Source organism: Ranitomeya variabilis, chromosome 1 (genome assembly GCF_051348905.1).
Source record: "Ranitomeya variabilis isolate aRanVar5 chromosome 1, aRanVar5.hap1, whole genome shotgun sequence".
NCBI classification, from domain to species: Eukaryota; Metazoa; Chordata; class Amphibia; order Anura; family Dendrobatidae; genus Ranitomeya; species Ranitomeya variabilis.
In genome coordinates this window covers 889,506,835-889,795,192 of record NC_135232.1, presented here as the reverse complement: position 1 = coordinate 889,795,192, position 288,358 = coordinate 889,506,835, and the positions used below count along the sequence as shown (strand labels likewise).

The window sequence follows — 288,358 nt, the reverse complement described above, 5'->3', positions numbered from 1 at the left end:
ATATCATATAAAAAGGACAAACGCCACCACATCATGGTAGGACTACATATATCCACCAGATAGTGATCGAATAATACTACGTACAAGGGACAAATACTATTACATCATGATCATATCAGATATAATCATCATAGTGACCGAATAATACCACACACACGGGACAAATACCATCACACCTTGACCAGACAACATGTTACCACATAGTGACCTTATAATACCACATACAAGGACAAATATGAGAAAAAAATTACTGCTACATTTCCGCCTAAAATTCTAACAAAATAAAATAACATTTTACAAACGGTGCTGATGTAAAGCCGACATGTATAAAATGTTATTTATTAATGTTTTTCTATGGTATAACTATCTGGATTAAAGAGATAATCATTACAAGTTTGAAAATTCAAAGGTTTTTTTTAAATTTTTTGTCAAATCTCTGATTTTTTTTATAAATAACAACAAAACATATCAACCTAAATTTACCATTATCTTTTCCAATAATTTTTATTGAACTTTCAAACTTTTTCAAAGGGTGGGAAGGGGAAGGGGAAACATGGGGAATCGGGGAAAAGGGAAGGAGGAAAGAGGGAAAAAGGAATAAGGAGGAAAAAAAGGTATAGACAGGCAAACATACGTTTCAGAAATACACATATTTAAGCGTAGCTTGATATTTCAGCACCTAAAATCAAAATAGGTATTAATCATACAAAGATTATGAGATGCAAAATCTACATAAAGTACAGAGTATTATGAAATACATGAGTAATATACATATATTGAGTAAACATGAGAGCCTGTCGCGTCTGGAAACACCTTGAGGTGATCCTAAGACTAGTTGGAGGCAAAAGTACGGTTCTTTTAGTATTATAGCAAGTGAAATAAATATCCTTTCAAGTGGGATACATGTTTGATGAAAACAGAGAGGAGAGTCCATGAGAGGCCATAGAAGATGTTATTCCTGTTCTTTTGAGAAAGTCAATTCCTTCCTCTGGAGACGAGAGAGTGAACAATTTTGACGCAAATTTCACTTGCAGATTGGAAGTTATAGTCCATTGGTAAGATATCCCAGTGCGTAAGAGTTCCCGTGTGATTTGAGAGAATGATTTCCGTTTTTTGTAGGGTATCTCTAGACAAGTCCTTGAAAAAAGATAAATTGTTGTACGGAGATGGAAGAATTTATGAGTCTCTTGTCAGCATAAGGAGATCATTCTTTACCCCAATAGGATAAAAAGACACAATAACATCTCGAGCAATGTTAATTGGGAGAGAGACCGGCCTGCGAATTCTAAAAACCTTCTCAATCAGGTTTTTTTCTTTATTTTTAGGTAGTAAGTGAAAAATCATTGTAGAAATATAGCAGAGAAGGCTGGACCGACTCCGGAATTCCCCTGATTTTTAAGTTGTTTTTCCTTTTAAAATCTTCATAATTAGCCATGCAGTTTCTAAAGGAGATGATGTCTTTTTGAATCTTCTCCAGACAATCCGAGAGTATGGGTAGACTTTGAGCATGAATAGGCGCAATCTGATGATTTTTGTATAAAGAATCCGTTATTTTTGGATCTTGAAGAGGGACATCAGAGATCTTGGTAGAGTTTAAGTTAGAGACTTTAACTATGAAAGATAATGTATCTTTAAAGAGCTGCTTGATAAAAGACTCAGAGGCTTTTACTGTATTTATTTGTTGAGGATCGGATATTTTAAATTCATTTTCAAATATATTAGTACTAGTGATGAGCGAACGTGCTCACCACTACTCGTTACTCGCCCAAGTATCGCTATGCTCGTCGTACTCGGCGAGCAGCGAGCATTTCCGGGATTATTCGGCCGTAACTTTAGGGACCCAATCACGCTGCAGGGAATGTCTGCCAGGCCATGAAATGCTGCAGCCATCTTTGTTGTGGTCGTGCAGTGATTGGCTTGGCCGCACAGCATCATCTCGAGTATAAGAGACCTGGCACCACCCTGCTCGCCGCATTCAACTCTGGATTCAGCGAGGGTAGGGAGAGCTGCTGCCGAGATAGGGTCAGAATCATGCTTTTTAGTGTTAGTGTAGGTCTGCAAATGTGAAATCCACAACTACTCAGAAACCAACAGTCCTTTTTAGGGCTAATTCGTAGGTCCCAATATTGCAGAGCTAGGTAGGCAGGGCACAGCATATTCACATCACTGCAAGGCCTGCAGGCACTGTATGTGTGTACATAGCTCCCACTGCATCCTTCCCAAAGCTCCATAACTGTCTGCTGCTGCTGCAGGTTATTTACTATATACCTATTTTTTTTTTTTCAAAACAAATTCACCTCCCCCAAAAACATATACAGTCTGTTCTTTCAGACTGAGGCCTGTTTAAAAATCATAGTTTGTCAGGCATACGTAGCATAGTTTTGTGTGCTAGCCTTGTGCCACTGTTTGTTTTTTTTAAATGAACCCAAAAAGGCCTCATATATCTATGTGCTCCAAGTTTGCGCATTTTAGGCAGGTGGAATACTTTTTTTGCTGTCTGTTACCCAAATTATATACAGCACTATTTGGCATTTAAAAAAAAGCCACAGATTTGGCAGTGTGTTATTTCCGTGACAGGCCTCATATTTCTGCGTGCTACAAGTTAGCACATTTTAGGTCGGTGGAATACTTTTTTTGCTGTCTGTTACCCAAATTATATACAGCAATATTTTGCATAAAGTCCCTTCACAAACAAGCCCCAAAACATTGAATACAGTCTGTTATGTCAGGCTGAGGCCTGCCTGGTGTTTGGGTTTTAAAAATCGTAGATTTGCAGGCATACTGATAAGATATTATTTCGCTACTAATAAAGACATTTGTGTTGAGCATTTGAAATAGTGCAGTAGTCCATTTAAAATGGTTAAGGCAAGGGGCAAGGGACGAGGAAGTGGACGTGATGCTGATGGAGCATCCAGAGGACGAGGCCGTGGCCAAGGTGAAAGTGGGCAACAACAAAGACCCACATCCTCTCGCTTGACCTTCCTGTCCCAGTTTCTAGGGGACAGCAGCACACCACTATTGAAGCCAGAGAAGTGTGAAATGGTTGTTGGTTGGATAGCGGATAATGCTTCCAGTCACTTAGCCACCACCACCACCATGTATTCTACACGGTCAAGTCTGAGTAGCCGTGAGTGTGGCCAGGATATTCCTCTCCCTGATCCTCCTTCCTCCCACCATGCCAAGTGCCCTGAGACAACTGATCCCACACTTGGACACTCTGAAGAGCTGTTCAGTTTTCCATTTCAAGATTCAGAAATCTCTGCCGGTCAACTTGAAGTGGGGAAAGATGAGATCGCATGTAGAGCTGTTCAAAGCTTTGACCAGCCCCTGTCACACAAAGGCGATGGTGGGAAAGTGTCACAAGAAGTGGACGATGATGAGACACAACTGCCAGAAAGTTAGGAGGAGGAGCAGGGTGCGGATGTGGAAGACGAGGTGATGGATGACATAGTGACTGACCCAACCTGGCAGGAGGACATGCATAGCAAGGACAGCAGCACAAATGGGGAAGGAGGCATATCCCCCCAACAGGCAGGAAGAAGCAGTGTGGTGGCCACAGACAGAAGGCGTGCATCCGTTCCTCGTCACACGAACATGAGGGAAGTTGCCATTCCTACTGTTAGATCTTCCCAAGTCTGGTTATTTTTTAAAGACTCTGCCGATAACCCCAAACAGGCCATTTGCAGCATCTGCCATGCCCGCATCAGCAGGGGTAGCAAAACAACCAGCCTGACCACCACCAGCATGATCATGCACATGCAAGCAAAGCACACGACTTTGTGGGCTGAACCCCAGGCTCCAGGAACACGGTCTGCAGGTCACACTACTGCTTCTTCCACTGTTTTGCGTAGAAGCCAATCCACAGTACACCATGCATGTGAAGATGCCTCTAGCCCTTCACCTGTTGTGCCCCACAGTCAAGCAGCACCATCATCTAGCCCATCCACATCCTTGTCCCAGCACAGCCTTCATTTGTCTATAACCCAGTCTTTTGAACGCAAGCGGAAATACCCAGCCAACGCCCCACAGGCCACAGTCCTAAATTCTAATATTTCTCTTCCGCTTGCGCTAGAAATGCTGACTTTTAGGGTCCTTGAGACGGAAGCTTTCTGCAACCTGATGGCCGTCCCAAGGTACTCGGTCCCCAGTCGCCTCTATTTCTCCCAGTGTGCCGTACCAGCATTACACCAGCATGTGTCCCACAACATTACCCATGCCCCCAACAATGCTGTTACAGGGAAAGTCCACCTAACCATGGACACATGGACAAGAGCTTGTGGGCAGGGACGGTACATCTCAATGATGGCACTCTGGGTTAACATAGTGGAAGCCGGGACCCAGTCGGACCTTGGGATGGAACACATCCTCCCCACGCCGAGGATTGCTGGCCCTATGTCAATCATGGTTGCCCCCACAGTCTACAGCTCCTGCACCTCCTCCTCCTCCTCTTCAGCCTCCATCTCTGAGATCAACACATCAGTCAGAAGCTGGAAGCACTGCAGCACCGCCTCAGTCAAGCGGCAACAGGCTGTGCTGAAGCTAATCTGCATAGGTGACAAACCGCACAATGCAGAAGAGTTGTGGACAGCGTTGAAAGAGCAGTCAGATGTTTGGATGACACCGCTGAACCTACAGCCAGGCATGGTCGTGTGTGACAATGGCCATAACCTTGTGGTGGCTCTGAGGCAAGGTGAGCTCACACACGTACCTTGCTTGGCCCATGTGCTTAACCTCGCGGTTCAACTTTTTCTGAAAAGCTACCCAGAGCTGCCAGATCTGCTAGTGAAAGTACACCATCTGTCTGCCCATTTTAGAAAGTCAGCTACAGCTTCAGCTGCCCTTGCCGTGCTTCAGCAGCATTTTCAGTTTCCAGCTCACCAACTGTTGTGTGATGTCCCCACGCGCTGGAACTCTACGCTGCATATGTTGGAAAGGATTTGTGAGCAGAAGAGGGCCGTTGTTGACTACCAACATCAACAAGGATGTCAAATTTCAGGTCAGACTCCACACATAAGACCTTAGGAGTGGACATGGATGTCAGACATATGTAAGATCCTCCAAAACTTTGAGGACTGCACCAAGGTGAGCGGCGATGATGCCATAATTAGCATCACCATTCTGCTTCTCAGCATTCTGCAAACCTCTATGCTCACAATTAAAGAGGATGCATTGCAGGCAGAGCACGAGGACATGGAGCAAGGAAATATACAGGGGGATTACACTCAGCCCAGCCTCATGTCTTCTCAATGTGGATTGGTAGGCAATGAGGAGTAAGAACAGGAGCTACTTTCATGAGCTATAGACGGTACTTCAAATACATCTGTATTAGCTTCTGTTCAATGGGGATGTCCTGAGGACAAGGAGGAGAAAGATGAAGAGGAGGAGGACAGCATGGTCAGTTGTCCTGTTGGTGAGGACAGGGAAGTCTTGCCTGTTAGCAGTCTGGCATGCATAGCTGACTTTATGTTGCACTGCATTTCACGTGACCCTCACATTATCAAAATTTTGAGTGACACTCATTACTGGTTGGTGACACCTCTAGACCCACGCTACAAGGAGAACTTTCAATCTCTTCTGCCTGAGGCAGAGAAGTGTATTAAAATGTTGCAGTACCAGGGGGCCCTTGTAGCGGAATTACTTAGAAAATTCCCATGTGAGAGCGCTGGCAGCAGACGTCAGAGTTTGTTGTACAACCAAGGAGTCTAAGCGAGAGAGACAGAAGTAAAATCCAGCTCAGGCAGGGGAACAATGGCCAAGTTCTGGGACAGTTTTCTCAGACCTCCCATCGTGACGGAACAGAGGCAAAGGGTGCTGTCACAAGAAGTGCAATGTTTATGAAGATGGTGAGGGAGTACCTTGCAGATCGTACAAACGTCCTCCGTGATTCCTCTGTTCCCTTTAATTATTGGGTATCCAATCTTGTCACGTGGCATGAAATGGCTCTCTCCGCCTTGGAGGTCCTGGCCTGCCCTGCTGCTAGCGATCTGTCAAAGAGGGTTTTTAGTGCCGCTGGTGGAATTATAACAGATAAGCGCATCCGCCTGTCAACTGAAAATGCTGACAGGCTGACTCTTATAAAAATGAACCAGGCCTGGATTGGGAAAGACTTCTGTACACCACCAAGTAAAATCAGCGAAACATAACCTCAAATACATTCTCTGTTTTGGGGAGGTGTATTCTAATGCACCTCTTCACAACCATGCATGGGTTTACGCTACAATATTTGGTCTGTTTGTTGTTATCCTCCTCCTTATCATCCAGAACCACTAGATCACCAGGGTGACGGTGCACTGTACTGTTATAGGCCAGTGAATTTTGGGCAAGGGGGCTGTGATGGCACTCTTTTATTTTTTTTTAAAATGGACCCTACATTGGAGAATTGGGCATGTCATTACATTGGGCCTACTTTGTCATTCTGTCTCCGGCAATGTGTCCTTTAACTGCCACTAGATAAACACTGTTAACGTGCTCTGTACAGTGCATTTTGGGCAAAGGGGCTGTGATGGCACTCTTTTATTTTTTAAAAATGGACCCAACATTGGGGAATTGGGCATGACATTACATTGGGCCTACTTCTTCATTCTGTCTCCTCTTCTGCTGCATAGTGTCCTTTAACTGCCACTATATCACCAGGGTTAACGTGCTCTGTACAATGCATTTTGGGCAAGGGGGCTGTGATGGCACGCTTTTATTTTTTAGAAAATGGACCCCACATTGGGGAATAGGGTATGACATTACATTGGGCCTACTTCTTCATTCTGCCTCTTGCAATGTGTCCTTTAACTGCCACTAGATCACCAGGGTTAACGTGCTCTGTACGGTGCATTTTGGGCAAGGGGGCTGTGATGGCACTCTTTATTTTAAAAAAAATGGACAACACATTGGGGAATTGGGCATGAAATTACATTGGGCCTACTTCTTCATTCTGTCTCCTGCAATGTGTCCTTTAACTGCCACTAGATCACCAGGGTTAACGTGCTCTGTACAGTGCATTTTGGCAAGGGAGCTGTAATGGCACTCTTTTATTTTTTTTAAAATGGACCCTACATTCAGGAATTGGGCATGACATTACATTGGGCCTAATTCTTCATTCTGTCTCCTGCAATGTGTCCTTTAAATGCCACTAGATCACCATCGTTAACATGCTCTGAACGTTGCATTTTGGGCAAGTGGACTGTGATGGTACTCTTTTATTTTTTTTAAAATGGACCCCACATTGGGGAATTGGGCATGACATTACATTGGGCCTACTTCTTCATTCTGTCTCCTGCAATGTGTCCTTTAACTGCCACTAAATCATCAGGGTTAACGTGCTCAGTACTGTTATCGGCTGGTGAAGTTTGGGCAAGGGGCCTGCGATGGCACTAGTCTATTTTTAAAAAAGGTACCCCCATTTGGGAATTGTTTGGCAGATCAGGCACTGCATTACAAGTCTCAGAGACACACACCACTACATTGGGCCTATTTCTTAACCTTGTCTCCTGCAATGTCTCTTGTTTAACTGCCACTAGATCACCAGGGTGAACGCGCTTTGTACTGCTATAGGCTGGTGAAGTTTGGGCAAGGGGGGCTGTGATGGCAATAGTATATTTTTAAAAAAGGTACCCCACATTGGTGAAACCACATTCTTGATGGCAAACACTTCTTAACATTTGTGTACCTTAAAGAGCTCACTTGAAAAGCTCCTTTTTGTGTTGCCTGGTTGCTCACATTGGACACAATACACATCATATAAATTTGATAAAGCAATGCTGTTAGTTTGGCTCAGTAGTTCATTAAAAATATAGCTTTATCCATAACTTTGGCTGCCTCAAATGTACAAATTGCGAATATACAAATGGTGATTTGTAAACAAGATTGAAATACTTTATATCGAATGCATTCAGACAATCACATAGCTTCATTTCTTGTAAAACATTTACAAATGTGACAGACAATGCTCATAGTGACACAATCTTGAGAAATGTTTGTTTACTCACTTCACAAACAGTTCTAAGCATCTATAGGTTTGCTGTTTGTCATTGTAAAACATTAAGGTTTACTGAAACTGTGCCTGTGGTGGTTTGATATAAATCCTTGTGGCTTTTATTACCTAAGGGTTTATGGCCCCTTGTCTCATGACTCCACGATATCTCAGATTCATCCAACCTTGAAAAGTGGTCATTTGAAGGTCTGGGTGAAACTAGAGTTACTACATATTGTAAACCACTATATAAGACCAGAAAAACATGACTAAGACAGATGCCAAAGCTGGGGTACCTGTACATGTACAGTGTCCTGATACCTGCATAATTGGGGATGCCCATGCAGTGTAGGCAATTTCCCAGGGGTTCTCTGTCTGGGTGTTGCTTCTCTGATATTCCAGATGGATGATGTTTAAAAGCCTCTTGGTGATGATCTAAGTATACTGTAATGTAGTTAATATTCATATATACGTAATCACTATATTTATGTAATCCTTATATGTACTTATTAACCTTTGTATGTTAAAATGTACAAAAGTGTACGCACTCACACTATTCAGTCATATTATTCCTTGAATTTTGTAGTTTGCAATGAAATAGCTTTGTATTGCAAGGATTAGCCTTTTTTAAAGCTGTATCTGAACCTTAGTGTTAAAAACATGGCAAATACAATTGCCAAATTCTCCTGTAAATAATTCTGCAAAGAGGGAACCATCACACCATTAAAAAATACGAGTGGGTTTTCATGGGCCCATCCAGTATGTGGGTTCTAAGGCATAATGGGGTGCATATGACTGACTATGCAGCAGGGCTGGCCTTGCTACAAATGTGTAAAACAAAGGAGTATGGGAGTACAAAATGCATATTGTGAAGTGGATTTTCATGGGCCCATCCAGTATGTGGGTTCCAAGGCGTAATGGGGTGCATATGACTATGCAGCAGGGCTGGCCTTGCTGCCAATGTGTAAAACAAAGGAGTATGGGAGTACAAATGTGTAAAACAAAGGAGTATGGGAGTACAAATGCATATTGTGAAGTGGATTTTCATGGGCCCATCCAGTATGAGGGTTCAAAGGCTTATTGGGGTGCATATGAATTGGTAGCAGGGCAGGCCTTGAATTTAATACAACACTTTTTCAGGAGTCCCCCCTGGACATCTTATCACAGGGGTATTGTGGTGCATCGTAATTCTTGCCAGCCCATCCACTCACAGCATAGGCTACAACAGCTTAGGAGACCCACTGTTTCATAATGGCCCTTTAAGAAGATTAATGCCGCCTGATGCACCAGTGAAAATAGGCTCTTTGACTTTAAGAGTCCCTCCTTCGTAAATGAAACAAGATGGGTCTGCTTATGTGTCACACACCACATGGCCAGCTAGGGGTGTTAAATGTTACAGTGACATTTCCCAGTGAATGCATTTGTTGTGGTTGAAAGCAATGTTAAAGTTGAAAAACGCTTCAAAAATGCTGCGTCTGAACAAAGCCTAAGTGGGGGAGGAAATTTTAGGTCTGGGGTTAAATATTTGCCCTTACAGGCAAAGGATGTACAGTACCTTGACATATTTCCCAGCAAAACCCTTTTTGGCTTAGTTTTCGTGTGTTTTTTGCGGCACCTGGAAAAATGGCATGAATCTTGGAAAATATTTATTAAAGCTGTGAACTAGGAGTCAGGAATGCTTCCAGGGGTGATCCCCATGATATCCCTGTGTCATTTGAGCAGTGATTCCATCATTTTCAGACGATTTTAGACCTTAAAAGGACCCCCGGGGGGGATCGCGGTAAAAATACTCGGGCCTCCTATAGACTTACATTGGGCTCGTTGTTCTGGCCGAGTACCCGAGTATTCCAATTTGCTCGACCCGAGCAACGAGAACCCGAGCATTTTAGTGCTCGCCCATCACTAATTAGTACCCTTTCCCAAGATATTTTCCAATGTTAAAAGGGTTCTACAGAGGTTAATCATAAAGCACTCTGATGGGTAGTCGTCAGAAGCTGGTATGTTGTCTATTAACCTCTTCAAGACACGGCCCTTTTTCGTTTTTGCACTTTCGTTTTTCGCTCCCCTCCTTCCCAGAGCCATAACTTTTTAATTTTTCCGTCAATATGGTCATGTAAGGGCTTATTTTTTGCGGGACGAGTTCTACTTTTGAAAGACACCATTGGTTTTACCATGTCTTGTACTAGAAAACGGGAAAAAAATTCCAAGTGTGGTGAAATTGCAAGAAAAGTGCAATGCCACACTTGTTTTTTGTTTGGCTTTTTTTCTATCTTCACTAAATGCTAAAACTGACCTGATATTATGATTCTCCAGGTCATTACGAGTGCATAGACACCAAACATGTCTAGATTATTTTTTATCTAAGTGGTGAAAAAAATTCAAAACTTTGCTAAAAAAATAAAAGTGCCATTTTCTGATACCCGTAGCGTCTCCAGTTTTTGTGATCTGGTGTCAGGTTAAGCCTTATTTTTTGCATGCCGAGCTGACATTTTTAATAATACCACTTTTGTGCAGATGCGTTCTTTTGATCGCCTGTTATTGCATTTTAATGCATGTCGCGGTGACCAAAAAAACGTAATTCTAATTTTTTTCTCGCTACGCTGTTTAGCGATCAGGTCAATGCTTTTTTTAATTGATAGATCGGGTGATTCTGAACGCGGCGATACCAAATATGTGTAGGTTTGATTTTTTTTTATTGTTTTTTTCCGGATGGGGCGAAAGGGGGGTGCTTTAAACTTTTATATTTTTTTAATTTTTTTTCATGTTTTTAAAAACATTTTTTTTGAACTTGTGCCATGCTTCAATAGCCTCCATGGGAGGCTAGAGTCTGGCACAACTCGATCGGTTCAGCTACATAGCAGCGATCATCAGATCGCTGCTATGTAGCTGAATTGCAGGCTTGCTATGAGCGCCGACCACAGGGGGCGCTCACAGCAGGCCAGCATCAGTAACCATAGAGGTCTCAAGGACCTCTATGGTTACTGTCCTGACACATCACCGATCATGTGACAAGGGTCGGCGATGCGCTCAATTCCGGCCGCGCGGCCGGAAGCGGTAGTTAACTGCCGCTGTCAGCGTTTGACAGCGGCATTTAACAGGTTAATAGCGGCGGTGTCTCTGTCATTGCTAATGTTCAGAGCATGACACTGTAATCCAGCTACAAGCTGAACACTGACTCAGCTCCGCTCAGTCAGTGTAAAGTGTAGCGCCCGCATCTCTGCCTTCAGCCCCTCTCTCCCTGCAGAGACATCAGCGTACTCACGGCCAAGGCTCCTGTAATGCTCCTCCTGGGTCTGCTGCTGACTGGGGTGCACACACTCCTAGCAGATCTCCTGGTACTGTGCTTAGACCGCGTGCGTGCACACTTCCTCTTTGTTAATGGGGCCTCGCTCGTTCCTCTAAAGTGTCCCCAGCCAATGGCTGTCGATCTCTTACTATTTAAACTGCCTCCTCCAACATGGAGGTGCCTGGGCAATGTTGTGAGTTTTGTTGTGAATTTGGTTTCTGGGCTCCCCCGGTGGTTACTGGTGGTACTGAACTTGTGTGCTTCATCTCCTCTGTTCACCTGTTTCCATCAGGATGTGGGAGTTTCTATTTAGCCTTGCTCCTCAGTCATTTCTATGCCGGCCAACAATGTTACCAGAAGCCTTTCTGTTGCATGTTCCTGCTCCTAGACTACTATCAGCTAAGTTGGACTTGTAGTCCTAAGATTGCTTTGCATTTTTATTCCAGTTCTCTGTGTTTGAATATTTCTGAGGCTGGAAGCTCTTGTGAGCTGAAATTGCCACTCTGGTGTCATGAGTTGATATTAGAGTCTTAAAGTAATTTCAGGATGGTGTTTTGAAAGGGTTTTCAGCTGACTGTGAAGTTCCCTTTTCTGTCTTCCTACTATCTAGTAAGCGGACCTCAATTTGCTAAACCTATCTTCATACTTCGTATGTCAATTTCCTCTAAAATCACCGACAATATATGTGGGGGCTACTGTCTGCCTTTTGGGGAAAATTTCTCTAGAGGTAAGCCAGGTCTGTATTTTCCTCTGCTAGGGTCAGTCAGTCCTCCGGCTGGCGCTGGGCGTCTAGGGATAAAACGTAGGCACGCTACCCGGCCACTGTTAGTTGTGCGGTAGGTCTAGCTCACAGTCAGCTCGAGTTCCCATCTTCCAAGAGCTAGTCCTTTTGTATGCTTTACTACGGTCTCTTGCCATTGAGAACCATGACAGTTTGGCCGGCCAAGGGTTAAAATAATTGGCAGAAGAAAGGAGAGAAAAGAAGTCTGCAGAGAATTTTTTTTTTTTTTTTCTGAGTTTGCTCATTAGTTTATTCACTTGCATCTCTGCTTACTGCAGCCTTCGTCTCTCTCTCCTTCTAATCCTTGAATGGTTCTGATTTCACCTGATTAAAATGGATCCTCAGAGTTTAGCTACAGGTTTGGATAATCTCGCTATGAAGGTTCAAAGTTTACAGGATTTTGTAATTCATGCTCCTATATCTGAACCTAGAATTCCATTACCTGAATTTTTCTCCGGGGATAGATCTCGCTTCCAGAATTTCAAACATAATTGTAAATTATTTTTGTCTCTGAGATCTCGCTCCGCTGGAGATCCTGCACAGCAGGTCAGGATTGTAATTTCCTTGCTCCGGGGCGACCCTCAGGATTGGGCATTTGCTTTGGCACCAGGGGATCCTGCGTTGCTCAATGTGGATGCGTTTTTCCTGGCTTTGGGGTTGCTTTATGAGGAACCTCATTTAGAGATTCAGGCTGAAAAACCCTTGATGGCCCTGTCTCAAGGGCAAGATGAGGCTGAAATATACTGCCAAAAATTTCGTAAGTGGTCTGTGCTTACTCAGTGGAATGAGTGCGCCCTGGCGGCGAATTTCAGAGAGGGTCTCTCTGATGCCATTAAAGATGTTATGGTGGGGTTCCCTGTGCCTACAGGTCTGAATGAGTCCATGACAATGGCTATTCAGATTGATCGGCGTTTGCGGGAGCGCAAACCTGTGCACAATTTGGCGGTGTCTACTGAGAAGGCACCAGAGATTATGCAATGTGCTAGAATTCTGTCCAGAAGCGAACGACAGAATTTTAGGCGAAAAAATGGGTTATGCTTCTATTGTGGTGATTCAACTCATGTTATATCAGCATGCTCTAAACGTACTAAGAAGGTTGATAAGTCTGTTTCAATTGGCACTTTACAGTCTAAGTTTATTCTATCTGTGACCCTGATTTGCTCTTTATCGTCTATTACCGCGGACGCCTATGTCGACTCTGGCGCCGCTTTGAGTCTTATGGATTGGTCCTTTGCCAAACGCTGTGGGTTTAATTTAGAGCCTCTGGAAGTTCCTATACCTCTGAAGGGTATTGACTCCACGCCATTGGCTAGTAATAAACCACAATACTGGACACAAGTAACTATGCGTATTAATCCGGATCACCAGGAGATTATTCGCTTCCTTGTGTTGTATAATCTACATGATGTGTTGGTGCTTGGATTGCCATGGCTGCAATCTCATAACCCAGTCCTCGACTGGAAAGCAATGTCTGTGTTAAGCTGGGGATGTCAGGGGACTCATGGGGACGTACCTTTGGTTTCCATTTCGTCATCTATTCCCTCTGAGATTCCGGAATTTTTATCTGATTATCGTGACGTTTTTGAGGAGCCTAAACTTGGTTCACTACCTCCGCACAGAGATTGCGATTGTACTATAGATCTGATTCCGGGCAGTAAGTTTCCAAAGGGTCGTTTATTTAATCTATCTGTGCCTGAACATGCTGCTATGCGGGAATATATTAAGGAGTCCTTGGAAAAGGGACATATTCGTCCTTCGTCATCTCCCTTAGGAGCCGGTTTTTTCTTTGTATCTAAAAAAGATGGCTCTTTGAGGCCGTGTATTGATTATCGGCTTTTGAATAAAATCACGGTTAAATATCAGTATCCTTTGCCACTGCTTACTGATTTGTTTGCTCGAATAAAGGGGGCCAAGTGGTTCTCTAAGATTGATCTTCGTGGGGCGTATAATTTAGTGCGAATTAAGCAGGGGGATGAGTGGAAAACCGCATTTAATACGCCTGAGGGCCATTTTGAGTATTTAGTAATGCCTTTTGGTCTTTCAAATGCCCCTTCAGTCTTTCAGTCTTTTATGCATGACATTTTCCGTGAATATTTGGATAAATTTATAATTGTGTATCTGGATGATATTTTGATTTTTTCGGATGACTGGGACTCTCATGTCCAACAGGTCAGGAGGGTTTTTCAGGTTTTGCGCTCTAATTCCTTGTGTGTAAAGGGTTCTAAGTGTGTTTTTGGGGTTCAAAAGATTTCGTTTTTGGGGTACATTTTTTCCCCCTCTTCCATTGAGATGGACCCTGTCAAGGTTCAGGCTATTTGTGATTGGACGCAACCCTCTTCTCTTAAGAGCCTTCAGAAGTTTTTGGGCTTTGCTAATTTTTATCGTCGATTTATAACTGGTTTTTCTGATGTTGCTAAGCCGTTGACTGATTTGACTAAGAAGGGTGCTGATGTTGCTGATTGGTCCCCTGCTGCTGTGGAGGCCTTTCGGGAGCTTAAGCGCCGCTTTTCTTCTGCCCCTGTATTGCGTCAGCCTGATGTTACTCTTCCTTTTCAGGTTGAGGTCGACGCTTCAGAAATCGGAGCTGGGGCGGTTTTGTCGCAGAAAAGTTCCGACTGCTCCGTGATGAGACCTTGCGCGTTCTTTTCTCGTAAATTTTCGCCCGCTGAGCGAAATTATGATATTGGTAATCGGGAGCTCTTGGCTATGAAGTGGGCTTTTGAGGAGTGGCGTCATTGGCTTGAGGGGGCTAGACATCAGGTGGTGGTATTGACCGACCACAAGAATTTGATTTATCTTGAGTCTGCCAGGCGCCTGAATCCTAGACAGGCGCGCTGGTCGTTATTTTTCTCTCGGTTTAATTTTGTGGTTTCTTACCTACCGGGTTCTAAAAATGTGAAGGCGGATGCCCTTTCTAGGAGTTTTGAGCCTGATTCCCCTGGTAATTCTGAACCTACAGGTATCCTTAAGGATGGAGTGATATTATCTGCTGTTTCCCCAGACTTGCGACGGGTCTTGCAGGAGTTTCAGGCGGATAGACCTGATCGTTGCCCGCCTGGTAGACTGTTTGTTCCGGATGATTGGACCAGTAGAGTCATCTCGGAGGTCCATTCTTCTGCGTTAGCTGGTCATCCTGGAATCTTTGGTACCAGGGATTTGGTGGCTAGGTCCTTCTGGTGGCCTTCCCTGTCGCGAGATGTGCGAGGTTTTGTGCAGTCTTGTGATGTTTGTGCTCGGGCCAAGCCTTGTTGTTCTCGGGCTAGTGGATTGTTGTTATCTTTGCCTATTCCGAAGAGGCCTTGGACTCACATCTCCATGGATTTTATTTCTGATCTCCCTGTTTCTCAGAAGATGTCTGTCATCTGGGTGGTGTGTGACCGTTTCTCTAAGATGGTCCATTTGGTCCCCTTGCCTAAATTGCCTTCCTCATCCGAGCTGGTTCCTCTGTTTTTTCAAAATGTGGTTCGCTTGCATGGTATTCCGGAGAATATCGTTTCTGACAGGGGAACCCAATTCGTGTCTAGATTTTGGCGAGCGTTCTGTGCTAGGATGGGCATTGATTTGTCTTTTTCGTCTGCTTTCCATCCTCAGACTAATGGCCAGATCGAGCGAACTAATCAGACCTTGGAGACTTATTTGAGGTGTTTTGTGTCTGCGGATCAGGATGATTGGGTTGCCTTTTTGCCCTTGGCGGAGTTTGCCCTCAATAACCGGGCTAGTTCTGCCACCTTGGTTTCTCCTTTCTTCTGTAATTCGGGGTTTCATCCTCGTTTCTCTTCCGGTCAGGTGGAGTCTTCGGATTGTCCTGGAGTGGATGCTGTGGTGGAGAGGTTGCATCAGATTTGGGGGCATGTGGTGGACAATTTGAAGTTGTCCCAGGAGAAGACTCAGCAGTTTGCCAACCGCCGTCGTCGTGCTGGTCCTCGTCTTTGTGTTGGGGACTTGGTGTGGTTGTCTTCTCGTTTTGTCCCTATGAAGGTTTCTTCTCCTAAGTTTAAGCCTCGGTTCATCGGCCCGTACAAGATATTGGAGATTCTTAACCCTGTGTCCTTTCGTTTGGACCTCCCTGCATCTTTTTCTATTCATAATGTCTTCCATCGGTCATTGTTGCGCAGGTATGAGGTACCGGTTGTGCCTTCCGTTGAGCCTCCTGCTCCGGTGTTGGTTGAGGGTGAGTTGGAGTACGTTGTCGAGAAGATCTTGGACTCCCGTGTTTCCAGACGGAGACTTCAGTATTTGGTCAAGTGGAAGGGCTACGGTCAGGAGGATAATTCTTGGGTGACAGCCTCTGATGTTCATGCCTCCGATTTGGTCCGTGCCTTTCATAGGGCTCATCCTGATCGCTCTGGTGGTTCTGGTGAGGGTTCGGTGCCCCCTCCTTGAGGGGGGGGTACTGTTGTGAATTTGGTTTCTGGGCTCCCCCGGTGGTTACTGGTGGTACTGAACTTGTGTGCTTCATCTCCTCTGTTCACCTGTTTCCATCAGGATGTGGGAGTTTCTATTTAGCCTTGCTCCTCAGTCATTTCTATGCCGGCCAACAATGTTACCAGAAGCCTTTCTGTTGCATGTTCCTGCTCCTAGACTACTATCAGCTAAGTTGGACTTGTAGTCCTAATATTGTTTTGCATTTTTGTTCCAGTTCTCTGTGTTTGAATATTTCTGAGGCTGGAAGCTCTTGTGAGCTGAAATTGCCACTCTGGTGTCATGAGTTGATATTAGAGTCTTAAAGTAATTTCAGGATGGTGTTTTGAAAGGGTTTTCAGCTGACTGTGAAGTTCACTTTTCTGTCTTCCTACTATCTAGTAAGCGGACCTCAATTTGCTAAACCTATCTTCATACTTCGTATGTCAATTTCCTCTAAAATCACCGACAATATATGTGGGGGCTACTGTCTGCCTTTTGGGGAAAATTTCTCTAGAAGTAAGCCAGGTCTGTATTTTCCTCTGCTAGGGTCAGTCAGTCCTCCGGCTGGCGCTGGGCGTCTAGGGATAAAACGTAGGCACGCTACCCGGCCACTGTTAGTTGTGCGGTAGGTCTAGCTCACAGTCAGCTCGAGTTCCCATCTTCCAAGAGCTAGTCCTTTTGCATGCTTTACTACGGTCTCTTGCCATTGAGAACCATGACAGAGTTTGTTCCTAACACGCTTGTCAGTTCTCAGGTCCCTGTATTAGCATCTCAGTCAGCTGCACCCATCAGTGCTTCATTCAATGGCAGCAGAGCCAGCTGCACCCACCAGTGCTCACCTTAACAGCAGCAGAGCCAGCTGCACCAACCAGTGCTCACCTCAATGGCAGCAAAGTCAGCTGCACCCACCAGTGCTCACCTCAATGGCAGCAGAGCCAGCTGCACCCACCAGTGCTCACCTCAATGGCAGCAGAGCCAGCTGCACCCTCCAGTGCTCACCTCAATGGCAGCAGAGTCAGCTGCACCCACCAGTGCTCACCTCAATGGCAGCAGAGCCAGCTGCACCCACCAGTGCTCACCTTAACAGCAGCAGAGCCAGCTGCACCAACCAGTGCTCATCTCAATGGCAACAGAGCCAGCTGCACCCACCAGTGCTCACCTCAATGGCAGCAGAGTCAGCTGCACCCACCAGTGCTCACCTCAATGGCAGCAGAGCCAGCTGCACCCACCAGTGCTCACCTCAATGGCAGCAGAGCCAGCTGCACCCTCCAGTGCTCACCTCAATGGCAGCAGAGCCAGCTGCACCCACCAGTGCTCACTTCAATGGCAGCAGAGCCAGCTGCACCCTCTAGTGCTCACTTCAATGGCAGAAGAGCCAGCTGCACCCACCAGTGCTCACCTTCATGGCAGCAGAGCCAGCTGCTCCTGCCAGTGCGCACCTCAATGGCAGCAGAGCCAGCTGCACCCACCAGTACTCATCTCTCCGTAAGACTGTCCTGTCTGCACTTGTGGTCCCTGTCATCTTCCCTACCTGCCTGCATCTGTTGGACATTCCCCTTGGCCATTCCAGCTATCTGCTCCTAGGGGTCAGCCGCCATCTACCCAAGGTCAGTCTTGGAGTAGCACCTGGATCACCTCCCTTGTCTCTCCACGGACTACAATGTTGTTAGCTGCTGCATGTCAGAGGTCAGATGACGGGTGAGGCTCATAGTCACACCCCTCCAGGTCTTCCTTAGGCTTTGGCACAGTGGTTCCACCACTCAGCCGTTACATAAAGCCTTATTCAGACAGCTGTAATGCATGGACGTCTGAATGAAACTTTACTGCTTCTTGAACAAAGTGAATCAGACAAAATTACTATTGTTGGCTACAGTATTCTGCACTTTCAACTTCAATGTAGAGAAACCAGCAACCAGTGACGATGTAAAAAAGTAAAAGCTCAGCTTTACACTGACTGAGCAAAACTGAGTCAGTGTTCAAAGTGACAGCACCTCTGCCTTTGTTTGGATCGGAGACCCCGTGGCGTGACACGGGGTCCTAATCGTTGCCATGGTGACCTGACGTCATCATGATGACATCCGGGTCACCAGACCTAGCAAACTTACTGATCATGCCCATTGCATGATGTGCAAGTTTGTCTGTCAGTGCAGAGCTGATAGTTTCTGCAGCATGGGGGATGCTGCTTCATCTGCATGCTGTAGAAGCAATCAGCTTGCAAAAAATGATAGTCCCATATTGGGACAAAGTAAAAAAAAGTTACAAAAAATAAAAAAAAATAAAATAAAATAATTGTAAAAATATTTAAAAAAATAAAAAAATAAAAAGATATTGCATCTCTAAATAAATATTTGACTGAAAAAAACAATAAAAGTACACATATTTGGTATCACCACGTAAGCAACGACCCTTACCTATTAAAATGTCCCACTAGTAAACCCCTTTAGTGAACAAGATAAAAAAATAAAGAAGGCAAAAAACAATGCTTTATCATCATACCACCAAACAAAAAGTGGAATAAAGTGTAATAAAAAAGATGGATATAAATAAACTTGCTACTGCTGAAAATGACATTTTGTCCTGCAAGAAAACAAGCCATCATACAGCTCCATCAGTGGGAAAAATAAAAAAAGATATAGATCTCACAATAAGGCGATGCAAAAATAATTATTTTTTCTATAAAATAGTTTTTATTGTATAAAAGCGCAAAAACATAAAAAAAACATAAATGAGTTATCGCTTTATTCGTACCGACCTGAAAAACAAAACTGCCTGATCAATTTTACCACACACGGAATGGCATAAACTGCCCCCCCCCCAAAAAAAAAAAAAAAGATTCCGAATTGCTGTTTTTTGTTCCTTCTGCCTCACAAAAATCGGAATAGAAAGCTATCAAAAAATATCATGTGCCCGAAAATGGTAGTAATAAAAATGTTAACTCGCAATAAACAAGCCATCACATGACTCTGTGGGCCAAAATATGGAAACATTATAGCTCTCAAAATATTGTGATGCAAAAACTACTTTTTGCAATAAAAAACATCTTTAAGGCCGGTTTCACACATCCTGATATTTCCAGTACCGGAAAACACAGTACCAGAGATATCTGTGTCCGTGTGTCTGTGTGTATACTACATGCGGCACACGTGTGGCAACCGTGTGCCACCCATGTTCCGCATCAGTACCACACGGACGGCCGCCAGGGAAGAAGCGCTACAGTAAGTGCTGTTCATCTGGGTGTGGTGCTGAAGCCAGCTGTCCTCTCTTCTTCCCTGCTCGGCCAGCGAGCAGGGGAGAATGAATGAAAGAAAAAAACGACGTGGGGTCCCCCCTATATTTTTAAACCAACCTGGTAAATCTCACAGGTGCGGGCTGCTATTCTCAGGCTGGTAAGGGGCCATGGATATGGGCCCCCCAGCCTAAAAATAGCAGCCCGCAGCTGCCCAGAAAAGGCACATGTATAAGATGTGCCAATTCTGGACCTTTGCCCAGTTCTACCCACTTGCCCTGTATCAGTGGCAAGAGGGATAATGAGGGGTTAATGTCACCTTCCTGTTGGAAGGTGACATTAAGCCGGCTTAGTAATTGAGAGATGTCAATAAGATACCTCTCCATTACTAATCCTATAGTTGTTAAAGGGTTAATCAAACACCACACAGTAAGAAAAGTCTTTTAATGAAATAAAACAATGAACACAGTTTTGCCATCTTTATTCATCTGCCATTCCAAGCGAAGCCCTCGATCTCCAGTAAAAAAAAAGTCAAAATAATAAACCAACAATATACCCATACCTGTCTGGAGTACAGTCAGTCCCATGCCATAATCCATATCTAGGGGAATGTACTGTTTACAACCGGAGCAGTGCTAATGTGACCGCCACCGGCTGTAAACTACTGGGGAATGAATGAAACGCTGGGGGCGCAGGCTCAGTAACTAGCGGTGACGTCACTGAGTCTGTGCTCGCTGCTTTATTTTTACGGCTGAACATTATAAACTTCTGTGAAGCATCTGAGGGTTCAATGTGCTCACCACACATCTAGATCAGTTCCCTGAGGGGTGTAGTTTCCAAAATGTTGTCACTTGAGGGGGATTTTCACTGTTTAAGCGCATCAGAGGCTCTCCAACTTTGACATGACAATCGCCAATTGTTGCAGGAAATTTTGAATTTAAAAAAATCAAATGGCGCTCCTTCCCTTCCGAGCTCTGCCTTGTGCCAAAACAGTGGTTTTCTCAATCATATGGGGTATTGGCGTACTCAGGAGAAATTGCGCAACAAATTTTTGGGTCCATTTTTTCCACTTACAATAGTCAAATTAAAAAAAAATTGGGATCTGAAGTAAATTTTTTGTGAAAAAAGCAAAATGATCATTTTTTTTCCACATTCCAAAAATTCCTGTGTAGCCCCTGAAGGGTTTATAAACTTCTTAAATGTGGTTTTGAGCACCTTGAGGGGTGCCGTTTCTAGAATGGTGTCACTTTTGGGTATCTTCTACTGTATCATATAGACCCCTCAAAGTGACTTAAAATGAGATGTGGTCCCTAAAAAAAAAGTTTTGTAAAAATGAGAAATCGCTGGTCAACTTTTAACCCATATAATTTCCTAGCAAAAAAAAAATTTGGTTCTAAAATTATGCTGTTGTAAAGTAGACATATGGGAAACATTACTTATCAAGTGTTGTGTGACATATCTCGATGATGTAAGGGCATAAAAATTCAAAGTTGGAAAATTGCTACATTTTTGCCAAATTTCCGTTTTTTTTACAAATAAACACAGGTCATATCAAATAAATTTTACCACTATCACGAAGTACAATATGTCACGAAAAAACATTCTCAGAATCACCAGGATCCGTTGAAGCTTTCCAAACTTATTACCTTATAAAGGGACAGTTGTCAGAATAGTAAAAATTGGCCTGGTCAATAAAGTGCAAACCACCATCGGGGAAAAAGGGTTAATAACAGCCATGTCAAGTATTGGCATAGCTGTGGTTGGCCAGTGAGTCATGTGAAAAATTAAATAATAATAAAAAAAGAAGTGGGGCCTCCCCTGTTCTTGGTAACAAACTGTGTTATGATCCTGGTGGCAAGGATCGCAAACTGACCTGCTAAGTAACAGAAATCCTTAGGACAAGCTCTGGGGATGTGGGAGCTATACTGACCGCAACCCTGATTCTATCAATACACACTATAGGCAGCCGTGGAGCGTTACCTAAAATCCTAGACGCCTCGTCACAGCCTGAGAAACTAGCTACCCCTAGAGAGAAAGCAAGCCTCACTTGCCTCAGAGAAATCACCTCAAAGTTTTAGACAGCCCCCCACAAATAATAACGGTGAGTTAAGGGGAAAACACAAACGTAGAAATGAAAACAGGTTTTTAGCAAATGAGGCCCGCTAACACTAAATAGACAGAAGACAGCAAGGGATCTGTGCGGTCAGTATAAAATGCTATCAAAAATAATCCACGCAGAGATTACAAGAACCCCCACACCGACTCACGATGTGAGGGGCGCAACTCTGCACCCCAGAACTTCCAGCAAGCGAGAATATTACATATAAGCAAGCTGGACAGAACTCATCATATACAGAGAAACATTTTCAAGGAAATAATGAGCAAACATGAACTAGCAAGACTTAGCTTCTCAGGAGGAGACAGGTCACAAGGAAAGTCCAGAGAGATCAGAACCAGTACTGAATACAACGACAGCAGGCAAAAAGTGAAGGTCCAGGTGGAGTTAAATAGAGGCCAGACTAGCAGAAAACGAGGCAGCTGGATTCCAGCTACAGACCCGCAGTAAGCACTAAAGGCCACCAGAGGGAGCCCAAGAACAGAACTCACACAATACCCCTCATGACCACAGGAGGGAGCCCGAGAACGGAATTCACAACAAAACTGTCAGGGAGAGACTAGGTGAGCGAGAGCTAATAACCCGGGCTCCTGCAATTTCCCTAAGACTGGGGAAATCCTGACTGACCCTCTTCCTGAAGTTTACACTGATGGTGTGTATGTTCAGGCCTCGAACCTCACCCTAACTCCTGAGCTCAGCCCTAGGCTGAAACCTCCACCACCACCCAGTGAAGAGGTAATACTTAAATACCCACAGTTAGCACAGACAAGGATAAAGGAAAATATACACCACGCCGCAGACACTCAGGAATACACTATAAATGTGCAGGGCAAAATAAACACAAATATAGGAAGGAGTAAATAAGATGAAGGAATATACACCACCAGCAACGAATCTCCAACCACCAGCTCTCCACTCCAGACCGAGATAACAACGCAAGACAGAAGCTATAATCGGCGACGCCCAATGATCAGGAGAACTATTTAAAGGCCATGGAAATGGCCCAGCTTCCAATCCAAGGACCAGTTAAATTAACCCCGGAACAGCTAGACAAAATCTAGCAGACGCCAATGAGTAAATAGTGGTCAAAAGCGGAATTACCGCTGTCTGTCGGACGACCTGGTCTGAACAGCGTCTGACATGACACAAACATAGGTAACGCTAACAACTGCGGGCTGCAGCCCTCAGCTGTCAGTTTGTTTTGACTTGTTATCAAAAACAGGGGTCCCCACACCTTTTTTAAAAATTATTTAAATAAATAATTTTAAATAACGGTGTGGGGTCCCCTATTTTTGATAATCAGCCAAGCTAATGCAGACTGCTGAGGGCTGGTATGCTCAGACTGGGAAGGGGCCATGGAAATTGGCCCTCAGCAGCTTAAAAATAGCAGCCCGCAGCCACCCCAGAAAAGGTGCATCAATTTGATGCACCAATTCTGGCACTTTGCCCGGCTCTTCCCACTTGTCCTTATGCAGTGGCAAATTGGAAGACAAAACTGCCGACACAGCTTCGATCGCGGAGAGGACTGGAGATCAGAGAGGCCCAGTGCCATGCTAACTGTTACACCCAACAATGGCTAAAGTGGATTTGTGGACCCACTGTACCACAGGGCCAGACCTGCCTAGGAAGGGGTAGCTAAGTGACTACCACGTGTTCACTGGAGTTCCTGATGGTGGAGACAGACTGGGTTGCAGATAGCTGCCAGACACCACTCCTAGGCAGATCCCGGTACTGCAGCTGCTGAACTCAGTGGTCAGATTCATTGACACTGACTTGAGCTATGTTCAGACACACCAGTCTAGCCTACTGGATAAGGGACTGGCCACATGTGGACTGGGGGTCAATAGACAATATTCAGGCACTGCATGCAGAGGACTTCGGGGATATGACTGGACACACCGCTACCAGGAGACTTTGGATTCAGGACTGGCCACATCAGGACTAGGGGATAACACTCAGGCACTGGCCGAACCTGAACCAGATTTCAATAACAGCACTGGCTGCACTGGGACCAGGAGACTTTAGGAACAAGACTGGCCGCATCGGGATCAGGGGACAATGTTCATACAGTGGCCGTACAGGGACCAGGGGACTTCAGAAACAGGACTGGCCGCATCGGGACCAGGGATTCGAGTTCAGGAAACCAGCCACATTGGGACCAGTGATTCGGGTTCAGGACACTGACCGTGCCAAGACCAGGGATTTGGGTTTAGGACATTGGCCACACCGGTGCCAGGGGACCTCACAACTGCACAGGTAGAACACCAAACTACCTAAAGACTAAACTCGTTGCTTGGCAATTCCCTAAGAGAGAGGGAGTCTTTTAAACAAGATGACTCCAAGAATTTGGCTGAGAGCCAACAAGCAGGCAAACAAATTATGCTAAATGCCTCCTAGCAACAGGCTGACGGCATTTAGCAGTATATGCACTGCCCCATTAAGAGCAGGGGAACGCAAGCGCACACACTAGGCACGCCACCAGAGACACACCAGGGACCACGACGTGGTACCGGGTGGATGAGTAAGCAGGCACAGAGAAGGGGACACCATGCATCGGTGCCGGTCATACTCCCACACAATCATACAAACACACTCACAATACAACCGAGTTGAAATTAAGGAAACAGTGGAAAGGACAAACCATATGGGAAAGAGGATTAGGATTAACACACAATACCAAATATTCTTAGGGTACCGTCACACAGTACCATTTACATCGCTACGACGGCACGATTCGTGACGTCGCAGCGTCGTATGATTATCGCTCCAGCATCGTAGACTGCGGTCACACGTTGCAATCACGGCGCTGGAGCGATGCCGAAGTCCCCGGGTAACCAGGGTAAACATCGGGTTACTAAGCGCAGGGCCGCGCTTAGTAACCCGATGTTTACCGTGGTTACCAGCGTAAAAGTAAAAAAAAACAAACCGTACATACTCACCATCTGATGTCCGTCAGGTCCCTTGCCGTCTGCTTCCTGCTCTCACTGAGATCCGGCCGTACAGTGAGAGCAGAGCGCAGCGGCGACGTCACCGCTGTGATCTGCTCTCACTTTCCGGCCGGCAGACAGTCAGAGCGGGAAGCGGACGGCAAGGGACCTGACGGACATCAGATGGTGAGCATGTACGGTTTGTTTTTTTTTACTTTTACGCTGGTAACCACGGTAAACATCGGGTTACTAAGCGCGGCCCTGCGCTTAGTAACCCGATGTTTACCCTGGTTACCAGCGAACGCATCGCTGGATCGCTGTCACACACAACGATCCAGCGATGACAGCGGGAGATCCAGCGACGAAAGAAAGTTTCAAACGATCTGCTACGACGTACGATTCTCAGCTGGGTGCCTGATCGCAGTAGCGTGTCAGACACTGCGAGATCGTAACGATATCGCTACAACGTCACGAATCGTGCCGTCGTAGCGATAAAAATGCCACTGTGTGACGGTACCCTTAGTCAGTCTGCAAATAAAGTTTAAAATACACAAAAGGGCAGAGTTTGGTGCATATAATACAGTGTTCAGATGTCAATTAACATTTCCACCTGTCTTAACAGCTCGCAGGGCAGAAAATATCCCCATATGTTGTGCTTCTGACAGGACTAATGGAAAACAGATTTATATTCTAAATTATCACTTTTCAATTTGCTATAAAAACTAAGATCTTCATCATCTTTTACTTTTAATCGTAGAAAAACGGATTAAAATAATTATACTCCCTGATGAATTAGGAAAATACATTCAGAAAACTGGATCTTGTAACATATTGAGTCAGTGCCTGTTTAATTACATTTGTTAACCAACCGGTAATCTGAAGATGGACCCATCTGCCGCCATTAGAATACAGTTTGGTATAGGGCATTCAGGGAAAAAAGACAATTTCTGACACCAAGTTATACAGCTATTTCCAGAAATGCAGCATTCATGACACAGCCATTTAATTTTATTTTTACTTTTAAATATATTATCTTATCCTGCTAAGATTACAAATTAGTTTACAACATGCAATCATCTATAGACACAAAATCTTACATTATTACACACAACCCTGCTCAAAAATGCTAGGTCAGAGAAAAGTGAGCAAATTGGCACATGGGTACCGAAAAGGTCTTTCTACCTGAAACATTTGGATGAGCTCTTAGTTCTCTTTGAACTTTGAGCTCTTTAATAAAAGTATACAGTACCATATACTATTGCTATTTCAAAAGGAATCTGGTTTGTGCTATTTAATCTGAAAGCAGCATAATATAGGGGCAGAGAGCCTGATTCCAGGGATGTGTCACTTACTAAGCTGTGTCTTGTAGTTTCAATAAAATCAGTGTTTTATTAGCAGATTATCTAGATGTCTCCTGCAAGCCAGTACAGCTAATTTGTGTATCCCATCTCCCACCACTGATTGACTGCTCGCTGACAAGGTACAATGGACATAGGAAGTTGACAATCAAGCAACAAGCAGCACAGTAAGTGATACATTGCTGGAAACCAACGCTTTGTCCCTACATCATGCTGTTCTCTGATTACACATCAAAACTTGCTGACACATTCCCTTTAATAGCATAATTTCATGAGCAGTGTATACAGACTATATTGTGTTTGGCACACACTCAGGATGGATTTGGGTGGGCTTCCTGCGCATATTGAATACTACAATCTGTGATTGACAGTGGGATGTAACTGGTTAATGGCCATGGGCGGCTGTTAAAGGCACATGATGACTGATCAAAGATGTGGACTTGGCGTGAGAGCCCTCATCAAAGGCAGGGACCCGACATTTGATGTAAATCTATGTCAAAGGTTGTAAAGGGGTTAAAATATATTTATTCTTCCCTAACTACACCATCTAACGGTTTTTCTTTTTTTTTTTCCACTTCCTTTTTGATTACGTATCCCAGCGTGGAAACAAAATAAAGAAAAACAGATCGTGTAGTTAGGGAAGGATAGGGACATTTTAATTCACGGATAGATGAAACAAGTGTGATTATGGCACTAAATACATAGGGATTTAGGATGAAAATTACTTTGGACTTCAGACAACCCCTTTAGGAAGATATACATTGCAGACTACGACAACATCACTACATTTCTAAGCTTAGTTTTACTGCAACAGCTACAAACTTTAAAAAGTAATGCTTCGGTATAGTTATGATACACTGTAGCCAAGCATAATAGAAAGGAAGTGATCGTCACAGCCGTACAAGTCACTGCGTGGGAAAAAATAAACACGTCCCCTCAAACAACAACAAGACTTGTTATTAAAGACAGCACGCCACTAATGCTATTGACCTTACAGGATAAAAAGTAGGAAGCATCGAGATATGGTTCAAATGGTCACATGGTTTACATGGCCTCGTTTCCTCATTACATTACAAAGAACATCTTTACAATTCTGGGTGAAATGGTGTTATGTCTTAGTACCATGAAGGGAACAGACTTCAAATCAAGAGTCTACAAACACATCATTGAATGGCTTTGATTGATGAGAAACTTTCTCTTTACACTGAAGCTATTGATGTTCATTATAGCTACTTTTCCCTTAGCTCACTGTTATACCTATGCATCTTTTTTTGTAGATTTCTACATTCTAATGAATGTTAAATGCATCTAAATCAAATATAAAAAAGTGCAGCAAATACCTGATAAATATACTTAGGAGCTTCTTTGGAAGATACTATTTTATTCTGCAACTCTGAATGTCACACAACATGATTGTTTTTGAAAAGGACAAGCAGCCTCATGAAGGCAGCACAGTATACTGAAATGTGTCTTACTACGGTGTGCATTACTTTTAATCTCATTATTGATTTTTGGAGTTGTATATGACATCGATAGGTTTGACTAATGGTCAAAGGAGGAGTTAAGGACTGCTGATCCTTTTCTACTTGCTGAGATACGCCTCTCAGAGATGTCTGGCAGTGGCTCTTTCATAGAATGGTTTTGTGTTTGGTTGAGATGGCTAACAGCCATCTCAAATGTATGGTGGGCTTAAAGGGGTTGTCCAGTACTCAGACAAACCTTTCTCAATCCCTGTTTTCCCCCAAGTAAAATAGTAAGGTCGGAGTCAGACTTAACCTATAAAAATACGGTCCGTTTTTACGGGCTTAATACGCAGAAATGTTCCCTCAACAGTGATCCGTATGTCATCCGTTGGCAAGGTGTGGCTGCATATGTTGCGCATGTAATCCTCCGTATGTCATCCGTATTGCATCTGTATAGCGTTTTTTTTCTCGCAACCTTCAAAAATGGACATTTAATGGTTTTGAGGCCTGAAATTAATATCAATCATCATCAGCAACCCTATTTATTGCCTCTACAACAGGTGGCAGCCTCCAATCTGGCCATTTTGTTGCTGTGCTTGTGTTGGTGTATTGGTGCTTTGTTGGCAACATGTCAGACCTACTTCATTTCACCCCAACTGAGAGTGTCCTATACAACTGGGTTTTGTCACGCCGCTTTGGCCAGCCATATCCAGTGATAGTGGATCCGAGAAGGAGGAGACGAATATGGGTCCATCCGCTTTTGAGGCAATGTCTCACTAAAGACCATTTCCACCGTCTCTATGCATCTCTGCGGACACATCCCGACAAGTTTTTCCAATATTGTCGCATGAGCCTTGCAACCTTTGATATTTTATTGGAGATAGTGCATCCTGGGATAACATTTCAGAACACCAGGATACATAAATATATATCTGCAGAGGAGCGTCTTCTCCTTACGTTATGGTATGTATTCCTCTTCCTCATACTCTATGTTGATGATGTCTCTAATAAATGTCTTATCTAGTTATGCTTACCAGCTGCTGTTAATTTATTAATAATATATCTAAAATCTCTACTATAAGTACTAAGAATATGTTATTAATTTAAAATTCACATAGCCATTGTAAATTTTTTAAGGTAATGATAGCCTAGCTTGTTAGTACCACACAGTACTAGTGCTCTATATGAATGTTTTAAAACCTTCAAACCTTTTTTATGTTTTTTTTTTTTATCTTTCAGCTTCCTGGCAACAGGTCTTTCCTATTCAGCACTCCATCATGAATTTTAAATTGGGAGGTCTACAATCTCAGGCATAGTCCTGTCTACCTGTTCTGTAATCTGGTCCACACTTCATCAAGTGGTCATGCCTGAGCCCAAGATGGAAGACTGGATGCAGATTGCCTGTGGATTTGAGGAGCAATGCCAATTTCCAAATTGTATTGGAGCCCTTGATGGAAAACACATACGTGTACATAAGCCGCCGAACTCAGGGTCCCAATTCTATAATTATAAACAATATTTTTCTGTAGTGTTGTTGGCTCTGGCTGACAGTCACTACAGGTTTATAATTGTAGACATTGGGGCCTATGGGAGAACGGGAGATTCTAGAGTCTTCAATTCTTCCATAATGGGTCGGCGGCTGCGCAATAACCAGTTAGACCTACCACCACTACGTCAGCTTCCAGACTCCAATCAAGATTCTGTGCCTTATGTCCTTGTTGCAGATGAGGCCTTTTCGTTAACCAGGCATGTAAGGCTAGTTTCACACTAGCGTTTAGCCGGGCTGCAGAGGGATGCGGACTTCCTCCGTGAAGCCCTGCCCACTGATGAGCCTCTTCATTCAGCTCCGCCTACGGCTGCATGCGGCGTGCGCACCCTATGATAAACATTGGGTACACAGGCCATGCCGCTGTATGCGGATGCCGCTGCATGCGTCTTTTTGACGGTGCGGCATCTGCACGAAATTGCAACTTGTTGCGTTTGGCGCAGATCGTCGCACCATCAAAACGACGCAAGTGGCGGCATCCGCATACAGCGGCATGGCCTGCGTACACAATGTGAAAGATAGGGTACGCACGCCACATGCAGCTGTAGGCGGAGCTGAATGAAGAGGAGTGGCAGTGGGCGGAGCTTCACGGAGGAAGTCCGCAGCCCGGCTAAACGCTAGTGTGAAACTAGCTTAATGAGGCCATATCCCCGTCGAAACCTGGACCACTGGCATAGGATCTTAAACTTGCGCCTTTCATGCGCACGGCGCCTGGTGGAGTGATCCTTTAGCATTCTTTGTGCCAAATGGCGGGTCCTCCAGTCAGCCATTCAGCTGAGTGAAGCCAGCGTAAATGAGGTCATCAAAGCATGTGTATTCCTACATAACGTCACCTGAGTTCATGAATGCTCATCATCTGATGGTGCTGAAGGTGTGTTGGGCAATGTGGGTAGGCTTAGACCACATGTCATTCCTCAGCGTCATCCGCTTTCAGGACTGAAAGTACGTGATATTTTCACTAATTATTTTGTGACACCTCAGGGTGCTACTCCCTGGCAAGAGCATGCTGTATTTGTTTGTGTATATAAATATATTTTTTTCATTTAAGTTATGTTTGATTTATGTAATGGTTTTGGAATTCATTTTGTATCTTGTATTAATTATTGTAAGAAGAGACAAAAATTGGCTTTTTTAACTTTTTTATAAAGCCCAAACAGATTATATTGTATATCAAACCATATTGAACTCATATGGCTTTTTTGGCCATATAAGTTTGGCCATACCCATTTTTTACATGTACAGAAACATAACCAGCAAACAAATATATTATTTTGCAACAGCAAAATCAAAGACAAAAACAAAATTAGAGATTTTGGTATCTTGGTGGAGGTGATGGCGGGAGTCCAGCCTCTCTTTCTTATTGGCTGTGTTGGTCAAATTGTACTTCACCCTGTGTGGGTGCATAATCTTGGCCATGCTGTATGTTTTAGCCAGGGTCAGATTGCTGAGTTGCAAAGTGACCATATGGATATTGGAGATGAGACTCCTGGGAATTGTGGAACCCACGTGACTCATACCCCCCAATATGGCTATGTCGTGCAAACTCAGGTTGGGACCAGCCTCCAACACTGGGTCTGTACAAGTGGCCATATTGGGCAGGTTGGTTACAGGATGCCATTTGTGCCTGTTGTGACCATGGTTGGTTTTGGGGGGAATGGGTTGAGGTGTAGGCACCCATGGAGGAGGTGCCTCAGTTCCATGTTGACCATGCACTTGTGTGTTTGGTTGAAGTCTCAGCAGGTTATGGGGTGACAGCTGCCACCTCTCCAAGAACTCAAAGACCTCAGATGGGGTATTGGGTGGTGTGCATGTGTCAATGAGGATCTGAATGGACCCTCGCACATGTAGCCTCACCTCATGGGGTAGGGGACGAAGGTACCGGGTCAGACTGCAGGAGTATGCCTCCTCACCCTCATCCTGGGCAGCCCTGGCCAGGTAATTGAGAACCCCCATGTCAACATGCCTCCAGGTATCTGAGGCAGGGTTCTCTCGCCTTCGTCGCCCACGACGGGATATCACAGCAGGCTGTGGGGAGGCCTCTAGATGAACAGTAGGGCTGGTTGCCTGGTTCTTCCAGGCTGATGGGTGCTGGTCCAGCAGCTGGTGCTGGTGCTGGTGTAGGTGAAGCTACTGGTGCAGGAGGAACTTGTGGGATGCAGCTGGAAGGCTGAGAAGATGGGCCAGCCACCTCTTCACCTTCCCCGACCGGATCTATAATGGCCTCAGAATCTGACCCTGTCTCCCTCTCAATGAGGTTGGACTGAGTTCTGTTCTGAAATTTGATCATAAAAAAAAATATAAGACATATGACCCTAAAAAACATACGTGTAATGTGGTGTGATATATGAATTACGGTCTGAGATCAATACTGGGAGCCAGAAAAGCCAGGCGGTCAAAATAAAAGTATTTCCGCTTTGTCAGTGCGGTATCACCACTCCTGGCCCGCTGTTGATGTTCCGCCTATATTGATCGCGGATTCTGCGCCAGCGTCTCATAACATCTTCCACTGCAATGACAGACAAAAATAATGTATAAGGACATTGCGCAGATTGCATACACAAGTTTATTGAGAGTTTACATAGTCATGTGGCCTAGTAAGCTGTAATTTTTAAGCATAATCTTAATTACTAATAATAGGTTAAAAAACCACATACTAGAATTTAAGGGGATAGTATGAAAACTTGTTATTTAGTGCAGTTAATAATATTATTTTCAAAACATGAGTGAACTTACTTATTTGTTGCTGTTCCTCACGTGGACAGTCTGCAAAATCAGAAAAAAGAAGCCCACATATCCTCCCCCATGCCGTCTCTTTTCTGGCCCGATCTGAGTAGTGTGCATCCCTTTGGTCCCATAGCTCTGGCCTTTCTTGGACCAGAACAATAAGCATCTCCACATTGATAAATGAAGACATGCTGCGGGACTCCATAGAGGCATTCTCTCGGGATGTCTGGAGCATTTTTTGAGCTAATTAGCATGTCTAAGCTTCCTGATAATGGCTTGGCCCATTTCCTGTCACCTGGAAAAGTCTTGAGAATTTCTCGCAAGTTGCACGCATGGTCCGTGAATAATCAATATTTTTCTCACCCCCATAGACTTTCATTGGCGTATTTTTGTAGGAATACACTGACAATCGCAGCATGCTGTGATTTTCTCAGCCCATAAAATAAGGCCGAGAAATATACGGCTGATGGAACCTGTCCCATAGAGAAACATTGGTCCGTGTGCAATGCGTTGTTTTTGCGCCTCTCCCTCATCTGTATTTCTCTCTAGTGTGACCCCGGCCTAACAGTTATTCTCACTGATGGTGCCTTTCCAGTGGTATTGGCACTGACTCTCTTGTTGCTCACAATAAGAGCTGAGTTCACTCTCCCCTCCTTCACACAAATCAAGACATCTAGAGGAAGTGAGAGAGTAGCCACAGCTTTCTCTTCCTCCATATGTCAATTACTAGCTGCCACCACCAACTGTTTATTACAGGTCTATTGCACTTACTGGTAATGTTGAGCCTCACAAGGCTTTAGTGGTGCGGTTTATAGAGCAAGAGGAACTAAGATATTACATTTTAAATATGTAATCCAACAATTAGGTAGTGCTTATAAAAATAAACAAAAGATGTTGAAAATAGGATAAGACAATACAGCATATACAGTAGACACGTGGTCAAAATTGTTGGTACCCCTCGTTTAATGACAGAAAACCCCACAATGGTCACAGAAATGTCTTCAATCTGACAAAAGCAATCATCTGTCATTTCTTCAGGACTTCAACCTGTTTTGCTTCTTTAAAGGCCCATACTGTAGTAGTGGGGTAGTCCTTTACATTGCAGTTATGCTAAAAAGTTGATCCAGCTTGTGATTAAATTAAAAAAAAAATTCCTTTACTCTGAATGCTTAAAAATTCCATACACATTTAAAATGTATGTGTACATGAGGACAGGGAAAGGACATCATAAAAGACAAATGCGTTTCAAACGCAGGTCACATTCTTAAACTTGATCTGAGATTATATACAGTTGCATTTAAACGTTTGGGCACCCCTGTTCAAAATTACTGTTATTGTGAACAGTTAAGCAAGTTATTTATTTATCTCACTTATATAGTGCCATTATTTCCAAAGCGCTTTACAGACATTAGCAGCACTGTCCCCATTGGGGCTGACAATGTAAATTCCCTATCAGTATGTCTTTTCAGTGTGGGAGGAAGCCGGAGTACACAGGGAGAGCGTACAAACACCTTGCAGGATGTTGTCCTTGGTTGGATTTTAAACCAGGACCCCAGCGCTGCAAAGATGCAGTGCTAAACAACGGAGCCTGTTGTGAATTCTGCTCTTGGGCTCCCTCCGGTGGTTGTTGGTGGTAGTGCAGTTGTCTTGGGGTTGTAATCCAGGGCAGGTGTTTCTGCTGATTGCAGCTCTACTAGGTATTTAGGTGTGCAGGATCCATTACTCCTTGCCAGTTGTCCATTGTTTTTGGAGGGATTGCATCTCTCTCTGGTTCCTCATGCCCTGCTGCCAATTCAGCTAAGATAAGTGTCTGGTTTTTTGTCTCTGTGCACACATGCAGTGTGCTTTGCAATTCAGTGCAATTTATTGTGTTTTTGTCCAGCTTAGACTTTGTTTGGATTTTTCAGTCATGCTGGATTCTCAGGAGATGCAGATATACTTTCTATGTCTTTAGTTAGATGTAGAATATTTGTATTATCTGCTGTGGATATTTTTAAGATTTTAATACTGACCGCTTAGAATTCTGTCCTATCCTTTTCTATTTAGCTAGAAGTGCCTCTTTTGCTAAATCCTGTTTTTCTGCCTGCGTGTGTCTTTCCTCTTATACTCACAGTCAATATTTGTGGGGGGCTGCCTATCCTTTGGGGTTCTGCTCTGAGGCAAGATAAAATTCCCATTTCCATCTATAGGTCTATAGGGGTATTTAGTCCTCCGGCTGTGTCGAGGTGTCTAGGACGTGTTAGGTACATCCCACGGCTACTTCTAGTTGCGGTGTTAGTTTAGGGTTTGCGGTCAGTACAGGTACCACCTACTCCTGAGAAAGTCTCTCATGCGGCTCCAAGGTCACCGGATCATAACAGGAGCCACCATGCTGAAGGTGAAATGATCTCTAAAAGGCCTAAAGTTAAAGATCACACATTTCCTTTTTATTTTAGGTAAAAATCATATATATATTTTCATTTTTTACATTTTAAAAATTACAAAAAGTAGAATGAGACACAAAAGTTTGGGCACCCGTGGAGATTTGTATGCTCAGATAACTTTGACCAAGGTTTCAGACCTTAATTAGCCTCTTAGAGTTTTGGCTTGTTTGCTATCATTAGGAAAGGCCAGATGATGCAAATTTCCCAGCTTTTTTTCCCAGCCTCCTCTAACCTTGTGAAAAAAAACAACAGCCATGGGTTCTTCTAAGCAGCTGCCTAGCACTCTGAAAAGGAAAATGGTGGAAGCCCACAAAGCAGGAGAAGTCTATAAAAAATAGTACAGCATTTTCAAGTTGCCCTCTCCTCAGTTTAAAATGTAATTAAGAAATGGCAGTTGACAGGAACAGTGGAGGTCAACATAAGGTCTCGAAGACCAAGCAAAATTTCAGCGAGAGCTACTCATAAGAATGTTAGAAAGGCAAATCAGAACCCCTGATTGACTGCAAAAGATCTTCAGAAAGATTTTGGAGACTCTGAAGTTGTAGTACATTGTTCTACTGTTCAGAGCCACCTGCACAAATATGGCATTCATGGACAAGTCATCAGAAGAAAACCTGTCCTGCATGCTCATCATAAAATTCAGCATCAAAAGTATGTAGCACCAGACATCAACAGCACTGCCGGACACACCTTCATCCCAGCCTGCAGCATCACCCCACTCCTGCCTCCTCCAGCAGCAACCCTGCTTCACTGCAGCCACCACCCCCGGTAAGCAATAAGATGCATGGATTATAAGAAGCACCACCATTTTATTAAAAATAAATTTCATATTTTTCTCCTCTAAATTTGGGGTGCGTCTTATAATCCGGAGTGTCTTATAAAGGGAAAAATATGGTAATTTTTTCTGAGCATGCGAATACCCATATGAGGGAGAAAAATATTGTTTGGGAACACAGCAGAGCTTAGAAGGATACATGCGCCAATTGGTGGACGCCATATCGCATAGGGAAGGGAAGGAGTGCCATTTGATTTTTTGAATGCAAAATTTGCTGCAACAATTGCCGATTGCCATGTCGCGTTTTGAGAGCCCTTGATGTGCCTAAACAGTGAAAATCCCCCACAACTGACACCATTTTGGAAGCTAGACCCCTCAGGGAACTGATCTAGGTGTGTGGTGAGCACATTGAACCCTTAGGTGCTTCATAGAAGTTTATGAAAATAAAAAAAATCTAATTTTCTCCACAAATATGTTTTAACCCCACATGTTGCAAGGTTATCAGGAGAAATTACATGATACAATTTGCTGTGCAATTTCTCCTGCGTACGCTGATACCCAATATGAGGGAGAAAACGATTGTTTGGGAGAATGGCAGGACTCGGAAAGGAAAGGAGCGTCATTTGACTTTTTAAATGTAAAATTTCCTGGAATTATGACGTCCTGTTCCATTTGGAGAGCCCCTGAAGTGCCTAAACAGTGGAAACACTCCACAAGTGACCCCCATTTTGGAAAATATACCCATCAAGGAATGTATTTAGATCCATGGTGAACACCTTGAAACCCCAGGTGCTTCATAGATGTTTATAACATTGAGCCATGATAATAATAAAAGCGCCAGATTTTACTGTTATGGTCTGCAGGTGCCATGACCCACTGGGAGAGCCCATGATGTGCCAACACAGCAGAACCCCCCATAAGTGACCCCATATTTCAAACTACACCTCTTAATGAATTCATATAGGGGTGCAGTGATCATATTGACACCACATGTGTGTCACAGAATTTTATACCATTGGGCAGTGAAGAAAAAATAACTACATTTTTACCACTAAAATATTCTTTTAGCCACAGATTTTAAATTTTTACTCAAGAAGTGGGTAAAAATGGCACCAAACTTTGTCCTACAACTTCGACTGAACGTGGCAATATCCCATATGTGGTTGTACAGTACTACTTAGCCATACAGAGAGACTCGGGAGGAATGGAGCACTATTTGCCTCCTGGAGCACAAATGTTCCTAGAACAGTTTGCAGACTATATACAGAGCCCTTAATTGCTAGAACAGCAGAATCACCCCTCAAGTGAACCCATTATGGAAATTATACCCCTTGGTATGAATGTTGCCGAGTGATTATTGCAAACTGCCGTTGCAGTGACCAGTAGGCTGTAGTGACCAGTATGCTACAGACACCAGTACGTTGCAGTCACCAGTACATTATGCCCAGCCCGTGCTTCTGGAGACATGCACCCATAAGTTAGGTGGGCTCTCATCACTTCAGAAATGCCAAACGTGGATGCTAGATGACAGACCTGAGTAAGGGCTTGCTTTTTTTGTGGATAGAGTTGAAGCTTTTATTGGGAACATTTTAGATAACATTTGGGATCACATTTATCTGGTGCTCTATGCTGACCTCTTACTTTTGAGCTTCCATCTAAATCTCTGAGTGATGTGATTCAGATGAAACTCCCAAGGTATCTATTCACTATAATGAGGCAGCAGAATTACTCTGGACTCTATCTGGCTTCTGTTCAGCAGTGTCCTTCTTTTCAGAAGAGCCCAAAACTGTGGCCAAGGGCACTTTTATACAAATCCTAAAAAAACATACGGACATTGCTGGATCACAGCTCAGATGGCATCCACAGTTCCTCTATCTGCTTCATAATAGGAAATCTTCCTCTGAATCTGAATTCTTCTTCACTGAACTCTTTGTCCTGATCACATATTTCAGAGACTTACATGGAAACTCAGGTGCAAGCGCTCAGCGCAGAGTGCAGGATAAATGTGCGCCGAGCCTTACTGCGATCTTTGGGAGGCAGAATGAAAAAATCAAGAGCAGGTGAAGAATTTTGTTTTATTTATTTTTTATGCAGTCGTGCGGTTTAAGTGACTAGGTGACTTTATTCCTTGGGTCGGTGCGATTACAGCGATACCAGATTTATATCGGGTTTTTATGTTTGGTGCTGTCACACTAAAAGACGCTTTTTATTGCAAACAATAGTGTTTTGGCATCACCATGCTTTGAGAGCTATAATTTTTCCATATTTTGGCCCATAGAATTATGTGAGGGCTTGTTTTTTTGCAAGACGAGTTGACATTTTTTTGGTACCATTTTTGAGTACATGACATTTTTTGATCGCTTTTTATTCCGATTTTTGGGAGGCAGAATGAACAAAAAACAGCAATTCAGGACTTTTTTTGGGGGGAGGGGTTTCATGCTATTCCGTGTATGGTAATATTGATAAGGCAGTTTTATTCTTCAGGTCAGCATGATTACAGCGATACCACATTTATATCGATTTTTTTATGTTTGGCGCTTTTACACAATAAAATAGATTTTATACAAAAAATTATTATTTTTGGGTCGCTTTATTCTGAGAGCTATACATTTTTTATTTTTCCACTGATGAAGCTGTATCTCAGCTTGTATTTTGCAGGACAAGATGACGTTTTCAGTGTTACCATGTTTATTTATATCCGTTTTTTAGAATTTTTATAATATATCGCGCTTTATTCCACTTTTTATTCGGTCGTATGATGATAAAGCACTGTTTTTTGCCTTGTTTTTAATTTTTTATGGTGTTCACTAAAGGGGTTAACTAGTGAGACAGTTGTAGAGGTCAGGTTGTTGCGGACGCGGTGATACCCAATATGTGTACTTTTATTGTTTAGATTTTTTTCATACAAATATTTATTTATGGATGCAATATCTTTTGATATTTTTTATTATTAATTTAGTTTTTTTATATGTTTACAATTATTTTAACAATTTTTTTTACTTTCTTACTTTGTCCCACTATGGAACCATCATTTCCATACAGGCTGATTGCTTGCACAGCATGGGGATGCAGCAGCATTCATGTGTTGTACAGACTGTCAGCTCTGAACTGACAGAGAAAGTTGCACTGGGCATGATCAAGCAACTTTCCTAGCTCTGTTGACCCGGATGTCATCATGACGATATCGGATCACCATGGCTTTGATCGGGACCCTGCACCATGCTGCTGGGTCTCCAATCCAAGGGCAGATGGGCTGTCATCCCACTGCCAGCTCCTGGAATGCTGTGATTGTGTTTGATGGCAGCTTTTAGGGGTTAAAGTGCTGTGAGCGGTGCATGACCGCTCCTTGTACTTAGTGCCAGGTGTCAGCAGTCAGAATCAGCTGATACCCGGCGGCGATCGTCTGCATGTGCACGGGTGATCATGATGACATAATAATCCGTTCCAGGTCAAGTAGGCCCAGGCACAGGGACAGATTACTACAACAAATGTCAGAAAGTGGTTAAGCATGTGGGTGGCTCAATCATGCTTTGGGGCTGTATTGCAGCCAATGGCACAGGGAACATTTCATGGATAGAGGGATGAATGGATCCAATGAAATTTCAACAAATTCTTGAGGCAAACATAACACCATCTGTAAAAAAAAAGCTGAAGTTGAAAAGAGAATGGCTTCTACAAATGGATAATAATCCTAAACACAAGTCAAAATCCACAATATACTACCTCAGAAGGCACAAGCTAAAGGTTTTACAATGGACCTTACAGTTCACTGACCTGAACATTATTGAAAATCTGTGGCTAGAGTTCAAAATAGCAGTGCATGCAAGACAACCCATGAATCTCACAAGGAAGAATGGACAAAAATCCCTCAAACAAAAAGCGTTTAACTACAAAAAGCATTTGAAAAGCTGTCTTTTTAAAAGGTGGTTCTACTAATTATGCATCCGCACATTTTCCCTTTCGTAATTTTTAAAATGTAAAAGATGAAAATATATTTTCTTTGCCTAAAATACAAAGGAAATGTGTCATCTTTAATGTGAGCTGATTAACTGTATAGGGACTGAACTACCGCTACTAGGATCCTCCTGTCCCCATAAACCATGAATATTATTGGCAGCATATCTTGTTTACACTTGGAAATTTCCTGTTGACAGCAAAGGTCATAGGTCCATGAACCATTCCCATATCCAATTAAAGAGACATTTAGAGAAGCGAAGGATCATTCCTATGTATTCTTGTTTGCCTTTAGATTATCACATTGTTTTGGGTGACAAACAGTACATCAACAGGAAGATTGACATGGCTCAGGATTATTCAATGATATATGACTTACAAAAGATAACTGAATCAATGTCCTATGAATGTAGGACTGTTACACTAATACTAGGTGCTTGATCTCTCTTTGTAATCACACTTTCTGGATCCACGTAGCTTAATGTAAACCTATTACCAATTGTAACATAACCTCATATAAACACAATACACAGGGTCCCTCTTAACCAACCAAGTCCTAAGCAAAATTTCAAGATAGTCTTGCAGCAAAGCACCTGGAACACATCTCCTAAACACAACATTTGAGTTACGTCCCCGTGTTTATAATAAAGCCCAGTCACTGGGTGGCCAGCTCAGGTTTGGAAGGTTTGCAGAGTTTGCTTCTGGCAGGAAAAATAATCCACAATGGGTGCTTTTTTTCAATGAAAATGTTATAACATTAAAAATTGTGAAACTGTATAAAAGTAAATACAACAGGCGCTGTTGTTAAGTAAATACAAAGTTTAATAAAGCATAGCAAAAGGCAAATCAGTCTGTATGATGGAGCAGTGAAAGCCATCCTAAATCAGAACTGCTTAATGACAAGGATTTGGTGTTTAAGAGTATTTTCTGACTATTTTGATATGCTTGGGCCAGTTTGCCTAGTGTACAAAGTTTTAAGGGTACTAAGGCTTTACAAATGTATAATGCGTGTTTTTAAAAATGTTGTTTTACTTTAGGCTGGTCGCAGGTTACCTCCAGTAGTTAGTAGCATGATAACTTATTGAATTTATTTATTCTGAAACACCTCCATATCAACCCATTGTTGTGTGCCTGTTTTGCAGGGATTGTATCCCTGGGGCCAAGTTCTATACAGGTGCTTCTCACAAAATGAGAATATCTTCAAAAGTTGATTTATTTCAGTTCTTCAATACAAAAAAGTGAAACTCACATATTATATAGAGTCATTACAGACTGAGTGATCTATTTCAACCGTTTATTTTTGTTAATGTTAATGATTATGGCTTACAGCCAATGAAAACCCAAAAGTCCTAATCTCAGTAAATTAGAGTAATAAACAAAAGAACACCTACAAAGGCTTCTAAGCATTTAAAAAGGTCCCTTAGTCTGTTTAAATAGGCTCCACAATCATTGGGAAGACTGCAGACTTGACAGATGTCCAGAAGGCAGTCATTGACACTCTCCACAAGGAGGGTAAGCCACAAAAGATCATTGCTAAAGAAGTTAGCTGTTCACAGGGTGTTGTATCCAAGCATGTTAATGGAAAATTTAGTGTAAGGAAAAAGGTACAAAAGCAAGTGGGATAACCACAGCCTTCAAAAGATTGTTAAGAAAAGGTAATTCAAACATTTGGAGGAGATTCACAAGGAGTGGGCTGCTGCTGGAGTCATTGCTTCATGAGCCACCACACACAGATGTATCCAGGACATGGGCTACAAGTGTCACATTCCTTGTGTCAAGCCACTCATGAGCAATAGACAACGCCAGAAGCCTCTTACCTGGGCCAAGGAGAAAAAGAACTGGACTGTTGCTCAGGGGTCCAAGGTGTTGTTTTCAGATGAAAGTAAATTTTGCATTTCATGTGGAAATCAAGGTCCCAGAGACTGGAGGAAGAGTGGAGAGGCACACAATCCAAGCTGCTTGAGGTCTAGTGTGAAGTTTCCACAATCAGTGATGGTTTGGGGTGCCATGTCATCTGCTGGTGTAGGTCCACTGTGATTTATCAAGACCAATGTCAGCGCTGCTGTCTACCAGAAAATTTTAGAGCACTTCATGCTCCCTCTGCAGACAAGCTTTTTGGAGATAGAAATTTCATTCTCCCGCATGACTTTTCACCTGTCCACACTGCCAAAAGTACCAATACCTGGTTTGAAAACAACAGTATCACTGTGCTTGATTGGCCAGCAAACTCGTCTGACCTTAACCCCATAGAGAATCTATGGGGTATTGTCAAGAGGAAGATGAGAGACACTAGACCCAACAATGCAAACGAGCTGAAGGCTGCTATCAAAGCAACTTGGGATTCCATAACATCTCAGCAGTGCCACAGGCTGATCGCCTCCATGCCACGTTGCTTTCATGCAGTAATTGATGCAAAAGGAGCCTGACCAAGTATTGAGTGCATTTACTGAACCTACATATCAGAAGGCCAACATTTCAGAATTTAAAATAATTTTTCAAGCTGGTCTTATAAAGTATTCTAATTTAGTGAGATAATGACTTTTGGCTTTTCATTGGCTGTAAGTTATAATCATCAACATTTACAGAAATAAACACTTGAAATAGATCACTCTGTTTGTAATGACTCTATATAATATATGAGTTTCACTTTTTGTATTGATGAACTGAAATAAATTATCTTTTTGATGTTATTCTAATTTTGTGAAAAGCACCTGTATATGATTTTTGTGGGCATAACATCACTCATTAAAGATCCCCTCCCCTCTGGCCCCAGGATAAGTAATTTTCCCACTTAACTCATTGGAGGCAAGGTTTTTTTTTTTTTCATTTTCTTTGGTGGGAATATGCAAATGAAAAAAAAAACTGTGTTATGTCTAATGCATAATCTGAGAAGGCAATTGATGAAACAGGTTCCCTTTCTGGTGTTCTTTACATCCCTATGTTCTTCATCACAATTATACCCTAATACATAACACGATAGATTATTTGCCCACAGTGTTTGTTTAGCATACTTCAGTCCCATGGTAAAGCTTACTGCTACAGATGTTCAATACCTTTTTTAACCCCTTAACGACCGCTGATACGCCTTTTAACGGCGGCCGCTAAGGGTACTTAAACCACAGCGCCGTTAATTAACGGCGCTGTGGAAAAAGTGAATAGCGCCCTCCAGAGTCGGATTTTCTCTGGGGTCTCGGTAGCCGAGGGTAGCCGAGACCCCAGAGAACATGATTCGGGGGTTTTTTACCGACCCCTGAGTTGCGATCGCCGGTAATTAACCGTTTTTAAAATGCGCGCTTGTCCTGCCTCCCGTGACGTCCCGGCTTGTGATTGGTCGCGTCGCCCATGTGACCGCGACGCGACCAATCACAAGCCAGAACGTGATTTTAAAATCCTGAAGGACCTAAAATTACGTCACGGCTTGCTGTGATTGGTCGCGTCACGGCCACATGGGCGGCACGCGACCAATCACAAGCCGGGACTTCACGTAAGGAAGGAAAAGCGCGATTTTTAAGCAAACAACGCTGCCGGTTCCCTCGGTGAGGTCACGGCTGCGTCGGAGAGGTGAGTATAGCAATATTTTTTATTTTAATTCTTTATTTTACACATTAATATGGTTCCCAGGGCCTGAAGGAGAGTTTCCTCTCCTTCAGACCCTGGGAAAGAAGCAATTTCTATGGGGCCGCGGCCGGCGGCCGGCGTGTCACTGAAAATGACTACGCGTGTCAGCACTGACACGCGTGTCATAGGTTCGCCATCACTGGTTTAGGCACATCAGGGGCTCTCCAAATGTGACATGGCGTCCGATCTCAATTCCAGCCAATTCTACATAGAAAAAGTAAAACGACACTCCTTCTCTTCAAAGCTCTGCGGTGCGCCCAAACAGTGTTTTACCCCCACATACGGGGTATCAACGTACTCAGGAGAAATTGCACAACAACTTTTGTGGTCTAATTTCTCCTGTTACCCTTGTGAAAATAAAAATTTGGGGGCAAAAAGATCATTTTTGTAGAAAAAATGTGATTTTTTATTTTCACGGCTCTACGTTATAAACTTCTGTGAAGCACTTGGGGGTTCAAAGTGCTCACCACACATCTAGATAAGTTCCTTAAGGGGTCTAGTTTCCAAAATGGTATCACTTGTGGGGGGTTTCCTCTGTTTAGGCACACCAGGGGCTCTCCAAACGCGACATGGCATCCGATCTCAATTCCAGCCAATTCTGCATTGAAAAAGTCAAACGGTGCTCCTTCACTTCCAAGCTCTGCGGTGAGCCCAAACAGTAGTTTACCTCCACATATGGGGTATCGACGTACTCAGAAGAAATTGCACAACAACTTTTGTGGTCTAATTTCTCCTGTTACCCTTGTGAAAATAAAAATTTTGGGGCAAAAATATCATTTTTGTAGAAAAAATGTGATTTTTTATTTTCACAGCTCTACGTTATAAACTTCTGTGAAGCACTTGGGGGTTCAAAGTGCTCACCACACATCTAGATAAGTTCCTTAAGGGGTCTAGTTTCCAAAATGGTATCACTTGTGGGGGGTTTCCACTGTTTAGGCACATCAGGGGCTCTCCAAACGCGACATGGCATCCGATCTCAATTCCAGCCAATTCTGCATTGAAAAAGTCGAACGGTGCTCCTTCACTTCCAAGCTCTGCGGTGCGCCCAAACAGTGGTTTACCTCCACATATGGGGTATCGACATACTCAGGAGAAATTGCACAACAACTTTGTGGTCTAATTTCTCCTGTTACCCTTGTGAAAATAAGAATTTGTGGGCGAAAAAGTCATTTTTGTGAAAACAAATGCTATTTTTTATTTTCACGGCTCTACGTTATAAACTTCTGTGAAGCACTCGGGGGTTCAAAGTGCTCACCACACATCTAGATCAGTTCCTTAAGGGGTGTAGTTTCCAAAATGTTGTCACTTGTGGGGGGTTTCCACTGTTTAGGCACATTAGGGACTCTCCAAACGCGACATGGCGTCCGATCTCAATTTCAGCCAATTCTGCATTGAAACAGTCAAACGGTGCTCCTTCACTTCCAAGCTCTGCGGTGCGCCCAAACAGTGGTTTACCTCCACATATGGGGTATCGGCGTACTCAGGAGAAATTGCACAACAAAATTTGTGGTTAAATTTCTGTTTTTACACTTGTGAAAATTTTAAAAAATGGTTCTGAAGTAAAATGTTTGCAAAAAAAATTAAATGTTCATTTTTTTCTTCCACATTGTTTCAGTTCCTGTGAAGTACGTAAAGGGTTAATAAACTTCTTGAATGTGGTTTTGAGCAGCTTGAGGGGTGCAGTTTTTAGAATGGTGTCACACTTGGTTATTTTCTATCATATAGACCCCTCAAAATGACTTCAAAGGTGATGTGGTCCCTAAAAAAAACATGTTGTTGTAAAAATGAGAAATTGCTAGTCAACTTTTAACCCTTATAACTCCCTAACAAAAAAAAAATTTGTTTCCAAAATTGTGCTGATGTAAAGTAGACATGTGGGAAATGTTATTTATTAACTATTTTTCGTGACATATCTCTCTGATTTAAGGGCATAAAAATACAAACTTTGAAAATTGCAAAATTTTAAAAATTTTCGCCACATTTCCATTTTTTTCATAAATAATCGCAAGTAATATCGAAGAAATGTTACCACTAACGTGAAGTACAATATGTCACGAAAAAATAATCTCAGAATTAGCGGGATCCGATAAAGCGTTCCAGAGTTATAACCTCTTAAATTGACAGTGGTCAGAATTGTAAAAATTGGCTCGGTCATTAAGTACCAAATTGGCTCTGTCACTAAGGGGTTAAAGAAGCACTCCCATCAATGTTTTTATCCTCTTAATATATTGCAATCATCATATTGTACAGCACTGTCCACTTACAATTGCTCATTTTGATCTTCTACCCAGTTAGTTTGTCTGTTTTCCATTAGGTCTATGGCACTGCATGATTGAAAACTGACTAGCTGAATCCATCTAAGCTCTATGTAGAGACAGAAAGTCAATTTTCCTTGCATGAGTCATCACTTCAAAAGCCCCTGGCGGGGAGAAGCGGAGCAGCGAGGAGTTGAAGAGGGGAATGATTTTTGCAGGGAAAAGAGAATTCCTGTTTCTACATAGCTTAGACAAAAGAGAAGAATTTACTTGGTAGAAAGAAGCAAATGTAAGTACACAGTGCTGTAAAATATGGTGACTGCAATATATTAACTGGATAAAAACTATCATCGGAGGGCTTCTTTAATCTAATGTACCAGATTGTGATACAATGAAAAGGAAGTTTTACTACAAATAATGCATTGTGTTTATGATTGAGCATTAGGGTGCTCATGCATGCTCGTTACTCAGCACAGTATTGGAGGTGCTCAAGCGAAAGCATGAGTCCCTGTTCCTCATGTGTTGCAGATGATAGAGAGCAAATCAACATGTGGCGATTGCCTGCCATACACATTTAATACAGTAACCATGTTGGCTACTGCCAATAGTGTGATTGGTCATCAGCAACACGTCATCGGATCTATCTAAGATCCTTGGACCCAATGCTTGACCCACTGACCTCTGAAATTTGAGGATAAAAGGAATATTCATTCCTTCCCCAGCCCATCTCTCAACGCTGAGAGATGTGTGGGTGAAGCAGTGAATATTTATTAATCATTTACTTCTGCTTAACTGGCAGAGGAGTTATTTAAAAACAAATACACACACACAAAAGTATTTTATTTATAAAATACTCCCTGACAATTCCCATAATTTACCCATTTATTAGAAAGTAAAGGTTCGATGCAGGTCTGACATAGTCCACGGCATAATGATCACCACTTTGACATCCTCAGCATATGAAGACTCGAGCACAGAACAAAGCTTGATATGTTGTAGCAGCTGTTGCCAGTTATCACGCTGAGGGTACTACGAGAGCTGGATGCTGTAATGAGCTGTGACATCAGGAAGATTACCGCCAGTCACAGGCACTGTGTGACAGTGTGGGAAACAGCGTCTGAGACCGGCGGTAACCTTACTGACATCACCGCTGGTCACAGACACTGCAAGATCCAGCAGTGTGTGCTGATGTGACAGCCCATGAAGCCCTGTTCTCTGAATGGGGCTCCATATGCTGGAATTTTGGATGGGGCTAGTCATGGGTCATCGCTCTTGATTACAGCGGATCCATTGGACTATACCAGACAAGTGTGGGATTTTTTCGGGGGAAATAAATTGGTGAAAGAGAGTGTCTGTTTTTATTTTGTTAAAATAAAGGACTTTTCCGTGTGTTTGTGTGTGTTGGTTTTTACTAACAGGGTTAGTCTGACTGACACCCCTCCATTACTGACCCAGAGCCAACTGCTGACATAAACCCCTAATTCCATTACCCCAAATGCCACTGCACCAGGGCAATCAGGAAAAGCTGAGACAGGGCACCAGAATTGCTGCATCTAATGTGATGTGCCAGTTCTAGGGTGGCTAAGAGCTGGTATTGGCTAAGGAGGGACCAATAACCATGGCTCTTCCCAGCCTAATAATATCAGCCCACAGTTGTCTGCTTTGCTTTTACTGGTTATTAAAAATAAGGGGGACTTTTTAAATGTATTTATTCCTAGAAAGCTGCCTGATATTTCTCAATCTCTCTGTATCTATCTATCTATCTATCTATCTATCTATCTATCTATCTATCTATCTATCTATCTATCTAATCTATCAGTCAAGAGGAAGATGAGAGACACCAGACCCAACAATGCAGGTGAGCTGACGGCTGCTATCAAAGCAACCTGGGATTCCATAACACCTCAGCATTGCCACAGGGTGATCGCCTCCATGCCACACCGCATTGATGCAGCAATTGATGCAAAAGGAGCCCTGACCAAGTATTGAGTGCATTTACTGAACATATATTTCAGTAGGCCAACATTTCAGATATTAAAATCATTTTTCAAGCTGGTGTAATAAGGTATTCTAATTTACTGAGATAATGACTTTTGGATTTTCATTGGCTGTAACTTAAGCCATAATCATCAACATCAACAGAAATAAACACTTGAAATAGATCACTCTGTAATGACTCTATATAACATGAGCTTCACTCTTTGTATTGAAGAACTGAACTAAATTAACTTTTTTGATGATATACTAATTTAGTGAGAAGTACTTGTATCTGTCTATCTCTTTATCTGTCCATATGTCTCTTTAAATAGACCTTTTTTCCTTTTTTCAACTAGCTTTAAACAGCATTTATTGCTGTACAAAAGTACAAGTAGAAATATGCAATGAAAAAAGCGGTAAAAAACACACAGCCGCAAGACTTTAAGGTTACTGAAGTTCCCTGCTGCTGGGACACTTGGAGGCTGTGAACTAAGGTTACCATATTTGGGCAGCTTGGAAGTCTAGTAACCTTAAAGTCTCTCTTAAGTTTTCAGGGCCTCACAGCTGCTGGGAGACCCAGTGGCTGTGAATTCTGGCTACCAGAGTTCACAGCCATTGGGTCTCGCAGCAGCTGTGAGGCTCAGAAATCTTATGGGAGCCTTTAAGGGAGCCTTTAAGGCTAATGAAGTTCCCAGCTGCTGGGACACCAGAAGGCTGCAAACTATGGTTACCAGAGATCACAAAATCCAGGTGTTCCAGCAGCTGGAAACTCTAGTAACCTTTAAGTCTCCCTTTAAGGCTCAATTAAGGTTACCGGGCCCCACAGCCACTGGGTTACGGAGAGCACAGCAGCAGCACAGTCCAGAAGTCCGACATACTAGAGCTATTCCACCAGGTAAAGCGGATTGCTGGACCGCCTGTTACGGTGCTCCCAGGATGTTGTGAAATGATGTAACCTCACGGACACCACTGACATCAGTTCATAGCTGGCTGGTTTTGCTGAGCAGCATGCTCAGCAGTCGTAGCTGCAAAAGCCTATGAAGCATCGTTACGGCGCACCGCTTCAAACGATGTGAGACTTTGTGGAATCGTTGGACTAGTACAGAACTACATGAGATTTGTTTTCTTATTAATAAATGGGAGAATGAGGGCACTTGGCAGGAAGTGTTTTTGTGAATAAAGGATTTTTGCTTTTTTTTCTTCCTTTCCTTGCTGGGTTAGTAAAAAGGGATGTCTGACAGACACCTCTAGATTACTAACCCCAAGAGATGATGTCAGCTGTGATTTTTGACAAATCACAGCTTTCATTAACAGCAAAACCAATTACCCCAATTGCCACCACACCAGGGCAATCAGAAAGAGCTGAGACCGGGCGCCAGTTCTATGGCGGTTGCAGGCTGGTATTTTTAGGCTGAGAAGAGGCTAATAATAGCCATGGACCTTGCCAGTATGATAATATCAGCCCACAGCTGAAGGATAGAAATTTACAAAGGACATTATAGGTACCAGACCATACCTCTAATGTTGACAGTGCAGGTGTAAGATTCATTAACCCCTTAACCCCGGAGCTTTTTTCAGTTTTACATTTTCTTTTTTCGCTCCCCTCCTTGCCAGAGCCTTAACTTTTTTTTTTTAATTATAATTATTTATTTATATAGCACCATTAATTCCATGGTGCTGTACATAAGACGGGTTTACATCAAAATACAAATATCACTTACAGTAAACAAACTAACAATAACTGACTGATACAGAGGGAAGAGGACCCTGCCATTGCGGGCTTACATTCTACAGGATTATGGAGAAGGAGACAGTAGGTTGGGGGTTGCAGTAGCTCCGATGGTGTTGAGGTGGCTGTGTGATCATTACAGGTTGTAAGCTTCTTTGAAGAGATGGGTTTTCAGGTTCCGTTTGAAGGATCCAAATGTGGTGGATAAACGGATGTGTTGGGGCACAGAATTCCAGAGGATGGCGGATATTTGGGAGACGTCTTGGAGACGATTGGGTGAGGAGCGGATAAGCGTGGAGGAAAGAAGGAGGTCTTGGGAGGATCGGAGATTATGTGAGAGAAGATATTGAGAGATTAGTATGGAAATATACGAAGGAGAAAGGTTATGGATGTCTTTGTAGGTCAGTGTTAGTAGTTTAAACTGGATACGCTGGAAATTGGGAGCCAGTGAAGATATTTGCAAAGAGGGGAAGCAGAAGCGTAGCGATGAGAGAGATTAATTAGTTGGGTAGCAGAGTTAAGGACGGACTGGAGTGGTGCGAGAGTGTTAGAGGGTAGCCCACAAAGGAGGATGCTGCAGTAGTCGAGGCGAGAGATGATTAGGGCATGTACAAGCATTTTGGTAGAGTGATGGTTGAGGAAAGGACGGATTCTGGAAATATTTTTGAGCTGGAGGCAACAGGAGGTGGCGAGAGCTTGGATGTGCGGTTAAAAGGACAGGGCAGAGTTCAGGGTTACTCCGAGGAGGCAGCGGATTACCTGGACGGGGGAAAGTGTGAATTCATTTATTGTGATAGATAGATAGATAGATAGATAGATAGATAGATAGACCAGGTAGGGAAGATGTGCAAGACGGAGAAAAGATAATTAGTTTGGTTTTGTCCACATTGAGTTTGCAGAAGCAAGAGGAGAAGGAGCTTATGGCTGATAGACACGAAAATTAAGAAGATATTGAAAAGAGAAGAAGTCCTAGGACAGAGCCTTGAGGGACACCAACCGAGAGGGGGTGAGATGGAGGTAATATGGGAGTAGGAAATGCTAAATGTGAGGTTGGTAATGTATGACGAGATCCAGGATAGGGCGAGGTCTTTGACACCAAAGGAAGAGAGGATCTGTAGTAGGAGGCAGTGGTCAACTGTGTCGAAGGCAGAGGACAGGTCTAGAAGGAGTAGTATAGAGAAGTGTCTGTTCGCTTTGGCTGTAAGTAAGTCGTTCGTAAATTTGGTCAGGGCAGTCTCAGTGGAATGGTGGGGACGGAAGCCAGATTGTAGGCTGTCGAAGAGACAGTTAGATGCAAGGTGAGAGGAAAGTTCAGCGTGGACTTGCTGCTCAAGTAGTTTGGAAACAAATGGGAGCAAAGATATGGGGCGGTAGCTGGACATAGCACTCGGGTCAAGGGAAGTCTTTTTGAGGATAGGTATGATTGTGGCATATTTGAAAGCAGAGGGGAAGGTACCAGAAGTTAGTAATAGATTGAAGAGATGGGTTAGGGATGGGATTAGTGTAGTGGTGAGGTTGGGGAGGAGGTGAGATGGGGTCAAGCACACAAATGGTGAGGTGTGATTTGGAGGAAAGATGAACAAGCTGTCCTTCAGTGATTTTGGGGAGGGAAGTTATGGGGTTAGGGCATTGTTCAGGCATACAAAGGGGTTGTGGTGGTCGGACAACAAAGACTTGCCTTGTTTGGTCTATTTTATTTTTGAAGTGTGTGGCAAAGTCCTCAGCAGAGATTAAGGAAGTCGGAGGGGGCAGTGGTGGGCTTAGGAGGGAGTTAAAGGTGTTGAACAACTGTTTGGGGTTGTGGGATAAAGAAGATAGGAGGGATGTGAAATAGGCCTTGTGATGCAGTGACCCCTGTAACAGGTAGGGGGCGCTGCATAAGCTCTCCAGTATACGCACGGAGACATATTGAGGCCATGGGTATGCATGGATGTGGTAATGAGACAGTGTCCGGCATTGTAGTTAATGGGAGGTATGTGTCACAGGGATGGATGCTCCCTGAGATGCAACCCGGAGTATCTTGTCTTTAGAGCACGTAAGCACTAAAGATGTAATTTAGTGCACCTGGGTCCGGGTTGCGGGTAGCTATGAGAGATGGGAGGGTCTGGCTACCCACATACCTCACCACTGGGTGAGGGTGCTCACTGTACCTCTTTTTCCTATTCGGCAGTGCGGGTGTTTTGAGGACATGCAATGATGTCAGGATCACGTGATCAGCCCATGTCATCCATACCTCACCTGTGGGAGTGGTTACAGGTACATAATGTGACCAGGGTGTGGGTCACAGGCCCATGTGTATGTTCCTGTGTTGGAAGCCTGGGAGGAGGCTTCCTGGAAAGCACATACTGGCGTGGGAGGTCCTGGGTGGAGGACCGGATCCCTGAGCAGCGCACAATGAAACTTGGGGAAGCTACCATCCTCCGGTGGATCTGGACTAACTAGATATGCCGCAAAGGCAAGTTGGTGATTCCCGAGAGGCAGTTTTCCCAGTGGACTGACAAGGAGTCAGCAGGTGGAGCAGGAGCTCCCGTCAGGTACCTGTACAAACTGTGGGTACTTGTGATACGAACTGTGTGGTAACCCACGGCAACTGGTCAAGGGAGGACCAGCGTGTTTAGCTGCTGCAACCGTAGTGTCGTATGTTGGTGCCTGTTGTGCTCCATGGACATTAGTCAACTGTATGGCGTGCGGTCACCCACAATAACTGGACAGAGAGGTTCAGTGTGTTTAGTGACCGCGGTTTAAAGCCGTATACTATGGTGTGAAGACTAATGTAAAGACTGTTTGCTGGTTATTCATATTTTCTGTTTTTTTATGATGCCATAATAAACCATATAGACTGCTTTGTTTTGAAAAAACCGTGCCCGTGTGCTGAATATCGCGGCCAAGCGAGTGTCCTCCAATACACTCAGTAAGAGCAATCTTACAGCCTGTTTAGCAGATCTGAGAGCTGATTTGAATGCGAGTGTTTCTTGTTTGAGTGCAGAGAAATCATCTTGCAAATGTGTTTTCTTCCAACACCGTTCTGCAATTCTGGATACTTGCCGAAGCTTTTTAGTGATGTTATTGTGCCAGGGTTGTCTATTGATTTGTCACACTCTGCTATGCGTGACAGGGGCGACCGAGTCGATGGCTGAAGCGAGAGTGGCATTGTAGAAACTAGTGGCAGTGTCTGTGTTGTGGAGTGAAGCTATGGAGGACAGTGTCTGAATAGAGTCAGAGAGTATGCGAGGGTCTAGATGTGCAAGGTTTCTGCAGGGGTGCGCATGTTGCTGGACATGGGTGACAGGTGTGGAGGATAGTGATGAGAAAGTGAGCAGATGGTGGTCGGATAGGGGGAGAGGGGAGGTGGTGAAGTTAGATAGGGAGCACAAACGGGTGAAGACTAGGTCTAATGTGTGTCCGTCTGTGTGGGTGGCTGAGGAGGACCACTGATTAAGTCCAAAAGATGAAGTAAGGGACAGGAGTTTGGAGGCTGCTGACTGGTGGGTGTCAATGGAGGTGTTGAAGTCACCCATGATGATGGTGGGAATGTAGGCAGACAGAAAGTGAAGGAGCCAGGTGGAGAATTGGCCAATAAAGGCCGTGGTCGGGCCTGCAGGTCGGTATATGACGGCCATTTGGAGGTTGGATCGAGAGTAGATGCAGACAGAGTGGACTTCAAAAGAAGGGAGGATAAGGGAGGGTAGAGGTGGAAATGGATTAAAGGTACAGTTGTAAGAAAGGAGAAGGCCCACTCCTCCACCATGTCTGTTGCCAGGACGAGGAGTGTGGGTGAAGTGGAGGCCGCCGTAACATAGCGCAGCAGGGGAGGCTGTCAGAGGGTGTCAGCCATGTTTCAGAGAGGCCCAGGAAGGAAATATTACAAGAGGTAAAGAGATCGTGAATCACGTGGAGTTTATTGCAGATGGAGCGGGCATTCCAGAGTACTCCAGAGGGAGGGAGCAGGGGGGTGGGCGTCAGGGGCACGGGTTTGAGGAGGGCAAGATTTCGGGTGTTTATGTTGGGTTGGGAGCGATAGAAGGGGGTAATAATGGGAAATATGAGCTGTGGGGGTCCATGATTGGGAGATATGTCGCCAGCAGTGAGGAGAAGCAGAGAGAGACAGAGCAGGTAGGAGAAGGAGAGTGGGCGGCTTGTTTTGTGTTTTATTAGGACAGATCTGAGGTTGAGGAGCAGGTCAGCAGAGGAGGTCAGGTGGGGAGGCAGAAGGTAAGGAGAGATTATTACTTGGTTAGAGGGTGCTGGGGGTGGGGATAGCAAAGGAGAGTGAGGAGTAAAGGAGCCAAAACTGTTAGAGTGTAAGTCAGCATGATGAGTGAGTGTGGTGGAAAGGTTAAGAAATTTAGTACATTTATTAACAGTGGTTAGTCTTACCTTCTGTTCACTTCTGTCTAATTTCTGGCATATTTCTGCTGTCATCTTTGCTGTTAACCTTTTAGAGCCATCCTTCTAGAGACAGACCACGATCCAGACAGACCTGTGTCTCTGAATTTATAACAGGCTAAGGCTAGTTTCACATTTGCGGTTGTGTCCGCAGCGTATTGTCTGCAACCACAAAAGCATGTAAAACTGCATACAAACGCATGATAACACAGCATTTTCTATCTGCGTCATCTTATGCTTGCGGTCAAAAAACGCAACGTTTACATGCGTTTCCATGCATTTTGCTTATGTTTGCGCTTTTTATGCGCATGATTTGTAAAGGTGAAAAATGTACCAGGAGAAAAATCAAGATAAACAGACACCACCAATGGGACACCAATGGGCATGTCTCATGTGAATTCTTTATATAGACACTTTGCACAGCTGAAATGTTCAGATTTTGCTCCTGTATCTTGCTTCACGATGTATCTTCGCATGGAGAGCTTTTATTGCAACCTGGATTTGGATCTCAAGCTTTTTCTTGCCTTTGCGTTTGCTTGTGAGCAACAAAGAAACAGAGAAAGACAGAGAAGAACACGGCGTCAGCGTTTTTGGAGGCACCCCATTATTGAATTACGGGAGAGCCGTGGAGCCTACCACACCCTATACAGCAGAGGTGTCAAACTGCATTCCTCGAGGGCCGCCAACAGGTCATGTTTTCAGGATTTCCTTAGCAATCCACAAGGTGCTGGAATCATTCTGTGCAGGTGATTAAATTATCACCTGTGCAATACAAGGAAATCCTGAAAACATGACCTGTTGGCGGCCCTCGAGGAATGCAGTTTGACACCTCTGCTATACAGTGAGCTCAATGCCAAACCGGAGAAATTTTTGGAATATACCAGGATGTCTCAAGAGACCTTCCAGAATTTGCTTGGACGTGTCCATGGAGCCATCAGGAGACAGGACACCCAGCTCCGTAGAGCAATTCCTGGTCACGATAAGGTACGTAATACTTCAAAACAAACACCTGTCATAATTATTATTGTTCTGCCATGTATTATTTGTTTTTCCTTTATGTGTTTAGCAAAACCCCATCATCAATATCATTGTTCGTAACTTATTTCTTTTCTTGGCAGATTCCTGGCTTCCGGAGAGAGCCTATCATCGCTCCATTTTCAGTACCGGCCTGGAATTTCGGACACCTGCCGTGCTTTGTGGACCGTTCTCCAGGAATAATTTATCCCCCTACCCAGTGTGGAAATGTGGCAGGAAATTTCTGGAAAAATGTGGCAAGTCTGAAATTTCCCCAACTGTTTGGGAGCAGTGGATAGAAAACACATTCGGATTATCAAACCCGCCAGAACTGGATCAGAGTACTTCAACTATAACAAATATTTTTCTGTAGTGCTCATGGCAATTGCCGATACTGACGGTCGCTTTGTCGCCGTGGACATTGGAGCTTTTGGCCGCGGCCTTGACTCCCAGACTTTTAAAAACTCTGACATGGGACAACGCTTGTAAAACATTTAAATTTCCCCCTGGCACGACCTCTTCCCAACACTGAAGGCCCGCCAATGCCATTTGTTATGGTTGGGGATGAGGCCTTTCAGATGTGTGATAACCTACTGAAACCATACTCCAGTCGGAACTTGAACCACACCAAAAAAATTTTTAACTACAGACTGAGCAGGGCACGAAGAACTTATGAGTGTACCTTTGGGATTCTTGTCTCAAAATGGCGCATTCTTGGAATAGCCATTAATCTAAAAATAGAGACAGTCGATGAGGTTTTCAAAGCCTGTGTGGTTCTACATAACTAATAATGGCTAAAGAGCGACCCAACATTGAACTTGATGAACCTGTTTCAAACCCTTTGCCAGATCACCAGCATCACCCTATTAGGTCAACAGTAGAAGTTGCCCAAATGAGGGACCAATTTGCTGCCTACTTAGTTTTTGATATCGGATGTGTGGCATGGCAAGATGGAATGGTGTAATAAAATGTTCTGCTGTGTTTGGGTATATACCTGTAATGTTAAAATGTTCCTGTAATATTTTATGTTACTAAAAAACCTGTTTTGAAACCTGTACCGAGTGCCCTCTGTCTTTAATCAACTACTGGTAGGCGACTTCTGTTTCGATCCTGCGTCTCTTAAGTCTGCAGTATCTTTTGGAAGCAGAATGAAGAGACGATGGAGGTAATACAAGGCATTAGGGTTGAGCGACTTTCATTTTTTAAAGATCGAGTCGGGTTTTGTGAAACCCGACTTTGTCCAGAGTTGAGTCGAGTGCAATCGGCCGATTATCGCTAAAAGTCGGGGATCGACCGAAACACGAAACCCAATGCAAGTCAATGGGGAAGCATAGTCGGCAGTGAGTGGAGGCCAGGAAAACACCTACAGTGCCCATTTTAATGCCAAAAACATCCATTCTTGTTTTCTGAAGCTTGTCAATCTTAATTAACTTTATAATAATAGTTGGGCATTGGAAATTGGGGGTCTTTTGGCAAAAGTTGTGGGGGGTAGGGCTGGTTCAAGGTTTTAGTGGGCCCAGGAAACGTGGACTACGTCACGGCGGTGGAGCAGGGAGAGGTAAGTATGTCAAGTTTGCAAGTGCTGTGATCCTAAGCAAGCAGGGGGGCCCACTCGTTGGCATTGGCACTGGCACAGGGCCCCTCAAAGTACAGCGGTGTGTTTGCACGGTAGGGGCGCCTCCCACCAGCAGCGACACTTTTGCGTACTCTGAGGGGCCCTGTGCCAGTGACGTCGCCAACGAGTATGCCCCCCCACCTGATGAAGGAACCTGCACTTTCATCTGCACCTTCCTCTTTGTCCCTGTGTAAGGTGGTATAACATGCGGGAAGGGGAACCTTACTTTCAGCAGGGTCAGATTCTGGCTGTGTAGAGTGCAAGGGGAATGTAGTGGTCTAGGTCAATGTACCAGCAGACTCATCTAGCAGTGGCTGGGCAATGGGCAGGATGAGGAGGAAACAGATATAGGGCCAAAGAATAAAGTAGGCTACATGCAGTTCAAAATTGGTAACAGGACTAAACAGGCGGCATTGCTTTGTTCAGTGGAGTAGCAAACCCAGGAGCAGCAGACACTGTTTTAAGGGCCCAAACACACTAATAGGCCAAATGCAGTTTAATATCTGATACTTTAGGCCAAAAGCCTAAGACTGAAGCTCAGCTTTATTCAGTTGAGGGCAAACACCAGGGAGGGGCAGACACCGTTAGTAGGCCCTAACCACCAATTTTTAAAAACACAGCACTTAATGAGAGCCAGAAGGTTGAAGCTCAGCTTTATTCAGTTGATGACAAACACCAGGGAGGGGCAGACACCGTTAGTAGGCCGTAACCAAAGTTGAAGGCCAAATGCAGTTTAATATCTGATACTATAGGCCGAAAGCCAGAAGGTGGAAGCTCAGCTTTATTCAGTTGAGGGCAAACACCAGGGAGGGGCAGACACCGTTAGTAGGCCCTAACCACCAATTTTTAAAAACACAGCACTTAATGAGAGCCAGAAGGTTGAAGCTCAGCTTTATTCAGTTGAGGACAAACACCCGGCAGGGGCAGACACCGTTAGTAGGCCCTAACCACCAATTTTTAAAAACACAGCACTTAATGAGAGCCAGAAGGTTGAAGCTCAGCTTTATTCAGTTGAGGGCAAACACCAGGGAGGGGCAGACACCGTTAGTAGGCCCTAACCACCAATTTTTAAAAACACAGCACTTAATGAGAGCCAGAAGGTTGAAGCTCAGCTTTATTCAGTTGAGGACAAACACCAGGGAGGGGCAGACACTGTTAGTAGGCCGTAACCAAAGTTGAAGGCCAAATGCAGTTTAATTTCTGATACTATAGGCCGAAATCCAGAAGGTGGAAGCTCCGATTTAGACAGTGGAGGACAATTTGAATTAGGGACTGCAGACAGACTTAGTAGGCTGTCCCCTGTGGACCATGCATCCACCACATTAACCCATTGCGCCTTAATGGACACGTAATCTTCCGTGGCCATGCCTACAGGTCCATGCGTCTGTTGTCAGGTGCACCTTTGTACTCACAGATTGCCAGAGTGCATGGATAATGCGGTCTTTTACATGCTGGTGGAGGGTTGGGATGGCTTTTCTCGCAAAAGAAGTGTCGACTGGTTAGCTTGTAGCGTGGTACAGCGTAGTCCATCATGGCCTTATTAATAGTAAATGAAATATATAACTAGGCTCTATGAACTTTTAAATAAGTTCCAGGGGTACACGGGCAGCATTGGTGTGGTCAGTGGAGGAGTATTGCAAGTAGGGGCCGCAGACAGGCTAACAAAGGCCTAAAATAACAAACAATAGGCAGGCATGGCAGTTTAAAATCGGTTACATGGATACACAGGCAGGCACTCCAGGCAGCATTGTGGTCAGTGGAGGAGTATTACAAGTAGGGGCCGCAGACAGGCTATCAAAGGCCTAAAATAACAAACAATAGGCAGGCATGGCAGTTTAAAATCGGTGACATGGATACACAGGCAGGCACTCCAGGCAGCATTGTGGTCAGTGGAGGAGTATTGCAAGTAGGGGCCGCAGACAGGCTATCAAAGGCCTAAAATAACAAACAATAGGCAGGCATGGCAGTTTTAAATCGGTTACATGGATACACAGGCAGGCAGCATTGTGGTCAGTGGAGGAGTATTGCAAGTAGGGGCCGCAGACAGGCTATCAAAGGCCTAAAATAACAAACAATAGGCAGGCATGGCAGTTTTAAATCGGTTACATGGATACACAGGCAGGCAGCATTGTGGTCAGTGGAGGAGTATTGCAAGTAGGGGCCGCAGACAGGCTATCAAAGGCCTAAAATAACAAACAATAGGCAGGCATGGCAGTTTTAAATCGGTTACATGGATACACAGGCAGGCACTCCAGGCAGCATTGTGGTCAGTGGAGAAGTATTGCAAGTAGGGGCCGCAGACAGGCTATCAAAGGCCTAAAATAACAAACAATAGGCAGGCATGGCAGTTTAAAATCGGTGACATGGATATACAGGCAGGCACTCCAGGCAGCATTGTGGTCAGTGGAGGAGTATTGCAAGTAGGGGCCGCAGACAGGCTATCAAAGGCCTAAAATAACAAACAATAGGCAGGCATGGCAGTTTTAAATCGGTTACATGGATACACAGGCAGGCACTCCAGGCAGCATTGTGGTCAGTGGAGGAGTATTGCAAGTAGGGGCCGCAGACAGGCTATCAAAGGCCTAAAATAACAAACAATAGGCAGGCATGGCAGTTTTAAATCGGTTACATGGATACACAGGCAGGCAGCATTGTGGTCAGTGGAGGAGTATTGCAAGTAGGGGCCGCAGACAGGCTATCAAAGGCCTAAAATAACAAACAATAGGCAGGCATGGCAGTTTTAAATCGGTTACATGGATACACAGGCAGGCAGCATTGTGGTCAGTGGAGGAGTATTGCAAGTAGGGGCCGCAGACAGGCTATCAAAGGCCTAAAATAACAAACAATAGGCAGGCATGGCAGTTTTAAATCGGTTACATGGATACACAGGCAGGCACTCCAGGCAGCATTGTGGTCAGTGGAGGAGTATTGCAAGTAGGGGCCGCAGACAGGCTATCAAAGGCCTAAAATAACAAACAATAGGCAGGCATGGCAGTTTAAAATCGGTGACATGGATATACAGGCAGGCACTCCAGGCAGCATTGTGGTCAGTGGAGGAGTATTGCAAGTAGGGGCCGCAGACAGGCTATCAAAGGCCTAAAATAACAAACAATAGGCAGGCATGGCAGTTTTAAATCGGTTACATGGATACACAGGCAGGCACTCCAGGCAGCATTGTGGTCAGTGGAGGAGTATTGCAAGTAGGGGCCGCAGACAGGCTATCAAAGGCCTAAAATAACAAACAATAGGCAGGCATGGCAGTTTTAAATCGGTGACATGGATACACAGGCAGGCACTCCAGGCAGCATTGTGGTCAGTGGAGGAGTATTGCAAGTAGGGGCCGCAGACAGGCTATCAAAGGCCTAAAATAACAAACAATAGGCAGGCATGGCAGTTTTAAATCGGTTACATGGATACACAGGCAGGCACTCCAGGCAGCATTGTGGTCAGTGGAGGAGTATTGCAAGTAGGGGCCGCAGACAGGCTATCAAAGGCCTAAAATAACAAACAATAGGCAGGCATGGCAGTTTTAAATCGGTTACATGGATACACAGGCAGGCAGCATTGTGGTCAGTGGAGGAGTATTGCAAGTAGGGGCCGCAGACAGGCTATCAAAGGCCTAAAATAACAAACAATAGGCAGGCGTGGCAGTTTTAAATCGGTTACATGGATACACAGGCAGGCACTCCAGGCAGCATTGTGGTCAGTGGAGAAGTATTGCAAGTAGGGGCCGCAGACAGGCTATCAAAGGCCTAAAATAACAAACAATAGGCAGGCATGGCAGTTTAAAATCGGTGACATGGATACACAGGCAGGCACTCCAGGAAGCATTGTGGCAGGCATGGCAGTTTTAAATCGGTTACATGGATACACAGGCAGGCAGCATTGTGGTCAGTGGAGGAGTATTGCAAGAAGTGTCTGACACAGTTAGTACTCCCAAAAAATAAATAGATGTTAATGTCTCGCAAAACAACTATAAATAAAAAAAAGGGTGGCATGCTTAGGTACAGGGGTGGGCTCATCTGCAGAGTTTATGACAAAGTAATTTGGCAGTAAATTAGTATTTACTGGTGTCAATATAGGACACTGACCCAGACTACTGTAACTATCATCATAGATGTCAACAAATTGGTATTAATTGTCAGTGCCAGGCATTGAATGATGTCAGCGCATAGACTAAACATTGGTGGAGCTGTACGAGATAATTTGGCACGTGGTAAAGCACAGTTTCAGCTGGGGGGGGGGACTCTCTTGTGGCCGGCGGTACCGCCCCAGGGCCCCTCATGTTACAACGGTGTGTCTGACGTTGGGTGCGCACCACCACCGCCAGAGACACTACATTGTACTATGAGGGACCCAGTGGCAGTGCCGTCGACCAAAAGCGAGCACACCCACCTCTTCTGACAAACAGCACTGTAACTAACGGGTGCTTGCGCCAAGTGTCGAGAGTGAGACAACGGCCCCGTGGGGGGAGTTTTCCCATTGGGGGAGGTGTAAACATGTCGTATGCTGGTCAAACAGCTGCTGCAAATTAAGAGATTTTAACACTCAGTAAGACCAGAACACAAGCAAGACCTTTTTATAGGAAAGCTAGGTGTCAGCCGGGAAAGGTGGGGCAAAATAATTTGAAATCCAGGAGTGGTTCATTTTAATGAAGGTGAGATCATCCACATTTTGGGTAGCCAGACGAGTCCTTTTTTCGGTTAATATTGAACCAGCAGCACTGAATACTCTTTCTGATAGCACACTAGCTGCTGGGCAAGCAAGCTCCTGCAACGCATATTCTGCCAATTCAGGCCAGGTGTCTAATTTGGATGCCCAGTAATCAAATGGGAATGACGGTTGAGGGAGAACATCAATAAGGGCTGAAAAATAGTTAGTAACCATACTGGACAAATGTTGTCTCCCGTCACTTTGAATAGATGCTGCAGTACCTGTCCTGTCTGCGGTCATTGCGAAATCACTCCACAACCTGGTCAGAAAACCCCTCTGTCCAACGCCACTTCTGATCTGTGCACCTCTAACACCTCTGCCCTGTAGCCCCCTGCAGCTCGTGTGAGAACCATCACCGGCGCTGTGTGCTGGGAATGCCTGAATCAAACGGTCTACAAGAGTAGCTTGTTTGGTTGCTAATATTTGTTCAAGGTTCTCATGTGGCATAATATTTTGCAATTTGCCTTTATAGCGAGGGTCAAGGATGCAGGCCAACCAGTAATCGTCATCGCTCATCATTTTAATAATGCGTGGGTCCTTTTTGAGGATACGTAAGGCATAATCCGCCATGTGGGCCAAAGTTCCAGTTGGCAAATCTGCGGTTGTGCTGGTTTGAGGGGCAGTTACAGGCAAATCTACGTCACTTGTCTCCCTTACAAAAAAAGAACCCGGCCTTGCAACGCCATTAATTTCTGTTGGCCCAGGGGAAGCTTCCTCAGTAAAAAAGTACTCATCCCCATCATCCTCCTCATCCTCCTCCTCCTCTTCGCCCGCTACCGCGTCCTCTACACGGCCCTGACCAGACAATGGCTGACTGTCATCCAGGCTTTCCTCTTCCTCGGCTGCAGACGCCTGCTCCTTTATGTGCGTCAAACTTTGCATCAGCAGACGCATTAGGGGGATGCTCATGCTTATTATTGCGTTGTCTGCACTAACCAGCCGTGTGCATTCCTCAAAACACTGAAGGACTTGACACAGGTCTTGTAGCTTCGACCACTGCACACCTGACAACTCCATGTCTGCCATCCAACTGCCTGCCCGTGTATCCTCCCACAAATACATAACAGCACGCCTCTGTTCGCACACTCTCTGAAGCATGTGCAGTGTGGAGTTCCACCTTGTTGCAACGTCGATGATTAGGCGATGCTGAGGAAGGTTCAAAGAACGCTGATAGTTCTGCATACGGCTGGAGTGTACAGGCGAACGGCGGATATGCGAGCAAAGTCTGCGCACTTTGAGGAGCAGGTCGGGTAACCCCGGATAACTTTTCAGGAAGCACTGCACCACCAGGTTTAAGGTGTGAGCCAGGCAAGGAATGTGTTTCAGTTGAGAAAGGGCTATGGCAGCCATGAAATTCCTTCCATTATCACTCACTACCTTGCCTGCCTCAAGATATACAGTGCCCAGCCATGACTGAGTTTCTTTCTGCAAGAACTCGGACAGAACTTCCGCGGTGTGTCTGTTGTCGCCCAAACACTTCATTGCCAATACAGCCTGCTGACGCTTGCCACTAGCTGTCCCATAATGGCACACCTGGTGTGCAACAGTGGCAGCTGCGGATGGAGTGGATGTGCGACTGCGGTCTGTGGACGAGCTCTAGCTTCTGCAGGAAGAGGAGGAAGAGGAGGAGGGGGGGCGAACGCCTACAGCCAACTCTTTCCTTGACCATGGGCTAGGCAGAACTGTCCCAATATTGCTGTCCCCTGTGGAGCCTGCATCCACCACATTCACCCAGTGTGCCGTGATGGACACGTAACGTCCCTGGCCATGCCTACTGGTCCATGCATCTGTTGTCAGGTGCACCTTTGTAGTCACAGACTGCCTGAGTGCATGGACGATGCGGTCTTTAACATGCTGTTGGAGGGCTGGGATGGCTTTTCTAGAAAAGAAGTGCCAACTGGGTAGCTCGTAGCGTGGTACAGCATAGTCCATCAGCGCTTTGAAAGCTTCGCTTTCAACTAACCGGTAGGGCATCATCTCTAATGAGATTAGTCTAGCAATGTGGGCGTTCAAACCCTGTGTACGCGGATGCGAGGATGAGTACTTCCTTTTCCTAACAAGAGTCTCATGTAGGGTGAGCTGGACTGGAGAGCTGGAGATCGTGGAACTAGCGGTGGTGCCGGTGGACATGGGTGAGTGAGAGAGGGTTGGAGATGGTATTCTTGCTGGTTTCCTACTACTAACCTGGTGATTCCCTGACTGCTTTGGCCTGGCGACGAAAGCTGCATAGATACTGCAGGTGGTGTGGGAAATGGTCGGCTTACAGGGAGGGAAGGGATGTAGCGTTGCTGACTAGCTTCATTGGCCGAGGGTGCTGCAACCTTTAGGGACGTTTGGTAGTTAGTCCAGGCTTGCAAATGCATGGTGGATAAATGTCTATGCTTGCAACTTGTATTTAGACTTTTAAGATTCTGCCCTCTGCTTAAGGTAGTTGAACATTTTTGACAGATGACTTTGCGCTGATCATTTGGATGTTGTTTAAAAAAATGCCAGACTGCACTCTTTCTACTATCGGATACCTTTTCAGGCATTGCAGACTGAGCTTCTTTAACCGGATGGCCACGCTGTCCTCCAACTGGTTTAGGTTTCGCCACGCGTTTTTGGCCAGATACGGGCCCGGTAGATGGAACCTGTTGTGATGTTGATGCCTGCTGCGGCTCCTCCTCCTCCGCTTCAGAACTACTGCCGCCTGCACCCTGTTCCCCCAATGGCTGCCAATCGGGGTCCACAACTGGGTCATCTATGACCTCCTCTTCTATGTTGTGTGCAACTTCGTCTGTGTCACCGTGTAAGCCGGTGGTATTGCGTTCGTGACGGAGCACCATAGTCTCCGCTGGTTTTGATTCTGCCTCAGTACACTGCGAGGGCAATGTTCTGGTCTGAGTCAAAGGAACATCATAGTAATCTGGCTGTGGCTGTGCATCTGTGCACTCCATGTCCGATTCAACTTCTAATGGGCATAGCCTGTTAACTGTTTCACTGTGTAACCCAGGAACGGTATGTGTAAAGAGCTCCATGGAGTAACCTGTTGTGTCGACTGACGCATCCTTCACTGTTGTTTTTAGTGAAGGACACAAGGAAGCGACTTGTTCCTGACCGGGAGCATCCACTGACGATGCACTGCTCTGACATTTGGCACTTTCCGAGGAGGAGGCGAAAGAGTTAGAGGCAGAGTCAGCAATGAAAGCCAATACTTGTTCCTCCTGCTCCGGCTTCAAAAGTGGTTTTCCTACTCCCAGAAAAGAGAGCGTTCGAGGCCTTGTGTAGCCAGACAACGGACCTGGCTCAACAACTCGAGACTTAGGTGCTGTACTGCTTTTACCACAACCACCTGATGCTCCACCACCACTACCATCATTACCAGCTGACAATGACCGCCCACGGCCACGACCTCTTCCACTAGACTTCCTCATTGTTTGCAAAACGTAACCAAAGTAACGCTATTTGTTACTGTAAAACAACTTATCAGGTGAACTCAAACTTCTGTAGGATTTATATATACCTTTATAGGTGCCTGACACTGAAAGGAAAATCAGGCCCAATGTTACACACTAGGTTTTCTGTGCCCCAATAATTTGAGACAGATGGCACACACAGGACCGGCACTCAAGCAGAAATGCCAATCTTAATCTCCCACTATTTTTTTTTTTTTTCTGGGAGAATTTACCCTAAAAAAAAAAAAATGGCCAAGTATTACACAGTGTTTTCGGTGGCACACAATGAGAGACAGATACCACACACAGCAATGGCACGGAGGCAGACTTGCCAATATTTATCTCCCACTAATTTTTTTTTGGGAAAAGGGAGAATGTACCCCCCCCCAAAAAAAAAATGGCCAAGTATTACACAGTGTTTTCGGTGCCACACAATGACAGACAGATGCCACACACAGCAATGGCACGGAGGCAGACTTGCCAATATTTATCTCCCACTAATTTTTTTTGGGGAAAAGGGAGAATGTACCCCCCCCCCCAAAAAAAATGGCCAAGTATTACACAGTGTTTTCGGTGCCACACAATGACAGACAGATGCCACACACAGCAATGGCACGGAGGCAGACTTGCCAATATTTATCTCCAACTAATTTTTTTTTTGGAAAAGGGAGAATGTACCCCCCCCCCCAAAAAAAAATGGCCAAGTATTACACAGTGTTTTCGGTGCCACACAATGACAGACAGATGCCACACACAGCAATGGCACGGAGGCAGACTTGCCAATATTTATCTCCCACTAATTTTTTTTTGGGAAAAGGGAGAATGTACCCCCCCCCCAAAAAAAAAAATGGCCAAGTATTACACAGTGTTTTCGGTGCCACACAATGACAGACAGATGCCACACACAGCAATGGCATGGAGGCAGACTTGCCAATATTTATCTCCCACTAATTTTTTTTTGGAAAAGGGAGAATGTACCCCCCCAAAAAAAAAAAAATGGCCAAGTATTACACAGTGTTTTCGGTGCCACACAATGACAGACAGATGCCACACACAGCAATGGCACGGAGGCAGACTTGCCAATATTTATCTCCCACTAATTTTTTTTTGGGAAAAGGGAGAATGTACCCCCCCCCCAAAAAAAAAAAAATGGCCAAGTATTACACAGTGTTTTCGGTGCCACACAATGACAGACAGATGCCACACACAGCAATGGCACGGAGGCAGACTAGCCAATATTTATCTCCCACTAATTTTTTTTTGGGAAAAGGGAGAATTTAGCAAAAAAAAAAAAAAAATGGCCAAGTATTACACAGTGTTTTCGGTGGCACACAATGAGAGACAGATACCACACACAGCAATGGCACGGAGGCAGACTTGCCAATATTTATCTCCCTGCAGTTATCTCAGAAAAGTATGGCAGGCAGCTATAAAAAGGACTGCTGCACACAAATGTGTGGACAAACACAAGATAGCTGTGCAGAAAGGAAGGAAAAACAGGATTTGTGCTTTGAAAAAAGCAGTTGGTTTGCACAGCGGCGTACACACAGGCACAGCAACGCAGCTATCAGGGTCAGGGAGGCTTCTAGGGCAGCCCAATGAGCTACAGCGCTGAGGAAAAAAAAATGTAGCTTCCACTGTCCCTGCAATCAAAAGGTGGTGTTGGACAGTGGAAATCGCTACAGCACAAGCGGTTTGTAGCTTTATGTATTCTGCCTATCACTATCCCTGCTTCCGAAGAAGCTGCAGCAACCTCTCCCTACGCTCAGATCAGCAGCAGTAAGATGGCGGTCGGCGGGAACGCCCCTTTATAGCCCCTGTGACGCCGCAGAAAGCAAGCCAATCACTGCAATGCCCTTCTCTAAGATGGTGGGGACTGAGAACTATGTCATCACGCTGCCCACACTCTGCGTCCACCTTCATTGGCTGAGAAACGGCGCTTTTAGCGTCATTGAAACGCGACTTTGGCGCGAAAGTCGCGTACCGCATGGCAGACCCCACACAGGGATCGGCTCGGTTTCATGAGACGCCGACTTTGCCAAAAGTCGGCGACTTATGAAAATGAACGATCCGTTTCGCTCAACCCTACAAGGCATATCTATACTCACCAGGCCAGGTGTCAGAAATAGTTAATTGAGGATGCTGGGTTTTGTGCCTCCTGAATTCAATATTTCTGACACCTGGCCAGGTGAGTATAGATATGCCTTGTATTACCACCATCGTCTCTTCATTCTGCATCCAATACATTACACAGACTGAAGAGATGCTAGAGAAAATAATGACAGACACAAGATAAAAAGCTGCAGTGCAGTGTTCAAGTTGTGTAAGTGCTGGAGATATGAGGTGGCAAAAACACAAAGTGTACGGCGCAGTGTGTTAGTCGGCGCACGGTGTGTTGCTGGTGGCAAAACCCAAAGAACCAAACCGATTTAGGGGCAAAAAACTGCTCATTTATTAAAAAAAAAAAATGACATTAACTATGGTGACTTGGGGAAACGTGACGGAACTGGGGTGTGTTGAGCTGAGACGTTTGACTGGGTAAGAACGATGAAGGGATTGCAGGGGAAGGGGCGACGAAAGTACAGGGGTCAGGGAGGTCAGGGATGGTAGTAGAGGCATGGGACGGGACAGACACACTGGAAGGGAGAGACAAACCGGACATCACAGACATATTTGAAGGTGAGGGGGAGGGAGTGCGCGAGTCCATTGCTTTTTTTTTCTTCCTTCCCGGTGCTTTGCTCTGCTGTCTTCTGGGGAGTGTTGCCATGGTGTCTACAGGCGGGATTGTGCGGGTGGGCGGCCTGGCAGTATGCGGTTGCTGCGTGGGTGGACGGCATAGCAGGATAATTTTTTTGCTGCTGCGGCTGTAGCATGGTGTGGGTGGACAGCCTGCCAGGATAACTTTGTTGTTGCTGCTGCGGAGGCATGGTGCTGGTGGACGGCCTGCCAGGGTCCGCTTGCTGCGGCATGTCGGTGGTGGTGGTGGAGGAAGACCAAGCAGGAGCAGCACTCGGCATGGTGGTGGCGGTGGACTGTGCAGCAGCACTTGGCATAGTGGGTGCGCTGTAGTGGTGTCCAGCAGGGCTTGGAATGGTGGTGGCCATGCATTGGTATGCAGCAGAACTCGGTATTGAGGTCAAGCGTGTCAGTGTTGGCAGAGTTGAAAATACCCCTACTGACTGCCGCATGTACCGAGTCTGCTGCATAGCCTGCATATAAGCAGCATTGCAGGCCTGCATGACATTCAGCTGCAGATCAGAAGTAAGGTGTTCCGACATGCCCTGTTAAATTTGATTGAAGAAATTATGTGCTGGTCTCTGGAGGTTGGCTTCCAGATGGTTAAGGCTACTTTCACACTAGCGTCGTTTGCAATACGTTGCAATGCGTCATTCAGGAGAAAAAACCGCATCCTGCAAAGCTGTCTGCAGGATGCGTTTTTTCCCCATAGACTAACATTACCGACGCATTGTGACGTATTGCCACACGTCGCAACCGTCGTGCGACGGTTGCGTCGTGTTTTGGAGCACCGCCGCCACAAAAAAAGTTACATGTAGCGTTTTTTTGTTCGTCGAGACCGCAATTTTCGACCGCGCATGTGCAGCCGAAACTCCGCCCCCTCCTCCCCGGACCTTGCAATGGGGCAACGGAAGCGTCGAAAGACTGCTTCCGCTGCCCACGTCGGGCATTTCTTTCACAGCATGCGTCGGTACGTCGGCCCGACGCACTGCAACGGGCCCGTACCGATGCTAGTGTGAAAGCAGCCTAAGGCGCTGGTTGACATCCTGGAAAAGTGTGCTCATATGAGTCAGACCACTTTCCAGTCTATCTTCCAGCGCCTTTAAGCCATTCTGGAAGATCGAGCTCAAGTGAAGAAACTTGAGCATGAGTGACCTGTCCGACGCCTTCTGCCGCTGGAGGGAAGAGCCCCAAAAAGAGGCAGAGGACTGGGACAGGGGAACACCTGATGGACCAGCTTCCTGGTCTCCAATCTGTGTTGCAGACCCACTTGCTGCTGCGCTGCTGGATGGCTGGGACGGGTCCATGGCTGTTCGATGAAGGACCGCTCCAGATCCAGGTTCGAGGGTGCTGCTCCAGGTTCTGTGAAAAGAAAAGAAAAACATTAGTACCAAAAATTAACAATAGTAAAATCACCATCTCCTGTGGACTAGAAAGAAACAGATTAGGGAATACAACACAAAAATATTTACGTTCTCTGAACAAGGACCGGTCTCAAAAACGCCAGCATTTTATGATATTTATACTTTCGGATCCTTGCTGCAGCACCACTGCGAACCTGGAACTCCTGACGAAGGTCCTTGTTGAAGCGATCCTTCATCGAACTCCAACAGGTTCTGACTTTGTTCACTTGAAAAACAATACCAAATTTTTAGTCAATGCACTTTCGGTAGTGATCACACGGTTGTGTGATCATGGTCAAAGTGAATGCCGCATCACATAGCATTTAAAAATTCCTTTTGAACATGTGAAGTGGCGTTGTCCCAGCCATCCATCATCGCTCGGGTCACCTCATTCCACAGCCGCCGGATGACCACGTTGTCCGAGTGCTGCTGAACCCCTTGTGTCCCACAGCGGGACTCGCTCCTCGGCAAGAGAAATTAGTAGATCACTGTCGATGAAGTCTTCATCCCGTTCTGGAACCTAGAAAAGAAAGAAAGACATTAATGTTGTAAACATAAGAAAAAGAAAGAAAACAAGAGATACAGAAAACAGGAAAGAATAAGTTAAAGTAAATAAATAAATATTCCCCCTGACGAAGGCACGCCGCTGAAAAGCGTGTAGGGGCAGAGGCACCATCTACTAGGACATTGGTAAGTTTGTACTCTTTATTGTCACTATTTCCACTCCTTGCCCAGTGTTTAATATGTCGCTATTTATCTGTACTTTGAGATTTTTATAGTATGGGCATGCTATTATGGTCTGATAGACTTCTAACTCACTGTATAAATCAATAGCACTTTTTTGCCTCTACTTAGAACTAGTATAGCGACAGGGGAACACTGTGCAGTATGTATATTACTATATTTGTATATTCCTAATATTACCTGCTCAGTGGTGATGCCACCTTATATCTGTTTGGCTCAACCTTTAGCATTTCTGGCTACCTTTTTTATTTTGTATGTATGTTTTTAAATAATAATAAAGATAGTTATTGTTCAATATAAGCTGTTTTCTATATGATTGTATGTATTTAGCGTAGAACAGGTGTTCACATTTATCCAATTTGGACGCTATAGTCTTCTGAATTTTTCAGTTTACATAGTGTGTTGATTATGTGTCCTTTTGGCTAGGGGTAATCATCTGATGTACATACCAGGAATAGTAGATGGATACAGGGGAAGAGGGATCAGGAAAGATGGGTGATGGTGATGATTAGTGTTGAGCATTCCGATACCGCAAGTATCGGGTATCGGCCGATATTTGCTGTATCGGAATTCCGATACCGAGATCCGATATTTTTGTGGTATCGGGTATCGGTATCGAAACAACATTAATGTGTAAAATAAAGAATTAAAATAAAAAATATTGCTATACTCACCTCTCCGACGCAGCCTGGACCTCACCGAGGGAACCGGCAGCGTTGTTTGCTTAAAATTCGCGGGTTTACTTCCTTACGTGAAGTCCCGGCTTGTGATTGGTCGCGTGCCGCCCATGTGGCCGCGACGCGACCAATCACAGCAAGCCGTGACGTAATTTCAGGTCCTTCAGAATTTTAAAATTACGTTCCGGCTTTGTGATTGGTCGCGTCGCGGTCACATGGGCGACGCGACCAATCACAAGCCGTGACGTCACGGGAGGCAGGACAAGCGCGCATTTTAAAATGCGCGCGTGTCCAGCCTCCCGTGACGTCACGGCTTGTGATTGGTCGCGTCGCCCATGTGACCGCGACGCGACCAATCACAGCAAGCCGTAACGTAATTTTAGGTCCATCAGGATTTTAAAATTACGTTCTGGCTTGTGATTGGTCGCGTCGCGGTCACATGGGCGCGCTTGTCCTGCCTCCCGTGAAGTCACGGCTTGTGATTGGTCGCGTCGCCCATGTGGCCGCGACGCGACCAATCACAGCAAGCCGTGACGTAATTTTAGGTCCTTCAGGATTTTAAAATTACGTTCTGGCTTGTGATTGGTCGCGTCGCGGTCACATGGGCGACGCGACCAATCACAAGCCGTGACGTCACGGGAGGCAGGACAAGCGCGCATTTTAAAATGCGCGCGTGTCCAGCCTCCCGTGACATCACGGCTTGTGATTGGTCGCGTCGCCCATGTGACCGCGACGCGACCAATCACAAAGCCGGAACGTAATTTTAAAATCCTGAAGGACCTGAAATTACGTCACGGCTTGCTGTGATTGGTCGCGTCGCGGCCACATGGGCGGCACGCGACCAATCACAAGCCGGGACTTCACGTAAGGAAGTAAACCCGCGAATTTTAAGCAAACAACGCTGCCGGTTCCCTCGGTGAGGTCCAGGCTGCGTCGGAGAGGTGAGTATAGCAATATTTTTTATTTTAATTCTTTCTTTTACACATTAATATGGTTCCCAGGGCCTGAAGGAGAGTTTCCTCTCCTTCAGACCCTGGGAACCATCAGGGATACCGTCCGATACTTGAGTCCCATTGACTTGTATTGGTATCGGGTATCGGTATCGGATTGGATCCGATACTTTGCCGGTATCGGCCGATACTTTCCGATACCGATACTTTCAAGTATCGGACGGTATCGCTCAACACTAGTGATGATATTACAGCCACTGGACATTCCAGGAATAGCAGACGGATACAGGGCAAGAGGGATCAGGAAAGATGGGTGATTGTTATGACCCCAATGGCGAGGGTCTCAGAGGAACGTGGAAGTCTGCAGAATACAAAAATCCAGCTCATAGGGCAGTGGTAGCTGGGTTGACCATATATCTACTCCTAACGCCAACACTAGAAGTAGCCGGGGATCATTCCTACGTTGATTCTAGATGACACGCTCCAGCCGGAGAATCTAGCTACCCCTAGTAGAGGAAAACAAAAGACCTTTCTTGCCTCCAGAGAAGGGGACCCCAAAGCTGGATAGAAGCCCCCCACAAATAATAACGGTGAGGTAAGAGGAAATGACAAACACAGAAATGAACCAGGTTTAGCACAGAGAGGCCCGCTAACTGATAGCAGAATAAAGAAAGGTAACTTATATGGTCAACAAAAACCCTATCAAAATCCACACTGGAAATTCAAGAACCCCCGAACCGTCTAACGGTCCGGGGGGAGAACACCAGCCCCCTAGAGCTTCCAGCAAAGGTCAGGATATATATTTGGAACAAGCTGGACAAAAATACAAAACCAAAACAAAATAGCAAAAAGCAAAAAGCGGACTTAGCTGATATAACTGGAACCAGGATCAGTAGACAAGAGCACAGCAGACTAGCTCTGATAACTACGTTGCCAGGCATTGAACAGAAGGTCCAGGGAGCTTAAATAGCAACACCCTTAACTAACGACCCAGGTGCGGATAAAAGGAATGACAGAAAAACCAGAGTCAAAAAACTAGTAACCACTAGAGGGAGCAAAAAGTAAATTCACAACAGTACCCACCCCTTAGTGAGGGGTCACCGAACCCTCACCACGACCACCAGGGCGATCAGGATGAGCGGCATGAAAGGCACGAACTAAATCGGCCGCATGAACATCAGAGGCGACCACCCAGGAATTATCCTCCTGACCATAGCCCTTCCACTTGACCAGGTACTGAAGCCTCCGCCTGGAGAGGCGAGAATCCAAGATCTTCTCCACCACGTACTCCAACTCGCCCTCAACCAACACCGGAGCAGGAGGCTCAGCAGAAGGAACTATAGGCACAATGTACCGCCGCAACAAGGACCTATGAAATACATTGTGAATAGCAAACGACACAGGAAGATCCAGACGAAAAGATACAGGATTAAGGATTTCCAATATCTTGTAAGGCCCAATAAAACGAGGTTTAAATTTGGGAGAGGAGACCTTCATAGGAACAAAGCGGGAAGAAAGCCATACCAAATCCCCAACGCGTAGTCGGGGACCCACACCGCGGCGGCGGTTGGCAAAGCGCTGAGCCCTCTCCTGTGACAACTTCAAGTTGTCCACCACATGATTCCAGATCCGCTGCAACCTATCCACCACAGAATCCACCCCAGGACAGTCAGAAGGCTCCACATGACCCGAAGAAAAGCGAGGATGGAAACCAGAGTTGCAGAAAAAAGGCGAAACCAAGGTGGCGGAACTAGCCCGATTATTAAGGGCAAACTCAGCCAACGGCAAGAATGTCACCCAATCGTCCTGATCAGCAGAGACAAAACACCTCAAATAAGCCTCCAAAGTCTGATTGGTTCGCTCCGTCTGTCCATTAGTCTGAGGATGGAAAGCAGACGAAAACGACAAATCAATGCCCATCCTACTACAAAAGGATCGCCAGAATCTGGAAACGAACTGGGATCCTCTGTCTGACACAATATTCTCAGGGATGCCGTGCAAACGAACCACGTTCTGGAAAAACACAGGAACCAGATCGGAAGAGGAAGGCAGCTTAGGCAAAGGAACCAAATGGACCATCTTTGAGAAGCGATCACATATCACCCAGATAACGGACATGCCCTGGGATAGCGGAAGATCAGAAATGAAATCCATGGAGATATGTGTCCAAGGTCTCTTCGGGACAGGCAAGGGCAAGAGCAAACCGCTGGCACGAGAACAGCAAGGCTTAGCTCGAGCACAAGTCCCACAGGACTGCACAAATGACCGCACATCCCTTGACAAGGAAGGCCACCAAAAGGACCTGGCCACCAGATCTCTGGTGCCAAAAATTCCCGGGTGACCTGCCAACACCGAGGAATGAACCTCGGAAATGACTCTGCTGGTCCACTTATCCGGGACAAACAGTCTGTCAGGTGGACAAGACTCAGGCCTATCAGCCTGAAATCTCTGCAACACACGTCGCAGATCCGGAGAAATAGCTGACAAGATAACTCCATCTTTAAGAATACCAACAGGATCAGCGACTCCAGGAGCATCAGGCACAAAGCTCCTAGAAAGAGCATCGGCCTTCACATTCTTTGAACCTGGTAAATACGAGACAACAAAATCAAAGCGGGAGAAAAACAATGACCAGCGGGCCTGTCTCGGATTAAGGCGTTTAGCAGACTCGAGATACATCAGATTTTTGTGATCAGTCAAGACCACCACACGATGCTTAGCACCCTCGAGCCAATGACGCCACTCCTCAAATGCCCATTTCATGGCCAACAACTCCCGATTGCCCACATCATAATTTCGCTCGGCAGGCGAAAACTTCCTAGAGAAAAAGGCACAAGGTTTCATAACAGAGCAACCAGGGCCTCTCTGCGACAAAACGGCCCCTGCTCCAATCTCTGAAGCATCCACCTCAACCTGAAAGGGAAGTGAGACATCGGGCTGGCACAAAACAGGCGCCGAAGTAAACCGGCGTTTCAACTCCTGGAAAGCCTCCACGGCAGCAGGAGCCCAGTTAGCTACATCGGAGCCCTTCTTGGTCATATCCGTCAAAGGTTTCACAATGCTAGAAAAATTAGCGATAAAACGACGGTAGAAGTTAGCGAAACCCAAGAACTCCTGTAGACTCTTAACTGACGAGGGCTGAGTCCAATCAAGAATAGCTCGGACCTTGACTGGGTCCATCTCCACAGCAGAAGGGGAAAAAATGAACCCCAAAAAGGGAACCTTCTGTACACCAAAGAGACACTTTGAGCCCTTGACAAACAAAGAATTTTCATGCAAAATTTTAAAGACCAACCTGACCTGCTCCACATGCGAATCCCAATTATCAGAAAAAAACAAAATATCATCCAGATAAACAATCAAAAATTTATCCAGATACTTCCGGAAAATGTCATGCATAAAGGACTGAAAAACTGAAGGCGCATTGGAGAGCCCAAAAGGCATCACCAAGTACTCAAAATGACCTTCGGGCGTATTGAATGCGGTTTTCCATTCATCACCTTGCTTAATGCGCACAAGGTTGTACGCACCACGAAGATCTATCTTGGTGAACCACTTGGCACCTTTAATCCGGGCAAACAAGTCAGACAACAGCGGTAAAGGATACTGAAATTTGACAGTGATCTTATTTAAAAGCCGATAATCAATACAAGGTCTCAAAGATCCGTCCTTTTTACCACAAAAAAGAATCCCGCACCAAGAGGGGAAGAAGACGGACGAATATGTCCTTTCTCTAGAGACTCCTTGATATATGAACGCATAGCGGTATTTTAGGTTCTGACCTAGGATTACTGATAACATAGTCTTGTATGCCCTGCACACGAGTAGCCAGCTGGTCCACACTTGTAATCAAGGTCTGGACATTCATGTCTGCAGCAAGCATAGCCACTCTGAGGTAAAGGGGAAGAAGAAAAAAAAAAACTCAGAATCTTCTTTCTTATAATCCCTCTTCTGCAATGCATTAAACATTTAATACTGGCCTGGCAAACTGTTATGACCCCAATGGCGAGGGTCTCAGAGGAACGTGGAAGTCTGCAGAATACAAAAATCCAGCTCATAGGGCAGTGGTAGCTGGGTTGACCATATATCTACTCCTAACGCCAACACTAGAAGTAGCCGGGGATCATTCCTACGTTGATTCTAGATGACACGCTCCAGCCGGAGAATCTAGCTACCCCTAGTAGAGGAAAACAAAAGACCTTTCTTGCCTCCAGAGAAGGGGACCCCAAAGCTGGATAGAAGCCCCCCACAAATAATAACGGTGAGGTAAGAGGAAATGACAAACACAGAAATGAACCAGGTTTAGCACAGAGAGGCCCGCTAACTGATAGCAGAATAAAGAAAGGTAACTTATATGGTCAACAAAAACCCTATCAAAATCCACACTGGAAATTCAAGAACCCCCGAACCGTCTAACGGTCCGGGGGGAGAACACCAGCCCCCTAGAGCTTCCAGCAAAGGTCAGGATATATATTTGGAACAAGCTGGACAAAAATACAAAACCAAAACAAAATAGCAAAAAGCAAAAAGCGGACTTAGCTGATATAACTGGAACCAGGATCAGTAGACAAGAGCACAGCAGACTAGCTCTGATAACTACGTTGCCAGGCATTGAACAGAAGGTCCAGGGAGCTTAAATAGCAACACCCTTAACTAACGACCCAGGTGCGGATAAAAGGAATGACAGAAAAACCAGAGTCAAAAAACTAGTAACCACTAGAGGGAGCAAAAAGTAAATTCACAACAGGTGATGGTGATGATATTGCAGCCGCTGGACATACCTGGGGATGAAGCAGACAGATTGTCAGATTGATAGCAATAATGAAGCATAGTAATAATAATAAAAATGAAGCATCTATAGCAGGGGGTTATTTTTCTGGCATATTTCTGATGTCATCTTTGCTGTTATCCTTTTAGAGCCATCCTTCTAGAGACAGACCACGTCAATATGGTCATGTGAGGGCTTATTTTTTGTGGGACGAGTTGTACTTTTGAATGACACCATTGGTTTTAACATGTCGTGTACTAGAAAACGGGAGAAAAATTCCAAGTGCGGTGAAATTGCATTTTAATGCAATGTTGCAGAGAATAAAAAAACCTAATTCTGGCGCTTTTACTTTTTTTCTCACTACGCCATTTAGCGATCAGGTTAATCCATTTTTTTTATTGATAGATCGGGCGATTCTGAACGCGACAATACCGAATATGTGTATGCTTGATTTTATTTTTATTGTTTCATTTTGAATGGGGAGAAAGGGGGGTGATTTGAACTTTTATATTTTTTTGATATTTTTAAACACTTTTTTTTCCATTTTCCATGCTTCAATAGCTACATAGGAGACTAAAAGCTGGCATAACTCGTTTGGCTCTGCTCCATAGAGGCGATGGTCAGATCGCCTCTATGTAGTAGAATTGCTGACTTGCTATGAGTGCCGATCACTGGGTGGCGCGCACAGCAATCAAGCACTGACAACCATAGAGGTCTCTAGGAGACCTCGGGTTGTCAGGCCGACACACCGGTGACCCACGATCACGTGACACAGGTCACTGGTGTGCGTAGTTCCAGCGAAATTGCCGGAAGTGCCATTTAAATGCAGCTGTCAGCGTTTGACAGCAGCATTTAACTAGTTAATAGCTGCAGGTGGATCGTGATTCCACCCGTGGCTATTGCGGGCACATGTCAGCTGTTCAAAACAGCTGACATGTCCTAGGAAAGATGTGGGCTCACCTCCGGAGTCCACATCAAAGGGAGGGAGACCAACATCGGCGTACTATTACGCTCGATGGTGGAAAGGGGTTAAGAGGTCCACTTAGCACTTCATGAATTAGGCACATCTTTTCACTGGTGTGCGCCTTGCCCAAAGTGTACATTTCTGGCTTAAGTTAGGCAACGAAAGTGTTGTAACTTTTGAAGAATTTGGTTTAACGGGCTTCGCCATACCACTTGCAAGTTCTTACTACTTTGATGTATCTGGCTAAAACTGGGTGAAAATGGAAAAGCCACAACATTTTTTTTAACAACTTTGAGATGTGCACAAATTTTCTGACTTTATATAGTAGTATTCAGGTGAATCTAAAGTCCTTTACACTCTTTTGTTTAAAAGTGATAGCTGTGATTCTTCAAGCCACTAATCCATTTCTAGTTAGTTCATATTTTATGATATTCAAACTTAGGCTGTCCAATAAGATATTTTGTTTTGACGAACAGACAAATCGAATTAACATCCAAAATGGATTTGTTGCAAAAACTGATGTAAATAGCAGGATGGCAGCAGAGGGACTGTCGATCCCATCTGGGTTCCGTTATGTTTGGCTTGTTTTAAGAACAGAAGAAAAAGTTTGACACTTTTTCTTCCATTCTAAAAACGTTCACATTACAGAATCCAGATGGAATTCATAATAATCAGTGAGGCTCCTCTGCTACAGTTTGCATCAGTTATAACACTGATACAGTTTGGATATTAATGCCTTTTGTCTGTTCCTAAAAACAGAACAGTCAAACGGAATGTCCTATTTGAAATGTGAACATTGCCTTTCATGAAGGTATAATGTAGCCAAAGTCTAAGTATAATGATGTCAGGTACGGCCAAGCGGGCTTTCCCATAATGCTTTGCATCTATCACATTACATAGTATAACACAGCCACTATAAAAGAAGTGGGCTGACTAAGAAGCGCCATTTTAGCATTTTACAGATAACAATAGGAAGACAAAGTGCATTACATAGGGAGAGAAAAAGGATTTAATCTCATTGTGATGTACTGATGCAGTGCTGAAACACATTCAAAATGTGAATAGTAATCCTAAGAATCAAGTAATAGAGAGGTGCTGGACCGCAGTCTGTGAATTGATTGATCTGTGATATACAGCAGTAACAGCATCTTAATAACAGCCTTTTTTATTCTTTACACATTGCAAACAAGAAGGGCAGTCAAAATAGCACTCTATCCAAAAATCCTGAAACTAAGGCTTGTGTGTCTGAGAAAGTGTGACTCCTGGCTTGTCTAAAACGTAGGAAAAATCTCCACATTCCAGAAATCCAAACACATCTGTCCCACCTGACAAAAGTTGTGTGTTGTGCAAAAAAAACTATTTTTTGCACACTTCTTAGTTGCAATAATCTAATATTCAAGCTGTTGTGATGCAGCGATGTCCTTGCTGTGCAGTGAGTAGGCAGTGACCCATATAAAGTTCAAATAAAGTTTTGTTTATTTCATAGCATACTCACAAACCAAAAAATAAGCAAACAAGTCCTTCGGTATGCAGCCGGGAAAAGTAACGACAGTCCACAATCCGTTGCCGTGAACGTATTACACCACCGTGTACGCTGGGGTGTCAGGCTTTTTAGGCTCTGCCTGGCCCGTGTTGCTCCACACGGACAGAGCTCCTCATAAGCCTCCTGCTAGGTCTGACTCCCAGACCTATACTGACACACCCAAACTCTCTTGCAGGTTTTTTTTTTCTTTCCTCCAGATTCTATGGCCATGGGCCACTATAAGATCTGGGCTGGAGGAAACGGACCGGCCCCACTGCCTTCCTGCAATCCGTTTCAAAAATAAGAGGCCATACCGGGTTTTCATGAATAATTTCTGGGTCAAATAACTTGACCCAGTTCACACTCACTTTCATTCTTCCCTGGGTCTCACAGGCAAACCTGCTGTGAGCACAGGGCACTCCAGCGGATCTAATATGCTTCTAAGCACATCCTGGGGGATACATAGCGACCCTCGCATATGACACCGGTCACTGCCTTACACTGTATATACCCCACCTGTAAGGAAGGCATCTGCCCACAAAAAGATATATTTTCTAGACTGTTTTAACAATTGAAGTAATCTAAACAGTGTGATACTGCAGTTTTTTGTTACGGTAAGTAGGCTGGTACCACCGGTAAGTTGAGGTCATGTAGAGATTACTAAAAGTCTAATTGCGTCACTGAGTTTAAAAAGGGTTCAATACAAGACTTCCAAGTATTTGATACGTATAATGAGGGTAATTAGAGGCTTTGCAGAATTAAGATTTATGGCAAATTTATTAGCAAAAATTTTGGGGGAAATATGACAAAGCTAGCGATTTCTAATTGCAAAAGATCAGCTTAACTTTACTAAATACTGAGGGGCTTCTTTATTTCTGCTACAGTGCTGCAACACAAATAAAAAACACCACAAGACAATTGAACATGTTTTGAATAGGTATAAATTGACAGTTTTTTGTGTTTACCATTCCAGGAACATGACATTTACAAATTCTGTGCACAAGTCCTCTACAAATCTATCTCCTACAATTACATAATAATACCAAGGGTGTGCATCCCCTGAGCTCCACATTCACAATTATTGGAATATCTATTTTTAGCCAGGAATCAATGGCATTTCCTTATGCAGGGTATCTGCTCTCACTGCTTGCAAATAAGAAACAGAAATTGAAGCTGAGTTTGGCTTGTAAGGAACCAGCATGCTTTATCTTGACATCTGGATCTTCACATTCTAACAAGCTAGAAATACTCAGCCATCACAACTGAGCCAAAACTCGCGTACCTTGTGTAATATGTTTAATTTATATAACTCATCACATCAAGGTTTGTTTGAATAACGGATAATGCTAAGGTAATTCATTTCCTTGTTATACAGCTTTTTTTATTTTTAGGACTAAAGAATCAGTGCACTTTTGGTGAACTTACACTAAAAAATGAAGGTGGGTGAGATCCCACGAAAAGCTCATATGGAGCTTTTTAAACTGATCACAGAGGATCCTGCTGTTGCCAGTCCGTATGATCAGCTGTTATTTCTAGATATTTTTCTCAATGATCAGCTTATATTTCGAGATGTTTTTCTGTATGATCAACTGTTATTTTTAGATGTTTTTCTGATCATATTACCATTGCCTTGAAACTTTTATGAACATAGATACTAATAAATACTCTGAAACGGTTCTGAGACTTAGTATTTAAGTGAACTGATCAACAGGCAGTGAAAAACAATGACATTTTTTGTAAGGTCTAGCAAACATAATTGTCATAAAGCCTATGGTGGCATCTAGTGGATATTTAAAGATAATACAGCTGGCCTGTTTAAACTCGCAAACCTTATTTCACTTGTGTCTTTGCTTATTTTTCCTGGTTTTGGAAAACCCCTGGCTAAGTATAAAAACATTTTGCAATGTTTAAACTATTAATATTTATACTCTTATTCTAGGTAGTTATGCTGCACATTAGTAAATAAATAACAATTACCATATGTCTACTTTACATCGCATCATTTTTCAGATGTCGTTTTATTTTCCTACATACACTATGTGTCACCACACTATGTTTATGAATATATGAATGCCAATATTGACCTTCTCCTGGATGGTCTTTATCTCTAATGTCCTATCTCTCTATGTTCCAAGACAAAAAGAACAAAAAAACCGAACAAATGTCCAAATGATCAATACAATTAATTTATTTATAGAAAGAATACAACAAATGGTAGGGGGAAAAGAAACCAAAAAAGAGGCACAATACCAAGGAGACAGCAATATTATAAACACAGTCCTGGAGTGGTAAAATAATGGTATGATATAATTGATAAGTTAATAAATAATGGTATATATGTAACCAAACACAGAACCGGGAGTATATATACACACTAAAGTGGATAAATATAATGGAAAGGAAAAAAGGAATCAAATATATGTGGATGCATTTTTACAAATGGCCAAAAGTGCTTAATAGGCTAAAGTGCTTTTTTAGGCTACAGTGCATATAGTAATTGCAAATATAATGAACAACGTGTGTATACTGTATACATATATGCTAACACAAAATGCAATGAAATGCAGCTAAGATGCACATGTGTGGTGCACAAGTACAGCCCAATATATGCCAGAAAAAATAATACTGCATGCAGGTACCAGCTCAATAATGTTTAGGCACTAAAAACGAGTGTACCACTTAGTGAATCCTACGTACAAGTATCATATATACTAATTAAATAAAGATAGTGTAATGTGTAAAAAATAATAAACATAAAACATAAAAATAGAGATATATAATAATGGAAAATATAAATAAAAAAAATATATATAAACAAAAATTAATAAATAATAAAATAAAAAATAAAAAATAAATGAAATAAATAATAATGAATAAAATGAAAAAATAAAAAATGAAATAAAAAATAATGAAATATAATAAATAAATAAATAAATAAATACAAAATAATAAATAAATGAAAAATAAATAAAAAAGTAAGTAAAAAAGTAAAAAATAAATAATAAAGGAATACCAAAACAATAAAATAAATCAATATAAATGCAAACTAATAATGAAACTGATAATTGAATTGCAATAGTCCATTATTTTTCTTATTTTCATTTTGATCTCAGAAAGAAGCAGGAAAAGAATCTTCATCCAAATGTCCATTCAAATAGTACGAGAAGATATGCATAAACAGATGCTGTCAAAACTCCAATGGCGAAATGCATAGAACCCTAATCAGAAGAACACCAGGTAAGTGACAACTAGAAAGAACTAAAAACATAAACGTGGTAAGTATAATGGAATATAAGTGAATAAATATAGGAACATACCTGTAAAAAGAAGTGATAAAGACGGAACAAATATATATGTATATATGCATATTATATATACAAAAAAGTGCTCGCTAAAAAGAGATTAAAAACAAGCTAAAAGAACAGACTTTAATAGCATAATAAATAACTAAAACCAATGTAAAAGTATGCCTAAGTATGTTACAAATAAACATAGTTACATAGTTACATAGTTACATAGTTATTGAGGTTGAAGGAAGACTTTAAGTCCATCTAGTTCAACCCATAGCCTAACCTAACATGCCCTAACATGTTGATCCAGAGGAAGGCAAAAAAAACCCATGTGGCAAAGAGTAACTCCACCATGGGGAAAAAAATTCCTTCCCGACTCCACATACGGCAATCAGACTAGTTCCCTGGATCAACGCCTTATCAAGGAATCTAGTGTATATACCCTGTAATATTATACTTTTCCAGAAAGGTATCCAGTCCCCTCTTAAATTTAATTAATGAATCACTCATTACAACATCATACGGCAGAGAGTTCCATAGTCTCACTGCTCTTACAGTAAAGAATCCGCGTCTGTTATTATGCTTAAACCTTCTTTCCTCCAGACGTAGAGGATGCCCCCTTGTCCCTGTCTCAGGTCTATGATCAAAAAGATCATCAGAAAGGTCTTTGTACTGTCCCCTCATATATTTATACATTAAAATAAGATCACCCCTTAGTCTTCGTTTTTCCAAACTAAATAGCCCCAAGTGTAATAACCTATCTTGGTATTGCAGACCCCCCAGTCCTCTAATAACCTTGGTCGCTCTTCTCTGCACCCGCTCTAGTTCAGCTATGTCTTTCTTATACACCGGAGACCAGAACTGTGCACAGTATTCTAAGTGTGGTCGAACTAGTGACTTGTATAGAGGTAAAATTATGTTCTCTACACAGGATGAACATGGTGGAACAGGATATTTATAAAAATGGAACAAAGCTGATATTTTCGTTTAGACCACGGGGTTGTATTGTGTCAAGTGACCAAATCCATCTGGATTCCATTTGTGCCAATTTTTGGCTAATATTGCCTCCACGAATAGATGGATTGATTTTATCAATGCTTCTAATTTTTAGACATGACGGATCACAGTTATGGAACTGTTTAAAATGTTTTGGGATAGTTTTAAGGGTACAAAGGTCAATTTCATCACTCTGTGCAGCAATTATGCCATTGACGTGTTCTCGTACTCGTACCTTAAATTGGCGGGTGGTAAGGCCAACATAGATTTTAGGGCAAGGACATGTGGCATAGTAGATGACCGCCTTAGTTTCACAATTAATAAAATGTTTGATAGTGAATTGTTTTGACCCAGACGAATCACTAAATGTATTGATTAGTTCGATATTAGGGCATGCCTTGCAATGTCCACATTGAAAAGATCCTTTCTTTTGTTGAATCTGGGAGAGGAAGGTTTGAGGACTACTCTCATAGTAGCTTTTTACCAGCATGTCCCGAATGTTCCTTGATCTGCGGAATGTAATACTGGGTTGCTCCTTAAGATATTTAGAAAGTGTCTCATCCGCAAGTAAAATAGGCCATGCCTTCTCAAGTACATGTCTCATTTTCTGATTTTCAGAATGGTAATCAGTAATGAAGCGCACATTCATTGAATTGGATGGTATTGGGACTGAGTATAATAGATCATTTCTAGATGAATATCTAGCTCTGTTATACGCCCGTTTTAGACTTTGGTGACTATATCCACGGTCCAAAAATCTAGATTTTAGTTCTTGTGCCCGTATTTCAAAATCCTAATCCGTGGAACATAGACGTCTCAGTCTTAAAAATTGACCAACCGGAATTGATTTGATTAAGGATTTAGGATGGGCAGATGAGGCATGTAACAGTGAGTTAGTTGAGGTCTGTTTCCGGAATATATCGGTTTGCAAAATGTTATCACTATCCCGTTTTACAATGACATCCAAAAATTCAATATGGGATTTATGATGATGGTACGTCAACCGAATGTTCAGATTATTGTTATTGAGATAGGAAATGAATAAGTCCAACAGTTCAATGCTTCCTTGCCAAATGAAAAAAATGTCATCAATGTACCCTTTCCAAAATAGGACACGGCACATGTATTGATGACAATCTGACATAAAGAGGTCCCTCTCCCACAGCCCCAGGAATAAATTTGCATACGCAGGTGCATATGATGCGCCCATTGCGGTGCCCTGGAGCTGTAGGTAGAGGGACTCTTTGAAAATGAAAAAATTATGTGTCAGACTAAATTCGAGGACTTCAATGATGAAGTCAATCATATTGCTCGGATAATCAGATGTATTGAGAAACCATTTTGTGTCACGTATACCATCTGTATGTTTTATACTGGTATATAACGATTCAACGTCACACGTATCATCCTCAATGTGTAAACCGTCAATCTTCTTCAGGAAGTCCCCTGTCATTTATTTATTATTTTGTATTTATTTATTAAATTATTTGTGTGTTGGCACCACATATATCACTTATTCTCCTTATATTTGTCCGTTGTATCGGACATATATATATATAAAATTAAAATATTTTATCATGTATCTTTTTATGTGTATGTATGCGTGTGTATGTACGCATATATATGTGTATATATATGTGTGTATATATGTATGTATATGCACTTATGTCACGTATGGTGAGTGCTATTTAGCGCTCACTTTCACATATCATTTTCTTTAGGCTCATCACCCCCTATGTTTTCACTCACACAGTTATTTATTTATTTATCATCGCTTCATATTGCTTCATTTCTTGTCCACACACTTTTGCACATATATATTTATTTATTTATTTTTCTTATATATATTCGTCCACTTATTTCTTTCAAATCAACTCCAGGCCTTTTATCTGCTTAATTGAGAACGACATAACGAAGGGATTGCCCACACCTGTCCATGAAATAGCCTTGGAGTCAATTGTCCAATTACTTTTGGTCCCTTTAAAAACAGGGTGGCACATGTTAAAGGAGCTGAAACTCCTAAACCTTTCATCCAATTTTAATGTGGATACCCTCAAATGAAAGCTGAAAGTCTGAACTTCAACTGCATCTGAATTGTTTTGTTTAAAATTCATTGTGGTAATGTCTATAACCAAAATTAGAAAAATGTTGTCTCTGTCCAAATATATATGGACCTAACTGTATATTTCTTTTATATATATTTTTCCTATATTTATTCCTCATTTTTTGGTATTTTTCTTCACGTCCATTTCCATATGTCCATATCATTCCTTCTATTAATAATCACCGCCAGGACCTTATTTTTCCGGTCCTTCTTCTTTTTTTACCTTTTAGGACCTGCAGATCACATGCCCTGTATCAACCAATGACGGCGGGTCGGGTGGTACGCACGTCACTGTTGGGTTCCTGGCGTCTCCGCCTGCCGGCTTCATGTCCCTCGGTGCTGCGTCAATTGCACGCAGCGCCGGGGATCACATGGGCTGGCGGCGAGGGTCGCCATGGTAACATCTAGCGGTGGCATGCGTCATTCCACATCCGCCCTTCGTTCATTGGTGTGCTCCGCCTTTATATACTTCCCCTCTGCTGGATGATGCCACCCCCTGACGAAGGCTGACGCCGAAACGCGCGTCGGGGACTGGCACATCCAGGAGACGGCAGTGTCCCAGGTAATCCCTGCTCCAGGCACCTTCCTTATATATATATATGATACTTGTACGTAGGATTCACTAAGTGGTACACTCGTTTTTAGTGCCTAAACATTATTGAGCTGGTACCTGCATGCAGTATTATTTTTTCTGGCATATATTGGGCTGTACTTGTGCACCACACATGTGCATCTTAGCTGCATTTCATTGCATTTTGTGTTAGCATATATGTATACAGTATACACACGTTGTTCATTATATTTGCAATTACTATATGCACTGTAGCCTAAAAGAGCACTTTAGCCTATTAAGCACTTTTGGCCATTTGTAAACATGCATCCACATATATTTGATTCCTTTTTTCCTTTCCATTATATTTATCCACTTTAGTGTGTATATATACTCCCGGTTCTGTGTTTGGTTACATATATACCATTATTTATTAACTTATCAATTATATCATACCATTATTGTACCACTCCAGGACTGTGTTTATAATATTGCTGTCTCCTTGGTATTGTGCCTCTTTTTTGGTTTCTTTTCCCCCTACCATTTGGTGTATTCTTTCTATAAATAAATTAATTGTATTGATCATTTGGACATTTGTTCGGTTTTTTTGTTCTTTTTGTCTTGTATTCTTTCCGATTTGTCCATTACTACGTCCATTTCGGGGTACATATGTTTGATTTAGTACTAATTATTTAATTATTTACTTATTGACTGAAGTACCTATGTATTCCCTGCCTTGAGTGAGTTTTGTATTTAATTCTCCCTATGTTCCAAGCTAGACTTCATCTCTGCTGAGCAAGTAAAACTAAACCCGGCATAGATCTTAATTAAAATCTTGTTTGGGAAAGATGGGTGGACAAGGGTGCTTGGCCCTAAAGGGGCTATACCCTTCAATGCATTCTTCAAAAAAAGAAAAAAAAATAGGGCCCAAATACCTTCAGTATTCAAATTACGTACATGTGCACAAATGCAATAATAATAATAATAATAATTTTTATTTATATAGCGCCAACATATTCCGCAGCACTTTACAATTAAGCAGGGACATGTACAAACAATAAATTCAGTACGAGTTAAGACAATTTAAACAGTGACATTAGGAGTGAGGTCCCTGCTCGCAAGCTTACAATCTACAAGGAAATGGGGGGACACAATAGGTGAAAAGTGCTTGTTATTTCAGGTCTGGCAATTATAATAAATAGGGATTTTCATATAAAGCTGCATGATCCGGTCATCAGCTCGTGTGTTTAAGTGCAATAGTCAAGTATCAAGTGCAGTTATCATGTGCTTGGAGGGTGTGGAGACAGATGAATAGTAGGGTGCAGATTCAGATTAATATTTGGAGGGAGGGAACAGGGCAAAGTTAGTTTACTGAGTAGTTGATGTGGTAGGCTTCTTTGAAGAGATGGGTTTTTAAAGCTCGCTTGAATAGGTCGGGGCTAGGTATCAGTCTGATCGTCTGGGGAAGTGCATTTCAGAGAGCTGGCGCAGCACGAGAGAAGTCTCGGACACGGAGGTGTGAGGTTCGGATTACAGGGGATGTTAGTCTTAGGTCGTTTGTAGAATGGAGGGCACGTGTAGGGCGATATACAGAGATCAGAGAGGAGATATAAGGTGGTGCAGAACTGTGGAGAGCTTTGTGGGTGAGAGAGATGAGTTTATACTGGACCCTGTAGCGAATGGGTAGCCAGTGTAATGACTGGCACAAGATGGAGGCATCGGTGAAGAGGCTGGACAGAAATATGACTCTGGCTGCCGCATTCAAGATGGATTGGAGAGGAGAAAGTTTGGTAAGAGGGAGACCGATTAGAAGAGAGTTGCAATAGTCCAGACGAGAATGAATAAGAGCGACAGTAAGAGTCTTAGCAGTTTCAACGGTGAGAAAAGGTCGGATTCTGGAGATGTTTTTAAGATGCAGGTGACAAGAGCGAGTAAGTGATCGGATATAGGGAGTAAAGGAAAGTTCAGAGTCGAATATGACCCCAAGACAGCGGGCATGCTGCTTGGGAGTTATGGTTGAACCCTCCAGGGTAATTTTGATGTTGGGTAGAGTGAGGTTAGTAGAAGGGAGAAACACAAGAAGTTCCGTTTTGGAGAGATTTAGTTTCAGGTAGAGGGAGGACATGATGTTAGAGACAGCAGACAGACAATCCTTGGTATTTTGAATTAGGGTAGGGGTGATGTCGGGGGAAGAAGTGTATAATTGGGTGTCATCAGCATAGAGATGATACTGGAACCCAAATCTGCTGATTGTTTGTCCAATAGGGGCCGTGTAAAGAGAGAAGAGGAGGGGGCCTAGGACTGAGCCTTGCGGAACCCTGATAGTAAGGGGACGAGGAGAGGAAGAGGAGCCGCAAAAGATACAGTGAAGGAGCGGTCAGAGAGGTAGGAGGAGAACCAGGAGAGGGCTGTGTCCTTGAGGCCTATGGAGCGGAGCATAGTGAGAAGGAACTGGTGATCCACAGTGTCAAATGCGGCAGATAGATCCAGCAGAATCAGCAGAGAGCAATGACCTTTGGATTTGGCTGTTATTAGATCATTAGAGACTTTAGTGAGGGCTGTTTCAGTGGAGTGTAAAGAGTGGAAACCAGATTGTAAGGGGTCAAGAAGAGAGTTATCAGAGAGATAACGGATTAGACGGGAGTGGACCAAGCGTTCCAGGAGTTTAGAGATGAAGGAAAGGTTAGAGACAGGTCTGTAGTTAGCAGTGCAGTTCTGGTCCAGGGATGGCTTTTTAAGTAAAGGGGTTATGATGGCATGTTTAAATGAGGAGGGAAAGATACCTGAAGAAAGAGAGAGGTTAAATATTTTAGTCAGGTGAGTGGTGACCACTGGTGAGAGAGACTGCAGGATATGTGAAGGAATGGGGTCACTGTTGCAGGTTGTTGGCCGAGCAGAAGCGAGGAGCTTGGAGACTTCTTCTTCTTCTGAAACAGGCTCAAAGATGTCTAGTGAGCTTGAGGTGCGGCAGGGAAGGATCCAGGCACTGAGGAGATTGCGCTGAGATATCCTGATGGATGTGGTTGATTTTTTCTAAGAAATAAGTGGCCAGATCCTCACCGCTGAGGTTGGTGATGGGGGCCTGTACTTTAGATTTCAGGAGGGAGTTTAAGGTTTCAAAAAGTCATTTGGGGTTGTTGGATAGTGAGGTGATGAGGGTGGTGAAGTAGGATTGTTTGGCCAGATAAAGGGCAGAGTTATAGGTTTTGAGCATGAACTTATAGTGGATGAAGTCTTCTGCTAAGAGAGATTTTCTCCACTGCCGCTCTGCACACCTTGAGCAACGCTGCAGGAAGCGTGTTTGCATAGTGTGCCAGGGTTGCCGTTGTCTGTGTCGTGTCTTTCGGCGTGTAGAAGGTGCTGCTTCATCTAGGGCATTCTTCAGTGTATTATTGAAGTGTGACAATGCTAAGTCTGGACAGGAGAGGGAGGAGATGGGGGCTAGAGATATGTGGAGATTGTCCACAAGCTGCTGGGTATTAATGGTACGTGTTTTCCAATAAGTGTGGTAAGTGGGGGTGTCCCGGGTGAGGAGACAATTCTTGACAGAGAAGGAAAGAAGGTTGTGGTCTGAGAGCAGGAGAGGGGAGTTCGTAAAGTCATACAGAAAGCCGGGACGGGAGAAGACCAGGTCCAGAGTATTCCCGTCCTCATGCGTAGGAGAATTAGTAAACTGTGAGAGGCCGAATGAAGACGTTAGAGAAAGATGAGCGGCAGATTGGGAGAGGGGATCATTGATGGGGATGTTGAAGTCTCCCATGATGAGGGCGGGGAAGTCACCGGATAGAAAGTGAGTAAGCCAGGTGGCAAAGTGGTCTAGAAACTGGCGGGAGGAGCCTGGAGGGCGATAAATAACCGCCACTCGCAAGGAGAAGGGCTTAAAGAGTCTGACGGCGTGGACTTCAAAGGAAGGAAATGTGAGTGAGGGAACCAGGGGGATGACATGGAAAGCACATTGTGATGAAAGGAGCAAACCAACACCTCCACCCTGTCTGTTCTCAAGTCTGGTGGTATGTGAAAATTTCAGCCCACCAAACGAGAGAGCGGCAGCAGCGGTGGTGTCTGAGTCCTGGATCCAGGTTTCTGTAATAGCCAGCAGGTTAAGGGAATTAATGCAATACAGTGGGTACGGAAAGAATTCAGACCCCTTTAAATTTTTCACTCTTTGTTTCATTGCAGCCATTTGGTAAATTCTACATTCTACACCCCATCCTAACTGAAAAAAAACAGAAAGGTAGAAATTTTTGCAAATTTAATAAAAAAGAAAAACTGAAATATCACATGTGTTATGAACTGGTGGCCTAGGAGCAGCATGGACGAGCTCTGGAGTAGGTGGCCTCTATACTGACCGCAGACCCTGAACTTAACACATCAACTAGAAGTAGCCGTGGGATGTTCCTGTCACTCCCTAGACACCTCGTCACGACCGGAGGACTAATTACACCTAAAGAAAGAAACAGGAATACTATCTTGCCTCAGAGAAAATTCCCAAAGGAAAGGCAGCCCCCCACAAATTTTGACTGTGAGAGGAGAGGGAAATTACAAACGCAGACTGAAAACAGAATTTAGCAAAGGAGGCCACGCTACCTAGAAAGAAAAGAAAGGAAAGAGTACTGTGCGGTCAGTATAAAAAATACTACAAAATCCACCACAGAGAATACAAAAATCTCCACACCTAACTAAAGGCATGGAGGGTAACTCTGTGACTCCAGAGCTTCCAACTTGGCTGAGTAAATCTTAACACAGACAAAGCTGGACAAGAAAAAACATAGCAATTCACAGAACTATTAAGTCCACCGCATGTGGACTGCAAAAACAGAGCCAGGACTTATCTTTGATGATTTGGACAATCCAGAAGGAGAAACCAAGCAGAGATGTGGATCCCTAGAAAACAATGGACAACTGGCACTCAATAAAGGAAGGAGCCAGACTAAATAGCCCCGTCCAAAGTGGAAGCAGCTGATGACTGTTGTGAAGGACAAACAGCAGCACTACCACTTATAACCACCGGAAGGAGCCTAAGAGCAGAACCCACAACAGAATTCACAACAGTACCCCCCCCCCTTGAGGAGGGGTTACCGAACCCTCACCAGAGCCCCCAGGCCGAACCGGACGAGCCAAATGGAAGGCACGAACCAAATCGTCAGCATGAACATCGGAGGCAACAACCCAAGAATTATCCTTCTGGCCATAACCCTTCCACTTGACAAGATACTGAAGCCTCCGTCTAGAAAAACGAGAATCCAAGATCTTCTCCACAACATACTCCAACTCCCCATCAATCAACACCGGGGCAGGAGGATCAACAGAAGGAACCACGGGCACCACATATTTCCGCAACAAAGATCTATGAAAAACATTATGGATGGAAAAAGAGGCTGGAAGGGCCAAACGAAAAGACACTGGATTGATAATCTCAGAAATCCTATGAGGACCAATAAACCGAGGCTTGAACTTCGGGGAAGAAACCTTCATAGGAACATGATGAGAAGACAACCAGACCAAATCCCCAACCCGAAGCCGGGAACCCACACGCCGACGACGGTTGGCAAAATGCTGAGCCTCCTCCTGAGACAACACCAAATTGTACACCACATGAACCCAAATCTGCTGCAACCTGTCAACCACAGAGTCCACCCCAGGACAATCAGAAGACTCAACCTGCCCTGAAGAAAAACGAGGATGAAACCCAGAATTACAAAAGAATGGTGACACCAAGGTAGCAGAACTAGCCCGATTATTAAGGGCAAACTCGGCCAATGGCAAGAAAGCCACTCAATCATCCTGATCGGCAGACACAAAGCATCTCAAATAAGTTTCCAAAGTCTGGTCAGTTCGCTCGGTTTGGCCGTTTGTCTGAGGATGAAATGCAGAAGAAAAAGACAAATCAATGCCCAGCTTAGCACAAAAGGACCGCCAAAACCTAGAAACAAACTGGGAACCTCTATCGGACACAATATTCTCCGGAATGCCATGCAAACGAACCACATGCTGAAAAAACAACGGAACCAACTCAGAAGAGGAAGGCAATTTAGGTAAAGGTACCAAATGAACCATCTTAGAAAACCGGTCACAGACCACCCAGATAACAGACATCCTCTGGGAAACAGGAAGATCCGAAATAAAATCCATAGAAATATGCGTCCAAGGCCTCTCAGGGACCGGCAAAGGCAAAAGCAACCCACTGGCGCGGGAGCAGCAAGGTTTGGCCCGCGCACAAGTCCCACAGGACTGCACAAAAGAACGCACATCCCGTGACAAAGAAGGCCACCAAAAGGACCTACTAACCAAATCTCTGGTACCAAAAATCCCAGGATGGCCAGCCAACACAGAACAGTGAACCTCAGAAATCACTTTACTAGTCCATCTGTCAGGAACAAACAGTTTCCCCGCTGGACAGCGATCAGGTTTATCAGCCTGAAACTCCTGAAGAGCCCGTCGCAAATCAGGGGAGATGGCAGAAAGAATCACCCCCTCCTTAAGAATACCAACCGGCTCAAGAATCCCAGGGGAATCAGGCAAGAAACTCCTAGAGAGGGCATCAGCCTTAACATTCTTAGAACCTGGAAGATACGAGACAACAAAATCAAAACGGGAGAAAAACAGGGACCATCGGGCCTGTCTAGGATTCAGCCGTTTGGCAGACTCGAGGTAAATCAGATTCTTATGATCGGTCAAGACCACAATACGGTGCTTGGCCCCCTCAAGCCAATGTCGCCACTCCTCAAATGCCCACTTCAGAGCCAACAACTCACGATTGCCGACATCATAATTGCGTTCCGCAGGCGAAAGCTTTCAAGAAAAGAAGGCACACGGTTTCATCAAGGAACCATCAGAATTCCTCTGAGACAAAACGTCCCCTGCCCCAATCTCAGAAGCATCAACCTCAACCTGAAAAGGAAGAGAAACATCCGGCTGACGCAACACAGGGGCAGAAGTAAATCGGCGCTTAAGCTCCTGAAAGGCAGAAACGGCCTCAGAGGACCAATTAGCTACATCAGCGCCCTTCCTCGTGAAATCGGTCAGGGGTTTAACCACACTGGAGAAGTTGGCAATGAAACGGAGATAAAAATTAGCAAAGCCCAAAAATTTCTGAAGGCTCTTCACGGATGTGGGCTGGATCCAATCATGAATGGCCTGAACCTTAGCCGGATCCATTTCTATAGATGATGGAGAAAAAATGAAGCCCAAAAAAGAAACCTTCTGTACACCAAAGGGGCACTTAGACCCCTTCACAAACAAGGCATTGTCACGAAGGACCTGAAATACCATCCTAACTTGTTTCACATGAGACTCCCAATCATCTGAAAAAATCAAAATATCATCCAAATATACAATCATGAATTTATCAAGATAATTCCGAAAAATATCATGCATGAAGGACTGAAACACAGATGGGGCATTAGAGAGTCCGAATGGCATCACAAGAAACTCAAAATGGCCCTCGGGCGTATTAAACGCAGTTTTCCATTCATCACCCTGCTTAATAGGAACCAGATTATATGCCCCTCGAAGGTCAATCTTAGTAAACCAACTAGCCCCCTTAATTCTGGCAAACAAATCAGAAAGCAAAGGCAAAGGGTATTGGAATTTGACCGTGATCTTATTCAAGAGGCGATAATCAATACAGGGTCTCAAGGAGCCATCCTTCTTGGCAACAAAAAAAAACCTGCTACTAATGGAGAAGAAGATGGCCGAATATGCCCCTTCTCCAAAGATTCCCTTACATAGCTCCGCATGGCGGCATGTTCAGGCACAGACAGGTTGAAAAGTCGGCCCTTAGGAAACTTACAGCCTGGAATCAAATCAATAGCACAATCATAGTCCCTATGCGGTGGAAGGGAACTGGACTTGGGCTCATCGAAAACATCCTGGAAATCTGACAGAAACTCAGGAATTTCAGAAGAGGGGGAGGAGGAAATTGACATCAGAGGAACGTCATCGTGAACCCCCTGACAACCCCAACTAGTCACAGACATAGATTTCCAATCCAACACCGGATTATGTACCTGTAACTGTTGTGAATTTGCTTTTTGCTCCCTCTAGTGGTTACTAGTTTTTTGACTCTGGTTTTTCTGTCATTCCTTTTATCCGCACCTGGGTCGTTAGTTAGGGGTGTTGCTATATAAGCTCCCTGGACCTTCAGTTCAATGCCTGGCAACGTAGTTATCAGAGCTAGTCTGCTGTGCTCTTGTCTACTGATCCTGGTTCCAGTTATATCAGCTGTCTGCCTTTTGCTTTTTGCTATTTGTTTTGGTTTTGTATTTTTGTCCAGCTTGTTCCAAATCTATATCCTGACCTTTGCTGGAAGCTCTAGGGGGCTGGTGTTCTCCCCCCGGACCGTTAGACGGTTCGGGGGTTCTTGAATTTCCAGTGTGGATTTTGATAGGGTTTTTGTTGACCATATAAGTTACCTTTCTTTATTCTGCTATCAGTAAGCGGGCCTCTCTGTGCTAAACCTGGTTCATTTCTGTGTTTGTCATTTCCTCTTACCTCACCGTCATTATTTGTGGGGGGCTTCTATCCAGCTTTGGGGTCCCCTTCTCTGGAGGCAAGAAAGGTCTTTGTTTTCCTCTACTAGGGGTAGCTAGATTCTCCGGCTGGCGCGTGTCATCTAGAATCAACGTAGGAATGATCCCCGGCTACTTCTAGTGTTGGCGTTAGGAGTAGATATATGGTCAACCCAGTTACCACTGCCCTATGAGCTGGATTTTTGTATTCTGCAGACTTCCACGTTCCTCTGAGACCCTCGCCATTGGGGTCATAACAGTTTGCCAGGCCAGTATTAAATGTTTAATGCATTGCAGAAGAGGGATTATAAGAAAGAAGATTCTGAGTTTTTTTTTTCTCCTTCCCCTTTACCTCAGAGTGGCTATGCTTGCTGCAGACATGAATGTCCAGACCTTGATTACAAGTGTGGACCAGCTGGCTACTCGTGTGCAGGGCATACAAGACTATGTTATCAGAAATCCTAGGTCAGAACCTAAAATACCGATTCCTGAACTGTTTTCCGGAGACAGGTTTAAGTTTAGGAATTTCGTGAATAATTGTAAATTGTTTTTGTCCCTGAGACCCTGTTCATCAGGAGATTCTGCTCAGCAAGTAAAAATTGTTATTTTGTTCTTACGGGGCGACCCTCAGGATTGGGCTTTTTCGCTGGCGCCAGGAGATCCGGCATTGGCTGATCTTGATGCGTTTTTTCTGGCGCTCGGTTTACTTTATGAGGAACCCAATCTTGAGATTCAGGCAGAAAAGGCCTTGCTGTCTATGTCTCAGGGGCAGGACGAGGCTGAAGTGTATTGCCAAAAATTTCGGAAATGGTCCGTGCTGACACATTGGAACGAGTGTGCACTGGCCGCTAATTTTAGAAATGGCCTTTCTGAAGCCATTAAGAATGTTATGGTGGGTTTTCCCATTCCCACGGGTCTGAATGATACTATGGCACTGGCTATTCAAATTGACCGGCGGTTGCGGGAGCGCAAAACCGCAAATTCCCTCATGGTGTCGTCTGAACAGACACCTAATTCGGTGCAATGTGATAGAAAAACCGCAAATTCCCTCATGGTGTTGTCTGAACAGACACCTGATTTAATGCAATGTGATAGAATCCTGACTAGAAATGAGCGGAAAATTCATAGACGCCGGAATGGCTTGTGCTACTACTGTGGTGATTCTACACATGTTATCTCAGCATGCTCTAAACGTATAGCTAAGGTTGTTAGTCCTGTCACCGTTGGTAATTTGCAACCTAAATTTATTCTGTCTGTAACTTTGATTTGCTCACTGTCATCTTATCCTGTCATGGCGTTTGTAGATTCAGGTGCTGCCCTGAGTCTCATGGATCTCTCATTTGCTAAGCGCTGTGGATTTACTCTTGAACCATTAGAAAATCCTATTCCTCTTAGGGGTATTGATGCTACACCATTGGCAGCAAATAAACCGCAGTATTGGACTCAGGTTACCATGTGCATGACTCCTGAACACCGCGAGGTGATACGTTTCCTGGTTTTACATAAAATGCATGATTTGGTCGTTTTAGGGCTGCCATGGTTACAGACCCATAATCCAGTCCTGGACTGGAAGGCTATGTCAGTCTCAAGTTGGGGCTGTCGTGGTATTCATGAGGATTCCCTGCCTGTGTCTATTGCTTCTTCTACGCCTTCGGAAGTTCCGGAGTATTTGTCTGATTATCAGGATGTCTTCAGTGAGTCTGAGTCCAGTGCACTGCCTCCTCATAGGGACTGTGACTGTGCTATAGATTTGATCCCAGGCAGTAAATTCCCTAAGGGAAGACTGTTTAATCTGTCGGTACCTGAACATACCGCTATGCGTTCATATATCAAGGAGTCTCTGGAAAAAGGACATATTCGTCCGTCTTCTTCCCCTCTTGGTGCGGGATTCTTTTTTGTGGCAAAAAAGGACGGATCTTTGAGACCTTGTATTGATTATCGGCTTTTAAATAAGATCACTGTCAAATTTCAGTATCCTTTACCGCTGTTGTCTGACTTGTTTGCCCGGATTAAGGGTGCCAAGTGGTTCACCAAGATAGACCTTCGTGGTGCGTACAACCTTGTGCGCATTAAGCAAGGTGATGAATGGAAAACCGCATTCAATACGCCCGAAGGTCATTTTGAGTACTTGGTGATGCCTTTTGGGCTCTCCAATGCGCCTTCAGTTTTTCAGTCCTTTATGCATGACATTTTCCGGAAGTATCTGGATAAATTTTTGATTGTTTATCTGGATGATATTTTGGTTTTTTCTGATAATTGGGATTCGCATGTGGAGCAGGTCAGGTTGGTCTTTAAAATTTTGCGTGAAAATTCTTTGTTTGTCAAGGGCTCAAAGTGTCTCTTTGGTGTACAGAAGGTTCCCTTTTTGGGGTTCATTTTTTCCCCTTCTGCTGTGGAGATGGACCCAGTCAAGGTCCGAGCTATTCTTGATTGGACTCAGCCCTCGTCAGTTAAGAGTCTTCAGAAGTTCTTGGGCTTCGCTAACTTCTACCGTCGTTTTATCGCTAATTTTTCTAGCATTGTGAAACCTTTGACGGATATGACCAAGAAGGGCTCCGATGTAGCTAACTGGGCTCCTGCTGCCGTGGAGGCTTTCCAGGAGTTGAAACGCCGGTTTACTTCGGCGCCTGTTTTGTGCCAGCCTGACGTCTCACTTCCCTTTCAGGTTGAGGTGGATGCTTCGGAGATTGGGGCAGGGGCCGTTTTGTCGCAGAGAGGCCCTGGTTGCTCTGTTATGAAGCCTTGTGCCTTTTTCTCTAGGAAATTTTCGCCTGCCGAGCGAAATTATGATGTGGGCAATCGGGAGTTGTTGGCCATGAAATGGGCATTTGAGGAGTGGCGTCATTGGCTCGAGGGTGCTAAGCATCGTGTGGTGGTCTTGACTGATCACAAAAATCTGATGTATCTCGAGTCTGCTAAACGCCTTAATCCGAGACAGGCCCGCTGGTCATTGTTTTTCTCCCGCTTTGATTTTGTTGTCTCGTATTTACCAGGTTCAAAGAATGTGAAGGCCGATGCTCTTTCTAGGAGCTTTGTGCCTGATGCTCCTGGAGTCGCTGATCCTGTTGGTATTCTTAAAGATGGAGTTATCTTGTCAGCTATTTCTCCGGATCTGCGACGTGTGTTGCAGAGATTTCAGGCTGATAGGCCTGAGTCTTGTCCACCTGACAGACTGTTTGTCCCGGATAAGTGGACCAGCAGAGTCATTTCCGAGGTTCATTCCTCGGTGTTGGCAGGTCACCCGGGAATTTTTGGCACCAGAGATCTGGTGGCCAGGTCCTTTTGGTGGCCTTCCTTGTCAAGGGATGTGCGGTCATTTGTGCAGTCCTGTGGGACTTGTGCTCGAGCTAAGCCTTGCTGTTCTCGTGCCAGCGGTTTGCTCTTGCCCTTGCCTGTCCCGAAGAGACCTTGGACACATATCTCCATGGATTTCATTTCTGATCTTCCGCTATCTCAGGGCATGTCCGTTATCTGGGTGATATGTGATCGCTTCTCCAAAATGGTCCATTTGGTTCCTTTGCCTAAGCTGCCTTCCTCTTCCGATCTGGTTCCTGTGTTTTTCCAGAACGTGGTTCGTTTGCACGGCATCCCTGAGAATATTGTGTCAGACAGAGGATCCCAGTTCGTTTCCAGGTTCTGGCGATCCTTTTGTAGTAGGATGGGCATTGATTTGTCGTTTTCGTCTGCTTTCCATCCTCAGACTAATGGACAGACGGAGCGAACCAATCAGACTTTGGAGGCTTATTTGAGGTGTTTTGTCTCTGCTGATCAGGACGATTGGGTGACATTCTTGCCGTTGGCTGAGTTTGCCCTTAATAATCGGGCCAGTTCCGCCACCTTGGTTTCGCCTTTTTTCTGCAACTCTGGTTTCCATCCTCGCTTTTCTTCGGGTCATGTGGAGCCTTCTGACTGTCCTGGGGTGGATTCTGTGGTGGATAGGTTGCAGCAGATCTGGAATCATGTGGTGGACAACTTGAAGTTGTCACAGGAGAAGGCTCAGCGCTTTGCCAACCGCCGCCGCGGTGTGGGTCCCCGACTACGCGTTGGGGATTTGGTGTGGCTTTCTTCCCGCTTTGTTCCTATGAAGGTCTCCTCTCCCAAATTTAAACCTCGTTTTATTGGGCCTTACAAGATATTGGAAATCCTTAATCCTGTATCTTTTCGTCTGGATCTTCCTGTGTCGTTTGCTATTCACAATGTATTTCATAGGTCCTTTTTGCGGCGGTACATTGTGCCTGTAGTTCCTTCTGCTGAGCCTCCTGCTCCGGTGTTGGTTGAGGGCGAGTTGGAGTACGTGGTGGAGAAGATCTTGGATTCTCGCCTCTCCAGGCGGAGGCTTCAGTACCTGGTCAAGTGGAAGGGCTATGGTCAGGAGGATAATTCCTGGGTGGTCGCCTCTGATGTTCATGCGGCCGATTTAGTTCGTGCCTTTCATGCCGCTCATCCTGATCGCCCTGGTGGTCGTGGTGAGGGTTCGGTGACCCCTCACTAAGGGGGGGGGTACTGTTGTGAATTTGCTTTTTGCTCCCTCTAGTGGTTACTAGTTTTTTGACTCTGGTTTTTCTGTCATTCCTTTTATCCGCACCTGGGTCGTTAGTTAGGGGTGTTGCTATATAAGCTCCCTGGACCTTCAGTTCAATGCCTGGCAACGTAGTTATCAGAGCTAGTCTGCTGTGCTCTTGTCTACTGATCCTGGTTCCAGTTATATCAGCTAAGTCTGCCTTTTGCTTTTTGCTATTTGTTTTGGTTTTGTATTTTTGTCCAGCTTGTTCCAAATCTATATCCTGACCTTTGCTGGAAGCTCTAGGGGGCTGGTGTTCTCCCCCCGGACCGTTAGACGGTTCGGGGGTTCTTGAATTTCCAGTGTGGATTTTGATAGGGTTTTTGTTGACCATATAAGTTACCTTTCTTTATTCTGCTATCAGTAAGCGGGCCTCTCTGTGCTAAACCTGGTTCATTTCTGTGTTTGTCATTTCCTCTTACCTCACCGTCATTATTTGTGGGGGGCTTCTATCCAGCTTTGGGGTCCCCTTCTCTGGAGGCAAGAAAGGTCTTTGTTTTCCTCTACTAGGGGTAGCTAGATTCTCCGGCTGGCGCGTGTCATCTAGAATCAACGTAGGAATGATCCCCGGCTACTTCTAGTGTTGGCGTTAGGAGTAGATATATGGTCAACCCAGTTACCACTGCCCTATGAGCTGGATTTTTGTATTCTGCAGACTTCCACGTTCCTCTGAGACCCTTGCCATTGGGGTCATAACATGTAACCATGGAAACCCCAGCACAACAGCATCATGCAAATTATGTAACACCAGGAAGCGACAATCTTCCTGATGGGCTGGCGCCATGCACATGGTTAACTGTGTCCAAAACTGAGGTTTATTTTTAGCCAATGGTGTAGCATCAATCCCCCTCAAAGGGATAGGACTCCGCAAAGGCTGTAAGGAAAAGCCACAACGTCTGGCAAATTCTAAGTCCATTAAATTTAAAGCGGCGCCTGAATCCACAAATGCCATGACAGAGAATGACGATAATGAGCAGATCAGGGTCACAGATAACAGAAATTTAGGTTGTACAGTACTGATAGTAACGGAATTAGCGATTCTCTTGGCACGCTTAGGGCAATCAGAAATAACATGAGCAGAATCGCCGCAGTAAAAGCACAACCTATTCTGACGTCTGAATCCTTGGCGTTCCGCTCTAGACACAATCCTATCACACTGCATAGGCTCAGGACTCCGCTCGGAAGACAATGCCATAGTGTGCACAACTCTGCGCTCATGCAAGCGCCGATCAATTTGAATGGCCAGAGACATAGAATCACTCAGATTTGCAGGCGTGGGGAACCCCACCATAACATCTTTAACAGATTCAGAAAGACCCTTTCTGAAAATTGCCGCCAAAGCATCCTCATTCCACTTAGTAAGCACAGACCATTTTCTGAATTTCTGGCAATATGACTCTGCCGCTTCTTGACCCTGACACAGGGCCAAAAGTGTTTTCTCAGCATGCTCTACAGAGTTAGGTTCATCATACAATAACCCAAGCGCCTGAAAAAAGGTGTCTACATTAAGCAAGGCAATTTTTACCTGCTGGATGGGATCACCAGAGGAACGGGGCTTAAGAGCAAAAAACAGTTTACAGTTATTTTTAAAGCTCAAAAATTTGGACCTGTCCCCGAAGAACAGATCGGGGGTAGGAATTCTAGGCTCTAAAACAGGAGTCTGCACGATATAATCAGAAATACCCTGTACTCTAGCAGCAAGTTGATCCACCCGAGAAGCAAGTCCCTGAACATCCATGTCAACGCCTAACTCCTGAGCCACCCTGAAGTGAAGAGGGAAAAAAAACACAACAGAGTACAGAAAAAAAAATGGCTCAGCACTTTCTTTCCCTTCTTTTGAGATGCGGTTAACTCATTGTTGGCCAGTTGTACTGTTATGAACTGGTGGCCTAGGAGCAGCATGGACGAGCTCTGGAGTAGGTGGCCTCTATACTGACCGCAGACCCTGAACTTAACACATCAACTAGAAGTAGCCGTGGGATGTTCCTGTCACTCCCTAGACACCTCGTCACGACCGGAGGACTAATTACACCTAAAGAAAGAAACAGGAATACTATCTTACCTCAGAGAAAATTCCCAAAGGAAAGGCAGCCCCCCACAAATATTGACTGTGAGAGGAGAGGGAAATTACAAATGCAGACTGAAAACAGAATTTAGCAAAGGAGGCCACGCTACCTAGAAAGAAAAGACAGGAAAGAGTACTGTGCGGTCAGTATAAAAAATACTACAAAATCCACCACAGAGAATACAAAAATCTCCACACCTAACTAAAGGCATGAAGGGTAACTCTGTGACTCCAGAGCTTCCAACTTGGCTGAGTAAATCTTAACACAGACAAAGCTGGACAAGAAAAAACATAGCAATTCACAGAACTATTAAGTCCACCGCATGTGGACTGCAAAAACAGAGCCAGGACTTATCTTTGATGATTTGGACAATCCAGAAGGAGAAACCAAGCAGAGATGTGGATCCCTAGAAAACAATGGACAACTGGCACTCAATAAAGGAAGGAGCCAGACTAAATAGCCCCGTCCAAAGTGGAAGCAGCTGATGACTGTTGTGAAGGACAAACAGCAGCACTACCACTTATAACCACCGGAGGGAGCCTAAGAGCAGAACCCACAACAGAATTCACAACACACATGGTTTTAAGTATTCAGACCCTTTGCTCAGACACTCATATTTAAGTCACATGCTGTCCATTTCCTTGTGATCCTCCTCGAGATGGTTCTACTCCTTCATTGGAGTCCAGCTGTGTAATAAAACTGATAGATCTTGATTTGGAAAGGCACACACCTGTCTATATAAGACCTCACAGCTCACAATGCATGTCAGACCAAATGAGAATCATGAGGTCAAAGGAACTGGACAAGGAGCTCAGAGACAGAATTGTGGCAAAGCACAGATATGGCCAAGGTTACAACAGAATTTTTGCAGTAGCCAAGGTTCTTAAGAGCACAGTGGCCTCCATAATCCTTGAATGGAAAAAGTTTGAGACCACCAGAAGACTTCCTAGAGCAATCATGGGAGAGAGAGAGGTAAAGAAGAACCCCAAGATCACTGTGGCTGAGCTCCAGAGATGCAGTAGGGAGATGGGAGAAAGTTCCACAAAGTCAACTGTCAGTGCAGCCCTCCACCAGTCAGGTCTTTTTGGCAGAGTGGAGAGACGGAAGCCTCTTCTCAGTGCAAGACATATGAAAGCCAGCATAGAGTTTGGTAAAAAACACATGAAGCACTCCCAGGCTATGGGAAATAAGATTCAATGGTCTGATGAGATGAAGATAGACTGTTTTGGTGATAATTCTAAGCGGTATGTGTGGAGAAAACCAGGCACTGCTCATCACCTGCCCAATACAATCCCAACAGTGAAACATGGTGGTGGCAGCATCATGCTATAGGGGTGTTTTTCAGCTGCAGGGACAGGACAACTGGTTAAAATTGTAGGAAACATGAATGCGGCCAAGAACAGAGATATCCTGGATGAAAACCTCTTCCAGAGTACTCTGGACCTCAGACTTGGCTGAAGGTTCCCCTTCCAACAAGACAATGACCCTAAGCACACAGCTAAAATAACAAAAGAGTGGCTTCAGAACAACTCTGTGACCATTCTTGACTGGCCCAGCCAGAGCCCTGACCTAAACCCAATTGAGTATCTCTGGCGAGACCTGAAAATGGCTGTCCACCAATGTTCACCATCCAACCTGATTTAACTGGAGAGGATCTGCAAGAAAGAATGGCAGAGGATCCCCAAATCCAGGTGTGAAAAACTTGTTGCATCAATCCGAAGAAGACTCGTGGCTGTACTAGCTCAAAAGGGTGCTTTTACTCAATACTGAGGATAGGGTCTAAATACGTATGACCATGTGATATTTCAGTTTTTCTTTTTTAATACATTTGCAGAAATTATTACATTTCTGTTTTTTTCAGTCAAGATGGGGGGCAGAGTGTAAATTCATGAGAAAAAAATGAAGTTTTTTGAATTTACCAAATGGCTACAATGAAACAGAGAGTGAAAAATTTAAAGGGGTATGAATACGTTCCGTACCCACTGTATATACAGTGGGGAAAAAGTATTTAGTCAACCACCAATTGTACAAGTTCTCCCACTTAAAAAGATGGGAGAGGCCTGTAATTGACATCATATGTAGACCATAACTATGAGAGACAAAATGAGAAAACAAATCCAGAAAATCACCTTGTCTGATTTTGCAAGATTTATTTTGCAAATGATGGTGGAAAATAAACATTTGGTCTTTAACAAAAGTTCATCTCAATATTTTGTTATATATCCTTTGTCAGCAATTACAGAGGTCAAACATTTTCTGTAGGTCTTCACAAGGTTGGCACACACTGTTGGTGGTATGTTGGCCCATTCCTCCATGCAGATCTCCTCAAGAGCAGTGATGTTTTGGGCCTGTCGCTGGGCAACACGGACTTTCAACTCCCTCCAAAGGTTTTCTATGGGGTTGAGATCTGAAGACTGGCTAGGCCACTCCAGGACCTACATATGCTTCTTACAAAGCCACTCCTTCGTTGCCCTGGCAGTGTGCTTGGGATCATTATCATGCTGAAAGACCCTTCCACGTTTCATCTTCAATGCCCTTGCTGATGGAAGAAGGTTTGCACTCAAAATCTCACAATACATGGCCCCACTCAATCTTTCATGTACACGGATCAGTTATTCTTGTCCTCTTGCAAGAAACAGCCCCAAAGCATGAAGTTGCCATCCCCATGCTTCACAGTAGGTATGGTGTTCTTTGGATAAAACTCAACATTCTGTCTCCTCCAAACACGACGAGTTTTGCTTCTACCAAACAGTTCTACTTTGGTTTCATCAGACCATATGGCATTCTCACAATACTCTTTTGGATAATCCAAATGCTCCCTAGCAAACTTCAGACAGGCCCGGTCATGTACTGGCTTAAGCAGGGGGACACGACTGGCACTGCAGGATCTGAGTCCCTGGCAGCGTAGTGTATTACTGATGGTAGCCTTTGTTATGTTGGTCCAAGTTCTATACAGGTCATTTACTAGGTCACACCCGTGTGGTGATTTTCCCGGAAGAAAATGTCGGGCGCATGCGCAGTTTGCATGCCGAGATCTGCCGGCCAGCGCCCGGCAACAATAGAATTTTCTTCTTGATTAGTTTTGATCATTGTGATAGAGTATATCACAGTGATCAAAATAAAAAAAAATAGTAAATCAAATCCCCCTTCATCACCCCCTTAGTTACGGTAGGTAAAAAAAATTTTTTTTTTCCATTAGGGTTGGGGTTAGAGCTAGGGTTAGGGTTGGGGTTGGGGCTAGGTTTGGGGTTAGGGTTGTGTTGGGGTTAGGGTTGTGGAGTTGGGGTTAGGGTAGTGTTTGGGCTAGTGTTGTGGTTAGGATTATAGTTGGGATTAGGGTTAAGGGTGTGTTGGGGTTAGTGTTGTGTTAGGGTTGGAGTTAGAATTGGGGCGTTTCCACTGTTTAGTTACATCAGGGGGTCTCCAAACATGACATGGCGCCCACCATTGGTTCCATCCACACACTGAACACCACACACTGCTGCAGCATGTGCTGCATATCCTGAGCATTCGTTTCTGCCAATAACCCTGTGCACACTGCAATCTGACTGATGATGGTCATTGTAGGACCAAAACGTTTCTTTATTTTTGGATTGCCTGCACAAAATAAAATTATCTGCTTACATTTACCTGAGTGCCAAGTTTTCTACAAGATTTACATGGGATAGGATCCTACTTGGGCACCATCCACAGGAGTGCCGTAATTACCATTTTTGATCATACTACAACATACTGGTCTCTAAAACGTACTGGTCACTACAACGGCAGTTTGCAATTTTCACTCAGCAATATCCCCTACTGCTTGTTTCTGGAAAACTCCCATAGAGTCAAAATTGTCACGACACCTGTAGATAAATTCCCAAAAGGGTATAATTTACAAAATGAGGTCACTTAAGGGGGTATTCTATTCTATTCCTCTAGCACTTAGGTTGTCTGTATATGGAGTCCATAAACTATTTTTAAAAATTCTTCGCTCCAGGATGCCTCCCATATAACAGCACTGCTTAGCCATACAGCGAGACTCGTGTATTGTTTACTAATATCGCTCGGTCCCTCCTAAGTCTCCTAAGCAGTACTGTACAGCCACATTTGGGGTATTTCTACACTGAGCAGAAATTGTTGGACAAATTTTGGTGTCATTTTTACCCATTTCCCCATGTGAAAATGTGAAATCTGGGGGTAAAACAAAATTTTGGTGGTAAAAATATAATAATTTTTTCTTCATTATCCAATGGTATAAAATTCTGTGACACACCTGTGGTGTCAATATGATCACTGCACCCCTTGATTAACTCATTGAGAGAAGTAGTTTTTAAAATGGGGTCTCTTATGGAGATTCTGCTGTTCTTGCACCTCAGGGTCTCTTCAAATGAGACACGGCACCCTCAAACCAGTCCAGAAAAATGTGAACTCTGATATGGCACTCCTTCTCTTCTGAGCTTTGCACTGTGCCTCAAAAGTAGTTTTCAATCACATATGGGGTGTACTCAGTAGAAATTGCACAACACATTTTGGGGTCCATTTTCTCCTGCTATCTTTGTGAAAATAAAAAATTGGGGCTAACATAACATTTTTGTGGGGAAACTGTGATGTTTTAATTTCCACTGCTCTAAAGTATAAACTTCTGTGAAGCAGCTGGGGGTTCAAGGTACTCACCATACATCTAGATAAGTTCCCAGAGGGGTCTAGTTTCCGAAATGGTGTCACTTGTTGGGGGTTTCCACTGTTTAGGCACATCAAGGGCTCTCGAAACGAGACATGACACCAGCACACCATTCCATCAAAGTCTGTGTTTCAAAACGTCACTCCTTCTTTTCTGAGCCCTGGCGTGAGCCTAAACAGTATTTTACCCCCACATATGGGATATCTGTGCACTCAGGAGAAATTGCACAACAAATTGCATGGTGCAGTTTCTCATGTTACCCTTGTGAAAATGCTAAATTTTAGGCCAAAAAACATTTTTGTGCAAAAAAATGTATTTTTTTTTTTTACTTCCACGGCTCAATGTTATAAACTTCTGCGAATAGTCTGGGGGTTCAAGGTGCTCACCACATATCCCTGAGTCTAGTTTCCAAAATGGTGTCCCTTGGTGGGGTGGTTCCACTATTTAGGGACATCAGGGGCTCTCCAAACGCGACATGGCATCCGCTAACTATTCCAATAAATTTTGCATTCAAAAAGTCAAATTGCACCCCTTCCAAGACATGCTGTGGGTGGTTTACACTGTTTAGGCACATCAGAGACTCTCCAAATGCAACATGGCGTCCCCTAATTAATCCAGCAAATTTTGCATTCAAAAAGTCAAATGGAGCTCCTGCCCTTCGGAGCCCTGCCATGTGCTCAAACAGTAGTTTGCCCCCACATATGGGGTTTTGGCATGATCAGGAGAAATTGCACAACAAATTTTGGGGTACATTTTTTTCTATTACCCTGGCAGAAATAAAATTTTTTGGTCTAAAGGAAAATTTTGGGGACAAAAAGCTAAATGTTCATTTTTTGCCTTCCACGTTCCAAAAATTCCTGTGAAGCACTTGATGGGTTCATAAACTTGAGTGTGGTTTTGAGCACCTTGAGGGGTGCAGTTCTTAGAATGGTGCCACTTTTGGGTATTTTCTTTCATATAGACCCCTCAAAGTAACTCCAAATGTGATGTGGTCCCTAAAAAAAAAGATTTCGGAAATGTTGTTGGAAAAATGAGAAATTGCTGGTCAACTTTCAACCTTTATAACTTCCTAACAAAAAAATGATGCTTCCAAAATTGTGTTGATGTAAAGTAGACATGTGGGAAATGTTATTTATTAACTATTTTGTGTGACATAACTCTCTGATTTAAGCAAAAGAGGGGAGAAGCCAGCACTGCTTATGGTCAGAACGCAATACATAAGGTGCACATGCACATACTAATTTCTAACTGTATTTCAAAATGAGACATTTAGCAAACAATTGATCAATTCTTTGAGCTACCCCGCCACGTCACGGCATTGTCATAATGGGGCAGTCCTACTCTACATTTTTTATATTCGCTGTGCCATAAAGGCCTCCTAAAAAGCAAGACCAGATAAATGCAAGCTGTACCTGAAGCATTTCTGAATCACTCCCATGGTGCCAGAGAGGGCAAGCGCAGATAAAGGCCAACCAGGTCCAGCCATAGATATTTCAGGTTTAACTCCCACACTGCCTAACCAGCACCACGGATAAAGAGTGAGACAGGCTGAGACACAGGTGCACAATTAAACAGAGCCTAGGGCAGGGCAGGGCAGGGGAGTGTTGTGAATTCTGCTTTTGGGCTCCCTCCGGTGGTTGTAGGTGGTAATGCAGTTGCCCGTGAGTTGCAGTCCTGGTCAGGTGTATCTGCTGATTGCAGTTCTGACTGGGGTATTTAGGTGTGCAGGATTCATTAGTCCTTGCCAGTTGTCAATTGTTGTTGGGAGGTGTTTCACCTCTGCTTGGTTCCTCCTGCCTTTCTGCCAAATCAGCAAAGATAAGTGTCTGTTTTTTTTTTCCTGTGACACACATGCTGTGTGTTTCACAATTCAGTGCTATTCTTTGTGTTTTCTTGTCCAGCTTAGATTGTGTCAGTATTTTCTCAGTCTTGCTGGATTCTCTGGAGTGGCAGATATACATTCCATGTCTTTAGTTAGATTGTGGAACTTTTTGTATTATCTGCTGTGGATATTTTTGGAAGGGTTTTAATACTGACCGCCTAGTAATCTGTCCTATCCTTTCCTATTTAGCTAGAGTGGCCTCTTTTGCTAAATCCTGTTTTCTACCTGCGTTTGTCTATTCTTCTCCTTCTCACAGTCATCATTCGTGGGGGGCTGCCTATCCTTTGGGGGTCTGCTCTGAGGCAAGATAGCATTCCTATTTCCATCTATAGGGGTATTTAGTCCTCCGGCTGTGTCGAGGTGTCTAGGGTTGTTAGGCACACCCCACGGCTACTTCTAGTTGCGGTGTTAGTTCAGGACTTGCGGTCAGTATAGGTTCCACCGACTCCAGAGAAAGTTTCATGCGGCTCCAAGGTCACCGGATCATAACAGGTAGTGATTCAGAAATGCTTCAGGTACAGCTTGCATTTATGTGGTCTTGCTTTTTAGGAGGCCTTTATAGCACAGCGAATATAAAAAACGTAGAGTAGGACTGCCCCATTATGAGAATACCGTGACGTGGCGGGGTAGCTCAAAGAATTGATCAATTGTTTGCTAAATGTCTCATTTTGAAATACAGTTACAAATTAGTATGTGCATGTGCACCTTATGTATTGCGTTCTGACCATAAGCAGTGCTGGCTTCTCCCCTCTTTTGCTCTCTGATTTAAGGCCATAAAAATTAAAAGTTTGGAAATTGAAATTTTTTTGCCAAAATTCATTTTTTTTTTCACAAATAAACGGAAGTCATACAATGAGTACAATGAGTCACGAGGAAACAATCTCAGAATCATTGAGATCTGTTGAAGCATTCCAGAGCTATTACCACATAAAGTGACATTGGTCAACTTTCAACCTTTATAACTTCCTAACAAAAAAATGATGCTTCCAAAATTGTGTTGATGTAAAGTAGACATGTGGGAAATGTTATTTATTAACTATTTTGTGTGACATAACTCTCTGATTTAAGCAAAAGAGGGGAGAAGCCAGCACTGCTTATGGTCAGAACGCAATACATAAGGTGCACATGCACATACTAATTTCTAACTGTATTTCAAAATGAGACATTTAGCAAACAATTGATCAATTCTTTGAGCTACCCCGCCACGTCACGGCATTGTCATAATGGGGCAGTCCTACTCTACGTTTTTTATATTCGCTGTGCCATAAAGGCCTCCTAAAAAGCAAGACCAGATAAATGCAAGCTGTACCTGAAGCATTTCTGAATCACTCCCATGGTGCCAGAGAGGGCAAGCGCAGATAAAGGCCAACCAGGTCCAGCCATAGATATTTCAGGTTTAACCCCCACACTGCCTAACCAGCACCACGGATAAAGAGTGAGACAGGCTGAGACACAGGTGCACAATTAAACAGAGCCTAGGGCAGGGCAGGGCAGGGCATGGGAGTGTTGTGAATTCTGCTTTTGGGCTCCCTCCGGTGGTTGTAGGTGGTAATGCAGTTGCCCGTGAGTTGCAGTCCTGGTCAGGTGTATCTGCTGATTGCAGTTCTGACTGGGGTATTTAGGTGTGCAGGATTCATTAGTCCTTGCCAGTTGTCAATTGTTGTTAGGAGGTGTTTCACCTCTGCTTGGTTCCTCCTGCCTTTCTGCCAAATCAGCAAAGATAAGTGTCTGTTTTTTTTTCCTGTGACACATGCTGTGTGTTTCACAATTCAGTGCTATTCTTTGTGTTTTCTTGTCCAGCTTAGATTGTGTCAGTATTTTCTCAGTCTTGCTGGATTCTCTGGAGTGGCAGATATACATTCCATGTCTTTAGTTAGATTGTGGAACTTTTTGTATTATCTGCTGTGGATATTTTTGGAAGGGTTTTAATATTGACCGCCTAGTAATCTGTCCTATCCTTTCCTATTTAGCTAGAGTGGCCTCTTTTGCTAAATCCTGTTTTCTACCTGCGTTTGTCTATTCTTCTCCTTCTCACAGTCATCATTCGTGGGGGGCTGCCTATCCTTTGGGGGTCTGCTCTGAGGCAAGATAGCATTCCTATTTCCATCTATAGGGGTATTTAGTCCTCCGGCTGTGTCGAGGTGTCTAGGGTTGTTAGGCACACCCCACGGCTACTTCTAGTTGCGGTGTTAGTTCAGGACTTGCGGTCAGTATAGGTTCCACCGACTCCAGAGAAAGTTTCATGCGGCTCCAAGGTCACCGGATCATAACAGGTAGTGATTCAGAAATGCTTCAGGTACAGCTTGCATTTATGTGGTCTTGCTTTTTAGGAGGCCTTTATAGCACAGCGAATATAAAAAACGTAGAGTAGGACTGCCCCATTATGAGAATACCGTGACGTGGCGGGGTAGCTCAAAGAATTGATCAATTGTTTGCTAAATGTCTCATTTTGAAATACAGTTACAAATTAGTATGTGCATGTGCACCTTATGTATTGCGTTCTGACCATAAGCAGTGCTGGCTTCTCCCCTCTTTTGCTCTCTGATTTAAGGCCATAAAAATTAAAAGTTTGGAAATTGAAATTTTTTTGCCAAAATTCATTTTTTTTTTCACAAATAAACGGAAGTCATACAATGAGTACAATGAGTCACGAGGAAACAATCTCAGAATCATTGAGATCTGTTGAAGCGTTCCAGAGCTATTACCACATAAAGTGACATTGGTCAGAATTGTAAAGTTTGGCCTGTTCATGAAGGTGAAAAGGAGAGATCAGTTTTTTAAAATATGTACTAAAAAGTAGCGTCTGCACATCTTTTTGTCAACGGATTGCTGATGGATCTGTCCTAACAGACTATTACTAGACATGGGAACAGAGCCTAACAATCACACCGATGTATTCACCTTCTAAGGCAATAGCGTAGCTACTGGGGGGCAGAGGGGGCGGTCACCCAGGGCCCTGCGCTCTGAAGGGCCCACCCGGAGCTATGCTACTGTAACTATCAGTGCGCGCAGCTGCCTTATACTACAGGGTCTGCCTATGGGGTGCTGCCTTATATTACAGGGTCTGCCTATGGGGGTGCTGCCTTATACTACAGGGTCTGCCAATGGGGGAGCTGCCTTATACTACAGAGTCTGCCTATGGGGGTGCTGCCTTATACTACAGAGTTTGCCTATGGGTGTGCTATCATACTGGAAATCATCTCCCAATCTCTTCATACCATGCACTGTCCTCCCTTCCCCACTGCATCTAGTTCACTCTCTGACTTTGAACCAGTTACAGAAGAAGTAATCAGGCTCCTTGCATCTTCTCACCCAACCACTTGCACCAGTGACCCCATTCCGTCACATCTCCTCCAGTCCCTTTCCCCGGTTGTCATCTCACCTAACAAAAATATTCGACCTTTCTCTCACTTCCAGTATTTTTCCATCCTCATTTAAGCATGCCATCATACATCCATTACCTAAAAAACCATCCCTCGATCAAAACTGTGCCACTAATTATAGACCTGCCTCTAATCTTCCCTTCATCTCCAAACTCCTCGAATGCCTGGTCCACTCCCGTCTTACCCGCTATCTCTCAGATAACTCTCTTCCCGACACTCTTCAATCTGGTTTCCGCTCTTTACACTCTACTGAAACTGCCCTCACTAAAGTCTCTAATGACCTACTAACAGCTAAATCTAATGGTCACTACTCCATGCTAATTCTCCTGGATCTCTCCGCAGCATTTGACACTGTGGATCATCAGCTCTTCCTCACTATGCTCCGCTCCATCAGCCTCAAGGCCACCGTTCTCACCTGGTTCTCCTCCTATCTCTCTGACCGCTCCTTCACTGTATCTTTTGCTGGTTCCTCCTCCTCTCACCTTCCCCTTACTGTTGGGGTTCCTCAAGGATCAGTCCCAGGCCCCCTCCTCTTCTCTTTGTATACTGCCCCTATTGGACAAACAATCAGTAGATTTGGTTTCCAGTACCATCTCTATGCTGACGACACCCAATTATACACTTCTTCTCCTGTTATCACGCCGACCTTTTTAGAAAACACCAGTGATTGTCTTACCGCTGTTTCTAACATCATGTCCTCCCTCTATCTGAAACTGAACCTGTCAAAAACTGAACTCCTCGTGTTCTCTCCCTCTATTAACCTACCGTTGCCTGACATTGCCATCTCCGTGTGCGGTTCCACCATTACTCCAAAGCTACATGCCCGCTGCCTTGGGGTCATACTTGATTCCGAGTTTTCATTCACCCCCCACATCCACTGGCTCGCTCTTCTTATCTGCATCTCAAAAACATTTCTAGAATTCGCCCTTTTCTTACTTTCGACTCTGCAAAAACTCTTACTGTTTCACTTATTCATTCTCGTCTGGACTATTGTAAATCTCTACTAATCGGCCTCCCTCTTACCAAACTCTCCCCGCTCCAATCTGTCCTTAATGCTGCTGCCAGGATCATATTCCTCACCAACCGTTACACCGATGCCTCTACCTTGTGCCAGTCATTACACTGGCTACCCATCCACTCCAGAATCCAGTACAAAACTACCACCCTCATCCACAAAGCACTCCATGGCTCAGCACCACCCTACATTTCCTCTCTGGTCTCAGTCTACCACCCTACCCGTGCCCTCCGCTCCACAAATGACCTCAGGTTAGCATCCTCAATAATCAGAACCTCCCACTCCCGTCTCCAAGACTTTACACGTGCTGCGCCGACTCTTTGGAATGCACTACCTAGGTTAATACGATTAATCCCCAATCCCCACAGTTTTAAGCGCGCCCTAAAAACTCATTTGTTCAGATTGGCCTACCGCCTCAATGCATTAACCTAACTATCCCTGTGTGGCCCATTCAAAAAAAAAAAACATAATCAGGTTCCTCGCATCATGTTCTCATACACTTCATGCAGTTAATAGCCCTCTGTGTCTGTACTGTTACATACTTAGGCAGTTAACTGGTTCATGCAGCTTTACATGAACACCCGAGCCTTACACTATGGCAGGTCCGAATAGCTAAAGCAATTGTTACCATCCACCTCTGGTGTCTCCCCTTTTCCTCATAGTTTGTAAGCTTGCGAGCAGGGCCCTCATTCCTCTTGGTATCTATTTTGAACTGTGATTTCTGTTATGCTGTAATATCTATTGTCTGTACAAGTCCTCTCTATAATTTGTAAAGCGCTGTGGAATATGTTGGCGCTATATAAATAAAATTATTATTATATTATTACTACATTTAGTGGCCAGTGTCAGGCAGCTGCTGCAAAGGCAAATAAAATAATGGGATGCATTAAAAGAGGCATAGATGCTCATGAGGAGAACATAATTTTACCTCTATACAAGTCACTAGTTCGACCACACTTAGAATACTGTGTACAGTTCTGGTCTCTGGTGTATAAGAAAGACATAGCTGAACTAGAGCGGGTGCAGAGAAGAGCGACCAAGGTTATTAGAGGACTGGGGGGTCTGCAATACAAAGATAGGTTATTACACTTGGGGTTTTTTAGTTTGGAAAAACAAAGGCTAAGGGGTGATCTTATTTTATTGTATAAATATATGAGGGGACAGTACAAAGACCTTTCTGGTGATTTTTTTAATCATAGACCTGAGACAGGGACAAGGGGGCATCCTCTACGTCTGGAGGAAAAAAGGTTTAGGCATAACAATAGACGCGGGTTCTTTACTGTAAGAGCAGTGAGACTATCGAACTCTCTGCCGTATGATGTTGTAATGAGTGATTCATTACTTAAATTTAAGAGGAGACTGGATGCCTTTCTTGAAAAGTATAATGTTACATGTTATACTGTATATATTAGATTCCTTGATAGGGCATTGATCCAGGGAACTAGTCTGATTGCCGTATGTGGAGTCGGGAAGGAATTTTTTCCCCAATGTGGAGCTTACTCTTTGCCACATGGTTTTTTTTTGCCCTCCTCTGGATCAACATGTTAGGGCATGTTAGGTTAGGCTATGGGTTGAACTAGATGGACTTAAAGTCTTCCTTCAACCTTAATAACTATGTTACTATGTTACAAGTTCTGCCTGTGGGGTGCTGCCTTATACTACACGGTCTGCCTATAGGGGTGCTGCCTTATACTACAGGGTCTGCCTATGGGGTGCTGCCTTATACTACAGTCAGCCTATGGGTGCTGCTTTGTGCTGTAGAGTCTGCCTATGGGTGCTGCCTTGTGCTATAAAGTCTGCCTATGGGGGGTGCATTATACAATATAGGGTAGGCCTATGGGGAGTGCATTATACTATATGGAGGCTTATGGGGAGTGCATCTATATATATAAGAGGCGTCATGATTACTCGCTAATCCCGCCCCCTGCACAGTAGCTCCGCCCCCACCACATCACCACACATAATCCTGCCCCCCACCCCATTACCACACACAATCCCGCCCCCACCACAATACCATACACAATCCGCACCACATCACCACACACAATCCCGCCCCCCACAAATCCCGCCCCCTACCACATCACCACACATATTCCCTCCCCCCCACATCACCACACATAATCCCGCCCCTTCAACACATCACCACACATAATCCCGCCCCCAACACATCACCACACATAATCCCGCCACCCAACCACATTACTACACATAATCCCGCCCCCCCACCATATTACCACACATAATCCCGCCCCCCACATTACCACACATAATCCCGCCCTTCCACCACATTACCACACATAATCCCGCCCACCACATTACCACACATAATCCCATCCGCCCACCACATCACCACACATAATCCCGCCACCCCACCACATTACTACACAGAATACCGCCCCCCACATTACCACAGATAATCCCACCCCCCACCACATTACCACACATAATCCTGCCCCCCACCACATTACCACACATAATCCCACCCCCCAACACATCACCACACATAATCCCGCCACCCCACCACATTACTACACATAATCCCGCCCCTCACATTACCACAAATAATCCCGCCCCCCCACCCCATCACCACACATAATCCCGCCCCCCCACCACATTAGCACACATAATCCCGCCCCTCACCCCATTACCACACATAATCCCGCCCCCCACCACATTACCACACATAATCCCACCCCTCCACATTACCACATATAGTCCCGCCCCCCACCACATCACCACACATAATCCCGCCTCCCACATCATCACACATAATCCCGCCCCCAACACATCACCACACTATTGTTATTAACTTCATTTTAAGTTAATTTACCACCTGCGTAAGCACTATTGAATGTTGTCATTATTTACTTTAGTTTAATCACCAACAGCGTTAGTTAGATAGCAATGAGCGTGCCGAGCGTTAGCTGGCTGGATACATCTAGTTATACTATATGGAGGCTTATGGGGAGTGCATTATACTACATTAAGGACTATCTGATGCATTATACTATATGGAGGCTATCTAGGGGGGCATCATACAGTGTGGAGATTACAGTGAGGGGGCCATCGTACAGTGTGGGGATTACAGTGAGGTGGCCATCATACAGTGTTGGAGCCATCAGTTTGGAGGCTACTAAGGCTTCTTTCATACCTGCATCGGTACGCGGCCATCGCTAAGCGTCGGCGCGACGTACCGACGGACGTAGTGTAAATTCGGCACAACATGGGCAGCGGATGCAGTTTTTCAACGCATCCGCTGCCCATTCTAAAGTGCCGGGGAGGAGGGGGCGGAGTTCCGGCCATACATCGTGATCCGTCGGCAATACAAGTCTATGGGGAAAAAACGCATCCTGCGGGCGCATTTGCAGGATGCGTTTTATTCCCAAAACGACGCATTGCGACGGACAGCAAACAACACAAGTGTGAAAGTAGGTTAGGGGCCAGTATACTGTGTGGGTTGTACTATACATTGAGGGGGCATTATACTGTGTATAGGGGAGCTGTACAGGGGGAGACTAGGGACATTATTAAAATTAAAGTGGGCACTTATTTTTATAGGGGAACTCAGGTTACTGGGACTATCAAAGGGACACACAGGGCATTATTACTTTCTAGGGGGCAAAATGTAGGCAATGTTTTCTAGGGCACTTGCACCTGGCATTACTATATTATAGAGGGTTGCTTTAGAATTTAGAAGGCACATAGTACCACACAGCAGTTGCAGTAATAGGAACACATACGGCAGCAGCGGCTCAGTATTGGGGTATTAGCAGGATGAGGAGTTTGTGCAGGTTGGGAAGAGATGGTGATGGGGCTGGAATATGAGAAGTGAAATGTGTCTTTGTTGTATTCTCTGCAGACGAGTACTGGCTGAAAGTAGTTGTCATGTTGGTCTGGGCCTGATGGAAAAGACGGGAAAAATGAACGATTCCATCAGAAAGTCAGCGGTAAGTCACCATCTATAACTGTACTGTGATCTGTTATATGTTCAGTAGGGCTGGTATCTACCACTGACCATATGGCGGTAATATCCATGTTGGTCTTTATATAGATATTATCTTCAGTAACAGCGCGGTCATCTGCTGAGGTTCTCCTCCACTATAATGCCGGCGTCACACTCAGCGTATGTAAATACGGTCCGTTTATTACGGCCGTAATATGCAGAAATGTTCCCAAAATAGTGATCCGTATGTCATCCGTAGGCAGGGTGTGGCAGCGTATTTTGCGCATGGCATCCTCCGTATGTAATCCGTACGGCATCCGTACTGCGATATTTTCTCGCAGGCTTGCAAAACCGACATCTAATGGATTTATGTGCTCAAATGTTCGTTAAAACATATATACAGTATATATATATATATATATATATATATATATACTGTATATATATATATATACTGTATATATATATATGTCATTGAGACACATATATATATATATATATATATATATATATATATATATATATATTCTGTATTTATATTTAGTTCAGCGCGAGATATGTGAAAAGCCGGTAATTCAATTGCCGGCTTTTTCTTTCTCCTTCCCAAACCCGACAGGATATGAGACATGGTTTACATACAGTAAACCATCTCATATCCCCTTTTTTTTTTGCATATTCCACACTACTAATATTAGTAGTATGAACCTATAAATAATGTGTACAAGTCAGACCTCAAAGTCCAGGAAATATTAACTTTATTAAGAACTACAATTACAAAATGACAACAATGATGGTGACATAAGCCAATGCCATTGACACCATAGACCTGAAGCATGTATACAAGCATATAATCCCCATTACCATGTATATATATCTCCAATAAACATACAGCTTATGATGCCAAGTGCCATGTTAGCAATATACCCATAAATGTTACATATCTAATATGGTGTAGGAGTAAGTATTAAGAGCTATCCTGCTGCATTACCTCAGGTCTGATGGTGCCACGTCCCCTACGCACGTTTCGGCTGCGTGAGCCTTCTTCCGGGGGAGTGGCCTCATCAGTACATTACCAGGTTTAAATACTAATCCCATCCAATCATATTAAAAGAGTGCTCAGCGTCATGTGTCCCACTCCTTGTTGCGGCGCATGCTCCGACTGCCGCCGCGAGGCCCGAGTCCTCCACGGCGTCATCAGATACTCACGCCCACCCGACCGCCCATAAGGTGATCACGTGAGCGCAAGGTCCGATAAAGACACCAGTGGACAACGCACAGCCAGGCGGTGAGAGACGCGCACGCGGGTGGGCAACATACAGGGCACAGCCAGCCATGATGGCACAGAAAAGGAAAAAGAGAATACCTAAAGACTAGGGCATTACTTTATAAAAAATCCCGAACATCATAGAAAGAACAGCGGCGGTGGAAGCAATCCCATAGACTTCAATTATATATACATCCCTAAGCACAATATTAAAATACCGTGAGACATATAAATCGTATAATAATTTACCATTACATATAAAAAGTATAAATAAAAGAGCAACCATTGAATGTAAAAAATATACAGACTATAAAAAGGTTGCATTCTCAAAACTTATAACCATTATAATAAATATAGACAAGTGATAGCCACAAGAGGCCAATAAATTTGCAATAATTGGTGAACCCAATAATATATCAATACACCTTATGTGAAAATAAAAGGAACATATATATGCATAATAAGTGTTCATATAGAGATATCCACTTACGGCATACAAAGAGGAGCTACGCAAAATTCTATGGAGGGCTGAGGAGAGGGGGATTATTACGGTGGAGGTAAGGGATAGTCTTTTGGTAAAAGATCCATGTATACCGACTCTATATTTGTTACCAAAGGTACACAAAAATCAGAAAAATCCCCCTGGGAGACCTATAGTCTCCGGGATAGGTGGCCTTACGGAGGGTATCGGGAAATATATAGACATGTTCCTCAAGCCATTGGTGGAAGCCATTCCCTCATTCACTCGTGACACATCTGATTTTTTGAAGAAGATAGATTCAGTATATGTGGATGAGGATATGTTACTAGTAACATGCGACGTTGAGTCGCTATATACGAACATCCGGCACCATGATGGCTTGAGGGCGGTCTCTAGTTTCTTGAATATGACCAATTTTTCGGGGGAGGAAAATGAATTTTTGGTGAGTCTTCTACAATTTCTTTTGACTCACAATTTTTTTTGTTTTTAATGGATCCCTCTACCTACAGCTCCAGGGCACTGCGATGGGGGTGGCTTGCGCGCCTTCGTATGCAAATGTGTTCCTGGGGCTGTGGGAGAGGGATCTATTCACGTCAGATCGGGGGGCATCGATGGAGCGGGTTATCTTTTGGACCCGCTACATCGATGACATTTTCTTGATCTGGCGTGGTACAACAGCTGAACTTAAAACCTTTTTTCAGACTTTAAATGAGAATGAGTACAACATTCATTTAACATATAAGTTCAGTTATGAACAGATTGAATTCCTTGATGTCTTGGTTAAAAGAGACCCTAGTGGCCTTTTAGTCTGAGATGCCTTCCGTAAGGACACTTCGGTAAATTCTGTATTACATGCCAGCTCCTCTCACCCATCTCATGTAATTAATGCAGTGCCATACGGTCAGTTTCTTCGGATTAGAAGAATTTGCTCCACTATGGAGGACTTTGAAAATCGTGCACTGGAAATGAGGTCAAGATTCCTGGAGAGGGGCTATAGTCGAAGGAGTATAAAAAAGGCATACAATCGGGCTAGAAATGCGGACTGCTACCAACTTCTTTACTCACCCCGGAAAAAAACTGCCACCAATCAGGTAAGATTGGTAACTACCTATAATTCTCAATGGGGCAAACTTTTTGATAGCGTGGCAAAACACTGGCCGGTTTTATTGGCAGATCCAGTGCTTAGACAGTATTTGTCGCAGAAACCCTCCCTCACGGCATGAAGATCTAAAAATTTGAGGGATACTCTAGTTAGGAGTCTATATATTCCGAGAGAACGGCCATTGTTTGGGCTACAGAGACAGCAGCTAAAACCCCTATGGGGATGCAAACCCTGTGGGAAATGTATAGCATGCCCCAATATTGACACAGCAATAGATTTTGAGTCTTCAGATGGACGAAAATTTAAAATTACACATACAATAACATGCACCACTACGGCGGTAGTGTACTATGCATACTGCACATGCACCAAAATCTATGTAGGTTTGACTACAAGAGCCCTGAAGGTAAGAGTCAGGGAACACGTGAGGGACATCATTGCTGGGAAGGAGGAGGAAAACTTGGACCTACTAAAAAGTGTCCCAAGACACTTTAAACAGTTCCACGCTAGCGACCCTTCTTTTTTTAAGGTAAAGGGGATTGATTGTATCCCCATAAATCCACGAGGGGGTAATGTGAGCAAAGTGCTGTCCCAAAAAGAATCCCGTTGGATCTGGGAATTACGTACCCTGAAACCTGATGGTTTAAACGAAACTTTGAGTTTTGCACCTTTTCTTTAAGGTTGTTGCTGTTTTTATGTGTGGTTCATTGGTTTTTATTGTTTTTATGTTGATTTTATTACTATTTTCCCGTCTTTTTTAGTTCTTGGCCATGTTTGGTTTCCTCTCTATCTTGGAATACAGTTGGACGAAAATGGAAGAATCCTATATAGGTCTATTCTACAGAACTCCGGAAACATGAATGATTAGAGAAGATCTCACACAACTAGTCTCGCTCAGAGCAAGGTTGGAAACATAAGAAAATAATAAGACTTTGTAAAGAAGGAAGGGTAAAAAAAACAACGAAAGAGCAAAAACAAAAAATGCAGGTCCTTTCAGGGCTATATATCGCTCACGACTGATTGCACAACTAGCCAAGGTTTCCTGACTAGAATTAGTGTATTGGAAACATGAATGTGACGGGAAAGGGACGGAAACTGCTCCTAGTCACTGACAGCAAGCAGCAGCCTGCCCGGGACAGCGGAGTATGACGTCATTGACGTGGACCCCGGGGGGCTATGCTCAGTCTCCCACCCTCTCTGCAATGACTACTGCGGACCACTTCCTGCAGCCGGCGACCTCAGCCTGTCGTCTCAGAATTGCCTCATTTCCGAGGCTCGGCGCAGGCGCACTGCGGCTGCTCGGTAGCTGAGCTCCGGCACGACTGTGGGGGCGGAGTATTCGCAGACACGCCCCTGTCCTCGGGTATCGCTAGCGCCTGCATCCTGCTGCCGGTACCTGGCGCGGCCTGAAGACGCCCGAGCACCATGGAGATATCTGAGAACAGGAGCAAGAAGGTGAAGCTGAGCAGCAAGCTGCAGAACTGGGTGAGTGGCGGCCACGGACGGGGCTATTTTCCCCGGAGTTGTTTGGCGCGGAGGACTCTGGGTGTCTGTGCCTTCATGTATGGAGTGCGGCGGCATACCAGCCAGGGTTCCCGGGAGGGGAGCACACATGAGCCTCATTCATTGGCAGTGCCCATTTCCAGACCACTCATGTATTGTGCTAGTTTCCCTGTGACAGTGGCCGATATCCACCTGGGGGACATAACTTATACAGCCTCATTCATTGGCAGTGCCCGGTGACATGGCATTGGCTGGTATATACCTGGGGCAGTACACATGCAGCCTCATTCACTGGCAGTGCCCACGTCCAGGCCACTGATATGTCTTATGCCAGGTTCCCTATGGTACTGGCTTGTATATTGCATAGATTGTTATAACTGCCTGTCTGATAGTGGAATTTTTATTTTTTTTTAAATAAAAAGCGGTGCGACAGACAAGTAAAATCTTCTTCGGAATTCTTATTTCACAAATAAGGGCTGCGCGTATGAACATCGGACAGATGTCTTCCTCCTCAGGCCAGGCCTGTATGTGATCAGCACAGCAGGCAGGTTAGGAAGGAAGAGGCACACACTGGCATCATGGGGTCAGCGGTCAGTGCAAATAGGGAAGTGAGGCCCTGTAAATCACACATTAGATGACTCCGAACAACATGGCGTATGACCTAATATAGGAATAATAGGGATGGCTTCGTACGGTTGGCTGGAGTTTCCAGTATTCTGCACCCTGAGGGTATGTGCAGACGGTCAGTAAACGCTGCGGGTTGGACGCTGTGTACTTATGCAGCGTCCAGATGTTACAGTATAGTAGATGGGATTTTAAGAAATCCCATACCCTTTATGCATCCAGAGACGCCGGTGGCTTACTCACGGAGACCAACATGTGATAAATTTCACCCGTACAATGTATTGGACGCGGTGAATTCACACGGTTCAGTGAACACATGCGGAATAACCTGCGTTCAATAGACAGCAGCACTTTGGACGCAGTAAGCATGTGCTGCATCAAAAGCGTTGCCAGTTCCGCATCGTGTGCACCTACCCTGACAGTGCTGAGGATGATCTCTTACTGTGTCTCTAGGCTCATTCATACATCAGTCCAATGTCTACATGGATGAAGTTGGTTTCATCACTTTTCTGATCTTGCACCACTGCTTGGTGTTACTTTTGTCACACTGTTGTTAATGAGATTGTATATTCTAAGGTGATAACTGGTGGTTAGTAGTGCAAACACTCAGGCAGATCCCTGGTGGCTTCCCTTGTGAATTCGGCACATCATACTGGTTCCTCCCCTGCCCAGGGCCGTATTTAGAGTTTCTGCTGCCCTAGGCACTTTTAGTGCTGCCTCCCCCTTTGGTAAGTATGACACTATCGGCAGTGACTTTGGCAAGAATCGCTGATGTGAAAGTCGCCTTTTGCAGCAGATCCGGCAGTTTTTCTGCATGTGCCGCATAACGGATCACTTACAGCAACACTGCGTTCGGCCTCATTCATTCCCTATGGGATTTGCGGCACTTGCCATGATCTGGCAAATGCAGTACCATACCTCCCAACTTTTGAAGAAGGGAAGGAGGTATAAAGTTTGCGGCGCGCGTAGTGCACCGCGGCAAATTTTAGGCCACGCCTCTGACCACACCCATTTCACAACTAGTCACACCCATATCCACGTCCCAACCATAGCCATTTAGCACTGCTGATCACACTGTTTTATATACAATAATTATAAACAAAAAAAAATATGGCCACAGTGCTCCATACTGTATAATGGCCACACATGATGCTCAATACTGTATAACGGCCACCACACATGATGCTCCATACTGTATGATGGCCACACATGATGCTCCATACTGTATGATGGCCACACATAGTGCTCCATACTGTATAACGGCCACACACAGTTCTCCATACTGTATAATGATCCCACATGATGCTCAATACTGTATAATGGCCACACATGATGCTCCATACTGTATAACGGCCACACATGATGCTCCATACTGTATAACGGCCACACATGATGCTCAATACTGTATAATGGCCATTGGCCACACATGATGCTCCATACTGTATAACGGCCACACATGATGCTCAATACTGTATAATGGCCACAGTTCTCCATACTGTATAATGACCCCCCTCCTGTATGCATGGCTCATATTCCCCCCCTGTATGCATGGCTCATATTCCCCCCCCCCTCCTGTATGCATGGCTCATATTCCCCCCCCCTGTATGCATGGCTCATATTCCCCCCCCCCCCTGTATGCATGGCTCATATTTCCCCCCCCCCCCTTCTGTATGCATGGCTCATATTCCCCCCCGTCCCTCTGGCTCTGTCCCGACTCCCGGGGCAGCACCTTCTTCCTGCGTAAGCGGTCAGGTGATACCGCTCATTAAGGTCATGAATATGTGCATTTTCATGACCTTAATGAGCGGTACCACGTGACCGCTCATTCAGGAGCGCTGCAGAAGCCGAGACCAGGCATCGCTGGAGCAGGGTGAGTATCGTCTTCAAAGAGGGTGGATGGAAGGCGGGCGGGCGGCCAGGGGGGGTGGGGTCGGTCGGGAGGTGACCCAGCTTTTATTTAAAAAAACAAAACAAAAAAAAAAACACAACAAACCTTGCTCAGGTGCCGCCCCCTGCATTGTCCCCGCCCTAGGCACGTGCCTAGTGGCAAATACGGCCCTGCCCCTGCACATCTCCGGACGGCGGGGGCCGAGTAGTGATGTCATCGCGACCCCTGTCAGTGTCTGCATCAGGGATGTTAGACGTTGATAGGGGGATGATGGGAGAGGGAGCATAACGCTCCTCTCATCCATGCAATTCAGCTGTATCAGCATCTAGCCTATACAGCTGAACCTATTATGATGGGCGGGGGGCCCCCACTGCTGGCACTGGGCCCCCCGCCTGCTCAGGGGCCCCATAGCACCCGGGTGTCAGAGCAGGGAGATTGAATCTTCCTTCTCTGCCGCAGAATGTAACTATCAGTGTGCTGTGCACATCAATACAGTTGCAGTAGCCTAGCTCTGGGTGGGTCCCCTCAGAGCGCGGGGCCCGGGGCGACCGCCCCCTCTGCTCCCCCGATAGCTAAGCTACTGTTCCCAGCATTAAGGAATTAATCGTTAATCCTGACCACATCTCCTTTGTTAAAATGCAGCTCAAAACTTTCAAGGCCCCTCCATTGTGCTACACTGATGCTTGCAGACACTCAAATATTACACATTTTGACCCATTAGTCCAAAGCACCTGCTGCCATTTTTTTGCTTTTGTCTTCCGTGAAGACCACTTCACCATTTTGAATAGTACATGGGTGCTACTGGTTCCCCTTAGTTGCTGATAGGACTGCTGGACATCTTCCAATATTTAAGGGTAGTAAAGCATGACGTGTCTTTAATTTAGTGTACTAAGTTTCGTTGGCAAACTACTGCGTCTCTGGTCCACAATGTTACCCATGTCCTGGTGCTTCTACAAAAGAACTTGGAAAGTACATTTTTGTTTTTGACATCTTTGGTTGGGACAGACCTTGCTGATGCAGTATAACAATCTCGTGTTTTGTTGGTGTGCTCAGTCTTGCCATGGTGTTTGTCCTGTGACATGAATCTGTCTTCCACAGCCTCACCCTTGTAGCAGAATTTTGCTGTTCCTCACCCACTTTTAGGTCTCGTTAGTTGTGTTTCAACCTACATATGAAAATGATGATCAGTATCATCTGTTTGATATAATCTCATACACCTTATTATAATCCTACATTTGTGCAAGTGCTCCTTGAAGAATTGATGGTGTTTTGCCTGTTTTTAAGTCAAAAGATGGTCACTCCAAATATTGAATTGATTTAGACCATTCTCTCTGGTATCCAGCACCGTTCAGATCCTCTTAGGGTACTGTCACACAGTACCATTTTGATCGCTACGACGGCACGATCCGTGACGTCGCAGCGATCGTATGAATATCGCTCCAGCGTCGTAGACTGCGGTCACACGTTGCAATCACGGCGCTGGAGCGATGCCGAAGTCCCCGGTAACCAGGGTAAACATCGGGTAACTAAGTGCAGGGCCGCGCTTAGTAACCCGATGTTTACAGTGGTTACCAGCGTAAAAGTAATAAAAAAACAAACAGTACATACTTACATTCCGGTGTCTGTCCCCGGCGTTCTGCTTCTCTCCACTGTGTAAGCGCCATAGCCGGCAAGCACAGCGGTGACGTCAGACGTCACCGCTGTGCTCGCTTTCCGGCTGGCAGACGCTCACACAGTGGAGAGAAGCTGAGACGCTGGAGGACAGACACCGGAATGTGAGTATGTACTGTTTGTTTTTTTACGTTTACGCTGGTAACCACGGTAAACATCGGGTTACTAAGCGCGGCCCTGCGCTTAGTTACCCGATGTTTACCCTGGTTACAAGCGAACACATCGCTGGATCGCTGTCACACACAACGATCCAGCGATGTCAGCGGGTGATCAAGCGACGAAAGAAAGTTCCACACGATCTGCTACGACGTACGATTCTCAGCAGGATCCCTGATCGCTGCTGCGTGTCAGACACTGCGATATCGTAACGATATCGCTAGAACGTCACGAATCGTACCGTCGTAGCGATCAAAATGGTACTGTGTGACAGTACCCTTAGGGTTCACACAGGGAGTTTTTGCTGCAGTTTTTTATGCTAATTTTCAGCTGCTTTTTACAGTACCAGCAAAGCCAGATTTCAGAAATCTCATGCACTCACACTGGTTTTTTGTTTGGTCAGTATTTTGTGCTTTGCTGCGTTTTTTGGACATAGAGCATGTCACTTCTTTCAGCGTTTTTGCTGCGTTTTTTCACCAGTTGACTTGAATGGGTGTTGAAAAAAAATAAACAAAAACGCAGGTATCATTATTTCCTGCGTTTTTGCTGCTGAAAATCCAAGGACATTAGCATGAACAAAGAGAAAAAAACCGCACCAAAAACGCACCTAAACCTGCATTTTTGACGCAGCTTCTTTCCTGCCAAGAAGATCAGGTTTTGCTGCAGAAAAAAATAGCTGAAAAAACGCCCTGTGTGAACTTACCCTTATGGGTGACGTCACTGGTTTTCACATTCTGTGGATCACCCTATGCTTTGTGTGAGCCGGGAGGCCCTTTTACCATGTAAGTAGAGAGTCTGAAGGGTGGTGATTAGTGATAATCGAGTGTACTCGTTGCTCCTGTGACCTCCGAGTATTTGTTAATGCTCGGAGATTTAGTTTTCATCTCGGCAGCTGAATGATTTACAGCTATTAGCCAGGCTGAGTACATGTGGGGTAAATCACTAACAAACAACAATACCACATATTTTTTTAGGGGGGAATCGTAAAACATTCAATATGTATATAATAATTTATAATACCACCCTATGTGGAAACCTTATACTGAGGACACGTCAATATACATAGACCTAATTTCCGCAGGAAAAAATGATGTACTAGTCCATAAATAAAAATATATAAAATCTTTATTAAAGACATTTAAAATACAAAAAGATAACATTCACCAGGTGTTTGTCAGTTTACAACTTGTAACAATATAACACCAAGGGCCCCACCCCCACCGGTTACCCCACCATATATAACAACTCAACTATAATGCTTTCTAACAAAGAATAAATACTGGTGCACATGCACCTATCGTATACCACATATATGTGAGATCCACTGCGATATATCCCGCTATGAAAACCTATACAGGGGCTCAGTTAGTAATATATATATATATATATATATATATATATATATATATATATATATATATATATCACACCCTACACCAATATAAGGCACGCACTTATGTAAGGGTATCACAAGGATATCCATATTATAATATTATCAATATCTATATGATTGATTATCAATGTTACCTTAAAAAATATATATAACTAGTGCGACGCCTTATTTTTAACAGGTGCAGGGCGTATAGTCACATACAGATATCAAAGAAATATCCTTATTGTACGAACGCTGTCCGAATGTTGGGTCAAAACTGGCAATGCAAGTGTTTGGGTCGGTGAAAAAAATCGGACTGAACTTGGATGACATTCGAGTGCGTTACTGTATTCATGGACTGACCTAATGGAGAACCATGTCTAAGAAAAAACGATGCCGCTCTGATCAAGCTCTAATCGGACTTTCTCTTACCCCCATGACGGCACCATGGAGAGAGAGGGATCCGCCCTCAGGGACAGGAAACCTACAGGTGAAAAAGGCGGTACCTCTCTCCCACATCAGTTCGGTTTCCTGTCCCTGACGGGGAACCTGCAGCATGATCGTCGTGGGAGAGTGGGAATTGAATCACGCAGTCTTCAACCACATAGTACAATTGTGGGGTCTCCCAGAGATAGACTTATTTGCGAACAACCAAAACCGAAAAACTCGGGCCATTTGTACAATCAACCCGTGCGGGAACCCGGTGACCCTAGATGCCTTTTCAATTCCATGGAACTTTCATCTAGCCTATGTGTTTCCCCCAATTGGGCTAATTCCTTTAGTGTTGAGAAAGATCAGGTAGGACGGACCGAGAGTCATCATGATAGCTCCCTTTTGGCCAAAGAGAGCATGGTTTCCATGGCTAAGGATAATGTCTTTAACAGACCCTTGGGTCCTTCCAGAGATTCCGAACCTGCTGTATCAGGGGCTAGTAAATCACCCGCAAGTAAGGAACTTGCATATGACGGCCTGGAATTTGAAAGGAAGCTTCTAATCAAGAGAGGGTTCTTTTCAAATCTAGTCTCTATTTTTCTGCTAAGTAGAAAGCCAGTGACTACTAGAGCGTATGGGAAGGTGTGGCGGAGATTTTTATCTGTATCAGGTGCCAGTTTATCTGAGGAAATCCGAATTCAGAAGGTACTAGAGTTTCTTCAGAAGGGGCTAGAAAAAGGCTTAGCAACAAGCACACTTAAAGTCCAGGTAGCAGCGCTGGGGGCCATTTACAACTGTGACTTGGCGGGCAACCGCTGGTTTAAGAGATTCATTAAGGCCTCGACCAGGTCTAGACCAGTGGTTCACCATACTACACCTCCCTGGGACCTAAATCTAGTTCTCTCCGCACTAACCAAAGCACCTTTTGAGCCATTGTCCCAAGCCTCTTTAAAAATACTATCTCTCAAAACCTCCCTTCTTGTGGCACTAACGTCAACACGGAGGATTAGTGACATGCAGGCCCTATCAGCATACCCACCTCTGACACGCATACTAGAGGATAGAGTAATCCTTAAAACCGATCCATCCTACCTTCCTAAAGTGGCATCACATTTCCATAGATCTCAGGAGATCTCGTTACCCTCTTTCTGTCCAAATCCCAGAAATAGGAAAGAGGAACATCTACACAAACTAGACGTTAAAAAATGTTTAGTCCAATATCTAGCGGCTACAAGAGACTATAGGAAGGATAGGGCTCTGTTTGTGTTTTCAGGGTCCAAACAAAGGGCATAAGCATCGAAGGCCACACTTGCGAGATGGACAAGGGATGCCATCATCCTCTGTAATGAAGCCATTCCAGAGGAAGTCAGCTCATTCAACTAGATCGGTAGCGACCTCCTGGGCAGAGAGCAGGAGCATCAATTGAACAGATATGTAGGGCAGCCACTTGGTCGTCTCCTTCCACACTCTTTAAGCACTACCAACTAAACCTGACTCCCTCTTCAGACCTCACCTTTGGCAGAAGGGTTCTAGAGGCAGTGGTCCCTCCCTAATGTACATCTATGAAATTCTCTCCGTGGTGCCATCATGGGGGTAAGAGAATATCGTAGTTACTTACCGATAACGGTATTTCTCTGATCCCATGACAGCACCCGTACATTCCCTCCCTTCTCGTGTGAGTGTGAACACTAGAGTTAATCTTAATACTTAGTCACGCGGTGCCTCAGATAAATTATAGTTTTGTTTGATAACATTTAAGTTACAGCTGAAGTTCTGTTAAGGCTCTGTAACCAACTGATGTGGGAGAGAGGTACCGCCTTTTTCACCTGTAGGTTTCCTTTCCCTGAGGGCGGATCCCTCTCTCTCCGTGGTGCCATCATGGGATCAGAGAAATACCGTTATCGGTAAGTAACTACGATATTTGTTTTCCCGGATGTGGAGAAAACAGTCATGCGGCCCTACCCTTAGAGATGGCAGCAGGGACGGCGAGGGTTTGCAATCAGATATCCAAGCTTGGGCAGGAAAGACAACAAACGTACATTCTCAGAGATGGCAGAGAAAACAGACTATAGAATAGGAAGATAGCATTTGAAAAGCAATGTAGATGTACTAATGCAGTATAGATGCTCTGCTGATATGGCCTAGTTAAGACCGCACCATTCAGGATATACAGACTTACTGTATATCCAGCCTGTATCACTGGAAGAGCCACTCCTGCAAGAGAAAAATAAGTTTTACTATACTCACCCCGGGGAGGGGGTTGGCGTCTGTGCGGTCCAGGCCCATGGATGTCACAGGTCCGGGTCTGGTGCCTCCTATATTCTTGCAACGCCGCCCTCCTGCATCTCCATCGCTCCTTCGCACGTGTGCTTCTCTGCTCTGTTGAGGGCAGAGCAAATTCCTGCAGTGCGCAGGCGCCAGGCCTCTCTGAACTTTCCCGGTGCCTGCAGTACTTCTCACCTGGGCAGATGAGTATGCCTGCTGTCAGGATCACACTCAGTCGGAGCAGCCTTTGGAAGTGGGGAATCACCAGAAATAATACACAAGACACGTCTTGTATAGTGTATCACTGGGAAGTCTCTGAAGCACGCCTGCCTTCAATGTGCTATCCCTTCTTTATATAGTTGTATCGGTAGGTTCAGTGGTTATACAAGTTTTGCATGTTTAAACAAAGAGACAAAACAGGAAAGAAAGAAAAAACAGTTTCGTGGGCGGCAGTTTCACAACAAACAGTACAAAGGCAATTCCACAGACAAGAAAAACAGGATTTCATACTATAGCTAAAATGTCCTTGAATGGACAGGTCAATATTTATCACAAATTCTTTTTTGTGGTTCATTGAGGTAACCATTTTTGTTCTGCTCTTCACAATCCCCCCTTTGACATATTCCATTCAAAACCTTGTCATATAGACGATCATTTTAGTCATTCTTTTTGTGATATTACAACAAAAAAAAACAAAAAAACTTTATATTCTCGCATCCATTACACACAATTTATTTGTGCATACCGAGATACCCTTGAGTACAACCTTGAATAATACATATATAATTACAATAACCATAACTGTATGTATTAGGCTTTGCATAATCCCGGTAACCCACCCACCGATCCCTCTGAACCAATTGGCCGGGTTAAGAAAAGAAAAGGTATCTGACCACCAGCTATCCTTATTTTGGTCATTGTCTTTGTCATACTGATCCCTGAGTCGTTGTACGTCTTCTAATTTAAATCTCATACTCATAGTACTATTTGGGTCTATATAATGACAGCAGGTGGGTCCGATGATTTGACACATACCCCCTTGTGAGGCAGTTAGGTAATCCAATACCAGGGTATGTTGGTTAGTGACTATTATAAGCTGATTCTGTACAGCTATACTAGTATTTAATATGTCCAATATATCCCAAATCTGGTCATCTAGATAATCCGTGGCTCTAACTAATTTATCCCACATCTGTGTTAACATTATTAACATCAATATCATGAGTCTTATACTGCTTTTTTGCAATGGCTTGCATGTATCCATGATGCCTTTCCTTCAAGCTTGACTGCTGTTGGAGTTGTTAACAGGACTTGGAAAGGTCCGTCAAATCTCGGTTCCAGAGTCTTTCTGGTGTGTCTTTTCACGTAGATTTGATCACCAGGTTCCAACTTGTGGCCTCCTTTGAGATTTTCTGGATCTGGAAGGGAAGCAAAAACTTGCGAATGCACTTTAGTTAAACGTTTTTGTAATTCTTGTACATAAGCAGTTAAAGTCTCAGTATTCAACATCAGTTGTTGTGGAAAATAACAACCCAAATTTGCTGCTCTACCAAAAAGAATCTCATGTGGTGACAGCTTAGCCTTCCCCCTTGGGGCGTTTCGGATGGAATACAGGGCAAGTGGTAGACACTCGGTCCAAGGCTTTCCTGTTTCTGCCATGGCCTTCTGGATTTTTAATTTTATTGTTCCATTTAATCTTTCCACTTTACCTGAACTCTGTGGGTGATACGGAGTGTGAAACTGGTTTTCTACTCCCAACATTTTCATAACATTCTGGAATATTTCCCTAGTAAAATGGGTACCCCTATCTGACTCGATCACCTCAGGCATGCCGTAACGGGGTATCAGTTCATGTGCTATTTTAATGGCAGTAGTTTTTGCTGAGGCTTTACGAACTGGATAAGCCTCTGGCCACCCTGAGAACATGTCCACACACACAAGCACATATTCGTATCCATTGTACCTAGGAAGTTGGATGTAGTCGATCTGGAGTCTTTGAAAGGGATACAGTGGTCTTACATGATGCTTGGTTGGGGTTTTAATTGTCTGACCTGGATTGTGTGCCAGGCATATAGCGCATGCAGCACACCTGTTCCGAGCAAAATTACCAAAGCCTGGAGCCAACCACCTTTCTTTTACCTTGAGCGTCATACCATTTGCCGACACATGCGTGGGTAGGTGGAGGTCACTTGCCACTGCGGGGTACCAGGCTCTGGGTAAACACAACAAAGTTCCTTTTTTCCATAATCCTTGCTGATCTTCTGCCCCTTTTTTCTGCCACTGCCCTCGTTCTTCGTCGTCTACCTGTTTCTGAGCTTCCTTCAATCTCTCCTCATCATCTTCAGAGCTATCTAGTGTGTGGGCATGATGTAAGGGTTTACGTGCTGCCTGTTTTGCTGCTTTGTCGGCTTTATCGTTACCCCTGGCTTCCTCGGTGTCGAGTCTCACATGTGCAGCTACCTTTATCACCGCTATTTCTTTCGTTTCTTGTGCTGCCTCCAGAATCTGTCTAATGAGGGAGGCATGTTTAACAGGTTGGCCTGAAGCAGTCATATAACCTCTGGCTCTCCATATTACGCCAAAATCGAAAATAATGCCATGTGCATATCTAGAATCAGTGTATATGTTTGCTGTCTGATCTTTGGCTATTTTTAGAGCTTCAACCAATGCCGTAAGTTCTGCTTCTTGTGCAGACTGATTAGCAGGGAGAGGTTCTGCTTTCAGAACTTCATGCTGAGTTACTACCGCATAACCTGTATGAAATTGTCCATTCATATCTGCATATCTACTGCCATCTATGAAAAGTTCAAATGTAGCATTACAGAGTGGCTTGTCACGTACATTACATAAGCCCTGAGTCTCTTGTTCCATTAATTGTACACAATCATGCATTGACTTTGATGGGTCAAAGGAGTTGGAGAGTGCAGTTTCCTCAGTATGGATGGTACCCCCCTCAGACTCTAAAGGGAGCAAAGACGCGAGATTAAGAGTCTGAATCCTGGCAAAGGAAATGTTGGGCGGCAGTAGTAGGGAACATTGGAGACGGAGGTGTCTGGCCATTGAAATATGTTTAGGTTGGACCTGGTTAAGAATGCCATGTACATCATGAGTGGTCTGAACTAGAAGTGGGTGATCAAGAACAATCTCAGAAGCTTTATCTAATAACAGTGAAATTGCGGCTACTACTCTTAGGGTACCGTCACACAGTACCATTTTAATCGCTACGACGGCACGATCCGTGACGTCGCAGCGATCGTATGAATATCGCTCCAGCGTCGTAGACTGCGGTCACACGTTGCAATCACGGCGCTGGAGCGATGCCGAAGTCCCCGGTAACCAGGGTAAACATCGGGTAACTAAGCGCAGGGCCGCGCTTAGTAACCCGATGTTTACCCTAGTTACCAGCGTAAACGTAAAAAAAACAAACAGTACATACTTACATTCCGGTGTCTGTCCCCGGCGTTCTGCTTCTCTCCACTGTGTAAGCGCCATAGCCGGAAAGCACAGCGGTGACGTCAGACGTCACCGCTGTGCTCGCTTTCCGGCTGGCAGACGCTCACACAGTGGAGAGAAGCTGAGACGCCGGGGACAGACACCGGAATGTAAGTATGTACTGTTTGTTTTTTTTACGTTTACGCTGGTAACCACGGTAAACATCGGGTTACTAAGCGCGGCCCTGCGCTTAGTTACCCGATGTTTACCCTGGTTACAAGCGAACACATCGCTGGATCGCTGTCACACACAACGATCCAGCGATGTCAGCGGGTGATCAAGCGACGAAAGAAAGTTCCATACGATCTGCTACGACGTACGATTCTCAGCAGGATCCCTGATCGCTGCTGCGTGTCAGACACTGCGATATCGTAACGATATCGCTAGAACGTCACGAATCGTACCGTCGTAGCGATCAAAATGGTACTGTGTGACGGTACCCTTACACAAAAAGGTGCGGCTCTAGCTACAGGGTCCAGATGAGCTGATATGTATGCCACCGGTCTCTGTTTGTTTCCATGTTTTTGTGTGAGCACCCCTGTAGCATGTGAGGATATCTCAGCTGCCATCAATTGAAAAGGTTTAGTGTAGTCTGGGAGTCCCAAAGCCGGAGCTGATACCAGTGCTGTTTTCAAAGAGGAAAATGACTGTTTAGCCTCTTCACTGAGTGAATATGGTGTGTTGGCAATACAGTCATATAAAGGCTGCATGAGTTGACTTGCATGTATGATCCACTGTCTACAGTGTGAAACAATACCCAGGAAAGCACGCAGCTGTTTGTGATTCCTGGGTTCAAGCATGTTACGTATGGCTTCCGTACGTTGAGGTGTGAGGTGTCTGATGCCCTGTGATATGCAGTGACCTAAAAACACGACTGTTTGTTGACAAGCCTGGAGTTTCTGTCTATTTACTTTACAGCCTTCTTGCGCTAGGAAAATTAAGAAATTAACAGTTGAGGTAACTGCCGTCTGCTCATCAGGGCAACAAATAAGTAAGTCATCTACATACTGTAGAATGACTACTCCTGGTTCTGGGATGAAATTTTTTTAGCACGGTCTGCATTGCTTCAGAGTACAAAGTTGGTGAGTGTACCATACCTTGTGGCAATCTTGTCCATGCTAATTGTTTACCCTTGAATGTAAAGGCAAACAAATGCCAACAGTTCTTATGTAGTGGCACAGAAAAAAATGCGTTTGATAAGTCAATTACCGTAAAATATGCAGCAGTGCTGGGAATTTGAGACAGTAAGGTATGAGGATTCGGTACCACAGGGGTGACCGGTGCCAAAACCTTATTGATTTCCCGTAAGTCGTGCACCATGCGATATTTCACCATAGTTTCTTTGGAGGACACTTTCTTTTTAACAGGATATAAGGGTGTATTGGCGGGTGACCTGATTTCTACCAAAACACCTTGTAACACATAATCCTGAATTTGTTGAGAAATCGCCAGTTCTTGCTGGGCGCTGATGGGGTATTGCCTAAGCTGAGGTAAAATGGTTCCCGGGGCAGTTTCTAACAGTATAGGAGCTACTGATAAAAACCCTACATCAGTGTCTCCTTTTGCCCATAGGCTGTCAGGAACCCGAGACAAGTCAATTTTTGCTTGTTGAGTGCAAATTTCGGGAAAATCCTCCATTGCCTGTATTCTAACATATGGTTCCAGAGTTTCTGCATCTTCAGGGATGGTCAGCATAACTGTGCCATCTTCTCTAAAATGGATGTTTGCATGCATTTTACTTAAGACATCAGTACCCAACAAGCAGGTAGGTGCACCTTTAGCAAATACAAATTTGGATACAAAAGTTTTAGGGCCAAAGCTCACATTTAAAGGTTTTGTAAAGGGCAACGCCTGAATTTTACCATCATACCCTTCTGCATATGTAACCTTTGAGGATATATTGTCAGGATATGGTAAAAAGTCCTGATTTAAAATGGAGGATGTTGCTCCCGTATCTATCAGAAAAGGTACATTTTTACCCTCAACCTCAACTTGTATTATTGGTCTTCTAGAAGGAAGAGAGACCTGCATAACTTTCAGTCATTCTGAGCTGTCTGTTTGATCAGGCACTGGGTTATTTATCCTATTTTTGGGTACAAAGGTTCCTGAATCTATATCTGCTTTTCTCTTCCTACATTCCCTTTGGAAATGTCCTGGCTTCTTACAGTAATGACAAGTAAACTTTTGATTAGCAGAGCCAGTATTAGCCTGTGCAATTCTTACTGGCTTAGAATTTTCTCTTAAGTCCATTTCTATCCCTACAGCTTTCTGTCTAGCCAGGTGTGGGTCTTCCAAGGTTCTCCAATCAGGGGTTGCGGCCTTAAGCTTTTCCTTCACTTTTGGAGACAATCCATCTATAAAGGTTTTTGTAACTAACCTCATCATTCCTGGAGCGGTTAGATCCATGCCTTCATCTCTGAAATTATTTTCTACACTTAGATAATATTCGTCTACTGATTGTCCAGATTTCTGAGCCACCACTCCCGTTGTTCCTCTCTGCCTCTGTCTCTCCCTCATGAAAACCATTAAGTGATCTACAAATTGCGTACCTGATTCTATCGTTTGTAAGGCACCATCTCCTGCTTGGGGCCTATGTACCTGTAGATTTGCTAATAGCTCCTGGAAGAGTCCAGGAGTCATTTTCATTCTACATAATTCTTCTCCATCTGCCCAAACTCCTGCGTGAGTCTGCATAATTTGCTGTATATATTGTGCAAATCTAACTGGACACTGGGTGGGATCTGGTGCGTTATGCAAGAGAGACATGCCTTCAGCGGGGGACCAAGGGAAATATTGTCGAGTTTGGTGGTATCTTGTTCCCATTACTCCGTCAGCACCAGGTTCCCTAAAGGGTCTTGGTACTACCCTAACAGGGGCAAGTACAGCGCCATGTCTAGATGTACCACAGGCTAGGCAATCATTTCTCCAGTCTGGATTTTGTTGTCCACAGTGCGGACATACCCATCCTCCTGGTCCGGCTAAACTTTGAGGTGGTGTTTGGAGAAAAGATGGGGCATGTGGGTTAAGGTATGGGGGTGGGGTATTTTTAGATTCCACATTTTGTTTTTCTCCACAGCCTGCGGGTCTAATACACCACTTTTTACTCTGTTGATTATATGTCCATCCCTCATTTTCTGCTACCCTAGAGACATCAATCAATGCTTGGATCTGATCTATCCATTTCTTGTCTCTGATTATGCCTTTTTTTTCTTTCCTGAATTCCTTCCCATAGTTTTCTACTAAAAGCTTCTGCCCTAGTAACTCCAAACTTACTAAAAATCTTTCTCAGCCCCTTAGTGGCATCTTCACCACTTCTCTCCTTTATGATAGTATAGATATCTAATTCTTCTGGTTCCGACTTTGTTTGCTTATTCCCCATTTTCTTATCCTGAGCTTTCTTGCCCTAGGTGGCGTTTGGGTATGAGAATACCTCGTTACCTTCTTCCTAGGGAGCTAGGATGTTTAAACTGTGTTGATGTAAGAAAATCCTGATTCCTACACCTATAGCAAACACAAATGCAACCAGACAGAAAAAGAAACATACAACGTATCTTGTCCCAGGCTAATTTATCTGTCCTGGGCTCATACTATCATACACAACGTATTCTTGTCCCAGGCTAATTTATCTGTCCTGGGCTCATACTATCATACACTTATCCGTCACCAGGTTTTTGTCAAAGACAGGATCAGAGATTGAACATAGGCGCGGAGGTCTCCCCGAAAGGACGCAACCACGTTGCCCAGTGGGACAGTCACTTCTTCTGTTTCAACACCCTGGGCGGCTTATAGGGCTATTCCCAACTTCCACACACCTTTTATTCACATTCACTCTCATTCAATGCCGTACTCCGTGAGGTGATCAATTCCTAAATAGTTCAAGAACCCGAGCTATAGGTATCCTCCTCTACTAGAACTACCCGCTAAAGAACACGACACAGAAAATCTTACGGACAGTGCAGGGCAGATATAAGAGATCTAACAGTGTCTCTTACCTGGCCAGGTTTTTGTTCATCTGCCGTCCATTATCCCAGATTTTCTTTTCGTTCGTATTCTGCCGGTGTTCTTGAAGGAGTACACAGACCTCGGGTCCCTGTTCAGGCGCCAGGAAATGTCAGGATCACACTCAGTCGGAGCAGCCTTTGGAAGTGGGGAATCACCAGAAATAATACACAAGACACGTCTTGTATAGTGTATCACTGGGAAGTCTCTGAAGCACGCCTGCCTTCAATGTGCTATCCCTTCTTTATATAGTTGTATCGGTAGGTTCAGTGGTTATACAAGTTTTGCATGTTTAAACAAAGAGACAAAACAGGAAAGAAAGAAAAAACAGTTTCGTGGGCGGCAGTTTCACAACAAACAGTACAAAGGCAATTCCACAGACAAGAAAAACAGGATTTCATACTATAGCTAAAATGTCCTTGAATGGACAGGTCAATATTTATCACAAATTCTTTTTTGTGGTTCATTGAGGTAACCATTTTTGTTCTGCTCCTCACACTGCGCAGGAGCGCAATGCCGGGGACTGATGAAGAAGCAGGAGGGCGGTGTTGCAAGAAGATGGGAGGCAGTGGACTCGGACCTGCAACGCCCATGGGACCTGACCCCCCCCCCCCCCCCGGGTAAATGTAATATAACTTAGTTTTCTTAATTTGCAGGTTAGATTGGGGGCTTATCTACAGCATTATAGAATGCAGTAGATAAGACCTGAAAGGCAGTGGCTAATATCGGCCAAAACAGGTGACCGGTTCGCTTTAAACTAGGAGCAGTTTACAAACTGGGGTCTGGACATAAAAGAAGGACTGAAGAATGCAGAATGAAACTGCAATTTCAGTTAACTAAAGGTGATCAGTAACATCTGGAACATCATTTTTTTTCCATGTCAGACATGTCACTTGTCACATGTCGCTTTTTTTAATTGTAAAGTTCTGCCATACCTTTGTGCCTGTTTGTCTCAAAGTCTGTTTCTAGTAAGGTAATAAATTGTAAGAACTGCCTATATTACTGTCTGTTTACACTGCGTATGTTACGTTACAGGCAGGTCATTGTAATTTGTCATAGTGATTTCTTGTTTGCTTTGGTTATGAGGCAGGTGACCTTGAACGTTTTAAGGTGGAGATGTAATGGTGCAGACCATGTTCCTTGTTCTTTTCTTGTTCTTGTGGTTCTCTTTGTCAGGCAGTACATAATTTATACATTTGGCATTTCTTTATGAACAACCATTCCATTCATGAGTCGTGAATAACACATCTGTAAAATTGTTGGGAAAAGTTCAATGCACTTGTGGGCATGACCTAGTAAGTTCAGTAGTCAAGTCAGCAGTCTTCCCCATGATTGTGGAGCCTACTAAGTCTAAGGGACCTTTATAAATGCTTAGGAAGCCTTTGTAGGTGTTTTTTGTTAATAATTCTATTTTACTGAGATAATGACTTTTCTCCTACGCCTCATTGGGGGACACAGGACCATGGACCATGGGTGTTATGCTGCTGCCACTAGGAGGACACTAAGTAAACAGAAAGATTAACTCCTCCTCTGCAGTATACACCCCTTCACTGGATACAATTTCAACCAGTTCTTGCTTAGTGTCTGTAGGAGGCACTTGGGTCTGTTTTCAGGCCCCAACTTTCTTATTTTAATTTTTATTTTAAAGTTTTTAGTTTTCTGTAAATTTTTAATTTTTTACTTAACGGAGTGAAGGGGGCGACGGGTTCCTTTTTTTATAGGGTCCGCTCTCCCCCGAACCATCAACAGGCGAGCACGGCGAGTATACCTCCCCGTCCCTCTCCTGCGACGTATGGGGCACGCCTAATCTACGCTAGGGCGACGGTTCCTATACGGTCCCGATCTCCCCCCTGTAAGATGGCGAGCACATGGAGTTTACCTCTTATGTGCATCTCCCGGGCTCCACCACACTCAAGCCCTCATCTTGGCGTCTCGTAGTCCCCACAGTAGCCGTAAGCCCCCTGTGGCAGGCGCAGAAGAACCCTGCAAAAATCTCCATGCGGCAGGCACAGCTGTAAGTCCCCTGAGAAGGCAAGCATGCTTCAGGAGGCTCTCCGTCCCCCGACACAGGGAGGATCGATTGAGCTGGAGGTGGTCCCTCCTTTGGTGAGTACTATCTTCCTCACGCTACCGGCGTGGGAAGAAGCGGTCCGGGTCCCTGGGGAGAGGTACCGCTGGCTAGATGCCAGCGACGATCGTTAGGCGCGGCGTCGCGGCCGCCAGAGCGCTTCGTCGGCCGGCTCCACTAATTTAGTCCCCGGCTTCTCCAGCCGGACTAGGCCGCAGTTCAAAAAACCCGCCCACGCCGGAGCCCCGCCCACTGTTCAGGCGCTTCTCGTTTTGAATGAGAAGAGCCCTGCAATTCTCGGGCGCCATCTTGGGACTCCACTGCTACAGGGAAATACAGCCGAAAATGCTACCTCCCTCTCTTCCTCCCTGGGGACACCAGTTCAGGACCGTGGGTAAGCTGCTCCGCTGCATAGGGAAAAGCTTAACCCCCTTCCCTGCTCACATAACTGCTACTGCGGTTTATCGGAGATAGACATTCACTATGTCTCAATCTATGGAAAAAAGGGGACGAAAAAGCACACTGTATTTTTTACCATTTGTGCCACTTGCAAGTCTGCCTTGCCAAGTACCCACAGTCCCCCCTTGTGCCAGAACTGTGACCTGGCCAGTGCGCAGCCTCCTTCTGCCGCCACTTCCTATGTCGTCTCCTGAGTGGGCCGCGCACGTTCAGTGGAATCCTGGGTCCTCCTTAAACCAGAATTCACCTCCGTCGGCTGCGACGGAATCTGATAACGGCGCGGGGCTGTCCGACCACAGGGGGCGCACCGTTGTATGGGACTCCCGGGGTTCCAGGAAAAGGACCTTTTCCCCATCTCCCGTACACGCGCGAGCTTCAGCTTCTGCAAGCTCATTTTCTCGCTCCCCCTCCCCTGAGAGTCGCAGCGTACAGGGTTCAGTATATGAGTCGGAGGAATCTTTAACCCAGACTCCTCTATTGGTCAGGCATTAATGGTGGACAATGAATCTGCTTCCTCTCAGGAACACGTTGTATCTTTTAAGAAGTCTCCATAATCACCCTGAGTTTCAGGATATTATCCAAAACACAGGGAGCAGAAAAGCGCTTTACGGCTCAAAAAGCCACGGAAGCTAAATATCCTTTCTCACGGGATCTGGTGAAGGGCTTATTTCTTTCTCCTTCTGGATCCTGCCGTGTCGCGGCTTGCATCCAAAACAATCTTCTCTCTGTCAGACGATTCATCAGTCAAAAACCCTTCTGACCGCCAGATTGATTATTTGGCTCGCTCAGTCTTTGAAGTCTCAGGAGCAGCCCTCCTTCCATCCTTTGCAGCTACCTGGGTAGCTAAGGCAATGGTGACCTGGGCTGAGGTGTTGAGTAATCTTCCCCCAGAGACGGCCAGACTAGCTAACAAGTTAGCTCAGGCCGGAGATTTTGTCGTTAGCGCCTCCATAGATGCGGCTAATTGCGCAGCGCAAGCGGCTGCTAACGCAATTTCCATCGGGGGGGGCCCTATGGCTCCGCGATTGGCGAGCAGACTCTGCTTCCAAAAAGTCGCTGACCTCTCTTCCTTACCAAGCGGGTCGTTTAATTTGGGGGAAAACCTAGACCAAATCATTTCTGACGCTACCGGTTTAAAAAAAAAAAAAAAGTGAATTTCTTCCCCAGCACGGAATCAGCAGCAGTTTCGATTCCGGTCATTTCGTAACAACTCCAGTTTGTCGTACTCTTCCCCTGGTTCGGGACGTCGGGACAACAGAACTTCCCAGGTCTCATACAGACCAAACCGTTCCTGGAAACCCGGACCCAGGCTGTCTGCCCCTGAGCCGTCCGCATCCCTTAAACCTTCACAATGACTCGTTGGCGTGTCCGGCTGACACCGACAACGTAGGCTGATGCCTTCTTTCGTTCCGTCAACAGTGGCTCTCGGTCGTTCACGACGAGTGGGTCAGAGAGCTCGTGTCTTCCGGATACAAAATCGAGTTTTTTCTCTTCACGCCATACAGGCGCTTCAAAAGGACGGTGTCATCACTCCAGTCCCTCGTGACCAAAGGTTCACGTGGTTTTACTCCAACCTTTTCGTGGTCCCAAAGAAGGACGGGACTCTACGGCCCATACTGGATCTCAAACTGCTAAAACAAATTCGTACGGGTCCGACACTTCAGGATGGACCGCCTCCGTTCCGTTGTCGCGTCCCTGGAAAAAGGAGAGTGCCTTGCATTCATAGACATCAAAAGATGCCTATCTACATCCCAATTTTTCCCTCTCATCAGCAGTTCCTGCTCTTTGCAGCCCAAGAAGTACACTTCCAGTCTGTGGCCTTGCCCTTCGGACTTGCCACCGCCCCCAGAGTCTTCACAAAGGTCATGGCGGCTGTCATGGCCATTCTTCACGCTCGGGGAGTGGTAGTCCTGCCATATCTGGACGACCTATTAATCAAAGGTCCGTCCCAGTCTACCTGCGAGGAGTCGGTGAGCATCACCGTGGATTCTCCTTCTCGCCTGGGTTGTAAGATCAACTTCGAGAAATCATCTCCAGTGCCGGCCCAGCAAATCTGCTTCCTGGGCATGATTTTGAACTCTTCCCGCGGGCTGGTCATTCTCCCTCCAGAGGAGGTTCTATCCTTACAACAGGGAGCGCGCAGGCTCTTCCGCCCAGTCCCTCACTCCATTCGCTTTGCGATGCGCATCCTCGAAAAAATGGTTGCGGCGATGGAAGCCATTCTGTTTGCGCAGTGCCATCCCCGTCCCTTGCAACAGGCGCTCCTTGTAGCCTGAGACAGAAGCCCGGTTCCTCTCGACCGTCGCTTTCATCTACCCCCACAGGTCAGGCAGACCCTCAGGTGGTGGACACTACAGTCTTACTTGAACCAAGGGAAATCCTTTCTTCCTGTGCGCTGGTTAGTGGTGACTACCGATGCCAGCCTTTTTGGCTGGGGTGCAATTTTTATTCACCACACGGCACAGGGTCGTTGGTCCACGACATAGTCACGTCTCCCAATCAATATCCTGGAAATTTGAGCGATTATTCTCGCTTTACACAACTTTCACCAACCTTCTCGCAGGTCATCCCATCAGAATTCAATCCCACAACGCCACAGCCGTGGCGTACATCAACCACAAGGGGGAACCCGCAGCAGAGCAGCCATGCGCGAAGTCTCCCACATCCTGCGCTTGGCAAAGACCAATCACTCGCTCATATCGGCGATCCACATACCGGGCGTGGAGAATTGGGAAGCGGACTTCCTCAGTCGCCAAAGTCTTGCTTCGGGCGAGTGGTCCCTCCATCCGGAAGTTTTCCAGCAGATTTGCCTTCGCTGGCTGACGCCGGATGTGGATCTCATGATCTTGAGGTTCAACAACCAGGTTCCCCAGTTCATTGCCCGTTCCCACGATCCTCGCGCCATCGGGGTAGATGCCCTGGTTCTGTCGTGGCATCCGTTCCAGCAGCCATACATTTTTCCGCCCCTTCCTCTGCTTCTGAGAGTCATCAAAAAGATCAGAGCAGAGGGGAGACCGGTGATTCTCGTCGTGCCCGACTGGCCGCGCCGAGCATGGTACGCGGAACTCGTCCAAATGGTGGCCGACACCCCCTGGCGCCTTCCAGATCGCACGGACCTTCTCTTCCAGGGCCCAATTTGCCATCAGAACTCTGGGACCCTGTCTTTGACGGCGTGGCCGTTGAATCCTGGATTTTAGCCCAAGCCGGATTCTCTCCGGGGGTCCTTCTACCATGATTCGCGCTAGGAAACCCGTATCCATGCGCATTTATCATCGCACCTGGCGTATCTTTTTTTCATAGTGCAATACCCATGGACGTTTGCCCTTAGTCTTTTCCATTCCGTCCATTCTGGAGTTTCTCCAATCAAGTTTAGAGTCAGGCCTTGCCCTAAGCTCGCTCAAGGGACAAGTGTCCGCCTTGTCTGTTCTATTCCAACGAAGGATCGCTTCCAGACTGCCGGTTAAGACGTTCATCCAAGGAGTCTCCCAGGTGGTCCCTCCCTATAGAATGCCTTTGGCGTCATGGGATCTTAACTTGTTTCTCGGAGTTCTTCAGGAGGCCTCTTTCGAACCATTGCAGGACATCTCTCTCACCCTCCTCTCATCGAAGGTGGTCTTTCTAGTGGCAATTACGTCAATTAGGAGAGTTTCTGAGTTGGCGGCTCTCTCTTGCCCACCCCCCCCCCCTTTTCTGAATTTTTTACCCAGATAAGGTGGTTTTGAGAACCTCTCCCGAGGACATTGTCTTGCCGTCTTTCTGTCCTGCACCTACTCATTGTATCGAGAAAGCTCTCCATACTCTGGATCTGGTTTGAGGTGCATATCTCGCACGGCTCCCTTCCGTAAGTCGGATGTCCTCTTCGTGCTTCCGGAGGGACATAGGAAGGGTCTACCTGCCTCAAAGGCCACTCTAGCCAAGTAGATTTGTTCCGCTATTCAGGAATCCTATCGTGTCAGGAACACTCCTGTCCCACCTGGGATTCAGGCGCATTCCACCCGGTCGGTCGGTGCTTCTTGGGCCATTCGGCACCAGGCGTCCACACATCAGCTTGTAAAGCTACGACTTAGTCCAGTCTGCATACTTTCACGAAGCACTACCTCATCCATACTCAGGCTTCGGCAGAAGCTGCCCTCGGCAGGCGTATTCTGCACACATCGGTACCTCAGTAAGCTGGTGGTACATGGGGTATTAGCATATTGCTCCCCACCCAGGGACTGCTTTTGTACGTCCCATGGTCCTGTGTCCCCCAATGAGGCGTAGGAGAAAAGGAGATTTTTGTGTACTCACCGTAAAATCTTTTTCTCCGAGCCACTCATTGGGGGACACAGCACCCACCCTGTTAGCCTGTTTTGGCTTGTTGTTACTTCTTTGGTTTTGACATAGTTTGTCTTTGTTCATGCTCCTACTGCTTTACTACCGAACTGGTTGAAATTGTATCCAGTGAAGGGGTGTATACTGCAGAGGAGGAGTTAATCTTTCTGTTTACTTAGTGTCCTCCTAGTGGCAGCAGCATAACACCCATGGTCCATGGTCCTGTGTCCCCCAATGAGTGGCTCGGAGAAAAAGATTTTACGGTGAGTACACAAAAATCTCCTTTTGGGCTTTTCTTTGGCTGTAAGCCATAATCATCAACATTAACAGAAATAAACACTTGAAATAGATCACTCTGTTGGTAATGACTCTAATATGAGTTTCATTTTTTGTATTGCAGAACTGAAATAAATTAAGTTTTTGATAATCTAATTTTGAGAGAAGCACATGTTCCATTATTCTTTAGGGACACAATGTTTTCTGGACCAAGTAGATTTAAAAAACAAACTTCCATCATACCCATTACACTCTCACTGTCACATATTCTATAACCTCACATCTTTGTCCTGTTATATATACTTCCATGCACAAGACTTAGGCTACTTTCACACATCAGTTTTTTGCCATCAGGCTCAATCCGGCAAATTTTGCAAAAAAACGGATCCTGCAAAAGTTGCTGCCGGATCCGTTTTTTTCTCATAGACTTGTATTTTACGACGGATTGCGACGGATGGCCTCATGTTTCATCCGTTTTTCACCGGATCCGTTGAAAATTTATTTTCCGGCTGCTGGAGAAAACAGACATAGTAACGTTTTTTGTGTCCGTCGAAAAAACGGACAGCGACGTATCCGGCGGCCTCCGGCGTTTGCTTTAATGGAGGCCTATGGTGCCGGATCCGTCAAATGACTGAATCCGGCAACGGATTCCATTTTTTTTTTTAAATTGCGCATGTTCCAGAAAAAGGATTTGTCGCATCATTTTTTCGCAATTTGTGACGAATCTGTTTTTTTCAAAATTCGCCGGATTGAGCCTGACGGCAAAAAACTGATGTGTGAAAGTAGCCTTACTGTTCTGTACGTTACAACCAAGCTTGAGCACATGTGAAAAAAACAGAACAGTTTTCTGCTCCCCGACTTCATTTTCTGTAGGATGTTGTTACAACAGTATCATTCTGTAATGCTGTAGATAGGTCCCCGATGTATCCTGAAAGATGAGAAACAGAGGTTAGATTATATTCACCCAGGGGTGGTCCCACTGCAGTCCGGTCCGATGGGCGTCGCGATCCGGTCCGGGGCCTCCCATCTGACGTCCTCTTCTTGTAGTCACGCTTCGGCGCAGGCGTACTTTGTCTGCCCTGTTGAGGGCAGAGCAAAGTACTGCAGTGCGCAGGTGCCGGGAAAGGTCTCTACATGCACAGTCATACAGGGAAGACTGTCAAACACCAGTAGGACTGCCCACTGGACTCGAATCCCTACAAACACCAGGGATTTCAAGGAATAAAATCCAAGTTTTACAGAAAAATGTGTGTTAATTTGATCAGCTCCCCCTGCTCACTAACATCTTGCCTGCTGATCAGATACCATTTTCAACATGACAGGTTCCCTTGTAATATTTCAAAATCAGGAAAGCAATGCTACTTTGACACTAAACAGGTCACTTATTATCTGTGCCATTTGGTACACACAGTTGAAATGAATTTGTAATATTGCCGTTAAGACAACCATATGCCATGTCCGAGTATGCATGTGTTCTCAGCAGGGAGAGGAAAAATACGGTAATTCACTGGGAGAGATCTGTGGGGCCGCTTCTGAGAACAAAAGGATCCAGTGTCATGTCCAATTGTTCTTCTTTTTTTTTTTTTTTTAATTTTCTGACCGATTCCCTCGGACCAGTCTGACACCCCCTATAAACATTGTATGGTTGACTCTTTGAAAAATGGTGGGTTTGGTTTTAAATCATTGCATAGTAGTTTTGTTGGCTTTCTTATTTTTACTGAAAGGTAGAATTTTTATGTTTGTGAAAGTTTATTCTTTGCGGCGCAAAAAAAGTTTTATTTTTGTATGTTTCAAATACCAATAGTATTACAATAGTAGTGTACTGTAAAAGTACAGGGAAGTTTGTAAAATACCCTGGTTTAATATTTTTCAATTTTATGTTAATTTTTTTTGCATTTTGTTTGTAGAATAGTTTTTTCAATCTTAACTTCCCATGTAGATTATACATAGTGGGAATCCTTTCTGAAACCTTTTTTTTTTCCCCCTTCTATAGGGAATGCAGCGGGCCACCAATGTTACCTACCAAGCTCACCATGTCAGCAGGAACAAGAGAGGACAAGTTCTTGGAACAAGAAGTGGATTTCGGGGTTGCACAGTGTGGCTAACCGGTACACTGTTAATTGGTTATACGCTATAAATATGGGCAGTGGCTGTGACATCAATATGGACGACCACCCATGTTTATGAGCACTAAATGCCGATTATTGTATAGAATCTGCTATGGTGTTAGTCGAAATTAGTGGTAAAATGGAATTGGCTATAAGTAGAAATAATTTAGGAATTTTTATAGCTGCAAATAGAAGTACTGCTGTGAACACACTATAGTGCTATACAACAGATCTTCTATTAGATCCTCTAGCAGTAAATGGATAATATTCCACTGTATAGATGTGTACACCCTTACTTTTTCTTGAATTTAGCTAACAACTTTAGTTCCTCACAAAATATAGTCCATTACATTATAATCATCGGCACTTGCGGTCCTGGGATTCTCGGCGGTTGTTGCGACATGTGACCCCATCACCCAATCAGGGCTGCTGTCACTGTCCCCGCCTTCACACGAATTGAACATGAAGAGGAAGTTCGGGCTGCAGCTGAACTGACTGCCTCTTCATATCCAATTTATTTGAGTTGAAGTCTCTGAAAATAAGCAACTCTCCTGCTTTCACCCATATGGAATCAGTGTAGGCTACTCTGTAGTCTGTTCCAGCATCTGAGGTAACAGGACCACTGCAGCCTGTGATTGGCTGCAGCAGAAAGTTACTGGCATGACAATTTATCTTTTTTTTTTTTTTTTCAATTCTTATTTCTGGCTTCAAGCTATTGCATTGGTTGACACCTAAAAAATGAATAAAATAATAATTAACACATTAATTTTTATAAGTGGCTTAAACTTGCAAAATAATTTACACATTTCTGCATCAAATTTGCAATTTTTTGACACCATAAACTTGGCAGAAAAACTTTGATAAATTCCACACTATGTGGAAAAAAGTACAAAGATGCAACACGGCTAAAACTAGTTAAGTCTTTCGAGAACAGTTTCTACCTTTCCTATAAGTTCGCACAGTCTGTTTCCAATACTTTCCTCTCTTCATTGTTTTTAATATTGCAAGAAGTCCTACTGCTCAAGTTGAAGGTCTAAAGGCTATGGGTAAGTTCACACTAGGCATTTTTTCAGCGTTTTGTTTTTTTTCTGCAGCAAAACCTGATCTCTTGGCAGGTAAGAAGCTGCAGAATAAAATCATGATTTCCTTGGTTTTTCTTGCGTGATTTTTTTTTTCTTTTTTGCTGTGTTTTAAGCGGTTTTTCTCCACTCATTCATTTCAATGGGTGAAAAACGCTGAAAAAAAGCACCAAAAATGCTGAAAGAAGTGACATGCTCCATTATGCAAAAAAACATGCAAAGCACAAAATCCTGATGAGGAAAAATCAAGCTGGGTGCATCAGATTTGTGAAATCTCATAGATTTTGCTGATACTGTAAAACGCAGCTGAAAGCTTGAATAAAAATAAATCACTGCAAAAACACCTAGTGTGAACTTAGCCTAAGAGATTGGGAGGTTGTGCTGTCAGCTGTGTCCTTGATATATATAGTTATCTGTATTACTACAGCAAGTAGGGCTAAGGGTACTGTCACACAGTGGCACTTTGATCGCTCCGACGGCACGATCCTTGACGTTGCAGCGTCGCTTGATTATCGCTCCAGCGTCGTAGACTGCGGTCACACTTTGCAATGCACGGCGCTGGAGCGATAATTTCATGACGTAGTTGCGATGTAGAAGTCATACGGGACATTGGGAATATCGTGCACACCTTTGTTACACGCTGCAATCATGCCGCCACAGCGGGACACTAGACGACGAAATAAAGTTTCAAACGATCTGCTACGACGTACGATTCTCAGCGGGGTCCCTGATCGCAGTAGCGTGTCAGACACAGCGATATCGTAACTATATCGCTGGAACGTCACGGATCGTGCCGTTGTAGCGACCAAAGTGCCACTGTGTGACAGTACCCTAAGGGGCTGCCTAGAGTTGTTGTCTTTGGATTGCATGGAACAAATGTCTATTAAAATAGTTTTTCTTGTTGTCAGTTTTACCATTGTCACCATTTTTTCCTTTGCTCCACATGCCTTTGAATTTGATATATTTCAGAAAATAGCTAATAGACCATAATGTCGCCAGCATTTTGTATTTTAATCAGCCTTTTTATTCTTCTTATATTGTGTTCCTAGGCCTTTCTGGTGCTGGAAAGACCACAGTCAGCATGGCGCTGGAGGAGTATTTGGTGTGTCATGGGATTCCTTGCTATACTTTAGATGGGGACAACATACGTCATGGACTGAGCAAAAATCTTGGTTTCACCCAAGAAGACAGAGAAGAAAACATCCGCCGCATTGCCGAGGTTGCCAAGCTGTTTGCTGATGCTGGCCTTGTGTGCATTACTAGTTTCATATCTCCATATGCAAAGGTAAATAGTTCCTAGACTTAGGACTAGGAGACCAAACCGATATAATAAACATGAAAGGAGACCTATCATGTACATGAAAATCCACTATAATAAAGTGATTATAAATAAATATTTCCAATCTGCAGCCTTAGTCCACTAACCAGCCCTCAAGTACTGCCAATTTATATACAGGGTCGTCCAAAAGTAGGTAGACAGTATGTGTAATAGGGTTATGAAGGGGGAGATTTATCAAACGTGGTGTAAACGTGAAACTGACTCAGTTGCCCTAAGCAACGAATCAGATTCCACTTTTCAGTCTTCACAGACTCTTTGGAAAATGAAAGGTGGAATCTGATTGCTTGCTAAGGGCAACTGAGTCATTTCACAGATCCAGTTTTCACAGATACTGTAAATCTCCCCCAAATCTGTTTTCTTTTCCGATAATTCAGATAACCCATAATGGAAAATAATTTAAATACAGATCAAAGAAAATGGATTTTAAGAGTATTGGAAATCTCAAAATGCTGAAACAGTTAGAGCAAATTGGGTTGAAACATTTGGTACTGAAGCCCCAAAGAGACAAACCATTTACCGCATTCGTGACAAATTCGATGCCACTGGCTCAATCCTTAATGCTCCAAAAACAGCCTGTACAGAAAATAATAAACTAGTTGCTGAAACATTTGTTCAGAGTCCAAAAAAGTCCACCAGAAGAGTCTCTTTAGAATTGGGAATTTCACGAGCTTCCATCATGCAAATCCTGAAATCTATTGGGTGGGAAAGCTTATCGTCCATGTCTAAGGCTACTTTCACACTAGCGTCGTGTGCTGCACGTCACTATGCGACATTGCGGTGCACCGACGCTAGCTGTGGAAGCGCCACACAACGGGGGCAGCGGATGCGGTTTTTCAACGCATCCGCCGCCCCATTGTGAGGTGCGGGGAGGCGGGGGCGGAGTTCCGGCCGCGCATGCGGGGGCGGAGTTCCGGCCGCGCATGCGCGGTCGGAAAAGACGGGAATGACGCACCAAAAAACGTTACAAGCAACTTTTTTTGGTGGCGACGGTCCGACGCAACAAGACGCAACCGTCGCACGACGGTTGCGACGTGTGGCAATTCATCACACTGCGTCGTTAATAAAAGTCTATGGATAAAAAACGCATCCTGCAAGCACTTTTGCAGGATGCGTTTTTTCGCCAAAACGACGCATAGCGACGTGCAGTGCACGACGCTAGTGTGAAAGTAGCCTAATTCATGGTTTATTGTAGGATGTGCCAGACAGGCGGCTGCAGTTTAGTGGGATTATGCTTAACGAAATTGAAGAAAATCCAGTCATTTTAGATAACATTATGTGGAGTGATGAAGCTTCTTTCAAATTATCTGGCCATATTAACAGACATAATTGTATTTACTGGTATAATGAGAACATGCATTTAACATTAGAGCAACAACTAAATGAGCCTGGTGTCAATGTTTGTGGTGGTATTTCAAGTTTGTGTTTTGGGACCATTTTTTTTTTGTTTTGATGGAACAGTCACAGGAGATAAATATCTCGAAATTCTAAAGAATCAAGTTGTTCCCCAGTTACAGCAACAGCCTAATTCAAATGACCTTTATTTCCAACAAGATGGGGCTCCTCCACATTATTCAAGAGTAGTCCGCGAGTATCTTGATTAAACATCTACTATATAATTGTCTAAGGGGTACTTCAGTCTGTCTGTCTGTCTGTCTGTCCGTCAGTCTGTCCTGGAAATCCTGCGTCACTGATTGGTCTCGCCAGCTGCCTGTCCTGGCTGCCGCGACCAATCAGCCACGGGCATAGTCCGATTAGTCCCTCCCTACTTCCGTCCAGTCAGGCGCCCGCTCCATACTCCCGAGTCCCCCCCCCCCCCAGTCAGTGCTCACACAGTGTTAATGCCAGCGTTAACGGACCGCGTTATGCCGCGGGTAACGCACTCCGTTAACGCTGCTATTAACCCTGTGTGTCCCCAACTTTTTACTATTGATGCTGCCTATGCAGCATCAATAGTAAAAAGATGTAATGTTAAAAATAATTAAAAAAAAAACAAAAAACCTGCTATTCTCACCTTCCGTAGTCCGCCGAGACGCGCGCGGCCTCCGCCATCTTCCGTTCCCAGAGATGCATTGCGAAATTACCCAGAAGACTTAGCGGTCTCGCGAGAGAAGCAGAACGCCGGGGGACAGACACCGGAATGTGAGTATGTACTGTTTTTTTTTTTTTTACGTTTACGCTGGTAACCAGGGTAAACATCGGGTTACTAAGCGCGGCCCTGCGCTTAGTAACCTGATGTTTACCCTGGTTACCCGGGGACTTCGGCATCGTTGGTCGCTGGAGAGCTGACTGTGTGACAGCTCCCCAGCGACCACACAACCACTTACCAACGATCACGGCCAGGTCGTATCGCTGGTCGTGATCGTTGGTAAATCGTTTAGTGTGACAGTACCCTTAGTCTTGGAATGGAAACCTCCATGCATTGTAAGAAGCTTCCGGGTTTTCACACCTGCAGCTTCCATCTCTTCCTTTGGCCAGCATAGCATGCCAGCAGGGGTATCTGATAATGGGCATGGCATATATATTGATGGCACAGATTCTATTCTTCCCATTGAGCTGGCTCTTCAGAATCAGTCTTACGCTTTGATGGTATTTGGATGTTGCTGTTTTCTTTGCGTCTTGATCATGGTTACCGTATTCCTGTGGGATGCCGAGGTACTTGTAACAGGTCTGTACATTTGCTATGTGCCCTGCTGGTAGTTCCACTTCATCAGTCTTGACTACCTTGCCTCTCTTCATTACCATTCAGCCGCACTACTCTAGTCCGAAGGACATCCCAATGTCTTTGCTGTAGATTCTTGTCAGCTTGATCAGTGAATCAATAACTCGTTCATTTTTCGCATACAGCTTGATGTCATCCATGTAGAGGAGGTAGGTAATGGTACTCCCATTCTTAATCTTGTAACCATAGCCAGACTCTGTGATTATCTGACTTGCGGGGTTCAAGCCTGTGCAGTACAACAATGGGGACATTCATCACATTGGTATATGCATCATTTGTTGCTCACGTGTGCTAGTTGTCTTGAGTTTATTTCCAGTGCTGTCCTCCATAAACCCTTTGAGTTTTTAGGAAGGTTCTTAATTTTCTGTTGACACTGTAGAGCGCCAAGCACTCAGATCCATGTGTGTGTGGCATTGAGTCATATGATTTCTTATAGTCAATCCGGGCTGTACTGAGGATGATCTGTCTTGAATGACTGCTCTATCCATAAGCAGATGGTGCCTGGAGCCTCTAGTGTTATTCCCAGTGCCGTTCTTAGCTGGATTCATATGGTTCTATAGCTTGGTGGTTATGATGCCTGATAGGAGTTTCCATGTTGTTGTAAGGCTAGTTTCACATTTGCGTCTTTGTGTGCAGCTTATCATCCGCAAACGCATGCTAACGCAGCATTTTTTATCCGCATTAGCTTACGCATGGCTGCAAAAAAAAACGCTGCGTGTGCATGCGTTTGTTTTAGTTTTTTGTTAGTGTTTTTTATGCTAATGCGTTCGATATTTCCAGGAGGGCATGTCTCAATTGGTTCCTGGACATGCGCAGTCCGAAGTACGCAAGCGCATCGAACGCATGCGTACGTAAAGACATGCGTACGCATGCGTTCCCATAGACAGTAATGCGTTATTTTAATGCACTCATCCGCATGCGCATGCCTGCGCATATTTGAAGAATTTTTGACCCTTCAAAAATGCAACATGTTGCATTCGCCGAACCCTGCTGCACACTGCGAAACAACACATGCGTACGCAAACGCAGGCGAACGCATGCAAACGCATGTACCTGCGTCTACAATGTAAAAGATATGAAAACTCGATGTATGCGTTAGAAACGCTGCGGACACAACTGCAAATGTGAAACCGGCCTAAGACAGGTTATTGGGCGGTTGGATGGAATTGTTAAATTGTGCGGATCCTTCAGCACTGTTCATCCTTTTGTTCACCAAGCTGGGTGATGGCCTGCCTCTAGCAGCTGGTTCATCTGTTTTATTAATTTCTTAAGCCAGTAGGTGTGGATCATATGGGTCTTCTTTTGTAATGGTTAGATAAAGAACGTGTGCACAGCTAATAATTAATGGTGCCCAGGTAGGTTCCAAAACCATATGTAATATTTGTAAGAAAAACCTGGCACTCAACTTGCATAGAAATGTCTTTTAATGGTTCCAAGCGGAGGATATAGTGACAGCAGATAACAAAACGTTTCGGTCATACAAATCTGACCTTCATCAGTTGCACAGAATGATGACTGGTGACGTGGGTATTGTCTCTAACAATAGCCCTGTGATTATGGATTGCCCTGGGTTGAATGGCCCTGTTCAATATGAATAAATATGAGCGCAGCCCTGATGTGGCGCTGCTGTCGCGGAGTCCACCGCTTGACAGTCAAGCGGTGGACTCCGCGACAGCAGCGCCACATCAGGGCTGCGCTCATATTTATTCATATTGAACAGGGCCATTCAACCCAGGGCAATCCATAATCACAGGGCTATTGTTAGAGACAATACCCACGTCACCAGTCATCATTCTGTGCAACTGATGAAGGTCAGATTTGTATGACCGAAACGTTTTGTTATCTGCTGTCACTATATCCTCCGCTTGGAACCATTAAAAGACATTTCTATGCAAGTTGAGTGCCAGGTTTTTCTTACAAATATTCTTTTGTAATGGTGACTGGTTCTTGTTCTAGAAGCTTACTTTCTTTCATTCTCAGGTCTTTCAGTCACCTTGTGCTCGTGTTGTACATTTTTTCATTCTCCCGTATGTTCCTTCAGTATTGTTCAGTATCTGGTATTGAAGGAGTTGCTGCCTCTATGCTATTGCTTTGCAGTTGGAAGTACACCTTGGATGTTTCTTTGAAGAACCGGGCATTTATTTTCTTGGCCTCAATTTCTCTAGTGTATCTTCTTAATCTTGAGCCCACATCAAAGCTGAGCTCACATCAAAGCTGGGACATGTCAGCTGTTTTGTACAGCTGACATGTGCCCGCCATAGCAGCAGGTGGAATCACGTCACGTGAACGGGGGTCATCGGTGCATTGGAATAACAACCAAAGGTCTCCTGAAGACGTCTATGGTTGTTGATGCCAGATTGCTGTGAGCGCCACCCTGTGGTCGGCGTTATAGCAATGTAGTAATTCAGCTACATAGGAGCAATCTGAGCATCGCTCCTATATAGCAGAGCCGATCAGGCTATGCCAGCTTCTAGCCTCCCATGGAGGCTATTGAAGCATGGCAAAAGAAAGTAAAAATAAAAGTTTAAATCACCCCCCCCCCCCCTTCACCCCATTCAAAATAAAACAAACAAAAAAATCAAACACACATATTTGGTATCGCCCAATCTATCAATAAAAAAAGGAATTAACCTGATTGCTAAACGGCGTAGCGAGAAAAAAATTAAAAACTCCAGAATTACTTTTTTTTTGTTGCCGCGACATTGTATTAAAATGAAATAACGAGCGATCAAAAGAACGTATTTGCACCAAAATGGTATCATTAAAAACATCAGCTCGGCATGCAAAAAATAAGCCCTCACCCAACCAGAGATCCAAAAATATGGAGATGCTACGGGTCTTGCAAAATTGCACAATTTATTTTTTTATTTTTTTTAGCAAAATTTGGACTTTTTTTTTTTCACCACTTACATAAAAAATAACCTAGACATGTTTGGTGTCTATGAACTCGTAATATAAACATAAGGGTGAATGACCTCGGGGAGATCAAAACATCCAACACCGCGGAGACACAGTCACGTGTTTCTCAACGCAGTGATCCAGAACACTGCCCCATCCCTAAAGGGAAATATGCAAATGCATGTAGAAAAGCCACGGAGACACCATCACGTGTTTCTCAACGCAAGCAATGAATAGCCAGGTCTTTTACCGGGAAGGAACAACCACGGGAAGCTGCCCTTGGCTATTCATTGTTTGCGTTGAGAAACACGTGATGGTGTCTCCGCGGCTTTTCTACATGCATTTGCATATTTCCCATAAGGGATGGGGTCAGTGTTCTGGATCACTGCGTTGAGAAACACGTGATGGTGTCTCCGCGGTGTTGGATGTTTTGATCTCCCCGAGGTCATTCATCCTTATGTTTATAGCCTTTTCACTAGGCACTGCTCCTAGTAGCCAGTTTCCTACCCCACACTGATGAGGGGCAAATACCCCGAAACAGCGGTCTGTGGATGGATACCATGTTTTGGCATAGGTGGTTTTCCTTTATTGAATGCTGCCCTTCCCGTGGTTGTTCCTTCCCGGTGAAAGACCTGACTATTCATTGCTTGCGTTGAGAAACACGTGATGGTGTCTCCGCGGCTTTTCTACATGCATATGAACTCGTAATGACCTGGAGAATCATATTATCTGGTCAGTTTTAGCATTTAGTAAACCTAGCAAAAAAAGCCAAACAAAAAACAAGTGTGGGATTGCACTTTTTTGCAATTTCGCCACACTTGGAATTTTTTTCCTGTTTTCTAGTACATGACATGGTAAAACCAATGGTGTGTTTCAAAAGGACAACTTGTCCTGCAAAAAATAAGCCCTCACATGGACATATTGATGGAAAAATAAAAAAGTTATGGCTCTGGGAAGGGGAACGAAAAACGAAAACACAAAAACGAAAAAGGGCTGTGGCGCGAAGGGGTTAACCCCTTCATGACCCAGCCTATTTTGACCTTAATGACCTGGTCATTTTTTTGCAATTCTGACCAGTGTCCCTTTATGAGGTAATAACTCAGGAACGCTTCAACGGATCCTAGCGGTTCTGAGATTGGCTGTTTCACTTTCAACAGCCAATCGGAGCGATCGTAGCCACGGGGGGGGGGGTGAAGCCACCCCCCCTGGGCTGAAGTACCACTCCCCCTGTCCCTGTAGGTCGGGTGAAATTGGAGTTAACCCTTTCACCCGGCCTGCAGGGATGCGATCATTCTGTGACACAGCATATGCGTCACAGGTCGGATTGGCACCGACTTTCATGACGCATACGCTGTGTCACAGGTCGGGAAGGGGTTAATATAATTCTGTGAGGGGTTCCCACTGTTTAGGCACATCAGCTTGCAACATGGTGTCCACTATCGATTCCAGACAGTTTTGCGCTCCTTACCATCCGAGCCCTCAGGCAAATTGTACAGTCTTTTTTTTTGTTCCTATTATCCTTGTGGAAATGCAAAATTTGGGACTAAAGCAACATTTTTGTGGCAAAACATGACATTTTCATTTTTTCCTTCCTACATTGCTTTAATATCTGTGATGCATCTGAAGGGATAATACACTTCTTGAATGTTCTTTTGAGCACTTTAAGGAGTGCAGTTTTTAAAATGGTGTCAATTTTGGGTATTTTCTGTCACATATGCCTCAAAGTCACTTCAGATGAGGTGTGATTTTTCACAAACGCAAAAAATATCAGCTTAAATTTTACCACTAACATGAAGTACAATATGTCACGAGAAAACCTTCTCAGAATCCATTTCTAGAGTTATTACCGCATAACGTGACTGAACAGAATTGAAAAATTTCACCTGGTCAGAAAGGTAAAAACAGGCTGGGGGAATAGAGGGTTAAAAGGACTGTCAGCACAATGCCTGTTAAAACATAATTCTCTGAGCACCATGGCGCAGCCAATCATTTTAAATGCACCTTTCCACCTTATTTCCATGTTTTCCCACCCCCCTACTCTTCTTTGATTGACAGCTCTGGTTTTTCCAGAGGAGAGAGGGTGGAGATAGACGGAAGACAAGTAGGTGGGAAGGTGTATATAAACGATTGGCCCCGCCGTGAAGCACTGGGTGCCTGTACTTGATTTGAACAGCCATTCTGTGCTGACAGAGTCCCTTTAAGGGAAACTGAGCAGATACTAGATTGATGTTAATCAATTACTGGAAAAAGGCTTGTCAATTCTGTAAAAATATATTTTTAAGCAGTACTGACTTGTGAACACAGATGATCCTTACAATTTAATTATTTCTCATCTTTGGGTTTAATAAGTGCTCACTTTTATCAGGATAAATTGCATTAAAGCAGACTTGAGCAAACTGCGGGCCACATCCTGCCCTCTGGCTGTTCAAGTCCGGCCTGTGGACCGAGATAGCCTACTGGCTGAACACTGTGTCCCACGGGCCGCACCACACCCTCCCCCGCCCGCAGTCCATTCGCCGCCTATTGTCACTGCTATCTGCATTCTGAGGATGCAGACAGTGGTGAATACATTGGTGAAGGACTGAGCCACTAGCTCCATTTTCCACCAATCCGTGTGGAGACAGCAGACGCGATAACGTCGTTTCATCGTGCAGCTGGTTAGTTTCATTAGACATGAGCAAATCATAGGGGGAACGAGAGTGAGGCGATTATGTGTTATTTTTTTTTCCATGTATGTATATGGGAGGCTTTGTGGGGCCCACACTGTATTTATGGAGCCTATGTGGGGAGTTCATACTCTGTATAGGAGGCTAGGTGGGGGGCTCATACTGTTTATAGTGCGCATCAGGGCTGTGGAGTCGGAGTTAGTTTTGGTTGGAGTCGGAGTCTGAGTCGGTAGAAATGTACCAGTATAAAAAAAGATAGTCAGGCCGCACCCTAAAATAACAACGTCTCTATGGACAATAGGGTGCCCGTCCACACCAGGGGATCCATCCCAGTATATAAATCCAAATAAGGTAAAAAATGGACAGCACCACAGCAATTGTGACAGAACAGCTTACATGTTTATTCTGCCATCTGCAACGTTTCTGTCCTAAGACCTTAATCAATGCTTGATTAAGGTAGAAATGTACCGACTCCGACTCCAGCTTTAAAAAAAATGTATTAATATTTCATAATTGAACTTTCATATGAATTTTATAAATGTTACTCAAATATATATGTTCTATCAAACTATGAACAGTGATAAGCAGTTCTGCTGGAGATAGACATTTCTTACTTCTTGTGTGTCACTGTTCTCCACTGCCCTTATCTAATCTTATACTTGGTTAACCTCATGCTGCCCCAACCCCCCTACTTACAATGTATGAAACTGAAAGTGAAAATGTGTTGCAAATTCTTAGTAGTAAAGCTCCTCCTCTAGACTAGATGTTTACTAGGTGTGTTTCTTCCAAGCATCTCACAGCTGCTACTCAGAAGAGGAAGACTGTAAGGGTACTGTCACACAGTGGCACTTTGGTCGCTACAACGGCACGATCCGTGACGTTCCAGCGATATAGTTACGATATCGCTGTGTCTGACACGCTACTGCGATCAGGGACCCCGCTGAGAATCGTACGTCGTAGCAGATCGTTTGAAACTTTATTTTGTCGTCAAGTGTCCCGCTGTGGCGGCTTGATCGCATCGTGTAACAAAGGTGTGCACGATATTCCCAATGTCCTGTATGACTTCTACATCGCAACTACGTCATGAAATTATCGCTCCAGCGCCGTGCATTGCAAAGTGTGACCGCAGTCTACGACGCTGGAGCGATAATCAAGCGACGCTGCAACGTCACGGATCGTTCCGTCGGAGCGATCAAAGTGCCACTGTGTGATAGTACCCTAACTGTAACTTTCAACAAACTTTGCATCAGTTAACTGTGAGTACATGAGGAATAACAGTATTACTGACCACTATATCAGTTGTACGACCTGGCAATAATTTTGTACAATTGTTTTTAGGAAAAACAACTGTCATTTGGATTGTGAATGCAGAATTAAAAACCTGAGCATGTCAAAGAAGCGTCACATTAAATCAGCTGTATTTGAACATTTCACCATCACTCAAGATAGAAAACATTATGTCTGTCAGTGTATGACAAATGATCCAGACGAAAACAAATGCTGTGAAGTCAAGATCAGTGCATATTCAGGCAAAGATAAAAATACTCCTACCAGAGCTTCTAATCTAAAAGACATTTACAGCGCTTTCATCCAGAAGTACTGAAAGCAGTGGATGAGAGAGACTGCATCCAAACCAATGAACCAGTGCCCAGCTCTTCCAGCCAAACAAAGGAGAAGAGAACTTTGCAGCCATCAGTTGCAAGATATTTTGTCAGTGACAAAGTTACTGTGACAATGACAGTAGATACATTTAAAAAACAGATCATAGAGCTTGTTGTAAAGGATAGTGTGCCTATTTCATTATTTTCACGACCAGCTTTTATGTGTCTGAATGGGGAAATCGCCCGCAAGCTTGGTGTTTCTCTGGAGAGAGAGAATTAGAAAATTAGTAATCGAAGAAGCTTTTAAACAAAAGGAAGAACTTAAAAAAACTCTCAAGGGACGCTTTCTGTTTCTTAAAATGGATGCCTGCACACGTCAGAGTGAACTATTTTGCCATCAATGTCCGATTTGTTTGTGACAAAAATGAAATAGTTACCAAGACATTGGCAGTAAAAGACACCAAAGCTCATCACACCAGTGAGTTTCTCCAGGTCTTGGTGGAAAAGGTTCTGCAAGACTACGGACTTAAAAAAGAGCAAGTTCTTTCTGTCGTAACTGACAATGCTTCAAATATAAGTACTATTAAGCTAATGAAAGAGAGTAATGATGGTGACCAGCAGCTAGAAGAACATTCTGGGCCCACAGACACAGAAATGTTTGAAATAGCGGAACACAGTATTGTAACTGAGGAGCAAACTGAAGTTGCTTCAGATGAAAAGCAACATGATAGTTTAGATGATCTTGTTGAAACTGTGTCAATACGTTCTTTCATTCATCACATGCGCTGTGTTGTGCATACGCTACAGCTGGCTATAAGAGACAGTCTGCAAGAAGGACATGCTGCTGCACTGATTGGCAAGGTGAGAAAATTGGCTACTGTTGCCAGAACCCCTAAAGTTGACTCAATTTTGAAGAGCCACACGATGGGGCAGTGCTTACTTAATGTTTCAGCGCTTGGTTGAACTGAAAACCTTTCTTGTAGACATGGCTAACCCTCAACTGACGCTAAATGAAAGTCAGTGGAATCAGGTGACTGAGCTGGAAAAATTGCTAGAGCACCCATTTACAGTGACTAAAAAATTACAAGCAGAGGACTTAACTCCAGGTATTTTCTTAAAGGAGTGGAAGAACCTGTTGTTTCGCCTGTCCCAAAGAGGAGGGTTAATTGCAAGTGGCATTGCTACATCAATGAAACGGAGAGAGGAGCTACTATTACAAAATAACATTCTTTTGGCAGCAGTTTATGTAGACCCAATACATCGGATTCTTCTAGATGATCAACAGCTGAAGGAAAAGAAGCTCTGTTTGAAATAGCAGTAAGGATGAAAGGGTTGCAGAACAGTCAGGAGGAACAAGAAGAATTTGGTCGTCCTGCCACATCTTCACCCTCATCAACTGATGAAGAATTTAATTTTGAAAAATATTTGGATCACAAGGACAGTGCAAAGCGTTCCCGCATAGAAGAAGAGTCATCCCCATCAAAGAACACAGCCAGTACATTTCAGCAGAATTTTTCATGTGCAATAAAAGAAATTGAGAAATTTGACCGTTCATCAAAAATAACAGTGCAACAAGCGATTCCTCTGTATCCTGACATTGTCAGAGATGTTGCCCGAGTGGTTGCTGCTTTGCCACCAACCCAAGTTAGTGTAGAGAGGTTGTTCTCTGCTCTCAAAATAATTAGATCAGATTTGAGGGCATCCATGAAGGAGGATCTGACAGAGGCAATACTTTTTCTGAGGACAAATTTATAGATTTCTTCTTATTAACTGCATAACCGTGTTTATTGCATATTTACTTACAAGAGTTTAGAAAAGTTTATAAAAGTTATTTGCTATATTCTAATTGTATTCTAATAAATATAGTTTTTGCTCTAAGTGGTCTGATTACTTATATCATGGTGAGAAACTGAATAAGCACGATGTTAATATTTTATAACAGTAAATTTATTGTTACGAATTGGCCATTTATGAAGGAGTCGGAGTCGGAACCTGATAAAATCCAGGAGTCGGAGTCGCAACTGTGGCTTACCAACTCCACAGCCCTAGTGAGCATATGTGGGGGTACGTGCTTTATATAAGAGACTATGTGGTGCACATTATGTATATCAGAGGCTATATGGGGGCTCATACTGAATGTAAGAGGCAGTGTGGGTCCTCATACTTTATATAGGAGGCTATATGGAGTCTTATACAGAATGTAAGAGGCAATGTGGTCCTCATACTTTATACAGGAGGCTATGTGGTGGCTTATAATGTATACTAGATGGCAGCCCGATTCTAAAGAATCGGGAGTCTAGAATCCATATATACTTTATTTATTCAAATGTAAGAATAATTTGGTGGGCGGGGCCCCTCGGCCTCCGATGTGGTGGGCGGGGCCCCTCGGCCTCCGATGTGGTGGGCGGGGCCCCTCGGCCTCCGCTTTGGTGGGCGGGGCCGGGCCCCTCGGCCTCCGCTTTGGTGGGCGGGGCCGGGCCCCTCGGCCTCCGCTTTGGTGGGCGGGGCCGCTCGGCCTTCGATTTGGTGGGCGGGGCTCCTCGGCCTCCGATTTGGTTGGCGGGGCCCCTCGGCCTCCGATTTGGTTGGCGGGGCCCCTCGGCCTCCGATTTGGTGGGCGGGGACCCTCGGCCTCCGATTTGGTGGGTGGGGCCACTTGGCCTCTGATGTGGGCGGGGCCCCTCGGCCTCCGCTTTGGTGGGCGGGGCCGGGCCCCTCGGCCTCCGCTTTGGTGGGCGGGGCCGCTCGGCCTTCGATTTGGTGGGCGGGGCTCCTCGGCCTCCGATTTGGTTGGCGGGGCCCCTCGGCCTCCGATTTGGTTGGCGGGGCCCCTCGGCCTCCGATTTGGTTGGCGGGGCCTCTCGGCCTCCGATTTGGTGGGCGGGGACCCTCGGCCTCCGATTTGGTGGGCGGGGACCCTCGGCCTCCGATTTGGTGGGCGGGGACCCTCGGCCTCCGATGTGGTGGGCGGGGACCCTCGGCCTCCGATGTGGTGGGCGGGGACCCTCGGCCTCTGATGTGGTGGGCGGGGCCGGGCCCCTCGGCCTCCGCTTTGGTGGGTGGGGCCGCTCGGCCTTCGATTTGTTGGGCGGGGCTCCTCGGCCTCCGATTTGGTTGGCGGGGCCCCTCGGCCTCCGATTTGGTTGGCGGGGCCCCTTATCCTCCGATTTGGTGGGCGGGGACTCTCGGCCTCCGATTTGGTGGGCGGGGACCCTCGGCCTCCGATTTGGTGGGCGGGGCCCCTCGGCCTCCGATTTGGTTGGCGGGGCCCCTCGGCCTCCGATTTGGTGGGCGGGGCCCCTCGGCCTCCGATTTGGTGGGCGGGGCCGCTCGGCCTCCGATTTGGTTGGTGGGGCCCCTCGGCCTCAGATTTGGTTGGCGGGGCCCCTCGGCCTCAGATTTGGTTGGCGGGGCCCCTCGGCCTCCGATTTGGTTGGTGGGGCCCCTCGGCCTCCGATTTGGTGGGCGGGGACCCTCGGCCTCCGATTTGGTGGGCGGGGACCCTCGGCCTCCGATTTGGTGGGCGGGGACCCTCGGCCTCCGATTTGGTGGGCGGGGACCCTCGGCCTCCGATTTGGTGGGCGGGGACCCTCGGCCTCCGATTTGGTGGGCGGGGACCCTCGGCCTCCGATGTGGTGGGCGGGGCCCCTCGGCCTCCGCTTTGGTGGGCGGGGCCGGGCCCCTCGGCCTCCGCTTTGGTGGGCGGGGCCGCTCGGCCTTCGATTTGGTGGGCGGGGCTCCGCGGCCTCCGATTTGGTTGGCGGGGCCCCTCGGCCTCCGATTTGGTTGGCGGGGCCCCTCGGCCTCCGATTTGGTGTGTGCTCTGCCTGGGGCCACTGTGCTCTGCCTGGGGCCCCATATGCTGCCTGGGGCCCCTGTGCTCTGCCTGGGGCCCCATATGCTGCCTGGGGCCCCTGTGTTCTGCCTGGGGCCCCATGTTCTGCCTGGGGCCCCATGTTCTGCCTGGGGCCCCTGTGCTCTGCCTGGGGCCCCTGTGCTCTGCCTGGGGCCCCATGTTCTGCCTGGGGCCCCTGTGCTCTGCCTGGGGCCACTGTGCTCTGCCTGGGGCCCCATGTTCTGCCTGGGGCCACTGTGCTCTGCCTGGGGCCCCATAAGCTGCCTGGGGCCCCTGTGCTCTGCCTGGGACCACTGTGCTCTGCCTGGGGCCCCATATGCTGCCTGGGGCCCCATATGCTGCCTGGGGCCACTGTGCTCTGCCTGGGGCCCCATATGCTGCCTGGGGCCCCTGTGTTCTGCCTGGGGCCCCATATGCTGCCTGGGGCCCCATATGCTGCCTGGGGCCCCTGTGCTCTGCCTGGGGCTTCTGTGCTCTGCCTGGGGCCCCATGTTCTGCCTGGGGCCCCTGTGCTCTGCCTGGGGCCCCTGTGCTCTGCCTGGGGCCCCATATGCTGCCTGGGGCCCCTGTGCTCTGCCTGGGGCCCCATATGCTGCCTGGGGCCCCTGTGCTCTGCCTGGGGCCCCTGTGCTCTGCCTGGGGCCCCATATGCTGCCTGGGGCCCCATATGCTGCCTGGGGCCCCTGTGCTCTGCCTGGGGCCCCTGTGCTCTGCCTGGGGCCACTGTGCTCTGCCTGGGGCCCCATATGCTGCCTGGGGCCCCTGTGCTCTGTCTGGGGCCCCATATGCTGCCTGGGGCCCCTGTGCTCTGCCTGGGACCACTGTGCTCTGCCTGGGGCCCCATATGCTGCCTGGGGCCCCTGTGCTCTGCCTGGGCCCCATATGCTGCCTGGGGCCCCTGTGCTCTGCCTGGGTGTAGGACACTGGTGACGTCACTTATCTCCGGACATTAGCTCCGGACATTAACTCCGGACATTAGCTCCGGACATTATCTCCGGACATTAGCTCCGGACAAAGCCACGGAAGTTGGCACAAATTGCAGGAAGTAGTATTCTAGGCAATTATATATTAGATAGGGGCTGTGTGGGCTCTTAAGGTATATCGGGGGTTGTACTTAATGCTGCTCAATATTATGTGATACAATTAATATTAATGTAAGTAATTATAATTAATATGTTCATATTCATCAGATTTAATTTCAGCCTATTGGTTCGGCACTCTACAACAGTCCCGGTCTTTTATGCGACCTCTTGGGAAAATTAATTGCCCACCCCTGCATTAAAGGCATTACATTTTTTTCCTATGTTTGAAGTCTTTAACGAAGCAAAGATTTCATTATTTCTTTCTGTAACTTTGAAGGTCTGCCTGGTATTTATAAAGACCTCAATAGCTTATTAACTCTCTTCCTTGTTTTTGCTTTATTCAGGATCGAAACAATGCCCGGCAAATTCACGAGGCCGCTAGCCTGCCATTTTATGAAGTGTTTGTGGATGCCCCTCTGTATGTTTGTGAACAGCGAGATGTCAAAGGCCTATATAAAATGGCAAGAGCAGGGGAAATCAAAGGTAAAGCTTCATCTGGAAATCTTATAACTCCAGATTTCTTTGCAAGGATGTGATAGCATTACTGCCTCCTTTAGGTGCTTTAGAAACGCGCTGTGATTTATTAAGTGAAACTTATTTTTTTTTAACAAAATACTTCTTGTATAAACCAAGATGAAATATCTATTAACCCAAACATTGTTACAAATTTCTGTTTAACATTTCTTGTCCATTTGATGGATGTGTTACTTTGGTTAACCCCTATGTAACGTAGGACATAGTGGTATGTCCATTCTTCCTAGGTCTTCCACCAAATGGACATACCGGTAGCTGAGCTCGGCACAATTGCTGCAAGAGCTCGGCTGAACCTTAACCGGCAGCTGAGCCTTTGCAGTAACAGCCAGGGCCGATGCCAGTGTTGTCACTGTAAGTTTAATTTTATAACTAACATGATCATTTGTCAACTCAGTCTTTAAAAGGTTGTGAAAGAGCTGAGGGGGAGGTTCTCCTTCGGTACCACATTGACTCCTCCACTATGTCATGATCGTGATGTGCGATCTGGGTTGGCCTCCCATAAGCAGGGTCTAACAGGCGTTGACAGTGTAAAACTGATAGGTCTAATAGTCTGCAGTATATATGTAATACATAGTAATAGAAGTGAAATCATACAATAAAATTTTCAAGTCCCATAAAGAGACCAAGTACAAAAATAAAATTGATAAAAGTATAAAAACAAGAAAAATAACAGAACAATATTATGCATATAAAGTCTCCTTTTTTTTTTCCAAATAAAAAAATTACATCTTTTGTATTGTCGCTCCTGATACAAACTAATTTTACTGTTGTCACACTATTTAAAGTGAAAAAAAACCCAATAAAGTGCGGTTTTCTCATCATACTGCTGGATAAAAAGTGGAGTAAAACATGATCAAAAAGTTAGTGGGCAAAAGTAGCAAGACATAAAAAATAGCTCTACTGTATGTACAAACGGGAGGTCAATTTAGCTTGTATGACTCATAAATCACTGCGAAGTCCCTGGAAAGAGGGAGGAGCAGAGCAGCTAGGTCAGGAGTTGAAGCGGGGAATGATTTCTGCAGGGACAACAGACTTCCTGTTTCTACATAGAGCAGAGAGAAGAATTAGCTGGGTAGAAAGGCAAAATAAGGCAATTGTAAGTAAGTAAACAGTGCTATGTAATCTGATGACTGCAATATAGTAAGAGGATAGAAATTTTGGTGGGAGTGCTTCTTTATCATTAGAAGATGTAGACTCATTTGTCATATTCAGGAAAATATGCTTCATTTGTTTTTCTCTACATTCAATTTTAGGTTTTACAGGTATTGATGCTGAATATGAGAAGCCGGAAGCACCAGAGTTGGTATTAAAAACTGATTCATGTGACGTAAATGACTGCATTCAACAAGTTGTCGAGCTGCTGCAAGAAATGGTACATTTACGTGACTTGGAAATTAACATTCTGCAGGACCTTCGCATGAGTTGGAACGTTGCGTTTTGTATGGAGCATCTGAATAAATCACTTTTTTTTTTTTTTTTTTTAGTGGGTGGTGAGCTCACTGGTTGTGCATTGTACACTTACGGCGCTGTGACGTCCCGCTGCAGTGCTGGGACGTCACTGCTGCAACCTTTAACCCCTAACTGACACTTGCAGTACTGTAAAGGGCTCTGCATATTTCCTGGCAGATGATGGTTGTATTGTGCAGCCATCATCTGCCCCTAACATCAGTGTTGTTACTGGTTTAAAGAGAACCTGTCACCTTGAAGATGCAGTCCAATCTGTAGGCACCATGTTATAGAGCAGATTGATATATAGGTTTGTGAGAAAAGAGCAGTATAGCTTTTGTCATTTAAATAAGAAATCACATTGTCATATATAGTTACATAGTTAGTAAGGCCGAAAAAAGACATTTGTCCATCCAGTTCAGCCTATATTCCATCATAATAAATCCCCAGATCTACGTCCTTCTACAGAACCTAATAATTGTATGATACAATATTGTTCTGCTCCAGGAAGACATCCAGGCCTCTCTTGAACCCCTCAACTGAGTTCGCCATCACCACCTCCTCAGGCAAGCAATTCCAGATTCTCACTGCCCTAACAGTAAAGAATCCTCTTCTATTTTGGTGGAAAAACCTTCTCTCCTCCAGACGCAGAGAATGCCCCCTTGTGCCCGTCACCTTCCTTGGTATAAACAGATCCTCAGCGAGATATTTGTTTTGTCCCCTTATATACTTATACATGGTTATTAGATCGCCCCTCAGTCGTCTTTTTTTCTAGACTAAATAATCCTAATTTCGCTAATCTATCTGGGTATTGTAGTTCCCCCTTCCCCTTTATTAATTTTGTTGCCCTCCTTTGTACTCTCTCTAGTTCCATTATATCCTTCTTGAGCACCGGTGCCCAAAACTGGACACAGTACTCCATGTGCGGTCTAACTAGGGATTTGTACAGAGGCAGTATAATGCTCTCATCATGTGTATCCAGACCTCTTTTAATGCACCCCATGATCCTGTTTGCCTTGGCAGCTGCTGCCTGGCACTGGCTGCTCCAGGTAAGTTTATCATTAACTAGGATCCCCAAGTCCTTCTCCCTGTCAGATTTACCCAGTGGTTTCCCATTCAGTGTGTAATGGTGACATTGATTCCTTCTTCCCATGTGTATAACCTTACATTTATCATTGTTAAACCTCATCTGCCACCTTTCAGCCCAAGTTTCCAACTTATCCAGATCCATCTGTAGCAGAATACTATCTTCTCTTGTATTAACTGCTTTACATAGTTTTGTATCATCTGCAAATATCAATATTTTACTGTGTAAACCTTCTACCAGATCATTAATGAATATGTTGAAGATAACAGGTCCCAATACCGACCCCTGCGGTACCCCACTGGTCACAGCGACCCAGTTAGAGACTATACTATTTATAACCACCCTCTGCTTTCTATCACTAAGCCAGTTACTAACCCATTTACACACATTTTCCCCCAGACCAAGCATTCTCATTTTGTGTACCAACCTCTTGTGCGGCACGGTATCAAATGCTTTGGAAAAATCGAGATATACCACGTCCAATGACTCACCGTGGTCCAGCCTATAGCTTACCTCTTCATAAAAACTGATTAGATTGGTTTGACAGGAGCGATTTCTCATAAACCCATGCTGATATGGAGTTAAACAGTTATTCTCATTGAGATAATCCAGAATAACATCCTTCAGAAACCCTTCAAATATTTTACCAACAGTAGAGGTTAGACTTACTGACCTATAATTTCCAGGTTCACTTTTAGAGCCCTTTTTGAATATTGGCACCGCATTTGCTATGCGCCAGTCCTGCGGAACAGACCCCGTCGCTATAGAGTCCCTAAAAATAAGAAATAATGGTTTATCTATTACATTACTTAGTTCTCTTAGTACTCGTGGGTGTATGCCATCCGGACCCGGAGATTTATCTATTTTAATCTTATTTAGCCGGTTTCGCACCTCTTCTTGGGTTAGATTGGCGACCCTTAATATAGGGTTTTCATTGTTTCTTGGGATTTCACCTAGCATTTCATTTTCCACCGTGAATACCGTGGAGAAGAAGGTGTTTAATATGTTAGCTTTTTCCTCGTCATCTACAACCATTCTTTCCTCACTATTTTTTAAGGGGCCTACATTTTCAGTTTTTATTCTTTTACTATTGATATAGTTGAAGAACAGTTTGGGATTAGTTTTACTCTCCTTAGCAATGTGCTTCTCTGTTTCCTTTTTGGCAGCTTTAGTTAGTTTTTTAGATAAAGTATTTGTCTCCCTATAGTTTTTTAGAGCTTCAATGGTGCCATCCTGCTTTAGTAGTGCAAATGCTTTCTTTTTACTGTTAATTGCCTGTCTCACTTCTTTGTTTAGCCACATTGGGTTTTTCCTATTTCTAGTCCTTTTATTCCCACAAGGTATAAACCGCTTACAGTGCCTATTTAGGATGTTCTTAAACATTTTCCATTTATTATCTGTATTCTTATTTCTGAGGATATTGTCCCAGTCTACCAGATTAAGGGCATCTCTAAGCTGGTCAAACTTTGCCTTCCTAAAGTTCAGTGTTTTTGTGACTCCCTGACAAGTCCCCCTAGTGAAAGACAGGTGAAACTGTACAATATTGTGGTCGCTATTTCCTAGATGCCCGACCACCTGCAGATTTGTTATTCTGTCAGGTCTATTAGATAGTATTAGGTCTAAAAGTGCTGCTCCTCTGGTTGGATTCTGCACCAATTGTGAAAGATAATTTTTCTTGGTTATTAGCAGAAACCTGTTGCCTTTATGGGTTTCACAGGTTTCTGTTTCCCAGTTAATATCCGGGTAGTTAAAGTCCCCCATAACCAGGACCTCATTATGGGTTGCAGCTTCATCTATCTGCTTTAGAAGTAGACTTTCCATGATTTCTGTTATATTTGGGGGTTTGTAACAGACCCCAATGAGAATTTTGTTACCATTTTTCCCTCCATGAATTTCGACCCATATGGACTCGACATCCTCATTCCCTTCGCTAATATCCTCCCTTAAAGTGGACTTTAGACAAGACTTTACATAGAGACAAACCCCTCCTCCTCTCCGATTTTTACGATCCTTTCTAAACAGACTGTAACCCTGTAAGTTAACTGCCCAGTCATAGCTTTCATCTAACCATGTCTCGGTTATTCCCACTATGTCAAAGTTACCTGTAGATATTTCTGCTTCTAGTTCTTCCATCTTGTTTGTCAGGCTTCTGGCGTTTGCGAGCATGCAGTTTAGAGGATTTTGTTTTGTTCCAATCTCCTCACTGTGGATTGTTTTAGAAATGTTCTTACCTCCCTTCTGAGTATGTTTTCCTGGGTCTTCTTTGTTCGAGTCTAATGTTTTTCTTCCCGTCCCCTCTACTTCTAGTTTAACGCCCTCCTGATGAGTGTAGCGAGTCTTCTGGCGAATGTGTGTTTCCCAGGTTTGTTGAGGTGTAGTCCGTCTCTGGCGAGGAGTCCATCGTACAAGTAATTTACACCGTGGTCCAGGAATCCGAATCCTTGTTGTCTGCACCATCGTCTTAGCCAGTTGTTCGCATCAAGGATCCTGTTCCATCTCCTGGTGCCATGCCCGTCTACTGGAAGGATAGAAGAAAAAACTACCTGTGCATCCAGTTCCTTTACTTTCTTCCCCAACTCTTCAAAGTCCTTGCAGATTGTCGGTAGGTCCTTCCTTGCCGTGTCATTGGTGCCAACATGTATCAGCAGAAATGGGTGGACGTCCTTGGAGCTGAAGAGCTTTGGTATCCTATCGGTCACATCCTTGATCATCGCACCTGGAAGGCAGCATACTTCTCTTGCGGTTATGTCCGGTCTGCAGATGGCTGCTTCTGTGCCTCTCAGTAGTGAGTCTCCCACCACCACCACTCTTCGTTGCTTCTTGGCTGTACTTTTTGCTGTCACTTGTTGCTGTGTGCCCTTTTCTTTTTTCTATGTATACCTAAAATGGTATCAATAAAAATGTCGACTCACCACACAAAAAAGAAGCCCTAACACAACTTCAATAATCAAAAGATAAAAATGGGGATATAAGTGATTATTATTATTTTTTTTTTTTGCTTGCTGTCGTTGTAATCGTACTGATCTGAAGAATTGTATTGACTAAAAACTACAAATGGCTGCAGAATTGTGGGGGGTTTCTTTTTTTTTTTTTTTTTTTGGCAAATACACTGCACTCAGATTTTTTTTTTCCAACACATTGAATGGTAAGTTGAATGGTGCCATCCAAAAATACATCTGTACCCCTTTAATGTTTGATACTAGGAGTCAAATCAAAGGAAAAAGCTATGAAAATGTAACCACACAATACACTACCACCTCTGATGGGTGATGTCCACACAGCACCCTACACTACCACCTCTGATGGGTGAGGTCCACAAAACACACAATACACTACCACCTCTGATGGGTGAGGTCCACACAACACCATACACTACCACCTCTGATGGGTGAGGTCCACACAACACCATACACTACCACCTCTGATGGGTGAGGTCCACACAGCACACTACACTACCACCTCTGATGGGTGAGGTCCACACAACATCATACACTACCACCTCTGATGGGTGAGGTCCACACAACATCATACACTACCACCTCTGATGGGTGAGATCCATACAACACCATACACTACCACCTCTGATGGGTGAGGTCCACACAACACACTATACTACCACCTCTGATGGGTGAGGTCCACACAACACCATACACTACCACCTCTGATGGGTGAGGTCCACACAACACACTACACTACCACCTCTGATGGGTGAGGTCCACACAACACCATACACTACCACCTCTGATGGGTGAGGTCCACACAGCACACTACACTACCACCTCTTATGGGTGAGGTCCACACAGCACACTACACTACCACCTCTGATGGGTGATGTCCACACAACACCATACACTACCACCTCTGATGGGTGAGGTCCACACAACATCATACACTACCACCTCTGATGGGTGAGATCCATACAACACCATACACTACCACCTCTGATGGGTGAGGTCCACACAACACACTATACTACCACCTCTGATGGGTGAGGTCCACACAACACCATACACTACCACCTCTGATGGGTGAGGTCCACACAACACACTACACTACCACCTCTGATGGGTGAGGTCCACACAACACCATACACTACCACCTCTGATGGGTGAGGTCCACACAACACACTACACTACCACCTCTGATGGGTGAGGTGCACAAAACACACAATACACTACCACCTCTGATGGGTGAGGTCTTATTTAATCACTAGTCTTAAAGAGAGACAGGAAAGAAGTTCTCCAACATTTCTCCATTGATATCCTTTATTGTCACCTCTACATAAAACCTCATGTATGGAGACATGGAGGTTAGGTTGTTTCTCAAGTTTCCATATGTGGTGTTTTACGAAGAAACAATAATGAAAAATTCCAAGGAAGAGAATTTACTGTAGTCTTGTCTTACATATTGGAAATATTCCCCTGGTGCTCTCTTAAGTTCCCCTGGTGTGGGATCAGTGGTCCAAGGTGGTCGTTTCTACTTTATGTTCCCTGCTTTTGTCAGAAATTGGATAATTTTCAATCGATCCTCAAGGAGAGATCTGTAAAACCAAATCTTTACTCGTATTGTAATCAACACAAGGACTTGGCAAACCGTAGATTCTAAGCTTTAATGTTATGTAGAACCATAAAGCGTCCTCTGCTGCAAATAATTGATGAGCCATAAACGTGTCAGCCGAATTCTCTTGCACCTCATCAGCACATGGCTAATAAAGGCAATACGAGCCCGATTCAGCCCCGTTTAGCCCCTTTTCTTGGTACGTGTGTAAAGTAAAAGCTGTTGTTTTCTATGCGGACAAAAGCTTCAGATCAAAATGTAAATGTTGACTGAATTTGGCTTTTATTACACTTTTGAAGTTTTGAATGCACCTAAAAAAACACAAAAAAAACCCCTACACATTGTAAGGCCGGAAGGTATTTCACAGATGTTTTCTGTGCTTTATGTTTATCCTGGGAAATTCTGGCAATTTAATTTTTTTTAAAAACATTTGAAATGAAATGTGAGCAACTTATAAGAATTGATGATAAAATGTAATTAAAATATCAGCTATTGGCGCATGTATCGTGTAAATCGATCAAGCGGACTCAAATGTCCAGCACTTTTTTTTTTTTTTTTTTTTTAATCTTTTATCTGTGCAAACCTCTAGATGTCCACTAGGTGTCACATTCACACTGCATTAGCTACGTCGGAAAGGAATAGAAAGGTCAGGTTTCCATTTACTGGTAAATATTTACATCATTGTTTACAACATAATTTAGCATTCAAGTGACCGAATAATGTCTCATTTCCTTAGACTTCGACATTTTTGTAAAAATTCTGAGTCCGGCTCCATACTGCTGCAGTGCGGTTTCTTTTCAGTAAGAGCAGGACTGTTCGGTGATCTGGATTGTTGGAATACTACTTACAGAAATCTAAAGCATGCCTTTGCCCAAAATGTGTAGAAGAGTTAAACCTTGCTGTCCTCATATTTTACATCTTAAAGGCATTGTCCACTACTTGGATAACCCTTACTTTTATGCTGTAGTCTCCCCCCCGAGTAAAAATAAATATCTTATGCTCACCTTCCTCATCGCAGTGGCCATTAATGGGCTGCAGTGCTCCCTCTATTCCCAGATGTCAGAGGGAAGAGCGATCGAAGCAGTCCATTAGCGGCCACTGATTGGCAGCATTCGTGTGAAATACCCATGTTACTGGAGACCCGATGCTGACATTCCTATAACAGAGCAGGCACTGGAACGGAGTATAGCTTCTTTTTCTATTGTACTATTTATAGTGAACATATAGTATGTATAATATATCCATTCTCCGTAGCTTTCCATCCAGTAGTTGACCGTTTCACTTCGTCACTATTCGGCCAGCACTATAGGTGCAGGAACTAACGTTCCTTCCATGTCCAACATGCATTGCACCTGCCATTCTCCAGTGGCTTGCCTGTATACAGTTTGACACAGAAGAGTTGAAGCAGAGAGGCACCGTCTGTCCCCACTTCCTGAATTTAGTTTTGGGATCTGTGCTGCTAGAGCCTGCAAGTTTAGATAGAAAGGAGATACCTAGTGGCTGGCACTTTAAGGTGGTTGTTCATGGGTAAGACATCGTTTTTAACCCCCTTTCCAAGTAATTTTTTTTATTTTTGTGCTTTAATTTTTTCCTCTCCTCCTTCTTCGAGGAGTGATAATTTTTGAGGGATGAGTTGTAATTTTGTATGACACCATTCATTTTACCATTCAATGTACTGGAAAATAGGAAAAAAAATCCAAGTGCAGTGAAATTGGGCACCCAAAAACACAATTGTTTTGTGGTGTTTTTGTAGTCTTTGGTGCTGTAAATATGACCTGGAATCACGATTCTACAGGTTGGTACGATTACATCCACACCTTTTTTTACTTCACTGTAACCATCTTTCCTCCCATTGTAATAGCCAGGTTTTGAAGAGTCTTTGTTTCCATCTGTTTAACCTTTTGATCGCCGTAATCCATAGTAACCAATGACTGGTCAGAGAGGTCTACCCTTATATTGGAGACTGAAGAACCATTGTACAATTGGAACTTGGGACTCGTAATGAACCCAAGGGCTATTTGTAAAATAAACACATGGATTCTGTAGTAATTCATCTGCGCTACAGGTGTTTAACCGCTTACCCGTCTAAATGCCGCTTCACTGCACCGCTCAGCATGCCCAATGTCTCATAGGTCATAAGACCATTTTTGGAGCTTTCTTTTATTTCTCCTGTTGATCTAGGTAGAGGCAGAACAAAACAGCCTCCGTAGTGGAGAATCTATCTGCCCTCTACTCCGTACAGCCCGCTTGCTTCCCTGGATCGCTTGTAATTTGTTTTCTGGCTATTGACACGATCACTTGTAAGGCATCCAGTCTTAATTTTGACTCTTCCAGAGATGATGCCATTACTACATCGCTTGGCAGCATCTTCAGCAGTCTAACTACATTCACACTAAAACAAAACAAAAAAATTAAAATTTTTGTCTGTTTGGTAAACCTAATGGATTCTGGGACGTCTGTCAGATATCACATGCTGTTGATGGTTTAGTGGCTCATAAAAAGAAACGACCTTTTTGCTAATTTTAGCTCAAAGGGAGGCTGAAAAATGGCAAAAGTATGGTGGAAAAAGTGATGCCATCCAGCTGCCAGACATTAGAGGGCATTTTTCAATATATCTCATAATGCAGTGTTTTGGTATTTAGTTTAACATTATAGAAATAACACCTAGATTGAAAATGGCGTTCTATATTGTGCGTCTGATGAACTTTACTGATAGACGCCCTTGATAGTGACCGTTCATAAGTGCTGCATAGAGGAGGGGGACTTGATGGCTTTGTGGGAGATGTAGTGCATCAGCAGCCCGTCCCTGTGCTCAAGGCCATTATTGTTCTTTTCAGGGACGCTCCACAGACCTAGTCTGCTCGTTATCACAGAACAGCCAGCAGGCTACAAAGTGCGTGTTCTTCTCATGTGTTTGATGTATGGTGCTGCAGCCGTCTGTATCTGGAATTTTTAACTCATCCCTTGTACTAATCATTTTCAGTTTCCAATTACAAGCTGCATGTTTGTCCAGATCAGGGGGCATACATCATTGGTGCCGGGGCGTGCTTGCTCTTTCTTTATGACAACAATTTCCATCCTTTCATGTGTAATATTTATTGTCCACTAAAACGACACTTGTATTTTCTAAGCAGAATCATATTGTAAGTGACTTCCTCTTAATCACAGTGAATCACTTTCTAATGCTTTTGTTTCCTCAGCTGTCTGGTATGCAAGTGTATGCATTGATTTATTTTCTAAGCAGCTTTAAAGCGACATTGCATCTAAAATGCATTTTAAGAGATTTAAGACTGCAGTCACACGTGTTTCTCTGCTGCCGGATTACACCATAGTGAATGATTTTATAAAATCTGTTTTATACATTGCTGTTAGGAATTTGCATGGGTTTCAATGAATGATTTTCAAGTTGCCATTGGTCCTACTGTTGTTTTACGGTGCATGTGTGCCATATTTACTGTATACCGGCTGTGGGGATATACTGGGTGGGGGGGGGACCATGGTCCTAAGCTTGTTTTACGGTGCATGTGTGCCATTTTTACTGTATACCAGTTATGGGATATCTTGGGGGGGGGGGGAACCATGCTCCTAAGTATGCTTCATGGTGTATGTGCGCCATATTTACTCTCTATCGGTTATTAAATACACTCGGGGGGGGGGGGGGGGGTCGCATTGGTCCTAACTCAATGCTATTCTGTGTCTTTCAACCATCTGGACACATACACTAATGTGCCTGCTCACAGGTAGTTTCCATGTCAGAAAAGAGTAGCACACTGTGGGAGTAACAACGGTCCAGTTTGTAGACATATGGAGCTTCTAACAGGATTTTGGATTGTTTCCCATTTATCCAACAGAGTGTTTTGTTTTTTTTCTGGCCACGTGAGTTCTTCCACACCATGATGGTTAATCTGTCTTTACGGACCTCTCTTTGTGTCATAAATGTCCAAAATTTTTTCTTCATTGCCCTTTGCAATTTGACCATGGACACCTATGTCCTGAAATTCCTGACCCATAGTTCTCCTACTAATATCACTCCCGGAAGCAGTTTACAACTCTTAGGTAATGGAACAATGCATAGGCAGTTTTTGTGCCACATGCTTCAGCACTCGGCTGCCCAACTTGATATTCGTGGTGAAGGTCTTCATAGCTATTACAAGATGCTTCCATTTCCTAAGAAGCACTTACAGTTGCCCGGGGCAGATCAGTAGTAATGTATGACCTTTAGGGCTCTTGCACATGACCATATTTTTGGTTCAAGTGCAATCCGGCAAAATATCGGATCATACTCTGACCAGTGTTATTCTATGGGGCTGTGCAAATGTCCGATTTTTCTGTCCAAGGAAAAAAATCACCATGTTCGAGTTGCAGCTTGGGTATGCAAATCAACGAATTGATGGAAAATTTCGGGTTGCACTCAGATGACATCTATCTACTGTCCGATTTTCATGGACTGACACAATTGAGATTAGAAGAAAAAAAATCTCCATCTTCTTCTCATCTGAGAGAATAGATCACATTATGATCAGAGTTTGATTAGCATTATTGGCCCTATTTTCTCGGATGAGAATATATGCTGGTGTGAACCTAGCCTTGCTGCTATTGATGTTTGTGTGGCAGAAACGCCTAATCTCAATAATTAGATGCGTCCACATAATTCTGCCCACTTAGGGGATGTTCTAGTTGGCCAGATCATTTGGGTGGAACCCAAGAAATATAAGAGTACTACCCACTGTGACACCACATTAACCTAAAGAATGTAACTAATATGGGTGTTTTCCCTCATATTCCAGTTGTTTTTTTTAATAATTTTTAGATTTGGAAAATGTGACTATGGCAGCCTAGTTTGTCAGTTTTTTTTTCCATTTTGCTCATAGTTTTGTTCTGTGCAAGCATCTGGCTACCTTTCCTGTCTTCATGTTGTGCATGCTAAGCTTCTCCAGGATGGTGCAGAATCTCCACTGCTAAACTCTGTAGACCCAGAATATTTTTTTTTTAGTCCAGTACTTTATGAGTTTTCCCTGGAGTCCTCTTCAGGTTCATTGGCCGGGCACAGTAAAAATCTGTGTTCTTCCCATGATCCTAGCCACGGGCTCTGTCCAGAAAATATATTCACCTAAACCTACAGAACACTTGCACTTATTATTTTTTCCTCAAGATATTGCAAGAAATATTAAACTCCCGAGCCAGAAAAAAATCATTATTAACTTTGATATTGCATGTTATTTTACCTCCCTTTCTTGATAAGCTCAATGCATCTGTCCAACAGCTGAATATACTAAGTCTTCTGGTTTCTTCCCGCTAATAGGATATTGTGCCGGTGGATGCATCTTATGAAGTCAAGGAGTTGTATGTACCAGAGAACAAACTGGAGCTGGCAAAGACAGATGCTGATACGTTGCCGGCATTAGAAATCAATAAGGTGAATAGAAAGTTCTGGAAATTTAATTCACTATGGCATGTCAAACAACTGTTGGAATAAAGGGTAGCATCAAGCCGTAACTGGATCACAAATTTGATTGCTTAAAGAGGTTGTCCACTACCTTATCATTGATGACCTATATTTAAGTCCTCAATAGGTCCGGCCGGACGTACTCACTTGCTTAGCTGGCTGTCTTCTGATAGTGGCCACAGCGGGGTACTGCACATCCGCCTCCTATTCAAATCAATGGTACACGGATGTGTAGTACCCTGCCGTGGCAACTATCAGAAGACGGAGCAGCTCCGCGAGCAAGTACTTTTGGCCAACACCGATAACAGGATAGGTAATCAGTGAAAAAGTAGTGGACAACCTTTTTAAGATAGATCTGTTTTCAAATTTTTCTTAACAAGCTACGTATATTATGGCTCCCTTAGACCGCTGAAAATGACTTTGAAAATTAAGTGGCTGTATAATGCAGAGTATTTCTGGGAATGTTTGAGTTAAAAATTATATGAGATCTAGCTGGACTCCCAAAATGCTCTGTTTATTAACAAGGAGAGACGGCCATTCTTGGAGAGATTTTCAAAGTAAAGTCAATTGGGTGTCCATTTTTTGTGTCTGGTAGAATAGTGTAGGATTCTACACTGTTCTTGCCCCCAGATGGTGAAAAAGAACTTGCTCAAGTGTGAAATATTCCCATCTCCTGAGGCAATGACATATCGCTGGGATATTCCATCATTTTATGATTGGTGAAGGTCTAAATTCGAGTACGCCACTAATCCTTAGAAATCAGGGGCAATAGTCCTCAACGAAAATGCTCCCCAGCTGTGCAGGGGACTGCTGCTGGCCCCATTCTCTTGACCTGAGCCAAATGGGGACAGTTTTTAGTGCTCCTTTACTAAATTTACTATTTAGCTATTTAAAAATGAATAAATGTAAGAAATATTTACTAATTCCTTCCATTGTGCAGGTTGATATGCAGTGGGTTCAGGTACTGGCCGAAGGCTGGGCTACACCTCTGAATGGCTTTATGAGGGAAAGAGAATACTTACAGTGCCTTCATTTTGATTGTTTGTTGGATGGTAAGTAAATCATGTTCTTTATTACTAAACCTACTATTATTATTACAGTTTAAAATGATTTGTGATATGTGGTAATCATATTTTAGCCTTATCGAAATTAATGTATGTAGCTCTTTTCATAATGTTAATCTCTTACAAGAAAGGATTTCTTACATCTAATCATAAATGTACTGTGCATGGAAAGTACAGGCATAGGGGCCCGCACCAGGCATAGGGGCCTGCACCAGGCGTGGGAGTCCGCATCTGTAGCTTGTATCAGATGTATAATACACATGACTCCTATCCAACTGTTTTGATCATTGGATACCTATGATTAAGGCCCCGTTGCACATTACATAAGTGTTCAAACCCACCTATTTCATGGTTACTGGCTGACTATATGATGTGTTTGGGGGCCTCTTGGCACTCCCAACAGATGATATCGGGAATGACAAGGATCAGACCATTGAAATTTAAACGCTAAAATCTTTTGCTTTCAGGGAAGATAAGCCTTTGGCAGAGGAGTCTGCAGCTGCTTCTCATTTACAGCATAGTATCGTTCGACCCAAGTTATGGGCAAGTCAGGAAAGTTTGCGGTCAGGTAAACAGGCATGTGTGACCAGCGTTAAACGGAAGTAGGGCGCTTCCTCTGTCATCCCAGAATAAAGCTGTTACACGTAACGTCGTCTTGTGCCAACTGTGCCAACCAGACATTGGAATAAAACAGAAATTGGAATAAAAAAATGAGTGTAGTCTAAAGTTGATATCCCAATTTTTGGTTGATGTCCTCAGACATAGATAAATGGCCTACATAGGAAAAATGTAGGTAGCCTGTTCATTATAATGCAGGGATTCCCACTACCATGCTTGTTCCTTTATTGCTGGACTCGTTAGCACTCTTTTCTCGGTCTCCCATGACAGCACTACGGAGAGAGGGGATCCGCCCTTCAGGGACAGGAAACCTACAGATAAAAGGGCGGTACCTCTCCCTCGCATCAGTTGGTTTCCTGTCCCTGACAGGGAACCTCTCTTCGGACGGTACCTGCATGAAGACCGATGAACCGGGACCGGACGGTCGAGTTCCGGCAGCGAGGAGGCTCCTGCCGCGGCTTGTCCGGCTCCCGAAGCCGCCACCGCTGGGACTGAGGGGTCCTTCAGGGTGAGCGAGGGGAGAACGCCGCCGAATCAAATGAGGAGGGGCGCTGGATCACCGGAGCTCCTGCGCCGACAAGCGCACACTCCGGGTGCACAAAGATGGCCGCCGCTCCGGAAATGCGGCAGGACTTCCGGGTCATCGCGCGCGCATGCGCAGTAATATCTTCTCCCTGGGAGCACGCAGGAACCGGAAGTGCGGCAGACGCCGGGGGTTTGACGCCGGTTACAAAAAGGGAGATTGTGCGCACATGGGGGTCGCACTTTCTCCCTGTAACCATGGAGGACAGCGATCCACAGGAGCTGCAGCCAGGACAGCAGCACCACACAAAGAGCGCCAGGAGTGGATCTAGCAGCCGTTCCACACGGCGTAGCAGATCAGCTGCGAAGACTGATACTCCGTCTCAAGCACCTTCCTTAACAGGCCCGCCCCCTCCAGAACCGGTACCTGCCTCCACATCCGAGTGGTGAGTGATCTTCGTGAATGTACTTTTTTTATAATGGGGCTCCCTCTTCTCCCTTACTAGGGTAAGAAGAGCCGGGACAAAAAGAAAAATAGGGTCTGCCCTACCTGCGACAAAGCTTTACCAGTAACCTGGGAGAAAAAGCTTTGCAAGTCATGCATCCAGTATTTACTATTTGAGGAGACCCCCGACTTCGCTTCTGAGCTTAAAAATGTAATCAAGACTGAGGTTCAGTATGCCCTTCTATCCTCCAAAAAAGAGGTGAAGAGAGTGAAGGAGTCGGTACATTCCCACTCGGCCAGATCATCATCCGAAAATGCTGATTCGGACGATTCAAAATCCCCCCTATCCTCTTCTGAGGAAGAGTCTGGCCGACATTGCTTCCCACTAGAAGAAGTGGATTCCTTAGTGAGAGCAGTTAGGGCTACTATGGGGGTGGAGGAACCCAAACCCGACAAAACGGCCCAAGATGTGATGTTTGGAGGTCTGGGACAAAAAAAGAGAAAAACCTTTCCCCTAAATCCTAATGTCCAAACATTAATTAAAAAAGAATGGGAGAAACCGGATAGAAGAAATTCCTCGGTACCCTCCCTTAAAAGAAAATATCCCTTCGAGGATGAGGCTTCCTCTTTCTGGGATAAGGCACCAAAACTAGATGTTGCGGTAGCCAAAGCCTCGAAAAAATTTGCGCTGCCATTCGAGGACATGGGTACCCTCAAAGACCCGTTAGATAAAAAAGCGGATACTTTCCTCAAGGGAGCATGGGAATCAGCTGGGGGTAGCCTGAGACCTACAGTTGCAGCTACTTGCACCTCCAGATCCCTTATGGTGTGGATTGACCAGCTTGAAAGTCAGATTAAAGACGGGTTACCCAGAAAACAATTGCTGGATTCATTCCCTGCAATGAGAGCAGCAGCAGCGTTCTTGGCGGACTCCTCGGCGGACTCTGTACGCCTAACATCTAAGGCCGCTGCTCTTTCCAACGCTGCCAGAAGAACCTTGTGGCTAAAGAGCTGGCCGGGAGATCTACAAACAAAATTAAAATTATGTTCTATCCCATGTGAGGGAAATTTTTTATTCGGAGAAACCCTGGATGACATCCTCCAAAAGGCGGGAGATAAGAAGAAGGGGTTTCCAAATTTGGGTCCGACTCCATTTAAACAGTCTTTTCGGAGCCGCAGATTTTTTCGCCGTAGACCCCCCAGAGAGCAGAATAAGTGGGAAGAAGGAAGGAGAAGGGATAGGGGTTACCTCTTTGGCAACACCTCCCGTGATAAAAAGTTCTCCAAATGACATTTACCCTCCGGTGGGAGGAAGGCTGACATCATTCCTTCCCGCCTGGGAAAAAAATTTCCAACAACATCTGGATCTTAAAAATTATACGGTATGGTCTAAAAATAGATTTTGTCTCTTTCCCTCCCCGGAATTATGTAACAACAAAAACAAGATCTTCGGCTGCAGAACAAACTGCATTAGAGGAGGAAATTATGTCCCTACTTCAAAAATCAGTGATTCGGGAAATATCTCCTCAGGAGATAGGGGAAGGTTTTTTCTCCCCTCTATTTTTAGTACCGAAGCCCGACGGGTCCTTTCGGACGATCATAAATCTAAAAAACCTAAACAGATACGTCCTAAATTACAAATTCAAAATGGAGACAATAAGGTCCACTATAAAGATTCTCTTCCCGAACTGCTACATGGTCGTAATAGATCTAACCGACGCATACTACCATGTGCCCATCCACAATCAATCCCAAAAATTCCTCAGGATGGCAGTCTCCATAAAGGGTCAAATAAGGTTTTTTCAATACAAAGCTCTTCCGTTCGGGATTTCAATAGCCCCACGTATATTTACGAAAATAATAGCGGAAATGATGACCCACGTGAGGGAACAAGATATATTAATAATCCCTTACCTGGACGACTTTCTTATCGCAAGCAACTCAGCACAAAGTTGCAGGGAAAAAAGAGACCAAGTGATGACCATCCTGACGGACTTGGGATGGCTTATAAATGTAAAAAAATCGAAATTGGAACCCTGTCAAGTACAAGAGTTCCTAGGACTGACATTAGACTCTCGGGTCCAAGAATGCCGACTTCCGGGTCCCAAAAAGGACAACATATTGTCCATGATAGCGCGAACATTACACAATCCCTCAATGACTCTAAGGAGAGCAATGTCGCTTCTGGGCTCTCTGTCCTCATGCCTACCAGCGATACCCTTCGCACAATTTCACACAAGAGAGCTTCAGTGGCACATCCTGGAATGGCAATTGTTACTAAAAAACAAATTGGAAAGCCGGCTCATGCTAGATTCATCAGTTATTCGTTCCCTTCTTTGGTGGGGAAAAGACCAAAACCTGTCAAAGGGAGTCCCTTGGGTACCAAATATCTCTCGGATAATAACAACCGATGCGAGCCCCAGAGGGTGGGGGGCCCACCTGGGGGACAAAGTAGCCCAGGGAAATTGGTCAGATCAAAAACTATTAGCATCCTCAAACCAAAAAGAACTTTGGGCGGTATATCATGCCCTTCTATTTTTTCTAGCCGATATTCAGGGACACCATGTCCGAATTCTTTCAGACAACAGAGTGACTGTAGCCTATATAAACCACCAGGGGGGAACAAGGTCTCGTTCACTAATGAGTTCTTCAGCCAAAATTATCAAACTGGCGGAAGAAAACTTACTATCCCTCTCGGCACTACACATCCAGGGTTCAAACAACGAAAGGGCAGATTACCTGAGCCGGACTCAGTTGAAACAAGGCGAGTGGTCCCTAAACCAATCCATCTACAATCAGATCACAAAAATGTGGGGGACACCAACAATAGACCTGTTTGCCAATTGCAAAAACAAAAAAGTAGGCAAATTTTGTTCTCTAAGCCCACAAGGGAATCCCCAGGCTCTGGATGCTTTTCTGATTCCATGGACACACAAACTGGCATACGCTTTTCCGCCAACCATTCTGATTCCGGCAGTCATTCGGAAAGTCAGAGAGGACAAAACAAAAATGATCCTTATTGCCCCATTCTGGCCAAAAAGGGCATGGTTTTCCTGGCTAAGGATGCTATCGATATCAGACCCGTGGGTTCTACCGGATATGCCAGACCTTCTACATCAAGGTCCAATCTTCCACCCACAGGAGTCGAACCTCCATTTGACAGCCTGGTTTTTGAACGGGGACTATTAAGAGAAAGGGGTTTCTCGGATAACTTAGTGGCTACGCTGTTAAAAAGTAGAAAACCCATCACTACTAAAATATATGGGAAAACATGGAGGAAATTCCTATCTGTCTCCAAGGTAAAGATCCAGGACGGGCCTTCAATCCCTAAAATCCTTGAGTTCCTACAAAAAGGTCTGGAGCAGGGGTTGGCAGTCAGTACTCTTAAGGTGCAAATAGCAGCTTTAGGAGCTCTATATAACCAAAACATTGCAGCTAACCCTTGGATAATAAGATTTATCAAGGCGGTCACAAGGTCAAAACCCTTAGTTATCCAAAAAATACCCTCATGGGACCCAAATTTAGTCCTTTCAGCATTAACGGGCCCTCCATTTGAACCTATACAAACGATTCCCATAAAAACATTATCACTCAAAACTATTCTCTTAGTAGCATTAACATCTGCGCGCAGAATAAGCGACATTCAAGCCCTCTCCTCTAATCCACCTTTCACTAAAATCTTGGATGATAGAGTCACTCTTAGACCCGACCCAGCCTATTTGCCAAAAATGGCATCAAAATTTCATAGGTCACAAGAAGTATCCCTACCATCTTTCTGTCCAAACCCAAAAAACGAGAAAGAACTAAACTTCCATAATCTAGACGTTAAAAGATGCCTAGTCCAATACCTAGATTCCACCAGGGAGTACAGGAAGGAAGGCTCTTTGTTTGTCTGTTTTCAGGGTCCCAGAAAAGGATTCCGGGCATCCAAGGGAACCTTAGCCAGATGGATTAAGGAGGCAATAGCCTTGGCATATTCATCTTCGGGGAATACAATCCCGGATGGTATAAAAGCGCATTCCACAAGAGCAGTAGCTACCTCATGGGCTGAGAGGTCAGAGGTATCAATAGAGCAAATCTGTAAGGCGGCCACCTGGTCATCACCATCAACCTTTTTTAGACACTATAGACTAAATCTAGCCTCTGTATCTGACTTAACCTTCGGACGAAGGGTCCTTGAGGCGGTGGTCCCTCCCTAAGCTTAATCTCTGCAATTCTCTCCGTAGTGCTGTCATGGGAGACCGAGAAAGTCATAGTTACTCACCGTTAACGGTGTTTCTCGGAGCCCATGACAGCACCTGCTTATTCCCTCCCATCACGAGTGCGGTGAGCACCTTTCTAAATATAATTTATTTAATTTATATGATATATATACTATAGATTTAGGCACGGGGTTCCTCTTTTAAGAAATGTTATAATATAATGTTCTCTGTTGTAATTAACCTGGAGGTCCTCTGATGCTCTGTAAACCAACTGATGCGAGGGAGAGGTACCGCCCTTTTATCTGTAGGTTTCCTGTCCCTGAAGGGCGGATCCCCTCTCTCCGTAGTGCTGTCATGGGCTCCGAGAAACACCGTTAACGGTGAGTAACTATGACTTTTCTGCCTATGCAGTTGCTGTGGAGAGTAGTCAAGCACATTTGTAATGGGTTCACGTAGCCCCCTCTCTCCATAATCCCCATATAAGCTACATGGTCTGCTTCTGTGGTATGTATGACCTTGTTGATGGCTGACTGAAAAGTTTCCATTAATGTATTTCTGCATCTATAGTCTGTAGTAGCACCTACTGTCTTTATATGCTGGTGTATTATCTGTCTTGTAAAAAAAAGAAATGCTATTGACCTGTAGATATGGGCTTAATCCACAGGTTAATACCATTTTTAAAGCTGCCTGACCTCCTTACTGAAAGCTCAGCTGGTTTGAGAAAATTATCTTTATTCCTCCTGGCATCCTCTGGCTTTCAGTCATAGAGATGTGGCCAGCGCGGCTTCAGTCACTGCTGAGTACATAATTAGCAGCGGCTGTAACCGTGCCCTGGCTCTGACTGACAGCCGGGTCTGCAATGATGCCCTACTGACTCGGCTATCAGTACCAGGGCATGGTTACAGCCACCACTCACTGTACCGATTTACCTGCAGGTTAATAGCGTTTTTGACATGACAAGTTCCCTTTAAGGGTATGTGCACACATTGTAGATTTGTCTGCAGAATTTTCTGCACAGAATCTGCATCTCTTGGCAGAAAACGCAGGTAAAAATCTGCACGTTTTTGATGCATTTTTTTGTGCGGATTTTCATGCGGATTTGTCTGCGTTTTTGTAACCTAAATAAAAATCTATTATTTAACAAAAAAAAAAAAGAATTGTGATGTCATTTGTTTGTCCAACTTCTTATTTTACATACTCGATTGAAGAATAATGTTTACACAGACAGACAAACAGATAGGCATAAACAGACAGATATAGACAGATGATAGATTGATAAATAGCTAGATAGATTGATAGGTAGGTAGATAGATAATAGATATAGATGATAATAGAGAGATAGATAGATAGATAGAGCGATAGATAATACCAAGGCCAATGTTTAGGAATGAACCTAATAAAATGGTACATAAATAGTTAAATAAAGACACACACCAAAAATCTGCACATAGTATCTTTAATGTAAAAAGAAAAGAGGAAAAAATGGCGTGGGCTCCCACACAATTTTCTGTGCCAGAGAGGGAAAGCCGACGGCTGGGGGCCGATATTTCTAGCTTGCGAAGGGGTTAATAACCATGGAGCGTCCCAAGCTATGAATCTCAGCCCTCAGCTGTATATTTAGCCTTTACTGGCTATTAAAATAGGGGACCCCCAAAAAATGAAATGGGGTCCCCCTATAATTAATAGCCAGAAAGGTTATGCAGACAGCTGCTGGCTGATATAAGGGACCATTGATATTGCCCCTCCCCCGGCTACAAATACCAGTCCCCAGCCACCCCAGAAATCTCTAAGATGCGCTAATTCCGGCACTTAGGCTCTCTCTTCCCACTGCCCTGTAGCGGTGGCATATGGGGTAATAAGGGATTGATGTCACCTTTGATTGTAAGGTGACATTAAGCCCGGTTAGTAATGGAGAGGCGTCAATAAGACACCTATCCATTACTAATCCTATAGTAGTTAAAGAGTTAAATTAAGCCACAGTCAGAAAAATGTATTTTAATAATCTTAATTTCACCATACTTACAACCACGTCTAATTCCGCGAAGCCATCGATCACCTGCAAAAAATAAAAAATAATAAACTAACGGTAAACGCCCTGTTCCGACGCAGTCCAATTAATAACGAGTGTCCCAACAACGATCTCCTCTATAGAACAGTGACATCGGGTGCCTCCCACAATGCACTGACAGGAGATAATGGCTCCTGCAGTGCATTGCTGAAGAGGTTACCTGTGTTCAGGCTCACTTTACGGCAATGCTGCGTGGGAATTTTCTCACTCAGCACTACCGGTGAGAGAATGAACTCTGGTGACCTCTCTCCCTGCAGCGGCGGAGGGATACATCGCGGAGGATTACCTGTCTGTCAGTTAATCGCAGAGGCCCTGTAGAGCAGTGACATCGCCTGATGTCACTGTTCTAATGGTAGATCGTCGTGGGACACTCGTTATTAACTGGACTATGGCGGAAAGGTAAGTATAGGTTGGTTAATTGTTGTTCTTGTTAGATCGAGGGCTTCGGGGACTCTGTGACTGGTATGTGCTGTATGTTACATGTTGTATGTACTGTCTGTCCTGTATGTCTGCCGTATGTTCTGTATGTTTTTTTTACTACTGAACACATGCATTGTCTGATGGGACTACTGTCCCATATTGGCAATGCTGTCACTGTGAGCATTTATAGCCAGATGGGAGCAGTAGTCCCATCAGACGATGGCTGCTTACACGGACCCGCACACAAACGGGGACCCACGCATACATGCAGACATCCGCACACAGACACGCACATAGTCTCCGCCCACACACACAGTATTCGCCCACATGCTTCCCTCCTCCCGATCTGCAGCGTTTCTAGCATCCACATCCGCAGGAAATCCGCAGATCTTTTTTACACCTGCGGTTTTGCTGCGGATGTGCCTGACTCAATGGAAATCAATGGGTGCAGAAACCCTGCAGATCCGCAAAAAGAATTGATATGCTGCGGAAAATAAAATGCTGCAAATCCGCAGCATGTGCATAACAATTCTTCATTTCACATAGTAGTGCACTACACTGCGGATTTGATGCAATTCAGCACTTCCAAAAACGCTGCGGATCCGCCTCAAAATCCGCAACGTGTGCACATAGCCTAACTAACTATTTTTAACACTTTATCTCCAGAAATGACAGTATTTTGTAACATTTTCAATTGCCGTGGGCTTTCATTATGATTGTCTAGTTTATAAATGCACTTTACACATGGTGAGGTCACGGTTTGGCCTAGGAAATGTTGAAGCAAATATAATTGCCTGGGACCTATGATAAGTGAAGAGCAATACTCAATTACTCACTGATGCTGCCAAGCACTTGGGCCAGCAATGAGTATTTGATATAGAAAGTGATTGACTATAAACCATAAAGAGTGGGGTTTGGAATATGCCATTTAGTCTGGGATTGTTTGAAGTTAAAGTGTGAAAAACTTGCTAGATGGCATAATAGCTATTTTCTGAAATATGTGAGATGTAATCTGTCTGTGCAGACTGTAAAGTATGTTACTTTGCCTCCACATGTGTTTTAGGATATTTGTCAGCGTTTAGCCAGATAAATGGCACATTGCTCATTGGAAAACCTCCATTATTTAGGCTGCATGTTCATTTCCGCTATACGTTTGTATTGTATCTACTAAATGTAATTTATGTCACTGAGAATGTTGGAAACATACACTCCTCAGCATTGAAATCACAAACCTAAGAAATAAACGTCATGTAATTATGGAAATCACAGGATTGGTAGATGTGTTAGTGATCTGCAAATGGTAAGAAATGTGGAAGCAACCTTTCTAAAACATGCCAATTTATTCAGCATTGAGTATGAGCACCACAGAAATACACACCAACACAGCTTGACATGTTATAAGTGAGGTTAATGGTTAATTGAGCATTGGTCTGCCATGCTGAAAGCACATTGTGAAATCCAGAGACGATGCGAGTCAAGGTAGCGCGATAAGGCCCCGTAGGCTGACCACAGTAGCACGAGCAACATACAACCTGGCATTATTGTGTTGAAGAACTGGTTTACTTTTGGAGAAATAGCCATACCACAGAATCTACGACCAAATCAATGTAATGACTGGAATGAAGACTAAGGGGTCCAGCCACCGTAAATTATGCCACACCATAATCCCAACAATAGGACTGGTTTGACATTACCTCATGAAAGCCGTTTCATGGTTTTACCCATATAGTCTTCAGACCAATCTCCAGCTATTGATTGCATCCAAAACAAAAGTGGGACTCATTGCTGAAGAGGCTAGAGCTTCCTCCATTGCCATCTTCCTCTTCACCGTGTTGGCTTTTGACAACGGTGGTGTGCGGTCAATAGAACACCTGTAGCTTGACATCTAGTGTGTCACACAAATGCCTTCTCATGGTTTGTGTAGACACTGTTTGACTCTTTTTGACTGTTATGTGATGTCTAATTTCACTTGCAGTACAGAATGGATCAATCGTGAATGCATTAATACAGTGATTTCTCCAAATGTTCCAGGAGAGCCATTTTTCAACACAATAACAGGCTGCATGTTGCTTGTGCTACTGTAACCATCCTGCATTGTCATATTTCGCTACCATGCCCTACAGTGTCTCTGGACTTGTCTTCCTTCAAACACATCTAAGACATCATTGGTCAGCAGTTATAAAGGGAGCTGCCAGCTGCAGATCTTGATGATTTGCATGCCCGAGTTAATTCAGTGTGGCAGAATATTCCTGAGACAACCATTCATAACATCAATGACAACATGCCAAGTGGGTAAGTGTGTCTGTTTTGGTGCTCATATGCAATACTGAATAAATTGAGATGTTTTGAAAATTTTGCATCCTTTTTGTTCAATTTTTTGCATATCATTAACTTGTCTGTAAAGCCTGTATTTTCCATAAATCCATGGCTTTTTCTTATTGGGGCAGCAATTTCAATGCTGAGGAGTACAGTATAGTATATACTGCTATTTGCTATAGTATATAGCAAAAAGGGAAAATACTGCTACATAAATGTGGATGAATAGTGCTGTTTCTTTTCCGTTAGAAAAGAATGTCATGTTATCATAGTTACATAGTACTGTTGAGAAAAGACATGTGTCCTTCAAGTTCAGTGATGGATGGGAAAGGGGATAGGTTCATCCATAATGCATGTTCCAGTCTGTAGGGATAGGTTTTCCCTCCTGACCTTAGCATCCATCGATTGAATCAACATTGAGAACAAGAATTTTACACAAATATTATTTTCTTCTAAAAAAAGCATCTAAGCCCTTTTGAACTCATCGATGACTTCCTCTGTGACTAACATTTGAGGTAGACTACTTCACAAATTAGTATCTCCTGGATTAAGAAAAAAAAGCCTTGTCTCCTCTGGAAATTGAACATGTCTTTCTCCAAGTGAAGAGAATGTCCCTTGACTTTTGAGATGGTTTTGCATAAAACTGCTTTTGACCATATTTTTTGTATAGGCCATTTATGTCCCTCTTATTCATATATCCTCAAGACAAAATAAAATTTAGTTCTTTAGTCTCTTCTTATCACGAAGATTCTCAATTATCAGACTTTTGGCTTTTCTTTGTACCTTTTCTAGCTCCCTTGCATATTTTGTATGAACTGGTGCCCAGAACTAAACTGCATGTTTAAGATATGATTGCACTGATGCTGTGTAAATTGGTAGTATTACGTCCCAATCCTGGCGTTCATTCTTCTTTTAATACATGACAACAATCTGTTGACCATAAATGCCACTGGCTGACATTGCGTGCTGTTGTTTACTCTCTAATCTACAATTACACCTAGATCTTTCCCACTTGAAATTAGAAACAAAATGCTGATGCATCATCTACAGTTGTGGCCAAAAGTATTGACACCCCTGCAATTTTGTCAGATAATACTCAGTTTCTTCCTGAAAATGATTGCAAACACGAATTCTTTGGTATTATTATCTTCATTTAATTTGTTTTAAATGAAAAAACACAAAAGAGAATGAAGCAAAAAGCAAAACATTGATCATTTCACACAAAACTCCAAAAATAGGCCAGACAAAAGTATTGGCACCCTCAGCCTAATACTTGGTTGCACGACCTTTAGCCAAAATAACTGCGACCAACCGCTACCGGTAACGATCAATGAGTTCTTTACAATGCTCTGTTGGAATTTTAGACCATTCTTCTTTGCCAAACTGCTCCAGGTCCCTGATATTTGAAGGGTGCCTTCTCCAAACTTCCATTTTTAGATCTCTCCACAGGTGTTCTATGGGATTCAGGTCTGGACTCATTGCTGACCACCTTAGAAGTCTCCAGTGCTTTCTCTCAAACCATTTTCTAGTGCTTTTTGAAGTGTGTTTTGTGTCATTGTCCTGCTGGAAGACCCATGGCCTCTGAGGGAAACCCAGCTTTCTCACACTGGGCCCTACATTATGCTGCAGAATTTGTTGGTAGTCTTCAGACTTCATTATGCCATGCACACGGTCAAGCAGTCCAGTGCCAGAGGCAGCAAAACAACCCAAAACATCAAGGAACCTCCACCATGTTTGACTGTAGGGACTGTGTTCTTTTCTTTGAATGCCTCTTTTTTTCTCCTGTAAACTCTATGTTGATGCCTTTGACCTAAAAGCTCTACTTTTGTCTCATCTGACCAGAGAATATTCTTCCAAAACGTTTTAAGCTTTTTCAGGTAAGTTTTGGCAGCTCCAGCCTGGCTTTTTTTATGTCTCGGGGTAAGAAGTGGGGTCTTCCTTGGTCTCCTACCATACAGTACAGTCCCTTTTCATTCAGACGCCGATGGATAGTATGGGTTGACACTGTTGTACCCTCGGACTGCAGGGCAGCTTGAACTTGTTTGGATGTTAGTCGAGGTTCTTTATCCATCATCTGCACAATCTTGCGTTGAAATCTCTTGTCAATTTTTCTTTTTCGTCCACATCTAGGGAGGTTAGCCACAGTGCCATGGGCTTTAAACTTCTTGATGACACTGCGCACGGTAGACACAGGAACATTCAGGTCTTTGGAGATGGACTTGTAGCCTTGAGATTGCTCATGCTTCATCATAATTTGGTTTCTCAAGTCCTCAGACAGTTCTTTGGTCTTCTTTCTTTTCTCCATGCTCAATGTGGTACACACAAGGACACAGGACACAGGACAGAGGTTGAGTCAACTTTAATCCATGTCAACTGGCTGCAAGTGTGATTTAGCTATTGTCAACACCTGTTAGGTGCCACAGGTAAGTTACAGGTGCTGTTAATTACACAAATTAGAGAAGCATCACATGATTTTTCGAACAATGCCAATACTTTTGTCCACCCCTTTTTTATGTTTGGTGTGGAATTACATCCAATTTGACTTTAGGACAATTCTTTTTGTGTTTTTTCATTTAAGACAAATTAAATGAAGATAATAATACCAAAGAATTTGTGTTTGCAATCATTTTCAGGAAGAAACTGAGTATTATCTGACAGAATTGCAGGGGTGTCAATACTTTTGGCCACAATTGTACGGCACGTGTAAAAGAAGCTCAACTAAGGGTTTCTCTGAAATCCTGCAGCCTGAAGAAACACTTCTCAAGAGGTGGCTGAACTGTCAGATAAGCAGCATTGTGAACAAATATGCCTGATCTCCTCACTCTGCTGTGGAGCAGGGCTGTGAGGAAAATAAAGAATCTCAGCTAAATGAGCACAAAGGGGTTTTTTCTTCAGCTCCATCCTCCTCTGTGCTACTTTGTAAACTTGTTCTGCTAAGTGTGTGACAGCTTTACAGCTTGGTACACTGAAACTGGAGAGATAAAAAACCTGTTGTGCCTGGCTCCACTGCTGACTGAGAAGGTTAGGTATGTTTTTCACAATGCTGCTCTTTTGAGATATGTCTCCAGCAGTGTTTCTTCAGGATGCATCCCTCGTAACACATGACTAGGATGGGTTGCAGCTTGAAATATGTGACGGCAGCCATTTTGATCACATTCTTGGAGAAACCCTTTAAACCAGTATCCAGTATTTATTCTAGATTAAAAAATAGAGTTTATCCAATGCTAATATGACTAGTTTACTTCATTATATGAAGTTCCTGTCATTAACGATGGCCAAGATGTGAATTGTCTTTGGGCATATTTAAAATTAGAAATTAATGACTTTCACTAGGCAATATTCATTTAAAAAACTCCTACGATTTGAAAACCTTAAGTGATACTTGCTATAACCCACGGCTCCTGTTCTCACTTACATGGTCCCCTCTAGTGTGTGCTTTCTGGTCCTGTCCTAGACACACCAAAATGTCTGTAAAAGCCTGCTTGGTGACTCATTGACTGAGATGGGTCTCCATTGCAATCACTAAGCATACTGGACATTTCTGGCTCTTCATGGACCTGAACCGGAAGCACAGACTTGCCCAGAACCTGAAGAAAACCGGTTCTGGTGAGTAATATGTTAAAGAGTTTTTTATATCTGTTGACTCCCAGGCTCTAAGACCAGTCCAAAGTGTAAATGTACAAATATATTTGAGAAATATTGGTTGGTGAATCCTACTCATGCGGCCATTACTAGTGTTCATTTGTTTTTTTCTTTTTTGATTTTTTTTTTTTTTTTTTATAAAGATGACTTTAATTCTACAGTAATAAACATACAAACAAAATACAGTAGATATATACGGTATAAAGTCTACACACCCCTGGTAAAAGGTCAGGTTTTTGTCATGTAAAAAAAAAAAACATACCACAATGAGTGATTTCTGAATTTTTTTCCATCTTTAATGCCACCCACAATATGTACAATCCATTGAGAAACAAACTGAAATCATTTTGGGTGGAAAAAAGAAATAAAACCTAAAATAATGTGCTTAAATATGCACACCAACTAATACTTTAACATTACTTCACAATGGATTTGTACAGATTATGGGCAACATTAAATAAGGAGAAAGTTGTGAAATAATTCTTCTTGGTATGATTTTTGTACGTGACAAAAACCTGGTATTTGAACGGGTATGTAGACTTTTTCTAATCACTGCAGATGTGTGTAAACATGCAGTCTATGGTGCTGGGGGAGTGCGCGCGTAGAGTGTGCGGGCATCTGTGAGCATATTACTCGTGTCATGGGACAGTCGCATGACGGAGGCTTTGACTCACTCATTGAATAAAGTGGAAAGGAAGTTTTATTGCTAATTTTTGTCTAAGCTGTGTGAACTGTGGGATGTATTTCTTTCCTTTCTGTTACTATGCCTTTTTTCTCTTCACATGCGGTACAGACAATACATATTTCCCTCTGTGGCGTTGACAACTGTATATTTCTACTCTGCACTTTCACTTGATTTTTCTCTGACTTCAAAAGAGACTGCGATCCTTGTAAAAACCACTTTCCAGCGCAAGTAAATGAGGTCAGATGCGAAGTGCTCACCCCTTCATGCTTATTCTAGTCTTCCTAGTAAAACTCCACAGACACTTCATTCCTCCTTGTGATTATTCAGGGAGCTGACTCCCCCTGACTCTTTGACATGACACATTAATGTTGTTTAGTATGTGTCATATTGTGATATCAAAGCATTTCAAAAATTGGAAACAGTAAAATCTTGTGACCCGCAGTCGGGGAAAGTTGACCGAATTTGTGGTCTTCATTAGAAAAGTTGAAGATGCAGAATTTACCAAAACAGAATCTAAATTATTTGGCAGTGGTGGTGGTCAATAACTTCCTTCCTGATTTTCTTGTAAGATTGATACATGGTATAACCACCCATTAATTTCCTCTTTGAACTAACTTTGATTTCTCTGTTATTGGGTTTATTTCTGTTTATTGTATAGCAACAACATATTCCACAGCACTTTACAGACATCATCACTTCCCCATTGGGGCTCACAATCTAAATTCCCTTTCAGTATTTTTTGTGAGTTTCCTTCAGGAACTCCAGTTTCCTCCCACATGCAACCATGCAGGGAACATACAAACTTCACACAGCGGTTATACTTCCCAGTGCTGCAAAAATATAGTAATAGCCACTTAGCCACCTTGCTGCCCACTCAGCCACCTCACCATGCTTGTTGATTAGTGCTTAGTAAGCTTAGAAGATTTTTTTTTCTGGGAAGGTAGAGAGAAGAGGTACTAGCTGTGCCTACACTTTTACAGGTATGGTCAGGGAGCAGGGTACTACCTGTGCGTACATGTTTAATAATGATAATAATAATAATAGTAATAATAATTAATCTTTATATATAGCGCCAACATATTCCACAGCAGCGCTTTACAGTTTAAGTTAATACACAAGTCATAAGTAACAACGTTTAAAATACCGTAATACAATAATTAAAGCAAAGTAAGACAACCCTGTTCGTGAGAGCTTACAATCTACAATGAGGTGTGGGGGGGGGGAGACACAAAGTACAGGTGCTTGTTTGCAGTGATGGTCCAGCCATCTTGAGGGAGTGGGGATAGATAAAGGCTGGATGAGCTAGTCATCAGTCAGTATTTGTGGTGCTGTTGGGTGCGGTGGAGTTTGATGGAGGGTTATTCTGATACATAGTGAATGGGACACACACACACTGATTAGGGAACATAAGTTGCTCTGAACACGTGTTATGAGGGAGCGCCTAAAACTGTGTAAGTTGTGGATAGTCCTAATTTCTTGGGGTAGAGCATTGGCGCAACATGGAAGAAGTCTTGGAGTGGGGGGTACGGATTAATGCAGAGGTTAGTCGAAAGTCGCTTGCAGAGCGTAACGAGCAGGTAGGCCGATAAACAGAAATGAGTGAGGAGATGTAAGGGGGTGCTTCACTGTGGAGAGCTTTGAGAGTGAGAACAAGCAGTTTGAATTGGATCCTATAATGAATGGGCAGCGAGTGCAATGACTGGCAAAGAGCGGATGCGTTTGAGTACCGATTAGCCAGATAGATGACCCCGCTGCTGCATTAAGGATGGACTGGAGAGGGAAAAGTCGAGTGAGGGGGAGGCCAGTTAATAAAGTATTACTGTAGTCCAGGCGGGAGTGGACCAGGTCAACCGTGAGGGTTTTTTTGGTTTCTATATTGAGAAAGGGTCGAATTCTAGAGATATTCTTTAAGTGTAAGCGGCAAGAGATTGTATATGGGAGGTGAAGGAGAGATTGGTGTCAAACAGAACACCCAGACAGTGCACCTGCTGCTGGGGTGTTATTATGGTGCCACCCACGGAGAGAGAAATGTCAGATTTAGGGAGGTTAATAGATGGTGGGAGCAGAAGTAGTTCAGTTTTGGAAAGGTTGAGTTTCATATAGAGAGTGGACATGATGTTGGAGACTGCGGACAGACAGTTACTGTTACTGAAAGCCAAATCTACTGATGGTCTGTCCAATTGAGACTGTGTATAGAGAGAAGAGAAGGGGGCCAAGAACTGAACCCTGAGGGACCCCAACAGTGAGAGGAAGAGGAGACGAAGTGGAGCCAGCTAACGATACACTGAAGGAACGGTCAGAAAGATAGGAAGGGAACCAAGAGAGGGCAGTGTCCTTTATGCCTATTGATTGGAGCATAGAGAGTAGGAGATGGTGGTCAACAGTGTTGAAAGCTGCAGACAGGTTAAGAAGAGTGAGCAGAGTGGTCACAATTAAGTTTTGCTGTCAGAAGGTCATTAGTCACTTTGAGTACAGTTTCTGTAGAATGTAGGGGGCGGAAGCCGGACTGTGATGGATCTAGGAGGGAGTGAGTAGAGAGGTAACGGGTAAGGCGGGTGTAGACGAGGCACTCCAAGAGTTTAGAGATGAAGGGGAGGTTGGAGACTGGTTGGTAGTTATTGGTGCAGGATGGGTCGAGAGAGAGGTTTTTTTTTTTTTTAAATAATGAAGTAATGATAGTGTTTGAAGGCGGAGGGGAAAATGCTAGAGGAGAGGGAGAGATTGCAGATTGTAGTTAGGTGAGTAGTGACGACTGGAGAGCGAGACAGGAGGAGTACAGCAATAGTTAGAGAGCAGGAAACTAGCTGTGCCTACATGTTTTACAGGAATAGTCAGGGAACAGGATGCTAGCTGTGCCTACATGTTTACAGGAATAGTCCGGGAGCATGATCTTAGCTGTGCCTACATATTTACAGGATTAGTCCGGGAGCAGGGTACTAGCTGTGCCTACAGTCATGGCCAAAAGTTTTGAGAATGACACCAAAATTATATTTTCACATGATCTGCTGCCCTCTGGTTTTTATTAGTGTTTGTCTGATGTTTATATCACATACAGAAATATAATTGCAATCATATTATGAGTACCAATAGGTTATATTGACAGTTAGAATGAGTTAATGCAGCAAGTCAATATTTGCAGTGTTGACCCTTCTTTTTCAAGACCTCTGCAATTCTCCCTGGCATGCTCTCAATCAACTTCTGGACCAAATCCTGACTGATAGCAGTCCATTCTTGCATAATCAATGCTTGCATTTTGCCAGAATTTGTTGGTTTTTGTTTGTCCACCCGTCTCTTGATGATTGACCACAAGTTCTCAATGGGATTAAGATCTGGGGAGTTTCCAGGCCATGGACCCAAAATCTCTATGTTTTGTTCCATGAGCCATTTTGCTTTATGGCAAGGTGCTCCATCATGCTGGAAAAGGCATTGTTGGGCGGCAAACTGCTCTTGGACGGTTGGGAGAAGTTGCTCTTGGAGGATATCCTGGTAGCATTCTTTATTCATGGCTGTGTTTTTAGGCAAGACTGTGAGTGAGCCGATTCCCTTGGCTGAGAAGCAACCCCACACATGAATGGTTTCAGGATGCTTTACAGTTGGCATGAGACAAGACTGGTGGTAGCGCTCACCTCTTCTTCTCCGAATAAGCTGTTTTCCAGATGTCCCAAACAATCGAAAAGGGGATTCATCAGAGAAAATGACTGTGCCCCAGTCCTCAGCAGTCCACTCCCTGTACCTTTTGCAGACTATCAGTCGGTCCCTGATGTTTTTTCTGGAGAGAAGTGGCTTATTTGCTGCCCTCCTTTGAAACCAGGCCTTGCTTAAAGTGTCTCCGCCTCACAGTGCGTGCAGAAGCACTCACACCAGCCTGCTGCCATTCCTGAGCAAGCTCGGCACTGCTCGTAGTCCGATCCCGCAGCTGAAACAGTTTTAAGATACGGTCCTGGCGCTTGCTGGTCTTTCTTGGGCGCCCTGGAGCCTTTTTGACAACAATGGAAGCTCTCTCCTTGAAGTTCTTGATGATGCGATAGATTGTTGACTGAGGTGCAATCTTTGTAGCTGCGATACTCTTCCCTGTGAGGCCATTTTTGTGCAGTGCAATGATGGCTGCACGTGTTTCTTTAGAGATAACCATGGTTAACTGAAGAGAAACAATGATACCAAGCACCAGCCTCCTTTTAAAGTGTCCAGTGATGTCATTCTTACGTACCGTAATCATGACTGACTGATCGCCAGCCCTGTCCTCATCAACACCCACACCTGTGTTAATGGATCAATCACTAAAACGATGTTAGCTGCTCCTTTTAAGGCAGGACTGCAATGATGTTGAAATGTGTTTTGGGGGTTAAAGTTCATTTTCTGGGCAAATATTGACTTTGCAAGTACAGTAATTGCTGTTAAGCTGATCACTCTGACATTCAGGAGTATATGCAAATTGCCATTAGAAAAAATGAAGCAGTAGACTTTGGAAAAATTAATATTTGTCTCATTCTCAAAATTTTTGTCCATGACTGTACATGTTTACAGGAATAGTTAGGGAGCATGTTACTGGCTGTGCCTACATGTTTTACAGGAATAGTCAGGGAGCAGGATACCTGCTGTGCCTACATGTTTTACAGGAATAGTCAGGGAGCAGGGTACTAGCTGTGCCTACATGTTTTACAGGAATAGTCAGGGAGCAGGGTACAAGCTGTGCCTACATGTTTTCCAGGAAGTGTCAGGGAGCAGGTTACTAGCTGTGCCTACATGTTTTACAGGAATAGTCAGGGAGCAAGGTACAAGCTGTGATTACATGTTATGCAGGAAAATACATTTACTTATTATAAAGAGATAAGGAGAATGTACTAATTCTTAAGCTATCCTACTAGTTTATGAAAACGTGTATGCTGGATTTATCTGTTTTGTGACCTATTATCTGTTATTCCACAGGGGGTGTCATCAACTTGTCTGTACCCATTGTACTGACTGCAACTAATGAGGAAAAGCAGAGACTCGATGGTTGCACAGCTTTTGCGCTCATTTACGAAGGAAGGCGAGTGGCCATTTTACGTCATCCAGAGTTTTATGAGCACAGGAAAGAGGAGCGATGTGCTAGACAATGGGGAACAACCTGTAAGGAGCACCCATATATTAAGGTCTGATTGGCATCATATTTACTGTGGATTAGACATGAAAGAACATCTCTAAAACTAACTCATTTGTTTCCTTTCATTACCAATTTAACCTGTCCAAAAGATGTCTAAGCAGTTCATGCATTTCAACAGTTAAACAATGTTTGCAGCTGAATTGAGTTACATTGACCAGCAGAGGGCGCCCTAGTAGTGTTTTTTATCCACATTAGCAGCATTGCAGGCACTAAACTCAAGGGTCAGCATTTGTTTCATCATATTGATCTTAATAGATCAGGTCATAAGATTGGTAGCTGCTCAGGACATTGCTGAAGTATTTCTAGTCTAGAGATGTACAACCGCAGCTTTATAAAAGATTATAGCAGCATTTGCACAACGGATGTAATAGACAATTATTTATTATTGCGCTTATATAGCGCCAACTCATTCTACAGCATTTTACAGACATTATCATCACTGTTCCCAATGGGGCTCACAATCTAAATTCCCTATCAGTATGATAATGACTGTAGGGATTACGCTTAGTGTGTGCCGCTCATGAAATTGGCTTCTTTGACTATTGTAAAGCATATATCCATGTACTTATCTATGCCTCAGTGTGCACTGTTGATGTGTTTTTATTTCTAAAATTACAGTTTTTCCAATTTATCTTTTTTTTAATTTTTTTATTTTGCGTTTTTATTTTATTCTATCGTTTATTCCAGGAGCCATGATAATTTTTAATTATTCTGTCAACACTATGCTATATAATGTACTGGAAAATGGGGGAAAAAATAAAAGTGAAATAATGAAAAAGAACAAAAGAAATAAAAACGAAGTTCTGCCAAGTCAGCATGATTACTGCAATGTTAAACTTTTTTTTTTCTTTATTTTCTTAAAAATTCTAAACATTGTGGCAAAAAAAGCAATTGTCTTGTTGCCATGAGACTCATGCCTTTTTAATATCTCTGTATATGGACTTGTATGAGAGTGTGCTTTTTTTTGTCCACCAGCTGTAATTTAATGTACTATGTAGTGGTCCCTTCCTACTGCATTTTTTTGGTGAGGTGGGAGTGAAGGGGAGGAGGTGTAATGATCCAAGGAAAATGGGAATTTTTCCTTTCAAATGTCTTTTCTTTGCACTACCTCCTATATGGGAAAAGTAATTTTGTTTATTTAATTGTTTTATTTTTAACTGTGGGAAAAGTGGGGTGATTTTTAGAATTGTTCAGTCTTTTCCAAACTTATTTTTTATTTATACTTTTTTTTTCTCATTTTTAGTCCCCATTGGGGCTTGAACTTGTGATTGTGTGATTGCTGGAACTCTACACTACATAAATGGAGCAGCTAGCAGTATGGCATAATTTAAATGCCGCTGTCAGTGACACCGACATTTAAGAGGTTAAACAGCTAGCATTGATGCTTGCTGTTAGAGCCAGATGTAAGCGGTATAACACAGCTGGCATCTGCCATGTGTTGTGTTCCTCCACACCGGAGATCTCTTTGCACACCCCAACCCGCTCCATGACTTACTGATGGATCGCCCCCACGTGTAAGGGCAATGGGGTACTTGGTACCGGGTCTATCTCTCTCGGTTCTGGGAATGTCACGGTGGCCCGACCCGGTCCGTGGCCCTTCTGAGGGGCGCCCAATTAAAGGTGTAGTTGTTTGTACGGTGTTCGTGACGCCACCTGTGGTATTCGGTCATAATGACCGACGCTGCTAGGGGTCCGCTGGGGTGATGGAATGGCAGCTAGATGGTGTACCTTCCCACAGGTGAAGTATGTCCCCAGGGCTTCCCTGTTGTATAGGTGTTGATGGTGGACGTCGTAAGGCGCAATGAATAACGAGGACACAAAGGTTGCAGTCTCTTTACCTTTTACTGAAGACTTCAGAGTCCACAGTCCAGAGTACCGTCCACAGGGCAGTCTGAGTCCGGCCGGTCCGAAGGCACATCCAGAGTTCCCTTATCCAGGTGGAAATCAGTAGCCTTCCTACTAGCGCCTGTGTGTTGTAGTACTTCCCTGCTGATCACCATGGGATAGTCCTCACAACTTTCGTGGATGTTTCTGATGTTCTCTCTCTCTCTATCCCCAGATGATATGGATAGGACGCGCCCGTATGACGGGGTAGGCCTGGAGCTATTTTATAGGGACCCTAGAGACGCCCCTCTCCCACAATTTGCCTCTGTGTCTTCATAGGTATTAAGGTCGGGCAGCCAACTTGGAATCAACTGTCCTGCTGGTCTCTGAAGTAATGCGTAGAGCCTATTACTCCCTCGGTGTCCGGCCACTGGCTACGCGCCTCAGAAGGAGGCTGCCGATCTTGGGGCAGAACTCCTCCCGGTATTATCTCCTTGTGCTGTGACTTCGTTTCTCACTCTCCACAATATACTTCGCTTCGTGTCCTTTCTTAGGATGCTGCCGCAATGAAGTGCAGGCGCAGCTCCGTAACGTTCTATCTCGTGCTTGGCCTCTGTCAGGATCCCACCCCTGACAGGGACCTCTGTCTGCAGCTCAGATGTTCCTCCTTCTTCCCGTGTCTGCCTGACAGGTCCTCTCTGGGTCAAACCCAGGCAGCTTCTGTCTGACTTCCTATCCAACCCACCAGTTTTACCCGTGTGTGAGGAGTGGCCTAGTAAATAGAACCTTTGCTCCCCCTGGTGGACTGGAGTGTGAAGTGTAGTGTGTGACTGTGATACCTGGTCAGGTGAACTCCTTTAGTACCATCAGACGTAACATCACTCCCCCTGGTGGAAGAGCGACATTACTGCAACGACCAGGACTCTGGGGCGCTGCACTGACATGTAGCTTTAAGGGGTTAATTGTTTCTTGTATTGTAAAAGTTTTCTTTGGTAGCTCTTAGGTATGTTGGTTTTCATGAGTTCATTTTTATCTTGTTTTATAACCCTTACAGGGACATGCTGTACATTAGTGGATCTGTGCTACGAACATACAACACTAGGGGGAGTAGTGAGCATTTATGGCCATTATCAGCAGATATGTTATATAGTGCAATCTGGTGACAAGACGGTTACCCACTTCCTCCAGTCAGTTTCCAGTGAATACAGTTTTGTTGTTAAGGTACCGTCACATTAAGCGACGCTGCAGCGATAGCGACAACGATGCCGATCGCTGCAGCGTCGCTGTTTGATCGCTGGAGAGCTGTCACACAGACCGCTCTCCAGCGACCAACGATGCCGAGGTCCCCGGGTAACCAGGGTAAACATCGGGTTGCTAAGCGCAGGGCCGCGCTTAGTAACCCGATGTTTACCCTGGTTACCAGCGTAAAAGTAAAAAAAACAAACAGTACATACTCACCCAGCGTCCCCCAGCGTCCGCTTCCTGACACTGACTGAGCTCCGGCCCTAACAGCACAGCGGCTTTCACTTTCACTTTAGGGCCGGCGCTCAGTCAGTGTCAGGAAGCAGACGCTGGGGAAGGTATGACGCTGGGTGAGCATGTACTGTTTGTTTTTTTTACTTTTACGCTGGTAACCAGGGTAAACATCGGGTTACTAAGCGCGGCCCTGCGCTTGGTAACCCGATGTTTACCCTGGTTACCAGTGTAAAACATCGCTGGTATCGTTGCTTTTGGTGTCAAACACAACGATACACGGCGATCGGACGACCAAATAAAGTTCTGGACTTTATTCAGCGACCAGCGACATCACAGCAGGATCCTGATCGCTGCTGCGTGTCAAACTAAACGATATCGCTAGCGAGGACGCTGCAACGTCACGGATCGCTAGCGATATCGTTTAGTGTGACGGTACCTTTAGTTGCAGTGGGAAGAGCAGCCCTATGACCAACACATCCTCTGTAGCAGTGATCTACTGTGCAGAGAAGTACTGATGGGCACATACAAGCTTTTCTCCTTCGTCTCATTGGGGGACACAGGACTGTGGGGTGTGTGCTACTGCTGCCAGGAGGCTGACACTTAAGTAAACATAAAAAAGGTTTAGCTCCTCCTCCGCCGCATACACTCTGACACTGGCCGCAGACTAACCCAGTTCATGCTTGGTGTCTAAAGAGGCACAGGTCTTCTGACCTCCCGTTCTTTTTCTTTTTTTTTTTTCCTTTTCACCATGAAGACGAGACAGGGGCGACGGACCCTTTTGAAGGGGTTTGATCTCCCCAAACCAACAACGGGCGAGCACGTGGAGGGTCGCCTCCACGTATCCTCTCCCTCGACGTTGGACCACTTGCCGGACTCAGCCCTGTACACTGTAAGGTAACGAAACCCTAGGCTGTACAGGTGCATAGGGACAGTCCGTGCGGCCCCCACTGCATCACCAATGCTCAGACAATGGTGATGGAAGGAGGCGGACGGTCACTCTCCTCATCCCCTGAAGGGAAGATGGAGCTAGGGTGCCTGCACCGTCCTTTATACAGCCCCCCTCTAACCTTAAGCTCTGGATCCATTGTGAGGTGGGAGGCTGGGAGGGCTCATGCGGCAGCACAATCTTTCCCGTCAGTCCGGATAGGAGACCTCACTCCAGCCCCGCGCCCGTATTTTCGGGTGGGTGCTGAGAATTTCCTGCTGCTGGTGGCGCTAGGCCACGGGCCGAGATTCCGTCCCTTCTTTCCACGTCACCTTCCGGGTCCGCCCCCTCCATATTCAGACGGGCTGCAGATAATTTAGCCGCGGGCGGAAGTCCCACCCCTTTTGGCCACGTCATCTTCCGGCGGGCCCGCCCCCTCATCCTGGAGCGGACGCCGGGAAAAATGTAGCCCCCGGCTTCGGCCTCCGATAGGCCGCGGGCTGAAACTCCGCCATCTCCGGCGGGACCGCCCACCAAATTGAGCTCATTTTTTATATGGAGCATCACTGAGGCTCCGCCCTGTGACGGGTTCCACAGGACAGACGGGGATGCAGGACTGGGGTACGTGCTACTCCCCCCAGCCTGGCAGCTGCAATATCTATTCCTTCAGCTTATCCAAATTCTGATTATAACAGCAGCAGGTCCAGCATGTCTAGAAAGACCAAGACTCATACGGTTCTATATGCCGCATGCGTGGCCTGTCGATCCACTTTTCCGCATGCCCAAAGTAATCGTCTCTGTGAGGCCTGCGATTCCGAGCTCGCTCAGGAGCCCTCCCCTGCGACTCAGCCCAGTATGTCAGGAGCAGAAAGTGTGGTCTCTCCCCCGAATCGGGCCTTGTCGCAATCTATGGCGTCCCTAACAGGCAATCAAGTCCCTTCAGACCCCAGCTGGGGCCAGGGGCAGCGGTTCGCCTGTCTTGGAGAGGTCCCCCGGCTCACAGGAGCCTCCGGCCTGCAGGGGCCCCTCTCTCACTAGGCAGACGCGGGGAAAATGAACCCACACAGCGTCTCCCGGTTCGTCGGGTGCATCTGCATCCTTGAGTTCCGTCTCTCGTTCACCCTCTCCAGCGGAGATTAGTGGACATGGTTCATACTAAAATTCCGAGGGGTCCCTCAATTTAGAGGTGCCGGATTACCAGAAGTCAGTAGACAGCCTCATAGAGGCCGTCAACCAAACCCTGGGAGTAGATGACAAATCCACCTTGGCCTTTGGTCATAAGGTGTCTTTTTTAAGCGGATCAAACAGCCTCATAGAATATTTTCCACTCACCCTGAGTTTGAGGACTTAGTCCAACGTCACAGGGAGCGGCCGTACAGGCGTTTCTCGGGACAGAAGGCTCTAAATGCAAGATACCCTTTCGCCCCTGAGCTCCATAAGACGTGGGCAGAATCCCCTTAGGTACACCCTCCTGTTTCACGTTTGGCTTCTAACATGCTGTTATCCCTTCCCAACGGCTCCTCTATTAGGGATCCAACTGATCGACTTATAGAAAGCCTGGCTCGCTCAGTTTTTGAGGCCTCAGGTTCAGCCCTCTTTTGCGGCAACTTGGGTAGCTAAGGCCATGATACCCTGGGCAGAATCTTTGACTAAGGCTCTACAGGATAGGGACCTGCCATCAGAAGTGACTGAGATGTCGAATCAGATAGCTCTAGCTGGAAGCTACCTGATTAATGCGTCCTTGGATGCAGCGAACTGTGCGGCATTGGCGGCCGCAAATGCAATTTCCATTAGAAGAGCTCTATGGTTGTGGACATGGCAGGCGGATTCTACCTCAAAAAAATCCCTTACAACTCTGCCCTATCAGAGCGGCCGATTATTCGGCGAAAAATTGGATCAGCTCATTTCTGACACCACGAGGGGGAAAAGCAATTGTCTCCCACAGCAAAAGATTAAGCAGCCATTTCGTCGCCAGTTTCAGGCACGGTTTAAGCCCTTTCGTAACACCAGGTGGACTGCAGCGTCAAACCCCGTTGGCCCAGGTCGACCTTATCAGGACAGAAATAATCAGATCTCCTACAGAGCCAACCCTTTGGGAAGAATGCGGTCCCACCTGCCAAGATCAAGGGGATCTAGGTCCCACAGGTTTTCGGCCAAATGACTGGAGGCAGGCTCCAGTCGTCACCAACAGAGTAGGCGGCCGTCTGCTCTGGTTTCATCAGTTCTGGCTCACTGTCGTTCACGACAGATGGGTAAGAGAACTGGTGTCCTCAGGGTACAAGATAGAGTTTATCAGCCACCCGCAACCCCCAAGTCGTTTTATTCTCTCCCGTCTTCCCAGTTCGGAATCCCGGGTAAGAGCCTTGTTCAAAACTGTTGAATCCCTTCGGCACAGCGGAGTCATCATTCCCGTTCCGTAGGAAGAGAGATTTTAGGGGTTCTATTCCAACCTGTTCATAGTTCCCAAAAAGGACGGAATTGTAAGGCCCATTTTGGACCTGAAATGTCTAAACAGGTTTGTCAACATTCGTCGCTTCCGAATGGAATCTCTCCGCTCGGTCATTGCGGCTAGGGAAAAGGGAGAATTCTTCGCTTCAATAGATATTCAAGATGCCTATCTTCACATCCCCCATATTTCCTTTGCATCAAAGATTTCTACGTTTTGCCGTAGGCAACCTACATTTTCAGTTCACAGCCTTACCTTTCGGGATGGCCACTGCTCCCAGGGTGTTCACAAAGGTCATGGCAGTAGTCATGTCCATCCTGCATTCCCGGGGCATAGTCTTCTTGCCATATCTAGACCATCTCCTTGTCAAGGGGCCGTCTTTTCAGGCCTGCAAGGAAAATGTCAGCATTACTCTGGATACTCTCTAGCCTAGGGTGGCTGGTGAATTTAAAAAAGTCATCCCTTGTACCATCTCGGAAAATATCCTTTCTAGGGATGATCTTCGACACCTCCCGAGGTTTGACAGTCCTCCCCCGGGACAAGGTCCTGACCCTCCGACAGGAAGCGAGGGTCCTTCTCCAGCCGGTCTCTCATACAATCCGGTTTTGCATTAGAGTCTTAGGAAGGATGGTGGCGGCAATAGAGGCAGTTCCGTTTGCGCAACTCCATCTTCGTCCTCTCCAACATGCACTTTTGGCATCTTGGGACAAGAATCCGTTCTCTCTCAAATTCAACTTCAAGTGCCGTCTGTCTCCCCAGGTCAGACAAGCTCTCGTATAGTGGACAGTGAGTTCCTCTCTGCAGCAGGGGAAGCCTTTTCCCCCAGTCCATTGGCTGGTAGTCACGACAGATGCCAGTCTCCTCGGTTGGGGAGCAGTGTTTCGCCACCACACAGCCCAGGGACGCTTGTCTTCGCGGAAGTCAACCCTCCCGATCAACCTTCTGGAGATTCGGGCGGTTTGGCTGGCTCTGCAGCATTTTCATCATCATCTGGCAGGCCGCCCTGTCCGGATTCAACCAGACAATGCCACAACTTTGGCATACATAAATCATCAAGTGGGTACCCGCAGCAGGGCGGTAAAACAGGTCTTCTGGGCCGAGAAAAACCACTCGGTGTTCTCAGCAGTCCACATCCCGGGCGAGGAGAAATGGGCGGCGGATTTTCTCAGCTGTCAGGGTCTTGCGTCCGGGGAGTGGTCACTCCATCCCGACGTTTTCCAGTAAATTTGCCAATGCTGGGGAACTCCGGAGGTGGACCTGATGGCCTCCAGGATGAATGCCAAAGTACCCAGGTTTGTCTCCCGGTATTGAGATCCACAGGCAATCGCCGTGGACTCGTTAGTTCTGGACTAACTGGAACCAGTTTCGTCTCCCATATCTGTTTCCCCCTCTGGCACTGCTCCCGAAGGTAGTCAGGAAAGTCAAGACAGAGGGGGTCCGAGCAATTCTAGTCGCCCCAGATTGGCCTCGTCAGTCATGGTACGGAGACCTAGTACAGCTGCTCACCGAAACTCCTTGGCGGCTTCCAGAGCGCCCGGATCTTCTCTTTCAGGGCCCGATCTACCACCAGAACTCGGGGGCCCTGTGTTTAACAGCCTGGCCATTGAATCTTGGATTCTAACCCAGGTTGGGTTTTCCCAGAAGGTAGCCGCTACTATGATTAGCGCCCGGAAATCCGTCTCAGCACGTATTTATCATCACACCTGGAAGGTTTTCTTTACATGGTGCAGAAAACGTGGTCTCTCCCCACTTCGTTTCTCTATCCCTAACATTTTAGCGTTCCTCCAAGCCGGCCTGGATTCAGGGCTTGCACCAAGTACCCTCAAAAGACAAATCGGCCTTGTCGGTTCATTTTCAGCACAGGATCGCTACCAGTTTACAAGTGAAAACTTTCTTACAGGGCGTTGCTCACATGGTACCGCCTTACAGGGCCCCACTGAATGCTTGGGACCTTAACCTGGTCCTAAGTGCACTGCAGGAATTCCCTTTCGAGCCTCTTCAGGACGTCTCCTTAACTTACCTTTCCTGGAAGATTGTGTTCTTAGTGGCCATAACATCCATTACGCAGATCTCGGAACTGGCGGCTCTATCCTGCCGGGATGCGTTTTTACGGTTCCATCAGGATAAGGTGGTGCTCAGGCCAGCACCCTCTTTTTTGCCAAAGGTGGTTTCCTCGTTCCACATTAACGAGGACATTGTCTTACCTTCTTTTTGCCCGGTGCCAACGCACCGTGTGGAAAAGGCTCTCCATATTCTGGATCTAGTGAGAGCGCTCTAAAGGTAAGTTTCACGGACGGCATCTTTTCGGCAGACTGATGCGCTGTTCATCCTTCCTGAGGGTCGCAGGAAGGGACTCGCTGCCTCAAGATCGACCATAGCCAGGTGGATACAATCGACTATTCAGGAGGCCTACCGCATCAAGGGCATGGTCGTTCCGGCTGGGATCAGGGCACACTCCACTCGGGCAGTGGGGGCCTTCTGGGCGCTTCGGCACCAGGCTTCGGCAGAACAGGTTTGCAAGGCGGCAACCTGGTCCAGTTTACATACCTTTTCCAAACACTATAATATCCATACTCAGACTTCTGCGGATGCAAGTCTGGGTAGAAGGATTATTTAGGCAGCGGTAGCGCACCTATAGGCGGTAGATGCCTAGAATTTATTCCGGTGAGTCAATTTCCCACCCAGGGACTGCTTTGGGACATCCCACAGTCCTGTGTCCCCCAATGAGACGAAGGAGAAATATGGATTTTTGTGTTACACACCGTAAAATCCTTTTCTCTGAGACGCTCATTGGGGGACACAGCTCCCACCCTGTTAGCCAGAATGGCTCCTTTTTTATTTATTTTTGTTTGTTTGATTTTATTAATCAGGTGGGTTTGTTTCTAGACATGTTGTTCCTGTAATAAAGCTGATTTATTATTTGTTCTCCTACTGCTTTTTACACCAAACTGGGTTCGTCTGTGGCCAGTGTCAGGGTGTATGCGGCGGAGGAGGAGCTAAACTTTTTTCATGTTTACTTAGTGTCAGCCTCCTGGTGGCAGTAGCATACACCCCACAGTCCTGTGTCCCCCAATGAGCGTCTCGGAGAAAAGGATTTTACGGTAACACAAAAATTCATAGTTTATAAGGATGTGTATACCGACTTACAGCTCTGGCAAAAATTAAGAGACCACTGCAAAATGTTCAGTTTGTCTGATTTTTCTCTTTAACCCCTTCCCGACATCTGACGTAATAGTACGTCAGATGTCGGGTCCCCTGCTTTGATGTGCGCTCCGGCGGTGAGCGCACATCAAAGTCGTGACATGTCAGCTGTTTTTTACAGCTGACATGTGCGCGCAATAGCGGCGGGTGAAATCGCGATCACCCGCCGCTATTAACTAGTTAAATGCCGCTGTCAAACGCAGACAGCGGCATTTAACTACCGCATCCGGCCGTGCGGCCGGATATGAGCGCATCGCCGACCCCCGTCACATGATCGGGGGTCGGCGATGCTTGTGCATTGTAACCATAGAGGTCCTGGAGACCTCTATGGTTACTGATCGCCGGTGGCTGTGAGCGCCCCCCTGTGGTCGGCGCTCACAGCACACCGGCATTTCTGCTGTGTAGCAGCGATCTTATGATCGCTGCTGCATAGCAGAGCCGATCGGGTTGTGCCTGCTTCTAGCCTCCCATGGAGGCTATAGAAGCATAGCAAAAGTAAAAAAAAAAAAGTAAAAAAAAATGTGAAAAAAATAAAAAAAATATAAAAGTTTAAATCACCCCCCTTTCGCCCCAATCAAAATAAATCAATAAAAAAAACCCCAACCTACACATATTTGGTATCGCCGCGTTCAGAATCGCCCGATCTATCAATAAAAAAAAAGCATTAACCTGATCGCTAAACGGCGTAATGAGAAAAAAAATCGAAACGCCAGATTTACGTTTTTTTGGTCGCCACGACATTGCATTAAAATGCAATAACGGGCAATCAAAAGAACGTATCTGCACCAAAATGCTATCATTAAAAATGCCAGCTCGGCACGCAAAAAATAAGCCCTCACCTGACCCCAGACCACGAAAAATGGAGATGCTACGAGTATCGGAAAATGGCGCAATTTTGTTTTGTTTTGTTTTTTGCAAAGTTTGGAATTTTTTTTCACCACTTAGGTGAAAAATAACCTAGTCATGTTAGGTGTCTATGAACTCGTACTGACCTGGAGAATCATAATGGCAGGTCAGTTTTAGCATTTAGTGAACCTAGCAAAATAGGCAAGCAAAAAACAAGTGTGGGATTGCACTTTTTTTGCAATTTCACTGCACTTGGAATTTTTTTCCCGTTTTCTAGTACACGACATGCTAAAACCAATGATGTCGTTCAAAAGTACAACTCGTCCCGCAAAAAATAAGCCCTCACATGGCCAAATTGACGGAAAAATAAAAAAGTTATGGCTCTGGGAAGGAGGGGAGCGAAAAACGAAAACGGAAAAAGCTCCGGGGGTGAAGGGGTTAAAGGTATATTTTTGAGTAAAATGTAAATTGTTTTTTTTATTTTATAAACTTCTGACATGTTTCCGAATTTCCAAGCAATACATTTTGTATATTTTTCTGAAAAGGCGAAATGGTCAAAATTAAAAAACAAACAAAAAAAAACAATTAACCCAGTGCTTTCGGACCTCAAATAATGCAAGGAAAACAAGTTCATAATCCTTTAAAACAACAATACTAATGGTTTAACTCAGGAACAGTTGAGAAGTCAATATTTTGTGGAATAACCATGATTTTTAATCACAGCTTTCGTGCGTCTTGGCATGCTTTCCACCAGTCTTTCACACTGCTCCTGGGGCAAAAATGTAAGCAGTTCTTTCTTTGATGGCTTGTGACTATCCATCATCCTCTTGATTACATTCCAGAGGTTTTCAGCAGGGTTCAGGTCTGGAGATTGGGCTGTCCATGACAGGGTTTGTGGTGGTCTCTTAATTTTTGCCAGAGCTGTATGTGCTGAGGCCTTTCTTCACCTTTTTATCCTGACTCAAAATATAATGAGATGTGTTGTTTGAGGTTTGCAATGGGAAAAAACATTGTGATACCCTCACTGTTATGTGTCTGTGTGGCCACCAAGTGGTTGTGAAGTGAATTGCAGTCTGTTAGAAGTTTTGGTAGAATTTGGCTATATTGTATTAAGTTAGTAAAAAAATTAAGGTGCTTAACCACTTCACCCTGAAGCTTGTTTTCACCTTCCTGACCAGGCCAATTTTTTAAATTCTGACCACTGTCACTTTATGAGGTAATAACTCTGGAACGCTATATTTTTATTGACATATTGTACCCTATGTTAGTAGTAACATTTCTTCGATATGACTACAGTTTATTTGTGGAAACATTGGAAAGAGGTATCACACAAAATAGTTAATAAATAACATTTCCCACATGTCTACTTTACATCAGCACACTTTTTGAAGCATCATTTTTTTTTGTTAGGAAGTAATAAGGGTTAAAATTTGGCCAGCGATTTCTCATTTTTTCCAACAAAATTTACAAAACCATTTGAAGTCACTTTGAGGGGCCTATATGACAGAAAATATTCAAAAGTGACTTCATTCTAAAAACTGCACCCCTCAAGTTGCTCAAAACCACATTCAAGAAGTTTATTAACCCTTTAGGTGCTTCACAGGAATTAATGGAATGTAGAAGGAAAAAATAAACATTTAACTTATTTTTTTTCACACAAATTTTCCTTTAGACCCATTTTTTTTTTCTTCCAGAAGGGCAAGAGAAAATGGACCAATACAATTTGTTGTGAGATTTTCTCCTGAGCACACAGATACTCCATATTGGGGGTGGGGGCAGAAAACCACTGTTTGGACATACTGCAGGGCTCGGAAGGGAAAGAGCGCTTTTGGAATGTAAACTTTGCAGGCATAATTGGTGGATGCCATGTTGTTTTTTGGGGGACCCTGATGTGCCTAAACAGTGGAAAGCCCTCACAAGTGACCCCATTTTGAAAACTAGACCCCTCAGGAGATGTGTAGTCATCACCTTGAACTGCTCACGTTCTTCACAGAAGTTTATAACGTTGAGCAGTAGAAATAAAAAAAAAAAATAAATTTTTCCAGCAAAAAAATTTTTTGCCCAAATTTTGCATTTTCACGAGGGTAACAGGAGAAAATGGACCCCAAAATTGGTTGTGCAATTTCTCCTGATACCCCATATGTGGTCGAAAACTTCTTTTGAGGCACAATGCAAAGCTGAGAAGGGAAGAAGCGCCATATTGGAGTTCAGATTTTGCTGGGCTGGTTTGAGGGTGCCATGTCACATTGGTAGAGCTTCTGAGGTGCCAGAACAGTAGAACACAACCATAAGAGACCCCATCTTACAAACTTCAACTCTCAAAGAATTCATCTAGGGGTGCAATGATCATATTGACACCACAGGGGGCAGTGAAGAAAAATGACTTACAGATTTACCACCAAGATTGTGTATCTGGCTATACAGTACTGCTTAGCCACACAACGAGAATCTGGAGAGATGAAGCGCTATCTTCCTCCTGGAGTTCAGATTTTCCTAGAATAGTTTGCGGACTCAATGTACAGAGCCCCCTAAGCACTAGAAAAGCAGAATCCTCCATCAAGTGACCCCATTTAGGAAATTATACCCCTTTGGGAATTCATCTACAGCTGTTGTGACTATTTTGACTCCATTATTGTTTTCCGGAAGCCCAGCAGCATTGGATGTTGCTGAGTGAAAATTGCTTCTCTGCTATTGTAGTGCTGCCCGTACGTTGTAATGCCTAGTATGTTGTAGACACCAGTACGTTATGCCCAGCTCATGCTTCTGGAGACACGCATCCATAACTTAAGCGGGCTCTCATCGCTACAGAAATGCCAAACTTGTGGACTCTAAATGTGGTTTAAGCCCATTGGTGCTCAGAAAAGAGGGGGGCTTCTGGATTTGGGAGTGCAGAATTCGCTAGATTTCTTTTGGGGGGTGTGGTGCCATAGCGCTTTTCCAGAGCCTTTGTACTCCCAGTAACTTGGAAGTCCTCTGTAATTCCGTTATCAGATGACGAACCTGAGTGGGGACTTGCTTTTTTTGTGGTTTGAGTTGAAGCTTTTATTGGGAGCATTTTACATAACATTTAAGATCACATTTATCCAACGCTCTATGCTGAGCACTTTCTTTGGGATTACCATCCACATCTCCGAGTGACATAACAGATGAAACCTCCGAGGGATCCATTCACTATAATGAGACAGCAGAGTTAATCTGGACTCCGTCTGGCCTCTATTCAGCGGTGTCCTTTTTTACAGAAGTGCACAAACTGTTGATCACACTTTTAAAATACGGACACTGCCAAATCACAGGTCCTATGGCATCTACAGTGCCTCCATCTGTCTCATTATAGGGAATCTTATCGGGGGGTTCTGTTCTGTATCACGTATTTCAGAGATTTACACGGAAACCCAGGTGTAACCACAGGATAAATGTGAGTTGAACCTTACTGCGATCTTTGGGAGGTAGAGAGAATAAATCACCAGCAGGTGAAGAATTGGTTGTATTTATTATTTACGCCGTTCCTCGTGTATAAGTGATTAGACAACTTTATTGTTTGGGTCGGTGCGATTTCAGCGATACCAGATTTTTATCTAGTTTTTATGTTTGTCTACTGTCAACATTAAAAGACGCTTTTTATTTCAAAAACTATTTTTTGTATCACCACATTTTGAGAGCTATATTTTTTCCATATTTCTTTTTTGGAGGACGGGTTTACTTTTTTTTTTTTGTACCATTTTCAGGCACTTTACATTTTTTGATCGCTTTCTATTTCGATTTTTGAGAGGCAAAATGAACAAAAAAACAGCAATTCAGTAAAATTGTAAAATTGGTAAAATTGGTAAAATTGATAAGACAGCTTTATTCTTCGGGTCAGGACGATTACAGTGATACCACACATGATTTTTTTTTTTTTTTTTTGGCACTTTTACTAGAAAAAAATAATTATTTTTGCATTGGTTTATTTTGAGAGCTATAATATTTTCTTTATTTCTTCCTGACGGAGCTGTGTGGCGACTTGTTTTCTGCAGTACTATTTTTATTTATATTCATTTTTTTAATCGTGTTTTATTGCACTTTTTGTTTGGCGGTATAATGATAAAGCATTTTTTTTTTTTTGCCTCAGGTTTTTTTTTTTGTCACGGCGTTCCTTGAGGGGGTTAATAAATTACTGTATTTATTGGATTAATTTATTTTTTTTGGGGGGGGGGGATTTTTTTTTTTTTTTAAATATTTGTAACAATTTTTTACTTTTTTTTTTTTTTTATAACTTTTTTACATTCTCCCATGATGGTAAATCACTGTATAGTAACAGATCACTGATCTGATACACTGCAATGCTTCTGCACTGCAGGACATCAGAGAAGCTTCTGACAGGCAGGGAGGAGTCATGTCCGCTCCTTTTCTTAGCAGGTGCTCACAGGCCACCTTCCTTGAAGGACCCCGCAGCCATCTTGCAGCCCAGGATCACCATGGAGGCCATCGGCACAACGCGATCGCATTGTGTTGTTACGATGGGAGCAGACAGGGTGCTCTCTCCCTCTGTGATGCTCCTCGATGTCGCTGTCACTATTGACAGCAGCATCAGAGGGGTTAAATACCTGCGATTGGTGCTAGCATGAATTGTGGGCGTTGCTGCAGGGTGTCAGCTCTTACATAGAGCTGACAGCCGCATCCAATCGAGGCAGTGCTCAGTGGAAGCCGGTGTAATCGCTGCACTATATATGTACAGTGGTTTGCGGGAACGCAGCTCCCACTGCGCCATAAGTATACGCCGCATGTCGGGAAGGAGTTAAAGTATAGCTATCATTTTAATTTTTTGATAAATCAATAGCAGACATGAAAATAAGCAACTTTGTAATATATCTTAGCAGAAAAATATCTGATCAGACTTTCTCATTACTAAGACAAGCTGTAGACAGGAGGAGGGAGGAGATAGAGGCAGAGCTCCTCCTCCTGTCTACATAGAATCTTATCAGTAGCAGCGGCCATCTCCTATATCAGTAATGGGAAAGTCTGTGTTCACTGAATACAGATTTTACCTCCGAATTGAGAATCTTGACAAGTACTGATCAATTCTGGCACAGAAAGAAGCAGATTTCTCTAATATATATTGCAAAGTTTCTTATTTCATTTGTACTATTGATAAATAAAAATTATAATACCGGTTGCTATTTAAAAGGAACCTTTCACCTTGAAAAACTCTATTAACCTGCAGATATTGGGTTAATCTGCAGGTAAATAGCATTTCAATGCTTCCTGACTGTGTTACTGAAAGCGCGGGCATCGGGAGAAAGTGACCTTACTTTCTGCAGGGAGCCTCTGGCTTTCAGTAATAATTGCAGTGCAGAGAGCGGCTACTGTCATCGCTCACTATATTATGAGCAGCAGCTCTAAGCATGCCATCCCCGACATTTTGATTGACAGCCAACTCTGGCTGACAATCGGCTGTGAAACACATGTATGCAAAGTGTGATCGCAGTCGCTGCTCACAGTGTTGTGAGAAATTACTAACCACCCCTGCGCTGCCCCTATGACTGAAAGCCAAAGTTGCCCAGTAGGAAATTTTAGAGCATTTTAACATATTTTTTATTGCTGATTTTCCCCTAGTACAGAAGCCTCAGTTACAAGGGAATTTCAGTCTCCTGTCTGCATAGCATAGCTGACTTCGTCTCCTAGGACCAAGCAACTCCTGCTCCCTTCCTGAATGAAGTGGTCACATGTTCACTGGGTCTGGAGGAGGAAGCACTGTCAGTGCTAATGCTTACTAATCTATATGCAAAAGCGCTGGTTCAGTGCTATGTATACAGAGATCACAAAAGTAAACATGGTATTAAATCATGGTTATCTTTTCTCTCTGGAAAGTCTGTCTGTGTCAGACTTTCGGCTCCACAACACAGCAGCGGCACAATATTATGCAAGCTGCTTAAACTGCATTGACATTTTTTGACCGTCCGTGCAGTTGTGTGGACTAACTGGTTGTTTCTAATCTATGGACAGTCCAGAAGTAGTTTTAAAAAGTAACCAACTTTTTAATATACAGTACAAAGAAAAAGTTTGGACACCCCTTCTCATTTAAAGATTTTTCTGTATTTTCATGACTATGAAAATTGTAAATTCACACTGAAGGCATCAAAACTATGAATTAATACGTGGAATTATATACTTAACAAAAAAGTGTGAAATTATGTCTTATATTCTAGGTTCTTCAAAGTAACAACCTTTTGCTTTGATGACTGCTTTGCACACTCTTGGCATTCTCTTGATGAGCTTCAAGAGGCAGTCACCGGAAATGGTCTTCCAACAATCTTGAAGGTGTTCCCATAGATGCTTAGCACTTGTTGGCCCTTTTACCTTCACTCTGTTGTCCAGCGCACCCCAAAGCATCTCGATTAGGTTCAGGTCTGGTGACTCTGGAGGCCAGGTCATCTGGTGTAGCACCCCATCACTCTCCTTCTTGGTCAAATAACCCTTACACAGCCTGGAGGTGTTTGGGGTCATTGTCCTGTTGAAAATTAAATGATGGTCCAACTAAATGCAAACCGGATGGAATAGCATGCCCCTACAAGATGCTGTGGTAGCCATGCTGGTTCAGTATGCCTTCAATTTTGAATAAATTCCCAACATTGTCACCAGCAAAGCACCCCCACACCATCACACCTCCACCATGCTTCACGGTGGGAACCAGGCATGTAGTAGAGTCCATTCGTTCACCTTTTCTGCGTCGCACAAAGACACGGTGGTTGGAACCAAAGATCTCAAATTTGGACACATCAGACCAAAGAACAGATTTCCACTGGTCTTATGTCCATTCCTTGTGTTCTTTAGCCCAAACAAGTCTCTTCTGCTTGTTGCATGTCCTTAGCAGTGGTTTCCTAGCAGCTATTTTACCATGAAGGCCTGCTGCACAGTCTCCTCTTAACAGTTGTTGTAGAGATGTGTCTGCTGCTAGAACTCTGCATGGCATTGACCTGGTCTCTAATCTAAGCTGTTGTTAACCTGCGATTTCTGAGGCTGGTGACTCAGATAAACTTATCCTCAGAAGCAGAGGTGACTCTTGGTCTTCCTTTCCTGGGGCAGTCCTCATGTGAGCCAGTATCTTTGTAGCGCTTGATGGTTTTTGCCACTGCACTTGGGGACACTTTCAAAGTTTTCCCAATTTTTCGGACTGACTGACCTCCATTTCTTAAAGTAATGATGGCCACTCTTTTTTCTTTACTTAGCTGCTTTTTTCTTGCCATAATACAAATTCTATCAGTCTATTCAGTAGGACTATCCGCTGTGTATCCACCAGACTTCTGCACAACACAACTGATGGTCCCAACCCCATTTATAAGGCAATAAATCCCACTTATTAATCCTGACAGGGCACACCTGTGAAGTGAAAACCATTCCCGGTGACTACCTCTTGAAGCTCGTCAAGAGAATGCCAAGAGTGTGCAAAGCAGTCATCAAGGCAAAAGGTGGCTACTTTGAAGAACCTAGAATATAAGACATATTTTCAGTTGTTTCACACTTTTGTGTTAAGTATATAATTCCACATGTATTAATTCATAGTTTTGATGCCTTCAGTGTGAATTTACAATTTTCATAGTCATGAAAATACAGAAAAATCTTTAAATGCGAAGGTGTGTCCAAACTTTTGCTCTGTACTGTATTCTTCATAAATTAATAGTACACAAGAAGAAAAGCAACTTGGTAATATATCCCATCATAGAAATTGTCTTCTTTCTCCTGTTGGGTTGATCGTTCATTCTCCATTTATTAGTAAAATCTGCTTTGTGAAGACAGACTTTCATATTACTGAGATTGGAGATGATAGTCGGTCCTCATAAGATTCTATGTAAGGAGGAGCTAGATTAAGACAGAGGAGACTCAAACATTCTGCTGCAAGTTCTCCTGAAATTACAGTTACACTTTATCCAAATTCAAGAAAAGATAAGGTTGGACTCATCTCTACCACCAGACCTGCTGCACCCCCGACCTTCTGTCTGTTTCCCATTATCCTGTAGAATGTAAGTCCGCAAGGACAGGGTCCTCTCCCCTCTGTACCAGTCTCACTGTAAATTTGTTAACTGTAAACGATATCTATAACTTTAATGTAACACCTTCTCACGTACAGCACCATGGAATTAATGGCGCTATACAAATAATAATCTCTCTCTCAAATGTCCATCAGCAAATGATGTGACTGTTTTATCAAATTAATGTATTGATATACACTCATTTTCTCATAAACTGTCTTAGAATTTTTCTTATATGAATGATCTTTGTTGGCGTTCTGCAGATGGTGATGGAGAGCGGAGAATGGTTGGTGGGAGGAGACCTACAAGTTCTCGACCGCATTTATTGGGGTGATGGATTAGATCAGTACAGGCTTACACCAGCTGAACTGAAGCAAAAGTTTAAAGATCTCAATGCAGGTAAGTTTATTGTCTTATACCTTTTGTATTTTATACTATGCTAAGGAAAGACTAGAAACCTGTTTAAAATTATAGAATTGTTATCCCTATAATTCTGAATGCAGCAATAAAATACGGTACATAAAAGCTTCTATGATGCCTTTCTGGCTGAGGGACATTTATGTTTTACCTCTTGTTAATCATCATTTTATGCATACTTGGCCAGTTTAGCACGCAAAAAAAAAAGTTTCAAAGTTTATTACAAGAAACGCATGATATGACCTAGAAATGGAATGATGAATGTTCTGTGAAATTCCAGATTTATAGAACTATAGTGTAGGACCTTTAACAATTGACATTGGGGACAGAGCAGGTGGATCTGGGGATGGCGGAGGTACCGGGAAGGCTTGGGGACCCAACTTCTCTCACCTCTGGTATGCTAGATCATTTTTTTTTCGGTGAATAACGGCGATCACGTGACAAGGGACGGTAAAAACCTATCTGAATCATGTTTTCCGGGGTCTCGGCTACATTTTTCTTTTCCACAAAAAAAATCATTGACCACTAACAGTAATTTTTCTGTTTGGAGTTGTCATTGTTACACAGTTGAATTAATGGGTTTCTCCGGCATCATTTATTTCTAAATTGGGAACTTAGTGGTGCTGATACCCTGTGGTGAAACCATACCCACCAAGACACGGCCATGATAGCTGCCATTCATGCATCTGTCCCGTTGGGTATTTGTACACTGTCTTCACCGCTGCTCACCTCTCAATGCAGAAGTAAGCAGCGCTGAGCAAACCCTTTAAAGCAGAGGTGTCAAACTGCATTCCTCGAGGGCCGCCAACAGGTCATGTTTTCAGGATTTCCTTGTATTGCACAGGTGATAATTTAATCACCTGTACAGAATGATTCCAGCACCTTGTGGAATGCTAAGGAAATCCTGAAAACATGACCTGTTGGCGGCCCTCGAGGAATGCAGTTTGACACCTCTGCTTTAAAGTGAACCTGACCACTGATACTTGCTGTGTGACCCATGGGCAGCACATATTCGGCACCGTCTGTATAATCTAAGCCCGGTATGCCTTGGTCTTCGGCAGCTTTTACCCTGAAACACAGCAGCATTTCAGAGTCAACCATACCCTTCTGGAATCATACAGCCAATATCTGATACATGCGGCCTGTGGATCAAGCAGCATGCATAAGGCTATGTTTCCACGTGGCGTATTCCGAGTGTTTTGAACGCTGTGGACACCAGCTCCGTCCAAAGCGCTGCCAGCTTTTGTACGCGCGGTGATCCCGCAAGTGGTCATTAACCGTGCAGAATCAACGCATCCTATGCATAGAAAGGTGATATTTATCTTGTGGAGACTGAGCGCCTCCGTAAGATAAATAGACATGCTGCAGTCTGGAAAGACGCGCCACATGTGCGTCCCCGCAGGGAAGCCAGAGGCGTCCCTACACGCATAGTGGAGATGGGATTTCATAAAATCCCATCCACTATGCTGTAACATTTGGACGCTGCATCCAATCCACAGCAAATACGCCACATGGAAAAATACCCTTAGCCATCAGATTTCCTTTAAGATCCCATAGGTGCCATCTATGATCCATGGTTGACTATTATCCCTGCTTTTGAGGAGAACTATCACTCCCAGCATGTACAGCAGCTCCTATGACATGCTGGGAGTTATAGTTCACCACAAAAGTGGTGGTTTTCTTTTGAGATAGTGCCATGGAAGAATAGTGGACACAGCTTTTTTTTTTTTTTTCTTAATTCTATTAATACTTGCCTTTATCTTCTTTGCTAGCTCCAGGATCAACTCTGGGGCTTTTGTGCTTCTGCGCCGTGCACTCAGGGCAAGGTTATCAGCAGCTCGTAAATCCTTTCTGTCCCTGCCGCCTCGCTGGACAGAAGGAAGTTGGCGGTCTGATGTCCTGACTCCTGACAACAAGCTGCTGCTGCTGCATTAAGTGGCAGTCGGGGCAGCACAGAAGAGCAGAGCGCACCTCTCCCACTCCTCATGCCCTGTGTCTGTGTTACCTCACTGCAGCTGGTGATCAGGACATCATCATGTCTAGCGTGGCAGCGGCAGTGATTTTGGAAGTGCAGCGCGATCGTGTGCATAAGGCAAGCTGATGCTGCCTGGTGTGCTGGCTGCAGAAAACAGAATGCTGGCTGACAGCTTGAAGGGGGGACAACAGATCGAGCGGCCCACTACAGGGACCGGCCCTTCTGGCATCTGCCAGAAATGCCTGATGGCCAGTCCGGCCCTGGTGCTTACCCATCAAATTCATCTTATTCATCTCTTATTTGTGTTTGCCAGCCTGGTATAAATTTTCTGGTTTGTAAATTCTGCTTGTAATAGAAAAAAAAAGGATTTAATTTGTCACTTCCTACTATCAGGGTTTCATCCCAAGTCTCCAAGGTTTATTAATCACAAACTCCAAAACACTTCTGAAGCTCAAATTTCATGAAACTTTGTGTTTTTCATGTGTTAGCATCCCAAACTAATTTACAGGAAAACTGAACAAAAAAAATAGTGTTTTAGTCTTATATATACTTTTATTTGTTCTCAAGTTTGAATTTAGCAAACGTTTTCTAATAAGGGTACTTTGATAATGCACATTAGATGTCCCATGCAATGTTGAATTTCAAAACTATAGAAGTATTTCCCATTTTTGTATTTGTTTTTTTGTTTTTTAATTTGGAGAAGCCACTTAAAAGTTAGCTAGTTTTCCATTAAAATACTACAATGCTAATGCGACAGGTGCAGTTATTGCAATCACGTTCTTGGACAAACCCTGAGCCATCATGGGAAGAACTTATTAGGTATAACTTTTTATCATAATTTTAAGTAGCTACTCCTCATCATAGAGTTACTAACCTTCTCCTTAAAGACAGTCTCGAAGCATTAATTCTTCTAGGTGCACTTGTACAAAGTCAGGGAATTTGGTTACATGTACACCTGACTACAAGTCATGCACTAGAATACGACTCGGCACAAAAATAAGGCACAAGGTCTCTCACAGGCAAACATTTCAATGCAAACTGGGGTAAGATATGGTCAACGTTGAGGACCTTTAGACACAGTGGTGGGCGAGGGGAAAGTTAGTGAGACAGATGAAAGATAAATGTTTACATCACTTCAAAATAAGATATCCAGCAGTGCCATCGTCTCAAAACTGCCAGCAAGTAGTGAGATCGAGCTACACCACTCTACTGGTGAAGTCTGGCCAGAAGTGGTCTTCCCGGAAAAATTGCAGCCAAAAACCTATTTTTTTTTCAATATGGAAACAAGGACAAGCATCTAAACTGTGCACAAAAACATATACAGTGGGGAAAATAAGTATTGTGATACACTGCTGATTTCGCAAGTTTTCCCACCTACAAAGAATGGAGAGGTCTGTTATTTTTATCGTAGGTACACTTCAACTGTGAGAGACAGAATCTTGAAAAAAAATCAATAAAATCACACAGTATGAGTTTTACATAATTAAATTGCATTTTATAAGTATTGGATCACCTACCAACCAGCAAAAATCCTGTTAGTTTTTCTTAAGAAGCCTCCTACTCTGCACTCATTAGTCATTACCTATATTAATTGCACCTGTTTGAACTTGTTAATTATAAAAAAGACACCTGTTCACTCAGAGACTCCAATAAAATGCAGTTTAATTTTTTAAAAATCATACAATGTGATTTTTTGGTTTTTATTTTTACATTCTGTCTCTCACAGTTGGTGTGCCTATGATGAAAATTACCATTTTTTGTAGGAGGGAAAACTTACAAAATCAGCAGTGTATCAAATACTTATTTTCCCCACTGTATATAGTGCCTTGTGAAAGTATTCGGCTCCCTGGAACTTTTCAACCTTTTCCCACATATCATGCTTCAAACATAAAGATACCAAATGTAAATTTTTGGTGAAGAATCAACAAGTGGAACACAATTGTGAAGTTCAACGAAATTTATTGGTTATTTAAAATTTTTGTGGAAAATCAAAAACTGAAAAGTTGGGCATGCAATATTATTCATACCCTTTAACTTAACCCCTTCCCGACATGTGACGTAATAGTACGTCACATGTCGGGACCCCCGCTTTGATGTGCGCTCCGGCGGTGAGCGCACATCAAAGTCGCGACATGTCAGCTGTTTTTTACAGCTGACATGTGCGCGCAATAGCGGCGGGTGAAATCGCGATCACCCGCCGCTATTAACTAGTTAAATGCCGCTGTCAAACTCAGACAGCGGCATTTAACTACCGCATCCGGCCGTGCGGCCGGATATGAGCGCATCGCCGACCCCCGTCACATGATCGGGGGTCGGCGATGCTTGTGCATTGTAACCATAGAGGTCCTGGAGACCTCTATGGTTACTGATCGCCGGTGGCTGTGAGCGCCCCCCTGTGGTCGGCGCTCACAGCACACCTGCATTTTAGCTACATAACAGCGATCTGATGATCGCTGTTATGTAGCAGAGCCGATCGGGCTGTGCCTGCTTCTAGCCTCCCATGGAGGCTATAGAAGCATGGTAAAAGTTAAAAAAAAAAAGTAAAAAAAAATGTGAAAAAAATAAAAAAAATATAAAAGTTTAAATCACCCCCCTTTTGCCCCAATCAAAATAAATCAATAAAAAAAAAGCCCAACCTACACATATTTGGTATCGCCGTGTTCAGAATCGCCCGATCTATCAATAAAAAAAAAGCATTAACCTGATCGCTAAACGGCGTAATGAGAAAAAAAATCGAAACGCCAGATTTACGTTTTTTTGGTCGCCACGACATTGCATTAAAATGCAATAACGGGCGATCAAAAGAACGTATCTGCACCGAAATGCTATCATTAAAAATGCCAGCTCGGCACGCAAAAAATAAGCCCTCACCCGACCCCAGATCACGAAAAATGGAGACGCTACGGGTATCGGAAAATGGCGCAATTTTATTTATTTATTTTTTTGCAAAGTTTGGAATTTTTTTTCACCACTTAGGTAAAAAAGAACCTAGTCATGTTTGGTGTCTATGAACTCGTACTGACCTGGAGAATCATAATGGCAGGTCAGTTTTAGCATTTAGTGAACCTAGCAAAATAGGCAAGCAAAAAACAAGTGTGGGATTGCACTTTTTTTGCAATTTCACTGCACTTGGAATTTTTTTCCCGTTTTCTAGTACACGACATGGTAAAACCAATGATGTCGTTCAAAAGTACAACTCGTCCCGCAAAAAATGAGCCCTCACATGGCCAAATTGACAGAAAAATAAAAAAGTTATGGCTCTGGGAAGGAGGGGAGCGAAAAACGAAAACGGAAAAACGGAAAAAGCTCCGGGGGTGAAGGGGTTAATACTTTTGTTGCGCCACCTTTTGCTGCGATTACAGCTGCAAGTCGCTTGGGGTATGTCTCTATCAGTTTTGTACATCGAGAGACTGAAATTCTTGCCCATTCTTCCTTGGCAAACAGCTCGAGCTCAGTGAGGTTTGATAGAGATCGTTTTTGAACAGCAGTTTTCAGCTCTTTTCATAGGTTTTCTTCAAGAATGGTCCTGTATTTGGCTCCATCCATCTTCCCATCAATTTTAACCATCTTCCCTGTCCCTGCTGAAGAAAAGAAGGCCCAAACCATGATGCTGCCACCGCCATGTTTGACAGGGGGGATGGTGTTTTCAGGGTGATGAGATGTGTTGCCTTTTTATGGATATCTTTGAGAAATGGCTTTCTTCTTGCCACTCTTCCATAAAGGCTAGATTTGTGCAGTGTACAACTGATTGTTGTCCCATGGACAGACTGTCCCTCCTCAGCTGTAGATCTCTGCAGTTCATCCAAAGCGATCATGGGCCTCTTGGCTGCATCTCTGATCAGTCTTCTCCTTGTTTGAGATGAAAGTTTAGAGGGACGGCCGGGTCTTGGTAGATTTTAAGTGGTATGATACTCCTTCCATTTCAATATGATCGCTTGCACAGTACTCCTTGGGATGTTTAAAGTTTTGAAAATCATTTTGTATCCAAAGCCGGCTTTAAACTTCTCCACAACAGCATCACAGACCTGCCTGTTGTGTTCCTTGGTCTTCATGATGCTCTCTCTGCTTCAAACAGAACCCTGAGACTGTCACAGAGCAGGTGCATTTATACGGAGACTTGAATACACACAGGTGGATTATATTTATCATCATTAGGCATTTAGGACAACATTGGATCATTCAGAGATCCACAATGAACTTCTGGAGGGGGTTGGCGGCACTGAAAGTAAATGGGCCGAATAATATTGCACGCCCCACTTTTCAGTTTTTGAATTTCCACAAAAATTTAAAGTAACCAATAAATTTCACTCAACTTCACAATAGTGTTCCACTTGTTGTTGATTTTTCACCAAACATTTACATTACATCTTTATGTTTGAAGCATGACATGTGGGAAAAGGTTGACAAGTTCCAGGGAGCCGAATACTTTAGCAAGGCACTGTATGTTTTTGTGCATAGTTGAGTTTCTTGTCTTTGTTTCCATGTTGAAGACATTGGTTTTTGGCTGCAATTTTTCCAGGAAGACCACTTCTGGACAGACTTCACCAAACAGTCGAGTGGTGTAGCTAGGTCTCACTACTTGCTGCTTATTTTCCCCACTGTAACTTGGAAGCTGAAAACTGGATTAATGAGTGACATTTTTGAGTATTTGGCTGTAACAGAAGTTAGTTTCTTTGCCGAACTGCTGGAGAATGGTACAATAATGAGTGTCAACAGTGAAGTGTGATATTTATTGCAAGTTTGACGCTGCATTTCAGCAAATGGAATTGAGGATTTGGTCAAGATTCTTGAGGTCCTCAATGCTGAGAAATACAGGCACTTATTTAACCATTATGCAATAACAGCAGAGAGTCACCTGATTGGCTGCAAATTTATTCTGCAGCAGGACAATAACCCAAATATACAGCAAATGGCATTAATACCTATCTTTGGCATAAGTAACAATAAGTAGTCCTGGAGGTGATGTGGCCTGCACAGAGCCCTTATCTCAACAGCGAGTCTGTGATTACATAAAAAGACACAGTGATGTGAACACGCTGATACTCACAAATGTGTTTTGTTCTTTAAGATGTTTGGAGCAATCTCCCTGTCAAGTTCCCTCAAAATTGTGTGCAAGTGTATCTAGAAGAATGGATGCTGTTTTGAAGGCAGAGTGATCACATCACATCAAAAATCATGACTTGATTTAGAGCTCTCTTCTGTTCATTAACTTTTCGTTTCGTTAACTGGTAAAATAGAATATTCAGACTTCTAATTTTGAAAGCATTCTTGCTTTCCAGCATTTTTTCACACATGCCTAAAACTTTTGCACAGAACTGTAAAATTTTCTTGTAAAAAAATGAAAGTAAAAAGAACAAACGCATTTTTGCTTTTCTGCCTTGGTATCGGATAACTACCGTATTTACTTTTTAGGATGTACCTTTTGTTGAGTACAAACCTTTTACTGTTAAGCTGTAAAGTTTTCAGAAGTGATATTGAACATGTGGTCTAATAAGAACATGTGTTGGTATGTGGTTTGCTTCTTAAACACTAACATTCTTCATCACTTACTTTGTTAGGCTAGCTGTCCGTTTTCATTGTTGAACTGTCTGTCCATTTACCTTAAGTTGTCAGTGTTTGAGTGACAGGTTTATATGTAACGCATATAGGACTGGAAATTACTTTTATAAGTACTGGTTACAGAATATCCATGCTAAAATTAAGTTGTATTGCAAAGAATTTTACAATAGTAGCGGGTACTTAGCCCATACCTGGAATACTGGAAATCACCAAGTGTATCTGTGTCTTTATATTGAAGACTACACCAGACTAGCAGATCAATCCTTGGAGTTTCAAAATGTAGCCACGTTGACATGTTCAGTATTTGGTCAGTATTTTACGTCCGTATTGTAAGCAAAAACCAGGAGTGGATGATAATACAGAAATGGTGCACACTTTTTTTTTTCTCTGATTGTAACTCTTCTAATTTTGGTTTACAAATACTGATGTCAAATACTGACTGAACACTGATCGTGACCTTAGAGTAATTTTGGGATTTAGATCTGGGGAGTTTCCTGGCCATGAACTCAAAATTTCATTCACTGAGCCACTTAATTAACAGTTTTCCCTTGTAACACCATGCTGAATCGTTCTGGAAAAAGCATCGTTCATTACCAGATTGCTTCTAGATTGTTGCTCTTGGAAGATGTTTAGATCTTTATTCAGGTCAGTGCTCTTAGGCAAAATTGTGGGTGAGCCCCCTCCCTTGGGTGAAAAGCCGCCCCGCATATGAATGGTCTCAGGATGCTTTACTGTTCATGAGTGGCCCTTTTCTTCTCCAACAATCATTCTTTGATGTCCAAAATAGTCTGAAGGGGACTTCATCTGAGAAAGTAACACTACCTCAGTCCTCTGTAGTCCAATCCATTTTCTTTCTACTGAGTGTCATTCTGTCCTTGATGTTTTTCTTGAAGAGAAGTGTTTGCTTTGCTGCCCTTATTGACACCTGGCCTGCCTTCAAAAGACTTAGCCTCACTTTGCTTGGAGAGGCATGAACAGCTGTTTACTGCTATTCCTGAGTAAGCTCTGCACTGGTGTTAAACTGATCCCATAGCTGAATCCTGTTTAGGACATGATCCTGGCATTTGCTGGACATTCATGTGTGCTCTAAAGTCTTCTGTAAAGCAATTAAACCTTTCCCCAACTCTCCCTGGATCCTGAATGCCTTTGTATATTGCATTGATTTTCGATGGTATGCACTGCCTTTCCCCAACTCTCCCTGGATCCTGAATGTCTCTGTATATTGCATTGATTTTCGATGGTATGCACTGACTTTCCCCAACTCCCCCTGGATCCTGAATGTCTCTGTATATTACATTGATTTTCTATGGTATGCATTGACTTTCCCCAACTCCCCCTGGATCCTGAATGTCTCTGTATATTACATTGATTTTCTATGGTTTCCCTGGCATCTGAGTGTCTATGTGCAGCGCATATAATCCTTTTCTGGTATGCTTTCCTTTCTTACCTATCATCTTGTTTCCATGACCTGTTTCATGTCTCTCATTATGTTATTCTGGCATATCTTTGAGTGATCACTGCAGCCCCTCCCTCTCTTAATGACCTTTGCTTAAAATTACCTTCACACTAAGCGACGCTGCAGCGATATCGACAACGATGCCGATCGCTGCAGCGTCGCTGTGTGGTCGCTGGAGAGCTGTCACACAGGCAGCTCTCCAGCGACCAACGATGCCGAAGTCCCCGGGTAACCAGGGTAAACATCGGGTTGCTAAGCGCAGGGCCGCGCTTAGTAACCCGATGTTTACCCTGGTTACCAGTGTAAATGTAAAAAAACAAACACTACATACTTACATTCGCGTCCCCCGGCGTCCGCTTCCCTGCACTGTTTAAGCGCCGGCAGTAGCAGGGCAAAGCGGTGACATCACCGCTGTGCTTTGCTTTCCGGCCGGCACTGACACATTCAGTGCAGGAAGCTCTGAGCAGCAGCGCGGACGCCGGGGGACGTGACAGACATCAGAGGGTGAGTATGTACTGTTTTTTTTTTTTTACTTTTACAATGGTAACCAGGGTAAATATCGGGTTACTAAGCGCGGCCCTGCGCTTAGTAACCCGATATTTACCCTGGTTACCATTGTAAAACATCGCTGGCATCGTTGCTTTTGCTGTCAAACACAACGATACACGCCGATCTGACGACCAAATAAAGTTCTGAACTTTCAGCAACGACCAGCGATATCACAGCAGGATCCAGACCGCTGCTGCGTGTCAAACACAACGATATCGCTATCCAGGACGCTGCAACGTCATGGATCGCTGTCGTTATCGCTGCAAAGTCGTTTAGTGTGAAGGTACCTTAACTCTCTACATCTGGTCTCGCCATACCCACCTACCTCCTCTTTCACACCTGATTGCCCTTAGCTGGGGATATATTTAGACCCAGTAGTCTGATCAAGACTTTAGTCTGATCCATGTATCTTTCAAATTACAGATTTATAATTACTATACTTTGCTATACTTTAAATTAGACTTGAATTGGACTGGAATTTGACTGTAAGGTAACGGAATATCAAACCACTACCATGTTTCGGTTTCTTTTCTCTTTCACACCTAAACTACTCTTATTTTCCCTACATCCTGTAATCCCCCCACTTAGTAAGGAATTAGTAATTTCACCCTCCATCCTCCCCAGCCATCTCACCACCTCTTCACAGCTGTTCCTCCACATACAATCCTTTTTCTCCAGACACACACGGCCCCATCATGTCCTATCCTGCTCTCACCATCTAAGGCTCTATCTGCTACTCCGCATCGCTGGTGACGTATCCCCAAATCCTGGCCCTCCTCAACACATCCCCACACTCATTTTTAACCCCCTGCCATGATCCTCTACATGTTTTCCCAACCATGATAACCTCATATCCATTCATCCAGCCCCCACTCCCCCAGTCCCCCTACCTGGAGCACTATGGAACGCACGCTCCGTCTGCAACAAACTGCCATTTATGATGACCTCTTCATCACTAACAAACTCTCCTTCCTCGGCATCACTGAATCCTGTCACACCCCCTCTGACTCAGCCTCTCCAGCTGCACATTCCTATGGTGGATTCCACCTCACACCCCTCGCCACAGCAACAAACGTGGTGGAGGCGTTGGCTTGCTCCTGTCCACCACATCCTCTGTTACTCCAATCCCACTACTGCCCTCCGCTATGCTTCCCTCGTTTGAGGTGCTCTCCGTCCGCATCTATACCCCCTCCAACCTCCAGCTGGCTGTCATCTACCACCCCCCAGAACTAGGCATCTCCACCTTTCTCTACCACTTCACTACCTGGCTTCTTCATTTCCTCTCTGCTGACATCCCCACTATCATCATGGGTGACTTCAATATCCCCATTGACACTTCCATCTCAGCTGCCTCTAAACTTTTATCGCTTACTGCCTCATTCGGCCTCACTCAATGGTCTTCTGGGGCCACTCAGAAAGATGGTCACACACTAGACCTTATCTTTACCCGATTCTGTTCCCTTACTAATCTCACTAACTCACCCCTCCCCCTGTTTGACCACAACCTACTGACATTATCTTCCCTCTCCTCTCCTAGTACGCAACACCCACTCCACAAACTCACCCTCGCACATATCTCAAACACCTCAATATACAATCACTCTGAGTCCCTTCTCCCTCTTACAGACATAGCTTCCCTTCATGACACACATGCTGCTGCTACATTTTATAACACCACAATAACAGCTACACTTGATTCAGCTGCCCCCCTCATGCATAGCAAAACTCGTACGATCAACAGACAGCCCTGGCTGACCAGCCTGACCAAAGAACTGAGACTGGCTTTCAGGGTCGCTGAGCGGAGATGGAAGAGATCCCACTCTGCCGAGCACTTCATTGCATACAAGCAGTCCCTCGCCAGCTTCAAGTCCACACTCACTGCCGCAAAGCAAACTTATTTTTCATCTCTCATATCCTCCTTGTCTCACAACCCTAAACAGCTTTTCAACACTTTCAATTCTCTACCCCGTCCCCCAGCACCTCCCCCTTCCCCCTCATTTCTGCTGGAGACTTTGCCTCTTTCTTTAAGCAGAAGATTGATATAAAAAACGAACGGATACCAAAGGATTATAATAAATCTGAAGCCTCTAAACCAGTACAGTTCCCATGATAGGGAAGTGCTTCACCATGGCAACAATCGATTTACAGGACGCATATTATCATGTCCCGATTCTTCCCAACTCCTGAGGTTTGCTGTGGCCCAGGGAGGGCGAGTAGTTCATTACCAGTTCAACGTACTCTCATTCGCACTATCGTCAGCACCCTGAGTTTTCACAAAGATTGTGTTGGAAGCCATGGCCCATATCAGAGGTCAACAGATTTGTATTGTCCCATAATTCGACGACTTTCTGCTGGTAGCACATCAGCACGGGTGTTGCAGGAACACATGCAGATGACTTCCCAGATACTGACATCACTGGGGTCGTTGATAAATCAATAAAAATCAGATCTCGCTCCTTCCACAAGGAAAACCTTCTTGGGAGTTCTTCTGGATTCTCAGGCACAAACATCCGTCTTGGCCAGGGAAAAACAGAAGAATAAACATCCTGCGAAGCAGAAGGGTGGTGTCCATGAGATTTGCCATGTCAGTCCTCAGCTCCATGACATCTTGTATCCAGTCGGTAGCCTGGCCTAGGCGCACAACAGGGACCTGCAGAGTTATATACTAGCAGAATGGGACGGTTCTCGCAAACCACTTGACAAGAAGGTGTCAATACCAGCCCAGATGCGAGCTTCATTATCTTGGTGGGACTATCCAAAAAAACTGAACAACGGAGTGCCTTGGGTCCAGACCCTGCTAGTCACCATAGAGGGGGATGACAGGAAGAGGGGATGGGGGGCCCTAGTCTCTCAGACATCCTTCCAGGGTCTAAGTCAGTCAAAGTCAGCAGGCATTCCTCGAGCTTCAGAGAATTGAAGGCTGTGGAAGAGATCCTCAGGGCAGCTATTTCGATAGTCCAAGGTACCCATGTGCGAGTATACTCAGACAATGTGACCATGATCTCACATCTCCGACACCAGGGAAACTCGAAGCACGAACAGCTGAAATCCATCTTGGCAAGAATATTCTTTTGGGCCGAAAAATATCTTCTTTCTGTGTTAGCCCTTCACATAAAGGGAACAGACAATAGGTTGGCCGACTTCCTGAGCAGAAAGGATATTCTCCCGGGGGATGGAGTCTGAATCCGGAGGTATTCCAAATGTTGGCCGGAAGATGGGGTTATCCAGAGGTCGATCTATTTGCAGACCGCCAGAATACAAAGGTGACCCACTATTTTTCTCTAAATCCGGATGACCGATGTCTAGGCATAGACGTATTGGCCCACCAATGGCAATTCAATCTGGCTTACGCCTTTCCTCTGATCCCTCTGTTACCGAGGACTCTACAGAAAGTACAGTAAGAGACGATCAGACTAGAGTCATTCTAGTAGCACCCCTCTGGCCGAAGAGAAGTTGGTACGGCACAATATCCAGCCTAAGAGTAGACGGTCCTCTAATTCTCCCACCAATCAGGGATCTCCTGCACCAGGGACCAGTTTATCACCCGGACATAGAGAACTTACATCTGGCAGCTTGGCCCTGAGTGCTCGATCCTGAAGGCCAGAGGTCTCTCTGACAGTCTTCTGCATGCTTCAGAAGAGTAGGAAGCCCGTGATATACCAGAAGACCTGGAGAACGTTCGTGTCATAGTGTGCATCAGAACGGCTGGATCCTCGGACAGCCCAATATTGCCCGGAACCTAGATTTTTCTGCAGGATGGATTGGAGAAGCGACTTAAACCCAGTACCCTTAAGGTACAGGTGGCGGCATTGAGCTCATACTTTGACCAGGCCCTTGCAGAACGCCGGCGGATAAATCGATTTATAACAGCCGCTATATGATTTCGTCCTAGAGCAATCAGTCTGGTCCCCGCTTGTGACCTCAATATCGTCCTGAGGGGATTAACGCTACCACCGTTTGAGCTCTTGTCGGAGATAATGTTAGACAGGTTGTCCTGGAAGACTGCATTCCTGGTAGCAATAATAACGGCCAGGCGAGTGGGGGAGTTACAGGCCGGCTGATGTTCCATCTGGATCCCTCTTTTCTACCAAAGGTGGTTAGAGATTTCCACAAAAATCAGGATATAATACCTTCTTTTTGACAGATCCCAAACAAGGAAGAAGAGGAATTCCACTTTCTTGACGTAAGGAGAATGATCTTACATTATCTCTGCATAACCAAGGAGTATAGAAAGGATAAGACTCTTTGTTCAGCCCTATGTCCAGAAGAGGAGAAAGTAGGTATCCAAAGCTACGGTAGCAAATTGGATAAAAAGAGCAATTATTGAAGCCAATCAGATCCAGAATCTCACACCTCCAGAGAGGTTCAAAGCTCAGTCCACCAGAGCAGTAGCGGTTTCACGGGCGTAAAAAGCTAACGCTTCCATCGAGCAGATATGCAGAGCTGCTACCTGGTCATCTGTCCATATCTTTATTAAACATAAACTTGATTTTGCATCTGTCAAAGATCTATCATTTGGGAGAAAGATTCTCCAGGTGGATGTCTCTCCCTAGAGCATTAGTCTTTGGTATTCCTCCTGTATGCTGTCGTGGGGGTTTATTAGAGAAAATAGAATTAGACTTACCGGTAATTCGGTTTCTAATAACCTACCATGACAGCATGGGTAATTCCCTCCCCTGTACTCAATTATTGAATCTAGTAGTAATTAATATTGTTAAGCATTCATACTATTGTGGTCCTTTATAACAACACTGGGGTATGGAGGTAGGAGCGGCAGTTTGACCTCTTTCGTGTTTCCTGTACCTATTAGGATGAGATGACATCCTTTTGTGTGCTGTCGTGGTAGGTTATTGGAAACCAAATTACCGGTAAGTCTAATTCTATTTTCCTATTTTTCTCCTCCAAATTTGGGTTGTCTCATAATTCTGTGAGTCTTATAATCCGCAAAATACGGTAATTGGGGTTTTTGTGATCATTTTTATGGTAAGAAATGACTGCAATTTTTTACAATTCATCTCATTTACTCTTGATAACAATCTAGAATTAACGCAAATTGCTACCATAAAAACCGAAGCAGCTGAGTAAGACAAAGTGAAGCTTTGTGCGCATAACCGTAGCAATCCTGAAAATTGGGCTCTGCAACCCAGGAAATGACTCTGTAGAGCCTCCTCTTGAATGGAGTGGAGATCTGTATGTTCCACCCTGCTCTCAATTCAGTATCCATGGGACTGCTTGAAATAGCAAAGCACTGCTGCGCTCTGCTATCTCGATTAGTCTCATATGCTCACTTTTCAATCCTTTCAGAAAAGTACTGTGTTCCCAAGTTGCGGAGCCCCATTTTCGGGATTGCCAGATGTCCCAGCAGTTTGACCCTCTCCCCAGTGGTCATTCGATTATTTCCTGTCCTATGGATTGGGGATAATTTACTGTATTGGTAATAACCCATTATTTATTGAGGAACAATTAAGGCTAAGTGCACATGTTGCAGAATTTCCACGGCAATTCCGCAACTCCTGCCGCGGGTATATCACATGCGGAATTTGCATGTGTATTCCCGCTAAACACTAGCGTTTTGCAAGCGTTTTTACCTTGCAAAATGCTAGCGTTTTCCAAGTGATCTGTAGCATTGCTTGGAAAACTGATTGACAGGTTGGTCACACTTGTCAAACATAGTGTTTGACAGGTCTGACCAACTTTTTACTATTGATGCTGGGTACGTAGCATCAATAGTACAAAGAACGCTAAAAATAATTTAAAAAAAATTAAAAATCATGATATTCTCACCTTCTGGCGTCCCCGGCAGACTTCCCGCTCCTCGCGATGCTCTGGTCCCAATAATGCATTGCGGCAATGACCTCAGATGACGTAGCAGTCTCGCTAAGGTCATTTTCGCAATGCATTATTGGGAACGGAAGCATTGCGAGGAGCTGGTGAGAATATCATGATTTTTTTATTTTAATTATTTTTCTTTCTTTCTTTCTTTCTTTCTTTCTTTCTTTCTTTCTTTCTTTCTTTCTTTCTTTCTTTCTTTCTTTCTTTCTTTCTTTCTTTCTTTCTTTCTTTCTTTCTTTCTTTCTTTCTTTCTTTCTTATATGGTTCCCAGGACCTGGAGGAGAGTCTCCTCTCCTCCACCCTGGGTACCAACCGCACATGATCCGCTTACTTTCCGCATGGTGGGCATAGCCACATGCGGAAAGCAAGCAGATCAATGCATTCCTATGTGTGCGGAATCCCCGCAATAACGCACAAAGAACGAACATGCTGCGTTTTTTTCCAGAATGCGATTCCGCCGCGGAAAAAAACACAACATGTGCACAAAAATTGTGGATTGCTTTCTAATAATAGGATTCTTAATGTATGCTTTTTTTTCACAGTTTTATCGTGTTTTTATAGCGAAAAAACACAAAAAAAAATGCAAAAAATCCTGAACGTGTGCACACAGCCTAATAGGTAAAGTATAGCACAGCGGAATCCTCTATATACAAAGGTGTTCTCCTGAGGCAATGTGACTCACAGATGTTCTTAGTAGCATGGCTTCTGAAAGAGGATATCTCTGTATGGTTTGGCGCCATGCGATGACACAGTTCTTAGTACAGAGCCATAGTGACTGTGTGTGCTGCTGTACAATCTGTGTCCGTGGCAAGTCTGTTATCAAGTTTAGCCATTTCTTTTCACTTTCCCTTTAAAAATAAATAAATATATAAAATGTTGAATGAATTTCATAAGGCTGTTAACAAATTGAATATTTAATACTGACATACCAATATTGATAACCATTTTTCTATTAGGAGATAATCCACCTTACTTTGCATATGCCTTATGTACATTTTTGCAATACATTGGTATGGAGGCTATAATATGTTTTGCCCCAATATGATTAACAAGATTTTACTCTATGGAGAAACGTATACTACTTTTGCTTCGACAAAGTAATGCTTTAATGATGTATGGTCATTTTAGACCTCTTAAAACCATCTTAAACTCAAATATTACTTAACCCTCTTTTCCAGCAGTGAATTCTTCATCATATTTCCTAGTGTTTTTAAATCTTTTTTTTTCCTTTTTTTAGTGCATGTTTGACTAAGCATCCTTTTTTTGTTTGTTTGTTTTAACCATCTATGTTCTTGTACAAAGGCCGCATTGTCCTTTTTTTTTCCCCTTGTTTTGCACTCATATATATGTAATGCTTTACGAATATTGGAAATGTTCCTTTGATAGAATGAAATATCATATATATGTTCTGCCTTATATTGTAGATTGTAAGCTCTCACGAGCAGGGTCGTCTTATTTTGCTTTAATTATTGTATTGCTAACGTTGTTACTTATGACTGTCGTGTTTGAAACTGTTAAGCTGTAAAGCACTGCAGAATATGTTGGCGCTATAGAAATAAAGATTATTATTATTATTGTATATCCTTCAATTAATCTCTTTCTAATTTAAAATAAAAATAGCAGACCTTGAATTATACTATAATTTAGTAGCAGACTGTTATAAGATAGCTTAGCTTATTGTAGCTTCACGAGACTAAATGGTAAAAGGCTCCTTTAGGACCATGCTCCCAATATAGATCCCTATGGACTTACATCTCTATGGCTGACTCTGAACTCTCACGTGTAATGCAAATTGTAAAGTAAATTTGAGAAGCGCTTTCATGTGAAGAACATCTACTGAAGGGTGACTTCTCTTAGTGTTCGGAGACTTACTGTATTACTTTCTAACCATAATAATAAATTACACAGCCGGTACAAATAATTTCTTGTCCTCTTAGTTTGAGAAGAATGGCCCACAACCACCCAAATGAAACACATTTTTTGCATTACGATCGGCCTCTACCTGCATATCAAAAAATGATCTTACATTCTTCAGAATTGACAGTGTTTCCAAGTTGGCTGGAAATCAAACCCATAATACAAAGAAACATATTTTCTCATGTCTCTTGGACAGGAGTCAAGAGTTATCAAAGTGTTTCACATGAGTAAATAATCCACCCCATTTCTCAGTGAATTGCAGTTTGGCACCTTTTTGCATGACTGAATATTTCTTTGCAGCATAGCCGTATACTCCAGGGTGAAGATTTGGCTGGTCTACAGTTATGAAGAGGATTTTCCTGTTCAGGAGTGCCTTAAGCATTCTGGCTTTGTTATACTACACCTTTCTGTATTGTGGTCTACATTTCAGCAGAGGCAGGTTTATGTTATGTCAATTGTTGGGCTCAGTGCAGGACAGGTTTTTGGACCTACAGCTCAAGTTTATAAATGTTGATTTTGCATAATTTTATTGCTATTCAGTGTAGCAGGTATCCTTCATTGGTTTACTAAACAGCTGAATGATTGGTCACAAATAGTATTGCTCTTGACAAACATTACCAAGACCACAAGGTGGGCTACAGTGACTTTGGTATAGGCTAGTGTTAAATAAGGAAGTACACCTGGTAATATAGAGTTTTCTCGGTCACTTCTTTAGGCGACGCAGGAACGGTGGATTACATGCTGCCACCTGATGGCTAACACTAAGAATACATATTAGAAAAAAGCTGCCTCCTTCAAAACTGATTAATCCTGGGCAGCCAACATCCAGCAATTCAGTTTAGCTAACTCATTCAGAGGCAGATATGGCTCTGAGTCTCAGACCTGTCTTGCCCTTGGTTAGGTTAGTTAGGTTAGTCACCTTTCCATCCGGTGAGGGGGCTCTCACCTGTGTCTCTACTCCGGAGAGTGGTCTGGCATTTGGCAACTTCCTTTCTCCACCTGTGTTCTCCACCTTTAATGAGGAGAATGCTCTGCTTCCTTTATGTACTCTGGCTTTTATTTCCCTGAGATCTTAACCATTCCGACTTTCATAGTTGTGCTTCACTACGCTACATTTCGATGCATTGTGGGTCAGGCTCTGGCAGAGGTTAGCTGGCATGTAGGGCTACCATTGTGCATTTGTTTCGAACTGAAAAATTTTGAAGATGAGTCTAAACTAGGGCGCCTCTGCCAAGGCACTGTTCACGCCTGCTATGCAGTAGAAGCTTTCTGCGTCTTGTGCTTCCAGGGATCTGCTCTTCAGCCCTAATTGTCCACTACTTAATCTTCAGCCCACATCTTTATCAAGCTCTTACCTTTGTGTCTAGGGTTAAAAGCGGGACCTCAACGACCAAAAAAAGGTCCAGGCCATTCCGACACGACCAGCGATCTCACAGCAGGGGCCTGATCGCTGGTACGTGTCACACATAGCGAGATCGCTACTGAGGTCGCTGTTGCGTCACAAAACTTGTGACTCAGCAGCGATCTCGCTAGCGATCTCGTTATGTGAGACGGGGCCTTTAGCAGAAGAGTACTACAAGCAGCAGTTGCTCATTTAGTAACCTGAGGGGTTGCTTTTCTTCTTTTGCAGTACTGGTATTAGTTTTCCCACCCCAGGGACAGCTTTAGGATATCCCATTGTTCTTGTGTGCCCAAAGACGCTTTTTGGTACTCGTCATAGAATCTCTTTCTCATAGCCTTCATTAAGGGACACAGCACCCTGCCTTGTTTGGGAGCTCTTGGTTTTAACCTTCCTTCTGCATTTGCACTAGCTGAATACCTGGATGTCAGATGCCCAGGTTGTAGCCTGTTGGGAAGGTGTCTTTTTTTAAGATGTATTCTTAGTGCCAGACTCCAGGTGGCAGCATAAAAGTCATAATTCCTGTGTATATCAATGAAGGTTACAAGAGAGATTTTATGGTGAGTACCTAAAATCTTCATTTGGCTATGTTTATATCTATATTTTTGCAAAGCTCCTAATGCGAATTATGCTAAATGTGTCCGTGGGGCTCTATTTACCCAATAAATGCCAAAAGGGTGAGCCTGTAAAAAAAAAAAAAAAACATTCTGCATAATATATATCGTTTGGAATAGTTTTTCCTTAATTTTATGTCTGTAGTAATTTGTGCATCCTGGATTTACACTGTACTGTAATATCCTATTAAGTGGCCTTTCTTCTGCTTTTAGATGCAGTCTTTGCATTTCAGTTACGTAACCCAGTTCATAATGGACATGCACTACTAATGCAAGATACCCACAAGCAGCTGCTGGAAAGGGGTTACCGACGACCAGTGCTTCTACTTCACCCATTAGGAGGATGGACAAAAGATGATGATGTGCCCTTGATGTGGCGTATGAAACAGCATGCTGCTGTCCTTGAAGAAGATGTGCTTGACCCTGAGACAACAGTGGTAGCTATCTTCCCATCACCAATGATGTATGCTGGTCCAACAGAGGTGTGTTGAGTAATCATTCCTTATCACCATACTTGCATATACCTGTAGTATGTGTTCCCTACTATTAGAGTAGGGTAGTAGGTTTGATACTGTTATACAAGGCTTTGAGTGATTACTTCGACTAGTACTGAAATGTCACTTTTCTTTTCAGGGGAAAAAAATAGCAGTAAGCTGCCTGCAAGCTTTATTTATTTATTTTTTATGACTTTAAGGTCACTTGCAACTTGGTTCCACCATTGAGGACTACTGAAATCCGAGTGCTAATTGGCACGACTAACAAACGTTTTGATTCCCTTAGTAACTTTTCTCGTAGCTCTGTTATACAGTGGATCAGTAACACCGGAGTATAGTTTCTGTAGCTCCTTAGTCAATTGCCAGTTAAAGGCAAAGATTTGAAAGCAGTTATATCCTAATTTCCCTGCGTCATCTTTGGAGAAAAGTAATGAAAAACATAATCCCTCAATGCTAGCTGTTTTTTCCAATGACTTCAGACAAAGTCTTGCCAACATAGTCTCTCTTTTTGCCAAAAAATAACAATAATATAAAACCCATCCCTCGCTTTAATCATTTTCTTTGGGTCACAGAAAAGACATTATGCCATTTTTCTATAAAAGAAAATTATTTACAGGCTGTGTTTTCTTTTTATATTCCTCAACTTTGACTGTGTTAAATAGGACTACATTTTGTAGCATATTTTATCCTGATTATAGACCTAGGAGACATTAGTTTAATATATGTGGAGCCCTTGTATACTTTGTCCATCACAGCTGTTCCTGATGTGAGCAGCAGTAATGACCAAGGCAGGCATGGGAATTGCAGATTCTTCATAGCTTTCTTGCGGCAAAAGGAAAGAGACTGGCCAGGGGTGTCCAACCTGTGGGCCGCATGTGGCCCAGAAAGGCTTTGAATGCGGCCTAACACAAGATTGTAGAATTACTGTCGCAATGTCACCTAAAATAAACGTGCTTACTCTCTCGCTATTTGTAAAAAAAAAAAAAAAACAGAATCTGCAGTGATGATGCCAGTTGTGCATAATCAGTTAAGTTTCCTAGGGAAGTAGGACCTTCGGTGACATTAGTCATGTGACCAAAGGTCCTTGTGTGGCCCAAGACCATTCCTTTTCCACAGTGGCCTTGAGGCACCAAACATTTGGACACCCTTAGGCTACACATTCTTTGTTAATGGTCTCTAAGAACAATCACTGGGAATTTTTTCCTTGCAGCTGCAATGTTCTCTTTTCAGATTTTAACTCTATTTATGGTGTTAAAAATCAATATTGGGGCATTGAGTTGTCACTAGTGTCATTTTATTCTGTCACTTTTGTGTCACACCAAGATTTCCCTAGCTCTTATTTTTGTTGTTGTTGTGAAATTACTAATGGTCATATTTTAAATGCCAGATACCCAACCATTTTAAGTTCTACATTGTAACTTTAGCTTTGTTCAGAAGTTACATTTCATACAGTATGTGCATTTCTAGCCAGGGAAATAGGCATTCCTGAGGTTTAGATCTATGGAACATACTGCACCACATGGATTAAAATTTTTGTGCGATTTTAATTGTATTGCGTTGATAAGATTTTTGGCAATAGTCAGTTGGGCAAATAGTTTATAGAGCCTAAATAATGTCTATTAAGATTAATCTCTAAAGCCAAACTGGAAGGCTCTCCTGTGCCCCATCGCATTCTGAGGACAAGAGGCGTTAACAAGATGAATATAACGTCGGGTTTTTCAGCCGAATTCTGAAATGCACAAACATGCCATAAAGACCTTTTATATTCCATTGTATATACTGTGCATACTTAGCCCTAGATTAGGACTACAGTAATCTATATAATTTCCTTGATTGATAGGGGCATGTCTATCTGCATGGCAGACTTTTTTTTATAATTCTAAGATATTCTTATGTAGTCAGTATTATGTCTGTATTTTCTGTATTCAGTAATGTGATATGTAGTCTTTTTAAAACAGACGTAGAGATGTTTGAGGTCTGGATATTATATAGTATGATTTAAATTGGTTTTCCATTTAACACATGTTCATATATACAGGCTGGAAACTGTTGAGGGTTTGCTAAAATTGTATATGATCTAGGCAGTGAATGGCCCTTTTGGCCTCTTGATAGGTTGCTATAATTCACCACAGAAGATAAAAGGCATCAGCCTCAAGTCCTTGCTGTTCGTCACATACGATTACCCAAATTGAATTTAAAAGTCCCCACCGCCTCATCTGTGGAAGGTATTAAAGGGTTATACAGGACTATTTCATTTTTTTACACTGGCGTAAGAACAGTTAGGTAATTGCTACCTACCTGCCTGTTGTGCCCGGTATCAATCTCTACCAGTACAGTGTGGTCACAGACCACTTCTTCTTGCAATTCAGTGGTTTCCGCTGACTTCTCATTTACAGAGCAGGTGTTTCTCTTCCGGTCTCCTGTGTTGACTGGTCTGCTCTGTTGACTGGGCTGCCTATCAGGGAGCTGGCTTTCAATCGGCATGATGTCGGCAGTCATGCCCCATTGATAAAGCTGCCCGGAAAAGCTGCTCTGTTGACATGAAGCACTCGAGTCACCGGTAGAGCTGTTGGGTGAGCGGTTAGTAAACGCTGTGACCCCTTTAAGTCTACATCAACTGATCTTCACTGTGCTATCGAAGGAATAAAAGAATCCACACTATCCATAAACAATGAGATGGTGAGGGAATACTTAGCTAATTTAAATGAATTTAAATCTCCTGGTCCGAATGAATTACATAATGGGGTACTGAAACAGTGACCAGGGGAAATTGCAGAACCACTAGCTAGAATGTTTGAAAAATCATGGAAGTCCCAGAAGATTGGAGAAGGGAAAATGTTGTCCCCATCTTCAAAAAATGAGTAGCTGGAGCCAGGAAATTACAGGCCAATGAGCCTTACTTCTATACCAGGAAAGATCTTTGAACAAATGATTAAACAGCATGTATGTAAGTACTTAGATAAAAATACAGTAATTAACCAGAACCAGCATGGGTTTGTAGCAAACAAGTCATGCCAGACCAATTTAATTTCCTTCTATGACGGAATCACTGATTGGGTGGATCAGGAAATGCAGTAGAAATTGTATATATTGCCTTCAGCAAAGCATTTGATAAATTCTCATACTCTTCTTATTGAAAAAATGGGTGGACTATAATAACTGGCTCAGTGATCGTACTCAAAAAGTGGTAACAAATGATTACACATCGAATTGGAAAAGTGTTTCAAATGGGGTACCACAAGGCTCTGTCCTGACCCCAGTGTTGTTCAAAATTTTTATAAATGATCTAGATAAGGAAACTGAAGGTAAACTAATCAAATTTGCAGACGATTCAAAGCTGGGAAGGATAGCTAACAGTAGAGAAGACAGAGAGAGGATTCAAAAGGATCTAGATAAGCTTGAACAATGGGCTGCGACTAATAGAATGGTATTAACAGGCATAAATTCAAGATTCTACATCTGGGCAAGAAAAATGAAAATTACATCTATAAAATGGGAGGAATAGAACTAAGTAACAGTACCTGTGAAAAAGACTTGGGTATACTAATAGATCACAGACTGCACATGAGTCAACAGTGTGATGCAGCTGCAAAAAAAGGCAAACACAGTTCTAGGAAGTATTAAGAGAAAAGTAGAGTCTAGATCAAGTGAAGTAATTATCCCCCTCTACTCCTCCTTGGTCAGACCTCATCTGGAATACTGTGTCTATTTCTGGGCACCACATTTTAAAAAGACATGGAAAAACTGGAGCAAGTTCAGAGAATAGCTACCAGGATGGTGAGCGGACTGCACAGTATGTCCTACAAGGAACAGTTAAAGGATCTGGGAATGTTTAGCTTGCAAAAAAGAAGGCTAAGGCTGTGTGCACACGTTGCAGATTTTTTGCGTTTTTTCCCTATAAAAACGCTATAAATACGCAAAAAAAATCTGCATACATTATGCATCCCTTCATTTTTAATGAATTCCACACTTTTTGTACACATGATGCGTTTTTTTCCGTGTTAAAAACGCATCGCGGTAAGAAACGCAGCATGTTCATTAATTTTGCGGATTTTTTGCGGATTTCCCACTATATAATGCATTGGGAAATGTCCGGAAAAATCCGCAAAAAAACCGCACCAAAAACGCGATAAAAACGGGGTAAAAACGCGCAAAAAAACGCGAATAAAACGCATGCAGAATTCTTGCGGAATTCTTGCAGAAAATCTCAGGAATTTTCTGCTAGAATTCCTGAACGTCTGCACATAGCCTAAGAGGAGACTTAATAGCTGTCTACATATCTGAAGGGATGTCACAATGTAGAGGGATCGTACTTATTCTCATTTGCACATGGAAGCACAAGAAGCAATGGGATGCAGCTGAAAGGGAAAAGATACAAATTAGATATTAGAAAACACTTTGACAGTGAGGGTGATCAATTAGTGGGTCACAATGCCACGAAAGGTGGAGAGTTCTCCTTCAGTGGAAGTCTTCAAACAGAGGCTGGACAGACTTCACTCTGTGATGGTTTAGTGAATCCTGCATTGAGCAAGGAGTTGGACCTGATGACCCTTGAGGTCCCTTCCAACTCTAACATTCTATGAGTCTATGATTCTAAAGCTGGAAATAAATAAGATCAGGATTGTCCATACTTTGGCCTATTAACCTGGCTTATTAGCGAAAATTGATTTTCCGCATCACACTACCTTAGTGCATTAAAGATTTGGATGTAAAGTCCACCGGGCCAATGTATCCATATTGTTTTCACACACAAAGGTAAAATTATGTGACTGTTTCCCAGCGTTTCTTAGAATAAATTGGAATGTTTTTTGATCAGAGGCTTACAAATTGTATGACAATTTTTATCCATATTTGATGTCATTGTGTAATACATAATATCACATCCATGATACAACAATTGATGTTGTTCCACTAATTTGGGGAAAAAAATGTTTTTAATAAATCTTCCTGTACCGTTTCATTTCAAAGTTACACCCCAATTACAAAGATGCAAGTTCTCAAACATCTGGGCATATCCCAGAACTTCTCTGTGGCCTTTGCCATTTCTCCCCTATGAGAGAAGTTCTATGGTATATAGTACGCCCAGTTAATTGGTGAAAACTTGATTGGAAAACCAGAACACCTATTACTAAGGATTCTGCATCTCTTGGCAGAAAACTCAGGTGTCGTGTGCACATAGCCTTAGACTGTTTGATTCCCTATAAAGATAATGCATCCTTGTTCAGTAGCTTAAACAGAAAAAAATATGAATAGTCTAGCCAATACCAATAAAAACTTTTTCACTATTTTATTTCAGCAGCATTTTAAAAAATCCGAGCACAAAATCCATGTGTTGCAGAAGAAAATCACTGCATTAACCAACAAGTTTTGGATAAATACTTGTCCTTAATTATAGGGCTATACAGCAATTTTTTTTTCCATTGATTTACATTGTACTGTAAATCACTTGCGGATCTGCAGCGTTTCTGCTCCGAAAAAAATGCTGCAGAACCGCAGTATATCCGCAACGTGTGCACATAGCTTAAGTTTTTATGCAACAATTGATTAAGTAGTTTAACTATTCTTTGCCAGACCACACAGTAATTGACAGTGGAATATATAAGGAGACCAATTGGGCACCATACCAGTAAACTGTTTATATCCAATTCCACGTAGTAATATAGTGAATAAAGGCAACTTTGGACCAGAGGGCACATGTTGCAGAATTAGTGGGGTTGAGGCAGTTGGACGAGGTACTCAGTATAGATAAAATAAAATCCAGTGAAGGGTCCTTTGTTAAGTTAAAAAAAAAAAAATGCTATAGATTCAGGGACTCAGCACTTTGAAGACCTCATATATTGTATATTTTGTAATCTGCTGATGGATAAAATTGAAATATATTTTTTCAAGAACCCCTGGCATGCTGTCACATCGTTTTACCTTTAAACTGTCATATCCAGCATGGTCATCGGATTAATGGGTCTAGGGGGAAAAAAAATTATGACTTATCACATTTTTCTGGAGTGGTAAGAATCAATCATTGTGGACAACTATTTCATGTGTTTAAGGTTTTCAGCCCCTGGATGTAAAACAAGGATGTTGTCATCTGATGACAGCAAAGAAAGGTACAGAGGCATCAAAAATTATGGAAACTCTGTTGTCTCTACTATTTGTACTACCGTAATAGATGGTCTATCATGAATTCTCATTTAATGTTAGCAGTTGAATTGTACATGTAACAGAACTTACTGTCTGAAACTACAGGTCCAGTGGCACTGCAGAGCTCGTATGGTGGCAGGTGCTAATTTCTACATTGTCGGTAGAGATCCCGCGGGAATGCCTCATCCAGCAACCGGAAAGGATCTGTATGAGCCTACACATGGAGCTAAAGTTCTCACCATGGCCCCTGGCCTGATCTCCCTGGAAATTGTTCCATTCCGTGTGGCTGCCTATAACAAGAAGAAAAAGTGTATGGATTACTTTGAATCTATACAGTAAGTTACTCCCTGTATGTCCAAGACAGACTGAAAAACTGAATTTTGGATCAAGGTGGTCTCAGTGGTGACCTTTCACATGTAACATATCAATATGTTGTACCTTTCTCTCCGAAATCTATGGATTGGCAGAGTGTGATATCTGATGATACTGATGTGAAAGCGATTGCACATCATGGCAGAAAAGTTTTTGTTTTCCCCTCCCCCTCTCCATTTTACATGTGCTGACATAATAAGATCCTTCTATTTTGTATCACAGTGTCTGGGGCAATACGTTCCATCCCTCGGCCTGTGGAATGAACGGAGGCACACCCAATGCTGTGCCTGCTATCCTCTTACCTTAACATAGTTGGCTTTACCATAAAAGCATGTTTGGGAGCATTTAGGTAAATGGATAGTAACATAATGCAGTTTGCAACCCTGATATTTCATTTAGGGCTTGTAAATTATAATTGAAGCTATAGAAGACATTCCAGAAATGTTGTGTGGTGACAGATATATTATGAAGAAGAATGAGGTAACAGCATAACTGATCTGGCTCCCATTTTCTTTAATCTAAAAAGCCTTTACACAATCATCCAGGAAAATAGCCTTTCATGTGGGAGAGCCTATTTCCAGTTCATGTGGTCAGACCACCATTACTGAGATTTGGACAGCATTCCTTGTTCCTCCCATTGTTTCACTTACATATAGTCTATAGTCTTGTTTCAGGAATCTTTCAGCGCCCACGTTAAACAGGTGCTTTAGCTACTTTTACCATGAATATGTTTGTCTTGAGCCGCCAGACTCCTCTGAGGATTACCGAGATTTAGTGCTGTATCTGCCTGAACAACTTGGTAACTTGATTAGGAGCATGTAGATCTGAGGCAATTTGGAAATTGTGACTTTGCTTGTGATGTAACAGTGGTATTAAACATTAATTGTCTGTGGTTTGATCCAAATTTATTATTTTATGTTTTTTATTTTTCATTTAGAGCCATTGTACACTACATGTTAGAGAGCACACCAAATTGTGTTGGTCAGATTGGTTTCTTGTACAAGCAGGAACTATCACGGACATAGGGTAGACCAGTAAAATGATTCATTTCTACCCCATTATTGACCATTGTTTTCTGTGAACCTTGGGTAGGTAGAGATGAACTGTTAAAATGTGCAGATGAGTTATATTATTTCTACATGATTATAAATGACTTTCACATCCTATGTATAATTTGAGACGTAAAAGTGGGTCGGGTCCTCAGGCATGCGTTAGATCAGCTTTAATTGTGAGCAGGGTCCTCTCTCCTCCTGTACCCAGTTGTGACTTGTATTGTTCAAGATTATTGTACTTGTTTTTATTATGTATACCCCTCCTCACATGTAAAGTGGCATGGAATAAATGGCGCTATAATATTTAATAATAATTATACTTAACAGTGGTTTTAAAGGGAGTCTATCGGAAGTTTCATGCTGCTTGAACTACGGGCAGAAAGAAATTCATACACGTTCCTCCATTACATAGTTATGTTTATCACTGTACTTCTTCAGTACATCACCAATTTTGTAAGTAAATATACTTCTAAAGGTGCTACTGACATGAAATTCTCATGAGATGTTGATATCCGCCCATTCAATCCACACAGGCAAATAAATCAAACCATATATGTCTATGAATTAAGTTGTGTAATGTGAAGTCACACATTGAAAAAGTATTCAAAAAGAGGTGCAAAAGCCATGGAAAGTCATGACATCAGCTGAAATCTATCAGTAATTAGAATTCAATCCTGACACTTATTGAAAAATACCAGCTTGTTCAATTGATGGCCTATTAAAATGTACCTCAACACCAAGGTGCCACACAAGAAACCTCTCATGTTGCGTAAAACCAGTGAGCTGTCTTAACACCTGAGTAAGTTTATTGTTGCAAAACATACTGACTGCATTTTTTACAGAAGAATTTCTAAACGACTGAATGTTCCAGTGTGCACTGTTGGGACCATAATCTGGAAGTGGAATGAACATAATTTCACTATAAACCGGCATCAACCATGTGGTTTCTACAAGATTTCAGACATGAGTGAAAATAATTATCAGAAGAGTTGTCCAAGAGGCAAGGACCACCTTTAGAAAGCTACAGAAAGACAAACAAGTAGAAGGTACAATTGTTTCAAAGAAAACTATAAGTAATGCACTCAACCTCCATGGCCTGTATGCAAACTCTCTACCCAAGGCTTTATTGCTGATCAAGAAGCATGTTAAAGTGCATTTAAAGTTTTAACATTTAGACAAGCCTTTGAAATAATGAGAGAATATAGTCTGGTCAGATGAGACCAAAATTGAACTCTTTGGATACCATGATACATAACATGTTTGGAAGCCAAAAGGCACTTTATATTGCCTCAAAAACACCATACCAACACTTAGATTTGGAGGAAGGATCATGGTGTGAGGCTGTTTTTCAGCATACAACATTGGCAAACGTCATGTAATTGAAGGAAGTGTAAATGGACAAATGTGCAGAGACATTCTTGATATAAGTCTGCTGCCATCTACCAGGATAATGAAGATAAAATGAGGGTGGACAAGTCAGCAAGACCATGATCTCGAACACACATCTAAGGAAACTCAATTAGTTTCGGAGAAAGAAAGAAAATAAAGCTGCTAGAATGGCCCAGCCATCACCTGACCTGAATCCATTAGAAAGTTCAGCAATCATAGAAGGAGCCCAGGGAACCTATAGGATGTGAAGAGTGTTTGTGTGGAAGAATGGTCCAAAATCACATCTGAGCAATGCATGCGACTAGTTTCTCCATACAGGAGGTTTGAAGCTGTCATCACCAAAAAAGGCTTTTGTACAAAGTATTAAATACATTTTCGTTATCATGTTCAATACTTTTTTCCTTTATTTTTCATTATTACACATATTTTATGGACATCTATGGTTTTATTTCTTTGCCTCTGTAGATTTGGATGGGTTGTTACTGACATTTTGTGAGAATTTCCTGTCAATTGCACCTTTAAAAATATAGTTACTTAGAAAATTGATGATGTTCGATACTTATTTCACCCGCTGTATGTGTATGTAATATATTTTTAGTCTGTTTATATATGTATATACAGTATGTGTATGTATTAAATATATATTTATTTTATATGGTAAGAACTGCCAAACTCCTGGAAGCTGGTTAGTCAACTCTTGTATTACCCAGACAATTGTCAATACTTTGCATTGTATGAGAGAAGAACGTAGCTCTGTGTAAACATAGCTCTATGTAATGAATAAGATTGTATGGATTTCATTCTGCCTGTAGTTTGGGCAATATTAAACTGACATTGTCATTGAGTATACTAATGATTGGTCTGCCGATAGAAGACACTAAAGAGCATTGCACTTTTGTCTAGATCAGGTCTGGTATTAGACAAAATGGGGTCCCTGGGCAAACGTTAAAAGTCGGACCGCAAAATGATAACACACCACCTCACACAAACGTTTAGTTTACATTTACAAGAGTTGAGATCAAGCTGTTAAACAAGAGCGATAGAGAATGTTCAAGTTGTTCGGCGCTTGTTTACTTGCCTCTTTACACAGTTTGATGAAGAATGATGACATACAAATAACAAAACACTGACTGACACTTCCAAGCTATTGTGAACAGGTGCAAACTAGGAGCAGCTACCTCCATATATACAATATTAACCCCTTAAGCCCCAAGGGTGGTTTGCACGTTAATGACCGGGCCAATTTTTACAATTCTGACCACTCCCTTTAGGAGGTTATAACTCTGGAATGCTTCAGCGGATCCCAGTGATTGACATTGTTTTCTCGTGACATATTGTACTTCATGATAATGGTAAAATTTCTTCGATATAACTTGCGTTTATTTGTGAAAAAAATGGAAATGTGGCTAAAATTTTGAAAATTTTGCAATTTTCCAACTTTGAATTTTTATGCCCTTAAATCACAGATATGTCACACAAAATAATTAATAAGTAACATTTCCCAAATGTCTACTTTACATCAGCACAATTTTGGAACCCCAATTTTTTTTGTTAGGGAGTTATAAGGGTTAAAAGTTGACCAGCAATTTCTCATTTTTACAACACCAATATTTTTTAGGGACCACATCACATTTGAAGTCATTTGGAGGGGTCTATATGACAGAAAATAACCAAGTGTGACACCATTCTAAAAACTGCACCCCTCAAGGTGCTCAAAACCACAATCAAGAAGTTTATTAACCCTTCAGGTGTTTTACAGGAATTTTTGGAATGTTCTTTTTTTTTTTAAACATTTAACCTTTTTTCACAAAAAATTAACTTGACCTCCAATTTGTTTTATTTTACCAAGGGTAACAGGAGAAAATGGACCCCAAAAGTTGTTCAATTTGTTCTGTGTACACTGATACCCCATATGTGGGGGTAAACCACTGTTTGGGTGCATGGCAGAGCTCGGAAGGGAAGGAGCGCCGTTTGACTTTTCAATGCAAACTTGACTAAAATTGAGATGGGACGCCATGTTGCATTTGGAGAGCCCCTGATGTGCGTAAACATTGAAACCCCCCACAAGTGACACCATTTTGGAAAGTAGACCCCCTAAGGAACTTATCTTGATGTGTTTTGACAGCTTTGAACCCCCAAGTGTTTCACTACAGTTTATAACGCAGAGCCGTGAAAATAAAAAATCATTTTTTTTTCCACAAAAATTATTTTTTAGCCCCCAGTTTTGTATTTTCCCAAGGGTAAAAGGAGAAATTTGACTCCAAAAGTTATCCAATATGTCCTGAGTACACTGATACCCCATATGTTGGGGGGAACCACCGTTTGGGCGCATGGCAGAGCTCGGAAGGGAAGGAGCGCCATTTGGAATGCAGACTTAGATGGATTGGTCTGCAGGCGTCACGTTGCATTTGCAGAGCCCTGATGTACCCAAACAGTAGAAACCCCCAACAAGTGACCCCATATTGGAAACTAGACCTCCCAAGGAACTTATCTAGATGTGTTGTGTGAACATTGAACCCCTAAGTGTTTCACTACAGTTTGTAATGCAGAGTCGTGAAAATAAAAATTATTTTTTTTTTCCACAAAAATGTTTTTTTAGCCCCCAAAATTTTTATTTTCCCAAGGGTAGCAAGAGAAATGAGACCCCAATTGTTGTCCAATTTGTCCTGAGTATGCTGATACCCCATATGCACGGGAGAACTCAGAAGGGAAGGAGCACTGTTTTACTTTTTCAACGCAGAATTAGCTGGAATTGAGATCGGACGCCATGTCGCGTTTCGAGAGCCCTGATGTGCCTAAACAGAGGAAACCCCCAATTCTAACTGAAACCCTATCCCAAACACACCCCTAACCCTAATCCCAACCATAACCCTAACCACACCCCTAACCCTGACACACCCCTAACCCTAATCCCAACCGTAAATGTAATCCTAACCCTAACTTTAGCCCCAACCCTAACTTTAGCCCCAACCCTAACCCTATCTTTAGCCCCAGCCCTAACCCTAACTTTAGCCTCAACCCTAACTGTAGCCCTAACCCTAGCCCCAACTCTAACCCAAACCCTAACCCCAACCCTAGCCCTAACCCTAGCCCTAATGGGAAAATGGAAATAAATACATTTTTAAAATATTATTTTTCCCTAACTAAGGGGGTGATGAAGGGGGGTTTGATTTACTTTTATAGCCGTTTTTTTGGCGGATTTCTATGATCGGCAGCTGTCACACTAAAAGACACTTTTTATTGCAAGAAATATTTTTTGCGTTACCACATTTTGAGACCTATAATTTTTCCATATTTTGTTCCACAGAGTCATGTGAGGTCTTATTTTTTGCGGACGAGTTGACGTTTTTATTGGTACCATTTTTGGGCATGTGACATTTTTTGATCGCTTTTTATTCCGATTTTTGTGAGGCAGAATGATCAAAAACCAGCTATTCATGAATTAATTTTTTTGGGGGGGTTTATACCGTTCAAGTTTGGTAAAATGGATAAAGCAGTTTTATTCTTCGGGTCGGTACGATTACAGCGATGCCTCATTTTCGTAATTTTTTTATGTTTTGGCGCTTTTATACGATAAAAAGTATTTTATAGAAAAAATAATTATTTTGGCATCGCTTTATTCTGAGGACTATAACTTTTTTATTTTTTTGCTGATGATGCTGTATGGCGGCTCGTTTTTTGCGGGACAAGATGATGTTTTCAGCAGTACCATGGATATTTATATCCGTCTTTTTGATAGCGTGTTATTCCACTTTTTGTTTGGCGGTATGATAATAAAGCGTTGTTTTTTGCCTCGTTTTTTTTTTGGTTTTTTTTACGGTGTTCACTGAAGGGGATAACTAGTGGGACAGTTTTATAGGTCGGGTCGTTACGGACGCGGCGATAATAAATATGTGTACTTTTATTATTTTTTTTTTCTTTAGATAAAGAAATGTATTTATGGGAACAATATTTTATTTTTTTTTAAAAATTTATTTAGGATTTTCCTTTTTTTATTTTTTTTTATTTTTTACACACATTTAAAATTTTTTGTTTTTTTTACTTTGTCCCAGGGGGGACATCACTGTATAGTGACAGATCGCTGATCTGACACTTTGCAGAGCACTGTGTCAGATCAGCGATCTGACATGCAGGGCTCCTGGCTTACCAGCACCTGCTCTGAGCAGGCACTTGGTAAGCCACCTCCATGCAGGACCCGGAAGTAGCCCCGCGGCCATTTTGGATCCGTGGCCTGTAGGGAGGAGACGCTCGGTACAAGGTGAGCACATCGCCTTGTACCGATCGTCTCAGGGAAGCACGCAGGGAGCCCCCCTCCCTGCGCGATGCTTCCCTGTACCGCCGGAACACTGCGATCATGTTTGATCGCAGTGTGCCGGGTTAATGTGACGGGGGCGGTCTGTGACCGCTCCTGGCACATAGTGCCGGATGTCAGCTGCGATAGTCAGCTGACACCCGGCCGCGCTCCCCCCGAGAGCGTGGCCGATCGCATATGACGTACTATCCCGTCACTGGGAATTAAGTCCCAGGTCACCTTGATGGGATAGTACGTCATATGGGATTAAGGGGTTAAAAAAACAAAAATCTTTCCACCCTTCAACATGTGGTGGTTTTAATTACAGCAGGATCCTACCTACCCATAAATACAGGCTTCTGAGAGCGGTATCCACATTTACCCAGGAATTCAGACGACAGCCTAAAAGAAGCATTCACACTAGACACACAGGTTCCCAGCAGCGTGAGACCACCTTGTTGGCTGCTGGGCATGCATGAATGGGTGAGATTGTGTTAAGCGTCTACATTTTTTCTTATTATCTAGAGCAGTATTGCTATTCACATTTCATACACACGTGGTCAAAACTGTTGGTACCCCTCGTTTAACCCCTTCCCGACCCATGACGCCACATAGGCGTCATGAAAACCCGTGCCAATCCGACCCATGACGCCTATGTGGCGTCATGGAATGATCGCGTCCCTGCAGATCGGGTGAAGGGGTTAACTCCTATTTTACCCGATCTGCAGGGAGAGGGGGAGTGGTACTTCAGCCCAGGGGGGGTGGCTTCACCCCCCCGTGGCTACGATCGCTCTGATTGGCTGTTGAAAGTGAAACTGCCAATCAGAGCGATTTGTAATATTTCACCTAAAAAACTGGTGAAATATTACAATCCAGCCATGGCCGATGCTGCAATATCATCGGCCATGGCTGGAAACACTAATGTGACCCCCCCCCACCCCACCGATCGCCCCCCCAGTGCTCCGTTATAGGGTCCGGTCCCCTCCGTCCGCCTGCCGGCTCCCCCGTCCTGCTGTCCGCTCCCCCGTCCTCCTGCCCGCTCCCCCCCTGCTCCTATGTCACCCCCCCGTGCTCCGACGCCCCCCCCGTGCCCCGATCTCCCCCCCCTTATACTTACCGAGGCTCCCGGTCCCCGTCCGCCTCCATCATGGGCGCCGCCATCTTCCAAAATGGCGGGCGCATGCTCAGTGCGCCCGCCGGCCGGCAGATTCATTAGAGGTACATTTTGATCGCTGTGGTAGGTTCTATCACAGCGATCAAAATAAAAAAATAATAAATAAACCCCCCCCTTTATCACCCCCATAGGTAGGGACAATAATAAAATAAAGAAAATATTTTTTTTTCTTTTTCCACTAGGGTTAGGGTTAGAACTAGGGTTAGAACTAGGGGTAGGGTTAGGGGTAGGGTTAGGGTTACGGGTAGGGTTAGGGGTAGGGTTATGGCATGTGCACACAGAGCGGATCGGCCGCGGATCCGCAGCGGATCGGCCGCGGATCTGCAGCGGATCGGCAGCGGATCGGCAGCGGATCCGCCGCGGATCGGCCGCGGATCCGCAGCGGATTGGCAGCGGATTGGCCGCGGATCCGCAGCGGATTGGCCGCTGCGAATTCGAAGCAGTTTTCCATCAGGTTTACAGTACCATGTACACCTAAGGAAAACCAAATCCGCTGTGCCCATGGTGCGGAAAATTCCGTGCAGAAACGCTGCGTTGTATTTTCCGCAGCATGTCAATTCTTTGTGCGGATTCCGCAGCGTTTTACACCTGTTCCTCAATAGGAATCCGCAGGTGAAATCTGCACAAAAAAACACTGGAAATCTGCTGTAAATCCGCAGGTAAAACGCAGTGCCTTTTACCTGCAGATTTTTCAAAAATCATGAGGAAAAATCTCACACGAATCCGCAACGTGGGCACATAGCCTTAGGGTTAGGGTTGGAATTAGAGTTAGGGTTGGAATTAGGGCTAGGGTTTGAAATAGGGTTAAGATTAGGCTTGTGGTTAGGGTTACGGATAGGGTTAGGGGTGTGTTGGGGTTACAGTTGTGGTTAGGGTTGGGATTAGGGTTACGGTTGGGATTAGGGTTAGGATTAGGGTTGGAATTAGGGTTACGGGTGTGTTGCGGTTAGGGTTGTGGTTAGGGGTGTGTTGGGGTTAAGGTTGTGATTAGGGTTATGGCTACAGTTGGGATTAGGATTAGGGGTGTGTTGGGGTTAGTGTTGAAGTTAGAATTGAGGGGTTTCCACTGTTTAGGCACATCAGGGGTCTCCAAACGCAACATGGCGCCACCATTGATTCCAGCCAATCTTGCGTTCAAAAAGTCAAATGGTGCTCCCGCCCTTCCAAGCCCCGACGTGCGCCCAAACAGTGGTTTACCCCCACATTTGGGGTACCAGCGTACTCAGGACAAACTGGGCAACAACTGCTGGGGTCTAATTTCTCCTGTTACCCTTGCAAAAATAAAAAATTACTTGCTAAAACATAATTTTTGAGGAAAGAACAATTATTTTTTATTTTCACGGCTCTGCGTTATAAACTTCTGTGAAGCACTTGGAGGTTGAAAGTGCTCACCACACATCTAGATAAGTTCCTTCGGGGGTCTAGTTTCCAAAATGGGGTCACTTGTGGGGTGTTTCTACTGTTTAGGTACATCAGGGGCTCTGCAAATGCAATGTGACGCCCGCAGACCATTCCATCAAAGTCTGCATTTCAAATGTCACTACTTCCCTTCCGAGCCCTGACGTGTGCCCAAACAGTGGTTTACCCCCACATATGGGGTATCAGCGTACTCACAACAAACTGGGCAACAAATATTGGGGTCCAAATTCTCCTGTTACCCTTGTGAAAATAAAAAATTGCTTGCTAAAACATCTTTTTTGAGGAAAGAAAAATGATTTTTTATTTTCACGGCTCTGCGTTGTAAACTTCTGTGAAGCACTTGGGGGTTCAAAGTGCTCACTACACATCTAGATAAGTTCCCTTGGGGGTCTAGTTTCCAAAATGGAGTCAATTGTGGGGAGTTCCTACTGTTTAGGCACATCAGGGGCTCTGCAAACGCAACCTGACGCCCGCAGAGCATTCCATCAAAGTCTGCATTTCAAAACGTCACTACTTCCCTTCCGAACCCTGACGTGTGCCAAAACAGTGGTTTACCCCCACATATGGGGTATCAGCGTACTCAGGAGAAACTGGACAACAACTTTTGGGGTCCAATTTCTCCTGTTACCCTTGGGAAAATAAAAAATTGTGGGCTAAAAAATCATTTTTGAGAAAAGAAAAATTATTTTTTATTTTCATGGCTCTGCGTTATAAACTTCTGTGAAGCACTTGGGGGTTCAAAGTGCTCACCACACATCTAGATTAGTTCCTTGGGAGGTCTAGTTTCCAAAATGGGGTCACTTGTGCGGGAGCTCCAATGTTTAGGCACACAGGGGCTCTCCAAACGCGACATGGTGTCCGCTAATGATTGGAGCTAATTTTCCATTCAAAAAGCCAAATGGCGTGCCTTCCCTTCCGAGCCCTGCCGTGCGCCCAAACAGTGGTTTACCCCCACATATGGGGTATCATCGTACTCAGAACAAACTGGACAAAAACATTTGGGGTCCAATTTCTCCTATTACCCTTGGGAAAATAAAAAATTCTGGGCTAAAAATCATTTTTGAGGAAAGAAAAATTATTTTTTTCTTTTCACGGCTCTGCGTTATAAACTTCTGTGAAGCACCTGGGGGTTATAAGTGCTCACTATGCATCTAGATAAGTTTCTTGGGGGGTCTAGTTTCCAAAATGGGGTCACTTGTAGGGGAGCTCCAATGTTTAGGCACACAGGGGCTCTCCAAACGCGACATGGTGTCCGCTAACGATTGGAGCTAATTTTCCATTCAAAAAGTCAAATGGCACGCCTCCCCTTCCGAGCCTTGCCGTGCACCCAAACAGTGGTTTACCCCCACATATGAGGTATCGGCATACTCAGGAGAAATTGCCCAACAAATTTTAGGATCCATTTTATCCTGTTGCCCATGTGAAAATGAAAGAATTGAGGCTAAAAGAAATTTTGTGTGAAAAAAAAGTACTTTTTCATTTTTGCGGATCAATTTGTGAAGCACCTGGGGGTTTAAAGTGCTCACTATGCCTCTGGATGAGTTCCTTGGGGGGTCTAGTTTCCAAAATGGGGTCACTTGTGGAGGAGCTCCAATGTTTAGGCACACAGGAGCTTTCCAAACGCGACATGGTGTCCGCTAACGATGGAGATAATTTTCCATTCAAAAAGTCAAATGGCGCTCCTTCCCTTCCGAGCCTTACCATGTGCCCAAACAGTGGTTTACCCCCACATGTGAGGTATTGGTGTACTCAGGAGAAATTGCCCAACAAAATTTAGGATCCATTTTATCCTGTTGCCCATGTGAAAATGAAAAAATTGAGGCTAAAATAATTTTTTTGTGAAAAAAAAGTACTTTTTCATTTTTACGGATCAATTTGTGAAGCACCTGGGGGTTTAAAGTGCTCACTATGCTTCTAGATAAGTTCCTTGGGGGGTCTAGTTTCCAAAATGTGGTCACTTGTGGGGGAGCTCCAATGTTTAGGCACACGGGGGCTCTCCAAACGCGACATGGTGTCCGCTAAAGATTGGAGCCAATTTTTCATTAAAAAAGTCAAATGGTGCTCCTTCCCTTCCGAGCCCTGCCGTGCGCCCAAACAGTGGTTTACCCCCACATATGAGGTATCAGCGTACTCAGGACAAATTGGACAACAACGTCCCTGGTCCAGTTTCTCCTTTTACCCTTGGGAAAATAAAAAAATTGTTGCTAAAAGATCATTTTTGTGACTAAAAAGTTAAATGTTCATTTTTTACTTCCATGTTGCTTCTGCTGCTGTGAAACACCTGAAGGGTTAATAAACTTCTTGAATGTGGTTTTGAGCACCTTGAGGGGTGCAGTTTTTAGAATGGTGTCACTTTTGGGTATTTTCAGCCATATAGAACCCTCAAAATGACTTCAAATGTGAGGTGGTCCCTAAAAAAAATGGTTTTGTAAATTTTGTTGTAAAAATGAGATCACTGGTCAAATTTTAACCCTTATAACTTCCTAGCAAAAAAAAAAATTGTTTCCAAAATTGTGCTGATGTAAAGTAGACATGTGGGAAACGTTATTTATTAACTATTTTGTGTCACATAACTCTCTGGTTTAACAGAATAAAAATTCAAAATGTGAAAATTGCGAAATTTTTTGCCACATTTCCGTTTTTTTCACAAATAAACTCAAAAATTATCGATCTAAATTTACCACTAACATGAAGCCCAATATGTCACGAAAAAACAATCTCAGAATCGCTAGGATCCGTTGAAGCGTTCCTGAGTTATTACCTCATAAAGGGACACTGGTCAGAATTGCAAAAAACGGCAAGGTCATTAAGGCCAAAATAGGCTGGGTCATGAAAGGGTTAATGACAGAAAAACCCACAATTGTCACAGAAATAACTTGAATCTGACAAAAGTAATAAATGAAAAAATCTATGAAAATGAACAAATGAGTCAGACATTGCTTTTCAACCATGCTTCCACAGAATTAAAAAAAAAACCATAGTGTATTACACATACTTAATGTTACACATGTGTAAATACACAAAACACATACATGTACACACAGAGCGCATACGTAGACATACTCAGACACGTGCATACACAAAGCACATACATACCGTATATACTCGAGTATAAGCCGAGATTTTCAGCCCAAATTTTTGGGCTGAAAGTGCCCCCTCGGCTTATACTCGAGTCATGATCGGTGGTGGGGTCGGCGGGTGAGCACGGTCATATACTTACCTGCTTCCGGGGGTCCTGGCGCTCCCCCTGCACGTCCCACTGTCTCCGGGTGCCGCAGCCTCTTCCCCTGAGCGGTCACGTGGGACCGCTCATTAGAGAAATGAATAGACTGCTCCACCCCCCATAGGGGCGGAGCCGCATATTCATTTCTCTAATGAAGCGGTGCCGGTGACCGCTGACAGAGGAAGAGGCTGCGGCACCGAAGACCAGCTGTCCGGGGGAAGGAGCGGGACGCCGGGAGCAGGTAAGTATCGCATAGTCACCTGTCCGCGTTCCACACGCCGGGCGTCGCGTCATCTTCCCGGCGTCTCTCTGCACTGACTGTTCAGGCAGAGGGCGCGATGACGCATATAGTGTGCGCGCCGCCCTCTGCCTGATCTGTCAGTGCGGAGAGACGCCGGGAAGATGGCGCCGAGGAGCTGCAAGCAAGACAGGTGAGTATGTGTTTTATTTTGTTTATTGCAGCAGCACAGATTTATGTGGAGCATCTATGGGGCAACAGTGCAGAGCACTATATGGCAGAGCTATGGGGCTACAGTGCAGAGCACTATATGGCAGAGCTATGGGGCAATGGTGCAGAGCACTATATGGCACAGCTATGGGGCAACGGTGCAGAGCACTATATGGCACAGCTATGGGGCAATGGTGCAGAGCATTATATATATGGCACAGCTATCTATGGGGCAACGGTGCAGAGCATTGTATATATGGCACAGCTTTATGTGGAGTATCTATGGGGCCATAATGAACGGTGCAGAGCATTCTATATGGCACAGCTTTATGTGGAGCATCTATGGGGCCATAATCAATGGTATGGAGTATCTATTTCTAATTTTGAAATTCACCGGTACCTGCTGCATTTTCCACCCTAGGCTTATACTCGAGTCAATAAGTTTTCCCAGTTTTTTGTGGCAAAATTAGGGGGGTCGGCTTATACTCGAGTATATACGGTATATGTATACACAGGTCATATCCATATAGACACATGTATACACAGACCACATACATACACACATATAGGAGGCCATGGGCAAGTGTCCAGATGACCCATCCATTGCTGCCCTTGATATAGAAACAATAGCTCCTAGACCTTTGTGCTGTCCCTTTCATTGCCTTCTCTGTCAATAGGTAATGTGGCCCTGAGGTTGTGGCTGCCTTTGCTCATATACGAAGATTGCTGAGCTTGTACAGACTTTCATGGCCTAATTGACAGAGGATGAATAGGTTGTTTTGGCTTATGGACCTCACCCCAGCCTTTTGGACTGTTTTATTGTTAATTTTCCTTTGCTAGATAACTTGAAAAAGGAAGGCTGCATTGTATGAATTTTTATATACCTCCTCACATTGTAGAATAATTACAGACTTTTCTGAACTACTTGGTAGTTAGCTGACTGGTAAGCAGACTAAGGCATAAGCAGAGAAAAGGGAATTGAGGTGAGGAAGGGAAAATTGTGCTCTCTTGGTTAAACTCAGTCTCAAAAATCCTCACACACATGCCTTTAAACAGTTGAGAGAGCATAAAACATGTTTATACATAAAGCATTGCCTTGCTACTCCAATATGTCTGTTGTCAGTCTTCTGCAAAATAATAAATGTTCATACAAAGATATTGAGTAATATTCCAAGCCTAGTGTCATGACCATTTCAAACATGTTTGTATCATTCTATACGGCACCAGACACTTAAACTGTACCCATGTAGGTATAATACTCATCAATAAGCTGTTTTACAGGAGAACATTGAGCCAAAGAACACCAATAATACATTAGTACATTAATCCAACCTTTTTATTTGGTAACAAAACAACATAACCATTTTTAAATTACATGGGTCTAAAACATTATTTTGTGAATCACACCCAAAGTGTTAAAACATGACCCAAGAAGGAACATCAGGGATTAGTAAGGGGAGAAACCATATGCTCCATTAATCAAACTACACCAGGTGACGATGCCGAAGTTCAAAATACTATGTAAGGAACTGCCATTGCAGTTCATTAATTTACCGCAGCAGCGCCACCTAGATATAATGTAATACCGTGTACCCAAAGTTCCTCCCTATATACATTTAAAGTGAAAGGCAATAATTACCCATAGTTTAGATCCCAAATGTGTTCCAACCTGCGTCAGGAACCCCAACGCGCGTTTCGCGTATCCGTAGTGTCGCTTCCTCAGCGTCACCTCGTCACCTGGTGTGGTTTGATTAATGGAGCATATGGTTTCTCCCCTTACTAATCCCTGATGTTCCTTCTTGGGTCATGTTTTAACACTTTGGGTGTGATTCACAAAATAATGTTTTAGACCCATGTAATTTAAAAATGGTTATGTTGTTTTGCTACCAAATAAAAAGGTTGGATTAATGTACTAATGTATTATTGGTGTTCTTTGGCTCAATGTTCTCCTGTAAAACATGTTTGTATCATTTATGCATATTTCTGTCCATAGTTTGTATTTATTGATGTTTTTCAATTTCCCCAGTGCTGAGGACTATGAATTCATATCTGGAACTCGAATGCGCAGACTGGCTCGAGAGGGACAAAATCCACCTGATGGTTTCATGGCACCAAAGGCATGGGCTGTGCTGAAGGAATACTACAAATCTTTAGAAAAGGCTTAACTTTATCATTTTTCATATTACACTTTTCATGGACCGTAATAATGCTGTTCTTTTTCATGGCTTCCACCAGATTTTGTCCCAGAAGACCAGCATTTTGTTCTACTTTAACATATGCTTAGTTTTTCAATTGATCTCTCATTTAATCAACTAAAACTTCAGTTAGTCAGCAAGCCTTCTTTCTAATGCTGAACGTAATCTTACTCCATCACTTTCACCAACGCATTACTGGGTCGCTGGCGACTAATACATTAACGCATGGGTGTTACTTACTTTTTTCGTATTATGTTCTAAAAGAATGGAGTCCAATTAAAACTGCTTTTCCATCATTCCTATTACAATTACTTCCCAATTTCTAGACTCTCCGCTTTAGTTTGTCATGATGCTGCTCAAAGTATTTATTTGTTACAAATATACATCATGGTTGTTAAAATGCCATAGTATAAATTAACTGTTACAGTATGTCTTAAAGGGAACCTATGAGATGGTTAACCCTCCTAAGCTTTAATATGTGCATGCAGGTCATGGAAAGTCAAATATCCTGATCTCTTGATATCTTCAATACAATGACTTTTTGCATAGAAATCCACATTTTTTCTTAATATGTAAATGAAGCATTAAGATCTATTGGATGGACAGGTTGCATTCCAATAGTCTACCTCCAGAGCTTATTTTATTGCTTGCCGATGCCTCCTTGTGTAAATTGATCCTCTTGTTGCATATGTGACGTCTGAATCTATTCACAAAAGCTAAGGTGCATGCACATCGCCCTGATCCCGTGCAGTATTCTGCCCCTCTATAAGCAATGACTTAATCTTCACTCCTGGTGGCTAAGTGTCCCTGCGCAGAAGGAAGTTAAAGCCAGTGCCGATAGAAAGGCTAAAGCAATGACTGTGGCATCACACATGTAGCAATTTATATACAAAGGCATCACTAAGCATTACAATACGCTCTGGAGGCAGACTCTCGGAAAAATATATGTCCTGCCCAGAGCTCTTAACACCTCCTTTACATACCTTGATATCTGAGATCTGTAACATATTAGTATTTTTTAAACTTTGTATGACTTGCATGGCCATATAAACGGCTTAGGAGGGTTGATCTTTTTGACAGATTCCCTGTAAGATCCGAATTTAAAAAATCCCAAAGGAATTCTAAGTTAAGTTTCCATTTAATACTCTGTTAGCTTGGTATGGATTAATGGCCTTTGTATAAGCATAAAACGGCAATCTATGGTTTAGTTACACCGTGTTAATTAGCTAAAAAAGGTATGAACTGTATTCAAATACAATCTTCTACATACAGACTGTTGCTTATAACTCGTTCTTAAATGCTCCTAAACATGGCTACCACAACCACTAGTGTGATGCCTTCTAGTGATACGTCTTCTAACTAAATATAGCCACAGACAAGGTATGGTGGTGAATTTGGGGCCACACATTTTTCAATAACCAGCTAATGTCCTATAAAATGGCAGTTATATTATGTTTCATGTAGCTCTACAATTATCGCAGAATGTCCAGCTGGCATAACCAAAAAGTCCATATGGGACTGTCATCAACTATCCAAACTATCCATGGGTCAAAAAAATTTAGAGAGTTGCGTTATTTTATTGCACCCAGTTTCTCTTCTGTAGTGAGACTGTCTTGACTCCCAATCTGACAGTGTCAGTTTATAGTAAATATGTATTTCATGAATATTCAGTGTTTTATCTTTAGTGGCAACCATTGCTTTGCCATTCTCTTTTATCAAGTCTATTGACATGTTTTGTTTCAGCTTGGAGTAAGACCATTTTAGCAGTATCTCACTAAAACTTTTCACTAAGGCTCTGTTTATATCTGCATCGCAGGCCCCTTATTAGATCTTCCGTTTCAGATTACTGGAAAAAATAGCGCAGCATGCTGTTCAATTTGGGCCAGTAATCTATGACCGAACATGAAAACAGAATCAATAATGCAGATCTGAACAGGGCCATTGGCTTGTTTTATCTTTTATTATTAACTACTTATTTTAAAGTATTTTTCCCGTTTTTAAAACTTTTCTTTCTAAAGCTTTTGCTATAATTAATTACTTTTTATTTTGTCAAAATTATTTCAAGCTCATTGTCTGTTTCCATACTGTTGTAATAAAGTTCTGAACATGCTTTCATTTTTTGAATTAAATTCTTATTTACTCTAAAGTTTTATTTGAATATTAGCAATATGCCCATATTGATATTGAATATTATCAATATGTATGGCAGCATACCATAATGGCATAACCACAAGTAAATAGTTAAAAATTGCGAGCGTGTGGATAAACATAACATGTGCTCACACATGGACAGAATTGTTGGTAACTTTCTTAAAAAAAAAAAACCACAATGGCCACTGAAATAACTTGAAACTGACAAAAGTAATTTTCTTTTAAAATCTACTGAATGTCAACCAATGAAAAGCAGACATTGTTCTTAAATTGTGGTTACAAAAGAAAGAAAATGGCCTGAACAAAAATTATGGTGCCCCTATAAAAGATAGAAAATAATTCAGTGATAAGGACATGTTAAAGGGAACATTTCACAGTTTTTTCATGTGTGAACTGAGACTAGCAGCTTAATCAGTGCCTGTGCTGCTTTCCAGAAAGGGTTTCATAACCCCCTGACTTGCCATGTACACCGCCAAAAATCTTTTAAAATGCTCCCTCTCTAAGTAAATCCTACTGGAGAAGTGAGCATGCATCCTTATAGTTTAGGCTCTAGTCGCAAAAGGGCAGAGCAAAGTGCGTGAGCTGATGATGTCTCTGCAGTTGTGAGATTGCGCCCGGCTATGTGGATGAGGCAGGAGCCTTCATCCACGTCAATCAGAGCAGAATGATGGCTATCAGCAGCCGGGATGAGGAATAGACGCCTCAGCAAGATTGCCTATCAGACCATCAGGATTTACATAGAGCGGGGAAGAATTTCAGAATACTTTTGGGTATACAGGGGAAGTCAGGGGGTTATATATCACTTTTATTGAATGCAGCACAGTCGCTGATTAAGGGGAGTCTTAGTTTAGACATAAACTGGTGACAAGTTACCTTTAACCCATTCACCCCCAAAGCCTGCTTTCCCCATCTTGACCGGGACAAATTTTACCATTCTGACCAGTGTCACTTTATGTGGTAAAAACTTTGGAACACTCATCGAATCCCACTGATTCTGTTTTTGTGACAAATTGTATTTCGCGTTAGTGGTAAAATTTATTTTATATGACTTACGTTTATTTGTAGAAAAAAATTGCAATTTTCAGACCTTTTTATACCCTTAAAGGGCCACTGTCACCCCCTCCAGTCGTTAGAAACTAAAAGAGCCACCTTGTGCAGCAGTACTGCTGCATTCTAACAAGGTGGCTCTTTTAGTTTTTGCTTCTGTTATTCCCTCACTAAAGCGTTTTATAATTTTCCCTAAATACCTGTCTTTGTACCTGGAGGCAGGTCTGAAGCCTCCTCTGTGAAGCGCCCAACTGCCATCACTCATCTCTTCTGGGGCGATGGTCGCCGCCCCCTGCGCGCTGTTCTTCTTAAATCCGGCGCCTGCGCTGTGCGTGCCTGCCTGGGGCAGTGCGGCCACCCTGTTACTGAATCCCCGCCCCGCACTGTGTTATGCATTATGCACAGTGCGGGGCTGGGATTCCTGGGCATGTGCACTGCGCTTGTCAGACGCTCCCCCAGGTTCCCCGCCTTCCAGCGTCGGTCTGTGCAGGAATCTGCCCAGAAATCCCAGCCCAGCACTGTGCATAATGCATAACACAGTGCGGGGCGGGGATTCAGTAACAGGGTGGCTGCACTGCCCGCACAGGCGCAGTCAGGCACCCGGCATCTGAGCTATGACGGCCAATGAACACTGCGCCTGCCCCAGGCAGGCACGCACAGCGCAGGCGCCGGATTTAAGAAAAACAGCGCGCAGGGGGCGGCGACCATCGCCCCAGAAGAGATGAGTGACGGCAGTTGGGCTCTTCACAGAGGAGGCTTCAGACCTGCCTCCAGGTACAAAGACAGGTATTTAGGGAAAATTATAAAACGCTTTATTGAGGGAATAACAGAAGCAAAAACTAAAAGAGCCACCTTGTTAGACTGCAGCATTACTGCTGCACAAGGTGGCTCTTTTAGTTTATAACGGCTGGAGAGGGTGACAGTGGCCCTTTAAATCAGAGAGTTATGTCACACAACATAGTTAATAAATAACATTTCCCACATGTCTACTTTACATCACCACAATTGTTTGAAACATATGTTTTTTGTTAGGAGGTTACAAGGGTTAAAATTTAACTATAGATTTTTCATTGTTTCAACAAAATTTGTAAAACCATTGTTTTAGGGACCACATCTCATTTGAAGTGACTTTGAGGGGCCTTAATGACTTTAAAAAAAGTGTCACCATTCTATAAACTGGACCCCTCAAGGTGTTCAAAACCACATTCCAGAAGTTTATTAAGCCTTCAGGTGCTTCACCGGAATTAATGGAATGTGGAAGGAAAAAATGAACATTTAACTTTTTTTTTTCACAAACTTTTTACTTTAAACCCCAATTTAATAGAATAAGATTTGTTGTACAATTTCTCCTGCCGATACCTCATATGTGGGGGAAAACCACTGTTTGGGCACACGGCAGAGATCTGAAGGGAAGGAGTGCTATTTGACTCTTGAATGTAAAATTTGCTGCAATAATTAGCGGATCCCATGTTGTGTTTGGAGAGCCCCTGATGTGACTAACAATGGAGCCTCTCACAAGTGACCTCTTTTTGGAAACTAGACCCCACAGGGAACTTATCTAGATGTGTGGTGAGCACCTTGAAACACCAGGATATTAACAGAAGTTTATAACGTTGAGCTGTGAAAATAAAAAAAATCTTAATTTTTCCCACAAAAATGTTATTTTAACCCCATTTTTTTATTTTTACAGGGGTTTCAGGGTAACAGGACAAAATGAACCCCAATATTTGTGCAATTTCTCCTGACCACACTAGATACCTCGTGGTGGAAAACTACTTGCGAGGTACAGTGCAAAGGGAAGAAGCGCAATATTGAAGTTCATATTTTGCTGGACTGGTTTGATGTTGCCTTGTCACACTGGCAGAGCCCCTGAGGTGCCAGAACAGCAAAACCCCCACATAAGTGACCCCATTTTACAAACTATACTTCTCAATGAATTCATCTAGTGGTGCAGTGATCATATTGACACCATAGGTTTGTTACAGAACTATATACCAATGAACAGTGAAGAAAAAATACACTATATAAGCTGAGATTTTCAGCACTTTTTTTGTGCGGAAAACTCCCCCCTCAGCTTATACACGAGTCACGGTCCCAGAAAGCTAACGGCGGAGTGGGCAGCCAGTGGCTGTAGCATAGTGACAGCTGCAGCTGCCGGCTTCCAGAAGACATCAATACTCACTCTCCGTCCCTGCATCTCTGTCCCGGCGCTGTCAGCTCTTTCCTGTTCCTGTGCTCAGCGGTCAGGTAGTAGCACTCATTAAGGTAATTAATATTTATACGTCTCCACTCCCATAGGCATGGAGCGCATATTTATGACCTTAATGAGCGGTACCACGTGACCGTTCAGCACCGGAAGAGACGCAGGGACGTTCACCAATGGCGCGAGGAGGGTGAGTATAACGGGGGAGCCACGCATACAAGATGGGAGGGGGGAGCCATGCTTACAAGATGGGAGGGGGAGCTATGCATACAAGATGGGACGGGGGAGCCATGCATACAACAAGGGGAGCCACACAGAACAGGACGAGGGAACCACGCATACCGGGATAGGAATGAGGGGACAATACATACTCGGCTTATACTCGAGTCAATAAGCTTACCCAGTTTTCTGTGGCAAAATTAGGTGCCTCGGCTTGTACTCGGGTCGGCTTGCACTCGAGTATATATGGTAATTACATTTTTACCACCAAAATTTAGTTTTAGCCCAGATTTTACATAAGGGGAGATGGGCAAAATTGGCACCAAAATTTGTCCCACAATTTCTGCTGAATGTAGACACACTTAAGCCATATGGCGAGACTCTGGAGGATTGGAGCGCTATTTGCCTCCTAGAGTGCAGATTTTCCTAGTATAGTTTACAGACTCCATATACAGAGCTCCTAAGTGCTAATAAAGCAAAATCTTACCCCTCAAGTGACCCCATTTTGAAAATGATACCCTTTTGGGAATTTATAGGTATAGTGAAGATTTTGACTCCTGGGTGTTTTCCAGAAACAAAACAGTGGATGTTGCTGAGTAAAAAATTGCAACCTGCCGTTGTAGACAGCCAAGAACGTTGTAGTGACCAGTATGTTGTAGTGACAAAGTCTTGCTTCTGGAGGCATGCACCCGTAAATTAGGATGGCTCTCATCGCTACAGAAATGCCAAACATGTGGATGCTAAATATGGTTTAGGCACACTGGAGATTAGAAGGGAAGGGGGCATTGGGATTTGGGAGCGCAGAATTTGCAGAATTTCATTTGGGGGATGATGCACACCTAAAAACACAGCGTTCAAAGTGTCTCCATCTGCCTCATTAGGAGTTTTTAACTAAAAGAGCCACCTTGTGGTAATGCTGCATTCTGACAAGGTGGCTCTTTTAGTTCTGTGTGCTGTAACTGCCGAAATAATCAGTTTTATAATTTGTCCAAAATACCTTGTCTTCCATCAAGGAGGCAGGCCTTTCCCCCTGCTTTAGACGCCACACAGCCTTCACTCACATCTTCTGGGCGCCGCCTCCTCACCGGTGTTTTGAAATGATGCGGCGCCTGCGCTCTTTTCTCCTGCCTTGGGCAGGTGCAGTGAGCGCTGGTCGTCTGTCCTCTGTGCGTACGTATGCCCTGCCTGTGAATCCCAGCCCCGCAGTGTCTTATGATTTATTCATTCTACGGGGCTGGGAATCCTGGGCATGTGCATTGCGTGTCTAAGCCTCACCCTCTCCCACCGCCTGCTACACACACACACACCAGCTGTGAGGATTTGGCAAGGTTCCAGGCGATTGCACGGAGGAGGGATCACCTGAGGATGCACACTCTGTAGCAGGTGGTGGGAGAGGGTGAGAGGCTTAGACATGCAATGTGCATGCCCAGGAATCCCAGCCCCGTAGTATGAATAAATCATAAGACACTGCGGGGCTGGGATTCACAGGCAGGGCGTATGTACGCACAGAGGACAGACGGCCAGTGCTCACTGCGCCTGCCCAAGGCAGGAGAAAAGAGCGCAGGCGCCGCATCATTTCAAAACACCGGTGAGGAGGCGGTGCCAAGAAGATGTGAGTGACGGCTGTGTGGCGTCTAAAGCAGGGGGGAAAGGCCTGCCTCCTTGTCTAAAGACAAGGTATTTTGGACAAATTATAAAACATGATTTCGGCAATTACAGCACACAACTAAAAGCCACCTTGTCAGAATGCAGCATTACTGCTGCACAAAGTGGCTCTTTTAGTTAAAAACGCCTGGGGGGGTGACAGGTTCCCTTTAACTTTTTGCAGTCTGGTCGCTGTTATATAGCATTGCAATACACAAGCATTGCAGTGCTTTAGAATCTCAGACTTGCAGACACAAGTTAGCTAGATCTAACTATTTTGATGGTGCCTGGTGACCCGAATGTCATCATGACGACATGTGTTGACTATGGCAGCGATCGGGCCCCTGCTTTGACATCATGGGGGGGCTTTGATCGGAGGGCAGAGGGGACTTCTTCCTGCTGCCAGCCTTCTAAATGCTGCAATTGATATTGATCACAGCTAGGGGATTTAAGTGCCGGGTGTCATCTGTCAGAATCAGCTGACACCCAGCGGCGATCACACACCACAGGACCTGGTCATGAAGGGGTTAAACTAAGGTATGTCCTGTAATTAGTATCACAGGTAGAAACTTGTAACCAGTCAGTCTTTCCACTGAGTGTAAACTAGTTTACTGTGCTGTTTGCCTGTTTTTTTATGTTTTTTCTAAACTAGTGGAGGTTTTTTCCTCCTTTTGTGGTTATTGCTGTTAGAGGAGGACTGGCAAGTGTGAGGACTAGTGATGAGCGAATATACTCATTACTCGAGATTTCTCGAGCATGCCCAGGGGTCCTCCGAGTATTTTTTTTAGTGCTCGGAGATTTAGTTTTTCTTGCTGCAGCTGAATGATTTACATCTGTTAGCCAGCATAAGTACATGTGGGGATGCAACAGGCTATAATGGAGTTTGGGCGGTGCGTGGGGGGAGACTGCGTGTCTGTGTGTGCGGGCGAGGTCTGAGTGTGACCGTGTACATACATACATACTACATGCATACATACATACATACATACTTCACACTGAAGGCATCAAAACTATGAATTAACACATGTGAAATTATATACTTAACAAAAAAGTGTGAAACAACTGAAAATGTTTTATATTCTAGGTTCTTCAAAGTAGCCACCTTTTGCTTTGATGACTGCTTTGCACACTCTTGGCATTCTCTTGATGAGCTTCAAGAGGTAGTCACCGGGAATGTTCTTCAACAATCTTGAAGGAGTTCCCAGAGATGCTTAGCACTTGTTGGCCCTTTTGCCTTCAGTCTGTGGTCCAGCTCAGCCCAAACCATCTCGATTGGGTTCAGGTCTGGTGACTGTGGAGGCCAGGTCATCTGGTGTAGCACCCCATCACTCTCCTTCTTGGTCAAATAGCCCTTACACAGCCTGGAGGTGTGTTTGGGGTCATTGCCCTGTTGAATAATATATGATGGTCCAACTAAGCGCAAACCGGATGGAATAGCATGCCGCTGCAAGATGCTGTGGTAGCCATGCTGGTTCAGTATACCTTCAATTTTGAATGAATCCCCAACAGTGTCACCAGCAAAGCACCCCACACCATCACACCTCCTCCATGCTTCACGGTGGGAACCAGGCATGTCCATCTGTTCACCTTTTCTGCGTCGCACAAAGACACTGTGTTTGGAACCAAAGATCTCAAATTTGGACTCATCAGACCAAAGCACAGATTTCCACTTGTCTAATGGTCCATTCCTTGTGTTCTTTAGCCCAAACAAGTCTCTTCTGCTTGTTGCATGCTTTCGTAGCAGCTATTTTACCATGAAGGCCTGCTGCACAAAGTCTCTTAACAGTTGTTGTAGAGATGTGTCTGCTGCTAGAACTGTGCAGCATTGACCTGTCTCTAATCTGAGCTGCTGTTAACCCGCGATTTCTGAGGCTGGTGACTCGGATAAACTTATCCTCAGAAGCAGAGGTGACTCTTGGTCTTCCTTTCCTGGGGCGGTCCTCATGGGAGCCAGTTTCTTTGTAGTGCATGATGGATTTTGCAACTGCACTTGGGGACACTTTCAAAGTTTTCCCAATTTTTTGGACTGACACCTTCATTTCTTAAAGTAATGATGGCCACTTGTTTTTCTTAGCTGCTTTTTTCTTGAAATAATACAAATTCTAACAGTCTATTCAGTAGGACTATCAGCTGTATATCCACCAGACTTCTGCACAACACAACTGATGGTCCCAACCCAATTTATAAGGCAAGAAATCCCACTTATTAAACCTGACAGGGCACACCTGTGAAGTGAAAACCATTCCCGGTGACTACCTCTTGAAGCTCATCAAGAGAATGCCAAGAGTGCGCAAAGCAGTCATCAAAGCAAAAGGTGGCTACTTTGATGAACCTAGAATATAAAACATATTTTCAGTTGTTTCACACTTTTGTGTTAAGTATATAATTCCACATGTGTTAATTCATAGTTTTGATGCCTTCAGTGTGAATGTACAATTTTCATAGTCATGAAAATACAGAAAAACTTTTATGAGGTGTGTCCAAACTTTTGGTCTGTACTGTACATACTACATACATACTACATACATACTACGTACCTACGTACATACATACGTACGTACATACATACGTACGTACATACATACATACAACATACATGCAACATACAACATACTGTACATACATACCACATACAACATACATACAGTACATACTACATACATACAATACATACATACTACATACAATACATATAACATAGAGTACATACCATCACTTGTCACTTTGTTCCCCAAAGCCAGTGTCATCTGTAAAAAAATATTAAAATAACAAACAATAAACTCCCTGATCCACAGAAATCCACGAGTGTCCCACGACGATCTCCCGTGGAGAACAGCAGCATCAGCTGATGCAACCGCTCTCTAGGGGATCCAGGAATACAATGACGGGAGGAAGGTATGCTTCCGCACTGTATTCCTCCGCCACTGTAAAAAAAATAGTCCCTAGTCTCACTTTTGGCATTGCTGTGTGAGAAAGTTCCCACGCAGCTTTTGCCGTAAAGTGAGTCCAGTGAACTATAGTAACCTCTCAGTGATGCACTGCAGGAGACAATGTTGTATGTATGTACAGGTCCTTCTCAAAAAATTAGCATATAGTGTTAAATTTCATTATTTACCATAATGTAATGATTACAATTAAACTTTCATATATTATAGATTCATTATCCACCAACTGAAATTTGTCAGGTCTTTTATTGTTTTAATACTGATGATTTTGGCCTACAACTCCTGATAACTCAAAAAACCTGTCTCAATAAATTAGCATATTTCACCCGTCCAATCAAATAAAAGTGTTTTTTAATAACAAACAAAAAAAACATCAAATAATAATGTTCAGTTATGCACTCAATACTTTGTCGGGAATCCTTTGGCAGAAATGACTGCTTCAATGCGGCGTGGCATGGAGGCAATCAGCCTGTGACACTGCTGAGATGTTATGGAGGCCCAGGATGCTTCAATAGCGGCCTTAAGCTCATCCAGAGTGTTGGGTCTTGCGTCTCTCAACTTTCTCTTCACAATATCCCACAGATTCTCTATGGGGTTCAGGTCAGGAGAGTTGGCTGGCCAATTGAGCACAGTAATACCATGGTCAGTAAACCATTTACCAGTGGTTTTGGCACTGTGAGCAGGTGCCAGGTCGTGCTGAAAAATGAAATCTTCATCTCCATAAAGCATTTCAGCCAATGGAAGCATGAAGTGCTCCAAAATCTCCTGATAGCTAGCTGCATTGACCCTGCCCTTGATGAAACACAGTGGACCAACACCAGCAGCTGACATGGCACCCCACACCATCACTGACTGTGGGTACTTGACACTGGACTTCAGGCATTTTGGCATTTCCTTCTCCCCAGTCTTCCTCCAGACTCTGGCACCTTGATTTCCGAATGACATGCAAAATTTGCTTGCATCAGAAAAAAGTACTTGGGACCACTTAGCAACAGTCCAGTGCTGCTTCTCTGTAGCCCAGGTCAGGCGCTTCTGCCGCTGTTTATGGTTCAAAAGTCGCTTTACCTGGGGAATGCGGCACCTGTAGCCCATTTCCTGCACACGCCTTTCCACACCAGACTCAGTCCACTGCTTCCTCAGGTTCCCCAAGGTCTGGAATCGGTCCTTCTCCACAATCTTCCTCCGGGTCCGGTCACCTCTTCTCGTTGTACAGCATTTTCTGCCACATTGTTTCCTTCCAACAGACTTACCATTGAGGTGCCTTGATACAGCACTCTGGGAACAGCCTATTTGTTGAGAAATTTCTTTCTGGGTCTTACCCTCTTGCTTGAGGGTGTCAATGATGGCCTTCTTGACATCTGTCAGGTCGCTAGTCTTACCCATGATGGGGGTTTTGAGTAATGAACCAGGCAGGGAGTTTTTAAAAGCCTCAGGTATCTTTTGCATGTGTTTAGAGTTAATTAGTTGATTCAGAAGATTAGGGTAATAGGTCATTTAGAGAACCTTTTCTTGATATGCTAATTTATTGAGACAGGTTTTTTGAGTTATCAGGAGTTGTAGGCCAAAATCATCAGTATTAAAACAATAAAAGACCTGACAAATTTCAGTTGGTGGATAATGAATCTATAATATATGAAAGTTTAATTGTAATCATTACATTATGGTAAATAATGAAATTTAACACTATATGCTAATTTTTTGAGAAGGACCTGTATGTAGTATGTATGTAGTATGTATGTATGTAGTATGTATGTAGTATGCATGCATGTAGTAGGCATGTATGTAGTAGGCATGTATGTAGTAGGCATGTATGTAGTAGGCATGTATGTAGTATGCATGTATGTAGTATGTATGTATGTAGTATATGTAGTATGCATGTTTGTAGTATGTATGTATGTAGTATGTATGTAGTATATATGTATGTAGTATGTATGTATGCAGTATGTATTTAGTATGTATGTATGTAGTATGTAGGTAGTATGTATGTAGGTAGTATGTTTGTATGTATGTAGTATGTACAGTCATGGCCAAAAGTATTCACACCCCTGCAATTCTGTCAGATAATACTCAGTTTCTTCCTGAAAATGATTGCAAACACAAATTCTTTGGTATTATTATTTTCATTTAATTTGTCTTAAATTAAAAAACGCAAAAAGAATTGTCCTAAAGCCAAATTGGATATAATTCCACACCAAACAAAAAAAAGGGGGTGGACAAAAGTATTGGCACTGTTCGAAAAATCATGTGATGCTTCTCTAATTTGTGTAATTAACAGCACCTGTAACTTTCCTGTGGCACCTAACATGTGTTGGCAATAACTAAATCACACTTGCAGCCAGTTGACATGGATTAAAGTTGACTCAACCTCTGTCCTGTGTCCTTGTGTGTACCACATTGAGCATGGAGAAAAGAAAGAAGATCAAAGAACTGTCTGAGGACTTGAGAAACCAAATTGTGAGGAAACAATATATCCAGAAACAAAGAAAGAAAAAAGATCACCTCCGCACAGCTGCAGCCAAACTAACCGCCTAGCATAACAATCAAAATAATGCTGAGAGTCCCACACGGCAGCTCCAGTGGTGCAGTATCCAAGGAAAACGACGATAAATATCCAAATGTATAAGAAGAGAGGAACGCACTCACCGGGCAGGTAAAATCCAATCCTTTATTGCAGCATGGATAAAGAGAGGCCAGGTGGATAATATGCACCAATGCGGCCGGTCCTGTTGGGCTTAATGATAAAATCCACATGGCGTTTTTTTTGTAAAAAAAAGTTTTTTTGTAGAAAAAGTTTTGTCAAAAGGGGTTTTTTTGTAAAAAGGGTTTGTGAAATAAGGTGATTATCATGAAGGTCCTTCTGTATTTTAAATTTTGTATCATTGTTTTTATGCATTTTAAGTCACATGTATTTTGCTCTGTTAGGCGGAGCTGATGGCTATGACACAGGACGTGTGGGAGTTTACCTTGAGCTAACACAGGTGAAAAGGGATCTCCCCGCTTCCTGTTGTCAGGACCCGTAGAAGTGCTCGTCAGCGTGAAACGGCCGTCGGCCGTCATCCTCCACTCCCCTCCCTGCTAAGTTTATCCATGCTGCAATAAAGGATTGGATTTTACCTGCCCGGTGAGTGCGTTCCTCTCTTCTTATACATTTGGATACAAATTGTGAGGAAGCATGAGCAATCTCAAGGCTACAAGTCCATCTCCAAAGACCTGAATGTTCCTGTGTCTACCGTGCGCAGTGTCATCAAGAAGTTTAAAGCCCATGGCACTGTGGCTAACCTCCCTAGATGTGGATGGAAAAGAAAAATTGACAAGAGATTTCAACGCAAGATTGTGTGGATGTTGGATAAAGAACCTCAACTAACATCCAAACAAGTTCAAGCTGCCCTGCAGTCCGAGGGTACAACAGTGTCAACCCGTACTATCCGTCGGCGTCTGAATGAAAAGGGACTGTATGGTAGGAGATCCAGGAAGACCCCACTTCTTACCCCGAGACATAAAAAAGCCAGGCTGGAGTTTGCCAAAACTTACCTGAAAAAGCCTAAAATGTTTTGGAAGAATGTTCTCTGGTCAGATGAGACAAAAGTAGAGCTTTTTGGGCAAAGGCATCAACATAGAGTTTACAGGAGAAAAAAAGAGGCATTCAAAGAAAAGAACACGGTCCCTACAGTCAAACATGGCGGAGGTTCCCTGATGTTTTGGGGTTGCTTTGCTGCCTCTGGCACAGGACTGTTTGACCGTGTGCATGGCATTATGAAGTCTGAAGACTACCAACAAATTTTGCAGCATAATGTAGGGCCCAGTGTGAGAAAGCTGGGTCTCCCTCAGAGGTCATGGGTCTTCCAGCAGGACAATGACCCAAAACACACTTCAAAAAGCACTAGAAAATGGTTTGAGAGAAAGCACTGGAGACTTCTAAGGTGGTCAGCAATGAGTCCAGACCTGAATCCCATAGAACACCTGTGGAGAGATCTAAAAATGGCAGTTTGGAGAAGGCACCCTTCAAATATCAGGGACCTGGAGCAGTTTGCCAAAGAAGAATGGTCTAAAATTCCAGCAGAGCATTGTAGGAAACTCATTGATGGTTACCGAAAGCGGTTGGTCGCAGTTATTTTGGCTAAAGGTTGTGCAACCAAGTATTAGGCTGAGGGTGCCAATACTTTTGTCTGGCCCATTTTTGGAGTTTTGTGTGAAATGATCAATGTTTTACTTGTTACTTCATTCTCTTTTGCGTTTTTTCATTTAACCCCTTCATGACCCAGCCTATTTTGGCCTTAATGACCTTGCCGTTTTTTGCAATTCTGACCAGTGTCCCTTTATGAGGTAATAACTCAGGAACGCTTCAACGGATCCTAGCGATTCTGAGATTGTTTTTTCGTGACATATTGGGCTTCATGTTAGTGGTAAATTTAGGTCGATAATTTCTGAGTTTATTTGTGAAAAAAACTGAAATTTAGCGAAAATTTTGAAAATTTCGCAATTTTCACATTTTGAATTTTTATTCTGTTAAACCAGAGAGTTATGTGACACAAAATAGTTAATAAATAACGTTTCCCACATGTCTACTTTACATCAGCACAATTTTGGAAACAAATTTTTTTTTTGCTAGGAAGTTATAAGGGTTAAAATTTGACCAGTGATTTCTCATTTTTACAACAAAATTTACATTTTTTTTAGGGACCACCTCACATTTGAAGTCATTTTGAGGGTTCTATATGGCTGAAAATACCCAAAAGTGACACCATTCTAAAAACTGCACCCCTCAAGGTGCTCAAAACCACATTCAAGAAGTTTATTAACCCTTCAGGTGTTTCACAGCAGCAGAAGCAACATGGAAGTAAAAAATGAACATTAAACTTTTTAGTCACAAAAATTATCTTTTAGCAACAATTTTTTTATTTTACCAAGGGTAAAAGGAGAAACTGGACCACGGACGTTGTCCAATTTGTCCTGAGTACGCTGATACCTCATATGTGGGGGTAAACCACTGTTTGGGCGCACGGCAGGGCTCGGAAGGGAAGGAGCACCATTTGACTTTTTGAATGAAAAATTGGCTCCAATCTTTAGCAGACACCATGTCGCGTTTGGAGAGCCCCCGTGTGCCTAAACATTGGAGCTTCCCCACAAGTGACCCCATTTTGGAAACTAGACCCCCCAAGGAACTTATCTAGAAGCATAGTGAGCACTTTAAACCCCCCAGGTGCTTCATACATTGATCTGTAAAAATGAAAAAGTACTTTTTTTTCACAAAAAAATTATTTTAGCCTCAATTTGTTCATTTTTACATAGGCAACAGGATAAATTGGATCCTAAAATTTGTTGTGCAATTTGTCCTGAGTACACCGATACCTCACATGTGGGGGTAAACCACTGTTTGGGCACATGGTAAGGCTCGGAAGGGAAGGAGCGCCATTTGACTTTTTGAATGAAAAATTATCTCCATTGTTAGCGGACACCATGTCGCGTTTGGAAAGCCCCTGTGTGCCTAAACATTGGAGCTCCTCCACAAGTAACCCCATTTTGGAAACTAGACCCCCCAAGGAACTTATCTAGAGGCATAGTGAGCACTTTAAACCCTCAGGTGCTTCACAAATTGATCCGCAAAATTGAAAAAGTACTTTTTTTTCACACACAATTTCTTTTAGCCTCAATTCTTTCATTTTCACATGGGCAACAGGATAAAAATGGATCTTAAAATTTGTTGGGCAATTTCTCCTGAGTACGCCGATGCCTCATATGTGGGGGTAAACCACTGTTTGGGTGCACGGCAAGGCTCGGAAGGGAAGGAGCGCCATTTGACTTTTTGAATGGAAAATTAGCTCCAATCGTTAGCGGACACCATGTCGCGTTTGGAGAGCCCTTGTGTGCCTAAACATTGGAGCTCCCACACAAATGACCCCATTTTGGAAACTAGACCTCCCAAGGAACTAATCTAGATGTGTGGTGAGCACTTTGAACCCCCAAGTGCTTCACAGAAGTTTATACCGCAGAGCCGTGAAAATAAAAAATAATTTTTCTTTCCTCAAAAATGATTTTTAGCCCAGAATTTTTTATTTTCCCAAGGGTAACAGGAGAATTTGGACCCCAAATGTTGTTGTCCAGTTTGTCCTGAGTACGATGATACCCCGTATGTGGGGGTAAACCACTGTTTGGGCACAAGTCGGGGCTCGGAAGGGAGGTAGTGACGTTTTGAAATGCAGGCTTTGATGGAGTGGTCTGCTTGCGTCACATTCCATTTCCAGAGCCCCTGATGTGCCTAAACAGTAGAAACCCCCACAAGTGACCCCATTTTGGAAACTAGACCCCCCCAAGGAACTTATCTAGATGTATAGTGAGCACTTTGAACCCCCAAGTGCTTCACAGAAGTTTATAACGCAGAGCCATGAAAATAAAAAATCATTTTTCATTCCTCTAAAATTATGTTTTAGCAAGCAATGTTTTATTTTCGCAAGGGTAACAGGAGAAATTGGACCCCGATAATTTTTGCCCAGTTTGTCCTGAGTATGCTGGTACCCCATATGTGGGGGTACATCACTGTTTGGGCACACGTCGGGGCTCGGAAGGGAGGGAGCACCATTTGACTTTTTGAACGCAAGATTGGCTGGAATCAATGGTGGCGCCACGTTGCGTTTGGAGACCCCTGATGTGCCTAAACAGTGGAAACCCCTCAATTCTAACTCCAACACTAACCCCAACACACCCCTAATCCCAACCCTAACCCCAACACACCCCTAACCCTAATCCCAACTCTAGCCATAACCCTAATCACAACCCAACCCCAACACACCCCTAACCCTAATCCCAACCCTAATCCCATCCCCAACCACAACTTTAACCCCAACACACCCCTAACCATAACCCTAACCAAAAGCCTATTCTTAATCCTATTTCCAACCCTAGCCCTAATTCCAACCCTAACTCTAATGTGAGATTTTTCCGCACCATTTTTGAAAAATCCGCAGGTAAAAGGCACTGCGTTTTACCTGCGGATTTCCATGTTTTTTATGTGGATTTCACCTGCGGATTCCTATTGAGGAACAGCTGTAAAACGCTGCGAAATCCGCACAAAGAATTGACATACTGCGGAAAATACAGCGCAGCATTTCCGCGCGGTATTTTCCGCACCATGGGCACAGCGGATTTGGTTTTCCATAGGTTTACATGGTACTGTAAATCTGATGGAACACTGCTATGAATCCGCAGCGGCCAATCCGCTGCGGATCCGCAGCCAAATCCGCACAGTGTGCACATAGCCTAATTCTAACGCTAACCCTAGTTCTAACCCTAACCCTAGTTCTAACTCTAACCCTAGTTCTAACCCTAGTGGAAAAAAAAAAATATTTTCTTTATTTTATTATTGTCCCTACCTATGGGGGTGATAAAGGGGGGGGGGTCATTTACTATTTTTTTTATTTTGATCACTGTGATAAGTTTACCACAGTGATCAAAATGTACATGGAACGCATCTGCCGGCCGGCAGATTCGGCGGGCGCATGCCCATTTTGGAAGATGGCGGCGCCCAGGGAGAAGACGGACCGACTTCGGGAGGCTCGGTAAGTATGAGGGGGGGGGTGGATCGGAGCACAGGGGGTGGATCGGAGGACGGGTGGAGCGGACAGGAGCACGGGGGAGCAGACAGGGGGACGGAAGGGGGTACCGGACAGAACGGAGGACTGGGGAGGAGATCAGGGGCGGTGGGGGGGGCAGAACATGATTTCCAGCCATGGCATATGCTATTGCAGCATCGGCCATGGCTGGATTGCAATATTTCACCATTTTCATAGGTGAAATATTGCAAATTGCTCTGATTGGCTGTTGCACTTTCAACAGCCAATCAGAGCGATCATAGCCACGTGGGGGCAAAGCCACCCCCCCCTGGGCTGAAGTACAACTCCCCCTCTCCCTGCAGATCGGGTGAAATAGGAGTTAACCCTTTCACCCGATCTGCAGGGATGCGATCATTCTGTGACACAGCATATGCGTCACAGGTCGGATTGGCACCGACTTTCATGACGCATACGCTGTGTCACAGGTCGGGAAGGGGTTAAGACAAATTAAGTAAAGATAATAATACCAAATAATTTGTGTTTGCAATAATTTTCAGGAAGAAACTGAGTATTATCTGACAATTGCAGGGGTGTGAATACTTTTGGCCATGACTGTATGTATGTATGTATGTATGTAGTATGTATTTATGTATGTAGTATGTATGTATGTAGTATGTATGTAGTATGTATGTTTTATGTATGTATGTAGTATGTATGTATGTATGCAGTATGTATGTATGCAGTATGTATGTATGTAGTATGTATGTATGTAGTATGTATGTAGTATGTATGTAGTATGTATGTATGTAGTATGTATGTATGTAGTAAGTATGTATATAGTATGTATATAGTATGTATGTAGTATGTATGTAGTAAGTATGTATATAGTATGTATGTATGTAGTATATGTATGTAGTATATGTATGTAGTATGTAGTATGTATGTATGTAGTATGTATGTATGTAGTATGTATGTATGTAGTATGTATGTATGTAGTATGTATGTATGTATGTAGTATGTATGTATGTAGTATGTATGTATGTAGTATGTATAAAGTATGTATGTATCATAATACAAGGAGAAAGATATAGAGCATTGATGAACATATCATAGACAAATTTTATTCCAAGAGAATCATACAAAGACGTAATTTAATATCAATTATCAAAGATTTGTAATAAGAGCAAAAAATGAATGCTTGAAACATGCTGAAAAGAAGCCCCCGTACCCCCAACCCCTTTTGGGCATAATGTAGTTATCCCCTTGAGGAAGCGGCACGTTGTGGCCGCAAAACGCGCGTCGGGGACCACCTCCCGACTGTCTCCCTACCCTGCCCTTGGACCTGGTAAGTTTTGCTCCCATGTCAAGCTACCATTATTTATGGTGCCACTATGGAACCCTGGGATGGACATTTTTTTTTTTTGCAGTGGCATGGGTGCTTGCTTTTTAGATCAGGCACACTAGTGCCTTTGTTTGCCTGTAATTAGTGTCTGGCTTACAATCTTCCCCTCCCTTTTCTTGGGGGGTTGGGCAGGGGTTTCTTGTGTGCTCCCTTATTGGTAGTTACACTTGGGGGGTTGGGGGTACGGGGGCTTCTTTTCAGCATGTTTCAAGCATTCATTTTTTGCTCTTATTACTAATCTTTGATAATTGATATTAAATTACATGTCTTTGTATGATTCTCTTGGAATAAAATTTGTCTATGATATGTTCATCAATGCTCTGTATCTTTCTCCTTGTATTATGATTAGTGTTGAGCATTCCGATACCGCAAGTATCGGGTATCGGCCGATACTTGCGGGTATCGGAATTCCGATACCGAGATCCGATACTTTTGTGATATCGGGAATCGGTATCGGGATTAATAGCAATGTGTAAAATAAAGAATTAAAATAAAAAATATTGCTATACTCACCTCTCCGATGCAGCCTGCACCTCACCGAGGGAACCGGCAGCCTTCTTTGCTTAAAATGCGCGCGTTTACTGCCTTCCGTGACGTCACGGCTTCTGATTGGTCGCGTGCCGCCCATGTGACGGCGACGCGACCAATCACAACAAGCCGTGACGTAATTTCAGGTCCTGAATGCCTAATTCTAGGCATTCAGGATTTGAAAATTACGTCACGGCTTGTGATTGGTCGCGTGCCACCCATGTGACCGCGACGCGACCAATCACAAGCCGTGACGTAATTTTCAAATCCTGAATGCCTAGAATTAGGCATTCAGGACCTGAAATTACGTCACGGCTTGTTGTGATTGGTCGCGTCGCGGTCACATGGGCGGCACGCGACCAATCAGAAGCCGTGACGTAATTTTCAAATCCTGAATGCCTAGAATTAGGCATTCAGGACCTGAAATTACGTCACGGCTTGTTGTGATTGGTCGCGTCGCGGTCACATGGGCGGCACGCGACCAATCACAAGCCGTGACGTAATTTTCAAATCCTGAATGCCTAGAATTAGGCATTCAGGACCTGAAATTACGTCACGGCTTGTTGTGATTGGTCGCGTCGCGGTCACATGGGCGGCACGCGACCAATCACAAGCCGTGACGTCACGGAAGGCAGTAAACGCGCGCATTTTAAGCAAAGAAGGCTGCCAGTTCCCTCGGTAAGGTGCAGGCTGCGTCGGAGAGGTGAGTATAGCAATATTTTTTATTTTAATTCTTTATTTTACACAGTAATATGGATCCCAGGGCCTGAAGGAGAGTTTCCTCTCCTTCAGACCCTGGGAACCATCAGGGATACCGTCTGATACTTGAGTCCCATTGACTTGTATTGGTATCGGGTATCTGTATCGCATTAGATCCGATACTTTGCCGGTATCGGCCGATACTTTCCGATACCGATACTTTCAAGTATCGGACGGTATCGCTCAACACTAATTATGATATGTTTTGAGCGGATATAGTGAGTTCGGGGGTGGTTGGCGGTACATTCGCCAGACCTCGTTTTCTCACATTATGCAGTTGGGATTTCCGTTTTCAGTTTTTTCTGTGTTTTTCACAGTTCTCCCACTTTTAGGCATGGACTTCCGTGCGTGTGATTGCACTTGGCGAGCACAGATCAACGATGTCTGTCTTGATAATGCTGATGGGGGTATTGAAGGGTCTTCCAAGGAGCTGCAGGAGGTTGTGTATCCTTTTAAAGAATTGTTACGTAAAAGAACTCGCACATGGTGGAACCATGAGTTTTTGGACATGTATATCCAAAAAGATCTTATCCCACGCGGTCTCCGCATTCAGGTCTTTCCGTCATTTCCAATCTCAGGTGATAAGTTCAAAAATAATTGGGAAGAATTGACTAATACCTGTTCCAAGGGGTTCATGGTTCTACTCAAGCAGATGAACCATGAAACTCTTGAATCAATTGAGAAGGAAATTGACGATTTACAGGAGTGTTTGTGGAGGGATATGCCAAGTGATGCATTAAAGAAATTAAATGAAGAAATTGATGCGGACCTACAAAAATGGGCTCATGATATTCAAACGACTAAAACAAAAAAATTTAATCGAGACATCCAGGACAAACAACAGTCCAGGGTTTACAGATGGCAGAATCCATGGGGCCGGTCACGTCCGACATCTAGGAATATGTCTTATTCCCGATCTAGATCGAACTCAATTCTCTCGGGCAGATCCAATTATGATGAAGACACAAGGCCTAATGTATCCCAATCTGAACAGGTCTCCACGTTTGAGTCCAATAACAAAAGGATGACTACCAGACAACATGCCAGGATCAAGGGAGCCGGGGGAGCTACGGCTCGGGTTGGCTGCCAGGGAGGACTCCAGGTATTAAATTTGTCATCATATGTACTTACTGAGTCTCAATTGGATGTCCTGAGTAGGGGCCTGACCTTCTCTCCAACAAATTCATTTGATTATTTTACAGCCCTAAAGGACCTGCACCTATTTTCCCGCAAATTGATTCTAAAAAAGCTACATGGAAAAAATCTTACATCACAGTCCATGAGTGAAATTGAAGCACAGGCACTTCGTGATTTGGAGGATTTACTTGAGGAACAGGAGCACCCAAATGCAAGTAAGTTTCCATCCACTATCTTGCCCAGATCCTCCAGGTTCCCCCCCCTTGTCCCTTAGTCCGGCAGTTGAGATATTTACTAAATTGATTAGTGAAGATTTTAAAAAATTATCCACCAGACAGACCTTTGATAATCTAACCGCTAAACAGCGTCAGGCCATCTCACAACTGCAATCATTGCGGGATGTTGTGTTTAAACCTGCGGACAAGGGGGGGAACATTGTGGTCTGGCCAAGTGGAAAATATGAGCGTGAGGCATTTCGCCAGCTTCGGGACTCTAGTACCTACCTCAAGTTGTCCTTCAATCCGATGAGTGCCTATTTGCGGGAGTTGGAGCGGGTCCTGGTTGGTGCTTTGGAGGAGGGCATTATCCCTAATAATGTCTTCGATGGTTTGATGGTCAGGTCCCCCAGGACTCCTACTTTTTATTTATTACCAAAAGTCCACAAGGATGCCCTCAACCCCCCGGGACGTCCTATTGTGTCCGGTATTGGGGGTTTATGTGACCATGTGTGTCAATTTATAGATTTCTATCTAAAACCCCTGGTCCAAACATTACCTTCATATGTTCGTGACACTACCGACGTCCTGGCGCGGGTCGATGGCATCCTTGTGGACAATGCAACCCTCCTCGTCACTGCTGATGTGGAGGGTTTGTACACCTGTATAGAACATTCTTGTGGGATAGAGGCGGCTCGCTTCTTCCTGGGGACCTCCGACCTGGACGGCCCGTTACGTGGACTAATCCTCGAGCTGCTGGACTATGTCCTTACCCACAATTTTTTTGTCTTTAAAGACGTTTTTTATTTACAGAAGCGCGTCACGGCCATGGGTGCGGCCTGCTCGCCCTCGTACGCCAATCTCTTCCTGGGTCATTGGGAGAGATTCCTTTTTGGCGACGAGGGCCCGCCAGCCGCTTCCCATGTGCTGTGCTGGTATCGCTTCATTAATGATATTTTCTTTTTGTGGGACGGGACCGCCCAGCAGCTCGAGGACTTCATGGGTACTTTGAATAATAACATTTTAAACATAAGGTTGACATACACGTATAGTGATGTTACGGTCGATTTTCTGGACATCCGTCTGGAGGTCGACAATTGTCGGCATATCCAGGCGGATGTCTTCAGGAAGTCGCCTTCTGTTAACTCACTGTTACATGCCTCGTCAGCACATGACCCATCCACGGTCAGGGCCGTCCCGGTCAGACAGTTCCTCAGGATGCGGCGAATCTGTTCCTCTGAGTGCAGATTCGAGGCACAAGCCTCGGATCTGAAAGACCGTTTCCTGGCCCGGGGTTATAGTCGTAGATCTATCAAATACGGCAATAACCATGCCAGAAACACCCCACGTGAGACTCTACTACATCCGCTCAGTAAACGGACCAACGGGGATGGGGCTGGTCCCATTCGTTTCATTTCAACTTATAATCACGAGTGGAGTAATATGCGCTCCATCCTTGCCAAACATTGGTCCGTTCTGGGGACTGAGCCCTCCCTGGCAGCCTCCCTTGGCCTTTGTCCACAGATGACCCCCAGGAGGTGTAAAAACTTAAATGATCTATTAGTACGTAGCCATTATGTCCCCACCCTGAATAACCCATTTGGTACGAGGGGTCCCAATTTAGAGTGTTTCCCGTGCGGGCACTGTCTTGCCTGCACCAATGTCCTGCGCTGCTCTAGTTTTACGTCCACGGATGGAATAAAAAAATTGGACAACAGGGAACAGATTTCCTGCAGTACAACCAACGTAATTTACAATGCTACGTGTCCCTGCCCCATGGTTTACGTGGGGTTAACCACTCAGGAATTGAGAGTCAGGGTCCGTGAGCATGTGCGGGACATTGATGCGGCCAGGACAGTGCTCGATGTCTCTGACCTTAAATCAATTCCACGTCATTTCAGGTCACACCATAAGTGTGACGCAAAATTACTCAAGGTGAGAGGTATTGACGTCTTGCATCTGGGTATTCGGGTTGGGGACAATAAAAAATTGTTAGCGCAAAAAGAGACAAAATGGATAGTGCAACTTGGCACAATGTCACCAAATGGCCTAAATGAGACATTAAGTTTCGCCTCCTATTTATGAGTATTGTTTTGTCCTCACGCTCCATTATTGCTCATGGCGTATTTAGGATACATTGTACCTCCTGCCCCTCTTTGATGTATTTGAATATGTTATCTTACAAAATATTTTTCCTCTCCTCGTTTGGGCCTCTATCCCCGATATCAGTCGGGATGGTGTTTTTATGCTTTTTAATTTCTGTGTTTCTGTGTATGTTGTTTTTAATATTTTTTTCTTTTGTCTGTATTATTAGTGATTTGAATTGATGTCATGCCTTAAGGTGTTCCTTATGAATATGCCCTGGGCCTCGTTAACCTCTATCACAGATACCACTTCAGTTGGGGTAATGGGGACCCGCCAATTAACATCACCGTGAAAATGAATGTGATAATTCCCGTTTGCTACCATGGACACTACTTCTATGAAGTGAGGAATATGCTTACCACAGCATGGATTCGGTGCACAGAAACTGGATTATCTCTCTAATTATGTGTTTGTTTATTTGTGTGCCCTTCCCCCCCCCCCTTTTTTCATGTATGTGGCTTATGGGTATTTATGTTTGACGGGTCTCCAATTTACTTATGGTGCGGCTTGTAGATTGAAAAGTAATTATGGGGTTGCTATGTAATAATTATATATTTTCTCATTGGTGGCCGTGCGTGTCACGCTGCGGTCCGTCATGTCTTGGTGTGAACCGGCGTCTGTGGGGCTCGTCCGCACGCTTTGGGTTTCCCCCACGCGTGTGCACTTGTCTTGACGCTGTGGTTCACTGCCGGGACCTGCCGGACGCAGTGCGCATGCGCCGACAGCGCCACTGTAATTGGCCGCCGGGTACCGTGTGATCGGGGTCAGGGGCTATTTTAAGGTCCTTTTGGGCATAATGTAGTTATCCCCTTGAGGAAGCGGCACGTTGTGGCCGCGAAACGCGTGTCGGGGACCACCTCCCGACTGTCTCCCCACCCTGCCCTTGGACCTGGTAAGTTTTGCTCCCATGTCAAGCTACCATTATTTATGGTGCCACTATGGAACCCTGGGATGGACATTTTTTTTTTTGCAGTGGCATGGGTGCTTGCTTTTTAGGTCAGGCACACTAGTGCCTTTGTTTGCCTGTAATTAGTGTCTGGCAAGGGGTTTCTTGTGTGCTCCCTTATTGGTAGTTACACTTGGGGGGTTGGGGGTACGGGGGCTTCTTTTCAGCATGTTTCAAGCATTCATTTTTTGCTCTTATTACTAATCTTTGATAATTGATATTAAATTACATGTCTTTGTATGATTCTCTTGGAATAAAATTTGTCTATGATATGTTCATCAATGCTCTGTATCTTTCTCCTTGTATTATGATATGTTTTGAGCGGATATAGTGAGTTCGGGGGTGGTTGGCGGTACATTCGCCAGACCTCGTTTTCTCACATTATGCAGTTGGGATTTCCGTTTTCATGTATGTATGTATGTATGTAGTATGTATGTATGTAGTATGTATGTAGTATGTATGTATGTAGTATGTATGTATGTAGTATGTATGTATGTATGTAATATGTATGTATGTATGTAGTATGTATGTAGTATGTATGTTGTTGTGAATTTGCTTTTTGCTCCCTCTAGTGGTTACTAGTTTTTTGACTCTGGTTTTTCTGTCATTCCTTTTATCCGCACCTGGGTCGTTAGTTAGGGGTGTTGCTATATAAGCTCCCTGGACCTTCAGTTCAATGCCTGGCAACGTAGTTATCAGAGCTAGTCTGCTGTGCTCTTGTCTACTGATCCTGGTTCCAGTTATATCAGCTAAGTCTGCCTTTTGCTTTTTGCTATTTGTTTTGGTTTTGTATTTTTGTCCAGCTTGTTCCAAATCTATATCCTGACCTTTGCTGGAAGCTCTAGGGGGCTGGTGTTCTCCCCCCGGACCGTTAGACGGTTCGGGGGTTCTTGAATTTCCAGTGTGGATTTTGATAGGGTTTTTGTTGACCATATAAGTTACCTTTCTTTATTCTGCTATCAGTAAGCGGGCCTCTCTGTGCTAAACCTGATTCATTTCTGTGTTTGTTATTTCCTCTTACCTCACCGTCATTATTTGTGGGGGGCTTCTATCCAGCTTTGGGGTCCCCTTCTCTGGAGGTATATATGGTCAACCCAGTTACCACTGCCCTATGAGCTGGATTTTTGTATTCTGCAGACTTCCACGTTCCTCTGAGACCCTCGCCATTGGGGTCATAACAGTTTGCCAGGCCAGTATTAAATGTTTAATGCATTGCAGAAGAGGGATTATAAGAAAGAAGATTCTGAGTTTTTTTTTTTTTTTTTTTTCTTCTTCCCCTTTACCTCAGAGTGGCTATGCTTGCTGCAGACATGAATGTCCAGACCTTGATTACAAGTGTGGACCAGCTGGCTACTCGTGTGCAGGGCATACAAGACTATGTTATCAGAAATCCTAGGTCAGAACCTAAAATACCGATTCCTGAACTGTTTTCCGGAGACAGGTTTAAGTTTAGGAATTTCGTGAATAATTGTAAATTGTTTTTGTCCCTGAGACCCTGTTCATCTGGAGATTCTGCTCAGCAAGTAAAAATTGTTATTTCGTTCTTACGGGGCGACCCTCAGGATTGGGCTTTTTCGCTGGCGCCAGGAGATCCGGCATTGGCTGATCTTGATGCGTTTTTTCTGGCGCTCGGTTTACTTTATGAGGAACCCAATCTTGAGATTCAGGCAGAAAAGGCCTTGCTGGCTATGTCTCAGGGGCAGGACGAGGCTGAAGTGTATTGCCAAAAATTTCGGAAATGGTCCGTGCTGACACATTGGAACGAGTGTGCACTGGCCGCTAATTTTAGAAATGGCCTTTCTGAAGCCATTAAGAATGTTATGGTGGGTTTTCCCATTCCCACAGGTCTGAATGATACTATGGCACTGGCTATTCAAATTGACCGGCGGTTGCGGGAGCGCAAAACCGCAAAATCCCTCATGGTGTTGTCTGAACAGACACCTAATTCGGTGCAATGTGATAGAAAAACCGCAAATTCCCTCATGGTGTTGTCTGAACAGACACCTGATTTAATGCAATGTGATAGAATCCTGACTAGAAATGAGCGGAAAATTCATAGACGCCGGAATGGCTTGTGCTACTACTGTGGTGATTCTACACATGTTATCTCAGCATGCTCTAAACGTATAGCTAAGGTTGTTAGTCCTGTCACCGTTGGTAATTTGCAACCTAAATTTATTCTGTCTGTAACTTTGATTTGCTCACTGTCATCTTATCCTGTCATGGCGTTTGTAGATTCAGGTGCTGCCCTGAGTCTCATGGATCTCTCATTTGCTAAGCGCTGTGGTTTTACTCTTGAACCATTAGAAAATCCTATTCCTCTTAGGGGTATTGATGCTACACCATTGGCAGCAAATAAACCGCAGTATTGGACACAGGTTACCATGTGCATGACTCCTGAACACCGCGAGGTGATACGTTTCCTGGTTTTACATAAAATGCATGATTTGGTTGTTTTAGGGCTGCCATGGTTACAGACCCATAATCCAGTCCTGGACTGGAAGGCTATGTCAGTCTCAAGTTGGGGCTGTCGTGGTATTCATGGGGATTCCCTGCCTGTGTCTATTGCTTCTTCTACGCCTTCGGAAGTTCCGGAGTATTTGTCTGATTATCAGGATGTCTTCAGTGAGTCTGAGTCCAGTGCACTGCCTCCTCATAGGGACTGTGACTGTGCTATAGATTTGATCCCAGGCAGTAAGTTTCCTAAGGGAAGACTGTTTAATCTGTCGGTACCTGAACATACCGCTATGCGTTCATATATCAAGGAGTCTCTGGAGAAAGGATATATTCGTCCGTCTTCTTCCCCTCTTGGTGCGGGATTCTTTTTTCTGGCAAAGAAGGACGGATCTTTGAGACCTTGTATTGATTATCGGCTTTTAAATAAGATCACTGTCAAATTTCAGTATCCTTTACCGCTGTTGTCTGACTTGTTTGCCCGGATTAAGGGTGCCAAGTGGTTCACCAAGATAGACCTTCGTGGTGCGTACAACCTTGTGCGCATTAAGCAAGGTGATGAATGGAAAACCGCATTCAATACGCCCGAAGGTCATTTTGAGTACTTGGTGATGCCTTTTGGGCTCTCCAATGCGCCTTCAGTTTTTCAGTCCTTTATGCATGACATTTTCCGGAAGTATCTGGATAAATTTTTGATTGTTTATCTGGATGATATTTTGGTTTTTTCTGATAATTGGGATTCGCATGTGGAGCAGGTCAGGTTGGTCTTTAAAATTTTGCGTGAAAATTCTTTGTTTGTCAAGGGCTCAAAGTGTCTCTTTGGTGTACAGAAGGTTCCCTTTTTGGGGTTCATTTTTTCCCCTTCTGCTGTGGAGATGGACCCAGTCAAGGTCCGAGCTATTCTTGATTGGACTCAGCCCTCGTCAGTTAAGAGTCTTCAGAAGTTCTTGGGCTTCGCTAACTTCTACCGTCGTTTTATTGCTAATTTTTCTAGCATTGTGAAACCTTTGACGGATATGACCAAGAAGGGCTCCGATGTAGCTAACTGGGCTCCTGCTGCCGTGGAGGCTTTCCAGGAGTTGAAACGCCGGTTTACTTCGGCGCCTGTTTTGTGCCAGCCTGACGTCTCACTTCCCTTTCAGGTTGAGGTGGATGCTTCGGAGATTGGGGCAGGGGCCGTTTTGTCGCAGAGAGGCCCTGGTTGCTCTGTTATGAAACCTTGTGCCTTTTTCTCTAGGAAGTTTTCGCCTGCCGAGCGAAATTATGATGTGGGCAATCGGGAGTTGTTGGCCATGAAATGGGCATTTGAGGAGTGGCGTCATTGGCTCGAGGGTGCTAAGCATCGTGTGGTGGTCTTGACTGATCACAAAAATCTGATGTATCTCGAGTCTGCTAAACGCCTTAATCCGAGACAGGCCCGCTGGTCATTGTTTTTCTCCCGCTTTGATTTTGTTGTCTCGTATTTACCAGGTTCAAAGAATGTTAAGGCCGATGCTCTTTCTAGGAGCTTTGTGCCTGATGCTCCTGGAGTCGCTGATCCTGTTGGTATTCTTAAGGATGGAGTTATCTTGTCAGCTATTTCTCCGGATCTGCGACGTGTGTTGCAGAGATTTCAGGCTGATAGGCCTGAGTCTTGTCCACCTGACAGACTGTTTGTCCCGGATAAGTGGACCAGCAGAGTCATTTCCGAGGTTCATTCCTCGGTGTTGGCAGGTCACCCGGGAATTTTTGGCACCAGAGATCTGGTGGCCAGGTCCTTTTGGTGGCCTTCCTTGTCAAGGGATGTGCGGTCATTTGTGCAGTCCTGTGGGACTTGTGCTCGAGCTAAGCCTTGCTGTTCTCGTGCCAGCGGTTTGCTCTTGCCCTTGCCTGTCCCGAAGAGACCTTGGACACATATCTCCATGGATTTCATTTCTGATCTTCCGCTATCTCAGGGCATGTCCGTTATCTGGGTGATATGTGATCGCTTCTCCAAGATGGCCCATTTGGTTCCTTTGCCTAAGCTGCCTTCCTCTTCCGATCTGGTTCCTGTGTTTTTCCAGAACGTGGTTCGTTTGCACGGCATCCCTGAGAATATTGTGTCAGACAGAGGATCCCAGTTCGTTTCCAGGTTCTGGCGATCCTTTTGTAGTAGGATGGGCATTGATTTGTCGTTTTCGTCTGCTTTCCATCCTCAGACTAATGGACAGACGGAGCGAACCAATCAGACTTTGGAGGCTTATTTGAGGTGTTTTGTCTCTGCTGATCAGGACGATTGGGTGACATTCTTGCCGTTGGCTGAGTTTGCCCTTAATAATCGGGCTAGTTCCGCCACCTTGGTTTCGCCTTTTTTCTGCAACTCTGGTTTCCATCCTCGCTTTTCTTCGGGTCATATGGAGCCTTCTGACTGTCCTGGGGTGGATTCTGTGGTGGATAGGTTGCAGCAGATCTGGAATCATGTGGTGGACAACTTGAAGTTGTCACAGGAGAAGGCTCAGCGCTTTGCCAACCGCCGCCGCGGTGTGGGTCCCCGACTACGCGTTGGGGATTTGGTATGGCTTTCTTCCCGCTTTGTTCCTATGAAGGTCTCATCTCCCAAATTTAAACCTCGTTTTATTGGGCCTTACAAGATATTGGAAATCCTTAATCCTGTATCTTTTCGTCTGGATCTTCCTGTGTCGTTTGCTATTCACAATGTATTTCATAGGTCCTTGTTGCGGCGGTACATTGTGCCTGTAGTTCCTTCTGCTGAGCCTCCTGCTCCGGTGTTGGTTGAGGGCGAGTTGGAGTACGTGGTGGAGAAGATCTTGGATTCTCGCCTCTCCAGGCGGAGGCTTCAGTACCTGGTCAAGTGGAAGGGCTATGGTCAGGAGGATAATTCCTGGGTGGTCGCCTCTGATGTTCATGCGGCCGATTTAGTTCGTGCCTTTCATGCCGCTCATCCTGATCGCCCTGGTGGTCGTGGTGAGGGTTCGGTGACCCCTCACTAAGGGGGGGGTACTGTTGTGAATTTGCTTTTTGCTCCCTCTAGTGGTTACTAGTTTTTTGACTCTGGTTTTTCTGTCATTCCTTTTATCCGCACCTGGGTCGTTAGTTAGGGGTGTTGCTATATAAGCTCCCTGGACCTTCAGTTCAATGCCTGGCAACGTAGTTATCAGAGCTAGTCTGCTGTGCTCTTGTCTACTGATCCTGGTTCCAGTTATATCAGCTAAGTCTGCCTTTTGCTTTTTGCTATTTGTTTTGGTTTTGTATTTTTGTCCAGCTTGTTCCAAATCTATATCCTGACCTTTGCTGGAAGCTCTAGGGGGGCTGGTGTTCTCCCCCCGGACCGTTAGACGGTTCGGGGGTTCTTGAATTTCCAGTGTGGATTTTGATAGGGTTTTTGTTGACCATATAAGTTACCTTTCTTTATTCTGCTATCAGTAAGCGGGCCTCTCTGTGCTAAACCTGATTCATTTCTGTGTTTGTTATTTCCTCTTACCTCACCGTCATTATTTGTGGGGGGCTTCTATCCAGCTTTGGGGTCCCCTTCTCTGGAGGCAAGAAAGGTCTTTGTTTTCCTCTACTAGGGGTAGCTAGATTCTCCGGCTGGCGCGTGTCATCTAGAATCAACGTAGGAATGATCCCCGGCTACTTCTAGTGTTGGCGTTAGGAGTAGATATATGGTCAACCCAGTTACCACTGCCCTATGAGCTGGATTTTTGTATTCTGCAGACTTCCACGTTCCTCTGAGACCCTCGCCATTGGGGTCATAACAGTATGTATGTAGTATGTATGTAGTATGTATGTAGTATGTATGTATGTATGTAGTATGTATGTATGTATGTATGTAGTATGTAGTATGTATGTATGTAGTATGTATGCAGTATGTGTGTAGTATGTATGTAGTATGTATGTATGCAGTATGTGTGTAGTATGCATGTAGTATGTATGTATGTAGTATATATGTATGTATGTAGTATATATGTATGTATGTAGTATGTATGTATGTATGTATGTAGTATGTATGTATGTATGTAGTATGCATGTATGTATGTAGTATGTATGTTGTATGTATGTAGTAGGTATGTAGTATGTATGTAGTATGTATGTAGTATGTATGTATGTAGTATGTATGTAGTATGTATGTAGTATGTATGTAGTATGTATGTTGTATGTATGTTGTATGTATGTATGTATGTATGTAGTATGTATGTAGTATGAGACCATTCCTAGGAGTAAGAAGCAGTGAACATGAGCTCCTGAATTTCCATCAATTTATACCTTGTAATGAGGCAACTGTAAGACAAAACCTGGAAAAAACTCAACTCCGTGGAACATAAAAGTGATCTGGACCGAACTGGACTTTAAATTTTATGAAAAAAGGAAGAATTGGAGGATTTAAAGGACAAAACAAGAATCCCCTGGAGGAAACAGACTGGAAACAGCTGGCATCATACATCTGACCTCCTGATACCTGGACCTATAAAAGGTAGGAGAATTCCTTAACTACAACACAACCTATAGACTTGTTACAGATTAATCTTCTTAGAAATAAGGATTATAATTAACATATAACTATAAAATGGAAAACACAAATTTGGAACAAGTAAAAGAACAAAGCCCAGAGCCAGAGACACAGGAATGCTGGGGGTTAGATCTAGAGATAATACAGGGGCAGTGGGGCAATAAATCCAAGAAGGACTATATTAGAGAGAATCCAGAGACTCTTTATGCAGATTTCACAAAGGAAGAACCAAAAAGAAAAACCAATGTATTATTCTATACAGACCACCTCTCAGCCTGGCACACTGCCCTGTGCAATCGATATAAACATGTATCTAAATTCAACACCAATAATGCCCAGCGGATGAAAATTACCAGCCAAGCCGATGACGACACCAATGTGCTCACCATAAGCCTGTACAACAATGGCACAGTCATGGTGCAGGGGACGGAGGAGATTCTGCAGCAATTTGAAAATTGTTTTTTCGATATCAAAGAGCAGGCACAAACCTATAAAGGACTACAAGCCCCAGCAGCTACCTCTAATGCTCATATAGAGATTCCCAGACAGAGCCGCCTATCCCCCGACACTTCA

At 44.0% G+C, this 288,358-nt stretch overlaps 1 protein-coding gene across 1 annotated transcript; it reads left to right on the top strand.

Moving 5' to 3' along the window:
• Positions 1-118,543: 118,543 nt before the first annotated feature.
• PAPSS1 (3'-phosphoadenosine 5'-phosphosulfate synthase 1) lies at positions 118,544-258,067 on the top strand. The gene is made up of 12 exons (XM_077278463.1): positions 118,544-118,746; positions 143,771-143,885; positions 146,014-146,249; positions 161,470-161,608; positions 162,913-163,031; positions 174,052-174,165; positions 175,136-175,247; positions 195,104-195,309; positions 214,308-214,443; positions 233,976-234,244; positions 240,500-240,729; positions 255,789-258,067. Exons 1-12 carry the CDS (start codon positions 118,687-118,689, stop codon positions 255,925-255,927), a joined length of 1,875 nt encoding a protein of 624 aa, XP_077134578.1. The 5' UTR covers positions 118,544-118,686; the 3' UTR covers positions 255,928-258,067.
• Positions 258,068-288,358: the final 30,291 nt, after the last annotated feature.

Excerpts from the sequence above, each read along its gene's own strand:
- PAPSS1 (XM_077278463.1), top strand. The coding sequence starts at position 118,687 with ATGGAGATATCTGAGAACAGGAGCAAGAAGGTGAAGCTGAGCAGCAAG. Across the intron at positions 118,747-143,770 it reads GCAGCAAGCTGCAGAACTGG|GGAATGCAGCGGGCCACCAA; the intron begins GTGAGTGGCGGC and ends CCCCTTCTATAG. Across the intron at positions 240,730-255,788 it reads GATTACTTTGAATCTATACA|TGCTGAGGACTATGAATTCA; the intron begins GTAAGTTACTCC and ends CAATTTCCCCAG.